This window comes from Canis aureus, chromosome 10 (genome assembly GCF_053574225.1).
Source record: "Canis aureus isolate CA01 chromosome 10, VMU_Caureus_v.1.0, whole genome shotgun sequence".
In the NCBI taxonomy this organism is placed as follows: Eukaryota; Metazoa; Chordata; class Mammalia; order Carnivora; family Canidae; genus Canis; species Canis aureus.
Genome location: NC_135620.1, coordinates 74,506,157 through 74,793,410, shown reverse-complemented (window position 1 = coordinate 74,793,410; position 287,254 = coordinate 74,506,157). Strand labels below are relative to the sequence as shown.

General features: G+C 49.2%; 1 protein-coding gene and 3 long non-coding RNA genes across 5 annotated transcripts; 2 read left to right on the top strand and 2 right to left on the bottom strand.

Annotated features, from left to right (window-relative positions):
* Positions 1 to 32,083: 32,083 nt before the first annotated feature.
* On the bottom strand, positions 32,084 to 33,559 carry LOC144321810 (uncharacterized). Its single transcript, XR_013387326.1, has 2 exons — positions 33,088 to 33,559; positions 32,084 to 32,699 (listed from the first exon to the last, which is right to left on the bottom strand). It is a non-coding gene; the product is annotated as an uncharacterized LOC144321810 (long non-coding RNA).
* A 42,830-nt stretch (positions 33,560 to 76,389) lies between these two features.
* LOC144321809 (uncharacterized) lies at positions 76,390 to 88,947 on the top strand. Its single transcript, XR_013387325.1, has 3 exons — positions 76,390 to 76,799; positions 77,517 to 77,592; positions 87,777 to 88,947. It is a non-coding gene; the product is annotated as an uncharacterized LOC144321809 (long non-coding RNA).
* Positions 88,948 to 101,547: 12,600 nt separating this feature from the next.
* Positions 101,548 to 113,642, bottom strand: LOC144322743 (uncharacterized). Its single transcript, XR_013388384.1, has 3 exons — positions 113,199 to 113,642; positions 103,000 to 103,259; positions 101,548 to 102,502 (listed from the first exon to the last, which is right to left on the bottom strand). It is a non-coding gene; the product is annotated as an uncharacterized LOC144322743 (long non-coding RNA).
* BRINP1 (BMP/retinoic acid inducible neural specific 1) lies at positions 112,299 to 279,922 on the top strand. 2 transcript variants are annotated; one of them, XM_077913103.1, is made up of 9 exons: positions 112,299 to 112,621; positions 144,392 to 144,536; positions 160,913 to 161,180; positions 216,348 to 216,538; positions 224,354 to 224,523; positions 227,419 to 227,524; positions 250,591 to 250,827; positions 254,775 to 254,997; positions 278,343 to 279,922. In XM_077913103.1, exons 3-9 carry the CDS (start codon positions 160,963 to 160,965, stop codon positions 279,481 to 279,483), a joined length of 2,286 nt encoding a protein of 761 aa, XP_077769229.1. In that variant the 5' UTR covers positions 112,299 to 112,621; positions 144,392 to 144,536; positions 160,913 to 160,962; the 3' UTR covers positions 279,484 to 279,922. The 2 variants fall into 2 exon arrangements, with proteins under 2 accessions (XP_077769229.1, XP_077769230.1); XM_077913104.1 differs by lacking the exon at positions 144,392 to 144,536.
* Positions 279,923 to 287,254: the final 7,332 nt, after the last annotated feature.

Sequence of the window (287,254 nt, the reverse complement as noted above, 5' to 3'; positions counted from 1 at the left end):
ATGCGCAGCGTGCAAGCAGCAGGGCCCCCCGCCCGGCTGAGGAAGGGCAAGTTATCACTGATATTCCCGAGAGCAGTCTAACGAAAAGCCGGTCAAATTTTAGGTTTGGATCTTATTGTTTTATATTTAGTGTTTATGGACTGTGCCACTGTTTTTAAATCCCCTGCAGACAATGTGTGCTCTCACTGCCTACTCCCGGGCTGGACACTCGCACTAGGCCAGCCTAGGGGCACCCCCGCGGAGAGTCAAGATTCCAGGAATTGCTTTTCCAATGCCCCCCAGCACCCCAAGCCCTCACCTTAGCCAGAGACCTTTGCTTTCGTGTGGTTTATATATTGGGGTTTGGACAAAGCTTTGGCTGGGAACCCGGTTCCACTACCACAGAAGAACTGAAACCTTCCACTGAGATCCTCTTTCTAGAGTTCAGCCCAGGCTCGACATTTTATGATTCTGAGACTGCTCTCCCCCGGGACGAGTGATTCAAAGCACTTATTTACATAAACGTACAAGTTCCCCTGAAGGCATTTTGGGACGAACTGTGGACATTTCACACTTTGTGACAGTTATTCCCCGTGTGGGTCCCCATGATCCTACGTTCCTTTTTTTAAAATGAAGAAAAAGTCATTTTACTGTGTGCTCCCTACACTTGCCCGGCACGGTGTACGGACTGGCATTCCAAGAAGGAAAAAGGGGGAAAAATACGATTCTTTGGTCTCATGGGCTCAGGAATAGGAGGAGAGATGGAGCAATGAATAATCGCAAACAAAAAAATATCTATCTATATATAATTACGAATTGAGGCAAGTGCCAAGAGGAAAAAGCTCCCCATTCAGGGTGCCGAGGGCTGACGGGAGCCCTTGTGCTAGAGCAGGACTCCTTCAGAGACCTGCAGGGAGGCTGGCGGGTGGCAGAGGGCACAGAGGGGCGTTCCGGGGGCGGGGAGAGCGCAGGCCGCAGCAGGGAGGACTGGCCCGAGTGAGGGCCCGGGGAAGAGGTGCCGGCGGTGCAGGAGGCAGGGGTCCAGGGCAGGGCGCCCGGAGGCCCCAGCCAGCCAGAGCCTCTCCAGAGGCCGGGACGAGTATTGTGAAAGTCCCGAAAAGATTTTAAGCAAGAAAATGCCGTGACCCAATTTTTTATTTTAGAAAGACCCCTCCGGCTGTGCCACGAAGAACTGAGTCACTAAAACTTGCTGAATAATCCTAAAATATCTTCATCACAAAAATAGTGGCCTCCCTGAATCTTGGTGAGAAAGTTGTGAATTTGAGCTTCAGGGTGTGTGAGCGAAGGCCAGGCCTCCTGTGCACAGAGGTGGGGGGCGGTCCTGAGCTCTGCAGGTGACAGATGCCCCTCGGGTGAGGTCCCAAGCTGCTGGGCTGTGTCCCCCCCCTCCCCGGAGAATCACAGCTCGGTCCAAGGTGGGTGGATCCTCCTGCCGGCTCGGGGTCCCCCCCCACCCATCAGAGGAGGCAGCCCTGCCAAGTCCCCCTCCAGAGTCAGGGACACCACCTGTCACACTGTGTCCTCCTCCTACTCGGACAGCTGACAGCCTCCAGGACTCGTGAGTGGAGGAGTTGCACATGAGCAAAGCGAAGGGGTGCTTAGAAGCCATGGGGGCGCCCAGCTCACAACCCCGGACCGGAGAGTGCCCCAGAGGCCGGGGAACCCGCAGGGCAGGGTGCCCCAGAGGCCGGGAACCCTGAGGGGAGGGTGCCCCAGAGGCCAGGAACCCTGAAGGGAGGATGCCCTAGAGGCTGGGGAACCTCGGGGGGAGGGTGCCCCAGAGGCCGAGGGGAGGGTGCCCCAGAGGCCGGGTGGGCTGGCAGCACGGGGACCGGGAGCTGCGGGGGCCACAGAGGCACGGCCGGGCTGGCCTGGGCTGGGGCTGCGGCGCAGAGGGGCCCGAGGGGGTCTTCTGGGCATTGGGGACCTGGGCCGGGCCCCTGATTCTGCTCCCAGCTGTGCCCCAGGGGCCCGCGCTGTCCATGCCCGGCCTGGCCGAGCTCACACTTGCCAGAGCGGAGTGCTGGGGCAGGAACCCGGGGGGACAGGGACCTGGGGGGGGGACAGGGACCCGGGGGAGACACAGACCCGGGGGTCCAGGCCCGGACTCTGCGCAGCTGTCCTCCCCGCCCGCCGGGAGAAGCTCCTGGATGGGCCGCGACGGGCCACCTGCACCCACGGTCGGGTCCCCGGGTCCCCCTCACCATCCCAGTGCCCTGCCAATGCCCTGTGCGCACGGCCCCTCCGCCCGGTCACCCCGAGAGCGCAGCCCCACACCCCGAGGATGACGGGAACCTGGGACCGTGGGGCCTGCATCCCCCCCGCGTGTGCACCTGCTGGGGGGGCGGGGGGGACACGGGAGCAGAGGCAGGCCCGGGATGTTGCCAGACCCGCCGCAGAAGCAGTGACGCTGCCAGGCTTCCCGCTCTGCTCCAGGCCGAGGCCGGGGGCGCAGCAGGTGCAAAGGCCCCGTGGGACCCAAGGACCCGTGGGGTGGGGGGACCTGTGGGGTCAGGGACCTGTGGAAGCACCGGGGAACTTGCAGGGTTGGGGACCTACGGGGTCAGGGGACCTAAAGGATCGGGGACCTGCGGGCTCAGGGACCTGTGGGGTCGGGGACCTGTAGGGTCGGGGACCTGTGGGGTCTGGGGATCTGCGGGGTCGCCGGGAGGGAGATTCGTCACCCCTCAATGTCCGCTCCCCTCCCGGGGCCACAGCGGGGAACCAGGTGCCCAGGCGAAATAACAGCTTTTTATGTAACTTGTCTTTTTTTTCAGGGGTCTGTGTAAGAATGAGAAAAGAATCTGGAAGAAGCAAGTGGCGGGCGGAGGCAGGTGCTCTCTGGTTTGGGTCCGTCCATAGGTAACGTATCCCGCTCTACTAATAGGGGCGGTGGTCGGGGTGACACCAAGTAAGACGATTCAGCCAAACGCCAAGTGCAGTGCGTGGCGAGGAAACCATGTCTGCGTGCGTGTGCATGTGGGTGTGCGCGTGTGTTCACACAGCCCTCCACGGCCCCGCGCGCCTGCGACCAGGACAGAAGGGGGACGGCGCTCTCCTTTTCTCTGAGACGAGTGATTTTCAGAAGAAGCACTTCTCACCACTCTTAGGCCCGAGCTGAGATTATAATTAATTGCTCTTCCTCACTCAACCCAGATTTCTTCCTCTCTCGCTCCAAACGCTGGCAGCCTGGCGCTTCATTGGTTCCTTGGCCTGAGGGGCCATTTCCACCGGCTGAGGTGCCAAGTGCCCCTTCGCCTCGGCAGAGCTCATTAGATGCAGGCCCCGTCCTGGGCAGGTGCTTGCGGAGGCCCGAGTGCTGGGCGCTCAGCGCTTCCAGAGTGGCGGGCGGCCAGCGGAGGGCGGGCAGCGGAGCTCTGCCAACCTCGGTCGCACTCATCCACGTAGTGCGCTTACGGCTAAACCTCCAGTGGATCTGGCCGAGACGTGGCGCGTGTTTTCTTAAAGTCGTCCCCAAATCTACTACACGCGCTTGCGTTGATGGTGCAATGAAAAGCATGTGGGTTTCAGGTCCAGAGACCCCCGTGTGGGCTTGGCCCTGACACATGCTGCTGGTGAGACCTTGGGTGAGACCTTGGGTGAGATCTCGGACTGCCGTGATGAGGACCGCTGTTTTGCCTTTGCTCTCCCAGGCGCTAGGGCCTTTCCCACATCATAGAACTTCCTCCACTAACTGGAATTACCCAATGACTCGTCTGGGTCTCCCTGGACTCTGAGCTCTTTGATGGGAAGAGACCACGTCCTGCTCACCCGTGCAATCCTAGTGCTCGGTGAGGTACCTTCGCTGTAGACGCTCCGTGCAATACTTGGTGGATGAGTGAGCAAGCTGATGGATAGATGGATAGATGGTGAATGGATGGACGGGTAGATGGCTTGCTCCTGAAGTCCGTATTCCCTCATCTGTCAAATGGCAGAAATGCCATCTACTTCTTAAAGATTTCACGCAGATTCAATGAAATGGGATTCACTAGGCTCCTGTCACGGTCCCTGGTATCTACGAGACGCCCAGCCAAAACTGGCTCCTTCCTCTATCCGCCCACCCTTGCTCTCCGGGTAACACGTTAACGTGCGCAGCTCTTACCCCATACCACTTACTTATTTGTGAGGTCTCAACGTTCCAGCCACTTACACACGGCCAGGGCAAATTTTTAAATGGGAAACGGCCATCTCACTCTTCCACTAGAACCCAGTCGATGGTGCCCCCAAATCAGTGAGCAAGACAGGATCTCTATCAATCGATTATCAGAATTCTCTGTGTAGCCCGCGGGGTCTTGTCCAAGTTCACCGTTACCCACCTCTGACGCCCTGGATGTTGCTCCTCTGTCCTCCAGCCACACCGGCCTTATTTCACACACTCGGCTTAGGATACATGGATACATGGACTACTTCCTCTGCGGGCACCCCACGTGTCTTGCCTAGCTCGCCTGCGATGATCCCCATCTCACGGATGACATCAGGACCCCTTTTTATAAATGCTCATAATTCCATGAATATTTTTCTTCATTAAATGCAGTTTAAAGTACATAAACATAAAATATATTTGTGTAGGGACGCCTGGGGGGCTCAGTCAGTTAAGCATCTCCCTTCAGCTCAGGTCATGATCCCAGGGTCTGGGGATAGAACCCGTGTTGGGCTCCCTGCTCAGCAGAGTCTGCTTCTCCCTCTCTCTCTCCCTTCTCCTGCTCATGCTCTCTCTCAAATAAATAAATAAAATCTTTATATATATGTATATATATATTTGTGTGTGTGTGTGTGTGTGTGATCACATGATAAATGTCAGCCTCCAGCATAGATTCATCTGCTTCGTCACCTCCCTGCCAACTAGAACATTATCTGATCCATGAAAAGGCATCAATGAATATTTACTAAAGAGTGAAATCCCTAATTTTCCCCCAATGCTGCTCTCATGCTCCCCCTCGGCCATAAGCACTTACCAGCCTAGGTGTGTGCGTCTTCCTTTCCACCCTCCATTTCGGGATTATCTATCGTATCTTTGCCTCCCCGTCGGGCGTGTTTCCTGGCAAGCTGGAACAGGCGCCTGTTCCGATGGAAGCTCAGCATTCATAAGTCTTGGGAAACTTTCGTATTCAGAGCCAGCCTCCTGCCAGCACACCTGCCATTCGCTCCCACCTACCTCCTTGTGCTCATTTTACCTGCTTTCTCCCTTCAGGTCACTGCGATGACATCCCAGGAGTCTTGGGGAATGGAAATAGGCAGCCAAAGTGGGAATTACGGAGACGCTTTATCTTAGATCAAGTCATCCTGGAGAGAGGTCTTGTCCCTACAGGGAACTTCCTGATCATAAGATTTTTTTTTTTTTTCAACTGATAAAGACTGTTTGGGGCCTGGATGCTTGGAAAGAGGGAGTTATTTATGGCCTGTCACTTCAAATCAAAGAATAAAACCTCCCCTGGGTTTGGAGGCAGAGTCCCTGTGTGGTGTAGATGGAAGTGTGTTTACAGACGGGCCGACTGGACCCGCAGTGCATCCACGACCTGGCCGGAGAGCTGGTCTCGTTCTTACCTCCTTCAGCGACTGTGTCTTCGTTGTTGACCGGGAAGAGTCGCGTATATCGTATCAACAGTCTTGATATCAAACGCGGCGACGCATGTAAGATACACAGGGGTGCCCACTCTTTCTCAGGCCAGGACACACCCTTTCTTGTGCACAATTCGGATTGGGTGAACTCCTTGAGAAATGTTGAGGTGATGGGGCCTGACAAATTGGGTGACAACCACGCAAAACGGGTTCCTCACGGGTCGGGTTGGAGCTCCCGCCATTCGCTGAAGCAGAAGCTTGCGCCAGAGAGCCCGTCTTGTAATCCATGCTCCTCGAATTAGACTGGAGGTGAAATCCAATCCCCAAGTGGAATCATATATTATCTTCCCTGAGAAAATTATGCAGGAAGTCATTTAAGGTACACACGCCCATCTAGAGAGATCTTTCTGCAAATTACTCACCCGTGTGTCTCCAATTTGCATCGAGACTTGACATCTAGTCACTTGAATTGTCTCTCTGAGTTGACCTTTTATCCCCCTTCCCGCAGCCATTTCCCCAACCCAGGCTTCAACCAATTATTATATTTGGGCATCTAACCAGATGCTATAGGTCCTCAAACCTCTGGCTGGGCTTCGGCACCAGTCTCCCAGCCAGCTCCCCCGCCGCCCCATGCAGCTCCCCTTTCATGAACTGTAAGAATTAGCTTCTGAAAATCCTCTTCTCCTACTGTCACTGCCCTGCACCCTACTGCCTATCAACACTCCACGTCGGCTCTGACTTCAGTCCAAACCTCACGGATTTGAAGGCCCTCCCTAGCATGACTCTGCCCCTGTGACCCATCCAAACATCTCCTGATGCTTCCTACCCACCAGTCAGGCCCAAATTATCTTTCTCATCCCCAGACAAGTCATGTTGAGGCTTGCTCTGCACCTTGGCTTGCATTCTGACTTTTCCCGAAATATATTCTCTTTTCATTTGCCTGTGGTTGAAATGCATTTACGGATTCACATCTGACCCCCTGCTTTCCTAAATCTTATCACTACCTTATCTAATATCCCCTCCCCATTCTTCAAGACCAATGCGAATCCTGCCTCATCCAGGAGGGCTTTGTTAATCTCTCCAGCTCACACGGACCTCTCGTCTCTGGACTCCAAATGCATTTATCATTAGTCAAAGTTATTTTTCTCAAATGATTCATATACTGCTTTGTTTTGGTTGTTGTTGTTGTTCTGTGCTTCCAAAATGAAAATGACTGCTGAGTTCAGCCCTGGTAGGCCAACTTCCTAGGCAGTTACTGGCTAGATCTCATGAGTTTCGGGAGAAGTTTTAAAACCAACTGGTGAGGAGGGAGCTACCTCCTCTTCCCATGTCTCTGCCCATCTGTTCACTCCTCTCCAAGTCATGCCCAAAACATTAATGGCAGTATTTTTTGCTGGTGGGTTACTAAATAGAAAGTTCTATGCCATGTATGGTACCCTTTCTTGCCTTCCCTTGTGGATGGTCAGTTAGTTGCTCACCATTGCAGGTGGCTGACTCAGGGGTTACTTCCTGAGTAGATCCAGCCATGTCTGTCTTCTTGATCCAACTCCCTCCTGCCCACAACAGGAATTTCTGAGGCACAAGGAGGTAGCTTGAGGCAGCTTTTCAGTGTCTCATTCTAACTGCCCCACTCCTCACCATCTGATAGAGTTACCTCTTCTATAGAGATATCAGAGTAGCACATAGAAGTCATCTTTTCCAACCTTCTCACTGGACACTTGATAACATGATGACTCAGAGGACATAAGGCATTTCTGGAGGTCCCAGAGCCTAGCAGAGATAGGATCTGAATCCAGATCTCTTTTCCTCTTTTTGTCCAGCCTTCTTTCAAGGATGCCACGTTCTAGTGCACAGGACATGGGGGAATCTTTGTTTGATTCCCACACCTGAATGTCACCAGGCAGTCACTCTCTGATGCAAAAGATAACATATTAAATTTATAAATGTCACTTTATTTCCATGTCATTTGTGAAAAGAAAAACATCATGTTTCTGGGAAGGTAACAAACACTTGACGGTATGGCATGTGTACGTTGTGAGCCAACAGAAATCCTCTTCTGTCCCTGGAGCCTGGACATGGATCACAGCTCCTCGAAGTGCCCAAGGGTGGGTTGGCAATGGGATTGTGCACAGCATGAGCTGGAGGGCCACAAAATGTTGCCTTAAAGGAATTAGGGGAGGAATCTGGAGATAACACTTGACATTAGCTTCCCCAACTCCAACAGCACCAGGCGTAAAACTCACTAGGTCCAAAATGAAATGCTGGATTTAAAAAAGAAAAAAATAAAGTGACACAAAATTAAATGGCCAAAAGCCACTTGCTGTTATAACTTGGACTTGGACTCACAAATGATTTAATTCCACCTAAAGCTCAGCTAAAACGTTGCCACATTTACTTTTCTCAACCTTCCTTATCAAGACAAATTGTCACATCGCCCCCCCATGTTGTCATAGAATGTATTAATATTTCACTGTTGGCATGTGTGCCATGTGATTTAGCTATTTATATACTTGTCTGTCTTTCTCAATAGATTGAGAGACTCTTTGGGACAGGGGTTCCTTTAATACATACTTTTAGCTCTTACAGCCAGGATGGCAGGTATGCAGTGCGCTGCCTTCAGCTCACTCCTTGCGATAGGAAGATGCCGATAGTCAATCACAGGTGCTTGGAAAAGGTGTCAGAACTCCTCATAACGAAGCCCTTTAAGATGCTTCTATTGATGAATCAGAGTTTTGAGGCAAAAGAAACTTATCTGTTATATCTATTTATTATAAGTAACATGGTGGCTCTCACAGGGTTGGTATTCGGTTAATATTTATAGAGTGAAAATAGCTCCTGATGGGATGCCTGAGTGACTCAGTGCTTGAGCATCTGCTCAGGCTCAGGGCATGACCCCGGGATCCTGGGATCGAGTCCTCTGCCTATGTCTCTGTGTCTCTCATGAATGAATGAATACATAAATAAGTCTTTGAAATAGCTCCTAACAAGAACATACGAATAAGAGTTTAGGAGATTGGTGGATAGGTCAAGGGTGAAATGAGCCAGAATAGGAAGGGGCCACAATCATTAGGAGCTGGGGTCTGGGTTAAAGGGAGGAAAGTGGTCCAGGACACACTCTCCTGTGGGTATTGCAACCTTGGGATATAGGATCACTGCACTGAGCTGTGCATTGTAGAATTGGGTCCAAGGCAGAGTGACATTCAGGTCATTCAGGGACAGACAATCAGGCTGTTCTGGCAGGACCACAGCTTTGCTCATGGTGGCAAAGACAAGAGACACTCCAGAAGCATTTGTTAAAGGCCTGCAAATGAAATTTGAATGCTCTGCATCTGGCACAGATTAAATGAATGAATAATCCAAAGTGGCTCCAGGGTCCTTCTCTCCAAACCTCATATGGTCTCTTTATCATGTTGCCTTTTTATCTCCAAACCTAATGTTTTGTTCTTTTCTTATTCTGGGTTAACCAATCCCTTCAATTTTCTTCCCCGGTGGTTTACTTAGCTAATTAAGAGTGTTCCCACTAGGCAGAAACTTGAGTTCACAATATATCAAGCATCATTGGCCATTGATGAAGGGGCTGCCTTTGGTCAGCTGCTCACTATACAGGCAGAAATTTGATGTAAAGAACAGTCAATCATCATTTCCTTTGGTGGCTTGGTGTGGGCAGACTAGTGTGATAGAGATGGAGCTGGAGGCACTGGCAGCTCCCCTGCTGGACTTCTTCAGTGTAGGGAAGGCACTACAAGGGAGTCTGAGGGCCACTAGAACAGGGCATAAAGTCAAGAGGTCAGTTCAAGGGACTGAGCAGAGAGTAGCTTAGATCCTGGCGCAAGGGGAAGTTAGGGGCCCAGTCAGTGCTCCTATCTGGCGTCTTCAGATTGGTTATGATTAACATTAACCCTCTTGGGTTTCAAAGATATTCTTGAATCTATAATTTGATCTTCTTTACCAATTTTGGAAAATCTCTGGCCATTATCTCTTCTAATATTTCTTCTTTTCTAATTCTCTGCTCCTGGGACTCCAGATTGCATCATCTGTTATTGTCTTACATGTATCTTTTTTTTTTTCATTGTTTGTCCTCTGTGTGCTTTGGGTTGTATAATTTCTATTGATTTATTTTTGAATTCACTTTTCCTTTATTCAACTGTGTCGGGTCTGCTGGTAGGCCTACCCAATTAATTCTCTTTTAGATATTGTACTCTTCAAGGTTTAGTATTTACCTGGAACTCCTTTAGAGATTCTCTTTCTCCATTAAATTTCTCATTTTTAACCTATCTTTTCATCCTAAATTATATTACTACAAGTTATCATTTTTAAGTCATCACCTATTAATTCCAATATCTGGGTCACCCATGGATCTGCTTTTATTGACTATTTTTTCCTCTTCTTTATGCAGAACAGTATCCTATTCTTTTGCAGACCTTGAAATTTTACTGTATTCCAGATATTATGATTGAAACAACCTTAAAGACTGGAGTAAATATTATTTTATTCCAAAGAGACCACAACCAACTCAAAGAAAGGTACAATAGGGGCGGATGACTTCAGTTAAATTCAATTCTGAGTTGGGATTGGTCACATATAGGTTTAAGCCTTCTTTAGTTTCTGTTCAATTCTGATTTCAAATGTCTAAGATCAAGATGTATCCCGTGTGTGTTACTGGTCGCTCTCTCTAGCAGGACTTTGAGCTCTGAGGACCATTAAGTGAAGAGGGATTATATCATGCCAGCACAGCCCTCCACTTTCTGCAATGCCACCACGCATTCAGTGAAAGTACTAAGAGGAAAAATCAGTAGGAAAAGAGAGTTAATGGTGTGTTTTGGAAGGTGGAGTCCTACAGATTTCAATTCATCATACAGGTCATGGGGCTGTAAAAAGCTTGGTTGGCTTATTATTAGCTCATACAATATCCTCTGCCTGTGGAAGGCATAACTTCTACCTTCCCTGGCCTAAGCATGGCAGATGCTGGCAGAGGGGGAAACAGCCACTCTTTTCTGTTCATTTAGAAAGGAATCAGCTCTCTCTGAAATGTAACTCTTTTAGATTTCTTTGTGTCCATTGTCTTCTAAGAGCTTAAAAGGTATATGATATTTCCTATTAGTTTTGGTTGTGGGAGCAATAGTATATCTTGAACTACCACATCCCAAAGAGAAGCAGATTTCCCTCTGGTTATCTTTATGATCATACTGTGGGATCTCCTTGTGGAAGTGACTGGGTTGCTTATATTTATCCTTCCTTTGTGGGGTTTGGCTACAGTTGATATTTTTGGTAGGATCTGAGATTATCTCAGTATATTAGTTATTGCTTATAACAACTACCAAATTCTTGGTAGTATACAATAAGCATTTGTTTTCTTCTTTATGAACACTTGAATTAGCTGTGGTTCAGCTGGGATCATCTGTGCTTGGTTTTGGGCTAAGGATTGGGTCCAGGTATGATCCAAATGCTCCATTATTCTTTTGGCTACTTGCAGCATGCTTTTCTTATGATGGGTCAAATAAGATCAATAGGACCATGATATATGTAAGCAAATAAAGCCTCCATTCATGCCATTTTGCTTATATTCCATTAGCCAAACCAAGTCACCATACCAAAGTTAACATCAGTGGGACAGGGAAATAGATTCCACAAACAGAGGACTGCATAGATGAAGTACATGGATACAATCCTTTTACAGGGGAATAAATAATTTGAAAACACAATCCAACCTATCCTGAATTGTATCAGCGTAGGAAAATCAAGGCACAGCTGCATTAGCAAGAGCCTGAAGAAAGCTTTAAGCCTCTCATGTCCATAAAAGGAATCCTTGACATTTTTTGCATCAACCTTTTTATATTGAGAACCCATATGACAACTCTCACCCAAGAGAGGAGAAGAATAGATTTGAGGCAGACAAAGCCAAGATGCTGACCTTGCTCCAGCTGGAAACATTTCCTCTCACCTGTTCTTCCTGATTCAGATGCTAATGGACAACTGAGTCTATTAAGGAAAAAGAAAACCAAGTGCCTCATGAAACAAACAGAACCGCAGTTGCCCAAACACTCACAGCAATACTGCCCTTGGTAGCCTGTGTCTCTGTCTACGCTTTAGAATTTGACCTGCAATAGTAGTCCACAAACTTTAGCAAGCAGCATAATTACCTGGAAGGCTCATTAATCAGAGTCCTGGGCCTCAACCCCAGAGTTACTAATTTAGCTGGTCTTGGGTGGGACCCAATGATTTTCTTTTCAAACAAGATTTCAGGTAATGCTGATGCTGCTGGTCTGGGACTACAGTTTGAGGACTTCTCCGGTAGATCATAAATCCCCCAAAGCAGAGACATTTCATACATCCTTCTGAGGATTGTGGGAAGGCTCTCCTTCATCCCTGAGTCACCCTGATGTCCTGCCAGTGCTCCTGAAGGCTGAGGATTTTTCTAAGGCAAAATGTATAAAGCTATAGCCCGTCAAGCTACTTAGCCCTGTGTTAGGATTTTTGGATTCTAATCCATTTGTGCCATTGACCTCTTTTGTAACAAGTCATTTTTATCTCTTTGAGTCTCAGTTTCCTCACGTGCTAAAGAAAATCCAAGTTTTGGAGGGCGCCTGGGTGGTTAAGTCAGTTAAGCATCTGCCTTTGGCTCAGGTCATGATCTCGGGGTCCTGGGATTGAGCCCATGTCCAGTTCCCTGCTCAGTGGGGAATGTTTCTCCCTCTCCCTCTTCCTCCCACTCCCCCTGCTTATGCTCTCTCTCTCTCTCTCTTTGTCAAATAAATAAATAAAATCATAAACAAACAAACAAAAGAAAATCCAAGCTTTGGATGACTCAGTTGACTTAGTTGGCTTTTAAGAAATCCTTTATTTAAAACTTATATAATTTTGGGATCCCTGGGTGGCGCAGCAGTTTGGCGCCTGCCTTTGGCCCAGGGCGCGATCCTGGAGACCCGGGATCGAATCCCACGTGGGGCTCCCGGTGCATGGAGCCTGCTTCTCCCTCTGCCTATGTCTCTGCCTCTCTCTCTCTCTCTCTCTCTGTGACTATCATAAATAAATAAAAATTTAAAAAAACTTATATAATTTTATAGTATTATTATCAGTAGCTCCATGACTTTGGGTGATTCACTTAAACTCTACATGCCTCAGTTTTTCCATCTATAAAACAGATAAAACAATTGTATCTACCCCAGTGGAACATTATATATGAGGATTCAACGAGATAACACACACACGAAACGTGGGACGGTGCCTGCAGTAGTAGATGGTTAATAACATTGTGCCATTGTTTATGATTACTATTACTAGCATATAGAATTTCACACAGTGCTATGGAAATTGAGAAGAGGGAGAGAGACCACATCCCAAAGGAAGATAAGGGGAAATTTCAAGGAGAAAGGGGGCATTTGAGCTGAGTCAGAAATATCAAGTAAGATTGGGGTTTGTGAATATTTTGGCAGGAAAGGAAGAGCAGTTCAGGCAGGGAAGCAACATACATTTGGGCATAAAGTAGGGAAAATACAGGTTGTGACCAACGATCAAGGGGAATCTGGGTGTGATGTTGCTTGTGTGAAGTGATACAGTGAAAACTAATAAGAGCTTAGGACAAAGCAAGATGAGAGAGGCATGGTTTACAAGACAAAAGGCTTCGGACTTGATTCAGGAGACGATGAGGAAAAATAATGTTTAGAGAAGAAAGTGATCATTGGATTTGGTTTTCAACTGAGCGCCACCACTTCAGATATTTTTGCTCTTAGGTGGCCACTTTGATACCTGAGGTTGAATTTCCTGACTGCAAAATGGAGAATATATGTACACACACACATCGGGGCATTGCCGTGACGGTTAAAGAAGAGATACATGAGCTCACCTTTTGTGGTGCTCTGCACATCTACCCTGAGTTAATGCTTTTTTTTTTTTTTTTTAAGTAAAGTTATTTTGAAGGAATTTTTTTTTAAAGATTTTATTTATTTATTCATGATAGTCACAGAGAGTGAGAGAGGCAGAGACACAGGCAGAGGGAGAAGCAGGCTCCATGCACCGGGAGCCCGACGTGGGATTCGATCCCGGGTCTCCAGGATCGCGCCCTGGGCCAAAGGCAGGCGCCAAACCGCTGCGCCACCCAGGGATCCCCCTATTTTGAAGGAATTTAAATTTACAGAAGAGTGGCGAAGTTAGTACATCGAGCCTCCCCATACTTGGCATCCTGCTTCTTTCCCTACTGTTAGCATCTGATATTCCGATGGTAGATTTATCAAAACTGAAAGAAAATTAGCGTGAGTTAGTAAGATGAGTAATATGACTATTAACTAAATCACAGAATGTTTGGATTTCACCAGTTTTTCCATTAATGTCCTTTTTTCTGCTCCAGGGTCTGCTATGGAATATGGTTTTAAGTCAGCACATCACCTTCATGTCCCCAAATCCAATAGTTTCTTGGTCTTTTCTTGCCTTTTATAACCTGGACATATTTGAAGGGTCCTGTTTGGGTATTTTGAGAATGTCTCTGAATTTGAGTCTGTCTGACCTACTTATGATTAGGCTACAGTTAATTATTTGGAGGAAGAATATCAAAGAGGTGATTGTATCATACCAGGATATATGCAGGGTTGGCCACGTAAATTTGTGGGCATGGTATAAAATGAAAAGGTGAAGTCCCTTAAGGAAAAAAAAAAAGGAAAAAAAAAAGGTGAAAGTTACTAACATATAAAGCTTTTCTTTTTCCTCCACAATTTCTCTCCACTTGTTTCACCGGGTGTTGTTGTTGTTTTTTTTTTTTTTTTTTTTTTTTATCTGCTACTTTGTATAATTTTAAATAAAGAAAAGTATTTTAGATTATTGGCATGAATTTTATTATCTTTATATTTGCAGTGGCAGCTCTAAGTATGAATGTAAGAGCATTTAATGTTTATGCCGAATCATCGAAATGACACAGTTTGTGTTTTGAGGCTGGCACATGCTTGTGTTCTGTTCTTACGCCATCCGTGGCCATCTTCTCCGTTCACGCACGTTCTGGCTGGGATACAAAGCATAGCTTCTAGGGGCGACCAGTGCCCCTGCCTCTCAGTGCGAGATGTAATACGCTCGCCTGTACTCGCTTTGAGACCTGCTGGACCTCCGCGCATCGTGGGTCCACCGAGGCTGTGCTGCAGGGCCCCCCAACACCAGATGCAAACAGAGTGACAAGGCTCGGTGGCCGCGCAGGCCGCACGCCTCGCTTCTGCTCACACACCTGCTCCATTTCCCGTAGCATCTAACTTGCAAAACACAAGTTCAGAGATAAAATTATTAAGAATTTCAATATACCAGAAGCAGAGCATCAAATCGATGGTAGGACCCTTCTGAGCATGAGCCCTGCGTCTGCGCGGGCTGCACATCTCCAAGCCAGCCTTGGCTACGTGATTTTAATGTTACTGTAGCTCTTAACCTTAATCGTTCGATTAAGGGGGTGTCTGTTGGGTTGCTCCGCAGCCAAGTTAGCCTTACTCCCTTGCCACACTCTATTTGCTGGAAGCAAATCACTAGGTTCAAGCCATATGCAGGGAGAAGGGAGTGGAACCGTGTTCCCCAGAGAAAGGATTGTCAAAAATTTTGCGGACATGTGTCAACACCAGCACAGTCATTAATAAGCATTTTAGAGTCGTTAATGGTTTCTGAACCTTGTAGCCCAAGGGCCAATTTTGGAATCTCACGACCCACACCTTGCCTCCAGTTCTGCGATGTGATGAGTCTGACAGACACGTTGCAAAAAATCGAGGCAAATGTCCTGGCCTTGCGAATGCTGGCCTCCCACCAGTAAGAGACCCTAGACCTTGGGACTGCCCCCGGTGGTAGGTAAAGTGACCCTCTACCCAGGAGCTGCACTGACCTACTTTCCTTGGAAAATCTCTCCCTTGGGAGGCTGTGGGCAGCATGAGGCGAGGTGGGGTGCTATTCATAGCACGCGCTCTGAGTAGATGACCAGGAGTAAGCAATTATCGGCCCACGGCGCAGGGAGCCCCAAGCCCCCCCAGCACCCTTGGCGTGCACAGCATCTCCGCCTGCCCGCAGCTCCCCACTTTTGGCAGATGCTGTCTGCACAAGACGCTGAGTGCAGGCGAATTATTTCCACTACTTCCTGCTAATTTCAGCACTGCATTCATCCAAGGCTCTCAAAACTCTTAATCAACAGGAATATGCCAACCTGAGATTGGGTCACAGAGGGACAGCCTAGAGATCTGGGGGGATTGGTGACAGCTGCTGCCCTCTCTCTGAAGAGGATTGATGTGGATATCATCATGCTTGTTGACAGGAGGAGGGAGGAGCCGGACTTTTAAGGTCTCTTCCAATCTGGGAAGGCTATGAATACCGCTACCAGCTGAGAGTGATTCTCCATGCTTTATTCATCACGAAAATGACGCAGATCCAGTAAAGCAGCTCTCTCAAAGGTAGGTGGCCACTAAACCAGGCATCCAGACACTTAGCACTCTGAGAACGCTTGTTGAGGAAAGTCCTTGAGCTGTATTTTTTTTTTTTAAGGTCATTTTAGGAATAGATGGGGGAAAACATCGTGCATTTGGTAATACATAGGAATAGACGAAAGGGTTTTAAGTTCGAAAGCAGTGAGCTGTGGTTGTCTGGAAAAGCCACTGAAATTCCAGATTGTATTAACAGAAGTGAAATGTTTTGGATGAGAGAAATAATTTCTCTCCCCTCGGGTTTAATCAGAGCTTACCTGAGCCACACTGTTCCATTCTCGCTATAGCTAGGAGGTGAGGAGAAGCTGATGATTTTCAGAGAAAGGTGCCCCAGCGAGGGAAGAGTCTCAGAAGCATGTGACTGGAAAAGCCACAGAGAGCATGAGGCTCATGAGGCCTGAAAAATTAGGGACTCACAGACTTAATGACTGTTGTCATCACGTAGGATGGAATTAAACGTGAAAGAACTTTCAGGCAGCCAGGGTGGCTCAGCGGTTTAGCGCCGCTTTCAGCCCAAGCCGTGATCCAGGAGACCCAGGATCGAGTCCCACGTCGGGCTCCCTGCATGGAGCCTGCTTCTCCCTCTGCCTGGGTCTCTGCCTCTCTCTCTCTCCTCTCTGTGTATTCTCATGAATAAATAAATCTTTTTTTTTTTTTTTTAAAGAGCTTTCGAGAAGTTAAGAACAAGTTCTAGTGAAGGAGTGACACGGATTTCTATCTTTAGCACATGAGGAAGATCTTTCTGATGACCAGAGCTGACCACTGAGCGAGCTGTGGATCCGGCTACATGCCCATCAGAGGTGGCCTGAGGCGATAGAGTCTATGAACGATGCTGAAAAAGGATGTAAACAGCAGGTGGTCCAGCCCAAACTGGAAAAAGAGAGTGGTTTCGTCCATATTCATCTCTAGATCTAGGACAATTCCAGCCAAGATCTTTACTAAGGTGTTTTCTGTTCAAAGTTTTCAAATATGTAGCAAAGTTGAAATAACTTTATGGTAGACACCTGTATACCCACCATTTTATCATCGACAAATTTCATGATAGCCTTATTGAGACATGATTCACACACCACACAATTCATATACTAAAAGTATATAGTTCAATGCATTTTATTGTGCAACCGGCACCACAAATGATTTTTAAATGGGTTTACCATCCCGTCCCAGAAAACACCATACCCATCACTGTTTTGCTCCCCTTCCCACTCCTATCTCCCATGTCCCCTCCATCATCCCAACCATTCCATGGTTGGAAAATCAACACTCTACTCCCGGTCTCTATAGACTTGCTTATTCTGACATTTCATATAAATGGAATCATACGGTAGGTGACCTTCTGCGATTAACTTCTTTCATCTAGCATAATGTCTTCAACATACACGTACTTTGTTGCTTTGTATTACTCAGAAATATTCCGTTGTATGGATATGCCACTTTTTATTTACCCATTCGTCAGTTGATGGCCATATGGATCGTTGCCTCTTTTTGTCTATGAGGAATAATGCTGCTATGAACATTTGTATACAAGTGTTTGTGTGGACATATGTTTTCATTTCTCTTGGGTATATCTCTAGAAATGGAATTGCTGGGTCATATGGTAACTCTAATGTTTAACCTTTTGAAGAACTGCCAAGCTATTTCAAAGTACCATTAACATTTTACTATACTTGTTTTATTACATATCTCTCCTTCCATTAATCGATTCTTTTTTTTTTTTTTTTTGCATTTCAAAGGAAACTGAAGCATTGGTCATTCTGAAAACTTCAGCATTCATATCTTTAACAGGATTCAATATTTACTGATACTTTTTCCTTCTATTGTAGGATTTATGTACAAGGCAATGCACGAACCTTGAGGTATGTGCTGACACTTGACAAATGCACTTGCCTATAATCCAAACCCCTCTCAAGATAGAGAATATTCCCATTTTCCCCAGAAAGTTTCCTCATACCTATAACCAATCACTACACTCATCATTCCCCCAGACGCAACCACTGCTCTGATACTTTTCCATTTGCCTGTTCTAGAATTTTATATGAAATAACCCATGCAGGGATGCCTGAGTGGCTCAGTGGTTGAGCATCTGCCTTCGGCTCAGGGTGTGATCCCGGGATCCCGGGATTGAGTCCCACATCGGGCTCCCTGCAGGAAGCCTGTTTCTCCCTCTGCCTGTGTCTCTCATGAATAAATAAATAAAATCTTAAAAAAAAAAAACTCATGCAGACTGCACTTTTTAAAGTAAGGCCTTGTTCACTGAGCCTCATGTTTTAAGCTATCAATAATTCATTCCTTTTAATTCCTGCATAATATTCCACCCCGTGGAATTTGTACATTGTTTTGTTTATCCAGTTACCACTTGATGGACGTTTGGTTCAGATACAGTTTGGGCTATTAAGAATAATGCCACTATGAGTGTTCATCTGCGAGTCTTTGTGTGGGCATATACTTTTATTTCTCTTATTATTGCATTTGCTGGATCATAGGGTACATGTGCATTTATCTTTATTAGAATCTGTCAGAACTTTTCCCCACAACAATTGTACCATTTTATACTCCCACCAAGAATAGAGTCTGGTTGCTCCACATAATTGTCGACATCTAATGTTCCCAGTATATATAATTATAGCCATTTTGGTAGCTGTGTAGCTATAGCTCATTGTGGTTTTAGTTTCCATCTCCATGATGTCTAATGATATTGAGCACTTTATCATTTGCTCTCATTGGCCGTTTGTATATTTTTGTAAAGAGTATGCAAATATTTTGATTACTTTCTATTGAGTTGTTTGCCTTTTAATTATTGAATTATAGGGATTACTTGTATACCCCAAATAACAGTCTTTTCTTGAGTATTTATGAATATTTCCTCTTAGTCTATGACTTGTCTATTCATTTTCCTAATGGTGTCTTTTGCAGAGAAGAATCTTTAAATTTTGAGATCTACGTATCACAATTTTCCTCTTATAGTTACACTTCCTATGACCTATTTAAGAAACCTTTGCTTATAAAAATAATCTTTGATCATAAAAATAATCTTTGATCATAAAAATAATCTTTTATCATAAAAATAATCTCCTGTATTTACTTTTTAAAAGCTTTATGGATTTAGCTTTTATATTTTGATCTATGATCCATGTCAGGTAAATTTTGAGTAAGGGTTAAGGTTCAATTGGTATTTTTCATATGAATATCCAATTATTTTAGCACCATTTGTAGAAAAGACTCCTTTTAATGTCGTGTTTGCTCTGGTGCCTTTGTTGAAAAACAGATGACCATGTGAGTGTGGTCTATTTCTGGACTCTGTTGTATTAGTCTGTCAGTTCCAATGCCAGTACCATAGGTTTTGATAATTTAGGACTTTTATGTTTTTTCTCAGCAGTATGCTTTTTTAGTTTTCAGGATAGAGGTCTTGCACATGTATTGGTAATTTATTCCTACATATTTTACATTTTGATGTTATTATAAGAGAATTTGTTTTGAATTTTATTTTCTAATTATGCAGTTGTGTGCATAACAATAGTTTATCTTTTTAAAATAAAACCTTGTATCCTGTAACCTTACTAAATTCACTTAATCCCTTTTATAGTAGCTTTTTAAATTCCTTATTTTTTTTATAGACAAACATGTCATTCCAAATAGACAGTTTTATTTCTTCCTTTCTGATTTTTGTGCTTTTTGCATCTTTTCATATTATTGCAAGTGGTTAGGATTTCCAGCACTAAAAGTAGTGGGAGTGGGAATTCTTACCTCGTTTCTGATCTTAGTGTTCGATATGACACCATTAAGGATGATGTTATCTGTAAGTTTTACAAATTCCCTTTATTAGATGGAAGAGTTCTCCTTGTGTTCTTCATTAGCTGAGAAACTCTATCATAAATTGGTGCTGGATTTTATAAAAATGCTTTTTCTGCATCTATTGAGGTGGCTATAGGACTTTTTCTTATTCTATTAATACAGTTAATTGTATGCATTAATTTTTTTCAGTTGAGGTGAAACTCACATATTATAAAATTAATGATTTTAAAGTGAACTATTCAGTGAATGTAAAACCAGCCTTGCATTCCTGGTATAAGCCCCTCATGCTCATGATAAATTATTCTTTTTAGACATTGCATTTGATTTACTAGTACTTTGTTAAAGATTTTTGTGTCTATGCTCATGAAAGAAACTGGTCTATAATTTTCCTTTCTTAAAATGTGTTTATTAGTTTTGGTATAAGGGATATAGTGGTCTCATACAATGCATCAGGATGTTTCCCTCCTCCTCTGTGATTTGAAAGATTTTGTGTCAAAAAAAAAAAGAAAGAAAGAAAGAAAGACTTTGTGTCATATTGGTATTATTTCCTTCTTAAATATTTGGTAGAATTCACCAAAGAAACACTTTTGAGCCAAGAATTTCTTTGTGATAAGTTCTTATAGAAAGGATTTAATCTTGATAATAGGTGATTCATATTTCTGTTTACAACTTGTATTCTGTTTGCAATTGAGGAAATTGAAGCACAATTGAGTTAAATTATTTTTCATTAAGCTGAGCAGGCCTTCCTAGTGCATCTGTATCTGCCAGGCGGATCATACCTTCAAAAATTGTATAAATAGACTTTGTCTTAATCTTTACAGCAAATATTGGTATATATTCTGTGGTCCTTGTCAATTCCTTGTATGTGGTGGTGGGCAGAAGGGTATCTCATGTCCACTAAGAAGAAACCCAAAAGAGATCATCACTGCTCCCTGACCCAGCACACAAACAACGAGGGTGGTTATATTAATTTTCTATTGCTAGTATAACAAATCACCCCAAATTTAGTAGCTTAAACAACACTAATCTGTCATCTTACAGTTCTATAGGTTAGAAGTCTGATATGGATCCCACTGGGCTAAAATCAAGACATTGGCAGGGCTGTACTTGTTCCTGGAAGCCCTAGGGAAGAGTCCGTGTCCTTGTCTGTTCTTTGTCTCATGGCCCATTGCCCCACCTTCAAAGCCAGCAACATTGAATCCTGCTGGTCATCCTTCTGTGTACTAGCTCTCTCTGATCATACCTGGGAAAGCTTCTCTGCTTTTAAGGATTGATTTTATTAGACTAGGCCCACCTGGATGATGCAAGTTACTCTCCCCATCTCAAGTCCTTAACCATAATCACATATGCAATTTCCCTTTTGTCACAGGGGCTAACACGTTTCCAGATCCTAGGGATTAAGACATGAACATCTTTGGCAGAACCATCATTCTGCCTGCCACAAGGAAGCCTCTTGCTGGCTTTATTGTTTGGATGGTATCATGTGCAAAACTGTGTCTTTGTGCGGGCTTTAGGGCTGACAAGCCTTGCCCCTCCAGTGAGGAGAACACTGCCATCCCTTGCTGCTTTGTTTAGTCATCCTCACGCAATTAAGTTTGTATTCTTGGGGCTCCACATCAGGCTCCTTGCTCAGTGGAGCGTCTGCTTCTCCCTCTCCCTCCACCTCTCCCACTATGCACTCTCTCTCCCTCCCTCCCTCTCTTTCTCAAATAAAAAAAAATCCTTAAAAATATATCTAAGTTTGTATTCTTTAACATTAAAGGAACTCATATCTCTTACTTGTGCCTATTGATATCTAGTCATCATAATAATCCTTGTGACAACCATGCAAGCATTCAACTAGAGAATAATAATAATAATAATAATAAAACACCTTTAAAGTTGATGGTATTCTTTGTTGGTAAAAACTTGGAGAAATCCTACTTCTACATAATGCTGGTGAGTTTATACACTATATGTGGCTTTATTTGGAGGGCTGTATGACTTTATGAAAATTTCAGAAATGTGAATATTCTTCAATTCTGCTATTTCTTAGATGTCTGTCCTACAGAAAACATTCTCACATTGCACAAAGGCAGATTCAAAGATGTTCTCTTCAACATTTGATTTATTAAAGCATATCCAGAAGAATTGCTGTGATCATTAAATTAGCAGGTGTTAAATACATACTGTAGATTAGTGCTCGGGAATAGGACAGATTTTAAAAGGATGAAATAGATTGATATAGAGCAAAATGAAAAGATCAAAATATAGCAAAGTAAAAGAGTAAACTACAATAGGAAAGAATATGATCGTGTGTGTATGTATAGTCATGAAAAGACTTGGAAAGATACAAGCAACATTTCAACAATGATCTGCATTATAAGGAGAATTGAATATGGAATTTGGCATAAGGGTTTGAAGGCAGGATTTCATTTTTACTTATAATTTGTAAGGATTTTAAGTATTATTATAAAATGTATTTTTACCTGATTTTTAAATGACCAAATAAAAGAGAAAAAACAAACCTGTCTTTGTTTCCAAGATTTGATGACTCTGTGGATTCCATATTTTCTCTTTTTCCATCTATTTTTCTTTATTAACTTCAGAGGTAGAATTTAGTGATTCATCAGTTGCATAGAACACCCAGTGCTCATTCTATCAAGTGCCCTCCTTAAAGCCCATTACCTAGTGACCTCATTCCCCCACTCCCACCCCTCCAGCAACCCTCAGTTTGTTTCCTAGAGCTCAGCATATCTTATGGTTTGCCTCCCTCTCAGTTTTCAACTTATTTTATTTTTCCTTCCCTTCTCCTGTGTTCATATGTTTTGTTTCTTAAATTCCACATGTAAGTGAAATCATATGGTATTTGTCTTTCTCTGACTGGCTTATTTCAGTTAGCATAATATCCTCTAGTTCCATCCACGTCATTGCAAATGGCAAATTTCTTTCTTTTTGATGGTTGAATAATACTTTCTCCCTAAATTATAGAATCATTAAAAGAGCTAATCCAGTTGATCTTGCTCCAGGGGTAAACCTTATTACTTCCATTTTCCAAACCAAACATTATGAATTGCCTTTCCCAATAACCCACAGCTACTTGGTAACAGAGTTAGAACTAGAAGAGAGAACTCTTGGCTTAGTCTTCGCCATATCTAATTATGTCGCAGCCTATGAGCAGCAGAAGCAGGTTTCTAGACACTTTTCTGAACCATCATATTTTAAATGTGGCCTTGATTCTTCAATCTGAAACCACTCTCTTCTCTTGTGCTTTTGCAGCAAATTCCACAAAAGGAGAGTGTGCTTCCCTGCCTCTTGAGTTTGGAGTCAGCCATGGGATTTGCATGGGCCAATGAGATGTTGGTAGACATGATGCAATCCAGGGTTGAAATGTGCTTGCTCAGGGCACCTGAGTGGCTCGGGTGGTTAAGTGTTGGACTATTGATATTGGCTCAGGTCATGATCCCAGGGTCATGAAATTGAGCTCCAGTTGGGCCCTGTGCTCAGAATGGAGTCTTCTTGTCCCTCCCCCTTTGCCCCTCCCCCTAAACATTCTCTCTCTCTCTCTCTCAAATAAAGAAAATATTTTTTTAGAAATGTGCTCACTCAACTTGAGCTTCTGCCATCTTGAAGAACAGAGCTTCCCCAAGGTAGGTGCTGTCCCTTCACTCTGAGCTCCAGAACAAATACACGTGGAGCAAATTTGTTCCAGATGACCAAGAGACATGTTATATCCCCGAAGTTATATCCCATAAGAATCCCCACAGTTGTCCTGAAGATCCATAAGTCAAATAAATGCTTACCTCTAAGAATAAACTAGAACTCCATGAGGATGGACTAAAAAGCATGTTAGTTCTCATTGCCTTTGGCCTTAGTGATGTAGGTAGCGCAGAAGCCATAGGCATCCTCTGCCATAGAGCTAAGCATGCACACCTGACTCAAGATTGGTAGGAGCTGAAGGAAGGCCCTGGGGAAGGTAGCACAGTTACAGGCCAGCTGCTGCTTCAAGCCAGTGAGGGAGTTAGCTGATCAGCAATAATGTAAGTGAGCCATAGACCTGCTGCCACTCCCTTCCACCCTCAAGAACCCACCAAGGGTCTCCTTTGTGGAACATTCTAATCAGAAGCATATCAGAAAGGGAATTCTGGGAATTCCCTAGTTTAGCCTAGCGAGGTTGACATGTTATAAAGCCATTATAGCCTCTGATATTTCCATTGAAAAGATAAGGAAAAAGTGACCCTATGGAGTGTGGAGGACATGACTAGGATCTCATTGCTGATAATTGATAGAATTGGAACTTAAATCAAGTTTCTTGATTTCTGGTTCCATGTGATTCCCATCTACATATCATGGGTGAGCCCTTCATGTCACTTTTATCTGTGATGGCTTCTCATGAGGCTGGATAGCATGGTCATGGGAGCAGGAAAGGGTCATTGTGGGGCAAGGGACATTTAGAGGAAGGCCAACCTAGGCAGAACAGGAAAGCATATCTCTAGGTGCAGCTGGAGACCTGTCGGCCCTTGAGGAATGAAAGAGATAAAAGAAGAACACGTACCTTTCATTTTTGTCCCTATGTATCACTATTGCATGTGATTGCTTTGATCTGATAAACCCTGAGAGGCAGGTGGGCATGGGAAGATGAAATGCAGCAGGATGGAACAAGCAGGCAGAGACTGGGACAGGAACTGGAGATCCCCCCAAGAACGTGGAAGTGCAAGGGAAGAAGAGCAAGAAGGGATTATCCAGGGCAGCAGGAGACACGCTGTGCTGTGGTGCCAGCAGTAAGACAGCCACTGTGAGGCGTGTGCAAAGGACCCTACCAAGGGCTTCCAGTGAGCATGGCTAAGAGGAGTCTATGACAATTTCCTGAGAGCCAGAAAAAGGGACAGAGCAGGGTTAGAAAGTGGCAGTGGCCCAGGGGGAAAATTCTCAATGCCAGATTGAGAGGGAAGCAGAAGGAGTTTGCACCGATGCCTCTAAAGGGAGGCGATGGCGTACTGCTGCAGGACAGAGCGCATGCTCTTGGAGACAGGGGGTCTCCGCTGTTTGGCTACCACTCTAACATTAGCACAGTGTGCTCAAAACCCACCTAAGAATGAACGTCTTTGTATAAAACAGCTTCAAATTCAAAATTCCAGCTCCATCACTAATAGGTGATAAAACTCTTGATGTGATACCTGTCTTGGCCTCAGTCGCTTTATGGGGAATATAGGCATAACCATATCACTTAACTCATAGGGAAATGCAGAAACTGTAAATGGCAGAGGACACACACAGCATCTGGCTCATGATGAATAAGGTGCCAGAAGTGTGTTATGTTCCTGCCTTATTGGTTAGAGCCCCAAATTAGAGAGCTCCTGGGTGGCTCAGTCAGTTAAGCGTCTGCCTTAGGCTCAGGTCATGATCCTGGGGTCCTGGGCTGAGCCTGTGTCCTCTCTGCTCAGCGGGGAGCCTGCTTCTCCCTCTGTCTCCGCCCCTACCTCATCTCATGCTCTCTCTCTCAAATAAATAAATAAATAAATAAATAAATAAATAAATAAATAAATATTTAAAAGAAGAACCCCAAGTTAGGGACCTGTATGTAATCAAAGGACAGTTATCAAAGCCGAGCTATTGAGCAAGGGCTTGGGTACACAGAAAAGCACCAAGGCAGAGAGGTGAAGGAAGATCCAAGCTGCTTTTGGGGCTCCTGAGGGTTAATTAAGGACTCGTGTGAAATCCCCATCCCCTCAGCCCCGGGCCAGGCTTGCCCCAGAGACTGGAGCAGCTCTGGAAGCAGGCAGGTCTGTACGGGTTCCCTGCTCCAGAGCCGTCTGCCTCCCCGCGAGCCGGGGCCCGAGGGGAAGCGACCGCAGCCTAAGCGCACGATGACGCAGGGGGCTTGGAGCAGAGAGCAGCTGAGACACTGCTGGGTGATTTACAGCCTTTAAATGGCTCTCCCCTTCTGCAAAACTCTTAATTTACTAGACAAACATCTTGGGATAAGGGCTCGCTAGAGACAGAACTGATGGGATAAATGCTGGAAGATTAAAGACTTGCAGAGGGGTGTACAGAACTCTGTTATGACAATGGGAAAGAACTTTCCAGGAGGTAGCCTCCCTGTCCCTTCCCCCAAACAGCAAACATGAGACAATCCACCAACAAGGGAGGTGGGATATTCGATGTAGAGAAACAGACTTGGGGGCTTCATGCTTGAAAGGGACCTTAGTTACTGCCTCACCCAGCATGTCCTCACCTGGGCGTTCTCAGCCCCAAACAGGTCAGAAGTTCCACCAGGTGAGTTGTTAGAAAGCTAGTACTAAGATTTCAGCATTTAGGCTTCTCTTCTGTCCTTTGCTCCCTAGCAAACGTAAATTCCTCATTCTGTCCTGCACACTCTGGTACTCTTGGGAGCTAGCAGAGGGCCGGATGCACAGTAGGCCCTCCATACGCACTAGAGGAACAAATGGAGTATCAGTGGGGCTTTTGGGAATATCCCCCTGGAAATGGATTGCTTTCCCCTCAACAGGGTGCCCATAGTGAGCGTCTGGGATTTGACTGCTTTGGTCCTCATCTCTTCAGTCTTTGCCTTCCAGTTGGAATACCCCCACTTGCAACCAGCCTATTGCTTGTCTTGGTGAGATCTCTCCCAGTCCTGGTCTCCTTCCTGGAACACACACATCAGGCCTTGACCTGGAAATTGACGGAGGAGAGCCAAAAAAGAGGGGGCATGGCTCAGGTCAGGTGATGAAATGGAAGGTCATAAGTGGATCGCCTAGCTTGACTATGAGAATAATGGGTGTAGAATGGGAGGGTGATCCAAGGCCATGAGCTTGATGCTGTCAACTTAATCTTCCAATCTAAAATTGGTAAGGATACAGACTGCAGATAAAATAATATCAGAATTGGTAGTTATGATAGAACAAACAAGTTTAGGGGAACTGGAGCCATGAAATATATAGAAAACCCAGGCCAGGCTCCCCGGGAGGAGGCTTTAGACCTAGCTCCCACAGGGCTTTCTTTATTGGTCTTCAAGGAACAGTACTTTGGGTCTTCATTTGACAACTTTCTCCTCCTATTTAACCACGGATCAACTATAGCCAGTGTTTCAAAATGTGTAAGAGGGTGGGAAGAAACTCCTTTACTTTTACATATAGACAGCTGTGTACACTAGCAGCAGTGAATTACCAAGGTTCAAAGCCTGTGTCTACTTTCGACTGTGTGCATGACCTAGAACAACTGATGTCATCTCCTTAGGATTCAATTTTGTGTTTTACATAGTGAGGATGACCACAGTATCAGCCTCGGTGGGAGACGTTATTGAGACTTAACATAATGCTTGGCCCACAGTGGGCGTTCCGTGGGGGTTAGCTAATATTATTATGCACATGTTGAGGGGATGCTTTATTGTTGCCTGTTAATCCTCTCATGCTCATCAAAGCATTCTCAGAAGATCATCAGTATGAGCCATCAGCTCAGACCTACTTCTGGGAAAATGCTTTATGCACCTTCTCAGCTGTAGAGTGGTTGGTTTCATTTTGAACAGTGCTGTATTTTCTAGCTTTTGACTTCCATTGAGGATTTAATTTATCTTTACAACTTTGTGCTCCCTCTCATCAAATTCTGTGTGAAGGATCCTCTTTTCTTTTCTTTTTTTTTTGTATTTTCTTTGATTTTTTTTTTTTTCAAAATCAGGTGCGACAGACATATGCCTTGGTTTTGTTTACCCTACAAGTGACAAGTATTACATGCTAGATGTATCCCTTGTGTACTTTATGTGCCTTATCCTTATACCCGATAGTACTTTTTGAAGTGTGTGTGGGGGGAGGTAATAAAAATAACCCAGGTTATAATTATTTCATATATAAACTTCATTCTTAATCTCAATTTGCAATATGTCAACTAACAGCAGGAGTACATGAGAGGTTTATGGATTAAAACTTTCCATGTCATGAAGTTCAGAGGAATAGCCAATAATGTGCTGAATGATAGTCATGATTCAACAACTTTTTGGCAAGTGGAAATATCGGGTCGGCTCTAAAGAGAGAAAATTAAATATAGGCAAAATGAGTCCAAAACCCCAACTCTATAAATACAAGATGAAGAAGACATGGTTTAAAAAAAAAAAAAGATAGGTTAAAAGTGTGAGGTTGTATTTCTATTTAAGCACAGCATGAGTCAACAGTGAACTTTGATTGGAACAAAATATGCTAATGTTATTACAGGCTGAGTTAAGAGTAGTTTCACGCTCAGTGGAAGAAAGTGATAACTCCACCCTACTTAACCTTGATCCAACTACATCTGTGATCCTGAGTTCAACTTCAATTTGGGCTCAGTGATGACAAACCAGAGTGTGGGCAGAAGAAAGAGAGGAAGAAAAATTCAGATACACAGAATAATTAAAGGAACTTCAGATTCTTAGTCTGGAGAAGGGAAATTGTGGGAGAAGTAACTTGGTAGCTATCAACAAACATCTGAGCACTTGCTCAGGAAGATCCTGAACATCAGAATAGTACAATAGATGTAAATTGCAGGAAGACACAGCTTCACTCAACATGCAGAATAACTTCCTAAAAATTAAAGCTTCTGGCTCAAGCAATTAGCTGCCTTACCTGTTCACCAGCCTTGATCAGTCACACACAGGGTAACCATCAAAACCATCTGCTGTTACGAAAGATGGTAGGTGCCACAGAGGATGTTGAAGAGGGTGTTGGGTGTGATAGAAGGTGTTGGAACAGTATTGTATAAAGTCAAAGTCCATATCCAAGACATTTTATATTCATGATAAATATTTGTTGAATGAAGAGTGAACAGCTAGCTAAGTTGTTCTTTGAATAACTTAGATGATTAATTTTTTAAAAAGCAAATTTTCACTAGCATGGAGAAATGGATTTGGAGAAGATTGACTGCAGTTTTAGAATTGGAAGGGAGGTGGGTAAAGGAAGGTGGTTGCTCACCAAAGGTGAGGACATGAGACATACCATGAAGTTGGAAAAGAATAATACCGATGATATCCTCACCTGGAGCATAGAAGAATTTGCAAGGCACTCAGTCCCATGATTTGTGATCTAAACCTCAGCAACAAAAGTGATATGAAAAGATGCTATTACTATTACAGTCCCCACTTAACGGATGCGCTAACTAAAGCTCAGATAGGTCAATGGGTTGTCTGTGGTGTCAAATTAGGTTTTTTGTCATTTTTTTTTTTTTTTTAGATTTTTAAAGACCAGATTTTTTTAGTCCCAATCTTACATGCTTTTAACTGCATCACACTAATATGGGACTAGTAAGCAGAATACACATAAGAAAGTAGAGTGGTTATTACTTTAAAAGTAGTGTAGGCTGAAAATGTAAGTAATTTCAGGACCTGTCTTTAATAAAAAAAATAATAATAATAAAAATGAAGTACCATTGCAAGCAAGAGAAGCTGAGAAACCGTAAGGGGGAAAAAATGAAGGAACTTTGTAAAGAAAGACATTTAGAGGGTAGCCGTGCAGGGTGGGGAGCAGAGCCAGGAGGGGAGCTGATTTCTGGTGTGTTTGTTCCTTCCAGGACTTGATGTGGGTAAGCACACAATGAGATTGGAAGGAAGGGGAGGAGAGAATGATGCTTCCTTTGGGAGCCAGGCATTATTGCTTTGCTGTGGTGAACAGGTAGTTTTGAAAATTACACACTACAGTGGCAGGTAATTTATTTTTTAAAAATTGTGAGTCCTGAGTTGAAATTGAGAGGGGGGGAGAAAACAGTATCTGACATGATTAGGAAGGAGTAAAATGGGCTTGTCTACATGCAGCCGGGGTGATTAGTATCCAGCATTACCTGGAGGGGCCAAGGTACATCCTACTCCAAGGAGCCCAACATGTCCTTGGCCAAGAGCTTACCTCGAGATGGTTTATGCCTGAATCCCCAGATGTGGCCAGTCCCTCACTCTGCTCCCCTAGCGCTTCTAAGCCCATTACTGTAGCACACATCACAATTTATTATAATTACACCTCTCTTTGCTTTCCTGTTCTGCTTCACCGGAAGAACCAGCACTCAGGCTCAGTAGGCTCTGGAGATATAACACTGGCGAAGACCAACACTGTGCAGGATTGTTAGTGCTTGAAAAAATGAATTGTGAAAATGAATCCCTAACATTATAGACACACGGAAACCCAGAGAAGAGAACTAATGGTCTGGGGAAATCAGAGACAACCACCGCACTGTTCCACGATTCAGTAGGGAGCAACATGGACCTCACCCTCTTGGAGCTTACCATCCAGTGGAGAAGATAGACATTCAATCAATCATGCAAATCATCATCCCAAATGTACCAGGTGCTGCCAGGAGAGTTTAGGGTGGTGTGGGAAGGGTTCACATGGGCCTAGAGAGCCAGATAATTCTTTCTGGTGACACACAGTCTGTTAGTGGCAAAGCCAAGTTTGGTTCCCACATCTACTTACCATCATGCAGTCATTTCTTCCTTATACTTTTTCTATTAGTATTTTAAAAATTTTAGTTGCCCTAGACTAGGGGTTCTTTAGAATTCTGTGACCCGTAGATCTCTCTGAAGATATGATGAAAGCTATGAACCACCTTTGAAAATGTTCATAGGGGCTCCTGGCTGGCTCAGTTGGTGGAATGTGCAACTCTTGATCTCAGGGTCGTGAGTTGAAGCCCCATGTTTGTCATGGAGACTTCCTAAAATAAATTTTTAAAAAATAAATGAAAATTAAAAATATACATATACGCCCAAATGGTACAATTTGGAGAATTTGGGAACCATCTCTGAGCCCTTGTGCTCTGAATTCCTATTGTGGGCTCTTTCCTAGGCAACTTTATGTACTTCTCACTATCCTCTCTTTAGGATCATTCCCAGCCTGGATCTTCAGCTTAGCTGTCCTCCTTGCAGTCCAGATGCCCTGCCAGCTATTTGCTGGGCATCTCCCTGATTGTTCCATTAGGTTGTTTTACAATTAGGACGTAGCAAAAGCTGTACTTGATGAATAATTATGTGTGGGGGGATTGGGGTTGACAGTGGCATCAGGGACCTTGGAGAGCAGATTTATGTTGATCAAAATCTCAGTTCATCAGTGGAAATGGCTAATAGGCAGTCATAAAAATGTGCCTGGTGCTCAGAAAAAAAAGGCCAAGAAAGAGATGCCAAGTTAAGAATTATTAGAGGATGAGTGGTGGTTTAAGCTCTGAGTCTGATTGATATTACCCCAGGAGAGTATAGAAGGAGGACAGATGTGGAAGGAAGGAAATATGGACGGAAAGGAAGATAAGAGAAAGGGGGAAAAGGAGAGAAAAGAATCAAGTCAATTGAAGGAAAAGAGAGAGGATCAGAGAGGATCCTGGGGAAACATCAATATGTCACAAAGTCGATAAAGGACTAAGGACCTTTGTGGGAACCTGAGAATCCCTAGGAAGGAATTGTTTCCGGGAGGAAGTCCTCAGTTCCAGATGGCACAGACCTCAAGTAAGACAAGAAGCTCAGGACAACTGGGGGGCTCAGTCGGTTACGTATCTGCCTTCAGCTCAGGTCGTGATCCCAGGTCCTGGGATGGAGCCCCACGTCGGGCTCCCTGCTCAGCGGAGAGCCTGCTTGTCCTTCTCCCTCTGCCTGCTGCTCCCCCTGCTGTGCTCTCATCTCTCTCTCTCTCTCTCTCTCTCTCTCTCTCTGTCAAATAAATAAATAAAATCTCAGAAAAAGAGAGAGAGGCGGGGGGAGAGAGAAGCTCAAAGTATCCACTGGGTTTTGCAATTAGGAGATGGTTGGTACCCTTGGCGGGGAAATACAAGGGGACTGTCGGGACGGGGATCCGATTTTATGGAGTCGCGGAATTAATGCAAGGTAGGAATGGAGCAACCAGTCAAGGGAGAGAAGCTCTCTGCAGCGCTCATCTTTGAAGACCTAAAGAAGGACGAGGTGAAGGAGGGATGGCACAGCATCCAGCCGAGCGGCTGCAGGGGGGCGGCCGCAGTTATTGGAAGGAAGGCGGGGGGCAGGAGGCATAGCTGGACATCCGAGATGGAAAGCACGACTGACGGAATAAAGTCGGCAGGGACGTGCAGACATTCAAGGATGAGGAGCACGAGGGAAAGTGGCAGGGGACACAGGGCCCCGGAGCGGGGGAGGAGGCGGGCAGCAAGCCCAGAGCGGGTGGCCTGCAGGAAGGACAGGGTGCAGGGAGCCGAGAGCCGCGCGTGGCCTTCCCCACTTCCCCACTTTCTCTTTATGGCAGCCAGTTGTCTCTGGGGTCCTCCTCGGCCTTTTGCGGTGGAGGAATTAGAAGTCACGGGGCTAGTTTTTAAATAGCCCTGCAGCCTGTCTGAGACACTGACTCACCGTGAACTCAACCTTTTTAGAATACAACCTTTAAAGAAACTTTAAACGTCGGACATCAAAAACAAGGGGGAAAAGATGTTTTCCCTAATGTTATTTGCAAATGTCAGTGGAGGGCTGAGGAGTCTGGTGGGGAAACTGTGAAGCCTGATTCGCTTGCGGTGGCCCACGCGGAGATGTGAAGAACAGGCAACCTTCTGGAACCTTCGTGCGGCCCTCGAGGGGGCTCGAATGAGCCGAGATTTCTGGCCCTGCATTTGCTGACTCTTCCAGTCTCTCATTTGAGCAGAGTGAGCCTGGGCGTGGCCACCTCCCCAGTCCCTTTCAACCCGAAGAAAGAGTCTCTAAGCCTTGAAATCATAAAATGATCCTCGGAACCCAAAGTTTCCATTCAGTGGCACATTTAGCTGTGAATCATGCTTCACAGGATGAAGAAGGAGGAAAAAAAAGGAAGGGATACAACCCTGGGCAAGAAAAAAAAAAAAGCAGTACATGCAGATGTTCTCTCCTGAGTTCCTCTTTTCCAGGCAAGTGCAGCCCTTCTTCAAAGCCCGGCGCAGAGCTGGCCTGCCACGCGTCCCGGACCACGGGGCAGATCAAAGCTATTCTCACAGCCGTGCCTTCACCTTGACCTGAGAAATAAAGAAAGCGGAAGGCGAAAGGGATAAATGCACAAAGGATCCGGCGGTGGTATTAGAGCAAAATGCAGCTGCGGAGACCCGCAGAGACCCGCACGTAAGGCTTTTTTTCTTTTCACATTTACCATCTATCCGGGGGCGGGGGGGGGCTTGGAAGTGGGGGGCACTTGGTACCTCACTTCTTCTTTATGGAGCTCTTGTCCACGGTGCTTCCTTTCTCTGTAGAGAGATTTGTGACCAGGTTCATGGGGCTCAGAATCCGCTGTCTGAAGGTTTTCTTTGAAAACCGATTTTGCAACCCAACAAACTGGGTGGTCTTAGGCCACACAAACATGAAAGTTTCATCTTGCTTGTTATTCAACTCGGAATAAGACCTACTCACCCCGCAGTCCATAAAATATGAGAAATTTGCTGATATGGGAGCCTCCTGGGCCTGGATCCTGAGTTCCAACACATTTCCCCAAGCCGGTCATCATGATTATTTCATTTCTTCCCTCTCGTCCTCACATCTCCAGTACCTCTCCCCCACTTCGCACTCTCTGCTCAGGCTGTGCTACCTGTTTCACTAGCACAGGTAGTAACCTGGGCTTGCAACTGGTTGTCCTAAATGGGACAGGGTGGCTGGAACCTCTCATTTGTAACCGGTTGGTCGGAAGCACAGGAAACAAGCTGGACTGGTGACTGGTGCCTGGAGTGTAGGGACAGGTGATCTTAGGGGACTGAGCCCTTAACCTGTGGGACGTGATGTTATCTTAGGAGAGAGAGTGTCAGAATTGAGCTGAATTACGGGACATCCTGCTGGTGTCCGGAGAATTGCTTGGTGCTGGAGAAACCCCTGCCTTGCCTCCACCCCCACAAATACTGGAATTGGGTGCAGAACCCTAAAGACTTAGTTTCTATAGAAACTAGAAGGGGAAAGAAAATGGCTTCTTTTCAATAGAATCTCTAGAAAGAAATGCAGCCCTGCCACTCCTTGATTTTAGCACAGGGAGACCCATTTCAAACCTCTGACCTCCAGAAATGTACGATAATAAATTTTTGTTGTTTCAGCCACTTACGTGTGTGCTAATTTGCTAACGCAATGGAAACAAATGCAATTGCTATTTGACCACAAAGTAGAGGGGATGAGAAGACCTGCCTCTAACATTCGTGGGGTTCAAGGCGAGATTAGAGATCTAGGTTCTTGGCACACAGCCCACCTCTCTTCCCTTTTGCCCCCGGCTCTTTTTCTTACATCAAGAGGGTCCCCACGTGCTTGGGTGTGAAAACACCAGACGACAGGTCTACCCCTTCCATGTAAAGGTGTCCTTTCGGCAGTTGTTGGACACAAAAGTAGGACACCAGCCGCGGAGTCCATTCTCAGGAAGACAGATCCATGGACGAGGCCTTGCTGGTAGACTTGGAGCTGTCCACGCAGACCATTCTGGGCTACTGGTTCCTGACACAGTTCTGAAACTTGGGTTCTCAGCTCCAGCTGAGCATACTCCTTGGGCCCCACAGAGCCCTCGCCTCTTTTCCCCAAAGAAGAGCCAGGAGTAGGCCTTCAAATGCCACTCTCAGTACATCTTTCCTCTGACGATACAAGTGTTGTGTATCCTTGACGGGATGAGCACTGGGTGTTATTCTGTATGTTGGCAAATTGAACACCAATAAAAAATAAATTTATTATTTAAAAAAAAAAAACCCAAGTATTATGTATCTGAGTTGGCATAGGTAGCTAGTGAGCCCCTGAAATGTGGCCAGTGTGACTGCAGAACTGAATTTTAAATTTTATTTATTTTTACTTAATCAATTCAAATCTAACTAGCCCCATGTGGCTAGTGGCTCCTATGTTAGACAGCACCGCTCTAAAGAGGAGTCCAGGACAGAGCTTCTAGTGCACCAGGCTCTACCAATGATAAAGGGCATGAGAAGGAAGAAAAAGGGAAAAAGACGTTTTCTTTTTTTAACCTTTAAAGAAGCCATTTATTGTCTAAGGAGAAAATCCAAAAGGGCTTCTTAGAGGAAATGAGCCTTTCATTCAGAATCTGTTACAAATTCTGCCCTCTGTGTCCCTTTAGATCCTTCCGCATGTGCTGTCCTCCTGTCTGGGTTACATCCTCCTGGCCCTGGGGACTCGGCGCCAGCTTGCTATCTCAGTTAGCCTTTGCCGTGTAACAAGTCACCCCAAAATGTTAGTGGCCTAAAATGCTTCCCTTGCTCATTACTCTCTCAGTTGTCAGTTTGGGGTGGGCTTGGCTAGATGGTTCTTGTGATCTTGGCCGGGGTTAATCGTCTGCTCTGTGCTGGGCCAGCTTGAAATGACCTCTGCTGGGATTACTCACCTTTGCCCCAGGTGCTGTGTCATTCTCCAGCAGGCCAGCTCATTCACTTAGTGTTAGTGGTCGGCTTCCAGAACAAATGGAAGCTCCCATGGCCTCTTGACACCTAGGCTCGACTTTCAAGGAACTTAAAAGCCGCATTGTAAAGATGAGATATGGTGGCTTTAAGAATTGTGGGCATTTTTGGTCATCTATCTTATTCACCTTTTATTGAGAGTTTTCTGGTCCTTCCCGCAATCCTAGGCTCAGTCGGATGTCCTGTGCTTTCCCCTGTACCAAACACTTGGACTCGTAATAGCTATCCTCTCATGTAATTTATTTATTTTTATTTATTTTTTTTCTCTCTCATGTAATTTATACCAAACTTGAGGCACTTGGGTGGCTCAGTGGGTTGGGTGTCCAACTCTTGATTTCAGCTCAGGTCATGATCTCAGGGTCATGAGATCAGCCCCTCATTAGGCTCTGTGCTGGGCATGTACCCTCCTTAGGATTCTCTCTCCCTCTCCCTCCGCCCCTCCCCTCCACTCACTTGCTCTCTCTCTAACAAAAACAAAAAAAGGAAGAAAGAAAGAGAGAGAAAAGAAAAAAACAATTAGACCAAACTTCATGAATTAGGTGACTTTATGGTTATTACCCCGATTGAGAGATGTAGAAGGCAAGGACCAGAAGCTTCCTGAGTGCATGCAACTGTACCTGGCAGTGCGGGGAGGCAGGTCTTGCGCCATCTGACTACAAATCAGGGTTTCTCAGTCTTGGTACCACTGACATTTTGGATGAGATGATTCTGTGCCATGAAGAGCTGTCCTGTGCCCTGTGGCCTCTACCCAGTAGACACCGGTAACGTAGCCTCCAGTTGTCGTGACCAAAACTACCTCCAGACATTGCTGAATGTCCCAGGGGGGTGCGAAAACCGCCCCTGGTTGAAAACCACCACTCTAAATCATACCATCTTTCCCCGAGTGGCTCTTATTTAGAGCCAGCCAATCCTCAATCTATGCTTTTAGCCTGGGGCCGAGCTAGGGCAGACGTGGGAGCTCAACCGCGATTCCAGCAGGCTCCAGTCGCAACTCCCTCTTCAGCATTAGTCTCCCCTCTTTCCAGTTGCTTTGAATTTCTCATTATGGAGTCAGCATCCTCTACAGGGTTACAGTGTGTGAGAACCAGCCAGCTCTCCCAGGACATGAAGAGATGGCCCCAGAGCAGGCTGAAGAGAAAGCTCCAAGTTGGAATGGCTTTGCCGTCGGTGGCAGGGAGCTGAATATTTCATCTTCATAAAATAAACATAGATCGTCTCATCATGAAATATACATAAAAATGTTTAAACATGTTAATTATTAAACCAATATTGATTCATATTGGATGAGGCATTAAGGGAAAATTAGCTAATGTATTTAATATCTCCTCCACAGTTGACTAATATCAGGATTCATCATATCTAACCACCAATAATCATAAAAGTGGCAGGCGATATTTATGACCCGGGGTGAGTGAGCGCTGGGCAGGAAGTGACGAGGACGGAGGAAATATGAGGAGCTAGAAGACGGAGCTCTCAGCTGTCACAGCCCACCCTTGGAATTTCAGACATAAATCACTGGGTGAAGTTACATCATCAAAGTTTGATAAACCTTTCACATTGGGACAGTTATTGAATATCATCGGGGCCTGGCTTCCCTCTCGAAACTGAAGCGGGGTGGTAGATACAATGTGGAGGTAGAAAGACAACGGGAACTGGGCTCAAGAAGCCTGGGTGAGAACTGCCTCACTGACTTCTCCACAGCTTTAGGCTCTGTGTACTCATCTGTGAAATGGGGTAATAATATCCACTGGGTGGCATTTTTCTCCTGTTATTTTGGATGCTTTAATCTTATTAACTAGTTTTCAAATTGTTCAAGGGAAGAAAACGTTTCCCCCCATTTTTTGTTTTGGTTTTTGGTTTTTGGTTTTTGGTTTTGGTTTTTGTTTTTGTTTTTGTTTTTGTTTTTTGCCTGTATTCTGAAAGTAGGCTAATGTCGTCACTTAAAAACCCTGCTCTGGCATCAGAAACATCTGGATTTGAATTCCAGATCTTGAGCATGTTACTTTCTCTCTTGATGCCTCAACTTCCCTGTCTGTAACTGTCTCACCTCACGGAGCTGCCACAAATATAAACTGTTATGTATAGAAGGTGATGAAAACATCACACATAGGAACCAGTAGAGGCTTGGTGGTTGCTACTGCCTTATTCTCCTAGAGCAGGAACAAAGAACAAAACAGCCGGCAAATACTCATTGAGATTTCTTTTTTTTTTTTTTAAGATATTTATTTATTCATGAGAGACCCAGAGAGAGAGAGAAAGGCAGAAACACAGGCAGAGGGAGAAGCAGGCTCCCTGCGGTGAGCCCCAGGTGAGATTCCATCTCAGGACCTTGAGATCACGACCTAAGCCAAAAGTAGACGCTCAGCCCCTGAGCCATCCAGGTGCCCCAATCCATTGAGATTTCAATGGATTTTTTTTTTTAATCAGTAATTCATGGACTTTAGATTCAGGTTTCAGCCACTGTAGGTAACTACAGAGTCATGCAAGCTAGCTCCTAGCACAAACTGTGCCACTGATAAGGGACAGATGTTGGGAAGGAGCTCAGGGTGGTTTGACTCTAAGCTTGATACCTTTCCACTTCTTACAGGCTCTAGCGCTGGGAAGGGAGCATTTCTGTCTCATGTGAAGGCACCTTTGCGAAGAGCTGCCGAGAATCCCACTCCTGCCATCAGTGCGCTACACCTCGGAGACTTAGTTTCCTCATCTGTAAAAGAGATAAAAGGATCAAATTCACAGGCTCCTTTTGAGAACAAGAGAAAATGGAAAAATGAATACAACCACATTTTTTGCCAGTTTAGATATATCATATATCATATTTTCTAAGTTTCTAGATAAATTCTTTTTTTCATTTTAAACATATCTGAAATTAGGATGTCTTACAATTGACACATACATTAACGTAGTGATTCTCTCCTTTTCCCAGGGGGCTTGTAATAAATCAGTAGTGTGTCTTATAATTAGAAACGTCATCAAAACGAGTGCCTTCAAAAAGAAGGAAAGCAGTATTAACATCCATCTCGCCATAATTGAAGAGACCCTCCCAAGAAACAGTGCCGCTTCACCCTGGATCAGCTATTCTGGGGTCAGCTAGTTGTTAGTAAATGAAAAAAAAAGTAGAAAACACCTTAATATAGTCTCTCTCTTTTTTTTTTTTTTTTTTTCTGTAGTGAGGTGTATTGCCTTGTGGAATATTCCAGCTCCAAGGCGGGGTAAATGGTAGACGCGTGGCTATTTCCCATACACATTTTCTTTAGGTGGACTTTGTCATCTGGGAAAAGTTGATGAGAAATGGCTTCACGTTATGTATCAGGATTCATCAAATTCTGAGATTGAAAACCTCTCCAGGAACATTTCTTGGCTACCAGATGTTCCACAGCTGCCTTGCAAATTGTCAGCAGAGCTCAAAAGACAAGGAAGGAGAGGATTGTTGAAGCCACAAAGGCATATGACACAGTAAACGGTGCATTTAATTTCAACTTAATGTGAGAGATAGCGTGCATTAGATAAATACCATCTGATCATTAAAAACATATTTATGGAAGTATAGCAACTTTGTCAGGGATGTGTGACTAATAACATAGAGCTGTGAGTCCTCAAAAACATATTTGTCTTAATCGACGGGTGTTTAGTTTGGATTATTGACTGTTAAATCAAAATAGAAGTTTTCACTTGAGATTTTGTATTTCATTTGTGACAGATTTGTCTTCATCAGATACCCGTATCGGATCCTCAGTTGGCCCATAAAAAGCCCACTGTCCCAGAATCGTAGAATTTGGGATGTTGGGAAAGTTCTTTGAAATCCAACCTCCTCTAGCTCTTTTTTGGGGCACATGGTGTCATCTGGTTTGAATTGCAACTATATTCTCTGAATAAATGTGGTACCACACTGGGGAAAATTTGGAAAAGGAAACAGGAAAAAGCATCAGCTACGTTCCCCTCACCTACTGGTCCCCACCCCCCAACCCCCCCTTTTTTTTTCATTTTCTGTGTGTCAGTGTTTGCTTTGTACACAGTGGGAATTGTGGTCTGCACACCAGTTATTTTTAACCCTCTGCATTTTTACTAGAGCTTTCATGACCACTGTGTTTAATAACGTAAGACTTGTTCTGCAGAGTGGCTGCGTTTGCAAGGTGCCGCGCTGTTGCCCACGGTTGAGATATTTAGTGTGTGTGCTTGAATCCCAAGCCATTTTCGTAAAATCTCCTACGGATGAGGACTAGACCCTTTCTGAACATTTCCAAAGTCAAATAATCTATTACCTCCTTAGATAGATTCTTGGACTTAGGGATGGCTTTAATAAATGTTTAATCTGGATGGGCCTTCCAGATGAATTCTTCCAGTGAATTCCATGCAATGATTTGATTCTATCCCTGTCTTATTGCAAATGATTTCAATACATTAAGTCGCAGAGCATGTTTCCTGGGACACTAGGCACCCCATCCATGGCATCCACCTCCAACATGCCTCTGGAAACCATCTACTTGTCTCTGTTTCCACACCACCCTAGAGTAAGCCACCCCCACCTCCTGCCTGCTTACAGCAATAGCCTCTCATTCGGTGCTTGCATGTGCTCCTGATACATGGCCACCAGGCTGGTCTTATACCAAATGCTAAACTGTTTGCAAGATGCATCTGCACAAAGCGCTCCTACAGCATCCCATTTCTCGGACCGAGACTCCTCACGATCTACAGAGCCCCACCTGGATCTCTCCCTGTCTCTCTCTCTCCCCTCATCTCTCCCCTCCCTGTCCCTCGTTCGTCATGATCCAGCCATACTGTTCCTTCTCAAGTATCCCAGGCTCTTCTACGGCTCAGGATCCTTCACGGCTCTGCCCCTGGCTCTTCCCCTTAGCCTGGCCACCCCTCCTACCATCCTCCAGGCCCCCCCACCCCGAAATGTTTCTTCCTTAAGGAGGCCTTCTTTGCAACTTGTATATAAAATCTCTCTCAGAGTACCTTGCAAATTTTCCCTCGAAGTACTAACTACCGCAAATAACTAGTTTGTGATGATGTTTATTTGTGCATTTATTTGAATGATCCCTCACTCCAGCAATGATTTATCAGGTCAAATGCATTTCTGAACTGACCCTACCCTGTTAGTCATACCTGAAAGCAAGTTCAAACAAAGAGCTAATTTACTATCATCTCTTCTATGTTCCTAGAACTGGAGTAAAGTATCTATGGTAATGTTGAGTGTTCATTGAGCACTTTCTCTGTTCTAGGCCCTGTTCTGAGTACTCTACATGCACTTTTATTACCTAAGAGGCAAACACTAATCCTGGCCCATTTTATAACTAGAAGGGACCATGATGTACCCAAGATCACATAGCAGGTAAGAGGCAGAGCCAGGATTTGAACCCAAGAGAGCCCAAGTGACCACGTTCCGACCACCACCGCTACGGAAACAGACCTTTTTGACAACCTTAGCTTTGATTTAGGAAGGAAGAACTCACAAGGCACTCTACACTTTGCACAAAACCACAGGGATAAATCATTACATGACACAATTAGACTAGAATGTCAAAAAAAAATGTTAAGTGAACCTTTTCAAGGTAAGGTATTACATGATTTAAAATGGTATTGCTTTCCCCAAAAAGGAAAGATCAAGAAGATCAACATGTCAGAAAAGGAAGCATGCAAAGCTGAACTGTTTATGAAAGACTTTATGGGAGGATTAGGTGCCATAACTATTTATAGTTGATTATATACAGTGTGTGTGTCTACACATGTGTGTACGTGTATGTGCACACGCACATATATACACACACATATATACATAAAGTGGAAAAGAGGCAAGTATATATATTCAGCACCTTCCCTTTTTTTTTTTAATAGCCCTTGTTTCTAGTTACAAAAATACTACATACTTATTGTCCAAGTGATCAAAATGTTTTCAAATCTGTGACCTTCGTGTCCTGCCAATCTCTAGAGGAGGGAGGACCTATTATTGTTTTTGGACAACAAACCCGGGGCTCAGCTAGTCGGAGGAACTTGTGTGAAGTCCGTGAAATGGGAGAATCGGGACTGTTCTCTGAAGACACCGAGGCCGCGTGAAATGGGGGAAATAGGGCAGGTGTCAGAATCCCAGAGATCTAGGTCTAAATCACAGATGCCAAACTGCAGAGCATCTTTAATCCTCTTGACTCATTTCTTCATCTGTGCAACTGGTTTTTCATGCCTACTTTGTGGGACTCGGGTAAGATTGAATCAGATACCGTCCGTGAGGCCCCCGGTTGGAAATCTAGCAGGCTTTGGTGGCTTGACACATGCAGTTGGTTTTTCTTTTTTTCCTTCCCCACCATCCTGGACCCTTTCTCCTTTTCTTCTGGCTCTTCTTTCCAAAACAGCTCAACCGAGATGATGTAATGCTTCAATTGCCTGACCCAGCTCTGCTGTGGGATCGTGGCCATGGCTTTGCTTGATAAAAGCACTACATAAATACGCCTCCTGGAAATGCTGACATGACCCCAGTTCCCATCAGGTGACTCCCTGGAAGGAAGAAAGATGGATGTCTTGGTCTCAGCTTATAACTCAGGAGAGAATTGGACATAGGCAGAGCTTATTATCCTGGGCATCTCTGAACTCGCTGGTGTTAGTTAAGCCCAAGGCTTGTTGCATCACATCCGCAGATAAAAGCTCTCTGTAGATTGATCTGCCCTAAGTTCACCCACACTTCCTTGCTTCTGACCCCTCTACATTTCCTGGGCATGTTCAGAGAAGTATAGATAGCGCAGGGTTTGGCGGGGAGGCACTCAAGTCCAAGTCCTTACTTTGCAGCTTCCTGGCTCTGTGATCAGAGTCAAACCACCTTCTTTCTCTGGGCCTCGGTTTGCTTGGAGAGGGAAGAATTGACTGCCTGTGTTGTGGGCCTGAGTCAACGTGACTCAAACTTCCTTGGGAAGAAACATTGCTGTGATGTTCTCTTCCTTCTGTGGTTTTCTCAAGAGGGTATCCCAGCTGGGCTGACCCTGTGCATGTCCAGGTCCCTGGGCTTCCCTGAGCCTCCCTGGGCAGGGACTGGGGGCCACTGTACCGCAGACCTCTGACCCTCACAGCATCCTTTGACTCTTCTAATTTTGCATGCTTCCTCCCTGGGTAGACCTGGACATAGGGATGCAGACAAGGCCTCTATAAACTGCACCATGTGCCTGCAGCTTTCTCAGTCCTGCGACAAGAACCGTGCTGCTCCTGCAGACATGCTGGAAGCCTTGACTAAGATCCCTGAGTCTAAGGTAGGCTTAGGGCAGATGTATCCTGTCTTGAGCATGCCACCAGTGATAAGCCAGGAGCCAAGAACCTGCCTCAGCCAATGTCATTCTCTGTGAATGGGGACCTGGCTGGGATGAAGTTGGGGGGCAAGATGGCCCAGCAGCTAAGAGAACTCGCCCTGGGGTCAGCCTGATGGGGTTTGGCCCTCAACTCTCTTGCTCTTTAGCCATGTGACCTTGTGCAAGTTGTTTCATCTCTTTGCTCTTCAATATCCCTCTGTAAAATAGGGCTGGAAATGCACCATCCCTTTTTTTTTTAAGATTTTATTTATTTATTCATGAGAGACACAGAGAGAGAGACAGAGAGAGAGAGAGAAAGAAAGAGAGAGAGAGGCAGAGACATAGGCAGAGGGAGCAGCAGGCTCCGGGCAGGGAGCCTGATGGGGGACTTGATTCCAGGACTCCAGGATCACGCCCTGAGCCAAAGGCAGATGCCCAGCCACTGAGCCACCCAGACGTCCCTGCACCCACTTCTTAGGTTTATTAAGGTCATGTGTTAATACATATCAGTCTTTAGAACAGCATTCACATCTAACAAACTCTCGGGGAGAATCATCTCCTAACCAAGAGCTATCATCAACTGGATGCGGCCTGGGTACCAGTTTTTGGTACCTCTACTCATGTAAGCCCTCTACTCATGTTGTCCCTTCTACCTCTCATCATAGCCCCAAGAAGGTGGTCCATCAGGCCCATTTTACAGAAGAGCAAGTGGAGAAGATGAGAGAGGTTGCATCACATGAGTCACTTAACAACTTGGTCTGAATCCAAAGCCTTGGCTCAGAACCCTTCAGCCATATGGAGTAAGAACTTCCATTTCCAGCTATAAAATGGTAATAATTAACATCTATGGATAGTGTAAATACTTGCAATATATTCATTTACTTACTCTTGGTGGCAACCTTTTGAGGTAGGTGGCATTATCATCCTCATTTTTTATATGAGGTAGCTGAGGTGGTGTGCAGAAAAAGTCATCTTGAAGGGTTCTTTTTTTTAATGTAATTTTTTTTAGAGATTTTATTTATTTATTTGACACACACAGAGAGAGAGAGCACTAGCAGGGGGCGCAGCAGGCAGAGGGAGAGAGAGAAGCTGGCTCTCCACGGAGCAGGGAGCCCGATGTGGGGCTCCATCCCAGAACCCCAGGATCATAACCTGAGCTGAAGGCAGACACGTAACCGGCTGAGCCACCCAGGGGCCCCAAGTGTTCTTTCTGATGTGTAATTTATTTAATTAAGTTCAATGCTTTCTAAGTGTATTTTGTGGAGTACTGATTTTATAGGTTTCTCTGTAAACTAAAGGCTCCTAAGGCCAACCAGGTCTGCAAGTGCTGAACAGAAAAGACCCCTCTGGGGAGTTGTAAAGACATTCACTTACCAAAGGAATGGGGGCGCCCTGGAGGGAGGAAACCTGTTAAACTTTGTTTAGTCCAGTGTTTCCAAATGGATTTGACCAGAGAGACCTGCCAGGCCCTTCCCTCCTGCCTCACACACCTGCACAACATCTGTCAATATTCCACAAAGCCTTTTGGCAAAGTTCATTCTATTTCAACTCAACCTACATTCACTGAAGGTCAGATCTGCGGCCATCCCTATCGTTACTGGGCTTCAAAGGCATGCGGGAGTTCTCCGTCTCTGCGGGTCCATACTCTTGGTAGGAGAGAAATAATGCAAGATAGATATTTAAAGAACAATCCAAATATTAATTTAGATGTCTGACCCGAAGATGGCTCCTCCATTAATTTAGATGTCTGAGCCAAAGATGCCGAAGATGCCAGAGAGACAGGAATGCAGTGGAGGTTGGAGACGCGTGGGTGGGGGAGTGATTTAAGCTGAACCATTCAGAATGAGAACCTCTGCCCAACTACTAAAGCAGGGCAACTGGGTTCTTGAGAACCCTCCCATTACCAAAGAAACACTCATTTACCAGCGGTGGGGAGAGCCGATTCCTAGGACTAGATTGTTTCATGCTTACAATAACAATTATTTTTCTTGCCTGAATTTCAATAGCACGGGTTGCTGGTTGTTATTATTGGGATTACAGTTATTGTTATTAAATCAGATGATTATATGGTTATAAGACCTAAACATCTCTGAGCAAATATAACACTGTATATTAATTATACTTGTATTAAAAGAAAAAAAATCCTGTGTTTGATGTCATTCATCTTTTTCAAACACCACAGGCTCCATGACTCCTGCAGCCTTCTTACCCATTCTCATCACTTTTATCACCCTACTATTTTGAGAAACAAAACAAACGCTCCCACAAAGGGGCTACATGAATCACATAATCACCCGCAACTTACCCTGTTTTCTTCTCAGTGTTCTTATTCCTTATCCTCCTTGCTTCTGCACCGCTTCACCTTAGAACCAATGGCCATTTAATGGAATTCATGTTTCCTAATTAATCCCTAACACATCCAATTTTCTTTTTTTTTTTAGCTTTATTCTTTTTATTTAAATTCAATTTGCCAACATATAGAGTACATCGTTATTTTCCAGCATAGTGTTCAATAATTCGTTGGTTGCGTCTAACACCCAGTGCTCATTTGAAAACTCTTGAGGATCAAAGACTATGTTTGGTTAGGTGCCTGGGAGAAGGAAGAGTGATCCAATAGCAGTAGCAGGGAGGTGGCCAATGGACTTCCACATAAGAGACTTGAGAAAAAAGGCTAGATTGAAGTTTTGGGTGTGTGCTGCCCCAGGCTGGACACCCAGGTCAGCTCTGAGTTGCTGCTGAGTTCAGAGCAACATCTTGATCCCTTCTTCTGTTCTCCTTCGTCAGCTTCCTCTCTGTCAAGTGCTCCCAGTACAACTGCTTTCTCTGGACATGTGCTCATCTTCCTGGCTTTCCTGAGGACACTGGTATCAGAAGGAGGCTCCTGGGAGGAGCTCCTGCCACATCTTGTCTCCGCTTTTCCTTGTAGAGATTACTGATTCAAGTATTCTTTGGAACTTTGGGCAGAATGTCCTAAATTTTGGACCAAGCTATGTGGCCTGGAAGTCGTAAGTCTATTTGTTCAACAGTTTTTGAGTGTCTAAAATACAGCATGTGTTGTAATATATATCAGCTATCGAGTACCAACTCTGCACTCTACTGGACCCTGGAGATCGAAGTGAGGATTTCTGCCTTCAAAAATTAACAATTAAATATGAAGTCTGCCCATGTCTCTGACATGAATTGATACATATTAAAACTGAAATGCATATAATAGGAGATAGGAGGATAGCAAAGAAGGATCCTGTCAGGGTAAATATTGAAATTTATGTCGGTCACATTCGATTGGGTCTCAAAAGGTGAAGAGGAAGAGTGAGTGTCAAGAAAACATACACAGAAAATCCCAAACCCCTCCTTGCATGGGCATGGAGGGGAGAATATGGTAATGAAAGCACAGGCCCTGTAGCTAACTGCCTGGGTTCAAAACCCTCCTCTGCTGTTTAGCAACCACATAATCTATGACTGAGGAGAATCAAACTCACGGTTCTTGGGGGTCTTGGTTGTCTCACCTGTAAAACTGAGATAGCAGTAATGCCAACCTCAGAGCATTCCTGTAGAAGACAAAAATGTCTCAAAAATGAGACAAAAATACACATAGAGCAGTTAGAACAGTGCCTGGTACATACTAAGTTTGAATAAATGTTGGTCGCTATCCTCAAATTTAAGAATTTAATAATAGCTCTGACTATGTTACTGTCACAGTTCCAGGAGTTGGGTATATTTTAATGAATAAGACATGCAAGGTCACTGATCTTTTGGAGTACATATTCTCCTGGGGAATGATAGAAAATAAGATGTTTAAAGGTAAAGTCAGATGATATTGAGTACAATGAGAAGAAACAGGATGAGAGGTGGAGTGATAGCTTAGGTTCCTCAGGGAAGGTCTGTCTGAAGAGATGACCTTGGAGCTAAGACCCCGATATTGAGAAGGACTAGCCATTTCAAGGGATGGGTACAGAGATTTCTAGGAAGAGAGGCAGCAAGGACAAAGGTCTCCAGTGAGAACAATTTTTCCAAGTAGAAGACTGGGGAGAAAGCCAGGGTGTCTGAGGTGGAATGGAGGAAGGTACAGGTTGGAGAAGCCCACAGAAGTCCACGAGGTAGGACCTACGGCATCCAGGAAGGAATTTGACATTGATTCTGCACCACAAAGCCATCCAGTTGCAAAGTTGAATAAGAAATGGGACTAGAATGAAGACCTGGCTGGGTTTTGAGTATTAAAATTCACTAGTCCTGGAGCACCTGGAAGGCTCGGTCAGTTGAGTGCCTGCCTTCGGCTCATGTCATAATCCTGGGGTCCTGGGATCCAGCCCCACATTGGCCTCCAGCGGGGAATCTGTTTCTCCCTCTGCCACTCCCCCTCCCTGTTCATTCTCTCTCTCTCTCTCTCTCTCTCTCTCCCTCCTCCCAAAGAAATAAATAAATAAAATCTTTTTAAAAATTAAAAAATAAAATTCACTAGTCCTAAGGAACAAGGTCTACATTTTCCCCATTTTTTGGGCCATTTTAAACAATAGGGAATTCTCTCTTCTGCCTTCAAAAATGGGCCCCTTCCAAGTGAGAATATTAGTAAGCAGTGCTGTCTGTGTGTTCTTGATTTTCTAATCTAGATAGAGAAGAAAAGAAAGGAAATTATTGTTGACATAGAACCAGGCCTTTCACTATTTTGTACCCATGGTTGCTCTCCCTTTGGGTGTAAGGGAAACTACTGGTGTTGGAAGATACTTCCTTCATCCATCAGCCTGGATCCTGGCACGCTTAAGGGGATGGCTAGAGATGGTCTGATGAAAAAATAACTGACAAAGGTATGGGAAGAGTTAAGAGGATCACCATCCTTGGTGGTAAAACAGAGCAGGAATAACAATTAAGGGAGGTTGTTACTAGGCCTGATGGAACAAGGATAGGGAGTTGTGGGAACCAGGTAAAGTCTCAGCTGTAGGAAAGGGCCACATTCCAGGGCCTTAACAGAGTGATATAGCCTCTATAGAGATGCAGCCCTATAAGGAAAGAACCAGGGGGGTAAATACCCGGTCCTCTCTTCCTTTCCTTTCTGATCTCTGGCTAGTGTCCTCCACTGGTTGAACCCTTAGAAGCTACAAAGCAAGAATGCTGTGGTAGGCAAAATATTCATTCTTCAAAGATGTCTACATCCTAATCCCCCAACCTGGGAGTCTACCAGGCTAGGTGGAAAAACGGATCTAAGGTTGTACATGGAATTAAGGTTACTAATCAGCTGACCTTAACACACAGAGATTATTTCTATTCTATAATCTGGGTGGACCCAATGTAATCAGAAGGGTGTCTACAAATGGAAGAGCTCAAGGGGCGCCCGGGGGGCTCAGTCAGTTAAGCATCTGCCTTCAGCTCAGGTCGTGATCTCAGGGTCTGGGGATCAAGCCCTGCATCGGGCTCCCTGTTCAACAGAGAGTCTGCTTCTCCCTCTGCCTCTGCCCCTTCCCACCATTCATGTGCTCTCTGTCTTTTCTCTCTCCGATACATAAATAAAATCTTTTTAAAGTTTTTTTAATAAAAAAATATGGAAGAAGGAAGCAGGAGAAGAAAACTAGGGGGCCGGTAGCAGGAAAAGAACTCTACCTGACTTTAAGGCTTTGAAGAACGCCAAGAAATGCAGATGCCCTCTAGAAGCTGAAAGAAGCAGGGAAATGGATTGTCCCCCAGAGCCTCCAGGGAGAACAAAGCCCTGCCGACACCTTGATTTTCACCTAGTGAGACCCAACTGGCCTGCAGAACTGTGAGAGAATACGTTTTTGCTGTCTTTGCTACCAAGTTTGTGACAATTTGCTACAACAGCCATAGAAAACTAATACAAAAGCTTAGCTGATGCATTGCATTAAAAAAAAAAAAAAAGTACAGTGGAGGAGGGTAGAAAGAGCATCTGAGAGTACAGTGGAGAATATCCTGTCCACTTGGGTTCAAGCCTTGGCTCTACATTCACTCTGGATAAGCCAGTTCACTTGCCGGGGCCTCAGTTTCTTCACCTGTGAAATGGGAGCCATCCTGGCTACTTCAGTGGGTCGTAAGAATCGAATGGCCTCACTGATGTCACATAGGAGCAAGGCATCTGCAGTGCAAGGACCACGGGATAAATGATTCAGTGCAAAATCTTCACTTTAGACATTTCTGAGGGTAAAACTTTACAACTCTCGCCCACATGGTTTTCCCATCATGACTTCTTTCAATGTGAAAAATTAAGGCACGTCTCCAAAGCATATTTCCCCATGGGGCCTGGAGCCATCCTGCCTCAACTGTAAATTTTTTCTTTCGATGTAAAGATTTATGATTCTTGTTGGGAAAGATAAGTTGCAACACGCATAGGCATAATCGTGCATCCAGACACACACTGCATGTTGGAGTAAACGAGATTGCCCGGAGAGACGTCAATGGGGAGTTCATGGCTTTTTAATCACACTTTCCACAAGCATGTCTAATACCCTCATGCGCATGCAGACACCACACTTATTCCTATTAATTTGCACATTCCCCATGAAGGGCACCCAGAGAAGCAAAACTGCCAGCACCCTCGGAAGCACACGGATGACGAGACCGTAAACGCACATTCGCCCTTCTCTTGCTGCCACTGGACCCACAACGAGTTTTGAGGCCAAATAAATGCTTCGCACCAGCAGAAATGTGTCTCCTATATGACAGTCATGAAGAAAAGTCAAATTGCTTTTCATGACTTTCAAAATGGCTTGAAGAAGACAAGTTGGCTTATGTATTAAATTTATCTGGAATTTACATTTTGATTGGCCAACAGTCTGGGCAAATTCCACAGTAACCTATTGATCTGACGGAGACATTTGACAGCTCTGAACCATTGCTGAAGTGGCTTTTAAAACCCAGCCAGTGAGAGCTGGGGAAATTTTCCCAGTGAGCCATCTTCTTCATCTTCTATCGGCCTCCCCCTCTCCTCCACCAGCCTTGGGGTACTTCTCAATGAAACTGACGGAGGCGTATTTCCAGAGAAGCAAGATGGAAATTCTCCCAGAGTCTTCCCGCCGTTGCTTCCCTTTCCCTTGGTTAACTCCTCTTTCCCTCCACCCCTGAACACACTTGCAGGCTCTTGGCCTCCTTGCAAAATCTACAGATCATTCAGGGTCTGCGTGCCAGAGATTGATGGGGATGATAAGTAAATGTGTCTCTAGGTTACTGGTCTGGCATCTTTCTAAAATGTTTCTCGTCTCTGTGACCTCAGCTCCGGATACTGAGGCAGGAATCGTCCCGATTTCTCTCCTCCTGTCTGAAACATACTCTGTCATTTAAGGTTTTTGTCATCACTCCAGATGAGTGTGACTTCTTATGCCGTGTGTCTGCACCAACCATTTCTCACGTGTCCTATCCGTCTTGGATTGTGCTGGTTTGATTCAAAGAAAACTAAGCAGCTACTATGTGTGGATATTGCTAAGAGGAACCCACAGACAAAGATGAGGTTAAGACAGGCCTTCCAGGAAATTATGCAGTAATTATAATGTGAAAGAGAGGGGGTTCTCATGTGTGGTACTCAAGCCAGGAGCCGGCAGCATCACTTGGGAACTTGTTAGATGTGCAAAATTTCTTTTTTGTTTTAATATTTTATTTATTTATTCATGAGAGACACATAGAGGCAGAGACACAGCAGAAGGAGAAGCAGGCTCCATGCAGGGAGCCCGATTCCGGACTCCATCCTAGGACCCCGGGGTCACGCCCTGAGCAAAAAGAAGATATTCAACCGCTGAGCCATCCAGGCGTCCCAATATGCAAAATTTCAAGCCATAACCCGGGACCCACTGAATCAGAAATTCTGGATGTGTTTTAACAAAACCCCCAGGTGATTCTAAAGCAAGTCGAGGTTTGAAAATCACAGTCATGTCGTATTTGAGACACATACATAAAAGTTGATCTTGATTTTTATAGTAAAGTGACAACAGTGGGCTAACGGGCGTGCAGAAGGAGGCTTGATAAACTCTATGAGGTCAGGTAGGAAGAATGTGGAGGACAGCAGGAGAGCTTCCCAGAGGAGAGACCCCTATCTTGAGCTTTCAAGGGGTAGCCTGGAGGACATTCCAGACCAAGGGCACAAGAGGAGCAAAGGAACAATGTCAGCATGGCCGATGTCATGGTGCCCTCTTCCATTCCCTGTCCATGGTAGATGTTACTAGTAGATCGTGGTACCTTCTCCCGCTGAGCGCTGTCTTGGTTTCAGGATCTTTCTAAACGCTTCTCCAGGTCACCAGCAATGATCAGTTAGTGTTGGCAGAGATCCACCTATTTCCTGTCTCTGGAGCAGAGTCAGCAAACTAAAGGGATGCTCAGGCATTAGACCTTCTACTGGGACAGCTTCAGGAGAATGAGTTTCAATCAATACTAGATTGCATAAGGCCTTGAATGCCAACTAAGGCTATCAGCTTGTTTCTACCTGCAATAGACAAGCCAAGTAAGGAGTTGATCCTGGAAGGTGATGTGATCAGGACTGTTGAATGGTTAGGCACTGGTCTTCCACTCTCTTTAAATGGTAATCTCCAACCTTGAATCACCTAGAGAGCTTCCAGAATTCCTGATGCCCAGCCCACACCCCGGAGCAATTGCATCAGAATCTCTGGGGATGTGATGTGAGCAGCAGGGTTTGTTAAGCTTCCCTGGTGATTGCCATGGCAGCCAAGTGTAAGACCCAGTAGGTTAGATTATAAATTTAAGGAGGTGGATTCCTCGGCATCCTTCCGTTGCCATGTCGTGCATCAATCCAGTTCAATGTCTTATACAGGGAAGAGGCTCAATGCCTGACTGCTAGTGAATTAAGTCAGCCTCTACTTGGCCAGTGAGAAACCCAGTCACCTTCCATGTAGAAGAGCCTTTGGCAAGGGACAAACATTCCAAGATCACCCTATGCTTACTGGTTGGACGTCCTGCTGAGAAAAAAACAAGGGCCCCAGAATTTACAGAGAGGAGTAGGCCGTGCTTCTCTTCCTATTGCTGGTGGAGAGAGAAATACCGCAGAATTAGAGAAAGGCTCACAAGTGGATCGGGTTAAGCAGACGAATGGCTTGGAAGGCTGGGAGAGAACTCGGTGTTATTTTTTCTGAGTTCTGTTTTGCTGTTTCTCCAGGCCCCAAATCCATCTCCCGATCTCACGGCTTACTGTTTAAGTTCTCATTTCTCCTGTAGCATAAAGTGCCAGGGTTTGTTTGTTTATTTTTTTTTTATGTTTTCCTTCCCCAATCAGAGGATAATTTCCATCTTTGCCTCTCTCACTCTGCATCTGCATTCCTTCCAGGGGGTTGGCCCTGCCCAGAATGCCCTGCCCAGCTCTTCCCCTACAGTCGGCCTCTGTAAGCTCCGGCTGAAATGTTCCTTCCTTGACTCCTTTAGACAGACTTGGTGCTCTCAAAGCAATGACCTTTATCAAAGCACTTATTTCATTAGAGGGAGATGATTTTTTTTTCCTGTTTTTCTCTCTGTTTCCTGCTCCTGATTATGAAAGCAATATATGTTCTTTTATGGAAATACTTAAAAAATGTAGAAAAGGAGTTTCAGAATTTTGAAAATCCTTCGTAATTCTGTCTCCCGGATGAAATCACTGACAATGGTTCAGCATTCAAAGTGTTTTTGGTGTGTGTTAACTGAGTTGGGATCATGACTTATATGAAGGGGGTATTTTCCTTTCGAAAATATGGTCTTGCTGAAGACAATTTTAAGTTAAAAAGCCTCTCAAGACTCCTAACTCTGGGAAATGAACTAGGGGTGGTAGAAAGGGAGGTGGGCGGGGGGTGGGGGTGACGGGCACTGAGGGGGGCACTTGATGGGATGAGCACTGGGTGTTATTCTATATGTTGGCAAATTGAACACCAATAAAAAATAAATTTATAAAAAAAAAAGCCCTCTCAAGCCACATTTACAGTGACACCAATTTCCATTCTATGGATGTACCACAATATTAGTATTTTTTTTCTTTCTGAGTATATTGTTGCTTCTAATTATACTGTTATTAAAACGTGCACACACAAATTTCTGCAATGTATATCTTTGTGGATTTTTTGTCTGCATTGCAAATTAGTTTCTTTGGACTTTATAAATGGGAATACAGATTTTTAAAAATTTGAATATATCTGGCTCTAGATACAATAGTTAAATTGCTTTCTCAAAAGATATACAAATTTATATTCCCAGCGGCAGAGAAGAGTGCTTATCTCAAAGGTCCCTGTTTGGAGGAGAATTTTGTTTCCCAGTTTTACTAATTTGAGAGGTAAGGATAAGAGCTCATTGTTTTAATTTGCATTTATTTAATTGCTAGTGAGGCCGCCTTCATGAAACATAGGTTTATTTATCATATTCATCCTCTCTTATATGAATTGCCTCTTCATGACATTTTATGGCCAGTTATCAGGTGGAATTTGTATGTTCTGAATCAATTTCTTCCGTGTCTTAAAGATGATACTTATTCTGTTACATTTTTTTAAATTTCTTTTTTTCAGTTTCCCCCCTACTATTTCAATTTTCTCCTTTATGTTTAAGCACAGAGGATTTTATATTTTTATATAGAAACATCTAATTTTTCTTTTTCTAGGTAATTTTTCTTCTTTTTTAAATTAAAATACCTTCTTTTCCCTGTTCCTCAATCTCATCATTTACCAATATTACTTACATTTTGCTTTTAAAAATGTAAAATCATTTAATTTAATTATTTTGTAAATCTGTGATTCATTGAATTTGACAGTATGGGTAAAGGCTTCCCTGGACTCCAAGACTTTTAACCCCTTATAGAAGGATATCATGACAATGTGTTAAAAATCTTTTCCCCACAAATTTCTGACACCATTTTAATGATCTATTAAATTTCTATGTGTGGTGTGTATAAATTCAGGCTCATTTCCAATACCTATTTCGTCCATCAACATGCCTATGATGATACCAGAAACAATGTTTTTATGGGTTTGCTAGATAATATTTCCAATAAGTCTTATTTTTCAAAAAAATGACTTAGCTGCTTTTGTGTATTATGATTGTGGATAAAATTTTCGAATGATCTTGTTAAGCTTCAAGAAATGCTGTCAAGCTTTTGACTGGAAAATACGATAAACCTATACAAGTTAACTTGGGAAAAAAATGGATCTGTTTACATTACCGATCCCTCTGCCCTAGAACACTATCTTCCTGTTCAGTCAAGTATGTTTTACATCTCATTTTTAAGTTTTGTGGTTATCTTCATACACACCTTACATATTTCTTGTTAAAACTATTCATAGGCATTTTATATTTCCTGTGATCACTGTGAATATGACATTTTAAAATCATACTGCCCAGCTAGTCATTGCCAGGAAAGAAGAACGCTACTATTTTAGTGTATTTACCCTGTAACCAGTCTCTTTGCTGAGATTTCTCATTAATTTTAATAGTTTTTCCAGTCGATTCTCTGGAGTGTTCTAGGTATCAAAACACATCTTTTGCAAATAATGGTAATTTTGTCTCTTCATTTTAAGCCATTATTATTCTAGCAAAACTATCTTTATTGCAGAGAATAGAAACCTATGTGATGTAGCACAGAGGGAAGCGAATGTGTCTGGTGGGAGTGGTGAAGGAGCTGATATGGAAAGGACATAACCAGACACCATGGAAACTGGAGACTGATACAGCCTGGCCTCACAGGAACTGGAGCAAGAAAGCTTACCAGCAACCAAAACCTCTCTTTCTGTCCCTGAGAAGCTATAGGATATTTTGTTCCTTCTTCACTTCTTGGGTCTCTAATCTCTCCTGGTGTCCATCTTCTCTTGGGAAATGGTCTCTGCTGGCACATGCTGCTAAATGTACACTTGTTCTCCTAGTGCTGACATCTGACATGACCCCACTCTCTTCCCTCTGACTCTCTGACCAGCAACTCAAAAAAGAGACTGGGGTTGTTGGCCAGTCAATAGGTCAGCCATCGTTGGTTGAGAGGTCCACACCTGGTTCATGCAGCACTGCCGAGGACGGGCTTGGGTCATCCAATAGAAACACGACTCCCAAGTCTGCCTCTCCTTAGGTCTGTGAATCTTGGTTTTTGGCAAGTTTTGCTGGCTTCAGACCATAAATGAAATAGCTGTTCGACTTCTTCTCTGCTCTTGGAGCAGTTTATAAAGTATGAGAATTATCTGTTTCTTGAAAGTTTGATAGAAATTACCTGGGGGTTAAAAAAAAAAAAAAAAGCTACAACACAGACACACATAAAAACAAACTGTGAGATCAGCAGCTTTCAGGGAAGTAATTCTTTGATAACTCTTTCAATTTCTCCCATAGCTATTGCTCCAGTGAGGTCATGAGTATTTCTCTGTTTGTTTCTTCACTAGACCATGACCTCCTGGACAGCCAGAGCCATGTTTCATTTATCTGTTTGAGCCCAGTTCCAGCCCAGGGCCTGGCCCTGAGCAGACCCTGGATTTGTATTAGCTTGGGGTGAATTCGAATCAAAAGTAACATAGATAATGAAAAGAGGGCTAGATATGGGGTCAGAGGACTAGAGTTGAGGTATTAAGTCTGTTTTTCTCTAATTGGGAAGATTCGGGTCAGTTGCTTTACTCTGAGTCTCACTTCTCAAATGTGCACCATAGTGAAGTTTGGGATGAGGGTGTGTGTGGTCAGGGTGCCCCCCAAATCTCCAACATGCTTTAGCATTCTCACTTAAGCTTAGATGTAAAAAACAAATTTCTACCAGTGAAATTTAAAATATATACTGTTTAGAGTCCTGTGTTAATCGTGGTGGAATCAGAAGGGCATTAATAAACAAGTAAACAAAGTAAATACGTGAACTAAGTTTTATTTGCCTTCTTACCTTGAAAGGTAATCATTTGTTAGTTCAAGCCTGAGGCATTGCCGTCTGGGCAGCTCATGAGGTATGTGTGTGAAATCCAAACATTTTTGTGAAACGGCCCAACATGGCATCATTGTATGTGCCTGGTATTTTAATAGGACTAAAAGCTTTTTCCTAATAACTTACTGTATTTGAAAATATCAATGGGACCCCTAATTCATGCATTTTCTGAAGATGCTGCCTTGGTGTTGACATTTCTTAGTGCTCTTGTTCACATCAGTAAGAGTGTGTATGTGTGTGTGCATGTGTACGCACATTCATAATCTCTTCTAATTCCGAACAGTTAGTGATAAGAAAGCCTTGTACAGTTAGAGATCTTTCACGTGCCATTTGTCTCCCAATTGCATAGGGTATTTTGACTGATTGTTTGTTGTCAGACTAAGGGAAGGAAGAAGAAGGAAAATAACCTTCACATGCTTGGGTGATTGGGTGTCTTTCTTGCCCACTGGTAATGATCAAGGGCAGTTTCCATCAAGAACACCTAAATTCACACAAGTCAGCAATCTGCTGAAAGGAATCTCTAGATTGGGTCACACCAAACTCCATTTTCTAGTGTGCATTTCAAATATGAAACACAAGCACTGATTGCAAATCTGAAGACATTTTCATTTTGCCCCAGGCCAGGATTTTTAATTTAAAAAAAAATAAACCTGTCAAGGTCTGCAAGAAAGGCTCTTAGATATTCTGGCCAATGGTTTATTTAAAAATCCAATACTGCAATTTCCTCAGCAGTAGGAAGTAAGAGACCTCCTTTAGTTTGAACACCCCATCAATGGAGGGTAGCCAGATTCCCAGCCCTTGAAACAAAAGGGACTTTACAAAAAGGATTCTACTCTGTGGGCCCAGGAGAGGGTATCCTGAATGCCATCTCTGTGCAAAATAGCTATGTGTATTGGAAGCAAGAAGACCTGAATTTCAGTCTCATTATCTAGGTGAAACCATTATTCACATAGAAAATTTAAACACAAATTTTAACTTTTAAACACGAAATTTAAAATTTGTAATAAATCTGCCAATCATCTCAACCCCCACCATTTACAGCCCAAAAGCAGAGAAAAACTCTCCCTACACACTGTATATCCCCAACCCATAACTAATTGGCCAGGAGAAGCACCCCTGACCCTCTGAGACAATCAGACTTCCCTCTGGAATTTGAAATCACTAACTGAAAAGGGCACTCAGTTAACTGTGGGCACTGGAGCTGTAAGTGCCAATTATCTTCAAGGCCTACCACTTTGGAGTAGCAATGATGGACTACAGCTAACCTGAAGAAATAGATCCTTAGACAGGAGACTAGAAGAGTACATTGGTGGACAGAAGACCAGACAGCCCCTAAGAGAGAGAGAGAGAGAGAGAGACAAAGCAAACACCTGATTATGTTCTGGTTCCTATGAGGTTCAGAAGTTGAGTTCAATGAAAGTTTCTCGACCCCCCCCCCTTTTTTTAGTTTCTTTGAATGAATTTTTACTGCTGGAAAACAACTGTAAGATAATTCTGTAACTTTGTATCTGAGCAGACTTTAGGTACCTCTCCTCCTATTGATTACCCCAAATAATAAATATTTGTTGAACATGTTTTATGATCCAGGATCTATAATGGGAGCTGGAAAAAACCTGTCGCAAAATAGGCACATCTTATGACCTCACAGAACTTGAATTTTCATGGGAGAAAAAGAATGAAAGCAAGATAGGAAAACAAAACTCATGCATAAACATATAGATACAGCACACTGACAAACGTACTAAATGACATAGGGCAATGAGATGAGTTTTTTAAAAGAAGAGTGGTCAGAGAAACTCAGAAGTGATGCAGAAGCTAAAACTCAAAGATGAGAAGGTACTGACTCTGCAAAGAATTAGGAAAACTGAGTTTCAGATAGGGTCCATGTTGGTGCAATTAGAGTAAATGAACTTGAGCATAAGGACTCCCAATTTCATGCTCTGTGTGAGGCAGAAACAGCACTAACTCTGAGTCATACAGAACTGATATAATTACTGGCTCTGCTATGTAGTCTTGGGCAACTCAATTTGCTCCTCTGAACCCAGTTTCCTTACTTGTAAAGTGGCAATAAAGATGCCTGACTTGCAGATTTGCAAGTGAAGTCTAGCAATAGCGTATGCAAATGTCTAACCCAGTAGATTCCCAATAAATAGGGGCAATTGCTACTAGACTATTTTTATCTCTGAGCCTCCACTCCACCAAACTGAGATAAGAAATAACTTTAAGCTTGAGACACTGAAAAAAGACGAGAAAACTAAACCCCATGTGAGCACAAGGAAGCAAATAATAAATATTAGACAGAGGAGGAAATAACATAAAATAGAGCAAATAGTGGGTGGGGGGGCAGCCTGGGTGGCTCAGCGGTTTAGCGTCGCCTTCAGCCCAGGGAGTGATCCTGGAGACCCAGGATCGCGTCCCACATCAGGGTCCCTGCATGGAGCCTGCTTTTCCTTCTGCCTGTGTCTCTGCCTCTCTCTGGCTCTCTCTCTCTCTGTCTCTCATGAATAAATTTTTAAAAATGTTTTTTTAAAAATAGAGCAAACAAAAAACCTAAAATTTTGTTCTTTGAAAAGATCAACAAAATTGGCAAATCTTTGGTTACATAGGCTAAGAAAAAAGAGAGAAGATTCAAATTATGAAAATGAGAAATGAAAGAAGAGACATTACTACTGGCCTTACAGGAATAAAACAGATTATAAAGGAATGCTATGAATAGCTGTAGCCACAAATTAAATAATCCAGAATAAATGAACAAATGTTTAGAAAGACAAGCTACCAAAACTGACTCAAGAAGAAATGGAAAGTCTGAATAACAACTAAAGAGTCCAATTAATAATAGTAATTTTTAAATCCCACAAAGAAAAGCCTAAGACCTGATTCACTATAGAATTTTATCAAAATTTTAAAGAATCGACATCATCCTCTACAAAATCTTCCCAAAAAATATAAGGAAAGGAAATAATTCCCGAGATAGTCTATAAGACTAATATTACTCTGCCACCAAAATCAGACAGACACATCATAGGGAATAAAACTAAATAATAATGAATATAGATTAAAAAATCCTTTAAAAATCACTAGCAAACTGAGTCCAACAAAATATAAAAATAATTTTGTGCCTTGACCACGTGGGATTTGTCCCAGGAATGCAGGATTGATTCAGCACATGAAAATCAACCAATGTAGAATATTAATAGAATAAAGGACAGAATAAATATTAGGGAATCTTAATAGAATAGAATAAATCATATTAATAGAATAAAGGACAGAAACCACATGATGATTTCAATAGACACAGAAAAAGCATTTGACAAAAATCCAATTCTTTTATGATAAAAGCACTCAACAAACTAGAAATTATTCCTCACTCTGATAAAAGACACCTACAAAAAACAGCACACTTAATGTTGAAAGACTGAAAGCTTTCTCTCTAAAATTAGGAGCAAGATAAAAATGTCTGTTCTCAGCATTTCTTTTCAGTGTTGTATTGGAAGTTCTATCTGGGGCATTTAGGCAAGGAAACAATATAAAAGCCATTCTTATTGGAGAAAAAGAAGGAAATCATCTCTGTTTGTAGATGATATGATTTCATATGTAGAAAATCCTAAGAAATGCACAAAAACTATGGGAGCTAATAATGGATTTGACCAACTTTTCGGGACATGGGATCAAGAGGCAAAAATTAGTTACATTTCTATACACTGGCAATGAACAATATGAAAATGAAATTAAGAAAACAATGCCATTTATGAGAGCACTGAAAATAAAACATGAATCAATTTAACAAAATTTAAATAAAATACAGAGATGAGAAGACATATCATGTTCATGGATCAGGAAGCTTAATATATTGTTAAGACTCATTTATGCATTTAAGGCAATCCTTATAAAAATCCTTTTGGCTTTTTTTTTCTTTGCAAAATTGAGAAACAGATCCTAAAATTCATATGAAAATGCAAGGACTTAGCATAGCTAGAACAATTTTTAGAGAGGGAATAGGGTTCAAGAGAATTCACAATTCCTGGCTTCAAAACTTAAAATATAATAAAAGAGTAATCAGGGTAGTGTGGCACTGGTGAAGGATAAAAACAAAGATAAATAGGATAGAATTGAAAGTCCAGAACTGGGACACCTGGGTAGTGTAGTGGTTAAGCGTCTGACTCTTGGTTTCAGTTTGGGTCATCATGACTTCAAGGTTGTGATATTGAGCCCTTCATCAAGCTCCGCATCGGGCACCATGCTCAGGGCAGAGTCTCCTTAAGAGACTCTCTCTCCCTTTGCCCCTCCTCACATCTCTAAAATAAATAAATAAATCTGTTTTAAAAACCCAGAACCCTCATATTGATGGTCAACATATTTTCGACAAAGATACCAAAAACAGTTCATTCACCTGGGCGGGGAAGATAATTTTTTTCAACAAATTGTGCTGGGACAACTGAATATTTATATTGGAAGGAATGGAGTTGGGTCTTTCCTTGCACCACACATAAAACTCATCCAAAGTGTACCATGGACCTAAACGTGTAAGCTAAAACTATAGAAATTTTAGTAGAAAACATAGGAGCAAATCTTTGTGATCTTGGGTTAGGCAATGGTTGCTTAGATGTGACATCAAAAGTTCAAGCGGTTAAAGAGCAAAGAAATACAGTGAACTTCATCAAAATTGAAAAACAAAGAAACCCTTTTATGCTCCAAAGGATACCAAGGAGAATGTGAAAAGAAACCCATAGAATGGGGAAAATATTTGCTAATAATATATTAGCTAAAAGATTTGTATCCACAACATACAAAGAACTCTTAGAACTCAATACTAAAAAAGATAACCCAATTAAAAATGGGTAAAAAATCTGCATAGACATTTCTCCAAAGAAGACATAGGAATGGGCAATAAGCATAAGAAAAGATCATCATTAGCCCTTAAATAAATGCAAATCAAAACCACACTGAGACACCTCTTCACACACCCTAGGATAACTATAAAAAAGGACAGATAATTACAAATGTTGACAAGAATGTGGATTTTTAGAATCCTCACACACTACTGTGGGTGCAACCACATTGGAAAACAGTCTGGCAGTTCCTCAAAATGTTGAGGGCAAGGGTGAATGGTGAGTGACTACTAATGAATATGGGGTTTCTTTTGGGGGAGGGGTAAAGATAATGTTCTAAAACTGATTGTGGTGATGAATATCCTAAAAAAAAAAAAAAATTGGATTTTATACTTAAATTAGGTGAATTGGGTAGTATGTGAATAATATTTCAATAAAGTTGTTAAAACATAGGGGCAACAATAAAAATAAGAGAAAGCATAAGGCAAGGATATTTCCCCTGTAGTCCCATTAGTAAAAATGTGTAACCAGCTATTTAAATTTTCACTATTGTTATAAATCACCCTAAATAGTTCTTAATCAACTTTGGGTTCAAAGTGCCATAACTAACTATTTATAATTGGGAAGGAGAATATTCTCTAAGTGAAATGGGACATCCCTCCATATGAAATCCAAAATGAAGGAGCATTCCTAGGTATCAATATCAGGAACTTCCAAATACAAAGTGGATTTCTTTTTGTCTGTCTCTTTTTCTTTTCCTTTTTATTTTTTACCTTGACATAAATATTTTTCAAAGTCAGATAAAGCATTAACGATGATGGCGATGATGAGATCTAGGCAAGACACTGCGCAGACTTTGGTCTCTTTAAATCCTGATTAACAACTCTCTATGATCTGTTTCATTTCCCCCATTAATTGCAGCTCAGACAGGTTAAACAACTTGCCCAAAGTCACACAGTTTGTAGGGACAGATCTGAAATTTGAAAGCCAGGAATGTTTGATTCTGAAATCCACACTGTGAACTAATTATGCTGCTTCTCAACCAGCATATTTGCATTTTTGGTTTGTTTTACTGTTTTTCACACTTAAAAGTAAATAATAAATGTATGCTCATTGTAGAAAACCTGTAAAACAAAAGTGTGTTATAGGTACTATTTGGGGATAGCTGGGGGTTTAAATTAACAAAATTACTAATAAAATTATGATAGGGATTTATCTTTATTGCTATTAATGGATACTTATGACATAGTAACTGAACTAGGTCATAAATCAATTGAGTTCTATTATCAAATTACGTATATTATATAATTCACACATATGACAAAATACACTTACATCTACATGTAAATTACATATTAAAAATATCCGTGAAGGGAAAGTTCTAGAAGTATTTATATCAAGATGCTGACTATCTCTGAGTGGATTTAAGGAATCCGTTTTCTCTTTGCTTTCCTGTATACTCCCATTGTGTTAATATGATCATCCTTGACTTTTGAACTAATCAACTCTCTGGATTAACCAATGCTTTGCACCTTCCTCAGAGACATGAGTTAATGCCCACAGCCGGTGAGACCCTCCCAGCTGGCGAGAAGGCTCTTCCACACTCCAGTACACTTCGGCTTTCACTGGCTTTCCATTAACCTACAATTACAGATCCTGATCTCAACAGATAAGAGGGACTTTCTGTAATGGGAGCCGAGGAGCACCCAATGTCAGACAATTAGTAAATGGACTCTAGTCACACAGCTGAGCACTTCTGCAGAGAGACAGAGCTTCACACCTAAACTTCATGACCATTCTACACGTTTCCAGGAAGTCACTGCGTTTTTATTTTATTATTTATTTCTTTTGCATTGGGTCAGTCTTTGAGATTTTTCTTTTCTTGCCGTTTCCCTCATAGTTTTAACCGTCACTCTGTAGGGGAAGGATGGCAACAGCAACCAACAAATTGACCTTAGGCCAGTCAAATCAGTTCCATTAAAGAATGTGTGTGTGTGTGGGGGGGGGTAGCTAGTTGTAGCACAAACCCTACTATGTGTTTACCTTAACTGGAAATACATTGGCAATATTCAAATATTTTCTTTTTCTAAATTTTTTTTTTAATTTTTATTTATTTATGATAGTCACAGAGAGAGAGAGAGAGGCGCAGAGACACAGGCAGAAGGAGAAGCAGGCTCCATGCACCGGGAGCCCGACGTGGGATTCGATCCTGGGTCTCCAGGATCGCGCCCTGGGCCAAAGGCAGGCGCCAAACCGCTGCGCCACCCAGAGATCCCTATTTTCTTTTTAAGATTTATTTATTTTGCAAAAAGAGAAGGGAGAGTGAATGTGTGTAGGGGGAGGGGCAGAGGGAGAGAATCTTCAAGGAGATTCCTCACGGAGTGTGGAGCCCCATGTGGGACTCCATCCCACGACCCATTTTATGAGACTGTGACCTGAGCTGAAACTAAGAGATGAACCCTCAACTGATGGAGCCACCCAGGACCCCCAATATTCAAATATTGTCATCTCATTTTAATTATTCGGAATAACTTGGGAATGCAAGAAAAGCTAAAAAAACTGATGGCAGATTCATCAGATTTTTTTTTTTTTTAGATTTTTATTTATTCATGAGAGACAGGGAGAGGCAGAGACACAAGCAGAGAGAGCAGCAGGCTCTACGCAGGGAGCCCAATGTGGGACTCGATCCCAGGACTCCAGGATCACGCCCTGGGCCGAAGGCAGGCGCTAAATTGCTGAGCCACCCAGGTGTCCCAGATTCATCAGTTTTTATTAATGATCATAAATTACATTTCTCAGAAAAATGTGGAGCTTCCAACAGCGTGCACAAATATCCCTCCCCAGGGAGCTTAGGAAAAGACACTGGTTTTCCAAAGAAGGTCATTAGAGTGAGTTTTTCTGCTTATGATGATAGGTCTCTGAATGCTGGCGCAGGTTAGCTATGGAGCCCAAAATGTTTATTTTACGGATCAGAAAGATCCTGAGCCTGAGACAGGAGCAACTGTTGACCAAAAGTGACAGAGCACGTCAAAATGCAGACCCAGGAGCAGAACGGAGAGCCCTGACTTTGGCCCAGTACTCTTTCCGCACAGGGTCAAGTAATGTAAATGGGTATAATTCACTAGGGCAGTAGGATAGGGAAGGGCCTCGACGAAGCTAAACTAGAAAGAAAATGACCTGGAAAACACACCCACAGTGACAGAATGGACTTGGCTCCCGTGTTTAGTATGCATACCCCCCACCTCGACTACCCTATTTAGAAATTCCAAGGCCTATGTAAATGGCTTACGTTATTGATACTGAGCAGATGACTTCATAGTTTTCATAGGAGGGCTCCGAGGATCATTTAACCCAGTCTTCAGTGAACAGGTCTTTTGCAGCCCATCAGTCTCACAGCCTTTCAGTGATGGGGGACTTGCTGCCATACAATTCAGCACGCTTGATTGGCAGACAGCCCCAGCCATTATAATTCTCCTTATCAGAACAAAACCAACTTCTCTGCGACTTCCCTTTACTGGCCAAACTTTACCTTTGAAGTCAAACAAGAATAAGTCTTATCCGTTTTAAAAATGACAGCTTTTGAAATACATGAAGATGGTTTGCATGCCCTTCCAGATTTTTCTCATCTCCCTTAACCATTCTTCATGTGATATATGATATTCAGCTGGGTGGTGTGTTCAAAAAGATGAGGGAAAGTCCCTCCAAACCAAAATAGCTCTTCAGATAGTCCATCATCATGCCTAAAATTAATCCAAGGTACTAAAGTATTCAAAGATATGTCAAAAGAAGTAGAGGAAAGGTTCAGAAAGGAAACACGGGGAGGGTATTTGAAGTTAATATTAATTATAATGACACCTAACATTTATCAAAACCTTACAATATGCTAAGAATTCTGCTGAAATTCTTAGAAATGTTATCATGTTCAACTCTCACTGTGACCCCAATGGACAGGAATTTTGCCCCCATTCTACAGATGAAGAAACTGAGTGTCAGGGAGGTGAATTGACCTGCTCCAGGTGACTGAGCCCCAAAGTGTCAGATCCAGGATTGAAACCACGTTTATCTAGTTCCCACATCTGTACCCTTACCCACCATCCTGGCATGAGGTCTTAGAAAACATACCAGAATTTGAGTCAAAACACTTGGATATGAGATGAACCATTGATCGCTGACCTGAGCAATTCCCTTCCTCTCTTTGCGTCCCTGACTTTCTGTTCTTTCACTTCTGAACCTTCTTTTCTATTGATAATTAATCCATTTTCCAGGTGAGAACTGAATCCTCTCTTGTTAAGAATATTCTGTGGTCCCCAGTGGCTAAGGGATGGAAAGAGAAAATGTGTGAATTTCTTTGTGTGGAATGAAGACCTCTCTTTCCTAAGTCCCAACTCTCCTTTCCATACTTTTTTGTTAACCCTTCATTCAAGCGCCTGATATCCTAGGCCACACTAGACTGCTTGCGTCGACCAAACTTGCTGTGCCCCCTCGTACCTCTGTATTTTCCTCTCTGCCTCGAATGGTTGCTTTTTTTCCCCCAAAGAAACTAATTTTCAAATTGGAGCTCAAATTACGCCCATCCCTTTCACCCCCTGACTTCACCAGAATTAATTCATCCTTCCTCCGGCTTCTTAACCACTTGTTCATATCTTTATCGTTATAATCCCCTGTGCTACGGTCTGAATAGGTGTGTCCCCCACCCCCAAATTTACCTGCTGGAATCCTAACTCACACACTGTGCTTGCGTGAGGAGGTGAGACATTTGGGATGTGATTAGGTCGTGGGGGTGGAGGCTTCATGAATGGGATTAGTCCTCTTATAAAAGAGATCTCTTATAAAATAGATCCTAAAATGGATTCATGATGGTACAAGAGGGCTCCTTCGCCCCTTCCTCTATGTGAAAATACAAAGGAAGCCTGTGACCTGGAAGGGGCCCTCACTCGGCCTTATTGGTTTCCTGATCTCAGAATTCCTGCCTCCAGAACTGTGAGAAATAAATACTTTTCTGCTGATGACACCCAGTCTCTAGTATTTCGCTATAGCAGCCCAAACGGATGAAGACACTCTGTTTACATGCTATTTTACAATGTGAATTCCTTGAAAGCAAGAGGCATATAAATTTATTCGTTAGGTTTTTATTCCCAACATATAACACCTTGCCTTGCACATTAAAAAAAAAAAAAATGAAGTTAGCTCCTACTATGTGGACGATGCAAGGCATGCTACAGCATTGTAGCACTTGATTATTTATTTAATGAAGAAACAAATGCAGAAAACCAGAAAGACTAGGCTTCCTTCCTCCCCATCAATTAACACTTTATTAAATGTGATGAATTCCATTTGCTGCAAAACAACGGCTCTTAAATGACTTTCATTTGGAGACAGAGGTGTACTTTCACATCCAGAGAGCAGAAGATAAAACCAGGTGCCCTGTCATTATTACTACCACTGTCATTACGGTTATGATGATGAATTGGAGATTATTATTATTTTTATTATCTTAAGCAAATGAGTTTTCTTTCTCCCCCACCCACCCCCGCCCGAGCTTCCAGGAATGTCTCTCGTGTGTTTCCAGCTGCCCCGTCTTGTTTTGACATTTCTGCCAGGAGCTGTGCGGAGAGGGGAGAGAAGAAAGGATCCAGAGGCTGACCTTGGACTTGGGCTGGCCTGCTGGCTGCAGACTGCCCCTGGGCCGCCGCCGCCACCGCCACCACTTTGTCTCTCCCTCTGCTGCACTCAAGGCCACCATTGATCAGCACGCTGAGCGCTTTACAGCTGCAGCCTTGGACGGGCCTTCGGCGAAATTGATTGCAGTCAATTCCCAGCAGATTGAGCCACATCGACTTGTGTTCTGGTCCCACTGATGAGGCCCTTGACTCCCCTGTTTTAATTACTCCAGTAGGCCTTCTGGGTATTGGCCAGGTTGGTGAGAGAGAGAGACAGAGAGAGACAGAGAAAGGGGGGCTGAAATAAAACTGCTTCCCCCAGAGCAGGATACTTTCTCGTGCCAGGAAACTGGGTCTCACGTGTTCATTGTGAAGCTAGTATATGGATTATTAGAGAATTTGATTTAGAGGATCAAGAATCAAGTTGAGTTCAAGACCCAACTCGGCCAACTAATTTGGTAAACTTGGCAAGTTATTTCACGTAGCTGGGGCTCAATTTCACATCTATAAATGAGAAAATTAGCAAGACAACTTTAATAACTTTAAAGATACATAAATATAAATAAAACCATTGCCACTACCACAAAGATGGTGATGGATGCTATGTCTATTGAGCATTTGGAAGTGCTAAATACCATAATCAATGCTTTATATGGCTAATTTTTTTTCTTAATAATTTTTTTAAATCACCCTATCGTACAGGAAAAATACTCTCCTCTGTTTCATATAAGTGGACATGGAGGCTAAAAAGTTTAGGCTGTTGTCCAAATATACAACATTAGGGATCAAACCCAAGTTTCTGCAGACCCAGAGTCCTTGTTCTATGGTGACTACATAAAATATCAGGAAGCTTACAAATCATGTTCACATCTTAATGTTCAGCCTTGCGGTCCTATACATGCATGGTAGGAGGTACATCTGATATGAGCACTTTGGCTTGGAAATCATGTAATTAAAAAGTCACAAATTCGATTTCTTTCTCAGAACAAAGGAAGCTCTGTGCCCTGGTATTTATACATCGGCATCTTAGCATCCAAGACAAAGAAGTAGAGTAGAACGACGGTTGTTTCCACCTTGTAGATCACTCTCATCAGGGCTTCAAACTCATTTAGCGATTGTTTCTCACGGCGTGAGCAGCAGACTACCTGCATCCAAATCCCCTGGGGCACTTGTTCAAAAACATATTTCTGTCTCCTTCTGGCACTATCTCATCAGAATTCCTAAGGCAGAGACCCAGGACACTGCATTTTAACAAGGGCCCCTGGTGATTCCTGGAAGCACTTAATGTTTGAGGACCACCATGACTGAAAATCATGGTTTAGCCAGAGCTTAAATTCAAGACAATACATCAGTCTCATGCTACCCCAGCAGGCCTTGCATGCCCTCATCTTCACATAGGGTTTTAGTACCTTTATCACAGTCTTTGTGATCCAAACTCTTGCTTATCTACCCATCAGCCAGCCCCACAACTTCCTCTCTTCCTAGCACTTGCTTCCTTGCACATAATACTCAGCTTATTGAGGGGAATATACCCAGTCCTTGAGGATGAATCCTAATTTATTTATCTAAGCCACTGAGCCATCTCCATTCTTCTTTGCTGGGGGTTCATTATGGATGAGAGTGTGATCTCATTCTGGCTAATTCAAGGCAAAGTCTTTGTGGGGCACTCCTGGGAAGCACCTGTATTTCTCATAAAAGAAAACCACATAAGGAGAAGGTTCTTTTCTCAATCTCCTCCCTTCCAACTTTGGACACAGACCTTTGAGGATGTGATATTTGAAGGGACTACATCTATCTTGCAGCTGTTAAGACAACCTTGGTGAGGTGGGAGGGTAGAAAGATGCAAAGGGTCCGTATCTTTGAAGATAAGCTTAGAGCTACTTGGTCGATCCTGAGATGAACTGACTCTGGCCTAACCGTATGAATAATATATAACCTTTGGGTTAAGCTCTGTTAGTGAATGGCTAAGTCATTGTTAGATCCTGTATTGCAACCTTAAACACCTTAACTTTCTCCTTACACAGTCTTGACCTTCTGCATTTCTCCCCTTCAAAATCTTTGTAGAAAAATTATTTTAAGTCTTTATCTACTCAGATGCTACTTATTCCAAGAGAGAAATAGACGAAGAGAAATTAGCATGGCCATCGGGCTCTGCTGTCAAGGATCTGTTGTCAAAATTAATCTTTGGCAGATTCTAGATTGCAGTAAATTAATGGTAGGATCTTCTAACCAGAATTGGTCCTGTAGATCAGAGGTCAGCAAACTAAGCTCCACAGATCAAACCAGGCCCGTTGCTTGTTTTTGTAAATTAAGTATTATTGAAATACAGTCACACTCATCTGTGAATATATTGTATATGGTTGCTTTTGTGCTACAAGGGCAGAGATGAGTAGTTGCTAAATAACAATGACCCAAAAGCCTAGAATATTCACTATCTGGTCCTTTATATAAAATATTTGCCGATTCCTCATACAGATAATTCAGCCGGTGATCAAAGAGGAAAGCTTGTGTTTCAGATACCAAGTGGAAAGGGTCATCTCACTGAGAAACTTTAAGCATCAGACTTCTGTTCTCGAAACAGAAGGGCAGCCCACTTCACCACAGGCATAGACAGGCAAGGTATCTGTAAGCAAAACTAATATTTCTTCACATAAAAGAACCCCAAATCATCCCCAGCCTTTCGACAGGCAGAAGAGTAGAGAATAGCAAGACTCAAGCCTGGATGCATACCTGAGAGGTGACAAAGCCCGTAGGAGACGTGAACACAACTCTGGCTGAGGCTGAATCAATTACTGAGATTCAAAACTAGAAACCAGAAGTAATAGGTTTGGGGAATCAGGACTAGAGGGTCAGGCAGTCCAGCCTAACTCAATGGACTTCAATTTGTAGGTTTGAGTTGCCCTTTAACTTGCTATGAAAGGGATTTCTGGGGCCATTCTGGCAACAAATAGCTGTTGTGAGTTCATTGAGGAGCTGATGGAGGACCTATCTTACTGTAGCATAAGAGAGACTACTTGGGCCCCATATATTTTTTCCTTTAAGGCATAAATCACCATATAATCTCCTTATCTACAGAAGGATTCTGTAAGCTCCCAAATAAATATCTTGTTTTAAGAAAAAAAAAAAAAAGAAAAGCCAGGATGTCTTTAAAGAACATTTAAAGTCAACAGAGCCACATGTGAGGCCTGGTTGAGCTGTGTAACCTGGGTAACAGCTCTACCTCCGAGCCTGCTCCTTGTCTATAAAATGCAGCAGAGGGGGTATTGATAAAAATATACATGAGTGTGCACATGACATTCGGAAACGCATGTAACAAGTAATTCCTAAATAATATAACGCTGTGCAAATGTGAGGTGTCACCATTATTATTGAATACGGCAGCATCCTGATAGGCCTGCTGAGTGAGTTGACCGTGAAAGGTCCCCCAAAATAGCTGTCTAAATTAACCTGTTGGACGAGGAGAATTCCTGACTCTCTTTAAGATGTGAGAGAATGTCTGCCACAATGGGCTCTTTCTGCTTAGCGTAATTGACACTGAGGAGAGCCTTGTGACAGTAACTAGCCACCAAATTCAACCTCTTCCAAAGACTACAGCTCCTTGTCAGAGATAATAAAGCAGTAATATCTGCAAGAATGTGCACACCTACATTTCTGCTTGTTAGAAAGAAAATGCACATGCAGCTTGGTCACTCAAGAGCTCCAACACACGAGTCGAGTTTACTACAGGGGTAGAGAACCACGGAAGTGCAGAAATGCGTACATGGGTACCAGGGTGTTCATGGCAGCGCCGTCCAGAAAACTGAAAATTACACCAATAGCCCCCAAACAGTTGAAGGAATAAATAAGTTGTAAGATTGCCGAGCAGGATGCACCTGGAAGTCTCCAAGTGTAGGTGGGCCACAGCGTCATGTCTGGGGACTTCAACTAGGATGGAGGAAAACAGGCATCTCCAGAGCGAGGAGGTCAGAGAGTCAGTGAGACAAGACGAATGGACAGGGTTGAGGATTTTTGACTCTTGGACAGAAACAGCTCTCTGTATTTTCTACTCGTGGCTTATGCCTGTCTAGAGAAATTCTCTGAAATATTTCCAAATTCTTAATTACGAGCATAAGCTTGTGTGCTCCTAATGAGAGAGTCTCTAAAATAATACATGATCAGACATTGAACTTGAAGGCTATCGGCTTATCCTGCACCCTTTCCCCTTTTTAACGCATCTAGAGCCTGCCTACGTCCATGGTACCCATCCCATCTCTCCCAGCACTGAAGTGCTGCCATGCATCTTCAGATCCATGGACTTGCTTCTGTTGAAGCTTTCCACGTGGCCAGGCCCATCCAACATGAACTTGCAGATAACCCTATCGGAAATGCTTACAGCCACCCAAATGGATGATCTACAACTGTAGGCAAGTGTGGATGAATCATGCATGTATCTTGAGCTAAAGAATATAGGCACAAATGATTCCATTTTTATGAAGCCCCAAAATAGCCAAATAACCCCTCTCACTGAACACATGACTCATATGTCATTGAATGCACTGAATCACAACAGTGGTTACCCTCAGGGAAGAGGTGATTGGAAGAGAACATCAGAGGGGCTTTGGGGGTGCTGTTCATGTTCCTATTCTTGGGTTTACTCCATGGATGTAATTCAGTTTATAAAAAAACTTATCAAGCCATGCATTTATAATATGTCTACTTTTCTCCGCATGTTATCCTTGCACACAAATATCTTTTTTAAATCAATAAGGAGCCGAGGATGTAAGACAACAAAGCTCAGGAGTGACACTCAGCCCGGAACAGGCATTAGCGCTTTGGGCAAGTCATTTTACCTCAGATGCCTCATTTCTAAAAAGGGATTAATGATTCCGGCCACACAAGGTCACTGTGAATATTAAATTGAAAGGGGAGACCACATGTAAAGTACCAAGCACAGTACCCGGTGCATGGCTGGCATATGATGTCGGTTGCTGTCGTGGTTCATGTGGTCCTCACGTGGTCCAGGCTGATGCATTTCAGTCTCGTGTTAATCATTGTTCCTCCGAGAAGCATAGACTCACTGGGTGCTCAGGGGGCGAAAACCCATTGAGGTTGAGATCACGGTGGTTAAAGAAGTCCAGAGGCTGGGTGGAAGTTCCTGAAGATGCCATGTCAACCAAAAAGTCACATGGAGCTGTGACTCAGTCACATGGAGCTTTAGACTCAGTCTAAAGACTCAGACTTTAATCTTCTGGAAAATTAAAAAGGATGAAAACAGAGAGGGCCTGTAGACAAAACTTACGTCATCGAAAGTGTATTATTAGGTCCCAGGAGTCAGAATATGATGATGTTATTCTTTTTTTTTTAATTTTTATTTATTTATGATAGTCACAGAGAGAGAGAGAGAGAGAGGCAGAGACACAGGCAGAGGGAGAAGCAGGCTCCATGCACCGGGAGCCCGACGTGGGATTCGATCCCGGGTCTCCAGGATCGCGCCCTGGGCCAAAGACAGGCGCCAAACCGCTGCGCCACCCAGGGATCCCAGATGATGTTATTCTTGATGTTAGTATTATTTTTTTTAAGATTTTATTTATTTGAGAGAGAGAGAGAGAGAACATGAATGGGGAGAGGGGCAGAGGGAGAGGAGAAGCAGACTCCCCACTGAGCAGGGAGCCTGACATGGGGCTCGATCCCAGGACCCTGAGGTCAGGACCTGAGCCGAAGGCAGATGCTTAACTGATGGAGCCACCCAGGTGCCCCTCCTGATGTTAGTGTTATTAATACTATAAGCAATAACAACAATTGTGATCCCTATTGTTTTAGTGTGCACCTGCTAGGTGCCAGATATTTGCAAAGCATTATCTCATTTAATCTCAACTCAGAACACGAGGAGAATTGTTGTCATTTATCAGGTTCTTACTAAGTGCTAGGCACTACTCCAAGCCTTTTATACATATTAATGCATTTAATTCCCATAAGTGCCCTGGGAGATAGGTGCTATTGTTGTTTCCAGTTTATAAATGGAGAAACTGCAGCAAAGAGCGAGAATCGGGACCGTGTTGAAGGCTACACCGCCATTAGCGGCAGAGCGGGGACTCTTACCTTGCAGCCTGACTGTAGTGCCCGTTCTGATATCCATTATATTATATCACCATCCTGGGTATTATTATGCCCAATTTCACACAAGCTAACTGAGACAGCAGTCAGATCACTTGCTCAAAGTCACCGAGAAATAGCGGGAGAGCCCCTGGTTTGCACAATGATAAGGCCGGTACACTCCATCACGAGACACTCCGCTAAGGGCAATAGTTTCCAATCATGGCTGAGAACAAATGAAACATTAGTCGGGTGTTTTAAGGAAAGGAAGCACAGCAATGACAAGAGCAGACATTTACTGAGCATTTCTGTGCCAGGACACCTGTGGATGCGTCACATGTGCTCATTAACGCTTGCAGAAACCCTACTTGTCCCTGTTTTACAAACGAGGAAACTGAGTCTCAGAGAAGCCACAGAGCAGTAAGTAAGAAATCAGAAATTAGGTGTTAGGCAGTCTGACCCCAAAGCCCCGTCTCATTGCTCCCCTCACCTCTCAGCTGTAAGGAAGCCGATTCCAGGAGCTGGAGCCACCTTTCTCCACCCCCATCCCCAGCTAATTCTGCACTCAGTGTGGTGTCCCGGGGCAGTTTTAGAAGCATTCCAAGTCCTAACCACTGCAAAGAATTCTCAGCTAACCTTCCAGAGTGCAACGCAGCAGCAAATTCCTTCTCAGGTTCGTAGAAAAGCCTCGGGCCTCAGAAGAGCAGGTGCCTGCCTAACCCGAGTGTCACCTGCATCTGATATATCTGCTTAGCCTCAGGGAGACACACAGTCTGGTCTGCTCCTTCTCCCAGATGCAGCCTGGTGCAGCAGCAAGAGCCAAAGGCCTGCTTCTGAAGGAGCCAGAATCAGATCTTCTTGCAGGAGCTCAAGAAAGGCATGCCCCCCCCCCCCCCGCCCACACACGCTCATGAATGCAAGGGGCTCTACTGTGATCTGGGGAGGTCGTCGGCTGGGCAACGTGCTCAAGGCCACAGCCCTCAGCGTCCATGGTCAGTGAGAAGAGTTCAGAAGCTCCTTTCCACAAAGGCCTCCACTGCCCATCTTGTCTTGGGGTCTGAAATGCTCCCCCATAGAATCAAGTCTTGGGGTAAAGCTCTTTGCATGAAGCAGGTTCAAAGAAGTGAAAGCAAAAGCATAGGAGAGCCAATGGGACACACACACACACACACACACACACGTGCGCGCGAGCGTGTGTCTGTCTGCAGAACAGGCCAGAAAGGCCCAGAACATTGTAGGGCAGGAGCTACAATCCATTGGTGGGATTTTTTCTTCCTCAGGAAAACCTCAGTCTTGCCCTTACAGCTTTTTGACTGATTGAATGAGGCACATCCAGATTACGGAAGATGATCTCCCTCGATGCGAACTGATTATAAAAGTATTATCCACCTTCCTAGAAGCATCTACACTAGCGTTGGACTGCATAACCGAGGACTAGCTTAGCACATGTTAGGGGCTTGCCTTAGGTCAAGTTGGCGCATGAAGCCAACCTCACGATGCGATGGGAACATTATCAGGAGGCGGCTACAGCTCGAACTTTCTATTATCTTGGGCAGGTCCTTCCTTCTCTCTGCAACTCAGTGTGAACTTCTGCAGAAGAGTTGAAGCCGAGAAAGTGAGAATTGAGGAAGGCACGAGAGGACGCGACTCTCGCCGTGTGGAGGTGGGTGTGAGCCACGGAAGGAAAACCCAGGTTCGTGCTGTGGTATTCCAGGGGCAGGGCCAGGCCGTCTCATGGAAGGAGAAGTTCAAGTTCAAACATGGTGGAGGAGTTGCCTTCACCATGAGAGGTTGCCTGATGAGACCACGACCCTCCGCTCCACGAGGAGTTCAAATGACAACTGGAGGAGCATCTGTTTTGGGGAGAACAACATAGAAGGCACTAAATTTGAGCTGGATATACTCAAAAACGACTTCCACCGGGCACTCGTGTGATTATTCCTCGCTGCGGTGAGGCTTGCCTTCTGTCCTCTTCTCCCCTGGACCCTCCCCAGCTCCCTGTTCGTCAACTGACCATGCTAAGTGGCAGAAAATATACGCGGCTCCTGGAGGTGTCCTCGTGAGACGAGCTGCCCATCGCAAGGGCAATCGCTTAAACCAGTTCGGATCCTCTCACCCAGCCAGGCACTGGGAGACGGGCACAGCAACGCTTTTGGATTCGGTGGGTGGCCCTGGGTCTGTAAGGCCTACACTGATGACGGCTGCACCAGCAAGACACTACTCAGTGTTGAGATCCGACGTGAGCCGGGGGTGACCCCGGCCTCAGGCAGCCCAGCTTCAGAGCAGCTCCCAACAGATGGAGCGTGACAACCGTGACGCGGGGACAAATCATTTATGATGAAGGAGAGGGACCTTTTTGTGGTTGGGGAATCTTAGCTGAGGCTGAAGATGGAAAAGACGTGGTTGGACACGTAGGTGTTCCAGAAAAAGCGCTATGGGTGGAGGGTGCCAGTTGGCAGAGTGAGGGTCAGAACACGCCCAGCGGGATCTGGAGACGGGGAGACAAAGACAGATGCCACAAGGCCCACGGGAATCACAACGTTCTTGGTAGATTGGGGGAGGGGAGGGGGTCTAAACAAAGGGGGAGGTTGAGAGAGAAAAAATGTGACAGCTTCCACGCTGAAGAAATCAACGGAAGCTTCTCACGTGAAGGTATCACCGGGAGGCGCTGTGTGGCCTGAAGGCCCCGTCCTGGTGCAGAGTGTGGGAGCTCACCCTGGGGTCTTCGATAGCTCCCCGCGCCTTGGCTTCCCCACCTGCAAGATGCCCAGACCTTCCCTGCTCTGCGGACCCGCGTGGACGTTGCTCTGTAAGCTGTAAACCTCCGCTGCACAAACCCTCACGTGCTCGGGGGCAGGGCCTGTTGGTCCTGGGGGAAGGTGGAGCAGCTGGAGATTGAGTCCCAAATCAGCTAAATTTTGCCATCAGAATGGTGGTGGTGGAGCGGATACGGAACGGGTGACAGACGTCCACCTTGTGGCCGTCCAAGCCCTGTGCCGGGTGTCTGTGGAGCATGTCAGCTGCTCGGATTGTTCGGTGTGAAATTTAATTTGGGCTCCTGGGTGAGCAGGGAGGAGGGCGTGAAAGATATGACACTGGTTAATTTCATGTTTTACAGGCCCGACAACCCCAAAAGTACATTTCTCGGCGAAAACTGAGAACCTGCAGGCCACTGCATGCAACGGATACGCAGTCCAGGGGGAACGTGGAGATAGTGAGAGAAAAAAAAACAACCTAAAGAATATATCATTTCCTGAAATCAAATAAACTTACAGCCTTCCATCTCAATGGGTTAGATTGACAGGCAGAGACAGGAAGGCAAAAGAGGGTTTCTTTTAACTCTCGCCAATATAGCTCCACATCCCGACAAACACTCCTTAGCTTGGCGTTCGAAGCCCCCAGCCTCCACCCTAATCTATCTTTCCACGGGCAGATCTGGGCTGATTTCACTCTTGCTCAGAAGCTTTTTTGCCTCTGCGGCCCCTGGGTGGCTCAGTCGGGTGAGGCTGGACTCTTGATTTGGGCTCAGGTTGTGGTCTCAGGGTCCTCAGATCAAGCTCTGTGTCAGGCTCTGGGGTCTGCGGGGAGCCTGCTTGAGATTTTCTCTCTCTCTCTCTCTGCCCCCCCTCCTCCCCCTGTCTCCAAAATAAATAAATAAGTCGTTTTTTTTTTTTTTGGATCTGTCTCCCTCCTTAAAGACTCCAGCAGAAAATCAGCTTCTAATTGGAGCACAGAAGGCCCTGAGGGCCGTGCCTCCTGCCTCAGCTCCTTCCCTGCTCACCCGAAGCCCACCGGGCCAGCTGCACTGATTGATGGGTCCCCAGTCTGCTGCTTCCCTGCCTCTGTACATGCAGGTCCCTTCTCCCTGGAACTCCCTCCGCTTTGGACCTTTCCTACGTTTCAGGGATATTCAAGCTGCACAGGGAGCAGCTGAGAGCCAAGATGGGACATGGGCCACTTGATAAACTGAGCCCTGGCCTCCACCACGGGCTACCTGCATGACCTTGACAGGCTGCTCACCTTCGCCACCAGTTTCCAGTTACCTGCCCGGGCTGAAAGAGAAATGCTCCCCGTAGTGTTGGGATTCAGCTGCTTAGCGTGTGTCACATACGGAGCACAATGCCTGGCACATGGAAAATACCCCATAAATGGCTTATTTTCCTTGCTAATGTAGCTCAGATACTACTTCCTTTATGAAACCTTCTTTGAGTCTCACATGCAGATTTAGGTGCTGTTTCCATCGCTCCATGAATGATTCAATTGCATCTTCCATATGCATCAATTACTGAAATCACTGTGTTGAATATTGTACTTAATAGTCACTGGGTGCCCCCCGCCCCCTCTGCCCATTACACCCCGTGTGTGGGTGTATAGACAGATCACCTGCATAGATCGGGTGTAGCCTTCTCCATATGCCCAGTGCTTGGCCAAGTGTCCAACACAACGTAGACACCTAAACATGTTGGCCAAAGTAATGGATGACAGGATGAATGATCACATGCGTGGGTCACCCAAGGCCTGGATCCAGCCCCAGGTCTCCTGTGACATCTTCTCTGACCCTGCCAGGACAATGAAGGTTCCTGTCTGTGACATATCTTTTTGCCAAAACCCTCAAATGCCACAATCATGTTGTGAGCACTACACAGGGGGGTCCACGCCTTATTCATCCCCACGAAGCCATTGGCACAGGACCTGGGACATGTTAGGAACTCAGGATATGTTCTTCTTTCTCTCCATCATCACCATATTCCTCTGTTTTCACTTTAACTCTTCCCAGGGCAGCTGATATTTGGGATTTCATCAGGGTCAGGATGGGTCAGAAGGGCCAGCCATGGGGCTGGGTTTCCTGTCCAAAACACACACATGAATGGAGACCGTGGCAGGAGCCTCTGGCAAACTGTCCATGCAGACACAGAAAATCCATATGCAGGAGAAGCTGTGAAAAAAAAAATTTTTTTTTTTAAAAAAGGTCCTTTTACCTGGATGGATACTTACAAGCAAGAGAGTCTGTGGCAGCTTGCGAGAACTACACGGTAGGCCATTCTGGTTCTGTTGAGGAAACTATCAACTGATTGAGATTTTTCTGAGCCAAGGAAAGTTTTGAAACTATTTCAGATAAGGAGAGCAGGAGGTAAAAATAGTTATTGGATTACTGCGCTTGTATTTGGAACTATTCATTGAGTATGTTTGTAGGTGAGGGGGGAAATCATATCACTTAGTGCATATTACTTGTCAGGTGCTCTTGTGAACTCTTCACACATATTAGCTCATTTAAAAGACACAACAACCAGGGCGCCTGGTTGGCTCAGTAGGTTAAGTGCCTCTTATTTCAGCTCAGGTCATGCTCTCAAGGTGGGGGGACTGAGCCCGGTGTGAGGTGCCATCCTGGGTGTGGAGCCTACTTAAGATTCTCTCTCTCTCTCTCCCTCTGTCACTGCCCCCCTGGGCCACGCTCTCTCTCTCTCTCTCTCTGTCTATCTCTCTCTGTCTCTTAAAACAACAGCAGCTATATAAGGCAGGTGTTATTATTCCCATTTATAAAGGAGACTTAGGTACAGTGAGTTATTTGCTCAAGGTCAGACAGCCAGTAGGTGGTGAGCCTGGATTCGGTCCTCACCCCAGAGCTGAGGTTCTCAGCGTCTACAGAAAGCATCTGTGCATATTAGGGATAAATAAGAAGCATATGCACATGGTGTCATTTTTTAAAAACACATTCAACAGATGTTTATTGAACATTTACTCTTTGTCAGGCCTGGTGCCAGGCTAACAGAGTGATGCCGGATGAAGAGGATGACACAGGCCTGCTTTCAAGGAACTTACGAGCTGGTGAGTGGCCCGGCGGAGCTAGACAGATGGTGAGGGGCTCAGTCCAGTTTAATAAACTCCTTTTCCCACTGGTTCTGGGTGAGATGTTATGCCCGGTCCTGGGAGATCACTTGTGGGACACCATCCAGGCTTTCAAGATGCTCAGAGAGCATCAGATCCTGCATGTTTCACAATAAACATCCCAAAAGTCCTCACATCCTCATTCAACTCTGCCTTCTTCAAAAGATAAACCCAAAGCCCACATTACTGAGCCCATTGTATGCTACCCTGGCCTCTGGCAACTTTGTTTTATTCTTTAAAGGGACTGTCCTTCCTCATGGAGGTCTGCATCTGTGAATCTAGATCTTTGTAGAAGTGCTAGGAAACTCAAGGAGGCTGAGAGTGAAGACACCAGATTTAATGGCACAAGATGCGCCGTGGTCCTGAGTCACTCCCATGTTTGCTAATAAGAACGTGTTGCAATGTGTAAAATGCTACAAACATATAGAAGTTAATAATTTAAAAAAAAAGAAATAAAAAAAGAGAAATGTCCTTCCAAATATGAGTTTGGTCTTCAGGGAGGGTCTTTCCTACCCCAGTGGTTCGGACTACCACCAGAACCTGCCTTCTCCTGGTGTGGTTAACCGGGGTTCTGGGGGATATGCTGGTTGTGCTGACAGCTCTTCCCCAACTCCCCTTCTAGACAAGACTGCGCCACTTACAGCACCCTGCTGTTTTCGGGCGCGTACCTCCTGGACCAGGTGTAGTCACCTCCAGAGGAGTCCCTTTGTTGGCTGGTAGTGGAGCATGAAATAACTTGTCCTGGGAGGGTGAGCTCAGTTCATCAGATTTCTTCCCTGACAATTCACACGGGAAAGACAGAAATAATTTGTTAGTTGGAAGCAGACGGAGAGACAGACGTAATTAGGTTGGTGGTGGAGCATGTGAGTAAGAATTGGGAAGATTGAGTTGGCTGCACTACTGCATTTCCTGCCATTTTGAAGCTGGGTAGCCAGCAGTCCCTGGACTTCCAACTGTGGGTCCCTGAAGAAAGGCCTCAGATTTCAATTTGCTCAGCTGGTTCACTCTCCCTGAAAACCAGAACTGGTGGACCGGATCTAGTGGATGGGGCCAAATCTAAGGAGGCAAATGCTAATGGGCCCGTCTCTGGGAAGTCTCTGTGGACCACTTAATGAACACCTTCCCCTACACACACACACACACACACACACACACACACACCTTATTCCTCTATCCTCTGCCCCGACCCTATTATTTATTGGTTAATTCCAAGTAGGTGAAGGTGTGTGAGTGCATGCATGCTCGCATACGTACGTTCTGTGTGTGTGTACATGGAACAGGTCTTGTGTCCTTTTTGTGTGTGATCCTGAGAAATAGCTGAGACCCTCAGTGTAGCTCAAAGGTAGATGGAAACACTACTGAAGAGCTAGATTCTCAGTCCCCATAAAGCTGAAACCACCTGCTCTCATGAGAACATCTCCTAGACAAGCGTGGCTGGCTCGCTCCATGCTGTTCTTGTCATTAAGCAGAAGCCTCAGTGTGAACAGGGTACACAGGCCTGTATCCACACTTGCATCCCTCTAGTCACAAGATTCTTCCAGAAACACAGAACTTCTCCGAACGGCAATGACTTCTGGGCGCCACGGTTTGATGGCCATGACTTCTGATCCACTTTGTGTTGCATATTCTGGGCACAAGGGGCTTGGGTCCCATCCCAAGAGCTGGCCTCATGTCTCAGACCTCCCTGTTCCACTCACTCTATGTCCACAGGGCTCTCTCCTGAGTTTTTTGTTTGGTTTTGTTTTGAAGGACATACTCCCTCCTTCTTCTGTCAGGACCTTTCTCCACTTACTGTCCCCTCTCTGGAACATTTGTTCACATCACCTGGCACAGTCATACCTGTCTTTCCTGCCCTACTTATCCACCCTACCCTCCCAGAGGCCTTTTCTAAAGCTTCACCTTGACAGTTGTAAGATCTCACAGCTCCCTGCCCTTCTCTCTCACAATGTGTAGTTGCTTACATAATCAATTCTCTATCTTTTTTGTTTTTTGTTTGTTTAATATCTATCTTTCCCCGTAGACCAACATATGATGATTTTGCTCCCCAGGGACATTTGGCAACATCTGGAGACATCATGGGTTGTCACAACTAGTAGGTGCTATCCCTAGGTAGACACCAGGAGTACTGCTACATGTTCCATAATGTACAGGACAGCCGCCCTCCCAAAAAAGGATTATCTGCCCCAAAATGTCAAAAGTGTTATGATTGAGAAATTCCATCATAGACTATGGGCTTGATATGGGTAGAGACCTTGGCTGTCATATTCATAGCTTAATATCCTGCATTGGGCCACCAGCACATTGAATGATTTATAGTTGACCTTCAAAAATATCTGTGGACTGATACACACGCACACACACACGCCCACGTACACCCTTGGACCAATCTTATGGACAAACCCATGCTTATATCTGCCTCCTTCCCAATGGCCAATCCTATTCTTCATTCTTCCATATATCGTGTTCCACACCCTTGCACTGTGATTTAAACATAAAGATATGCTGCATTTGTACACACCTCCCTCCACCCAATATCTTATTCAGCTCTTCTTTATCAAGTGCGTCCTCTTAGCGGCTTCCACCCGTCTGCACTTCTACTGATCCACCACCCACACCCACACCCACACCCACATGTGTGTGCCTGTAGATACGCACCTACATAGAGCCCTGGCATGTTCTCCCTCACCTGCACCTTTTCTCATGAGACACGTCAACTCTGCAGCAGAGGCTTTCTCTTTTAAATCATGTAAAATAGGCTTAAACCAATGGACCTGCACAGACACACACATGAATACACTCAGTGGCACAAAAGACCACAAGACAGGCCTGGAAAGTGGAGGAGTGAGGGAGGCCCAGTGCACTTAACAAAACCTCCCTGTGGCCCTATCCAAGCCGTGGGACTGTGAAATGTGTGCCATTAAAACTAGATCTGAAAGTAGACCTCAAGCAGCGGTATCAAATCCAACTGCCATTAAAACCTCTCTTTATCTCTCTGTCTCTCTGTCTCTCTGTCTGTCTGTCTCTCTCTCTCATACACACACACACACACACACACACACACACACACACAGACCCTCTCTACAAATTTCCTTTAAAAAAAAAAAGGAATCAAACTGCAGAAAATAATTTTAATCAACGTCATGCCCGTGTGGGCTGAGGTGAAATAGGACATTAATGCTTTTATCTCTGCTGGGGACATGGCTGACTTCACCATTGATTCCAGTGGAAGCCGCACCCCAGGTGTGTTCCCATAGCATTTCTGCATTAAGCAGTTGCAAGACCAAGTCTAACATCTTTTATTATCTCGGCAAAGCTGCACACAGTGAGTACTGAGGCCATAATAAAAAGATCCAATACCCCATTAGCACAGCTAAATATTTGACTTCTAAACTCAAGTGGAAAATGAAACCCAGTGCCTGGAGAGGAGCAGGTAAGGGGTTGCAATGTTGGAGAACCAAACCGCAATGCCTTCTAGTTCCAAGCCCTGTACAGTTGATGAAGCCTTACAAACGCATCTTTTCACTGAATTTTCACACCGGATGCAGGCATTATCATCCCTACTTCCTAGTGAGAGAACTAAGGCTTAGTGAGGTCATGTGGCTTGTCCAGACCCTACATAGCCTGACTGCAGGTGCCTGTGGTCTGTAGCGCCATGGTGGTCTGGAATCCACATCTGTTCTCTTTTCTGCCCCAGACTCTCAGTGTTATATTGAGAATTGTCTTTATTTAAGAAAATATTTTATCTATTTATTTGACAGAGAGGAGGGGGGCACAGGCAGGGGGAGCAGCAGGCAGAGGGAGAGGGGGAAGCAGGCTCCCCGCTGAGTTGGGAGGGGAAACTGATGATAAGTTAGCTAACAAATGCTAGGTTGGAGCAATGGCCAGGTCCCCAGAGGTTGAGGGACGGTTGATACGGGTGGGAATGGGTGGTGCAAGTGGGGAGGGGAGGACTTTCTCAAGCCTTAATGTGCAAATGAATCAACTGAGGAATGCAGATTCTGATGTGGTAGTTCTGGAATGGAGTCTCATCCGCTGCCTTTCAAACGTGCTCTCACATAATGTGCGCGATACTGGTCTGAAGACCACACTTGAGTAAGAAAGAAGGCCTAGACCTGTGTCCTCTCCTTTGGTAGCCCCCAGCCATGTGTGACCACAACTGTAGAAGTGTCTTCTCCGTAAATTTTTATTGTTCATATGTTGAAATGATAATATTTTTGATATGTCGGGTTAAATAAACGATGACATTAGGATCAAGCTCATTCAAATTTTGCTTTCCAAATGTGCCTACAAAAAAATTTTAAGTTAAATATATTGATTACAGGCTTGCTTATTTTGGATATATTGGTTTAAATAAAATGATCATTAAAATTACTTCTATCTGGGATCCCTGGGTGGCTCAGCGGTTTAGCGCCTGCCTTTGGCCCAGGGCGCGATCCTGGAGCCCGGGATCGAGTCCCACGTCGGGCTCCCGGCATGGAGCCTGCTTCTCCCTCTGCCTGTGTCTCTGCCTCTTTCTCTCTCTCTCTATGTCTGTCATAAATAAATAAATCTTAAAAAAAAAAAAATTACTCCTATCTGGTTTTTCTTTCTTTCTTTTTTTTTTTTTTTTTTTTTTTTTTTACTTTTTTGAATGTGGGTGCTAAGAAATTTTAATGACATTTGCGGTTTACATCCTTTTTCTATTGGACCGCACGGCCTGGACTGTCCCTCCACCATAGTTAATTTGCTCATTGTTCCTTTAATATGTGGGACACCCTCCTACTGAGAGAAATACATCAGCAGTTCTCCCTTCTTAGAAGGACCTCCTGGCTTTTAATATTAGCTTTCTGGTTTGTCAGAAAGTGTTGCTTCACCTCTAGAAATTCCTAATATTGAAATCACCAGAGGAACTGATGACCTAACCTTAATTGGTTCTGATTTAAATACTTCATTTGAGCTGATTCTAATGTGTATTCAAGGTTGAATACCCTGAGAATATTAAGACTAAAAGGGAAGTTAGACTCAATCCAATGCTTATTTTGCAAACAACAAAACCAAGGCTCAAGGATAGATATTTAGTTAAGGTCACCCAGCGACCCAAGGTTCTCGAGCCTCATCACTGGTCCGCCTCTCCTTTGTAGTCTAGTGAGACTGTCATTCCTATTGGCGCATCATTGTGTCCCTCCCTCAGTGGTATTTACACTTGAATTTCTTTATGGGGCCTGGAAGGAAATTGCATGGCATGGGAGGCCAGAAGAAATGGAAAAAAACATCCTTCTGGGACCACTACCTCTGAGAACTAGTGAGGGGTTGAGCTATGTACCAAGTGAATCAATGTCCAATGTTAAAACAAAATGGTGGCCTATCTCAGTACGTGCAAACACTGGCAATGGCAAAGCTTTACAGACAGACACACACACATACACACACAGAGATGACTTCATGCATAACTTCATGTGTTGATTATGCCAAAACCCCGAGGCCCTTCAGGAGCAGGAGGCTGCTGGTTAAATGGCCCATCCAGCCCCAGGGAGAGACCCTGCCCAAGACATCACACACCACACCTCGCAGGCTGCCACCTGGTTTGCCAAAATCCAGTTTGGTTATAGTGCACACTCACAGCTGGTGTCTTGTGAACTGAGCCAGAATTCCCCTCTGCTTCCTCCTGTGGTCCCTGAGGGATTATCCTAATCATAATCTTCTAAGGAATTTCAGCAGATGTCTAGGCAGCTTTGGTGGCAGCTTGGCAACTCAAGCCTTCACTTGAAGGACCTACCCTTCCCCCTTCTCTGTGGGTTCATATTTTAAAGTTTGACACACTATATTTAGAAGATTCTTCGTTAATTCTAATTTTCCCTAAATACCCTTCTGGGCAGGAGAACAGGTTTGTAGAAATGTTGCCTAATAACTCCTAATAAATCAGAGGGCGGTTACGGCTGACATTTCGTGGGACAGTTTGCGCCTGGCCTTCGTCATGCTAGTTTCATAGAAGTTCAAACCTGGGAAGGGCTTTAGAAGTCACTGTGTTTAATCCCCTCATTGTACATGCGAGGAGGACATTGGCCCAGAGGTAGGCAGACTTAGTCAAGACTACAACAGGAATTGCTGGTGTGGCAGGAAAGGGAACAGCGTATGTAGATGCCCAGTTGTCTTCATGACCCCCAGATGCAATGGTGTTGATACATGGTCCAACCAAAGACAAGCTCAGTGCTTCTCCCCTGAACAGGAAAACCGAAGTGAGCAAAGCACGACTCTTGCCTTCAACAGGCTTAAATTAAGTGTGAATGTATAAGTACAATCAGGGCTGCGATTTAGTACTTTTGTTTTTCTCAAGCGGTCACAAGGGCTTTCATCACTGAAGGACTTTTCCCCTTTTTGTTCATTGCCACATCTCTGCAGCACCTCTGTCCAGATAGAAAGATAATGTGAACCATAAAGGCTAGCTGCATTTGTAGTGGAACATTTTTCTAGTAGCCACATTCAAAAAATAGAAACAATCCCATCCCTAAAAAACAGGTGAATATTATTTTAATAATACATTTAATTTGAACAACGATGTCCATATGTTATCCTCTCAAAATGCAATCAATAGGACGCAGTATTAAGGGCATTTTTTATATTACTTTTTTCATACTAAGTTTTTTTTTTAAAGATTTTATTTATTTATTCATGAGAGATACAGAGCAAGACAGAGGCAGAGACCCAGGCAGAGGGAGAAGCAGGCTCCACTCAGGGAGCCCGACGTGGGACTAGATCGGGGGACCCCGGGGTCACACCCTGGGCTGAAGGCGGCGCTAAGCCACCGAGCCCCCCGGGCTGTCCCTACTGTTTTGGAAATCCAGCGTGGGTTTTATATTTAGAGCACAGTTCAGCTCAGAACAATTTCAGGGCACGGAAGCCACCCGAAGCCAGCAGCTACCGTATGGGACAGTTCAGCTCTGGGGATTTGTAAAGTGCCCGGAACATGGTAGGAACCCAGCAGTGTGCTCAAGGACAGTGAACGGGCTGGACGGGCCGCTCGTATGGAAGAGGGGAACCGGGCCGAGCATGGCAGTGACCGACTCTGTAGGACCTTGCCCACCGCCCTCCCCCAGGACTGGAAGGTGAGCCCAGCACCCAGCCAGGGGGCGGCCCAGCCTGCCCTCGACAGCAGCTGCCCCAGGGCTCAGCACGACCCCTGACGCGTGTCTAGTAAATGTGTGTTGAGGGAAAGGTCACCTTGCTAATTGGTGAGAGCTCGGAGTTGAGAACCTGAGGCTCCTGAGGCTCCGGCCTCCTGCCCAGGGCTCTTTTCTCTCCACCCTGCTGTCATGCAAATTGATTTATGTTCAGGGCCTGGAAGAGTGCGCAGCATTCGTGTCAAGGACAGGCCGGTGGGGTGTGGATGCTGAAGCTCTGATCACTGTTTAAATTTCTTTGTGAGGAGGTGTCCGGTGAGCACAGTGGGAACTCACCATGTGGGGATCGGCACTGGCCTGCAGTAGGGATGCTGGGTGCCTTTTACATAGCAGAAGGCAGAGCGCCTGCTACCCTGGCTCCTTTTAAACAAACATGTGGTTTGGGATGTGCCTGGGGCTCCTGGGACTCCAAACATTCTCTGCCTCTCTCTCTTTTTAAAAGATTTTATTTATTTATGGGAGAGAGAGAGAGAGAGCACACAAGCAGGGGGAGGGGCGGAGGGAGAGGGAGAAGCAGACTCCCCACTGAGCAGGGAGCCCAACCAGGCCTGACCCCAGGGCCTTTGTCCTTTTATATCTCCATTCCCCTCCTCCTTCAGGCAGGGCCAACCCTAGCTAAGCACCCCTTCCCAGACCCGCCCCGTGCAGCCAGGGGTACCCCCTTCCTCCTCCACTGAGGCAGGACCGAGCTCCCCCCTCCCCACAGCCCATTTCCGCGAGTCTCACGGTGGCGGGTCCTCGTTCCAGGGCCGAAGCTGTGTCTCGGAGTCAGATAACCCATCCCTCTACAAGCTCTGACTTCCAAGGGACCTTGCAACGTCTTCCAAAGCAGTTTCCCAAACTTTGGGTGTTTGCATAGCACCTCGGGATCTCTGTTGTGGCTCTCGTCTGCACTCAGTGATTCATTTTCTTCGAATCTCTTTACTTTTTAAAGCTACATAAATTTATCTTGGAAGGAAAACAGTATCTTTGAAAACCCGAGCGCGATATGGATATTAGATTCCGCATACCCAAGTATACAGCTATTTTACTATAATCAAAAGATATTTAACATTTATAAGCAGGTGTAGAGTGTCTATGCCTCTCCTGGAACCAACCGTCCGTCTACCAGTGACAAAACGCTTTTTTTCTAGGCCTTCACCTTCATTACAGACACAGAGAAGACCGAGTCTCGGGGAGACGCGGGCTCTGCCCCTGGAAGGTCTTAAAGAAATTTGGTGGCCAAGCTGCCTTGGCATTCGGACTTGGTGCTTTGAACACCACGGCTCCATTGGCACATCTTGCAGCTGGAGCGGCCTGCCTGGACTTTGCCTCAGTCTGAGGTTCTAAGAAAACCAGGGCTTTCAAGTCATAGGTTCAAATCCCAGCTGCACATTTGTGGCTGAGTTTATGCCAAGTGCTTAATCTTCCCCCAGCCTGCTGCCGTTCAAGGGATCGGGATGATGTACATCTTGGGGCTGTGGGAACCTTTGCACCTGGAGCCCGCTCACCGGAGATCCTGCCTCACGCACCAGGGTGGTACTCACCGAAATAACCCCAAGCCACAGCAGTCCCTTTAGGTTTTATAGCTGCCACACTCAGGAGTAAAAAGAAACAAGTGGGATGTATTTTATTCGGCTCATTACATCCAAAAGATTCTCATTTCAGCAGGTAATCAATATACAATTATTAATGGGATCGTTTACTTTTGTCATATTAAATTTTCAAAGTTCAGTATGTATTTTATCCTGAAAGTATATCTCAACACAAACTCTAAATTTGCGTCAGAAAAACTTGACCTGAATTATGATTTCAGAAAATGGACGCAGTTGAAAAAGTAGATTCACATACTTGAGCTTTTTTTTTTTTTAGATTTTTTTTTTAATTTATTTATTCATGAGAGACACAGAGAGAGAAGCAGAGGAAGGCACAGGCTCCCTGCGGGGAGCCCAGTGTGGGATTAGATCCCAGGACCCCAGGATCACTCCCTGAGCCCAAGGCAGAAGTCCAACCGCTGAGCCCCCCAGGTGCCCCTATTCACGTACTATTTAAAAAACCCATCAGGTTTAAAGACCAGGCTACCATGGTCATTCCTTTGAAGTGCGTGTTTTACCACATGGTTGGGCTCCGCGTTAATGGTCTGAGCCCACCCATTTTTTTTAACCTAAAGGGAAGGTTGAGAAGTTATCACCAAAATGCTGAAAACTAATTAGTTCCACTGTAGGTTTACTTAGAAGGCTCATCCTCAGCAGGTGCATTATTTAAACATCAGATCGCTGATTTGTTAATAAGTCTTTTTCTCTTCCTCTAGTGAGTATAATTTTCTTCTTCGAGGTTCAAAAAGGTAGAACTTTCCGCACACAGAGGCCTGATTGTAGTGTTCAGTCTTTGATAAGGTGAATTCTTATACCGGGTTTTCTGGTTTTCTTTCTCTTTTCTTTCTTCCCCAGGTTGGAGGGTGTGTGGGAGTGTTAATCTATAGAGGATCTTTTTTTTTTTTCTCTCCTCTGTTTGTCTTCCTTTGACTATTTTCTCTTGTGAAGGCAAATACAATAATAACATCTTACTTTCTAAAGCTCTTTTCATCCTGATCGAGTTCTGAGCGCCACGGAACACATTGCATTTCAAAACTTATGGAAATGCAGTCTTACAGGTTACAAATTTAGACAACATGAAAAGTCAGACACGCGGGGTCCTTGAAGCACATTAATTCACTCACAACATGCCCCGTCCGCCGAGCAACGACAATTAATCGTCTCTGCGCTAAGCCAAGCCTTCTGCTAAAGGTAGCACAGGCCTTGTTAAGAGAAAGGGAATGATGTTTATTTATGTGTCTACATTTCCATGCGATTATGGAGAGCCCACGCAGATCCGCGGGGTTCAAACCGGCGACGGTGGAAGGGGAGCTTGTACTTTTTGCTGCAATTTTGCAGACAAACCGAGTGTTTGCATTTTTTAAAGCTCTCTTCTCCTGTTCCTTCTCTCCAGGACTGAGGAGTCCGTGTTCCGTTTACAAACCGTGCAAAGGCTGCCTTTGACAACTTAGAAGAACACAACCCCCACGCCTACCATCGCGTGTGAAGCCCTACTTCAAGAATAGCCCGCTTTATCCCAGACGATGGATCTTTCTCACTCACACGGTTCAACCTGGCGCTCACGCTGCGTGTGCTCTACCCTCAGTCACGTGGAAAGCTTAGTCTGCACCAAGCTCCTTCCTGTGTCCTTGTGAGGCCTCTTTCCCTTGTACTGGGCACCTGTCCGCGCTTCTGCTGGTCCCCTACGGGTTTCTCAGGTCCCGGCCCAAGTAGCATCTTTTCAAGAGGACCTGCTCTGTCCAGTTGCCAATTTTTATCATGTTCTCTTGTAGTATTCTTTCTCTTACCACCCTTCTCTGTATGCCTTTTGATTATTGTTTGTTTGTTTAGTGTTTGGCCCTCCCCATGCAATTTTAGCCATAAAATTGAATGTGTAGTGGAAGCCCCCCAAGGCTGTCCTCTTCGGATGCACCACCCCCGCGAAAGAGAGAGCTTGGGCTTACTCACAGTGGTCTTTACTTACTGCAAATGTTAGGGTTCCAAAGTAATTTTTAAACCTATCATCCATGCTGGAAAGTACTTTAAAGAGCAGCAACTGGATGCATGTCCCCTCCAGTTCATGGCTGGAGAAAATCATTGCTCAGCCGGTCAGATTGCTACAGGACTACGGCAGAAGGATTCCAAATCATCCGTTTCTACCTCCAAATACACAGCATTTTCTTTTTTTTTTTCTCTACTGGTATTGTCCCTGGGAACTTCTTACTCAGCTCCCATTTTTATAATTAATTTCTTTTCACTGTATATAATGGAAAGAGAATGCTAAAATAAGAATGAAGCAACATAAATCCCCTTCACCGTACCTTATTCCTAAATCAAGACGCAGGCAGATTTCAGCAGAGGAAATGAGCTTGTACCACACCATAGCCACACAGACTTTGGGGAAAAAGAGAAGGAGATGGGAGTCAATAAATAGAGAAAATTTACCATTGTTGTGGCAGAGCTTCCAAAAGTCTTTCCACATAGATGATCTCACCTACTTTTTCTAATCAATAGGCTAGAGAAAGATGAAAACTGTGGGACACAGGCAGGAACATAAAGACTTATTTGCGAAGCCTGATACCAGCACTACACCTACCAAAAAATATGTGCCAGGTGGCGGGGGCACCTGGGTGGCTCAGTCGGTTAAGTGTCTGACTCTTGATCTCAGCTCAGGTTTTGATCTCTGGGTCATGGGTTCAAGGCCCACATTGGGCTACAATATGTGGAGCTTACTTAAAAAAAAAAAAAAGGTACATCTGTGTATGTGTGTGTGTATGTATCTATCTCATAAAAGTTTCAACTGAAGTGTTTACTCTGATCTACTGGTAGTAACTGTGGAGAAAACGGTGGGGGAGAAGTCTCAGGCTGCATCAGAACTTAGCCAGAAAGCATGGTGATTGATTAACAAAGTCTGTCACGGAGATGGTAGTTGCAGTGGTTAAAAAAAAAAAAAAAAATAGAACACATGCTGTATAATTGAAAACTTTTGTAAATTCCAAGTTCCAAAGTAGTAGCCATCTGTGAAATCTGGATTGTGAGTCATCAAGACACCTGGATTCTATTTCTGATGGCTTCTATAATGAGCAGTGTGGTCTTCAAGAGGTCATTTCCTTCTCAAAGGTCATTGTGAGTCTGTAGAATCCGAATATTCTAGTAGATGACTGATAAGATTTCATCCAGCTGACATGGTCTGTGATTTTACAGGAAGTTTATAATGACTGCATTAGTGGAGCATGCGCATTCTTATATAATAATGACGCAGTCCATCCTAATATACCAGTACATTTCCCCCCTCTTTTTAATCAGTATAGATTACCTAAATAGGGCATCTACTTATATAAATAATGTAGCTATTTAAAATGCTGATATTGACTCATTTCGTGTAAAATTTGAAGCGTGTCACATGTTTCCTCTAACACATATTGGGAAGCAGTTAGATTCTCTTTTCTCCTTATTTTTCATGGTGACAGCAGTCGACATACACCATACATTCCGTACACTGAACATATGCTGATGATCATGATAGTCGCAAAGTAGAAAACCAGAGAAGCAAACTTACAGGAAAAGAGGATTGAAAGACAACATAATTCTTGAAGTCATGAGGAATTTTTCTCCTTGCTATGACAAAAATGAAACATGTTCATCATAGAAAGATTAGGGAATGCAGAGAAGAGACAGGTGGCTTGTGTGTGCAGTCCCTGATCACAGAAACCATGTCTATCTTGCCAACCATTGTATCTCCAATGATTTGTAGAATGTTTGGGACTAATTAATAAGTAGATTCTGAATATATGAATAAGTCAATGAATGCTGGCAAGAAGAAAAAAAAAAAAAAAAAGAAGAAGCACACCTAATCCTGAACCACAGAGATAACCGCTGTTAACACTAAGTGTACCGCCACCCAGGCTCTTCACAAACGAAACCTATACATATTCATCTTTAGAAATCAGCTCTATTAGGTATAATTTACATACAACAATAGTCATCAATTTTAAGTATGCTGTCAACAAGTTTTGACAAATGTATACAGTCATGCAATCAAGATCAAGTACCACAATCAAGATTAGAATGTTTTCTTCACCCCATAAATCCAGGGCCCCTTGTAGCCACTGGTCTGATTTCAAGCGGCTTGGGAATCCTGTGGAGTCTTGCTGTCTGGCTTCCTCCACAGATGGCATAAAGCTTCTGAGATTCACCCACGTTGTTGTGTATCGTTAGTGTTTCTTTCCCGATTCTTTTTTTGTGGCTCTACGGCAATTTGTTTATCCATTCGCCAGTTGATGGATATTCAGCTTCCCAGTTTTGACGATTGGTAAGGAAGCTCCTAACATTCCTGTATAACTAGTCTTTGTGTAGACATATGTTTTCCTCTCAGTTGGGCAAATATCTAAGAATGGAAATGCAGAGTTAAGTTTTAACTTTATAAGAAATTGCTGACTGTTTTTCCAAAGTGATTGTTTCGTTTTGCATTCCCAGCAGCAATGTGTGAGAGCAAAGCTTGCTGTTGTCATTCTTAATTTTAGTCATTCCAAATGGGTATGGAGAACTATCTCATTGTGGTTTTAATTTGTGTTTACCTAATGACTGATGATGTTGAGGACTTTTTCCTGTGCTTATTTTGCCATCTGTATATTATTTTTGGTGAAGTGTCTGTTCAGATTCTTTTTAGAAATCTAGTTGTTTATCTTTTTGTTATGAAGTTGAATGGGTTATTTATATATGCTGATTACAAGCCCTTTATCAGATATATACTTATCACATATTTTCTCCTAGTGTGTAATTTGCCTTTTCATTTTCACTACAGTGTCTTTTGAGGAGAAAATAATTTTTAATTTTGATGAAGCCCTATATGAAAATTCTTTATGGTTTCTCCTTTAGATTCTGTGTGGATGAAATCTTTCCTTAACCGAAGGTCACAAGGATTTCCTCCTATATTATCTTTCAGAATTATTTTTTAGCCCTTACATTTAATTTTATAATCCATTTTGAGTTAATTTTTGTGACTGGTATGAGGTAAGGGTTGAGGTTCAGTTTTTAAATATGTGCATATCCAATTGTGCCAGCACCATTTGTTCAAAAGGAGAGTATTTTTCCCCATTGAATTATCTTGGCTTCTTGGTCAAAAATCAATTAACCATTTACGTTTGAATCCATTTCTGATATTCTGTTCTGTTCCATTGATCTATGTTATCCTTATGCCAAAACAATCCGTCTTGATTCTAAAGCTTTATTATGTCTTCCAATTAGGTAGTTCAAATCTTCCAACTTTGTTCTTTTTCAAAATTGTTTTGGTTATTTTAGGTTGTTTGCATTTTTATATACATTTTAGAATCAAATTATTGATTTTTACAAAAAGTGTTTATTGGTATATTGATTGAGATTTATAATGGGAAGAATTGACAACTTAAAAATATTGTCTTCTGATTCATGAACATGATACATATATCCATTTATTCATACCTTTTTTAAAAATTTCTTTTGGCAATATTTTCTAATATTCAATGTATAGATATCACTGTGTTTTGTTAATTTATCTCCAATGCTCATACTTTTTGATGGCATTACAAATAATGTATTTTTAAAATTTCACTTTCTAGTTGTTCATTGATGATAAACAGAAAACAATTTTTTTCTTGTTCATTTGTTAATATCATGCAATAATAAGTAAGTAAGAACTCACTTATTATAGCTCTGGTATCTTTGCAATAGATTTTTGGGGAGAATTTGTACATACGTCATCATGTCATCTGCAAACAAATAAAACTTTACTTACTATAATCTGCAAATCTTTACTTTTTTTTGTCTTGTCTTATTGCACATTCTAAGACCTCTAGTACAATAATGATTAGAAGTAATATTGAATAAATCATTCAATAATGATTAGAAGTAATATGAATAAACAAAATAAACATTCATGAATAAACATTCAATGCTTGGCCTTTTGGCAAATATATTCAGTCTTTTACCATTAAATAAGCTAATAGTCATAGGATTTTTATATATGTTCTTTATCAGATTGATAAATTTTTTTTTCTTAGTTTGCTGCAAGTTTTTGAATCACTAATAGATATTTGTTTTTTTTTTTAAATGCCTATTTATGGGCTTTCTTATTAGTCTATTAATATGGTAGATAATAACACTGACAGATTTTTGAATGTCATTATGTAATAAGTTATTGGATCTTTGTCCCTGGCTCCTGAGATGGAGCTTCTAAACTTTTATAATTCCCCAGTTCATAAGAGCATCTTGTTATTCATGATGGGTCCTTTGGGAACATGCCTGAGTTTTTGCTAATGAATTGATTCACAATGAGTTTTTGAATAGTTTAAGATGGAGATTAGCCTTGCAGGAATGACCAACCATGTAATTAGAGGCTTGGGGTTTTGAACCCGATAATACCAGTCTGACTTTGGGGGAGGGGACGGGGTTGGAAATTTAATTCAATAACATTCCTGATGATTCAATCAATCAGGCCTACATAATGAAACTCCAATAAAAATTCTGGACACTAATGTACAGTTGAGCTTCCTGGCTAATTAACACATTGATGCGCCAGGAGGGTGACGTGCACTGATTCAGAAGAGACAAGACAGGGGATCTCCATGTTCAGCACCCTTCCAGACCTCATTCTATGGGTTTCTTCTTTTGGTTGGTCCTGATTTATATATTTCATAATAAAAGTGTAATTATAAGGGTAACACTTTCCTGAGTCCTGTGAGTCATGCTAGAAAAATCATTGAACCCAACAGGATAGTGAAAACCCCCGAATTTGCAGCCAATTGGTCAGATATACTGGAGACCTGGAAACCCTCCAATTTGTGACAAGTGTATAAAATCCCGGCAATCTTGTTGGGGACTGTGCTCTTAACTCGTGAATTCTGTGCTAACTCAGGATAATTAGTGTCAAAATTGCACTGCAATATTGCAAATGTTAAATAAACTTTGTATCCCTGAAAAAAAAAAATCCACCTACTCATAAAATTTATCCTTTGAAAATATCACTGATTTCATTTTTAAATATTTTATTAAGCATTTTTCATCTACATTTGTAAGAGATATTGTTCTATATTATTCTTTTCCTTTAATATCTTTTAATGGTTCTGATGTCAAGGTAATGCTCTATTTATTAAGCAAATTGGTAAGTGTTATCTCTTTTTATATTTATCTGAAGTGTTTGTAGAATTGGTATTATTTCTTCCTTAAATATTTGGTTGAAGTCACCGAGGCCTAAAATTTTCTTTGTGGGAAAGTTTCTAAGTATGAATTTAATAACTTTAATAGATACAGTGTTCCAGTTATCTCTTTCTTTTCCAAGAAAGTCTTGACAGTGCCTTTCAAGGACTTAATATATTTCATCTTAGTTGTTAAAATTTTTGTCACAAAGTTGTTTCTTATGGAATATTCTCCTGTTATTCATTTTAATAATGAATAATGTCTAAAGGGTCTACAAAGAAGTCCCCCTGTGTATTCTTGATATTGGTCATTTGTGTCTTCTATCTCTATTAAATCTGGCTAGAACTATGGCACATTATGATCTTTTACAAAAATCAGATTTTTGTTTATTGATTTTCTGAATTATTTATTTGCTTTCTATTTCTTTGCTCTCTCTTCTTACTATGAGTGTTTCCTTTTTTTTTTTCTACTTTCATTAGATTTCATTTGTTCTTCTTTTTCTTGTTTTTATGTAGGAGTTGGAGTGTGGACTTGAGAACTTTATCCTTTTCTTTTCTAAGTTAATATGTAATGCTATGAATTTCTATCTAAGCACCAGTTTGTCTGCATCCCACAATGTTTTTCTTGCTGTGTTTTTCATCTTCACCCAGTTCAGAATGGTTTCTAAACTCATTTTTAATTTCTTCTTGGACTCATGGATTATCCAGACGTGTGTTGTTTAATTTCAAATATTTGAGAAAAATTTTCCCCCAAAACATTTCTGGTTTCTCATGTCTAATTTAATTTCATTTTGGTCAGAGAATTTACTCTGTAAATATTTTATCATTTTTAGTTTATTTAGATGTTGAGGGTGCCTGGAGGATGTAGGACTCCATTTGTAATGTAGTCCTTATGTAGGACTACATTTTTGCTTGAGAGACTATGAATTCTACTGTTGTCTTGTGCCAACATATCTTTTCTTAAATCAATTTTATTTGGTTATTAATATGTATACCCCAGTGGCACCTGAGTGGCTCAGTGGTTGAGCATCTGCCTTCAGCTCATGTCATGACCCCGGGGTCCTGGGATCGAGTCCCACATCGGGCTCCCTGCCTGGAGCCTTCTTCTCCCTCTGCCTGTGTCTTTGCCTCTCTCTGTGTCTCTCATGAATAAATAAATAAAAAAAATATATAGATACCCCAGATTTCTTTTGTTCAGTGTTAGTGTGGTATACTTCTTTTCCATTCTTTTACTTCATCTTTAAGTAGTTGCAGGCATCATACAGTTAAATCTTGCTATTTTTTATACAGTCTGACCATTATGCCTTTGCTTTGGAGTTTGATTCTTTTATATTTAATTATTGATGTAGACGGATTATAGCTACTGTTATGCTATTTGCTTTCTATTTATACCATCTGTTCTTTGTTCACTTTTTTGGTTTACTTTCTTTTTTTTTCATTAATTGAGCATTTTCTATGATTCTGTTCTAGGGCTTATGGTATACGTCTTCAACCTATTACATTCTGTCTTCAAGTGATATTACATCAAATCACAGACTACAAAAACCGTGCAAAAGCATACTTCCATTTCTATTATCCTGGCTTTCATGCTGTTGCCTTCACAAATTTTTTCTTCTATATATGTTCTAAACTCCACAGAATACTTCTAACTCGTCTTATTTTAACCAGACAATTTTCCTTTAAAAATCTTTAAAATTACAAGGAAAAGCGGGAGATACACAAAAACTATGATTTATTAATTTTAAAATTTATCTTCTAGGGCATGACCTTGCATTCTACTTAATATAGCTCAGTTACCTTCACCATCTTCGTCTTCAACTTCCATGACTTGGAAAAATTTTGAAGGCCCCTTTTTATTTTTTATTTACTTATTTTATTTTATTTATTTTAGAGAGGGGGGAGGGGCAAAGACCGAGGTGGAGGGAGAGAAATGTCAAGTGGACTCCTCGCTAAGCATGGAGACCCATGCGCCCAAACCCAGGACCCGGAGATCATGACCTGAGCCAGAATCAAGAGTCAGACACTTTGCCGACCCAGCGACCCAGGGACCCCAATGAAGGTCCCTTTTAAAATAGTGGTCTTGATAGTACTTTTGATTGTGCATCCCTAACAGTTAAGATGTCATAAACATAAACTCCTATATATGTATTTATTCACATTGCTACATGTATACAGTATATTCGTCATCACCTACATGCATAAAAAAATAAACTCAGAAAGACGAGAAAGATAGAAATATAATTCCAGTGTTTTCTAAAAACTGCAAATGAATTATCTTTGCATCTGTAAGGTGTATATTTACCCACCATAGAGATCACTTCTCTCACATATAAACTACTATAAAATGCAGCATGGGCAGGCCAGGTAACCTTACTGTGTTGGCATGTGACAACTCAAAAGGTCACAAAGTTATTATTCACATTTTGTACATGAAGAAACTGAGGTTTAGAGAGGTGGGATCAAGGATAAGGTGCACAGAAGAGTCCAGTATAAATGCAAGGTTACTCATTCTGAATGTGAGTAACTTCCCTTTGTACTACTGTGTTCCATCCTTTGGAAATGATACTTCCTGCCAGATATATATGGGTGGCTTTATCAAGTAGCCTAATAACTACCATTAACTCAAAAATCCTTCATAATATGATGAAAGCCTTAGTTACCAAAATAAATCACATAAAATATTTCGTTACATTAATACTACTTAATGATGATAATCATAACCATGTTAGGATATACAGAGATGACACTTACTCCTGTGTTCCTATACCATTTGCTCTGAAGTCTCTCTTTCATTTCAGGTCTGAGAAAAAGTGAAGTCAGAGGGAATTAACTTTGCATTCCCAATTAATAAGGAGAGGTGTAGGGTGGGAAAGTGGGCCTAAGAAAAATGGCAGAGGGAAATGGGCTAGGAGGAGGGAGGGGGAACATTTGGAGAATAGAAGAATCTTTGGGGGAAGTCCCAAATCCCAGCTTCTATCCACCTAGTAATCATATAGAGCAGACAGTGAAAGACTGGACCAGATTCAGTCACTGACCTGGAGATGAAATTCTCCATTTTCCATTATCAACTCAGCCAGAAATCCACTCCCCCTGGAGCCATACTTAGCCAACTTGCTATCTCCCTGTACCCTGCCTGGTTCATAAACACAGATACAGGCATGGAGGTGCACAGACCCAGCACTCTCTTCCCAAAGGGCGAACTATTTTTGTACAGCATCAAGCAGAGTGCAGGGGCCAGAAACGGTTGTAGTAAATAAAATAACAATATTAAATCCTGTTCGCAGTCCTGTGAGTGATGGGTAGAAGGAGATAAGAAGAGAAGACGAAGAATCAGGGCTGAAAATCTTCTGCCTGCTAGCTAGAGTAAAGTAAATATGTTTTGGGAAGTCGCAGTGCGAGGTGGGAGAAGGGGCCTGGGTTTCCACGGTGGGAAGACTTGAGGTGATGCTCCTGGTCGTACCATTTCCTGTGGCTGGATTTTTTGCATTATCACCTCAGCTTTACCGGCCTCAGTTCCTGGACCTTCCAAATGGGAATTCACCCAGTGGTGCTGCCGTAGACTTGTTCTGGATATAATGTGAGAATAAATATGAGCGTGTTTGGTTTTAGCATTTATTATTTACTCTCTGCTCATTCTCCAGGGTCGTGGCCAAGTCGCTTTTTCTGATCACTGTGTTACCTTCATCTAAAGCGGCCACCTCCTCTTCCAAAATCCTTTAGGACAGTTAGTAGTCACATTACAAAGAGTAAAATGAAATGAAATGAAGGAAATTAATCATAATAACATTTTATTAAACTCTATAGGTTAAAAATACATCCTTGTAGGGGCACCTGGGGGCTCAGTGGTTGAGCATCTCCCTTCAGCTCAGGGTGTGGTCTTGAGGTTCCAGAATTGAGCCTCGATCAGGCTCCCTGCATGGAGCCTGCTTCTCCCTCTGCCTGTGTCCCTGCCTCTCTCTCTGTGTGTCTCATGAATAAATAAATAAAATCTTTAAAAAAGTACATCATTGTCAACATGGAGCTAATATAAATATTATTATGGACATATTTGGTTTCTTTTCCATATTCTCTTCAATATATGGTGTGTCTCTTACGCTGACCGCGCATACCAATTCACACTAGCCAGATTTCTAGATCTCCATTTCTCAACAGCCGCATGTGGCTGGCTACTGCTATTTCCAAGAACTAGTCCAAGAGAAGACAACTTGCCTCCCTTCTGTGGCCTGGACGCTTTCCTAACAGTACTCGTGAGTGGCAACAGCCATTCAGCAGCCTGGAAAATACTCTGCAATACCTGCTCGGTGTTGGAGTTTTAATCATTTTAACTATGTTTCCTGATAGCTGGGGTTTAAACATCGGTTTGAAAATGGGAGGGAGTGCAGTGCAGGAACTTGACCTTTAAAGGTTATTTTAGCCCTGATCCCATGCCCCATGGATACTTTTAGAGGCATCCTCAGGTCCCTCCGGTAAATAAAGCCGGGAAGACAGTGAGCCAGACCAGCGTGGAACCCCATTGCCCTTGTTTTACGATGCAAAGACGTTCAAGGGCTGGAATGCTGCTGGATTCCAAGGGATTCTGTTTGTGCAGCATGAATGCAGATGTGCCCAAGTGTGTAAGACCCTCGCTCAGTCTACCGTGTCCTGAATCTGGCAGGCTCGCTAAGGCATGGAGGATTATGCAGTTTAAATTGAATGAGAGGGTGACGGTTGTTAAAGAAATATCATTGACAACAACAAAAATCAAAAACAAAAATAAAACAGGGACTCCCTGATTCACCAATGAAATAACATGTTATCTCGGGTCTCCAGACTAGACCAAAGATCTAGAACCAGACGGACTCTGCTGAATCTGTTCGTCCTGACGTTTCTTAGCTACTAATGTGTGGAAAAAGGTGCCTGCGGATTTGGAGCAGCAGAGACACTCTGGGAGGGGCCTGGATTCCCCTCTGTTTCTGCAGAGGCCTGTGGGTGGGGTCCAGGCCGATGGTAATTCAGTAGGCAGCAGAGGCCCCCTGATCGTATCTTCGGTTGATGGCAATTTCCCAGGAGACAGTTGTTTGCACAATGAATCCTGGGCACAGTCAAATAGGATCGCAACTATAGGGGTGTTTGTTTACAGAGGAGGAATGCAGCTCGAATTCCAGTAGACGCTGGGAGAGCAGAGGAATATCAACACAGCTCTCCAGGAGCACATGCAACCCGGCTTGAGCTTGTGAAGAACAGGCATAACTATTCCAACCTGAAAATAATGCATGCTGCAAGCCCTAAAAATGGGTTGGGAAGACACTTCCCTGTCTCTTCCAAGCTTCCAAGCTCCATTTGTGAAAACAGCAAGAGGAACAAGGAACTGAGTCTGGTTCTGGCTCGTTGATCAAGGGACCTCGCAGTCAGTCTTGTCTGTAAAATGTCAAAGGGAGATGAAGGGTCCCTTGCTCAGGGAACCCACTGGCTGCCTTCAAAGAAGATCTGCAAAGCAGGCAGGACATAGCTTGGCTCACCCTGGGAGGCCGGTCAGGGCTTTGGGGAACAGCCATTGCTGGAGCACTTATTGGGTGTTTTTCCAGCATCTAGGTTCATTTCAGTTTACAGATTTTTTTTTTTTAACAGAATGAACCGTAAAATGCATAAACAAAACTTTCTCCTCTTACTTATTTGCTTTGCCTTCTCTACTGTATTTGGGGAAAAATGGTAACACTGTAGCTACCGGGGGGAGTATTTTCCATTATTCAGCTAGTTCATAACCCACACACATGCACCAAGCAGAGAACATGTTCTGGTTGCTCATTTTGTGTTAGATTTCCTAATTTTTGTATCCTGAGGGGAAAAAAAAAAGGAGGAAAATGAAGATGGGATTAGGTGTTGATGAACCTACATGTTTTTTTTTTTTTTTCATTCAGTTACTCAATAGACACTTATTAAATGCATGCTTTGTGCCAGATGATACCCTAGGTTCTGGGTTTTAATCCTCAGCCCACTATTTCAAAACTGTGAGGCCCAGGTCACTTGCTGAACTTTAATTCCCGTGACAATGAGATAGACACAATCTGATTTCATCCTACACTGGATTGAGAATTAAGGGTGTCAGGCATGATGCCAAGAGGAAATGTTTTCCATCTTCACTCAGTTCCCTGAACTAGATATTATTGGGCCAGTTATACGTATGAGGAAAGCAAGACTCAGGGAGGCAAAGCCATTTGGCCCAGTTGAGCTAACGGCAGAGGTGGGATTTGAACCCAAGTTTGTTTGGCTCCAAAGATTATATTCTCTATCGTGATGTGAAATTCTTTGTAACCACCCAGAACTATTCTCCTGTAATGTTTTATGATACATCTGATTTCATACACAAACCCTAAATATCTCTCTGGGATCTTAGAAGCTTTATGACGTCTTTTACCAAAACCAGCTTTTAGAAGGTTGAAGATGATCTGTAGGCTACAGATTGGATCATTATCATCCTCCAGCCCATGGAGCTGAGACCTAGGCATCAGAGGATATGCTCCACCCGGCTCTGGGTCTGTAGTTCCTGGATGTGACGCAGCAGGCTGCCACATGCCCGGGAGAGGTCCAAAGGCATACTGGAGCTTGTAGAGTCATTGTCCAGTAGCTGCGAAAGGTACTTTGAGATGTTTTTGTTCAATCTTCTCAAAACTGAGGCCCACAGAGGTTAAATAATTTCCTTAGGGTCCCATATGAGTGTAGATCTCCAGAGTAACAGAATCTATTGTACCTATGAATTGGCTCATGAGATTATGGAGGCTGACCAGTCCCAAGATTCTGCAGAATTGGCATGCAGAGACCCAGGAGATCAGATAACGAACGCTGAAGCCCAAGTCTGAAAGCTGAGAACCAGGGGAGCTGATGCTTCACTTGGAGTCTGAAGATAGGAAAAAGCTGTGTCCCCATTGGAAGGCGGTTAGGCAATAAGGCCATGTCTTATTGAGGGGGTTAACTTACCTTTTTGTCCTATTCAGTTCTTCAACTGATTGGATAAGGCTGACCCACATAAATAGGGCAATCTACTTTACCCAGTCCACTAATTTAAATGTTAATTTCACCCAAAAACATCCTCACAGAAATACCCAGAATCATGTTTGACCAAATATCTGGGCTCCATGTGGCCCGGTCAAGATGATACATAAAATTAACCATCATCAGGTCAGATCATTGGATGAAAAGCCACAAGGAGAACTTAGGCCTCTAGATTACATTCTTGGGTTCTTTCCATTTACACGCTGATTTTGTAGATCTTTCAACATATTGATGAGACATGGTCATCCATGGACTTCAAAGATACCAATATATCAAAGAAACTGACCAAAGCATGGGAAAATGACATGTGGGTTATTATTAACTGTTTTTTAAAATATTTTTAATACATAGATACTCAAATTATGCTCTGTAGTCTACTGAAGACAGGGAAGAAGAGACCAAAAATAATCTAGCTTCTATTTCCTAACAACACGCACTCTCTCCTATTCTGTGTGATGCTTGTGAGTTTGGGCATGTAAAGCTAAAATGAAATAAAATCAATTTTTACTATATTTGGTGATGTTTAATAACATCATTAAAATATTTCAAAATTAACTGTGATCACTGAGTTGTAAAATGTGTACGGTTCAGCAGTATTAGCCAACTCTCTCTGATAAGGTATTTTGGGATTCTCAAACAACCCTGAGGAAAATGTAAGGAAAATATTATCTGCATGTGGAAGGTGAAAATGAAGGTTCTAAGAAGTTTCTGGAACACCAATGTTGAAGGTGAACATACTGAGCATGCCCAGTGTTTTCCATGTGAAAGTTTTAAAAATTACCTAAAATTTAAAATTACGTGTGTGTGTGTGTGTGTGTGTGTGTGTGTGTTTTCCTAAGAAAAGCTAATGCCCAGATATGACTAAGGTTGATTGGGTTGGCTATCTGAATGTTTATTGTCTTCTCTGTATTTCCAATAACAGCACCCCAGTTTTCTTTGAAAGAACCACTTTTTAAAAATATTTTATTTATTTATTCACGAGAAACACAGAGAGAGGCAGAGATACAGGCAGAGGGAAGAGCAGGCTCCCTGCGGGGAGCCCGATGCAGGACTTGATCCCAGGACCCCGGGGATCATGCACTGAGCCAAAGGAAGATGCTCAACCACTGAGCCCCCTGGGAGCCCTGAAAGAGCCACCTTTTCTCCCTTAATCCATGTGGTTGAGATGATACAGAGTCACGTCCTGGATTTGGAGCATCAGGGGACCGTGATGGAGATTCCACAGTGGGAACACAGCCCTTTCCCAGCCAGGGGGACACGATCTCAGAACTTGGCTGGGACTTTGGGGAGCCGTTGGCTTTCTTCTTCCAGCTCTGTGTAGGCCAAGTCTGCCCCAGCGTTTAGCCAACCCAAAGGGAGAAAGAACTGAGAGGAGCAGGATGAGTCCTGAGGACATGGAGACCAACTCAAAGTCAGTTCTACATCTGCTTTATTTTCGGTTTCATGAACCAACAAATTTCTTTCTTTGCTTCAGCCAGTTTCATATGAGTTTCTTGTCATTTATAAGCAAGGGAGTGCTAATTGATACAGCGAGTTTGATTAACTACTCCCATTCAAAGCCCATCTGAATCTGTTGGAACCCCCTGGAGTGTGTAGCGATCCTGCAAGATGATTAGCATGGAAAAGTATATAGCTTGGTTATATCATGGTCTGATTATTTAACAGTGTTATTATCAGCGAGATCTAACACAGGCAAATGTCCTAGCAGAGGAAAACAATGACTAAATTCATTAACCATGGCTTTGTTTACCTTCTCATTGTTTAATCAAACAGGCATTAATTTGTTTCTTGGGATACCCGTCCCTGGTAAAGCCAGTGGTGCCCACATAGCAAGGAAAGAGGGTTTGATATCTGTGAATTTCTGGATTCCATAAATATTGTATTTTTCGGAAGCAGCAGCAGGGACCCAGGCTGCGTAAACAATTTTCTGTGCTGACATCTGTAATAAAACACCAAGAATGATAAAAGTTGAGCAGTGCTTGACCTTCAGGGGGGAAAGGTAAAGGTATTCTTGATTCACAATTTAGGTAATTCTTTCTATTTGATCTTGCCATCAGACAGGCATGCTTTTATCTCTAACATCTATAGAGGGCCTTCACCTGTCTCGGGAAGAGAGCAACACAGAGCTGACACGTAGGTTTCATCTCTCATGACAAATCTAACTGATTGGTAGTTGTTGCCTAGAGGGCTGTGCTAAAAAGTGTTTTGGGGCATTGTGGGAGAAGGTTTCATGATCAATTAGCAATGGCTGCCCCAGGCAAGAAATGAACAAGAGGTAACAAGGAGGAGACACCAAGAGATATTGACAGTCTAAGAATATCTGGTGGTTTGAAACAAAATACAGATTAATCAGCTAACCTCAAGCTAATTGCAATAGAAAGCAATTATGAACGGTAACAAAAAGATGCATTTATGTTATAAAATAACCAACTATACCTTCTCAAAGACAGAGCCCCTGACCCTGGGGGGAAAATGCATTGATTTGCCACTTTGATATCTCTTTGGACTCAAGTAGAGGAGGATCCAGTCTCTGTGTTGCAGTTTTGCAAAAGTGTAACCCAGCATGACTGAGCACAGAAGAGCACAGCAATTAAGAACACAGATTTACAGGCCTGGGTTCCAAGCCAAACTTCAGTTCTCACTACGGTGTATTTGTAAGCAAACCGTTCCACCTCTCAGATCCTCCGTTTCTTCATCTACAAAAGATCAGAGCAATGTATCAGCCAGGATTCTGTTGCCATAGATAACCTACAAGATAACTCTGAGTCACAGCTCTTTGTGAAGTTTATTTTAATTTACTTAATTTATTTTTAAAGATTTTTATTTATTTATTTGAGAGAGAGAGAGAATGCGCACAAGCAGGGGGAAGGACAGAAGAGAGGGGGAAGTAGACTCTCTGCTGAGCAAGGAGCCTGATGTGGGACTCGAACCCAGGACTCTGGGATCATGACCCGAGCTGGAGGCAGACGCTTAACTGACTGAGCCACTCAGGTGCCCCAGTTTACATAATTTATTAAATTTTGCAATATTTGTGAAGTACTTAGCAAACTTTCTTGTGCTGTATAAGTATAAAACTAGTGGCAGGTAAAAACAACAAAGAGAAATAGCATTACAACGGGTATCCTTTCTGTTTAACCCAATCAGAAATGTAACTTAGTCAGAATATGTCATGTATGGGGTACTCATGGTGTGGAGGACACACATGGATTGGGGTCTGGGGAAGGTTTCACTGTTTAAAAGGACAAATATAAAAAAAAATGCCTTGTGTTATCCCTTTTCCTTGAAAGACCTCTACTTAGAGGTGGTAGGAAATCATGGTTAAGTACCTTGAATTATGAGCTCAACTATATGAATTCAAATATTAGTTTGGTGCTTACTAGCTCTTTTCTCATTGAAGACGATAATCATAACATCTACCTATTGGGATTTCTGTGAAGATTATATGGGTTACTACCTGGAAAGTCATTACAGAAATCCATGCCTGAAGTAAGCACTCAATAAATGCTGTTATTAATAATTATGTAATTCCTGTTTGGAGGTATAACACTTCTAAGCATGGCACTCATCGATTGAGGCTTACTGGGTGTCAATCTTCATGATAAATGCTTATCTCATTTAATCATTACAACAACCTTATTGGGATAAATGTTACTTCCTAATGAGACTCTCTTCCCGAGGGGAATGGTCTATTCACTGCTATAGACCAGATGTCTGGTTCAGAGAAGGTGCTCAATAAAAAAAAAAAAAAAAAAAAAAAAAAAAAAAAAAAAAAAAAAGTCTGGATAAGTTATTCGATTTTCATTTGCCAAATGAGGACATTGAGACTTGCAGGGGTTAATTTTATATGCGTGTACGTTTCTTGGTAAGGCTAACTGTGTGTCTTGCCCAGATATGCTGATGCCGGGTCCAGGCTCAAAGTCTGTTTGGCTTTGAAGTCTGTTTCTCATAACCACTATGCTCACCAACATGAAAAAGATTAGTGTCTATTCACACCTCAGAAAAGCATTATGTCGCCAGATCAGAAGACCATCTTACTGAGAGCAAGCTGTGGGGCCGATGCAAACTCATTTTCACATCTCCCAACCCCAATAATCATAGTTATCCAGATGGAATTAACTTTGAAATTATATATCAACAGAGCAAGGCTTTATATAGAAGTCACTCAATGGATTAGCTTTGCAAGCTGAGGGGGAGAGATTTCTCATTCTCTAGGCTGGGAGGTATTTATGAATGGACATGAGGTAGGCTCTCAGGGCTGGAGATGCAGGATAGCAATCCCCAGGGGCTTAGCACCACCTGATCAAGCAACACCAGAGCTGAAAGGGAGGACTATGGATTTGATCTAAGTGCCTAATGTACAGACTATGTTATTGTTCTATTGCTGGGCAACAAATTTCCATGAATCTAGTGGCTTAAAAAACACGTATTTATTGTTTCACTGTTTCTGTAGGTCAGAATTCCAGGCGTGGAGTGACGGGATTCTTCACTCAGGGTCCGGTGAGATTGCAGTCAAGGGGTCAGTGATTGTTACCTAGAGCTTGACGTCCTCTTCTAAGTGCACAGGTTGTAGGCAGAGTCCATTTCCCCATAGTCGCAGGACCAACCCACATCCCTGTTTTCTCGCTAGCTTTCAGGTGGGGACTATTTACAGTTCCTAGAGACCATCCGCTGTTCTCTGCCACATAGTATTACGTAATCACCAAAGCAATGACTCATCATATTCACAGGTTCTCCCCACACTGAAAAGAGGGGATTATACAAACACAAGGGTCACGGAGGGTCAGCCTAGAATTCTGCTTACCACGTGCATTGAGAACGCATGACTCTGAAGGACAAATAGACTTACACTGTCTGGGATACAGGGCTTATTAGAGACAGAACTGGATTAATGGCTACTCATCTGGCTCCAAGTTCATCTCTCTACTTTGGTCCCTGTAAATCAAATATTTCAAAGTTCTGCATTTGAAACTCAATCATGTTGATTTATGATGCTACATTAGTCAGGATACACTTGGTAGCAAGTGACAAAAACTCTAATCAAACTGGCTTAAATCGCACGGAATGTTATTGGTTCACAGGGTCGACCATCTGTCCGTGACTTCGGGCATCTCTGGATCTATTTTGTAGGTAGGTGTTCCTTCTTGTTGTCCTCTTCTCAGTTGGTTCTCCTCATTGTGATGGCAAAGGTAATTTTTTTTTTTTTCTTTGATGGCAAAGGTAATTGCCAGAACTCCAGGCTTGAATTCCTCCGGATAGGTATGCACGTTATTATTATTTTGCTCTTAGGAGTCCTTTTTCATCTTGGTTCTAGTAAATGTTCTGGAGCTGATTCATTGTACCACTCTGAGTCAACACCCATCAGCTTTGATCATGTGCCCTAGAGCTAGGGGGTAAAATCAGCACCTTTCAAATCAAATGAACTGAGAAACGCAGAAGGCTGGTTTCCCAAAGAAAAATAAAGGGGCTGTTATCAGAAGAGGAACATGGATGTGAGGCTGGCAAAAGCTACCAATAGCCTATGCAGGGCTCCCCCTAGTGGAATGTGGCAGAGAGTGAGAGCGGGGGTAGGGCAAGCCTACCAGGAAGAGGGACGTTCGTGCCAAGAGAGAATAGAGTGGAATAGATTTGTCATGAAACCACCAGAATCATGTTCAACAGAGAAACAGAGAACCGGTAACCAACCTCCATCATTTTGAATACCTGGGCTAAAGTCATGGGTCTGTCACTGCAAGGTGTTACCCACCTGCAAGTCATACTCAGTCGACCCTATTGTCTTCCTCTAGGAAGTGGGGCTACCTGCCATGCCTACTGCATCATTCAGTCATTGCAAAAATATAAGGCTCCGAATATCAAAGTAAAACAAGGGAGAAACCATATGAGATTTCAAAAGGGCTTACATATGCTGAATTATTAATTTAAGTAGAATATTGAAATTTGCAATAGGGATATTCCTTGAGCCTGAGCCAATAGGATAGTATTTTTCTGGACACCTTTTGTAAAGTCCTTTTTAGAAATCGTATGCCACCAGGGAAATAGTCTAGGCGAGCTGAGGCCTAAGGAAGCCAGAACTTTGGAAACATGAGAGGGAGGGAAGAGACAGAGAGAGAGAAAGAGAGGTGTGCCTAGCAAAAACAGTTTGTATGTGCTCATACCTGGTTTCTAATGGTTGGGGGATCCTATTGGATGACCAGGAGACCAAGAGTGTCAAGGTATTAGTAGGTAATGCAAGGCTCCAGAATATCAGTGTGTTTACCAAAAGAACATAGTCAATAGACGGGGACACTAAGATCAAGGTTCACATGTGCAAATAAGCATCAAAGGCAGAGAGTAAAGAGTATTGATATAGTTAAAGATTGAAGGGCTTATGAAGAACTCCTGGACTCCTATTTACTCAATAAACGTGTAGGATGGTCTCCTCCCACGTAAAGGACTAGGTGTCACAGTGACTATGGGCTTGGAGTCTGTAGCAGTGTGGCTTGAGTTTGAATGCTGGCTCCGGTATGTGATGTTGGGCAATTTGTTGAACCGTCTCAGTTGTCCTCACCTGAAAATGGGAATAATAATCATAACAATAGTACTGATATCAAGATTGTTTGAAGGATTAAAATAAATAACGTCTGTGAAGCACACAGAGCGGTCCCTGGGACAGAGCGAATGACTAACACATGTTCACCAAATTGTTATATACCAAGATCTCATCCTGAAGATATCTTTTGTGCCTATAATTTTTCATCCTAGCTCAGGAAAACATATATTAAACAAATACCACCAATAACTTCAATCACAATGATTATACATGTTATGAAGGACACATTAAGATCTGTGAGAGAGCTGGTAGCAGGGGACCTGCCTTGGTCTAAGGTCAGGGAAGTGACATTTACCCTGATACAGAGCAAGCAGAGCCTGGCCAGTGATGGGAAGTGGCTTCTGGTAGAGGCAACAGCTAGCACGAAGTCCTAGGGGCATTAAAGAAACACTGTCAACTCTAGTAATTGGAAGGGAGTCAGTGTGGTCGGAGTGAAGGGGGAGACACTATATTAGGGAGAAAGATCACGCACAGCCCTGTACAGTTCGTGATAAAATTTGTTTTACCCTAATTGAATTGGTAGAGGATACGACATGTAAACTAAATGTTTAAGAATGGGCCAGATTCAGTCATACAGAAGTGAAGGGTTGCTGGAGAGAGAAAGAGAGAGAGAGAGAGAGAGAGAGAGAGAGAGAACACTAAATGACATATGGCATTTTTATTCAATTAGGAGATGCTCATAAAAACCTAGATGAGAGACGTGGAAGGCCTAAATGTTGCTCATACATAGTAATCACTCAATAAATATTAGTTCCTATTAATGCAACTGCTTTTAAAACAAAGTAAAAATAGCTCTTGATAGGTGCAAAATATTATACCTCATACAGAGGCAAATTTTCTCTCCTCTTAGCTCTTGTGGCATTTCCCGTAGACTCTGCATGTGCCAGCTACAGTCTCTGGAGCATTGCGAATATTTAGGGATAAGTACGGGTTGGCAATGGTCGTCAGACTCCTAGAAAACGGAGGCCAGAAAATATATTCCTTTCTGAATCTTGTACACAACCTCACCTTCAGTCGGCACTTAGCAAACGTGGGCTCTTTCTGCAGTTGTTCAGTCGGTTCTAACCCAAAGTACCCCAGATTAAGGGATTTTAACTCCTTTGAGGTTTGACAGAAGTAGTAAACTTAAGCTTTTGAGGCAGCGGCAGGTGGCTCAGAGTCCTGCACAAATAGGTTTAAATCTTATCTTTATTTAAGGAGGGGGAAGTGAAACCCCCATTTCATCACTGAACATTTATCTATATTTCTTGTCTATTTCTAGAAAAAGGCTGTTTGCCTACTTTTTGGTTTCCCTGTTGGTTTCCCCATTCCAACTTCTCAAGCTCAAACCCAAGTGGAGCAACCTATAAAATCTAAGGTCAGGCCGGAGACCAGAGAAGTTACCTACCCTAGAGGCTCTAAAGTTGGGGTCCATGTACAGACATTTATGAAACAGACAGGCAAGAAGGAGTTCTATGAAATTCAATGCAAAATTTTGTGGGTGTTTTTCTAAGTATACGTTCCATAAGAGAGAGGGTCTGCAGTAATTGTGAGGTTCTAACAACTCTAAAAGCATGATCCAAAGCTTGTCAAATCATCATGTCGGGAAGACTCAAAAGGAACCATCGCACTGTCACAGTACACGTCCTTAAGAAAAGGTTCCATTCTAGTATCACCCAAGATCTACAGTCGGGAAGTTCTTCCTTAAGTCTACCCTCATCCTTTGGCATCTCTTCCCCCATGCAAGCCCTTGGTAAATTTAGTGGAAATAGCAAACAGCTGCTCACCAACACCCACCCCAAAGAAAGAACAAGACATTTCTCACATATCTCAAGCTGCCTTAAATGTTCTTTCTTTGGCAAAGAAGAAAAAAAAAAAGAAATATATTTTTGGCCTCTAAACCTTTTCCCACCCGTGTGTATTTCTGTAGAAATGTTATCCATATGGTTCCGATTGCTTTCTCCATAAGTCATTAGGAATGCTTTGCACTGAGAACTTTTCTGATGACCAGGAAGTCTTTGGAGACTTTTAAAAATGGCTCTCTTAGCCTTTCTTCATAGAAACAGGGAAGCTAAACATAGCCAAATGCAAATGAACTAAGACCTGGAAAGGTTGGAGTTTTATTCAAAACCCAGAAATCATAAGGCTCGGGTGAGTTTTAAATCTGCCCATGCAAGGCATTTCCCTCCTTCTCCAGGGACAAGAGTTGATAAATACTCCATTGGTAGAGAGGATGCAATGGTCTCAGCCACTTAAGTTGATATTTAGGCATAAAATGTGGTGACCCCATTAAATTCTAAGCTCTTCCAGTCACCCCGAGGCTTCTCCCATTACTTCCGGTGGACAAAGTAAAGACCTAAATTTGGGTGTGGAATCCCTGACTCCATCACCTACTAGCTAGCAATACCTTGACATGCTGCTTAGAGTTTTCAAGCTCCAATTTCCTATGATGTAAAAATGGGGTCATGTTACCTAGCTCATACCTCACAGCATTTTGAGAATTATAAGAGATAATTTAGGGAAGATCCAAATGAAATGTCTAGTGCATGGGGAAAGTCAAAAATTCTTTTTCTTTCTGTCTAATAGGGGTTGGAACTGGGGTGGGGGTGGGAGGTTCTATGCTTCCTGAAGGAAATATTGACTATGTGGAGCAAAGGAGAGGAAGATAGGAAAATGTTCCAGAGTGTTACGTCCCCTCTTTCTAAGGCATCAGGACCGCAACCCATTTCGGGAAATTGATTAAGAGAGAAGAGCTATGAGGAATCGGTCTGTACTTTGGTCGTCCTCGGAAGCTGCCTAACGAGGTTGTTTCAGACTGATTTCAGAACTGCATTCCCAGCAGGGCTGCTGTTGCCTCGTCTCACTCAAGGAGGCATATCTGAGCTGGAGAATGATGGAGGAACAGAGGGAAAGGGAGGAAAGAATAAAAGAAGGGCTGGGGTAGAGAGAGAAGAAGAGGAGAGAATGAGATGAGAGCAGGGAGGAAGGGACAGGGCACAGCAACCTGAAGCTTCGTGCTGAAATGGATGGGAAGTGCGGTGTGTGTTGTGAGGGTTTTCCTTTGTGCTTTGAATCAAAGACAGAACTGTCTCGGGGACCAGTGTCCAGGATCTGAACCAAGGCCAGAAGCCTAAGGGGGGGAAAAATTGTCCAAGCAGAAAGGGAGAAGTTTCCACCAGGAGGAAAGCGCTCCCTTGGTCCCAGTCCCAGGGGCTGGGGCGCTGTCCGTGGTGCTGACCGCACGTCCTTCGGACCAAAGTGCAGGAGGAGCCAACGCAGATTTGCACACCCTACTGCTCCCCTTTTCTCTGCCCCCCACCCCAAGTTCTCAGTCCTGCACTGCCGAGACTCATTCTGATTAGCACAATCTCCTCCTCTCTTTTTTTTCCTTCCCTCCTTGTCAATTAATCCCCCCCCCCAAGTTCTCCATCCCTCACTCAAGAATTTCTTTTCCATTTTGTTTCAAGACTTTTCTAATCAATTCGGGAGCGCCTAGACTCTTCTAGCCCCCCTCCCCCAAGTTATCAGGTCTCTTTACTATGACCCCCTGAATAATCATAACGTGAATAACAAGAACAATGAGAATACAGTTAACATGGGCCTTCCCTAGGTGTCAGGGAGTATTCCCAGCGCTTTTATATAAATTAACTCATTTAAATCTTACGCCAACCGTGCTAGCTAGCTAGCTAGGGGGGTTATATCATTCTATTACACAGATGGGAAATTGAGGTTTAAGAGGTCAGTAATCTGGCCAAGATCACGGATGGGATTGTGACCCCTCTAGAGCTGACCCTTTTACGGAACCTGGGTTCCTTTACATTGTTTTTTTCATCACCTTTCCCTTAGTCCTCCATCTGGCAGCTTCACTGATGTTACCTACCCTGGCCTAAGCTTCCAGGGACTAGCAGTCTTCATTGCTGATTTTTTTTTTTTTTTTATTAGAAGCAGCAGCAGCAGCAGCAAAGTAAGCGAACACACAGAATGTGTCCTGCGTGAGAATTCAGATCGTGCGCTGGCCTTCTTTGCAGGGAGAGGCCCCCAGGTCAGCACCCAGAGCCTGCGCCTCAGGCCTAATTCGGAGTCTTGGATTCTGTGCATTAATGCCCTAGCCCCCCACCCACCCCCAGGCCCCTGCCGGTACCCTCACCCCTTCTCTGCCTCTGGTGCTATAGAGGGAACTTTGCGTCCCATCAGCTTCTCTCCTGCATCCTGCCCACGCAGAGAGGCACTTGCTTAATTCCGGGAGGTTACGTGGGCTCATGCCTCCACGTACAGGGAAACAAACAGTCTTAAAGACTCAGAGAGGCCCCCGGATACACACGGACCCACACAGGCACCTCCCCAGACAACACCACACTCGCAGAGGTGCACAGACGCCCTGGCACCCGCGTACCCAGGAAGGCTCCGGCTCCGGCGCCCGCGCCCTGGGGGGCAGCTCGCTGCGGGGTTTGTGCACACGTCCCCGGGGCAGCGCCACCCTGTCTGCAGGCCCAGAGGCTCCCCAGGGGCTCGGCCTGGCCCCCCCCAGCCGCCCCTCCCTCCCTCGGAGAGGGCCTGCCCCTGTCTCCTCCCCGTCCCCCTCTGCCCCTCTCTCCCCCCTCTCTCCATCCCCTCTTCCCCTCTGCCCCTCTCCCCCCTCTGTTCCTGTCTCCCCCTGTCCCCCTCTTCCTCCCTCTCCCCCCTCCCTCCCTCCACCTCCTGTCTCCCTCTGCCCCTCTGCCCCCTGCCCCTCTCCCTCTCTGCCCCTCTCCCCGTCTCCTCCCCCTCTGCCCCTCTCCATCCCCTCTCTCCCCCTCTGCCTCTCCCCCCTCTGCCTCTCTCCATCCCCTCTCTCTCTCTCTGCCTCTCCCCCTTCTGCCCCTCTCCATCCCCTCTCCCCCCCTCCATCCCCTCTCCCCCCCCCGCCCCTCTCCATCCCCTCTCCTTTCCTCCTCCTCCTCCTCCTCCTCCTCCTCCTCCTCCTCGTCCTCCTCCGCCTGAAGCTGTACAAAACCCTCCTCCGCGGGGCCGGGCCGCGCGCTCCGCCCCCCGCCCCCGCCCCGCCCCCGCCCGGCGCCGCTCCCCCAGTCCCCGCCGCCCGCCCGGCCAGGCCCCGCCCCCCGCGCAGCCCGGCCCCCGGCTCCCCGCCCCGACACCGCGGCGCTCGCGGACTCCCCGGTACAGTCGCCGCCGCCTGGCTCCGGGTCCCCACGGCTGCGAGCCCATCGCGCGCGGGGGGCAGGCGGGCGAGCGCCGGGGAGCCGGGGAGCCGGGAGGCCGGGGGAGGAGCGACCGCCCCCGGGGCCGGGATCCCTGCCTCCGCGCTCGGGGCCGCCGAAGGGGACTTGACGGCTGAGCATGAGCCAGGCTGCCGGGAGCCAGGTCCCCGCGCGCCCGCAGTCCCCGCGCCGCTCCCGGAATGCGCGCTGGCCGCCGCGCTCTCCCAAGTTCCCCGCGAGCCGAATGACGGGCGTCCTCCCGCAGCTCAACGCCGGGGCCGGGCGCTGAGTCCAGGTAAGGCGGCGCCGCGCAGCCCCTGCCCGGGGCCCCTGCCCGAGCCCCGCGGCCCCGCCGCCCTTGGGGCGCCCCCGCCGCGCCCCCCGCGCCCCCCGCGCCCCCCGCGCCCCCGGGGTCAGACGCGGGCCCCAGCTGCGGCGTGTGCGCCCCCCGCGCGCTCCCGACGTGTGCGCCGCGCTGGGAACTTGATGTGCCGCCGTGTGCGTGTGTGAGTGTGTGTGAGTGTGTGAGCCTGCGTGTGCAGCGGCGTGTGCGCGCGCCTGTGTGTGTCGGGGGGGCACCCGGAGGTCCTCTAACCTACTTAGGGCGCGATGTGCGTGTGCATGCTCGTACGTGTGTGTTTGGATGTGCGCGCTCGTGTGTCTTCTCGGTGAGGTCCCTCCAGCTTCCATGGAACGGGGTCCTCGCCACAGGATCACGTACCACCGGGAAACCCGCCGCCGTGCGCCGGGTCTCGGGGCTGGGGTCTGGGCAGCCCTGGGGGGATGAGGAGGGCATCCCATTTCCCCCCAGTATTGGCACCCTTGAGGGAAGATGCCTCCAAACGCTGGAGACCCGCTGCGCTTGGACTCACCGGTTAATATGAAAAGAGAAATGGCCAGACCCCGAGGCAATGACACGCTGTCACTTTAAATTCCACACTGGGCAGGCTCCAGGATTCTGATGGGAATTTGGAGTCACTGGGCAGTGGGTGACAGAGGAAGGAAGTGAGCGGTGGGCTCCTTCTGTGGGGCTTGGCAAGTCTGGGATAGAGCCTGCCCTACCTCTCCGCTTGTGAGCCGGAGAGCAAAACAGCACACCTCCTGCTCCTGGTGCTTTACGGGGAGGATCTGGGCAAGTTTGCATGGACCCCCCCTCCCCAAAGGGAAAGGCCGGAAGAGTCCTCAGGGACCTGCTCATCCATCGTAGTTACACAAGATCACAGAAAAAAATCTCATGGTGGGGGGGGGGGGGCAGCTCTCGGTAATATGGGAGGAGATGGATGGGGCACTTCCCTAAGACATCCCTCCTTCCCGACCCTATTTCGGAGAGGCTTGGGGAGCCCCAAGACAAGCTCTCCCTAAACTGTGCCTCCCCATGGCTCCACTGGAGTTGGAGGAAATGGGAGAGCAGAGAGCATGTGCGTGCATGTGTGTGTGTGCATGTGCGTGTGCATGCGTGTGTTTCGGTGCTGAGAGACCTCTACGATCTGTGAAGGGTTGTGGGTGGGGAACTCAGGGCAGAATGTGGCGGTAATTGACTTAAACTGCTGTCGATTTGCACCTCACATCTCTTGCTTGGCTCCAAAATCCTGCCAAGGGCATGGGGGCCGTGCGGGGAATGCCAGTAAGGAAGCCGGTTTGGGTCCAGTCCCTCTTCCTCCCTCCCCACCTCCGCGGGGCTCCCCGGGTAAGTCCCTTGGCCGCCCCGGCTGGGTCCTGCTGGGCTTGGACTCTGGGGCCAGCCATTGATTTGATTCCCGGCTGCCTCTTACAGGCTCGCCCTACTCAGCAAAAAATGCTGAGTTTTACTGCTGTTAGCATGGCTTCCCGACTCGGCAGCTGGTACTTTCCCAAGGTAAGAAGAGGCAGCCGAGCTGCCGTCAGCCATGGAGGCTGGCGTGGGCAAGGGCTGATGGCCGGGACGGCCTCCTGTCTCCCCTGGCTGGCAGACAGCCACTGGGAAGACCTTTGGAGGAAAAGAAAAGTAGAAATAGAATTGTGTTTTTAAAATGATATATGTGTGTGTGCACGTGTGTGCATGTGCGTGTGCGTGTGCGTGTGTGTGTGTGTCTTCTGGGAGAGATAAAAGCAAACATGTGTTTGCAAGAACCTGCCCTGGCGGGTGGGTGACGGTGCTACCTGCAGGCACTTGCAGACACACAAGTCTCTGGCCAGAGGCTGACACCGCAGGCTGCAGCCTTCACGGGGCCACAAGGAATCTGCTTCCAGAAACTCAGGCCAGGGCAGGGCCCCCTCGTTCATTTTGGGTGCGGGGTGTGACATCAAAGGAGGAGACCCGATGTTCGGAACTGCTCTCGCTGTATCTCTTTTCCAATTCATAGACAGTTGAAGCCGGAGGAATACTGAAGAGCAGACAGGCAGGACTGCGGCCCGAGAGGGGCTGAGAATTCCCTAACAGTCTCCAGCAAGTTGGTGGTGTGCTCGGGCTAGGGCCTGCGGTGCCCGCCGCCCAGGTCAGCGTCCTTTCCACTCCCCGCCCCTCCCAGGGACTGCGCGTCGGCCCCATTCCCACCTGACCGCTATGCTCCCACCCGAAACAATCGCTGTCTTCCCTCACCAGACTTCTCATTTCAGAGCTGCTCTGTCTGGAAACCTGACCTCGGAGGGAGAGGGTCCAGGGCCTTGATCACTGCCCCGCTAGACAGACAGACACGCAGACAGATACGCACACACGGGCACACACACCGAATCCCACGTAGGCATGGACTCGGTGCTGACTGTGGCTGGTAGATGGAGTCCAGCGGAGCCTCCGGACGGTACCTGAGTTCTATATTAGGGAACACGTCGCCTTCCAGAGAGCCAAGTGTACACCCTTCTACCGACGTGAATACTACAGGCAAATTAATTCCTTTATATTCAGGAGACTCTTGCCCCGTGCGAGTATTCGGACTGCCGTGGCAGGATCATGCCCAAGCACGCGTGTACACATGCACTCACACACACACATGTGCACACAGATTTAGAAACCTTTCCTACTTGCCATATTCCCCAAAAGGGAATTTCAACCTCCGCACCAAATTGTGTTCCCCTATATAAAGGCATCACCCACACGGAGACTGGGACTCATCACCCCAGGGAAGGGAGCATATACATCCCCGGGAGGGACAGGCTCCGACCACGTCCACACAGAAGTGCTCCCCGACTCCTCCATGCTCGTTTTGGGGTGCCGGCGAGCACTGGGAAAAAACATGGGGGTTTCAGGCCCATCTGCAGTAGAGCCTTTTTCCACGCAGGCTTTTTCCGAGGCTGGATGGCACTTGAGCTCCCAGAAGGGGGAGCTGTGACTCCATTTCAACCAAGGAGAATCAGCTCCGAGATTCCAAATCCGCTGTTGGGCCCCCGTTGAGTTTCCATGGCCCAGCTCAGGCTGCAGTGAACGCATTTGATGTGGTACAGGTGGGGACTTTCGAAACCCTCTCCCCTGGCCGGTCCAAATAAGATGCCGTCGTGCTTGCAAGAGTTTAGGCTATTGACCACAAAGTCTTCCATTTCTCAGGAGGGTCTTTGCCCAAAGGGGCCTTGGGTGGTGTGAGGAGACATTTTTTGATTCACATCCTCTAGCCTGTTCCCTCCCAGTTCCTTAGATGAAGTCACCAGTACGCATCCCCTGAACAGGCCACTAGGGTTAGACATAACCTGCCCTTCTCTCCCTGCGTTCCCCTGGCTAAAATTCAAAGATTAATGAATTGGCCACGGAACCTCTGGTAATCACATTAAAGACAAAATGGGGGTCATGTGAAGAGGACCAATTTTCTCATGTCATTCTCCAGATAATCCCCGTCAGTCGTTTTTCCACTCTAACCATTTCTGCAAGGAATACCTTTATCTTTCCTCTATCTCTCAGCTTCAGCATCTACTTTAAAAAAAAAAAAAAACCTACCGGTATTTTAACGTCCAGCTCAATTGACCCTTCCAAGATGTCTTCCCCAAATCTTATTTTGGAATAAATCACTCTCTCTCCCCTGTCCTCTCATATGATTTTGTCTGAGATTCTATTTCAGCTGGGTCTGTGTTTGCCCTATTTTGTAGCTCCATGGGTATATGCCTCGCTCGCCCTCCTCAATATGGTCTTGGTAAGAGCATTTTTTTTTAAATCCCCGGGGACTGACACATAGTAGTTGCTCTGTGTATGTTTGCTGTTGCGTTTGAGTCTGGTCTCAATCATAGCTGTCGTCTCTCTCCCTCTCTGTCTCACTCTCCCTCCTTTGATAATTGTTTCGTGTTCATGCAAAGCAATACGATCATGGCTTCAAAATCGTGCTGCCCAATACCGTCAATATAGGCATATCGGTGATGAAACAGGCAGGTGAAATTATATCCTCCTTGGAAGTGAACGTTGCCCTACTGCGTTCCAGGGTCTTTAGTTTTCTTCTCATTTAATCTTCCCTCCCGCCCAGTGAGACAGATACAGCCCTTTCAATAGAAGAAGGAGGTGAACCTCATGCTGGCTAGGTCCCTTGCCCAAGGTCACGTGGGCAGCACAGCTACACTTGGAACCTAACTGCCCCTTGTTTCAGCATCTCTGCTTTTTCCGGTAGACAGACCACTGAGTTAATGGTAACCATCGTGGATGACCAACAGGATTGGGTTGTTCAGGGGATTTTAGTATAGATCGGGGGATAGTATTAACTCTTTGAAATTGATGTTATGAAGGGGTCATGGGGCCATTTGATCAAGAATCTCGGCGTTTTAAGGTTTCTCAATAACTAGACCTTTCTCCTTATTTGAGAATCAAGTATCCTTTTTTTTTTTTTTTTTAATACCTGTAACACATATCCACTCCATCTCATTTTTAGTACTTTTGGCAATGGTGAAGTCATTATCGCACAAATCAGCCTAGGTTGTATAGGGAGAGCTTTGCTGGGATGTTTTCTCACTGTGTCCCTAAATCTGCCTTTTTGTCCTTAAGTCTCTGAAATCATACAACACAAATATAATTCTCTTCTAATGATCAGTTCTTCCTCTATTGTGGAAGCATAATCATATCATCATAAGTATTCTCCTCCGGGAGGGCCTCTTGCCACAACCCTGTCTCCTGTAACGTTCGTTTGGGCCCCTGGCCAAACTGAATGTCGTTCTCTGGGCATCCTCTAGTTGATCACGTTTGTAGGGTTTAGAAACCACAAAAGGGGAAGGGCGACCTACAGTTGAGTAAGGATTAAAAGGGACATTGATTCATCCATTTATTCAACAAATATTTATTAGGTGATGACTATTTTTCAAGCGTTGCTCCAGACCCATGCTATCAAGTAGACCTTGCTGTGATAATGGATATGTTCTCTGTGCTGGGCAATAAGTATGGTAGCCACTAAGCCCGTGTGACTCTAAGCACTTGAAATGTGGGTGGTGTTACTGATGAACTGAATTTTTTTTTTAATTATTTGTTTCTTGGAGAGGGAGCCTGAACAGGGGGAAGTACAGAGGGAGAGGGAGAGGGAGAAGCAGACTCCCTGCTGAGCAAGGGGCCCGACTTGACTCAGGACTCTCTCCCAGGACCCTGGGACACTTAACCAACTGAGCTGCCCAGGTGCCCCCATGAACCGAGTATTTAATGGAATCCAATTTTAATTTTAATTTCTTTTTTTTAATTGATAGCTTTATTTATTTATTTATTTTTAAGATTTACTTATTTATTCATGAGAGACACGCAGACAGAGAGAGAGAGAGAGAGAGAGAGGCAGAGACACAAGCAGAGGGAGAAGCAGGCTCAAGGCAGGGACTCGATCCTGGATCTCCAGGGTCAGGCCCTGGGCTGAAGGTGGAGCTAAACCACTGGGCCACCGGGGCTGCCCTTAATTTTAATTTCAAAGCTCTCTGTGATGAGTGGCTACTCCACTGAACATCCAATCTGGACGTCAGAGATGTCATGTGACCATGGTCCTCTTTTCATGGAGCTCATAGTCTTGCGGGGAGAGATGGGTACAAATGGGTAAGCAAATAGATGAGCAAAACAATTTCATGTGATAGTAAATGTGTTTGCCCTGCAAACAATTAGGAATGTGGATGATGTAACTGTAGATAGGGTAGCCGAGAGGGAGAGACCTCTCCAAGGGCGTGGCTTTGGAGCTGCTTCAGGGAGGAGAAGCCAGCGTGTGGCAGAGATGACCAAGAAGAAGTCACTAAACCTGTGCAAACTGAGGAGGTCTGAGCAGTCCTGTGGCTGGAGCTCTCTAATGAGGAGAGTGTCATGAGACAGAAATAAGAAAGTCAGGTGGGGCCAGATCAAAAGGCCTTGTAAAAGATGCAGGAATAAAAAGCCTAGAATTACACCAGCACCCCTGCCGTTCCTCCCCACCACCCTTAAAATGTCTCTGCTTGGGGAGTGGGCAGCCCGAGGACTGAGCTGAGAAGAGTGTGGAGATTGACAGAAGCTCAGCATCAGGTGCCCTGGCCACATGTCTGTCTTGTACATTTTTTTAAAAAGATGTATTTATTTATTTGAGAGAGAGCTGGAGAGAGCACCAATACATGGGCACGTGAGGGAGGGTTGGGCGCAAGGGGCAGAGGGAGAGAGAAAACCTCAAGCAGACTCCTCGCTGAGCACAGAGCCTGAACCCGGGCTCCATCCCATGACCCGGGGATCTTGACCTGAGCCAAAACCAAGAGTCAGATGCCTACCTACTGAGCCACCCAGGCGCCCCTCATCTTGTCCACTTTTAATCCATCCTTTCAGTGTGTTTTTCCATCTTAACCTCTAGTCCTGCTCTGGGTGCTGCACACTCTGGGCACATGCAGCTCTAAAGGGAGGGGAAGACCTGGACGGGGGGAAATGGCTAGGAGGAAGGAGAAAGAGAATGACTACATGGAGCAGACACTTGAAGTCTAGTAAAATAAAACGAAGGCTGGAATCATTTTGGATCAGCAAACATTTACTGGGTATCATGTCCGGGAAAGGCCTTGAACAAAAGGGCTTGGTGGAGACGGCGAGGAACCCTGCCAGGTGCTGGCCATCCAACAGGAGGCCTGCGAATCCATAATGATCGTTCATGGTGGACGGACAACTGTCATTTCAGAAGTCTGAGAGTGTGGGGTAGGTAAAGATTAGAGGGCGGTGCAGGTGGCAGTGGTGGGGAGGAGGAAGACGGCAGTGACTGTAGGGTCTGGAGATCAGAGAACATTATCTTTTCGTTTTCCTTCTCCATTCTTTCTCCATTACTTACAGTGAGAGCGTAGGGGCCTGGCACCCGATTCTCGTCCCGGCTCCTCTCGCTCTATATCTGGACCATCTTAAGGACACATCTGCCCCTCTCTGGGCTTGCCTCCTGCTAGCTGAGGAGGACCAGACCACCAAGGGGATTTGCCCCAGCTCAGCGAAATCCTGCACCACCGAGTTCTTGCAAGAGGGCGGACAGAGAGCACACGACGGCCATGCTTCCTCATAATATTTAGATACCTTCTCAAAAACGAGCAAATCAGAGAGAGGTCACACCTCAGGGCACAGTCCCTGACTCAAGATGTGGTGCCTGCATGTGAGAGATGTGCCACTCTTGTACCTCTTTTTTTTTTTTTTAAGATTTTATTTATTTATTCATGAGAGAGGGGGGCAGAGGGAGAAGCAGGCTCCATGCAGGGAGCCCGATATGGGACTCGATCCCAGGACCCTGGGGTCATGCCCTGGGCTGAAGGCAGGTGCTAAACCGCTGAGCCACCCAGGGATCCCACACTATTGTACCTCTTAATATCAGAGCGATTAAGTGGCAGCGTGAAGCCCACTGTCCTCCTGGAACGCAGTAGCCTAAAAAGGCTGCCTAGAAATCCGTAGACAGTCCTTGCTACTGAGGGGGCCAAGAAGACAATTAAGAAGATAATGAGGCTGAGGAAAAGTGAAATTAATTTCTTTTTTTCACATGAGGGCGAGGGGGATCTCGTGTCTCAAAGGAACCGTGTTTGGGAGATTGCAGGTAGCCTTCAGGAGCATGGATTGCACGAGGCCGGTGTGAGCAGGTTAAGAGGGGTGAGCGGCCTGTCCCTGCCCGGTGGAGGACGCGCATGGGCGTAGAAACCTGGTGCAGGCCCCGCCGCTGGCCCCAGATAGATCATTCTGAACGAGCCTTGTTCCCAGTGCGGGGAGCTTTTCTCCCAGGGTGCAGAGCCGCCTGCCACGATGTTGGGCCCCTCTGGGGCAGCTAAGAGACCGTAGCCCCCACCGCACCCCGGTGAGGAGGTGGATTCGGAAGGCAATCCACAAATGCACAAATGCACAATGCAGTGGTTTTTGTGCAAACTGCAAAGGTTGGAGCGGCAGGCGTCCAAGTAATGGCCCATCGCAACAGCTAGAGCCCCGTGTAAGGGCTAACCCGACCCTGGCCCGCAGGGGTTGCCCAGCTAGAATCCCCCCAGCCCTTCAGAGGTCCTGCAAATGGGCCAGGAGAATGGGTGGATCCTGGGGGCAATGTGCAGCAGCTGAGTTAGAGGTACAGCTGGGTCCCCAGACGAAGGGTGGCCGCCGAGGGCCGCTTCCGAGCATGGGTTCCCGCGTCTCCCGCCTGAGAAGGAGCATCACGTCACGGAGGGAGTGAGATTCTGGGGGGCCGTGGAAGCCCCGGGATTAACCTGGAAGAGCCTCCCGAGAACCGTGCCAGGGGCATCTGCCTTCGGCGAGTACGGTTCAGCTTGCTTGCAGGGGGTGGAGAAGCCACATTTCTCGTGGATTTTGATGGGCTCTGAGTTCACGGGCACATGGGGGGGGAGGGCCCCGGAGCATCTTGGCTGGCGCGCTAAAAAACATCTGCACAAAGCAGAAGGGCCATTAAAAAAAGAAAATCAGCGCTTTGGTGTGTTTAGGAATGTAGGGGAAAGCTCAAAAAATAGATTACCTGGCAGGGGGTGGTAATAGGGTTTTTCCACTGAGACGAATGATGGAGGCGAGACTCTTTGAGATGAAGTCGTCCTCACCAGATGCCATCGCCAGAGAGGGCCGAGGCAGAGGAGGGCTGAGAGGGGTCACAGAGAATTTGATTCTAGATGCTTATGAACAGGCCAGCATCGTTCGGAGTCCAGTGAAGCCTTACAAACGATTCCTGAAACTATTACCTGCTCTCTCCTCTCCTTCCTGATGGTGGGAATTGGGCATTTAGGCAGAACATGGTGTGGTGTTTGAGGGGATTCTGGAAAGTTCTTCACCCACAATAGTCAGAGATGGCTCAACTGCCACGATGACAAAGCCCTTCTGGGGTGGGAAGGTGGAGCTGCCCAGCACGTCCTCTATGCTCTGTGCTATGCCGGGTCCTTGGTGTAGGTCCTTGTTATAGGTCCTTGTTATAGGTCCCTGTTATAGGTCCTTGTTATAGGTCCCTGTTATAGGTCCCTGTTGTAGGTCCTTCTTATAGGTCCTTCTTATAGGTCCTTGCTGTAGGTAGCCTGTTGACTATTCTGAGCAAGCTCACGCATGAGTGGCATGACCTTGTTCTAGAGTTGAGGAAACCGGGGCACAGCACAGTGATGTCACCTGTCCGAGGCCACACACTGAGTCCATGATGCGTGGGGGACTTGGGCTATTTCTGGCCGACGTGAAAGTGTAGGGCTTGAAAGCGTTAGTGCTGGAGCGTGAATGCCGGCTCCGCCACTCTCTACTCCGTGACCTTGGCCAGATTACCTCACGTTCCTGGGCCGGTTTTCCAATCTGCAAAATGGAGGGCCCTCCCGACTCCTGGTGGAGGTGCTGGGGGTTTAATGGGCTGATATCAGTGCTTCCGACAACGGCTGGCAGACCGTGCATGTTGCATGAACGTTCACTGGGGCCGCTTGTTATTATTACTACGCCCCGTTGCATTAGATTAAATGTTGCCCGGGCCCGCAGGAGGAGAGGAGAGGTTATCCCCAGCGTCAAGGCTCTCAGCACCTTGCACAGGAGCCTGCTTTTCACCAATCCCCCTCCCCCAAGGCGGCAGCGTGGTGCCAGCACTTAGGGGAGAGATTGAGAGCATAGGAACAGGTGTGGGGGGATGGATATAAAATCCAAAAGACCGAGGCAGATTGTTTAATTGTCTCTATTACTACGGGTCAGAAGCCAGTTCCAGCTACAGGACCGTCAGCCATCGGAGCTGAAAATCCACTTCCGTAGAGTCCAGATCAATCTTCTCTCTTTTTCACATATCCATTTTCCCCGTTTGACATCAAACTGTATCGGGGTTGCTTCCAGTACCCAGCCCCCCGACGGCCCATGTCCCTGCACCTCTGGGTCTGGTTTTCTCAGCTGTGCGGCCGGCTGCTCAGCAGGTGCATGCGGGAGAGCATGATTGACAGCGTGCTTCATGCTCCTGTGCGAACCATGCTAATCATCCCCCTCCCGCTGGCTCCCCAATCCCTCACTTGTATCATTTCTTTTACCAAGGGCTGGCGTTTCATAACGTGTTTTAGCTCAGGCTCCGCGGTCTCACTCTCAACAGCATAATCATTCTCCCCATTTTCCAGATGAGGACCTTGCGGCTTCGAGGTGGAAGGATTCGCCCCAAGACACATGAGTGATAGCGTGGGGTGGGTGTCCAACGGGTGTCCGTCCACACTGAGCATTGACATCCCTCCGCCTGCCCGCCTAAGGCGGTGTCGGGCCCTCGGCGGCTTGCAGGCCTCCCCAAATCAAGGTTGATTATTGCTGCTTTGCCTCCACCGTCTTGGGCCGGGTGCATCGCTGCAAATCTCGCACCGTTCTGTGGGCCCGGCCCTCAATCCCCGTCTTCTAAGGCTCCTCAGCACGCGAGGCATCTATCTTGCATGTTCCAGGAGATGTTATAAACGGTGCCACTGGAGGGAGGCTTCTTAAATCTCCTTAATAACCTGCATTTTGCTTTCTCTCCTTCTTTATCTGTCAGCATCGTGAATATCTTCCACTCTTCCAGGGCTTTCTGGCTGCCAACTTCATAGCCTCTTAAAATAGTAATTTAACTTCACAATGCCTCAGCAGGAAACCTTAGCTTCGTGTGTTTATTTGTACCGTTAAGTTGTGGAAGTTCAAATGCTGCTCAGACCTGGACCCGTAGTCGTAGGAAAGCTGCTTTCTGGCCCTGGGCCAGAGCCAAGAACCAAGATGTGACTCTTCTTGGGAATAGATGCACCAAAGCCACTTCTGGAACCAGGAGCACTTTTAAAAAGCATCTCAGGCAATGGCAAGATGGAGGTGGCATGAATTGTTGACAGCCAGATGCCGCAAGAGAGATGACGTGTGTATCGGATCTCTCTCTTTCCACGCGCACGCACGCGCACAGACACGGTATAAAGAAAGGGATATTGGTATTAACAGGAAAACTACACACACAGGGAAATGTCTGAGGCAGAGTTTTCCTTCCCTGTTAATGGAACATAAGCTCAGATACGGTCATAAGATCATCTACCATCAGAATGTGATCTGGGGGTGGACCTTCTGGCTGAAAACAGAATGGGAAACACACATGGCCAACAAACCTATTAGAAAAAGCTAGAATATTCAGGTTCCCTAGCCATCAGAGATGAACACAGCAATGCGATACGTACGGCATCATCAGAATGGCTTTTTTTTTTTTCTTTTTTGATGGCAGCATCCAGTGTTGAAAGAAGGCAGGGAATAAGACACTGTCCTGTGGCCTTGGTGGAATTCCATAGGCACATGTCTTTACAAAATGTGGCTTTCGTTCTTTCATTTCAACAAACAAATAAACGTCATTCCCTGAGTGCTTATGCCAAACGCTGTTGTGGGAGCTAGTCCCTCGGCAGTGGGCTCCGCTGACTTGCCCCTGCCTTCTTGGGGCGGATCCTCTCTTGGGGGTCAAGTCTATGAACAGGCAAACAAGTGAACGTACATGCCTCAGGTGCAGAGGGGTGGCTTGGCTGGGGAGGCCGTGCTGTTTCGCCTCGTGAGCAAGGGCAGCATCAGAGCGGAGATCTGCAGGGAGGGTGGGGGACAGCCAGGCTCTTCTGGGCAGAGAACATTCTAGCAAGAATAGAGCAGAAAAATACAGTCGCTGAGGTGGGACTGGGCCTGGTGAGCTGCATGAACAGTAAGACGACCATCTGCGCGGAGGTGACCGAGGGGCAGGGAGGGGGAGGAGGTGCCCCTGAGAGGGAGCAGGGCCTAGATCACGATTTCTATCCCTATTGCAACCATAGTCTCTGCCTCTGATCCTATTTTTCAAAACAAAGGTACAAATCCTTCCATTTTCTATTTATTTATTTATTTATTTATTTATTTATTTATTTATTTATTTATTTATTTATGATAGTCACAGAGAGAGAGAGTGAGAGAGGCAGAGACACAGGCAGAGGGAGAAGCAGGCTCCATGCACCGGGAGCCCGACGTGGGATTCGATCCCGGGTCTCCAGGATTGCGCCCTGGGCCAAAGGCGGGCGCCAAACCGCTGCGCCACCCAGGGATCCCAATGTATTTTTTTTTTTTAAGATTTTATTTATTTGAGAGACAGCATGAAAGAGAGAGAGCTCAAGCAGGGGTTGGGGGAAGGGGGAGGGGGAGGGCTGGAGGGAGAAGCAGGCTCCCCGGCGGAGCAGAGAGCACAATATGGGACTGAGGTCTCCGGCGGGACCCTGAGATCATGACCTGAGCTGGAGGCAGACGCCTAATCCACTGAGCCACCCGGGGGCCCCTAGATCCTTCCATTTTAAGAAATACCCTGTTCTGAGAAGTAAATTAGTTATATGTGTGCAGGTTTGTGAAGAAGGAGCTTCAGAGAGTGTTTGGGATAAAAGAAATAAAGAAACCACAGAACAAAGTGTCACGGGATAGCTACGGTCGCGAGGATGTGGAGGAGGAGCACATTTTTCAGTTAGAAAGTGGGGCGAAGGCCGGGGACGTGATCTGTGAACTGGGGCTCACAGCAATACCTCCCTGCTGGCTTCGCTCTGAGAAGGGAACTCCCCGTGCTGAAAGGACTCAGCGACGTGCCCCAGGTGCTCAGTAGGCGGCCCTGGCGATGGTGTTTATCGACACGGGCGTGTTTTTTGGGGGAACTAGTAAGTTAAAAAAATAGACAAGGTAGGATATATATCGGGTGAGGCGTGCCACTTTTATCAGATGCACCCGGATAGTTGAGTGGTCATCTTTGGGTGATAGATTATGAGTGAATTTCGGTTTTTTATATGTAACGTGCATCGCCTAATATTTTTTTGATGAATGGGCGTTCTGTGGGTAATGAACACTTTAAGTAGCAGGAGCGGGGGCTCAGTGAGCGGTTCTTGGTAGGAAAAGGAGCAGGGGCACATGCTTTCATGCAGAGTTTGCTAAATTTCTAAGTCACTTGTCCTAAATCACATTTAAAAGGATTTCATTTTTTCTTTTTTTTCTTTTCTTTCTTTCTTTTTTTTTTTTTTTGTCTGGCCTTGGCCTGAGCAGTGCTACTCATAAAAACCAACGATTAGGTCAATGATTTATACTTTCTAATACATGTTAAAGTGGCTCTTGCACCCTGACAAGAAAAGCAGGATCTGGGGGATACCTCTGTATCCCCCAGAATCACTTCACATGTCTGTACTTTGCGTACCATGACTTGGAAAGCATCCTTCTTCCCAAACACTCTCTGAAGCTCCTTCTTCATAAACCTGAACACATTTTGTGTAGCGTGATCCAAGGCTACCACCTTGGAATCAGAAGACTTTCATTCTGACCCCATCTTCGTCTTTAATTTTGGGTAAGGAGGTCCACCGCGGGCATAGGAGGCGCTGAGCAGGTGACACTGGCCACCATGCCGTCTGCGCCAGAGCAGCCGCTTTGTCTGCTTTGCTTTATTACTTTTTTGTGTAGGAGTTGAATAAGGAGTTCCAAGGCTCTAAAAAAATGACTTGACATTACTGGCTGAAACGTTAAATGGACTCTAAAGTGGACTTACAAATGACAGATTCTGTCCTAGATTAAGTCATTGTACTGAGCTCTTCGGGAGACCGTCTCGGACTGTGACATATCCCCCAGGGCTCCGAAGGAACAGAAGGCATATGTGAGGCTGCGCCTTCGCCACCTTTGTAATCACAACGTATGACCTATAGAATCGCCATCAACAGATTAAATGAATTAAGGAGAGTATGAGTTATATTCAAGGCAGCCTCTTGTAGAAATGGAATGTTTCCCTAGGAAACCTTGGGAGTGAAAGGTTGCTACTGCACGTTGCCCAGGAAGGGCTCAGGAGGGGCGGTGTCATTGGAGAGAGGGGCCTGTACTTGTGGACGTGGAACGGGGACCTTCCAGGGAGAGCAGATGGTAGACACAAAGACATGACACCACACCTGTGTCCCCTCTTCATCACATGACCGTTAGAATGGAGCCAGAAGACACCTTACAATCCATTATGTCCAACATACCTCTTTCTTCAGATAAGGAAACGAAGACTCCACTGGGGGGAGTGTCACGGCATGTGACAAAGGCCACAGTCTTTATTAGTAGGGATGCTAACCCAGGACCCTGATCCCTGACTCCCAGACAGCCGTCCTTCCATCGGCAGAGCATTTTCATATCCTATCCCATGGTGCACTAGTTCTTCAAAAACTCCAAGGAGTTTTTTTTTCCCCCAAGGAGTTTTTGTGTAGCGTGATCCAATAACTGGGAGACGCTTCATGATCTACCCTCTTCTTGGAAATCAGGTTACATATAAGCAAATTCAAGTTTCCAGCCAAGTTCTTTGATAGGGGGAGATCTTCAAGCTGATTCAAGCTTTCTCAAAGTTCTTTGACCACAACATTTCAATTTTCTATGTTTTTCACTTAATTCTTACTAATAATTCTATACAGCTTAGTTTAGGAGACTGTACACATGACAACTATGCCTCCCATTGAAAAATCAGAATATTATGCATAAGGAAAAATGTTTTATAAGCAATTCTGATGGCCTCTATTATTTCAAGCATGATGGTCATATGAAGAAAATTATTATAAAGAAGGATAGGAAGGGTAGTTTCCCAGATTTAATGTTTTACCTTCCTTACTTCCTCCCTCCCTCCTTCCTCCATCCCTCTCTCTCCTTCTTTCCTCCCTTCCTTCTACCTTTATTGTCTTAACTTCTTGCCTTATTTTTCTCTCCCTCCTTATTCTCCTCTATCTCTCTTTTAGTTTATTCCTGCTTTCTTCTCATTCTTTTTCCCCCCCAAAAAAAACATATTTCTTTTTGAGGAGTTACTATATTCCAGATTCTGGACCATCTGTGATGAATAGGACATTTTCCTGATCTAAAGCTCTGCCAGTTTGATGAGGAAACAGATGTGCAAACTGAGATAATAGAGAGTAGCTGCTGCTGAAATTAGAACATAGACAGCCTGTCCGGAGATGGAGGGGAGGTCTGTCTGCATGAGCCGTCGAGGTCGGATAGCCAGTTGGGTAGATGGAAAAAGGACATTCCAAGGGGACAGTGGGAGAGGACGGAGTTCAGTGTGACTGGAGAACATGCTCAGGGTGATGCTGGTGAAATAACCTGGGGATGGAACGTAGAAAGCCTTGGAACTCATATTAAGTAATATGTGTTTAGAAAATTGTCAATGACTCTTAAGAGAAGGATTGACATGACCAGATCTGGGATTAAGACAAGAAGGGTGAGAGGAGGGGAGACGGGGTCGGTGGCCCTTTGGCAGGTTGTGGTTCGGATGACACGTGCGTGACCTTCTGGGGCAGGACAGTGGCAAGGAATTGGACAGATTGGCGAGGTGACCGTGGCGGGTGGCGAAGGGGAGGGAGGGATTAAGGATGGCTTCCTCCAAGGTTGTGCCAGTTCTAGTCCTGCTCTCTAAATAGTGCTTCCAGAAACAGCGGGATCTCAATTATCTCACCGTGGGCTGTGAAATTCTAAAAAAAAAAAAAATAATAATAAAGTCTCAAAACAAAATTAAGTTTAATTTGCTTTAATTGAAAAATAAACACATGCCATGTACAGCACTCTCAAGAGGAGGGGAAAAAAAAGGCTCAAGAATGAAATGAACAGTTGGGTGTGGTAGGTCCTCGATTATTGGAAATTCCGAGATAAGAATTGGTGTGGATTTGAGAAAATGAATTCAGAGTTAAAGTCAGGAACGGGAAGTGGAGGCTGTTTGTCTGGGTAGCGGTTTTCTGGTTATTTTTAAATTATCGCTAAGAACGTTCATTTAGAAGGCAGCATGGAATAAAGGAAGAGGACTGAGCTCAGAGCAGACAATTTGGGTTTGATCCCTTCTCTTTCACTTTAGTTGTGTGGCCTTTGGAAAGTCGTTCTGGGCCTTAGGCTTGTCGTCAGTAGAAGGGGGATAATAACCCACCCACCACTGGATTCCTGTGAGGATTGTGTGATTCACGGGCATGGAAGTTCCAACACCCTGGTAAGAGGTGATGGAGAAAGACAAGCAGGAGGAAGAGGAGGAAAAGGAGGTGAATCCAAGAGCGTGTGATATTTATTGAGGTGAATCCAGTAGTGCGTGTTTATTGAGAACCTCTGTGTTCGGGCCTTGTGCTAGAGGCTGGGGGATAAAATGGCAAGAAACAGCTGAGCCTTGCCTCTGCATCGCCTGTGTTCCAGCAGCAAATATTCTCATCTCTGGGTAGGCCGTAGGATGGGGTGTGGAAGGGACACTGAGCCAAGGGAGGTGTTTGGAGAGCCGTGAGATGTGTCTTAGGAGCTCTGGTCTTAGGTGAGCATTTTTCTCTCTGTGCACAACCACCCCACCTTCCACATCCGAGTACAGCTGCCTTGACTCTGGCTTAGGTTCCGTCTGTCTCATGGGGAAGAGTCTGATAATCACATTTGTACGTAATGGTGGCTTGGAGTTGTAAGCTCAAATGTCAGAATCTTATAATATTGGCATCTCAGAGTCATAGCTGTAGAATTTTAGGATCTATCAAGCCTTAGAATCAGAGAATCTTAGAATAATAAAAACTAGTGTCAAAAATCTCATAGACTCATAGAATGTAATATTCATGGGATATAAAAATCAACTCTTGGTACCACCACATCTTAAAAATCATAGAATCATGAAATTAGAGTCTTTTAGAAGAGAATGGCGTTTTATGGTTATCGGGTCCACCCTGCTTCCCAATTCACGGAAAATACTAACATAGCATTAAAAACACAACATTTTTAAGAAACTTTGTGCAGGGGAAAGGTGGCCATAAAGGAGCTCTAAAGCTTAATGACACTAATGGTGAATATCTAGTCCAATCAGTGCCAACATATAGACCGTCGGTGACCGCTGCTGGTGGAGACAAGTGGGGTTTCTGAACATTGTGCAGGTTTTTGGTGGGGTGACCGTTGGCTTTATTGACACCTAAACTGAACACTTAATGGAAAGCTCAAAGCGAAAGAGGAATTCACGCGTTCGTTCATGCTGACTGACCATCCCCTGCTGTAATGCTTCATGTGGGCCAAACGTAGCCATGGTGGCATTTTAGAAAATAGCCCCCTAAATGCTGGCCTTCTTGTTGGGGACTGTAAACTTCAGGAGGGTAGGGGCGATGGGGGTTCCCATATGATGTCTATGAGCTTTCTAGAAAAGTCTTTTGGATGCTAGGCCTCTCCTCTCAGGTGTCCAGTCTTACCGTCTTTCCTCTCAGGCCCTCCTCTTGTAAACACATGTAAACCATTGTTCATCTGTGCCCTTGCTCGTATTGTGTCTGAAGTCTTGGCTTATATCGCCAAGTCTTTTGTTTTGTCTTGTTTGTTTGTTTAAGACCTGGCATCCGTTTCGTGTGTAGGGACTGTGCCCTCCAGATCGTCCCACAGGACCTCAGATCCCGCCGTGTGTTTCGACAGGTGCAGGGAGAACCTGGATGAGAGGGGGGTAGGGTGTGCAGCGCTTCTGGCTCTATGGCACGGGAGCTGTGTGTGTGCACACGTGTCCATGAGCATGCGCGTGTGCATACTCACACATGCAGGTACACGTGTGTGTGCTGCTCTCTTGAATCCTGAGTCTGGATCGTTTTCACACGAGCCTATGACTGTATTTGGATGTACTCATGGGTTCCTTCCTCGCTGCCTTCAGATGGGATGACCTTGTGTGGAGATGAATGTTTTTCGAACAGGTAAGATAGACAAACGATTCTGCGGCTCTTGACATACATTTATTGAGCACCTACAGTGTTTCTGACAATGGAATAAGGGCTTCCATGGATGGTAATATATTTGATTTTACAACTCTCAAGTAGTTATTGTAGATATTACAGTTTCAATTTTGAAGATGTGTCAACTAAGGGTCTTAGAATTGAAGTGATCAGGACTGGTATTTGAAATGGAGTTTTTTTATATTAAAGACTTTGTTTACATCTCTTTGGCCTGAGTGTACTGGCGCGTGAGTATAGCAGCGTGTGTGTGTGTGTGTGTGCGCGTGTGTGCGCGTGCACACACCCACGGGCTCATGGACCTGTGGGGATGCGTGCGTTCTTCTTCCTCACATGCATTTCTTAAAATGCATGGATTGGATGTGTAGATATATGCATGTGTTTGTAGCACATATGTCTGTACCAGCTAGAGCCATAATCATCCAGCAAAGTACGTCTGTGTAGCCGGTATTGGGGGCGAGGAGCGTGTGGATTGTGTGAGCTGTAGGGGGAGAGGATCCCAGAGGCAGAGGGTGGAGGTGCTGACATGGCTACGTGCTTTGCACGGATCCTTTTCCGTAAGTTATTAACCCCAAGAGCATTTTTTTTCAAAATCTTTTGAAAAGCGTCCAGATGTGCCCATGTCAGGTGTCCTGAGACCAGAGTTGGTGAAGTGCTCATCTAGATATTAAAGCAGGCCCGAGTGAAGAAGAGGCGAATGCCAGAGGTGTCTGTGATACAGAAACTTGGGGTAACTTAGGGTAACCTTTGTGGTGGCTGTGGCGGGTGCAGGGTGAGTAAAAACCTGCAGAGGATGACTTCTCCCGTGTTCCGCCCCCATTATTTCACCCGGAGCCTGCAGGGAGTCCCCGAGGCAGGCCCTGCCTTCCTGTTTTGCAGATGGCATGACTGACACTCAGGGTTTCGTGATCCGCTTGCAGTCACCAGGGACAGAGCTGGGATTTGAACCCGGGTTTTCCTGCGCGTGTGATTTCCATCCCCCGCGCCTGTCCTCCCGGTTTCCCACTCTGCGGGGTTTGCTCAGGCTCTGACCTGGACCCGTAAATCTCAAGCCATCCGACACCCCGACACGCAGCCCAGCCACATAAACATTCCGGATTCACTGCCTCGACGCTCCGAGGGGCTGAAATAGAACTTTGAAATCCTCCCTCACTTTTAATTAAAAAAAAGATTTAGGCTAACCCTGGGTTTCCACTTCTGTTTAACTGCGACTGCTTTTAACCGTTGCTGTATTTTTATTGTTGCCAATGTGACGCACCGATCCATCTTCCTTGTAACGCTTCTCGGTTTCTGCTCCATCTGTTGAAGAGAAAACATTTGCAGAAACCTCTCGGCTTCTCTCCAAGGGCTGAAACTTCGGCTGTAGCGAGGAATGCAGTGCAGGAAATGGGGTTGGCCGTCGGCGAAATCAGGGAAATTGGCAAAACCTGTTTCCAGTATCTTCCCGGTGGTCATTTCCCTAAAGGCCCGGTTCTCCCAAGTGCCCGCCGGCCCGCGGTGCTCCCCGGCCCGCAGCGAGGAGGGTGCCGACCCTCCTCGTAAAGGACCATCCATTCCGGTCTTTGGGACTGTGCCCTCTTCTAAGCTAGATCCTCCATTGGGGTTTTTCGGACAAACTCTCATTAGTTCTTTTTTTAAATTGTTAGTTCTTAATAATGACAGCGTTTGGTGTGGAAAGGGGACTGGACTTGGCGTTGGGAGACTTGAATTCACGTCCTTACCTTGTCACGTTTTAACCTGGCAAGTCACTCAGACGCTCCGAGCCTAGATTTGCTGGGAAAGCCCCAGGATCAAATGGTTCGGTTAAAGCCCACGTGCTCTAGAATTGTGAGGTGCTTCCCTCATGCTAAGCATGTTCACTCATGCTTTCCATGTGTTATTTCGTTTTGGTTGTTCATCCTTTTGTTTATTTATTTATGGGACGTTTGGTGGATGAAGGCTATGCACCAGGTCCTGCTTTGGGGTGGGTGATCCTAACAGGAATAAGGCCAGGTCCACACGTACCCTTCAAAAGCCCACACGTGGGGTAGCGTAATAAATGTTGCCGTAAAATCACAAACAGGCTGTGGTTTCCACTTCCTGAGGGGACCAGGGGATTCTTCAAGGAGGGGATGATCTTGAACTGAATGTTAAGGAGTAGGGGTTTATTAGGTTAGGAGTGGGACTAGGGTAGAGAAAGCATTCTTGGCAGAGGGATTGGCTTGGGAAAAAAGTAACACGGGGTCAAACACATTGGGGCAGGCTAGAAGCGTGTGCAGGTGATCTAGAAAGCGAAGGCTGGGATGCTGGCAAGAGGCGTGGAGAGTGAGACATGGTGAACAGTGGGATACAGTGGCAATAGCCAGGAGTGGACATGTGGAGGTAGGAGGGAGCCGTTGATAGATGCAATCAAGGAAGTGGTCAGTCCAATGTAATGTCGTAACGAATGATAAGAAATTTATTTTTGGCCGTCATCCTTGGAATTTCCTAAGTGAAAAGAAGCAATGAAAGCGTCTTTCATTATGTCAGTGAGGTGGCTTTTGGATGTCACCTAAGGATAGGAACTGGTTGCCAAGGAGACCCAACCATGTGATTGGAGGCTGGAACCTTCAGCCCAACTCCTCAACCTCGAGGGAAGGGAGAGGGCCTGGAACTTGAATCCCTCACCTTGGCTGATAGAATCAGTCGTGCCTGTGTGATGAAGTAAAAACCCAGAGGGAGAGAGTCAGGAGAGCTTCTGGGTTGGTGACTATGTGGAGGTGCTGGGAGAGTGGTGCACCTGGGGTGTGTGTGTGTGGGGGGGGGTTGGAGGCTCCCTGCCCTTCCTGCACGCCCGCCCTATGCCTCTCTTCCATCCAGCTGATTCTAAGTTGCAGAATCAGCAACTTTATACCCATGGACTTTATAATACACCCATGGACTAATGAGTAAGTGAGGTTCCTGAGTTCTGGAAGCCATTCTAGCAAATTCAGTTGAATCCAAGAAGGGGCCAGTGGGGATGTCCGAACTACCGCTAGTTGGTCAGATGTACAGGTAGCAACCTGGGTTTGGGATTGGGGTCCTGAACTGGAGCAAGTTGTTGGAACATCCAGCCTGTAGCTGGTCAGTTAGAAGCACAGGTAACAACCTGGACTTGGGACCAGCCTCTGAAATGAAATGGAGGAGGAGCAGCCTTACAGGACTCAACCGTAAGCCTGTTGGGGGTAGCGTCAGACTTGAGTTGAATTGGGGCACCTGGGTGGCTCTGGAGGCTGAGCTCTGCACTCTGATTTCAGCTCAGGTCATGATCTCAGGATTATGAGATCGAGCCCCTTGTCAGGCTCCATGATGGGTGTGGAGCCTGCTTAGGATTCTCTCTTTCCCTCTGTCTCTGCCCCAACTCCCATCTCAAAAATAAATAAATAAATAAATAAATAAATAAATAAATAAATAAATAAATTAATTAAAAAGAATTGAGTTGGATTATAGGACACCCAGCTAGTATCTGGAGAATTGTGTGCTGTTGCTGTGGGAACTCCAACCCCCACCTGCCCTTCACATTGACATTCGTCCCAGAAAACCCACAGACCCAATAACAAGGCTGGCTAGAGTGTGAGCCCCACAGCGGGAGCCAGAGCCTGGTCAGTGTGCCCGAGTCTGCGCTTAATCTCCTCACTATCTAGAATGGCATTTTAGGAATATCTGGTTAGTTCTGGGAAAGACAGAGAGGCTGAGCAAGGAAGAAATTGTGGTTACTCCTGAGGGCAAGAATATTCCTTAGAACTCTAGAAAAGAGGTCATCGGTGATAGAATGCTAAGCATATTTTTCAGCCTTTTCGGGGACACATCTTGGGTAAGGAAGAGAGTCTACGTGGGCAACTTCCTGGTGCCCCGAGGGGAGAAGATGGGAATTTGGGAGGAAATTGGGCCCCTCTGGCCTCCGTTAATGTCCTTCACGTGGACTCTAGTGGGTTCTTAGGAGATACCTAAGGTAACATCGTGGAGGCTGCCTTCCGTGGCGACCCACCAGAGATAGAACCCCAAAGTGAAACAACACATAAACTTTATTTTCTGTAATTTCATGTTTTATAGCATTAAAAAAAAAAAAGTCCTTGAAGGAAGAGCCATTGAAGCAAGAACTCCATGGTCTGAAATGTCTCTGAGATGTTTAGCCTCTTTCTCCGTTTGTGAAGGCCGATGCCCGCACACGTCCATTCCACCTCCTTCTGTTGCGGTAGCCTCTGCACGTCGAGCTTTCCTTTCATGGCTGTGCCTTTCGATGCCATTCTCCTTTGTCCAAGTCTTGTAAATTGATGGCTCTCAAATGCTGGTCTAAAATTTGATGTCTAGATGTGAAGGGCAATCTTTTATTTTAAGATTATGTCCTCTCTGTTTTATGTTTCCGGTTAAAAAGTACTTTCCCTTACAAAATGCTGGTCATGGTAATTCCAATTTCTGTATCGCTCAATGCCCTTTCCAAGAACAAGAACACTTCATGTGGGTCAAAAAAATTGGTTTTAAAAAATTGATGTGGCCATGTAGTCTGAAGGGCCGATGTTGACGCTATTCCCCACACAGAACAGTCTCTTTCTCAGTCCACGTTTGACCTCACAACTCAGCGATCCTATCTTTGTGCATGTCGTCATCTTCTGTAACATCTTGCTCGGGTCCGGCCCGTAGTAGGTCATCACTAAATGGGTAATAAGTTCAGTGAACCTCTAGGTAATTAAAAATGAATCGAGGGCATTTTCTGTGTGCAGGGCTGCGGGATGTAGTGAAGGAGCACAAGAGTTTAAATGAATTTCAGTCGAGAACACAGCCTACAGCCCCGGCTTCCGTGCTGAGGAAGCTCAGCACTTAGGGGCTAAAGGGCCTGCCTGGGCGGCTGTGAGCCCGGCTCCTCCACAGCAGGCAGCTTACTTAGGTGTTTTCCCATCTCCCCATCTGTGAAGTGGGTGTAAGATTAGCTCCTAGAGTCCCCTGGATCACGGGAGTTTATCAAGGTAGACTTTTCACCCAGGAAGGGGCCCATGGATGTTAACTGTCATCATTAAGGCTCACGGAGCAGAAATGAGGGAGTAGGGAGCCCAGGTGGACTTGGGTCAGGAGACCAAGGTGCAGGTTCCTGCTGCGCCACTTGCTGGTGAACTTTAAGGAGTCCCTTAACGTCCTTGTATAAAACCAGATTCAGAACTGAGCAGCCGTCCCCGAGACTTTAGCAAAAGCTGCTGTTCCTAAGATGTAGAAGTTGAAAAAGCCTCCCCGAGGCTGCGTAGGGCGTCGCTGTGAAGCAGGCAGGGAGGTGGATGGCTGGAAAGGTGAAGTATCGCCGACGGAAAGGATTTGGTTTCCTCTTTCTGGAAAGTCCTTTGGATCATTAGTAAGACGGTTCTTTTCCTTTAGGGCGGGAGGCATTGGAACTATTGCAACTGGTGGGACGTTGGCGTTGCTTTTCCTAGAGATGCCCAGAAAGCGAATTCTCTCCCCCGAGAGTCACCCCCGTGATGAAGGCCTCCTTGTCATAAGGGAGTTGATGGAAAGACAGAGCTGACGTCCAAGATGGAATTCACGGGACTCAAGTTGGGACGGTGTGGTTCAGGGTCTGGAACTGTTCTTAGGTACAGTAACGTGGCTCCATTGGACAGGGCGTCCGCGCGAACCAGCTGAGTCAGGTGCGTGTGTGCGTGTGTGCGTGTGTGCGTGTGTGCGTGTGCACACGCGGTGTGGATGCTCCGTGACACAGGTGGTGGGTTCCTCAGCCCGGCTGGGTTTCGCTCGCTGCGGGAGATCAGGTTGGCTTCTAGAAATACCTGCATCCGGCACATTGCATGGATTCTTGCTGATTTTCAGAAGTTTGTCAACAAGGCCCTTTGTTTATTTTCGTGCAGAGAAGAAATAAATGCTGGAATGTTAAGGTGATGGGAGGAGGCCGGTCGGGTGGGGTGGAGAGGAGGACCTGAGGCCCCGTGTCTGTGTCTGGGGGGCTCAGTAAGCCACAGCAGAGGTGAGGTTAAACCAGGGGTGAGCAGAGGAGGCTGAAGGGAGAAGCTGACCCAGTGCCCCTCTTAGCAAAACAGAGGCCTTTGCACAACGGGACCTTGGGTGGCTCCGGCTTTTGAGGTTGGAGGTTGAATGCCGGAAACCAGGAGGGGGAGGTGGGTTCAGAAACTCAGCACTGGGCATCAGGTTAGCCTTTTTTTTTTCTTTTTTTTTAATAATAAATTTATTTTTTATTGGAGTTCAATTTACCAACATACAGAATAACCCCCAGTGCTCATCCCGTCAAGTGCCCCCCTCAGTGCCCGCCACCCAGTCACCTCCATCCCCCGCCCACCTCCCTTTCTACCACCCCTAGTTCGTTTCCCAGAGTTAGGAGTCTTCATGTTCTGTCTCCCTTTCTGATATTTCCCACCCATTTCTTCTCCCTTCCCCTCTATTCCCTTTTACTATTATTTATATTCCCCACATGAATGGTAAGCCTTTTAACCAAAGCATTTGGAAGGAAAAGCAGCCGACTGATGCGCTGCTCTGTTCACTGGACGGGCAGGCCTGGGAAGGCGCTTCTTTGTGTTTAGAGGCCCTGGTTAAAATGAAAAAATGGGTATATTCGTGCTCTGGAGGAGTGTAGTCAGGGGGTAAGCGTGTTAAGCACCTACTGTGTGCTAAGTTCTGATGATTTAAAAGTGAACAGACCATACGGCCTTTACGTTTCATTCAGGATAAAGATTAATAACATTAAGCAAGTAGAGTATGGAGAGTGCTAGGAGATATATATATATATATATATTCCAAATAATAGTTTTTAAAAAATATTTTATTTATTTATTCATAGACACAGAGAGAGGCAGAGACAGAGGCAGAGAGAGAAGCAGGCTCCATGCAGGGAGCCCATGTGGGGCTCGATCCCGGGTCTCCAGGATCACACCCCAGGCTGCAGGCGGCGCCAACCCGCTGCGCCACGGGGGCTGCCCCAAATAATAGTTTATATTTGTTGAGCTCCCACTCTGTGCAAGGCATAGTGAAATTTGTAGGCAGTGTCTCAAAAACTTCTCCCTGCCCCCCTCTGAGTTAGGGAAGATGCTTATCATCCACATTTTAGCTATGGGAGAGCGGACGCAGGGATGCTGCCTAAGCTGTGCGAGGAGAGAAGCGAACAGCAGGCGGCTCCTGGGGAACCGCACCCCCCACCCCCGTGTTGACTTGTCCGCCTGACCTGTCCCCACGTGCCCCGGCCCTGCCGCTCGGCAGGGAAGACCCACTGCTGCTGCTGCTGGGGGCAGGTGCGCTGCGCCGGAGGCAGGGCAGCCCCAGGTGGGCGCCGCGGGCCTGGGAAGGGTCCAGGAAGGGTCCGGCAGGGGCGCACGTCCAGGAAGAGCATTTCTAGCGGTGGGGACGGCGAGGCAACCTCGTGGGGGTCTGAACCTCGCGGACTGCCTCCGGCGGAAGGCCCGGGGCGGCGGGGAGCGCGGGCGCCGGGGATGGACACATGGCCAGGCCGCAGCCTCTCAGGTCTCAGTGCCTGCTGGATCCCTGGCTTCTCGGGACCCAGGGAGGAGCGAGGACCGCGGACCCGGTCGGGAAGCCCCTGCAGAGATGGAGATGAGGAACAACCAGGAGCGTGTGTTAGATGGAGAAGGATGGGCTTTGTAGGCCTCCGGCCCGGGGCGTGACCCCGGGGTCCCGGGATCGAGTTCCGCGTCGGGATCCCCGCATGGAGCCTGCTTCTCCCTCTGCCTGGGTCTCTGCCTCTCTCTCTGGGTCTCTCATGGATAAATAAGTAAAATTGAAAAAAAAAAAAAAGAAAGAAAGATGGGCTTGCAGGTTTTAAGGGGCAGGGCTGGCTTTCAACCCGGGAGCCGTGCAGGAGGAGGAAAGGCCTGGGAAGAGCCACAGCCGCGCAGGTCCACGTAAATGCAGCCGGTGTGGGAAACGCTCGCAGGCGGGCAGGCTGCGCGGTCCCGGCAGGGAGCGCAGCAGTTGTTAAGTTCAGGGCTGTTGTCGTGAAGAACGCGACCGTGTAGCCAGCTTTGTCCTACTGATGTGTTTTTAATCGGATGTTCTTCTAGAATTCACCCTTGGCTGACTCTATATCTCGTTCCCCGGGGGCGGCGCGGCCATCTCTGTGCACCTGCGCTCTGGACGGCTGCGGGGCCCTCTCCCGTCGCACCTGGTGCCTCTCGACCGGGTCACAGCGCCACAGCCCACACGTAGGTCGTGCCGGTGGCCTGGGGACGCTCGGCGGGAGCCCGCGCCCTACGGCTCCTGGGGAGCATTCAGTGCGCACGGCCTTGCTCCCAGCGCCCTGCCCGCTGCTGCGGGGCCCTGATTGGTCTGATCCAGGCAACAGCCTCGGGTGTTCTGCTAATTTTTCCTGTACAGATAGGTAAACTGAGGCAAGGAGAAATCAAGCGGCTGGCCAAGGTCACGGAGTTAGTGGAGCACCCAGGATTTGAGCGGAAGAAGCTCCTTCCCGAACCTTGGGCGGAGGCTGCTTGCCCATCTCTGGGTGCAGATTTTCCAGCCGGGCCGAGGGCGGTGCGGGCGGTGCCCTCGGAGGAGCCGCGGCCTGGGAATCGGGACGGAGGCCATCTCGGGCCCGGCAGGCGCACTGGGGTTAAATTTGTTCACAGACCACGGGGGTCGTGTGTCACAGAGGGGAGCCTGTGGGTCTCCCGCGTGGACGTGTCTCGGGGGCTGAGGATGGGAACTCTGGGTCCAGCTGCAGGCCGCGTGCAGACGCCGCAGAGCCCCCGTGTGTGGACACGCAGGTGGACGCGTAGGCAAGGGAGACGGTGTCGCCCGGGTCAGTGGGGGAGCTGCAGCTGGGGTGCAGAGTGAGACCCATCTGGCCGGGACCCCGCTTCTTACAGGAGACCTGGTGCAGGCCCTTGGCCTTGGCGTTGTCTGTGTTGCTCTGTCCCTGAAACAAAGGCATCGGCTTAGATCAATAGTCCTGAAATGCGGCCTTTCAGGTAACCCGCTTGCCTCACAAGTTCTCTTCTTCCATCTAGGCCACTTCCTGGCTTTCTTAAATTACTGGGCTTCCTACAGAAATGTGTACGGTTATATAGGGACTCTCAGAGCACAGCCAGAAAATCCTTCTCAGAAAGCCTTATTTGCACTAAATAATGCAATGAAAGCGAAAACAGTGCAGGGCACCTGCGTGGCTCAGTTGGTAGAGGGTCTACCTTCAGCTTGGGTCCTGACCTCCTGGTCCTGGGATCGAGTCCTGCCTCGGGCTCCCTGCTCAGGGCGAGGCTGCTTCTCTGTCCCCCTCTCTCCCTCCCTCTGCCCCTCTTCCGCGGCTCAGTCTCTCTCTCTCTCTCTCTCTCAAATAAATCCAAAACACCCCCCCGCCCCCGGGTGCGAGGACCTCCTAGTTTCCGTCTGGCCTATACATTCTCACTGGATTCTTTCCTGCCGGCGTCTCTAATCTTTGGGGCTGCCCACTTTGTGTCAGAAGGCATATTGTGGGATGCTACAGAGACGCTAATACAAAGGAGCAGTAAAATGAGGCTTTCACCCCTTAACTTAATCAAGATCGGGAGACAGTTGAAAGGGGAGCTTCTCCCCCCTCCCATTATATGAATTAAAGTGACTTTATGGAAATCCGGGTACCCGCTTACAGCCGTGTCCCTCCCGGCCCGGCCCATTGACAGCCCTGGCTTCCTGAAATGCTTACCTGGAGGGTCTGTAGCATCTTCCCAGCCCTTGCATCTAATCCTAAGAATCTTGCAGGGGACCCTCCCAATACTTGGGAGCAGCAGACCCAACGGGATGACGGACGGAGGGCGGGAACCCCGGCTGAGGTACCCAAGAAGGAGGCAGAAAGGGACTGTGTGTGGTCCCTGCCTTGAAACATCTAGAAGGGAGGCGGCGCTGGCGCCTGTTGAGCACCCCATGCGCGTCCTCCCATGCGGACCTTTTAAGGACCTTTGAACTCGTGTCCTTAGGCCTTGATGCGTTGGCTTCCTCCGCTCCGGGCCCTCCCCCCGGGTTCTCACCTGCCTGTCTGTCTCGTCTCTGAGGACAGAAGGGAAAGGGCCGGGCTGGCCTTTAGCCCCCGTGGGCGCTGGGGATTCCCGGCCCCAGGCTCGCTTCCGCTGCACCTGCCCTTCGGGGAGGTCAGCAAGGGCTGGGGTTTCCTTGGCGCGATGGCAAGTGCCACGCAGCCGGTGTCGGTGGGTCTCGGAGCCTGTCCCTCTGGGCGAGCGGCCGCCCCCGACCTGGGTGTCCTTTCTGGGCCTGGCCTGGGGGCGGGGGCCTAGGGGACGGGGACGGGGGCTCCTGGCCCTACACCCCGGCCAGGGTGCGGGTCCCACCTCTCCGCCAGCCTCTCTTTGTTCCCTGGTAGATGGTTGATGCTAATGAGACCCTACTCGGGGATTTGAGCCCCTTGGGGGCCAATTAACTTCACTTTACTTCAGCTGCCAGGCACCTCAGAACTAAATCCAGATCAATTAGCTCTTCCCAGGTGCCGGTAGCCTCTCTCCTTCGCTCAGTTTTAACCATCCTTTGTTCCATTTTTATTTTTAATTGTCCTGATTTATATCTTATTTAACTTTGTAATATCACTTTAGCTGTGTCTGGGGGCAGGTGGGGCACGGATTCTAAATAAATAAACAAAACCCCCTTAGGGCCGCATCCGGAGCGGGAGGCCGGCTCCCGGGGCGTCTTCTGGGAGGAAACCCTGAAGGTGCTCCTGGGGGGGCCCCAAGCCGGGGAGCAGGGGGGCGCGGGGACGTCCGAGGGGGGCCAGGCCCGCCCCGCACCTACTTTGCCACTAAAGTTGTCTTGCCCCACAGCCGTGCCCATTCCTTACCGTCTGGTTGCTTCCCCTGCGGCGGCAGCACTGGGGGCTCGGAACGTGGTCAGTAAGGCCCGTAAAACCGAAAATATGTACTCCCCGGACTTTTTTTTTTTTTTTTTTTTTTACTCCCCGGACTTTTAAAGAAAAGTTTTCTGTTCCTGGTCTGGAGGAAAACAAGATGAGTGGGACCCACTGTCCCCCTGGGAAGAGAAGCTTGTTTTCTTTATGCCCCACCCCCTTCTTCCTTCCTCCCTAATTTCTTCTTCCTTCCCTCCTCCCTTCCTTTTCCTTTCCCACTCCCCTCGTCTGTCCTTCCTCTTTCCTCTCTCCTTCCCTCCTTCCCTCCTTTCCCCTCTTCCTTCTCCCTCCCTCCCTCCTCTCTTCCTTCCTCTTTTCCTTCCTTCCTTCCTTCCTTCCTTCCTTCCTTCCTTCCTTCCTCCCTTCCTCCCTTCCTTCTTTTCCTTCCTTCCTTCTTTCCTTCCTTCCTTCCTTCCTTCCTTCCTTCCTCCCTCCCTCCCTCCCTCCCTCCTCCCTTCCTTCCTTCCTTCCTTCCTTCCTTCCTTCCTTCCTTCCTTCCTTCCTTCCTTCCTTCCTTCCTTCCTTCCTTCCTTCCTTCCTCCCTCCCTCCCTTCCTCCCTCCCTCCCTCCCTCCCTTCCTCCCTTCCTTCTCTTCCTTCCTTCCTTCCTTCCTTCCTTCCTTAGTTCCTTCCTTCCTTCCTTCCTTCCTTCCTTCCTTCCTTCCTTCCTCCCTCCCTCCCTCCCTTCCTCCCTCCCTCCCTCCCTTCCTTCCTTCCTCCCTCCCTCCCTCCCTTCCTTCCTTCCTTCCTCTTTTCCTTCCTTCCTTCCTTCCTTCCTCCCTCCCTCCCTCCCTCCCTCCCTTCCTCCCTCCCTCCCTCCCTCCCTCCCTCCCTCCCTCCCTTCCTCCCTTCCTTCCTTCCTTCCTCTTTTCCTTCCTTCCTTCCTTCCTTCCTTCCTTCCTTCCTTCCTTCCTCCCTCCCTTCCTTCCTTCCTTCCTTCCTTCCTTCCTTCCTTCCTTCCTCCCTTCCTCCCTCCCTTCCTTCCTCTTTTCCTTCCTTCCTTCCTTCCTTCCTTCCTTCCTTCCTTCCTTCCTTCCTCTTTTCCTTCCTTCCTTCCTTCCTTCCTTCCTTCCTTCCTTCCTTCCTCCCTCCCTCCCTTCCTCCCTTCCTCCCTCCCTCCCTCCCTTCCTTCCTTCCTTCCTTCCTTCCTTCCTTCCTTCCTCCCTTCCTCCCTTCCTTCTTTTCCTTCCTTCCTTCTTTCCTTCCTTCCTTCCTTCCTTCCTTCCTTCCTTCCTTCCTCCCTTCCTCCCTTCCTCCCTTCCTTCCTCTTTTCCTTCCTCCTCCCTCCCTCCCTCCCTCCCTTCCTCCCTTCCTCCCTCCCTCCCTCCCTTCCTCCCTTCCTTCTTTTCCTTCCTTCCTTCCTTCCTTCCTTCCTTAGTTCCTTCCTTCCTCCCTTCCTCCCTCCCTCCCTCCCTTCCTCCCTTCCTTCTTTTCCTTCCTTCCTTCCTTCCATCCTTAGTTCCTTCCTTCCTTCCTCCCTTCCTTCCTTCCTCCCTCCCTTCCTCTTTTCCTTCCTTCCTTCCTTCCTTCCTTCCTTCCTTCCTTCCTTCCTCCCTCCCTCCCTCCCTCCCTCCCTCCCTTCCTTCCTTCCTTCCTTCCTTCCTTCCTTCCTTCCCTCCTTCCTCCTATTCTGAGCTGGAAGCATCCTTCTAGTCCACTCTTTCCCATTTCTGAAGTGGCCACTGAACTCCAGAAACTGGAAGCGACGGCAAAACCAAAGGGCCATGGCCAGGGAGCGGCCACGAGGGGACAGTGGCCCTGGTGGGTGTTGTTTTCCCGGATGGGGCTAGGAGCTCAGGGAGACGAGGCCTGCAAGTACAGGGAAGGCATTTAGCCAGTCCCTGGCCCATCGTAAATGACCGAAGCTTAGCTGAGGTCCAGGACAAGCAGGTTCCACTGCAGAGGCGAGACCAGACCAGAACCTGAACACCAGCAACGAATCAGAGCCTCATGGTTGGCGTGATCGCCCCGGAGAGCTGCACCTGCGCCCCGACACTCTTCCCTTAGCAAGGCCACATGTCCTTGTCTCAAAAGTGGTAGAAATTGAGTCTCAGAAAGAGGAGTCACCTTGCCAAGGGCACATAGTAAGGGGCGGGGGGGATAGTCAGGATTGGAACCCAGGCCTCCTGGGTTCAAACACTTCCCACTGCGGGGTGCTATTAAGGAGCTGTGGGACAGCGGCATGTGTTCTAAAGGACAAAGAACAGTGACATCCCGTCCAAGCTACAGGATTTGAGAACAGGGTGATGCAGTCGGAAAGGCTCCTGGAGGAGACAAGGCTGAGGTGGGGGAAAAACAGAGAAAATGGGGACCCCTGGGTGGCTCAGGGTTGGAGCATCTGCCCTCAGCTCAGGGCGTGATCCCGGGGTCCTGGGATCGAGCCCCTCATCGAGCTCCCTGCTCCGCGGGGAGCCTGCTTCTCCCTCTCCCTCTGCGTGGGTGCTCTCAAATAAATAAATAAAATCTTAAAAAAAAAAAAAAAGAGAAAGAACACAAAGACAAGGTTAGGGAACCTCCTAGTTAAGGGAGAGGCTTAGGAGTTTAATTAAGATATTCGGACTTGATCCTTAAGTCCAAGGTCACAAACCCAGGGATGCTGGCCCCGGGATGTGGGATGTGTTGCCTTTGACCTTCACAGGTCAGGGGTGGGGGAGAGACCGACCGTTTGCTGATGCTGGGAAATGAGGGGATGCCGTAGAAGGATCTGGCCTGAGAAGTCAGGTCACTGGGGCTGACTGGGGACCCCACTCCCGCGGGGAAGCCGTCTGCGTCGTCATAATCCCTTCTTAAACTCGCTCCCAGGCCTGGACTCTCGAGTTCCCATCCCCCGAAGCAGTGGTGATTCACACAAGTCCCTCAGGACTAATGTGATGAAATCAATAGGCGAGGCTGAGTATTTGCTCATCAGACATTTATTGAGCATCTATTTCCCTGCAAGGCTTTGGCAGGGGTGGGATGAGGGTGCTGGTCCGGGAGCAGGAACGTTTGCTTCAACACAGAGCCCTGGGGGTGGGGAGGTTGCACGCTCCTCCGTCCTCCCCCACGGTCCTGCGTCCTAGAGAAGCAGCTGCCCCCCCCCCCCCCCCCCCCCCCCCCCCGCCAGACTCTTCCCCTGGTTCACTTTGTTATATTCATCCGAGAAGGGGAAGGGGGATCCATCCTCTGCTATTCTCATATTCTCCCTCCCTTTCTCTCTTCTCTCTCATCCTGTCAGGTGAACACATCCCATCTGGTCCCGAGTCTCTGCGAGGCACCCCCTGCATACAGAGTAGATGGTTCTGAGCCTCTGAGGGTGGCCGACAGGAGAGAGGAGAGAGGAGAGCCGCCCAGGAAGAGCCAGGCTGGCAGTGGCGACCTCAGTGAGCTGCCTTTTCAAATCAATACCACTGCTTTGTTTCCAGCCCTGCATTGACTGCAGCGCTCCCGCTCCCTGTGCTCCCCGCCCGCCCGCCCGCGCAGCCCCTGCACCGGCTCCCACCCTCCATCCCCTCCATGGTGCTCCCGGAGGCCTCCGGGTCCCCCTCGGTACCAGTGCTCCCTCCCGATAATGAGGAGCTCCATGTGGAAACTTGGCTTCCCTGGAAATGGTCCTGATGCCAACACAAAACCAAACCAAACCTTATGCCCCTTGCACCCCCCCACCCCCACCCCGGAAAAAAAATCAATGCTCCGAGGAACAGGAGAGGATGCTCGGAGTTGTAAAAATAGTCTGCGGGAGGAGGCCTCAAGACCTGGTCTTTGCTCTTGGCTTCTGCCATTAACTAGCTGTGGGACCCTGGGCGAGCCTCGGTTGCCTTTTCACGAAGCGAAGCCCTGGATTTGGTCTCTTTAAGGCTTATTGGACCCAACGCGGGTCTGAGTATCAGCAGGACATTTCTGATGGGTTTTCTTTTCAACTGACTCAAGATTCCTGAGGCCAGTAAGACACGTTGATGTGTAACTCAGTAGACTTCTACCCACGTGTTTCCCCTTAATGAGAGCTTACCCCCCCTTCCCCCCCACCCAGGGCTGCTAGGCTCAGGTGAGACCTGCACAACTTCCTGACCTCATGGAACCGTGTGGGGCCGAAGGGAGCCTTCCTTGTAGTCATCATTTACAAGGTGCACCCCAAACCCTGCAGTGTCAGGATCCTGAACTTCTTGGAGATAGAGGACCAGAGCAGAGGGCGCCGTTGGGTCACTCCCCACCTTGGGCGAGTGTTGCTCACCTCACACACAGCCAGCCGCAGGTGTGTGGATGTCGTGACCTCCTGCCCCATCGTCCCGGGTGTCCCATAAGCACCTGTCCAACGGGTGAAGGTCACCGACGTTCGGTCACAGTATATCACCGAATGGCTGAGTCAGAAGGGCCCTGGAGACCATTTGAAAGTCGCAACTGCGTCCTCCATGGACAGACTGAGGCCCGGGGGTAGGATGAGCCTTGACCCGGCTCACACGGTGGACCAGCCCCCGAGCGGGGCCTGCAGCCCGGGCCCCCTGACGCCCAAACCAGGGCCTTGTGCACTTGACCGACTCCCCTTGCGTTCAACGTTGTGTGACTTGGCTCGACCCATCTGGGGGTAACCATTTCCCGAGGCCCTTCTGGGTTTTGTGTAAATTATCTGAGCCTTTTAAGGGAGGCCCAGCTGGGGCCTTCTCTTTGCCTCTTGGGCTGGCTCTTTCTGTTGGTCTCCGTCGGGAGAACATTATAATTTTCTCCCGTCTCTCCGGCGGAGCGCGGCCACCCCATCACTCACTCTAACAGACCCTGCTGAGCACCCACAGTATATCTGGAAGCCATTTTCTGTTTGGAAGTCGGTGGCGGTCAGCCAACATCTCGGTAATATTTGCTTTCCTAAGGCTTAGACAAATCAAATCCATTCACTTTCTTAGACTCGGTCCCTCTTGCCTGGCATAATTTCCCCTCATCTAAGGCAAGCCCAAATTGAGCTGGGTCTATTTTCTCTCTTTCTGTCTCCCTCCCTCCCTCCCTCCCTCCCTCCCTCCCTCCCTCTCCTTTTCCCTCCCTCCTTCACCCTTAGTCTTCTGACCCCATTGCTTCTCCTCCTCCTTCTTCTCCTCCTCCTCCTCCCCCCTCCTTCCATCCTCCCTCTCTCTCTCTCTCTCTCTCTCTCTCTCTGTTTCTTCTTTATTCAACCACTATAGAGCCCTAGCTCAACACAATACTAAATCTGAAAGAAATCCAGGAAAACATACGCCAAACTTCCTGATTCCACAGATACAGAGACCGAGCTCCAGAGACGGTGTCTTGCCTCTGCTGTGGTGGCAGGAAAGGGGCTAGAACGGAGGCCTCCTGACTCCGCTGGTCCGGTGTCGGGGAAACCTCGTGGCACCTTCGAATTTACCCTCCATATGATGCGGGAGGTTGTTGGGGTCTGGAACCAATGGCCAAGAAAGAATTCTGGAGACGTCTTTGGTGCAAAAAGATGGTTTTATTAAAGCTGGGGACAGGCCCCAAGGGCAGGAAGAGCTGCAGGGGGCCGTGAGGAGGGGCCCAGTATATACCTGCAGGTTGGGAGGGGGTCACAGTGTGAGGCTCCGAGGAGTTTTGGAAGCAAGGTTTCCAGGGCCTCGACGGGCCTCGCTGTCGTTGGGAAAGGTCACTTATTACCATGTAATAAAACCTGAGTCGTGAGCCCCTTCCGGTGCTCACCGGCGGCCGCGCGCTGGGGGATGATCGCTGACCTAGAGCTTGGGGAGGGAGGTAGAGACGAAGGATGTCTCCAAAGGGATTTTTTACGCGTTAAATAGACTCACAGGGTCCTGGGGGTCGGGGTCGGGTGCTGTTAAGCTAAGGTTGCCTTTTGCCCTGAGCAGAGTATGAGCCTCCAGGTGGCGGAGGAAGGTCACTCTGCCTGTTTCGGGGCCTCCCAATGGGCTGTGAGCTGCAAGGATCCCCAAGTTTGCTCTTTGCCTCTGTCTCCCACCGCGTAAATGAGGCTGCTTCAGGCTTTCTCTCCTCTGATTGCCCTGGGGCTGGGCCAGATCTAGGAGACAGCCTGGACCGAGACCCCACTGGGATCATCTTGGCCTCCCCACCGCCCCGCGGGGAGTCCGTTTCCTGGCCTAGGAAGCGAGGACTCCAGGACTCAGTCTCCTCATCCTGCAGACCACACAGGCTGTTGTGGGGATGGGATGTCCTGGTGTGGCCCCAGGTTCTGGAGCCCCGTAGAGATGCTGCCTTGGCCTCCTCCCTCCTGCAAGAACTCTCAGTATTTCAAAGTCCTGTTGATCCTATAGTGAATATTGGGGCATCCCGGCAAAGGAAGCAGGTCTGGTATTTTGGGGCCAGAGATGTCCTTTAGGAATTCGGTCATTCATCCTCCCGCCTCCCTCACGCAGCCCCGGTCCCTGCGGGGAAGCGGCCACCTTCTCCAAGCGCATTTAAAGCCTCCCCGTCCCCGGAGCGCAGCAGCTAGAAATAGACCAGACCCTGCCTTTAGATTCCCACAAAAATGGATCCTTTGGGTCAAAGGCTCCTTAATCTGCAAAACACAAGCTGTTTGCCTGACTTGAGGCCTCAGCAGACTTCCTAGGTTTGAAGGAGCTTTGGTATGGAAAACCGGTTTGTGTTTTGAAGATTAAGGGTCCTTTCATCCAAAAGATGCAGGTTTTCTTTTTTTTCTTTTTTTTTTTTCTTTCCTCAAGCTCCCAATGAAACACCTTGTTCCTTTCTGGCTTAAAACCTGGGAGCCTCCTTTCTTATGCAGAGATGGATTAGGTTACTCTGCACTTGCCCGGCCTATGAGGAGGAGAGAACCCTTGTGAGGACTTGGCGCCCCATCTTTCAGGACCAGCCCTCCTGCCCTGCTCCCCACCTGGGCTGATCACCCATATAACGCGGTGACGTCCTCTAGGACTGCTTTAAGCCCACAGATCATGGGATTTCACTCGCAGAATTTCTGATGAAGTCTGGAGGGGAAGGTGCATTTTAGGAGCAGAGACTGCTCAGGTCTCAGAAGTCCCCCCACTAGCTTGCAGGCAGCTGGCGTTTCCGGGGCGGTAACGGGGGCTGCGGCGGCAGGGGGGTGGGGCACGTCCCCAGCCCAGTGGCTGACCGGGCAGTGTGCTGGTGAGGAGCCTGGACGTGCCGGGATCAAGTACCAGGTGTCACTCTTACTATCCTTAATGTGACTTTCAACAAATGAAAGGTCACAAATGAAAGGTCAGCCTCCCTGACCCTCAGGATCCTTTTTTTTTTTTTTTAAGATTTTATATATTTATTTCAGAGACAGAGAGAGAGAGAGAGAGAAAGGAGCATGGGAGGGAAAGAAAAGAGAATCTCGAGCGGACTTCACACGGAGCAGGAGCCCGGGGCGGGGCTCGATCCCAGGACCCTGAGATCATGAGCCGAGCAGGAGCCGGACGCATACCCGACAGAGCCGCCCCGGCGCGCCGAGCCCCAGTGTCCTTCTGCAGGACATGGAAAGGTGGCGTCCCCGGCGTGTCGGCGGCCTGGGCGCCCGCACGCATCACAGCACATTCCTGTGCGCGCTCCCGCCGTGGGCTGGGCTCTGCAGGCCGCACCGTCTCTCCTCCAGCAGTTTCCCTGAAACACAGTCACGTCCTTCGGGTGGGGACAGCAGAGGCACAGGCGGTGAAGCCGAGGTGCTCAGGGTCGTGCAGACAGAGGCTCGGGGCTGGTGCGCCACCCACTCTGGCTCGTGCTGGTGGCCGGAGGGGATTCCGAGGACGAGTCTAGGAACGGGGACAGACCCCACGTCCTCAGGAGAAAGCGCCCGGTTCTGGGGAGGGGAGGGGAAGGGGGCCCCGTCACCACACCCTCCCATCAGTGGGGTGCAGGTCAACTGCAGTAATGCTCGCTCGGAGAGTTCTTTTTTTTTAAAGATGTTATTTATTTATTCATGAGAGACCCAGAGAGAGGCAGAGACCCAGGCAGAGGGAGAAGCAGGGTCCCTGCGGGGAGCCCGATGCAGGACTCGACCCCAGGATCCCGGGGTCACGCCCTGGGCCGAAGGCAGTCGCTGGGCCCCTGAGCCCCCGGGCGCCCCAGTGTTTGTAAAGCTCTGGACACGGCTCCCCCCACCCACGAAGTGTCCATAAATTGTGTTCACGACAGTCGTAACGAGGCCAGGACTCCGAGCTGGTGGCTGGGGATGGAACCCAGCGCGCCCAAGCCCAGCAGCGCCCAGGGGAGGCCATGCCCGAGGCCTGGCGACGCCCTCTGGGACCAGCCAGCCGGGCTGCGGGGGCCCTTCAGGGCGAGGTGCGGTGCCTGGAGGCCTGCAGGGCGGCGGCCCTCGGACGGTGGGGAGCTCCCGGTGCAGGAGGCGACCGACACCCCGCAGGCCCCGCATCGCCATCCCGCCAGGGCGTGGGCCCCACGCAGAGTACTGACCTGGACCAGGTCAAGGTGCACGTGCGTGTTGCACGATCACTGTCCCCGGATGGGGCCCCGCGAACGGCCAGGGTTGGAAACCACACTCCCCCCGATGAAGGTCAGGAACGAAACGAGGCGAAAGCCCCCTGGCTGCGAGGCCGTGGCCAAGCCCTGCGCTGCTGAGCCCTCCTGGCCTGTTTCTCCCCGTGAGGTGGGCGGAGTAATCGCCCCGTCCTCAGACGCCCGTTGTGAGCACGAAGTGAACCGTGTGTCTTGCTCGCCTAACCCGGCCTAACCCGCTGACTCGGATCCGTGCCACCGAGAGGTTGGGGGCCACCCCGGGCGGCAGGCAGGGCCCAAGGGAGGCCAGTGAGACGCGACGCCCACGGGCTCCAAGGCCACCGCGTGTTTAAAATCCGTGGTGGCCCAGCCCTACTTTGGCCATCGGCCGCGTGTCCCCGGACTTCCCCCTTGGGGTCCGTGACAGTCACGGGCCAGCGGGGCCTGGTCATACCCAAAATGGTCCCCAGGCTCCTCATTTACAAGGCGCCCCGGGGAGGCGTGAAGCCGACGCGGGAACTGGTGGAGCCGCACGAGCCTCTGTCCCCTTGGATCCACCAGGCACCTTCCAGCTCGGTGTTAGTGACCTGATGGCGACATCAAAGGTCAGAGCTTTTGAGGAGTAAATGTTGGAGTTTAGGTTCAGATGGAAACTTCAGTGTTTTATTTATTTGCTCGACTGAATATTAAGAATAGATGAGCCACAGGGAGGGAGTCAGAGCCATTAACTCAGCAGAGCACTGTTTATTTATTGAACAATTATATTTTGAGCATCCGCCTAACGCCAGTTCCCATCCTTGGCTTTCCTTTCTAACCCTGGAATCTTCCGTAGGCCGCTGTAGGGCCAACAACCTTTTCTTACTTGAATGTCTCTGCCTCCCCGAGGGCACCCAGTTTAGTGATTTGCACAAGTAGGTGGGTTTGCATGACTGCACGCCCTCTGCCCCCACTGGTCCTATTATCCGAAAAGACTTGTCCTCCACCCTTCGGCTGGACCGCCGCCGCCGGACCCTCAGAGCTCCCATAAGGTCTCAGCACCCATGAAGCCTTCTGTTTGAATCATTTTTCATTCATCAGAGGCCTGATTGAACTCCATCCATCGTTTTGCAATTTGAGGGATCGCAGATTAGTCTCTCCCACCGGCTCGATGGCTCCCTAACGCCGTGGACATTTCCTTATTCTCCTTTGATCCCCCCGTGGCTGGTACAGAGTCTGGCATCCTATCGGAGAGCCAGAACCCCATGCTGTTCTTTCAATCAGTACTAATTTCTTTTCTCTCTCTTATTTTTCTTTTTTTCTTTCCCTTTAATTCTATATCTGTCCCCTGAGTTTATAAATATCCTCATCCTATGAAGGAAAAACAAAGTCCTCCATTGACTGTTCACTTCCCTCTGTGGTGGAGAGAGAAGGAGCCTTGGCTAATGATTTTTTGATCTTTCTTTCTTTGCCAAGTACTCTATGCTCTGTGCCTCTGAATTCATGTCCCATTCATGTCCCACCTTAATCTCTTTCAATGAACACTCAGTTCCCATCGAAGCACCGGAAGCTGTCACCACCTCTATATTCTTAATCCCAGTGGGCCTTTTGAGTCCTTATCGCATTGGACCGCTCACTCTGTAGCTTTTTGAAATTGGAGACCCTTTTCTTTCTTTTTTTTTTTTTTTTTAGGATTTTTTATTTATTTATTCATGAGACACACAGAGAGAGAGGCAGAGACACAGGCAGAGGGAGGAGCAGGCTCCCTACAGGGAGCCCGATGTGAGACTCGATCCCAAGGAGACCCTTTTCTTACACATGTCCGCTCGTTTAGCTTTGTTGACAATGTTCTCCCATGATTGTCGTTCTCCTCCTCTTACAAAACCCTCTCATTCTACTTCATGGGGTTCTTTCTTCATTCTGCCTAAATATGATCATTGCACTGCGTTTCCCACCACTCTCACAGGCGTTCCTAGGACTTCTCACCCGCTTCCGGAGCTCTAAGCACTCCTAGTTCGTACTGATCTACGATATTCTACTCCTAGCCCGGCCCCTCTGTTGATTTGGACTCGAGGACTCTAGAGCCCACTGAAAATTTTGACTCAAGTGTTCGACGGACACCTCAAACTCAACAGGTTCAAGGGGGAACTTGTCCCATTAATGGACGTTCGATTCTCATGGTCGTTTGTTATCACACGTGACATTGCCATCAGTCTCATCATCAGAGAAAAGTTAGGAGTCACCACAAACATCTTTCTTCCTCACTCCCCGCACCCCCAACCCAGCCAGACAGTCACCAACTCTTGCTAATTTTGCCCCTCCATTGTTTTTAGGCTTTCTGTCAGTCAAATATGAAATAGCTTTTTCAGACCACATCTAGCCTGGGCTACTCTGATGGCCTCCGTAATTTTACCCGTGTCCCTTCTGAAATGCACTTACTGCCCCTACATTTGGGGTAATCCATCTAAAATGAAACTCTAACATAGAACCCCTCCGTTCAAAAGCCTTCAGTGGTTCCCCGTGGTCCCATAGGTCTAATCCCACATCTTGATTTGTTGGGTTCATTCATTGAATGAATGCTGGTTTAGTGCCTACCCTACGATTGGATCCAGATCCCGGGTATACACTGTGGAAAGGGGGAGGAATCTATGTCTTTAAGAAACGACCAGTCATGAGTAAAGCTGTGGTTATAAAGCGCGTGACCCCATTTAGCTCCTTTGCTTCTTTTGATGCCACTCCCTCCTTCCAAATTCCCACTGCAGTAGCTTTGAAATGTTTTAGATCTTACATTCACACCACATGCCTTCATTCCTTTCACGTGTTTCTCTCCTGGCCTGAAATATCGAGTCCACATTTGTCACCTCACAAGTGCTTCTTCGTCTCCTGCGGCCTCACCTGGATGTCATCTCCAGGGAGCATTCCTTGGACACCCTCCCTGGGGGTCCATGCTCCACAGAACGCTGGGTAGGCCCCGTCTTTGCCCTGTTGCATTATATTCAATACCTGTTTCTTTGTCCATCTCCTACTTCGGACTAGGAGAGCTAATTAAAATAGTAGGGACACTCAACAAATATTTATTGAATTTTACCAAACTGGCCCAGAAAAGACATTCTAAAAATGTTCATTTCGCTTTCCCTTTTGAAAGATCTCCTGTGGAGACTGCTGATAATTTTGAGAGAATGCTTAAAAGGCAGTTTCCCTGCATTTAGATCTTCGGATTCCTAAATGTGGCTCCAAATGAGATATTTATGAAGGAAGGGTACTATACATACTTATATTGTTAATTACAAACAAAAAATAGTCTTTCGGATCCTTTCGAAAGTCTCACAAATAATTAGTCCACATATTTCAGCTTTCTTTCAGATTGCCATGGCCTTCCCTAGATTTACCATTTCTAGAAGTTTCACACGTCAATTTAACTTATCAGCCATTATCTTCATTAACATCTTCACAGTTAATTTGTGGTTGTTCATGATTGTCAAAACAAGGAAACTACAACTCGAGGATGGTGTAGTTTCTTACTTTGGTGTGTTCAAGCACTGAGTCATAGACCTTAGTTTAATTTGGCTTGGGTTGAAGTTTAATTCTGTCATTTTAAAAAAATGTGACATTGGAAAAATAACCAGTTCTTTTTTTTTTTAAGATTTTATTTATTTATTCATGAAAGACACAGAGAGAGGCAGAGACAGGCAGAGGGAGAAGTAGGCTCCCTGGGGGGGAGCCCAATGTGGGACTTGATCCCAAGACCCCAGGGTCACGCCCTGAGCTGAAGGCAGACGCTCAATCCATGAGCCCCCCCAGGTGCTCTAACCAGTTCTTTTCAAAGAGTCTCAGTTTTATCATCTACAAAGGAAAACTAATGCTGTCTATTTTGTAGGATTGTTAAATGAGTGGAATGTGATGGGGTACAAGAAAGAGTCTGGCATTGTATCGAGCATAGAGTAGGGGCACGGTGGTCTTTAACCCACCTTACGGATTCACTTAAAATGCACCGTGAAGCATGAATAGCCTATTGCAAAATTCTTGCTGGGCATCGCAAGAAGAGGGAATAGCGTGAGAAGTGGTAGTGAGGAATGAAAGTTTGTAGTGTGTTGGGTCATTGCAGTTGGGGAGAGAATCTAGAGTACTGGATAGATTGAGGGTGGGATGTGAAAAAGGAGAAGCAGGAAACGGTGAGTGTATAAAAGATACAGCTCATAAGCATTGGTAAATGCAAGACTGAGGTAAGGCGATCAATAGGGAACTATTGAGCTGCTTAATGAGGGGAATGTCATGGTCCTATCTGCATTTGGAAACATCCTTCTGGCACCCACAGCAGTGCTTAGGTTGGAGGTGGCAGAGATACATGAAGCAGGAAGACCAGCCGGAAGATGATTGCTATAGTCCAAGAGACAGAGGGCCATGTTTTGAATGACAGATATCAAGAGGAAATGGGCGTCACAAAGACATGTTCCTAAGGTCAGGTGTTCAAGGGAGAAAGAGAAGATGACGATGTGCAGGGTCACCCCGAAGCTCACAGAGAAGACAGGAGAAGGACAGAGTTGTCCACAAAATGGATGAATATGAAAACAAATAAGCAGGCTGTGGAGATGGTGGTGCTGGCGGTGGGTGTGGTTGAAGTGGATGGGGGTGGAGTTTTGGAGAAGTCTCGGCCTCTCACAGGAGCGATTTGGGAGATTGTGTGGTTCAGGTGAATTAGGATTAAGATGAGAAAGGAAGTTTGAGAGAGTGATGATGGCTGTAGTCTGGGGTACTCCGAGTTCAAGACACCTACAGAATTTCCTAGAGAAGTTGATGACGCGGTTGAAAATAATAATATAAAATATGCAAGTTATAATGAACACTTGTTCCAGTGGTTTCTAGATTCTTTTATAAGTGTACACATACCAGGTACGATTGTTGACTAACTCCTTCCCGATGAATGTACGTATGTAAATTACTTCTCTTCGTTAGTTAAATCGCGATTCTCCACGGCCTGATGTCTGCTTAAGACAGGGCTCAATATTAATAATAGTAAATATAAATGCATAGTTTGACTGGTCCTCTTGATCATCTTGAGTTATTTTGGCCAATTCCAGACAAATCTGATTAGATCCTCGTTGTTTTGGTTTGGCGGTGTAATATGGCTGGTCTTCCACCATTTTCTTGTTCACATTGGCTTGAATTATTGTTACGGTAAATCCATAATTTCTTTTTAAGCCACTTGACCGTTTTTGTGAGAGCTGGTCGAGTTAAATCTAATAATGTAATTTTATTTTACTTTATTTTATTTTGAAGATTTTGTTGATGAGAGAGAGAGAGAGAGAGAGAGAGAGCACATGAACAGGGTAAGGGGCAAGAGAAGCAGACTCCTCGCTGAGCAGGGAGCCTCCTGTGGGGCTCGATCCTGACACTCTGGGATCATCACCTGAGCCAAAGGTAGACGCCCGACAGACTGACCCCCACGCCCGCCCTGGAGCCCCAAATCTGATAATGTAATCTTATACTCCACATCACTAGACACAGATAAATGCCAAGGCATCACAATGCGCTGCAAGTGGCAGAAAGATGAAGCCCAGCCTCTCGGGGCTCTCAGGCTCCTGCCCTTCACTGCAGTACCATCGATGACTTGTGACTGTCTCATATTTGAGCTGAATATTGAAAAAAGGTAATAAACACGCACCCCCGAAGTTCTAGTACTCTTTCTAGCTTGGCACGCCTTTGATTAGTAAATTCTAATTGGACTTCCATTGGACTTTCGCATGGAGCTGGGCACTGAGTGAAGTGTTTTAATGCATGAAATCTTTCCTTTGATCAAACAGGGTTCATAGAGTAAAACTGGAAAAACAAACAGACAAACAAAACTTGATTCTTTTCTTCCACTGTTTAAACTTACCCTTGGATCAGGTCTTCCCTGATATTTGGGTGAAAGTCAAGGCAAGTTATGTTCACCTCTTCTTTTCTTTTCTTTTTTTCTTTTCTTTTCTTTTCTTTTTTTTCTTTTCTTTTCTTTTCTTTTCTTTTTTTCTTTTCTTTTCTTCTTTTCTTTTCTTTTCTTTTCTTTTCTTTTCTTTTCTTTTCTTTCTTTTTTTCTTAGGATTTTATTTATTCATTCATGAGACACAGAGAGGCAGAGACATAAGCAGAGGGAGAAGCAGGCTCCCTGTAGGGAGCCCGATGTGGGACTTGATCCCGGGACCCCAGGGTCACACCCTGAGCCAAAGGCAGACTCTCAACCTCTGAGCCACCCAGGTGCCCCACCTCTTTCCATCATATACAGTTTCGGTCCAGTATTTAACATGTCTAGGTCAGTATATCACAACAAATAAATTAAATTTTACTTAAGGTGGAGACATCACTCCTCCCCCAGACTCTCCTGTCTTTCCATGGCTCATGGTTTTGCTGTGGCTCCTCCATCTTGCTAAACTTGCTCAAGTCTTCTTCGGATGCAGGGTTTGGTCAAGAATGGACAGATATGGAGAGGGCAAGTCTTCCTCGCCTAGTACTTTTTTTGAAGACTTAGCATCAGTGCTCCGAGGGCTTGGCAGATTTAATGCTAATGTTTTTAACATATAACATTTTGGGGAATATCTGGAGCTTCCTTTCTCCTCTGGGATCCCTTACTTGTGACTCCTTTGATGAAGGAAAATGCATCTCTTTGCAGCTGCTCACTGACCAGCAGGAGACCCTTGGTAAGTGGCAGTGCCGTTCTAGTTTCCTTTTGCTGGGATCCCCTCTCTCTCCAGATGGGATCTGGGGCAACCTCTCCTGGCTTTCTTTTGCATGTGGCTCACCTCTGATCCCTGGGGAACACATTCCTTTTTTGAGTGAGCTAAGCTGTCACTTCTCAAATTGCAGCCCCTACTGTGCCACCAGGTTTCAGCCCATCCCTCTTTAGGTTTCCCTCTTTAGAATTCTTTTTTAAGATTTCTCTGGTGTGACTCAGACACCGGTGAGCCAGATCCCCTCCAAGCTCCTGGGAGCCTTGACCGTGTTCTCTGAGTGATCTTGCTGAGGCCTGAGGTGCGGGGCTCCCACCTGACTGTCCCCCTGTTTGGGGTGGGCAGGTGCATTCTCAGCATGCAGCCGCTTCTCACTTAGGCTCTGCTCCTGATGCCAGCATCTGACTCTTGTTGCTGTCATGTGGGCTAAGCCCTGTAGAGTGGGGCATATACCTCCCTGTAGAACACAGCATCTTTCATTTGGGCTTTGGCGAAACTGAGATCAAAATAGTGGCATTTAACATCCCATTTAGGGGCACCTGGGTGACTCAACAGTTGAGCGTCTGCCTTCGGCTCGGGGCGTGACCCTGGGGTCCTGGGATCGAGTCCCACATCAGGCTCCCTGCAGGCAGCCTGCTTCTCCTCTGCCTGTGTCTCTGCCTCTCTCTGTGTCTCTCATGAATAAATAAATAAAATCTTTAAGAAAAATAAAATAAAATCCCATTTAGGGCTTCAGGGTGGCTCAGTCGGTTAAGCGTCTGTCTTCAGTCATGGTCCTGGGATCGAGCCCCACGCGGGGCCCCCTGTTCAGCAGGGAGTCTGCTTCTCCCTCTCCCTCTGCCTCTCCCCTCACTTGTGCTTTCTCTCTTGCTCACTCTTTCTCAAATGAATAAATAAAATCTTAAAAAAATAAAAACAAAAACATAAAATCTCCTTTAGCCCTTACCTGATCCCTAAGAGAGATACTGATCCTCCTTGATATTGCCTACATTTTACAGACGGGGACACTGAGGCATGGTGGTGGGGGGGATTATTCCATGTTCATGGTCACCCAGCTTTGTAGATGGTTCTCTGCTGAGAAGTCTATCACGGAGATCCAGGTGTAGAAGTTGAGGCTTGGATGAGGTTCCCAGCTTGCCCCAGGCTTAGGAGGCAGGCGCCCCAAGGAGGGGGCTGGTGGGGTGCTCCTGTGCACCCTCTGGCCCAGCAACCCAAGCAGAGGGCTCCAGACCCTGGTGACCCTGCTGCTAGAAGACCCTCTGTCTCTGTCCTGCATATGCTCCTCAGATGTAAATAATTTACAACGGCAACGGTTAGAGAGTGTGCTCGTGTGGGATGAACCCGATTCCCTTAATAACACTGCAGGCTTATATATAGCACGGTTCAGCAAGGGCCCACGTGCTCTCCAGGCCACAGCCCCCCGTCAGCAGCTCCACGGCCACCAGGGCACCGCAGCCGCGGGCCTGTGACTCACGCAAGGTCACCGGAGGTCAAGGGCAGCGCTTGGAATAGAAGCAGCTTCTCTTTCACAGGCTCTAAATGCCGGTGGCAGGAAGTTCCCTTTATGAATGCTGGGGAACAGCGGTCCCCAGATGCGTGGCGGTAGGTGTGCAGGGTTTCTCTAGCATAGAGGACGGGGGTGTGGCCTTGAGCTTGGCAGTTTTCATTTATAATGCATTCATCGTCTCTTTGTTTATTGCTTTTGGCAGAGGAGGCAAGTGCACGGTGGCTCAACCCAACGGTTGTAGGACAGAGTGAATTGGATTCTCTGAATGTTGATAAAAATGTGGGGGTTGACGAGTGACCTTCCCCGGGCAGTGTCACGGAGCAGAAAAGGCTCCTCATTCTAGCTCCGCGCTGCCCAGTGAAAGTACGACACCACCCGTGTGTCTAATTTTATTTATTTTTTTAAAAAAAGACTTTATTTATTTGAGAGAGAGAGAGAGAGAGCATGAGCGGCGGGGCGGAGCAGGGGGAGAGGGAGAAGCAGGCGGCCTGCTGAGCAGGGAGCCCGACAGGGGGCTCGACCCAGGACCCCGACAGCACGAGCTGAGCCGAAGGCAGACGCTCAACCGACTGGGCCACCCGGGGACCCCCACGTGTGTAATTTTAAAGTTTGAGCAGCTACGTTCAAACGATTTGGAAGAAACAGGTGAAATTTTATGCCATGTCTTATTTAGCCCAGTACAGCCCAAACAGTAATATTTCAACATGTCACCGATACAAACATTAGTGAGATATTTTGCAGCTTTTAGCCCTACTGAGTCTCGACGCCCAGCGGGCACGTGCTGTATCTACACTCCGGCCGTCTCAGTGCGCACTCGCCTGTGCATTTGCAGGGCTCCACGGAGAGCCGCTCGGGCCAGCGGTTCCCCACGGGACAGCGTGGCCTTGGGCCCTTTACTTACCTTTTCTAAAGCTCAGGGTCCGACCCGCCCCCGTGTGCAGGGCGGGACCGGGCCCCATCGCCACGTAGCCGCGAGGTCGTGCGTGTAGAGCGGCCTGCAGTTGGCGGCACTCAGTCCGTGCGCTCCTGACCCGGTTTCCCTCCTGTACCTGCCTCACCTGAACCGCCCACCTGCACGGGTGGCCCTCGGCCCTCGGCCCCTCCTTCCACGACGTTTCCTACCCCCGAGGCACCTGCGCGCTCGCTCCTTCCCCCGCTTCTCCGAAACCACGCGGGGGCAGGACACCTTCCTGGTCCCTTCCTGGCCCCTTCCGGCCCCGAGCGCGTTAAGGCAGCAGCCACCCCCCACCGCATGTCCCTGCCGTGACTGCCCCCGAGTGCTCCTCACCGTCACACCCGGAGCTGCCGCCCGGCCCAGTGCAAAGTGGCTCCGGGGCCCGCTGCTCGGGAAGGGCCTGCAGGTGGCCCCTCTCCTACAGGATCTGTCCGGGCCTCGGTGGTGAAGACGACCTCCGGCCTCCCCGGCTCCGCGGGACGTGTGTCCTTTGCTGTTGCAGCTCTGGTGACGCGCGGTCCATATTAGAACCCTCTTGCACGGGTGCGACCCCCCCAGGCATTGACTCTGGAGGGCAGGACCCCATTTCCCCGGCTCAGGGCGAGGTTGCGGGGTGGGCTGAGACTGTGAAAGGATAGAGGAGGGTTAGAGGGGTGAGCTGGGGGTCACTCTGGGTCTCGGGGCCCCCGGCGCCCCCCGGGAAGTGGGGAGCTGTCTGCACCTCGTGGGAAACTTGATCAGCATCTCGCGTGTACCGGGTGCCTGGCCACTGCCAAAGGATGTTTTCAACCCAAACGCGCAGTAGATGCCCCGGGGATGCCAGCCACGAGCCCCTCCTGTCCCCGGGGCCCTGGGGCGGCCGGGGTCTTCCTGGTCCCAGTGTCTGCCCGTAGACACTGAGGGAGCACCCAGAGCGGCCCTTGGTCTTGCTCAGCCAAGTGTCCGTGTCAGTGGGAGGCGCCTCTAGTTCTGTGGGTGACGGCGGGCTCCTAGGTCCACAGGGAGGTCAGGCTTCCTCCACGGAGCGCTCACCTCACCTGCTGGAGTGTAGACTGTGTCGCGGCCCCGGGGACGGAGGAGGCTCACGGGTGGCCACGTGCCCGCTGCCCAGCCGTGCGCTGGACAAGGCGCCTGGGTCAGCCAAGGTTCCCTTCTGCACGGGTGACCTTGGGCCCGGCGTCCCGTGTCTCAGGGCTGTCCTGGGCGTCGCACGGTGGTTTAGGCCGCCTCCCCGGGCCACGCACCACAAGCCAGCGGCGTCCTCCGCACGGTGACGCTGGAGATGTCCCCGGGGGAGCCACGTGCTGCCACGCGGAGGCGCTGGCTTAGATGGTTCGGGGGCGGACTCCTCGTGGGGCCAGGGGCTGAGGACTCACCCCTTGCACACGCGCACGCGGATACGCACCTTCCGCTTCTGGAAGCTGCCGGCTTGCAACTGACCTCTGGGCCGCGCCCCTCGCGACGCGGGTGTCGCTGTGCTGTGGCTCACCTGGGACCTCGGGGTCGCCTCCTGCATGGCCCCCATCCCTCAGCCTTCCCTCTCCCCTCCCTGCCAAGCACCTGTGACCTGAGGCTTGGATGCTCCACGGCGAGTCCTCTGGTCACAGGTGCTCCCCTCCCCACAGCCCTGCCTGGCCGCTCCGGGACCCGGTTCTGCCCTCGCTCATCTCGCTCGCCTTGCGCCCCTCCGATGTGACAGGTGCTAGGGCAGAGGCATCGAGGCCCGTCCTCTGTTCCGCCTGCTTCCGAGGCTAGGCGTCTGGCTTGCGCACGCGACACGTGAACAGCACAGTCTCCCCACGTGCCATGCTCTGTCTCTCCCTCCCCCCCGCCCCACAGAGAGACGCCGAGACCCAGGCAGAGGGAGAAGCAGGCTCCCTGCGGGGACCCTGATGCGGGACTCGATCCCGGGACCCCGGGGTCACGGCCTGGGCCTAAGGCAGACCCTCAACCCCTGCACCCCCGGGGGCCTCAGAGGTGCCAAGCTCTGAGTTAGAAATGACCCGGGTTCCTGTAAAGCCTAATGCACGTGACTGATGAGACATAGGAAGACATGTTAATGGCATTTTTTTCTTTCTCTTCTTTTTATTTTGTTTCTTTTTTTCTCCCTCTCTTTCTTTCCTATCTCCCCCCTTTATTTCATCCTTCCTTCCCCCCTCTCTCTCTCTCTCTCTCTCTCTCCTTCTTTCTCCTCAGGACTCCACAGAATGGAGCAAGAATGAGAGGAAAAAGGCAGGCAGAAAAGCATGAACTGGAGGTTTGTTGAGCTCCTCTACTTCCTGTTCGTATGGGGCCGTATCTCCGTGCAGCCCTCCCTCCAGGAACCAGCTGGGACGGACCAACATGTCTCCAAGGAGTTTGATTGGCTTATTTCAGACAGGGGGCCTTTCCACCACTCCAGGAGCTACCTGTCCTTTGTGGAAAGACACCGTCAAGGATTTACAACCAGATATAAGATATACAGGTAAGATCAGGGTTCAGCTTACGTCCGCGTTGTTCTTTCAGGGAGCGCTCCTGGGGTCGGGGGTGATAGGTGTGGGCCTCGCCGTGTGGACGCACACGTGGGCCGGGGGATCGCCCCCTCGCCATTGCACCTGGTGTGTGCACCTTGCGCAAGACATTGGCGAGGACGAGGGCAAGAGGGTATTGCTCACGTGTCCCAAATGGCGACTCGGTGCCAGGCCCGGACGGTGCCTACCGCGCTGGGTGCGCTGTCTCACTTAAGCCTTTGTCATAACCGCCGGGCGTAATTCTGTTTGTTTTCTCCATTTTACGCACGACGTAACCGATCCTCAGCTGGGGGGAGTCATCTGCCTAGAGTCACAGTCTGGACATGATAGGGCCGAGGTTCAAACTGGGTTTTGTCTGCATCCACAGTCATAGGGTTTTGCATCAGCCGCATCGGATAGAGGTAGTGTTGTTGGCAGGTGCTGTCAAGGTTCCAGTGTCCTACCCAAACGTCCTCTCACATCTGGAGCAAGGAGAGACACTCGATTTGCAACCTTTGCTCCAGCAGGTCTGAGCATCCCTCTTGGGGTGCCACTCGCCCAAAAAGGACTTACGCAGCTCTCTGCACTCCTATCTCTTTAGTTTTAAACCCTCTGCACTCAGAGTGCATTTTTGTGTTTCTTTCTCACTTAACTAGACACCTGTTGAGGGCATGACGTACAGAAATTCATTTCTGGATCCCTTGAGTGATTTTTGTTCTGCTGTGTGTTGGGAGCACACATTAAATGTTGTGGACTGAAAGGAGCTGGAGAATGCAAGAAGCCCTCGAGGGGTGCAGTCTTTGTCTTAGGGTCAAGGAAGAAGGGCACATTCTAACCCTCCTGGGCCAGTGAGAATGGGAGAGCTGGGAAGCATGGTGGGGCAGAGGACGCTGACCTGCTTCTGGGACGGCATGCGAGTAGGTCGCACGTCTTCTGTGTGTTTGTTATGAAAGTGGGCATGTCCCCCTTGCGCGTGTTGTGGCTTCATAGATCGGGGATGTGATTTTTACGCTGAATAGTGGCTGAGGTGGTGAAAGAGTTCCCAGACGAGCCTTCACGGGTGCTCAGTGTTCAGAGCGTTACTGGGGAAGGTGCCCTGGGGCCCGACGGAAAGCAGGAGCGCAAGGGATCATGGATATGGGGTGTGCAAGAAAGGGGAGAAGGAGCACAAGGATGAAAAATAAAGAGTGTTTCTTTCAAAAGAGAAGAATATCAGGATTTTAAAATATAGTTATTGATTCAAAAGACAGTCCACGGGAGAACTATTCTCAAGGACGACAGTTCTCTATTAAATTTCAAAGTTAGATCCTCAGCATAATTTCTTGGTGGAACCACAGCCACTGCTCCTCGTGGACACGCGTGAACCAAACGTGGGGTCCCACTGATTACTTGACAGAATGCATTGGTATCTGAAATCCCTGGCCCCGGGAAGGACACGGGCTGGGACAGAGGATTTAGGGGAATAGAACAAGTGGTGGAGAGCCAGGTGGGTTATCCGGTTGGTGTTTTGTCAGACAACAGAAGTGTCTCGGGTAGACATGTTGGCTTTCGGTTCCATGTGAGCCTCCTGAGGACGCCTTGAAGGTGGATGACTGGGGTTCACATTCCCATTTCAAAGACCAGAAGATGACCGACGTGAACAAAGTCATGGAGCCAAAACATGATGGATCCTGGACTGGAAACAAAGTCTAAATCCATAACCAACACCCGTGAATATGATAGAACTAAAAGCATCCATTCATTATTCATACATGTTTCTTTGCAGCCGCCGGATGCCTGCCCCTATGCTAGACCCCGGGGGTGGGTTGGCTTGATGATGAGGAGTAGTGATCTAACGCGACGGCTGTGCTTGGGTTTTCGAAGGGAGCCGTCGTGCATGGTAGATGATCAACATATGCTTGTGATAGCTGTTGAAATGACCAGGGCTCACATGGACACTCGGAGTAGACCGCAGACACGGACTGCTCAATAGTGGCAAGCTTTAATGGAGCACTTAGGATGTGCCATGAAAGGATGTCATTCACTCGGTCACAACAAGCTCTGTGAGCTGAGCACACCTCACTTTACAGATCAGAAAACCAGGACCTGGGGAGGCTGAGTGCATGGCCCCAGCTCGTCCACGTGGTAAGGAATGGAGCTGGGGTCCAAACGCCAACCTGCCTGACCCCAAAGCCCTCCTGCCAGCCATGGCTCCCCTGGCATGATGTCCAAACGTAGAGTGTCTCTGAGCTCTAGAAGGGCTCTTGCAAACATTTTTCCTGACGGCCACTTTATAAACATCTGGGGTTGGTTTTAGAGAGAGCTAAGAAGGGAAAGGTCGTTAATGAGGTGGAGGGTCAGGACATCTGGATACTAACTCCCGCATTCTGGGCACCGATCTTGTGACATTAGGATCCCACCTTCCTCATCCATCAAATGGTAACCTTGACGTCAGTGGTTTTCAACCTATGCTCTTTGAATTCTTGAGGACCAATTAAAGAAATCATAAAAGCCACTGTGGTGTGGGAAGGCAAGTAAAGCGGGTTTGGGGGGTGGTAACCAGGCTGCATCCCCGTGGGCTTCACACGGCACTTACACAAGAGAAGGTTTCACTCGTCTGCTCTCACGTTCCGATGTTCTCATGTTCCATATGCTTGCCTTTGGACCCCGCTGCTAAAGTAAACTGTGTCATCATCCAACAGGCTGATTTCTAGGACGCTTTCTAGTTCTAAAATTAAGTATGAGATTTAACCAAGGTCACGTGGTTAATTAAATGATGGAGTTCAACCCAGAAGTCAGGCCCCTGGTCATCTAGTTATTCCTTCCTTCCTTTATTTAATCCTCAAATAATTATTAAGCACCAGCTAGAGACCCAGCACTGTGTTTGGGGCAGCTGATACAATGATGAGTAAAACAAACATGGTCCCTGCTCTCCTAGGAGAGACTGACATTAATTACACACACACACACACACACACACACACACACAAAGTGCTACAAAGAAAAATGCAGGGTAGGAATGACTGGGACATCATTAATCCCATAAACGTTGATTTGGAACCCACCATGTGCAAAGATTAGGTGGGGTTCTAATCCTAACTGGCACATGGGCCAGTTAGTACGTGTCTACGTACTTATTTGCACGTGTGCCCACCCAGGCCAGGTTCAGACCAAGTAGGACGTGCTCATCAGGGCGGTTGTCCATGGTCACTCCGTCCTCATTGCATGCTACTATATTGAAACATGGAAGCATGTCTTCCGGTGATTTCCGGCGTGCCTTCCTGTGTGCTAATGCAGACGTAGCACGTTAAACACTTGACATTTGCTCCTGACAGCAAGGCTTTTCTCCAGGAACGTGCCACACTGTCTTGTGCTGGACAGCCAGCTTTAGCGAAGGGCCCTGGCCCTCAGGGTCTGGCCAAGTTCCCCGCTCTGTGAACCCAGGCTGGGCCCCAGGGTGATCTGGAAGCTTCAGAAAGATCCCGAGGGGAGTCTCCTCTCCTCACTTAAGTGGGTTAAGGGCCTTTCTTTCCTCATGCATATGCACACGGAGGCTGGTTTCAGCTCATAGACTGACGGTGGGGAGTGGGAGCCACTAGCAAGGAGGGGAAGCTTTTCCGTCAAATCCCAGCAGAAGCCTTCTCTCCTGTTGCCTCACAGGCCAAGCACTAAGGTGGGTGCAAGCCGTGGTTTAGGTGCACGAGGCACACACTGCGTCGTGCGCGTGTCTGGGCTGACACATGGAGGCGGTGCGATTTTCTGTGTGCACCTGCCCACATCATTGATCTTGCAGTCAGGGAACCTGGGCGCGGGGCCGCCCCTTCGGCCTCCTTCATGCGGGCTTTTGGCCCACATAGTGGAGCTTTCGGAGCTTCTATTTCCTCATCTGTGAAATGAGAGTGTTAGCTAGGGCGGTCTTCAAGGTCCTGGCCTTTTCTGAAATTCTGTGATGCCGTGAAATATTGTCCCCTGGAGGTCTAGCCTGGGGTGGCGGAGAGGACCCGACTTGGAATCGGGACACTCACTCGGGCTTTGTTTATTTTGGAGCGACTTTCTAGCTTTCTCAGCCTGGGCCATGGCATCCGGACATCCTTCACTCGTAGGACTGACACCACTCCTATGCCGTGAGCTGTGCCAGGATTCGGTCACACAGGTGGGGCCGAAAGGAGACAATGGAGTGAGCGTGCACACAAACCCAAACACACGCGCAGCAGTATCCACCAAACTCAGGGTGGAGGGTGGAGGGTCGAAGCAAAACAAGAATCCATAAGCAAATGGTTATCATCCCATGGATAGGGATGGACAGGGGAGTGCTCCGGCGCCCACTTTACTCCTCGGCAGGAAGGGGCAGTGGCGGCTCTCCTACCTACCAGGTCCGATGAGGTACAGGTCACCTGAGAATGCTTTGCACCGTTTAAATGTTCTTCTGTTTGCAATTTTTTTTTTTTCCCATTAAGGTTCTAAATCATCATTCGAATAAAATCATTGATTTTCACTTTCTGCTAAGCCCGTACATAGGTTAGTCATTAAATACTCCCCTCCATTCTGGGAGGGGAGATGCTCTGATTGTCCGTATCATTATGAATTTAAAAAGTTAAGGCGCCAAGAGGTGAGGCAAATTGTCCACGTCACACATCTGAGAAGTGGCAGGGCTGGGACTCAGAAGGGGGCCTCTGAGAACCAAATGCTGAGAAACTCCCTTTGCCCCTGGGCAAGTTATGACCTCCCGGAGGCTCAGGCTTCTCGTTTGCAAAATTAAGGGCCTATGAAATGCCTCCTGTGCTTGAGGTGAGAAATACCTCTGCTCTCAAACACCTAGAGCTGGGAATTTTGCAGGACCTGTGTAAATTCCAGTTTACCCCTTTACCTCAGACAGCTGATGGCATTACTAGAAATTACTTCATTTGTTCTCGAGATAATTTAGAAATTATTTTGGTCTCTTAATAGTTGCTACTAAAAAAAAAAGGAAAGAAAGAAAGAAAAAAAGTCAGTTTTGTCCAAAATTGTTTCCTGCCTTTTTTGTGTTTTATTTTGTGTTTATTTTCTCCTGACTTTGAACTCATCAGTAATTGCAAAATGCAGCAGTTACATGAGAGGTGGTTTCATATTGAGTGGTTTTCCCTGCAGGTTGCTGAGCAAGTGGTTTGCGGCTCATGGTGTGCCTTCCTCTGAGCCCTGAATGAGTACCTGAAAGTTGAGTGTAAATCAAATCTTGGGAAACCGAGTCTGATTGCCTAACCGTCTTGCACTTTTATTTCAGACTTGCATGAATCTCAGTTCTAATCTGATATCTTAATGGTTCCCTGATGTATTTCACAAAAATATCCACAGTAGGTTTTGTGGTAAAGCTCGTAGCTTTGTGGCTGAATGAATGGGGCCGGGGCTGGAGGGTCGGTCTCCCGGAGCTGAATGAGATGTGGTCATTATCCAGAAGTCATTGGAGAGTGTCTGTTGGGGATGCAGGTACGCAGACGCCGGGCACCGGGGGGCCTATACGTGCGAGGGAGCCGGGGCTGACTTCAAGGAGCTTACAGACACGCGGCCGCAAGGGACAAGTCCACTGCGAGCTCTCCCCGGATGCTTCGGGCTGGACCTGAAAGGACACCCCAGCCCCCTGGATTCCAGATGGACTCTGAGCATCTCACGGCACAAGGGTTGCGTGTCTACCAGGGCAGGGAAACTCAGTCCAGATGGGCACCTCTTGACGAAGGCTACACAGATCTCTAGTTCAACGCGGTGTCCAAAGCTGTGTTCTGGAATCACAACCAAAAGAGATCCCAGAGTCCAATAAACAGCGACGACGACGGTAAGTGAGTCGCGAGCATCGGACGCTTACCAAGTGCCCAGCGTGCGCGCAGTGTGCATACACGTTATTCCAACCGACTGATCCTCCCAGCCATGCCGTGCGCTAGGATTTATTATTTTCTCCGCTTATAAAACTTGTCCCAGGAGGGAGAGCTTGTTTCTGGGAGGATGGGATGTGGTGTAGGCAAGTGGATTGCAGAGACTGTGTTTAGCTGTTGCTTCCTAAACGTTATGTGAATGTGCGTGCGTGTGCGTGTGCGTATTAGTAAGACGTGACCCAACCTCTCTGACCACACAGCCTCTTGTTCTCATGGGTTTGGGAATTCTGGAGAGCACTTGTAAGGAGTTGCTGGCTCTACCTGGCTTTGAGTGCTCCCCCTTGGGACACCAGGCTGTGTCAAAGGACTCTCAAAGGGACACCTCTTTCCTTAAAAAGCTGGCATTTGGGGGAGGAAGCCACCCTACTGGCCGAGCTTTCGCTTTGAACACTTTGGTCTACGTCTCCCAGACCCTGGGAAGGAATCCACAGCCTCACGTTCCCTGCCTTCTCTCTCTGTTTCCCTTTGCATTTCCTGAATTTCTGTGCTCCTATTTCGTACTCCTGAATCTGGCATTCCAGCCTGTTGTGTAGGGATAGGGACTCAACACCCAGAGGGACGGTAGAGGAGGGAGGTGAGACCTTGATTCATTATTGCAAAGAAGCAGCTGCCCAGTCGAATCACCTGCAGGGCTTTCTAAACAATACCAATGCCTGGGTCCTTCCTCTGAGATTTTGATTTAATTGGTGTAGGATGGACAGGATGACCACTGACCTAGGACGATGATTGCCAATCAGGGGTGATTTTGCTTGCCCAAGGGACCTTCGGAAATGTCCAGGGGGCATCTGGGTTGTCACAGTTGGTTGTGGAGGGGGTTGCTACTGGCATCTAATGGAGCGAGGCCAAGGACCACCCTGCGATGTACAGACAGCCCTCGGCACCAAAGCATCACCTGACACGCAATGTCAGGAGTGGGGAGGTCGGGAAATCTGCTCTAGAGCAAGTTGTTTTGGAAAAAAAAAGGAAACAGGGTGGTGAGAAGGAAATTAGAATAAATGGTCTTAGATTTTGGCCTCCCTGAGTTTGAATTGGAGTGGTCGCGGAATAGGCATCCGTGGAATGGCCGGGCTCCCAAACAGCCTGGCTGCGGGACCGAAGGGCAGGGGATTTTGCTGTTTCAGGACATGGCCTCGGAGCAGAGGGGAAGTCAATGCCCTCAGGAAGGTGAGCCAGGTTGTCCCCCCTGCTGCACAGAGGCAGTATTTAAGGGAAACGGGTTCCCCTCACCAGGGGAAAAAAAAAAAAATCTCCATTCCTTCAGGAGATGTGGGAAATCTGGTGGGTTTCTCTTCTTCTGACTATAGAATTCCTTAGGAAGCAAGATGTTTATGCTCCATTTCTAGGTTCCATGCACATGGCCTGAATCCCTAACAACCAATTTAGACCCGAGTGGTTAACAGATAACTTTCCATCCCTTTAGAGCCCAGTAGGCATGAAAGAAGAGGAGAATGGGACAATGTCTCAGGTCTGTAGTTGTCATTTTCAGCCACTTAGAGGCTGGCGTCACTGGTGAGAACCACGACCCTCCCCCTAGATTATCCCTCATTTAATCCCAATTTCTGATCAGGTTCTCCCTGAAGAGAGAGGGATGGGGAAGGATAGACAGCAAACGTCTTTCGGGCCACTTGGCATCAATGCAAAGATAACGTGTTGTGTTGATTATTTAAAATGGATCTCCCGCTCGCAGGAGCAGTAGCCTCACTGCTCCCAGATGGGTGTCTCCGCTGTGCTCTGCCGCTCGCTCCCATGACTTCGTGAGCCGCACGCCTGAGTTCGCTTCAGTCGTGGCCGAGCAATCGCCCAGCTTGGGCCGGGGGCGAGCTCTGACAGTGGACAGGCTTGCATGGCCTCCCCCGTGGAGGGACAGGCACGGAGCTTGGCCTCCGTTAGGAGAATGTGGAGGAGCAGAGCGGCCGCCCTTGCGGTGTCAGACCCCAAGCAGGCACGGAGGGCCCGGATCGGCGACCTGGAGCGCCAGCACTTACTCGCTCCTCCGAACTCTTCCCCACCAAGCTCTGCGTCGGAAGAGGAGGCCTTGGAGGAGTCTGAGGTGTCCCGGGGGAAGCTGACCAGAAGACAGATAAGCCCAGGGCCTGCCCGGAGTTTCCCGGCTGGACCCCGTCCTTGGGGCCCTGTGTGTGGACGGGGAGGGGGACGTCCTCTAGCTTCGGGGCCGTGCCGGGGGAAGGATGGGGAGGAAAAGACAAGTCTAAGAAGCCATCCTAGAGGAACAGGTATTGGACTTAGTCTTCAGGGAGGATTAGGAATTCATGAGACGACGGTGGGAGAAAAACAGGCCAGGCCGACAGAGTAGTGCCTGCATCAGCAAGAGGCGGGGAAAAGCCTGGGTGTGTGCGTGTGTGTGCACGCGTGTATTTTGACTAGAGGTGATGCAGGACGGAGGGAAGCCGGACGGATCACAGCTTGGAGGCAACAGTGAAAGAAATTCCAACTGGCAAATTGATGTCAACCAAACTCAAACTCCTAGCTAATTGTGAGACTATTCCTACCAAATACTCTAAATAATATTCCCCGATACCTATTTGGAGCAACGTTTTCTCTTTCTTTCATTTCCGTGTTTCGTTTCTCCACCCTAACTCATGCTTCGGAATTTTTTTTTTACGTTGACGCTTAATAATAAACTTATGCAGATGTATGATCAAGATGAAAATTCATGAAAAAATACTTAACCCTATACATGTGATATCTTTTGATATTTTGTAGTCTATTCCACTCTTCTCCTTTTCTAAGATTTTATTTATTTGAGAGAGAGAGAGAGGAAAAAACCCCATGAGCAAGGGAGGGGCAGAGGGAGAAGCAGACTCCCCGCTGAGACGCGGGGCTCCATCCCGGGACCCCAAGATCATGACCTGAGCCAAAGGCAGACACTTAACCAACTGAGCCACCCCGGCACCCCTGTTGTATTCCATTCTACTACCGCTATTCTTTTCCAACTTATTATTTTTATTTTTAAAAAATATTTTATTTATTTACTCATGAGAGACACAGAGAAAGGCAGAGACCCAGGCAGAGGGAGAAGCAGGCTCCCTGCGAGGAGCCCAATGCGGGACTGGATCCCGGGACCCGGGGTCACGGCCTGGGCCAAAGGGAGATGCTCAACCACTGAGCCCCCCAAGTGCCCCCAATTTGCTTATTTTTTAAGATGCGGCTCCCCACCAACTGAAGCGGTTGCAGCCTGCACCAGTGGAGCGGGTTGTGCGGCGGCCTCGAGCGCGCAGTGATTGGGGCTCGGGTCTGGGGTGTGGAACCCGTGTCTCTCCGGATCCAGGCCAGGGGGAAGCACCGATGGGCTTGCGACAGGAGACTGCCGTGGTCTAATGATGCGTCAGAAGTCTCGCCAGGACAGAATGCGGGAGGGAAGTCAGGAGCAGGGGTCCCGGCGCCGGGCGGGGGCGGGAGTCCCGGGGGCAGAGGGGAGCGCGGAGCCCAGACGGAGGCCGGGAAGGTGGGCATCGGCACCTCCGAGCCCCGCTGGGCGCCACCCAGGGCCAGCTCCTGCAGCTCCCTTCTGGGCTGCACCCAGGCCTACCTGCCCCGTCCATCCTTGGCACCCTGTGGCCGCATGCTTCTTCTTTTTCTTTTTCTTTTTCTTTTTTTTTTTTAATGTACAATTCAACGGCCGCTGGATACCTTTGTACCCCTTATGAAAGGAACCCGAATCCCCAGGCTTCTGCCTCCCGGCGATTTCTTTATGTCTCAAGGCCTTCCTTCTGGGCATGAGAATTACTGAGGCTCATTAGCGCTGGGCTCCCGGACTGGCTTGGAGGGAAGCCTTGCATCCCACCCCCTATCTCCGACCTGGCTTGTTCTGCAAACCTCTGCACCCCTCGATGGAAACCTCCAGCCCCGTGTCAGTGTCGAAGCTTATGTGAACCTAAACCCGCCGCCATCCCCGAGCCATGCACGGCCAAGTCTTGAGACCCGGGCGGACCTTGGTTCGAAGCCTGGTTGTGCCATTTCCCACCTGTGAGGTCCTGCGTATGTTCTTTGATCCTCTTGACCGCAGCTTCTCCACCCGTAAAACGGGGATACATCCTGTAACTGTTGTAAAGATTCAAGAGGAGAACATATGATCATATTTAGCACAGAGCAAGTGCTTGGGGACTGGTCGTTTAGTAAATCTCGGAGGCACCGTTCGCTGGAAATTCAGCAACGGGGACTCCCGGGCGGTTTGCAGGAGGCCTTCAGCCGCAAGAGAGGAGCTCGGTCCGGGCGCCCTAGATGAGGTGCCTTCGGACGGCAGCGTTGGCCTCATCCTTAGACCAAGAGGACGTTTGCTTGAGGAAGAGAAAAAGGAAGAGCAAGATTTCTGATGCCCTGAGGCGCGTATGGCAGGAATCCAGAGGCCTGCCTGCCGACAGGTGTCCTTACTACCAGCGCGCACCGACTCCTATAAACAGTACGCGCCCCCTGATTTGCAAGCGTCTAATTTATTAATCAGCCCAGGTGATGGGAGCCTCCTGTGACATCCCAGCTCCCAGTTCCCGCTGCACGGTGCCCGCCAGGTTGTCTTTGATGTGCGATGCTCCGGAGACGTCCTTCCCCCCACGCGCGGCTCTCCACGAGCACCTTCCGGCCACCAGCTGCATTTCAGAACGGGGTTTATCAGTGGGGTGCAGGGGGACAGCCTCCATTCCGAGCGCTGGGGACATGCTCTGGGACTCTAGCATGACATCCAGTTTTAGATCCTACGTAATAGGGGCTGTGGTTTGTGTGAGGAAGAAGGGACTGAGTGCAGAGGATACGGCGTCTCTGGCACTGCTGAATGGCTTGGGCTGGTCTGATTTGGGAAGGAATCGCCCCCCACCCCCGTGCATCAAGGCGACACATCTTGGTGGAGCCTCTACCTTGTGCAGGAACTGAACGAGCCTCTGACGCCAACGAGGCAACACTCCTCTGCGCCTGTAAGAGCACCCTAGGGTGGCTGGCGAGAGACGGGCACGAAGGCGTCAAATCGCCCCTCCCACGAGGAGTGCTGGGGAGACGGAGACACAAAGAAGGGGCATCGGACGTGGGCCTGCAGCGTGAAGCAAGGATTTCAAGAAGAGGATATTTTTTGAGTCGGGGGTTAGGTCATGGGGCTCGGTGTACATTATATAAAAGGCCTTGCACTTTCTTGATCCTAAAGTGGTGCCTTCCACACTTCCTCACTTCAGGATGCTCCCAGTGATCTTGTCATGGTTCCCCATAGGCCGGGGAAATACAAATTCTCTTTATGGAGTAGTTGGGTCTGAACAACTTAATGCAATATGTGCGTCCCCGGAAGTTTAGAGGCCATTTGAAAAGTGATGCATGCAAACCTGAAGAAAAGGCCGTATTTTAATTTCATTCCTAAATAACCACTGTTTCTACTTCTTAATCTTTGCCGTTGGATCCTGCCGCCCCCATTTCCTGTTCCTCATTCGTTTGTCTGCAGTGCTCTGTAGTCCTGCCAAAAGCCCACCTTAGCGAGGACGTGCCATATGAACGGAGTCGATGTGTTTTAATGCTGAAACTGTAAACTACTTCAGGTTGGTGGTTTTGTGATGCCCAATACATGTCAGGTATCCTTCATTCCTCCTGAACATTTGCAATATGCCCTGTGCCCCTGTGAGGTTGCTTTGGTGCCCTGTAGCCCCTCACACACAAGTGGGGAACCACAGGTCCCAAGGACAACGGGGAGGATTTTGGAGAAAATCCTCTGATCCTTTTTCAGAGGATTTTGCCCGGATGCAGAACATGTCACATTGTCATCGTAGAAAGGTGACTCCTGCTAAAAAGGAGAGAATGGAGGGGCACTTGGGGGGCTCAGTCAGTGAAGCATCTGCCTTTGGCTCATGATCCCTAACATCAGGCTCCCTGCTCAGCGGGGAGTCTGCTTCTCCCTCCCTCCCTCCCCCTGCTGATTCTCTCTCTCTCTCTCTCTCTCAAATAAATAAAGTCTTTAAAAAATATAAGTAAAATGGAGAGAATGGATTGAAGGAGAGAAGCTGAGAGAGGGTACAAAATGTATGGCAGTGAACCAAGTAAGAGAGGAGCGTGTCTTGGGCTAAAGTAGCATCAGTGGGGACTTGAGAGCCATGTATTTTTAATTTTTAATTTGAAATAGGCACGAAGTTGCAAAGACAGTCTAGAGAGGTCTCGGGTAGCTTTCTCCAGTTTCCCTCCATGCTTGCCTCTCCATAACCTCAAAAGCTGGAGACTGATACAGGAACAGGGTATGTGTATCCTTCTGTGTCATTTTACCGCACGTGTGGATCCACGTAACCACCACCACCACCACCACCGAGACCAGAGGAGTTCCATCACCGCAAAGATCCACCATCACACCTTCCCCTCCTCCCCTACCATCCCTAGCCCCTGACAGCCACTGCTCTGTTTCCCGGCTCTATGATGTCATCATTTCAAGAATGTCATATAAATGAAATTAGGACTTGAGATACTTTAAGGAGTTGGAAGACTCACTATTGGAATCTGAAGGATGACAAGCAGGGAAGACTCAAGAATCAAGGGTCATGGCAAGATCATACCTTCCGTGTTGAATCACTGGATCTAGGTTAAATAGGTAAAAAGAGGAAGGGGGACAGTTTTTTTTTTTTTTCACTTGGTCAGTTGTGTGGGTGTTGGTGCTTTTCATCAAGACAGGCAGCCCTGTAAGGCAAGGACACTTTGGGGCTGTGTATGACTGAAGGTGATGAGTCAGCTCTGCAAATGTTAAATTTAAACTAGCTGTACCATCCAAATAGAGACTTGGTAAGCAGTTGTAGAAATGGTTCTGACCCTTGGGCAAAAAATTACGGTATTTGGGGCCATCAGGTTACGAGTCGTTGCAGATGTCTCTGAGGATGTGTTCACTCCGGAGAGCTTGAGTTGTGAAGCAGAGGACTGGCCAGTGGGGTGGGTACGGGGCAAGCTGGGGACGTCTGCTACCACGGAGGCCAAAACAAATGAATGCTTTAAGAAGGAAGGTGCGGGGTCTCAGGGGCCATGGTTTCTGATGGAGAACAGAAAGTAGAACCTGAAAATAGCTTTTTGTGTTTAAAATCTTGACCTCGGGGAGAGATGTTTAAATAGGATGTTGAGGACCGGAGCCAGATTGCAGTGAGTTGAGAAGAAAGTGAGAAGCAAGGGAGTACACTTTTTTCTTTTCTTTTTTTTTTTCCAAGAAGCATAACAAGAAAGGGAGCAGAGATGTGAAATAAAGAGAAGAGCTTTTGCTGTTGTTCTTTGGCTTCTAAAGGAGGAGACCATTAAGGGAGAGGCTGATGCTGAGGGTCTGAGTGGGGTTATCGGGGCTGGAGAATTCCTGAAGAGGCAGGGAGGGAGGCAGTCAGAGAGGGAGGGAAGGGGGGGCAGCTTTCAGCTGGAACAGGAAGAAAGGAAAGAGAGGGTGTGGGTGCAAATAGATTGATTTCACTCAGATCTGAAAGGGACTTGCGATGGCCTCTGTTCTTTTTGTGAACCACGATGTGAAACCAATCTCTGAGCAAGGGGGCTTTGGGGAGTGCCAAAAGGGTTTGTAGTGTTTTGACATCCTTAGTCTGCTGAATGGTAGAAGGATCTGATTAAGGGAATACAATAGCATCACCAGGAAGCCCTGAGGGCTCTGATGACGCGGGTAACCATCCATCGATAATGGCTGTAGCCTGTTCTCCAAAAGAACTGAAGGTTCAAGGGAAGAGTGAAGATGGTGTTTGTAGGTTCAAACGGGATGGGGGTTTGCCAAGGGGATAAGATGGAAGAACAGTTGGGTAAAGGCATTAAGAGTATTGGACGGAAGCGATGCAGGGGTGGAGCGTTGGCCCCAAGTCCATCCAGAAGGACGAGAAGACAGTAGATCACAGAGAAAGGGCAAGGAGATCCTCGCGGGTCTGGAGGTCTCGAAGAGGTAGGGAGCTGATGTCGTGACGGACGGGTCCAAGGCTGGAACGTTTCCATACGACATGTCAGAGTTAGAGGGGCTTTGGGAAATGACACGTCCTAGGAGTGACCGTGGGAGGATGGAGGGGCTGGAGGAGGTGGGGGATGGAGGTCACTGGGCTGGAGCAGATCCGGGGATGGGGGTATCGGCTGGTAGGCAGCCGGAGCGAGGGGGGCACTTGGGCTGAAGACACGATGTGACATCAGATGCTGCAGCGTTCACGTGCCGGGAGACAACACCTTGAGGTTCGTTACTGGCCACAACGAGGAAGAAACAGAGGCAGAGGTGGCGTAGATAATTCAATCTGCAACCGAAGATTTGCGTTCGAGGCTTTTTTCTGTCTCCATTAGATCTTTGAATAATGATCTGTCCTCTCCGGGCCTCAGTGTTCTTCTCCTTAAAGGGGAACTTGGAATCTCTCCGTCCCCCACGTGCAGTGTGGTGCTCACCAGAGAACGGGGAAGTGAACGTGCTCGGTAAACCCGGCACCGTCGTGTAGACACCCGCGGGCCTGGCACCCGGGGGACTGGCTCTGGACCCTTTCCACTGCTCTGATGGAAGCTAGTGCGTTGGTACCTAATAACTGCGTCTGAATGGCCTGGTTTCAGCATATCGCTTTAGGAGAACGAAATGAACGGCAGCTGTGATACTGGAGACGGGCCGTGGGGTGTCCTGCCTCTTAGATGTCCAGAATACATGTGCGAGAACAGTTGACCCGGACAAATTGACCGCTGAAGGGTAACCTGTGCTTGAACATAATGAGTTCAATATTCTTTTGATTTACGAAAAGGCACCGGGGCACCCAGGCCTGGGATGCTCGACAGCAAAAGGGAAACGTGGATCGTAGGGAGCTTCCCGGAGACCGCGCGCAGTCCTCACCCGGTGACAGCTACGGCTCAGCCTGCGTTTTCATCGTCATCATCGCTATTATTAAGAAGGGAGAACGTTCTGGAAGCAGAACCTCCCTGTCCATGATGCGGCCAGTTGAGCTGAAATGAATGGGACGATGGGGGCGTTCCCTAACGGAGACCAGTTGGAATTCATTCCCGAGCCAAGAACGACACGGAAAACTCCAAGCACGCACGGAATAGAGATGACAAGCCAGCTTGATGTGACAGTGAGCGTATTGGTGACTACGGAAGCTGCCAGCCCCGCGCAGCCACGGTCCCCGGGGCAATCCGAGGTCTCGGCCCCGACCTTTAGCCCCGTTTTACGATGAGGACCTGGAGGCCCGTGGAAGTGTGTGGCCCGAGGTTACACGGCAGGGAGGTCACGTACCTGTGGCTCCTGCCCAGGCAGGTGGTTCTAGCATCGCGCGGACGGCAGGTGTGCAGAGTGCTGCGGAGCCGGAGGGCACGGCCCTGGCCCGGGAGCTTGTCCCCGCGCCCCGTCCGCGCTGCATCCTTCCCGACCAGCCATCCGCAGTCCCCGCTTCTCCCCACCCCATCCTTTCCTCTTTCCACCCCGCTGCGTGCGCTGCTTCCTGCTCCCAGAGCTGCTTTCCCGCTGGCGGCTACCTGCCCACACACCTGTGGAATGCGGAGGCCGCAGGTGCTTCCCCGCCCGGGACCCCAGCCGCAGCTTTGGGCCGCTCGGACGCGGGGGAGTGCAGACTTGTGGTCAAGCCTCTGACTCCGCTCTCGGTGCTCATTGTCACCGGCTCACCACGACCTTTTTCATCAGGTGAGCCCCTCATAGGTGCAGCCTTCATGCCCATGGCCATACTTTTTAAGGGAGAATAGAAGAGTTTTGCAAATAGGCGGGACTTCCCCTGGGGCCTGCATTAGGGATCCCAAAGGTGGTATTTGAAAGAAGGAGCGAGGAGCCATGTGCAGCTCTTACGTGGTGTGGTTCCACGGGTCCCTTGGCCTTTCAAAGATCTGAGAAAATTCACTCTTATCAACTGTTCATCCCCAGACTCTGGGGACAGAGTGTGTCTCGTAAGATGGTTTTCTTCAAATTAGCGGATCGGCGTGGTATCCTTAAAAACAACCAGCTCACGGCACGGAGGGGCAGAGATGCTTTTGTGCCCTGTGGATGGAGGATGGTAGAGGGAAGATGCGTAGCTCTATGTATTCTGCCGTTCTATTTCGGTCTCCTGTATAATTCTCTTCCTTTTTTCGGATCTTATTCTGTCGCTGAGTTCCACCCACCTACTTCTGGGAGACAAGGCCAGGTGAAAGACATCTTCAGATTTCTCAACATCCTCATGCGCTTGTCAGTGGGGGCTGGATTTTCAGGAGTAACTTGCACATTTGTCCGTCCAGGAGAAGCAGAGAAGGTGGCCCCTGGCCCTGGACCAATAATAGCTCTTATATGCAGGACGCTTGTGAACTTACGTACAAGCCGGCCCTGGGGATCAGAGAGTTCCTTGTGGGCTCGGTCCGGAGAAAGAACGGGTGGTGTCTGGCTGGGAAACAGTCGTCTAGGTGAGCAACTGTTAATGGTCAGTTGCTAGAAGGTGGAGGGACACACAGTCTCCGCTCACCAAAGCGCTTCTAATTAGCATAGTCTGACCAAAAGAGATGGGAAATCGGCTTACGTGACCTTGGATGATGCCCTTGACAACCCAAGGTGGCATAATCATGCCTACCAGGGATACTTTCCTGTCGTTTCTCTCACTGAAGACAGCAGCATCCTTTTCTGATTTTTCCAAGGAGTCTGTTCTGTGAGTGGAGGCTCTGAGTGTCTGATGACCAGTTTGGGGGACAGTCTTTCTGCGTTTCTGATCTCTTATCTCAGCCTTCTCCATGGGCCCCTCCTCTGCCAGGTTATCAGTCGAATGGTGCTCTTCCTTCTGGATAACCATGCTCACTCCTGTGTCTTCCCTCATCACCTACGTTCCCGCACCTCCCAAACTCTGTCTCTGGTCCAAACTCCAAAATCCTTTCTGCCAACCACCAACTTAGGTAGGTGCACCGGCCTTGGTCATGACATCTCAGAATCCTCATAGTCTCCCTTCTCTACCAATCTGCTTCTCTTCCTGTGTCCTCTGCCTCAAATAATGGCGCGGTCATCCGTCAAAGGTCCAAGCCAGCAGGTTGGACGGTATGCTCGAGGAATTCCTCTTCCTTACCCGATAAAAGGTAGTAATAATAACAAAAATAATTTCACAGCAACTGCTAATATTTGAACGTCTACCGTGTTTCAGACTCTATGGTAACCACGTTACATGGGTTATATTGTTGTGTCTTTCCACCAGCCTATGGCTGTTGCACCATATTGTAAATGAAGAAAATGAGTAGCTTGCCCCAGGTTTCACAGCTAATAGGTGAAGGGGCTAGGATTCTCGACTACAGAATTTGTGTCCTTACCCTCCTTGATATGCTGCTCACATCTCCAAATCATCATCATTCTCTCTCTTAACTTATACGTGCCTTCCAGTTCATATACTGTTCTGAGTTCCATCTTCCTCTTTCCTTTCTTATTTCCCCATCACCTATTTCCTAAGTCAGTCACCACTAATGATTATGTACTCTTATCATTAAAAAAAAATCATACCACCATGCTCATTGACATAAATATAGACTAACATTTGATGTTTATTATTATACAAGCATAGACATAGACATTTTATGAAGACGTAGATAAGAACAGTTAGCATTTTTTAAAACATCATTTTAGTTCGTAAACTAATACATTACCCTGTATTTGTTAGCTGTTGTGGATATAAACTGTTATGTCAAAAGTCTTTTAGGTTATTTTAAATCAGTTGACAGCTATGATTGTCTTGTCGTGACTTTTTGCTTCGTACTATGACTGCTAAGGTGCTTAACCCAGGGAAAGGAGAAGAAATACTAACTCTGCATTTATTTTTTGCTTGTATTATTGGTCTTAGCTTCAATTGGTAGTTTCTTTGCAAGAAACTCTCAAAGCTGTTTGTCCGTTTTAGGAGAGCTGGCTTAGTTAAAACTACATAGAGAATCCACAAATCCCACTTGATCATGCACGTGTAAGTAAATTGCAGTAGGTTGCAATGAGCCGAAAACAGAAGGATGAGCCAGGGCAGTGGTGCCCACCTCTTGGTCGTATATCCAAGAACTGCTTCTAGCACAGACACATGCGGACCTGTGGTGCCTGGGGTGATTCGTTTCAAGTTAAATTTTGTGTATGGTGTCAAGGGAAGAGCCGGTGTTTGTTTTGTTTTCTAAATGTGGATATCCGTTTTTTCCAATTCTATTTGTTGAAAAGACATTCCTTTTCCCATTAAATTACATTGAAATTTTTCTTGAACATCAATCGACTACTTGTGCGTGAAACTGTGTTGTATCCCTTACACCAGTACTACACTCTCCTGATACTGGTTAGAAATCTGATTGGGATTCTGTATGTAAATTCGGAGAGAACTGGCATCTTACCAACATCAAGTCTTCTGATCCACGGACATGGCTTATTGCTTTTATTTATTCAGATATTTGATTGTATTCAGTAATATTTTGCAGTTGTCACTGCCAAGTGTTGTGACATCCTTCATAAGTCATGTAATTTTTGGAATGTGTCGTTGGGGTCTGGAGCCGATGGCCAAGAAAGAATCCTTGAGATGTCTTTGGTGTAAAAAAGGTGACTTTATTATAGAGCACAGGGAGGGTCAGGACCCGTGGGCAGAAAAAATACTGCTGCAACCGGGCTTGTGAGGAATGGCTGATTATATACTTGGGAGTTGGGGGAAAGTAAGGAAAAAGGGAGGTTTCTAAAAGGACTTTCAAGTGTTAAAGAAGATCCTCAGGATACCGGAGGCCCTGCAATTGTCAAGCTAAGGTTGTTTTTCCCTCTAGCAAAGCATTAACTTTAAGTCAGTTGGGAGTTTCTTGGAGGAAAGTTACACGTTGCCTATCTCAAGTATTCGTCGAAGGGTCGCAGGTTGTAAGGACGCGTAATTATATCTACATTTCCTTTTGCCTTTGTTTCCCACATCATAAATATTCATAATTTTGAATGGTAATTAAAATTCTAATTTTTATTTTCTTTTTTAAATATTTTTATTGCTACTGTATGGAAATATAATCGAATTTTATATATCGTATCCTCCAACCTTGCTTTCTTCACCAGTGACTTTTGATAGGTTTTTATAGACTCCTTAGGATTTTCTACATACAGGATCGCACTATCTGTGACGAGTTTCACATCTTCCTTTCCAGCCTGTATGCCTTTTCTTTCTTTCTCTTGCCTCATTTCACTGGCAGGAACCTCTGGTAAAATGTTGAATAGAAGTGTTGCAAGTGTAAATCCTTGCCTTGTTACCGATTTAGAAAAGAAAGCATTCATTCTTTCACTAAATGTGATGTTAGCTGTAGGGTTTTTTGTTGTTGTTGATGCCTTTGTTTTGATTCCTTTTGAGCTTTATCTCCCTTGTGTAAGTTAATGCTGTGAACTAAATTTGGGGAATTTTAAGCTATTATTTTATTAGAGACTGTTCTTCCCTAGTCCCTCTCTTCTTTCCTTTTGGGATTGATTACCATGTCTTTGACTACTTGTTGTCTCTGAGGTACAGTTCATTCTCTTCAATCTTCTTTCTCTCTGTTCATTTGGTTGTATAATTTCTTATGATCTATCTTCAAATTTACTGTTATCTTATTTTTTCCTGTCATCTCAATTATGCTGTTGAGCCTATGTTAGGAACTTTTAAATGTCAATTGTTATGCTTTTCATCTTTAGAATTTCCCATTTTTTATGTATCGTTTCCGCTCATCTGTTGTGTTTCCCTGTTTATTTATTTTTTCCTTATATCTTTTAGTCTTTTAAATGTATTTTTTAAATATTTTGAACATATTTATCACTTGCTGCTTTGAAGTCTTTGGTTAATCCAACATCAGGGTTTATTTGGAGTTAGTTTCTATTGTCTGCCATCCTCCCACCCCCACCTTTTTATGGACTATATTTTCTCTTTTCTTTGCAAATATAGTTACTTTTGGTCCAAAACTGAACATCATCAGTACTATGACTCAGTATCTTAGGATTATATTCTATTTTGTTGTTGTTGTTATTCTAGCATGCAGTTAACTTGCTTGGACTTCTTGCCACAAATTTCGTGTCAGCGATAGTACACAGGCCCTGATACTCCTGCCTCGTTTTCATGACTTCCAGCTGCTGCTTTTTCAACTGGGTCTTGTGCAGGTCTTCTCTGTGCCTCTGCAATTTTGAGGTCAGCCAAACATTTGGGGAGAGATTATACTCCAATTTAAGAATTTTTTTTTAAATTTTTATTTATTTATGATAGTCACACACACACACACACACACACACACAGAGAGAGGCAGAGACATAGGCAGAGGGAGAAGCAGGCTCCATGCACCGGGAGCCCGACGTGGGATTCGATCCCGGGTCTCCAGGATCACGCCCTGGGCCAAAGGCAGGCGCTAAACTGCTGCGCCACCCAGGGATCCCTATACTCCAATTTAGAGAATCTCTCTCCTCTCTCTCTCTCACTCTCGCTCTCTCTCTTTGGTTTTCTCGTTTCTAAGGATTCCCACTACTACTTTGATTTTCAGCTCTTCTACCAACCTTTGGTTTTGTCTCCTGAAACTTCAAGCCCATAAGGACTCACCTTTCACCACCCAAAGTACGCATCTAGGATACACACTCACTTTTTAAAAAGCCGCTAACAGAGATCTTTCTCTGTGCCATTCTATAACTAATGGGTAGATTCCTTTCTGTTCTCGGCCACCTCTTTTGCCAGATCCCCTGGGGTCTCTCCTACACTTGTGTAGCTTAGCCATCAGCATCCAGTTGGAGCAGTTTGTAACTCAGATTTTGGTTCTCACTCCTTTTGCAGTTCTTTTGCTGCAAAACTCTTCTCCTGTAATTTTCTTCTGCTCTTCTGCCCCTGACCTCTGCTGTCCACGGTTCTGGGCCTGTGAGGTTGCAGATTTCCACCACTGTTTATTGCCTTAGGGCTGGGAGCACCTCAGGCCAGGAAGCCAGAGACTTGGAATTCTTGGCCTTTTCCAGTTGCAGTTTTTCAAGAATAAATTCTCCTATGGCTTCTGTCTGCTTTTGGGTGTTTTCCATTATCTTTAAGTAGCTGGGTTTTTTTAGATTTATCTGGTTATAATTGTTATCTGTAGGAGGTTTTACTTGACAATTTCCCTCTGATGCCTTAGAGTGGCTGATTTACTTGTAGGAGGATTACTGTGGGTGAATCAACCAGTAGGGGAAACTAGAGTGTGAAGCTCAGACCAATAAAGGGGCTATCAGAATGCCCCGGGCAAGAGCTAGTAAGGACTTGTACTAGGTGATTGTAATGGAGTTTGTGAGAAATTATCAAATTTCAGGGGGTTTAAGATGAAAGGATTGGAATAAGCCTTGGGGTTAGTCAAGGATAGAAAACACCAGTCTTCTGATTTATGTCAACGGGTTTTTGGCCAATGCATGGGTTCTTCTAGGTTTCTGAGCTAATGAGAACTTAAAATGAGGAGCACTTAGGACACATGGTGCTCTTTAGACATTATCTGTGGTGGTCAGGGCTCTGTAGGAGGCTAGGTCCTTAAGGAGGATGCTCAGCCAGATTAATAGAGGCACTATTCTCTTCTTACTTTCCAGATTATCACATGGGTCATCAAACAGTAGTTTCTGATTTCTCCTTTCTACCCTCTTATTTCCATTCCCTAGCCCTAATACACAACGTCAGCTTCTCTCAGTCCGTAATTGCAATAGTCAACTAATTAGATGTCCCCCTCGCACAGAACAGCCAGACTTCACTGACTTCCAAAAATAAAGATAGGATCATACTTTCCCTCTTCTCTGTCATCTTCAAAGGCTTCCAGTACTTACGGATATAAATAGTCTCATCTTCCCAATTATTTCCTTACTATTCTATTTCTTTACAAAGGCAAGGATACACCCAGTTGCTTACCATTCCCTGAACTTCACTCACACTGCCTGCATTTGTGCCTTTCCTCATCCTGCTTTTTTGCTCTTTCTCCTCCCTTTCCATTTTCAGATTTCAAAAAATGGCTTCAGTGATATCTCCTTCTTGGTGCATTCACCTCTTTTCATTTGACTGAAGTATCTTTATTGAGCACCTACTATGTGCCAGGCATGGTGCCGTAGTCTGAGGCTGTGCAGTTGAATTAGAAACCTTTTGCCATCCATTACTGAAGATCTTACCAACAAATGGTGGGATCCTGGTTAAGATTTACCACCATTCTCCCCCAAAGCCTACTATTCCCAGCCTTTGTTTTACCTCTGTTACAGAACACATAGTAGGCACTCATTGGTTGTTTCTTAATTAAATGAATACTGAAAGACATGTTGCTCTCTGTATTGGGTTTTTGAGCCTACTGGTTGATGCGGTCAGGGCTCACATACTAGTCATTCATTCTTTCTCCAAAGCATTTCCTTTTTTTTTTTTTCCCCAAAGCATTTCCTATTATATCTTGCATGCACTGGGGCACTGATTTATGTCTGAGGTATGGAAAAGTTATCTATGACAACAACAAAAAGGGAAAAAAAAAAACAAAACTACTGAGTGGTAACCGTTGCCACCTATATTTGGCCTTTAAGAGTCATGCACGAATGACATCATTCACAGTGAATTATTTACAGAAAACTACCAGGAGGTTGAAGTTATTTGTCCTCCTTAAATGAATCTCTTCAGGTGAGGTGAGAAGAAAGAAGGATGATGGGAAGAAGTCCTTGCATGCAAATAGACCAGACATTTAACAACTACCCACCCATCTGTTCTGGTTCTGCAATGCAATATATAAACCTTGGCCCAAAGACAAGACATGTTTTTGCTTGGCCCATAGTGAGTTTTTAAAATGAATAATGGGTCTGTGATTTTTTTTTTTTTAAATGAAGATTTCAGAGAAAAATTTCGATATGTGTTTGTTCTTGAAAAATTGATAAGTCTGGTCAAACCTGGCCATCATTTGTACAGATCAGCCACTGGCTGGCCCTGTGTCGGGGCTGCTCCCCAGACCTGGATGGTGCTCAGACTCTGAGACGGCAAAGAAGATGCGTCCATACTTGAACATTACTTCCATGGCCCTGGAAGTTCTTGCATTTTGGATTCTGTAGGCCATTCATGTTGCCTTATTTTATGTCCAGTTCTTTGATCTGATATATGTCACCAGTCGAGTTATCATAACTTTCCACAGAGATGTGACTGTACCATTTCGACTGATGAGGTGCTTGCAGTTCAGAGAAGTTAATGAGCTTGTCCCAGGTAGCACAATGATGAGAAGAGCTGGGATTCAGACCTAGAGCTGTCTCCTCCCTGAAGAGTTTGTGGAATAAAAGTAAAAAATGTGAACCAGCACTGAGCAGGGGTAATTAGGAAATTTCATCCTGCAATGATGTATTAAGGATGTTATTCAAGAACTGTTCCTTGCAACCAAGTCTCTCATGATGGAACACTCTCAAAAGGGAGAACTTAAAGCGCCACGTGAATTATTTAAAACTAAAGTGCTCCATACCCTGTAAACCGAGCATTTGGAGTAATCCAAGAGTGGATCCCTAGAGAGGAGAGAGAAATCAATTGAAATCTGCAAGGTGGGTTTTTTTTTTCCCTCCTAGCTCAAATTTCTCTTTACCTTTGATTTCCTCAAGGTGAAATCAACTGGACTATATGGCTATTTGGGGGGGAAAAATGCAGTCAACCACATGTTAGTGCAATTCAAGTGTTCAGAGAATTTTAAGGCCAGTTAAAGTTTAAAGTCTATCTAGCACTTCCTTCTCTTGAGTAAACTGGGTTGGAAATGGTTAGATGATATCACAATTATGCACGCACTAATGAAAGACACTAGGCTAGAGCTCCCGTGAATTCCCCTGTCCTTTTATGCGTGGCCTCTTACAGGTCTGTCTCTGATCTTTCGATATATCAAACAGCACTCATTTGGCATTTAAAATCAGAATCTTGGATTGTCAATTATCTTGCCTACCCAGCTGTGTCAAAATGTCATATATACAAAGGCTGTCCCCTTCATTCTTCATATTTCCAGTACATAGTAGGCTGCATTAAATCTGTTTCTCTTTGCTAAAAATGACGATGGTAATGACATTCTTGATGCTCTCAGCTATACAGAGGATATATGATTTATGGTGGGAAAAGTTGCTGGTGGTTGTGATGTTGGCAATCCCCAAGATCAGTGATGGTAATTTTTCTGGTGCTAATAATACTAGTGTCTCCACCTGGGTGCCATGCTGATGAAGATGAAGATGATGGCAGCTATGATTTTTAAAAATTTATCGTAATTCCAGTATAATTAACCTACAGTATGGTATTACTTTCAGATGTACACGATAGCGGTTCAGCAGTTCCATTCTCCACTCAATGCTTATCGTGATGAGTGTCCTCTTCATCCCCTTCACCTATGTCACCCATCCCTCCACTTACCTCCCCCCTGGTCTGACTGTCTGTTCTTTATTATTAAGAGTGGGTTTTGTCTCTTTTCTTTGTTCATTTGTTTTGTTTCTTAAATTTTACATATGAGTGAAATCCTTTGGTATTTGTCTTTCTCTGGCTGACTTATCTCTCTTAGCATTATACCCTCTGGACCCATCCATGTTGTTGCAAATAGCAAGACTTCATTCCTTTTTATGGCTGTATATATATAAATATATATTTGTATGTAATTATATTTATATTTATATATATCCCCCACATCTTCTTTACTCATTCATATTCATATATGGATGGACACTTGGACTGTTTCCATATTTTGACGATTGTAAATAATGCTGTAATAAACATAGGGGTGCATATATCTTTTCCCATTAGTGTTTTCATGTTCTTTGGGTAAATAACTGGTACTGGAATTACTGGATCATATGGTAGCTCTATCTTTTGTATTTTGAGGACCCTCCATACTATTTTCCACAATGGCTGGACCAGTTTGCATTCCCACCAACAGTGCACCGAGGTTCCTTTATCTCTATATCCCTGCCAACATGTGTTGTTCCTTGTTTTTGTTTTTTTTTTGTTTTTGTTTTTTTTTTTGTTTTTGTTTTTTTGATGCTAGCCATTCTGACAGGTGTGAAGTGGTACCTCACTGTAGTTTTGATTTTGCATTTCCCTGATGACGAGCGATGTTGAGCATCTTTTCATGTGTCTGTTGGCCCTGGATGTCCTCTTTGGAGCAATGTCTGCTCATGTCTTCTGAATGGCAGCTATGATGTTTGAAAGTGCGACTACTTGAAGGATAATAGTTATTACTCCGTCTCCAAGTTGTTCAGCTTTTTTGGTTTATGGTTCTGCTTGAACCCATTTGGTTCTTCTTCTTAGTAAAAGCCAGATCCCAGTTCTTCTAAAAAAAAAAAAAAAAAAAAAAAAAAAAGAAGGAGTTCGCTGTGCACCACAACTGACAATCAGAAGAGGTTCCTTCCTGCTGGGGCCTCTGGTGAAGGGTGTTTCTTCCTGAATGATACCAAATCTCACTACTGAGGAACCAGAAACCCACTGGGGACACAAGAAACCTTGACGGATGGCCAGGGGATGAGAAAGAGAGAAAGAAAGAGAGAGAGAGATAGAATAGATAAATAGGATAAAAAAGAAGAAAGAATGGGAGGCGTAAAGAGTCTTGGAGCCAAGAGTCCTGAACTTGAAGTTCCCTCAGTGGTATTAATCCCAAAGTGCAAAACTTTGGCAATCAAATGATTCATTAGATTAAGCTTTAGGAGGATGCCTCTGGAGTCAGGAAGAGCTAAATTTAAATGGTGCCGCTAACACTTACTAGCTGTGAGGACCTTGGGTAAATCCGTTAACTGGTCCCAGACCCAGCGCTCCCCCGCCAACCCCGCTCCATCCGATGGGCCATCCTTATTTATTTTTCCACTGGTGAAGGTGGCTGGAGATGATGCTTAGATTCCGACTCCTCAGTGCCTGAAACATGTTCTTCCCTCGTTGCCTTGATTCCCACTGTCATCCCGGCTCTATTTTGAATGTGCAGATACATTCTGCTCCAGCCCCGAGAGATCCAAGGCGGTCTTTCCCACCGGTTTGTTCCATGTCCTGATTTCAGCGATTCTCTCGAACTTTTTTGTTTTGTGTGTTTTCCCCGTGCCTGCAAGAACTTGATTAGTATGCGCAGGAGTGGCCGGCGGCTGCACACTGCAGCGGGAGCCGGCGCCGCCAGAAAGCCTGGGAGCCGCGTGACGCATCCCTCAATGGCAGGCCCAAGGAACCCGGGACGGGCGGGGCTTTGCTTTTTCAAAAACTCTGTCATAAATTAACGTAAAGATGCTCTTTTTCCTCACCGGCCAGAGGACGGGCGCGTTTCAGTAGGCAATTAATCTTGGCTGATCTATATTAAATATTTATCTGCTGAAATGAGCCCCGTATTGTGCTGGTGTTTTTCATTATAGGACTTTATCATTTCCAAAGAGATTTCCACGCGCGGGGCTCCCTTGTACATATTAGACCCAAATTTCCAGTGGAACGACACATCTTTTTCGGCGGCGACCTTTTGTCTCCGTCACAAGGGGCTGATGTGCTGGGATTCACAGGGCGACAAACGCCTTCATCGGGGGCGGGGGTGGGGGAGCCGTGATCCTGTGTTTGCTTTCCTGCTAAAACCCCGGGGACAGGCTGGCAGGTGGACGTCGGTGCCCGTTTCAGCAGCAGGTGGTGAGGGGGAAGAGGTGGAGCTCTGCTCCTGGAGGAACCGCGGGGAGGGCTCTGGTGACAGTCCCTGTAGCTCCTGGCCCTTGAATCAGGCCTGTGACATCCATTTCCGCGATCCCACTGGATCCTCACCACCAACCCAAGAAAACCGTCCGACTGTCTCCATTTCAGCCCCAAGGCCTGGGAGGGGGAGGTGAAGGGGGCCTGGTGGGCAGAGCAGGGTCAGCAGGGTCCGCCCTGGGCTGGGGAGGCCCGAGGTCAGGACTCTGGCCTGGCCCACGCTGCCTCCCACGGGGCCAAGCGGGAAGTGCAGCGCCCGGGCTGCGGCTCGAACCCGGGCATTTGTATTCAGGTCACTGGGTAGCCTGAGTTTGTTCAACCCGAGGGTCAGCCTCGGTCGGGGCCGGGCCTCCAGGAAGAAAAAGAAGGGAGGTGCAGAACGCAGGAGAGGGGAGGGAGGGACAGGAGAGAAGGGATTTGGCCCCCGGGTTTCCCCCTCCTACGGTGCGGTCACCTCCCCTCCAGGTCTGGTTAAAAATGCAGACTGGGATTCGGTGGGGCCCGAGTGGGAGCTGGGACTCGGGATCCCTACCTGCTCCCGGGTGACGCTGCCGCCGCTCGTCCGAGGCCTACAATCTAAGCAGCAGAGAAAGGTTAAGAAGAGGCCCCAGGACGAAGCAGGAGGTGCGGTGGCGCCAGGGGGTCGCAGCCCCCGCCTGCAGACCTGAGCCCCGGAGAGGGCTGTTCACTTCCGCCTCCACCCACCCAGCCCCACACTCTTTTTTTTTTTTTTTTAAAGATCTTATTTATTTATTCATGAGACCCACAGAGAGAGGCAGAGACACTGGCAGGGGGAGAAGCAGGCTCCCTGCAGGGAGCGCGATGCGGGACTGGATCCTGGGACCCCGGGGTCACGCCCTGCGCTCAAGGCAGATGCTCAAGCGCTGAGCCACCCAGGTGCTCCTCTTTTTTTTTTTTTTTTTTTTAATTTTTTGAGCTCAGTGTGTCCCATGAAAGTACAGGTCCCTTTGCGGCCTGTGGTTCAGTGAGTCGGAGCCTCGGCGGGTTTTGCGACCACCCGGAGGCGTGGGGAGCAGGCCCGCGGGGGGCTGGCGTCACCACCCGGCCCGGGCCAGACCTTGCGCCTTTGTGCCCGGCTCCGGGTGGTACAGGCGGGCTGATGCCGCAGGTCCATCCGGGCGCTTCAACGACCCGGTGTTGTTTCCAGCTCATTCACTGTAGACATCGGAGGGGAGCCAGGGGGGCCGTGGCCGGGCGGTGGGGGGAGGCAGGGAGGCTCAGCCTCGACCGCTAGTGCAGGCCCCTGTCCGGAGACGGCTTGGCAGCCCTGTGTCCGGGGCAGGAGGGGGCCGGGGAATCTGGGGCGCGGGCGGTGAGGACGGGGCGCTCCGTGGGGCTGCGTGCACACCGACACGTGACGTCTGGGGACAGAGAGCGGCCATGCCTGGGGCCCCCGGGACACGCGCCTGTGACCGGCCGCCCGCCGCCGCCCTCCCCTCCGCAAGCCGCTGGCCGCTCCCCGGCCTTCACTCACCATGGAAAACGCTGTTTCTGTTTCAAATTGAACCTGGGGTCTCGGAAAACGAAAGGGGAACATTTGTGTCTCCTGCTCCCCTTCAGGACCCCCCTGCTGGTCCTGCGAAGGCGCGGGAAGCGAGTGGGGAACCGTAGGGCCTCCTGGCCCTGGGTGTGGGCGGCTTCCCCCCACCACTGCCTTCTCCCCTTTCTGTTCCTCTGTCTCCCAGTTTTCTGTTTCCTCCCCCCTCCTCCTTCCTGCTCCCCCTTCCTCCTTCCTGCTCCCTTCCTCCTTCCTGCCCCCTTCCTCCTTCCTGCCCCCTTCCTCCTTCCTTCCCTCCTTCCTCCTTCCTTCCCTCCTTCCTCCTTCCTGCCCCCCTCTCCTCCTTCCTGCTCCCCCTTCCTCCCAGCTGCCCCCTCCTGGAATCTCAGCTGCCTGCTGGACCACAAGGCGTCCGGGGCCAAGTCCAAGCGTCGACCCCCAGCTGAGTGGGCTCCAGAAGGCCCCTCGCCCGACCTGCGGGACTTTGTGGTAGACACTTGGCCTTGGCCGGGATCCAGCGTCAGGGGCCGGCGCCTTCACAGGGTGCTCCCCACTCCTCAGCGCCATTCCCAAGGTCAGCACCCCTCTCAGCAGTGAGGGTCTTTGCTCAGAGTGATCCTCAGGTCGGGTGGGGCCGCAGGGCCGCAGACTCCTTGTCAAGACTTCCAGCCCTTACACGACGTGCGTAAGGCGACACTTTCAGATCATACCTGACACGAGCATAAATCTGTAGCTTTGAAAATTCAGGGTGTCCCTACCCGAGGGCTCCGTAACCCCGCCGCAGGAAGCAGTCACAATGTGTAGGGACGTGCACGCGCCCTGACGTGTACCGCAGGCTTATTCAGCCCGGCCAAAAAAGAATTAAAAATGTAGGCATTCTGAACGTCTAGCAATAGGGCTTGTTCTAATAAATTACCATACATCCTTTATTTTAGTTTTAAAGATTTTATTTATTGATCCATGAGAGACAGAGAGAGAGAGAGAGAGAGAGAGAGAGGCAGAGGGAGAAGCAGGCTCTGTGCAGGGAGCCCGACGCAGGACTCGATCCCAGGACCCCGGGTCACAGCCTGAGCCGAGGGCAGACGCTCAACCGCTGAGCCCCCGGGCGTCCCTGGTACCTCCTTATAAGACTGCAAAACCACTGAAAAGGAGGAGACAATCCATGTGTACCAATCTCAGAAAAAAAAAAACAAAAAACATAATATATAGTCAAGTGAAAAAAAAAGTTGCTGATATATCCATGACCTGGTTTTGCTAAAAAAAAAAAAAAGTTTATGTCTCTAGATAGATCTAGATCCGAGATTTACATAAACATCAGTAAAGGAAATAAAAGTAGGGAGATATATAACAAGCTAGTAGGTTTCCAGTCTTAGCAGCAGGGCTCCTCTCTTCGGGGTGTCATAGCCCCTGCTAAAGGCTGATTTGTCCCCCTCTTGCCCATGGGGACCTCTGTCCTGCCGTCGTGTCCCTGTCCCGCTTCCCTGCCTGCTCCCCTCCCGCGCTGGGTGAGGGGCTCTTGAAGGCCCATCGACGCCCAAAGACCCCCAGACGCCGCGCGCGGTTCCGGTAGGTCCTCCGCGGACGCAGCCTGATTGACTGCCGAGGGCCACCGGCTCCAACTTTCTGTCCCAAATGACAAACGAGAAGCTCTTAAAACCAGAATAAAACACCCCATGTGAGGCCAAGTATCTGTGCCAGGCCAGGCATGGAAGGCGGTGAGCGATGAGAACCTGTGGGACTCCTGCGACCCTGAGCCCCTCAGCCCGCAGCCGGGCCCTGCACCATCCATCCTGGACTCCTGCCCACCCAGGGACCTGGTCTGTCCCTGCGCCCCTGGGCCCCTCAGCCCGCAGCTGGGCCCTGCACCGTCCATCCCCAGACCTCACTTGGTCCCTCACCTTCCTTCCCGCCGCTTCGTGCTGGTGGCCCTGGGTCCGTCCCCACTGGCCGGACAGGCTGGTCCGCTCTCCTCGCCTGTGTCCTCCGTTTGCTGAGGCGCCAGGTGGCCTTGGAGGCCGGCCTGCTTGCCTCCCCTTCTGGAAGCCTCTGCTCCGGCCGATCCAGCCAGCCTGCCCCGCTCTGCTGTTGGAACAGTTGTTGGGTGTTGGGAGCCGCTACCCTCAGGCAGGGCGGGTTCTCCGCACCCATCGCGCTTGGGGACAGGATCCTGCTGTTTTCTGTTGTGTGTCGAGGGCCTCGTGCGTAGTAGATGCTCCCAGAGTGTAATAAAGGAGGAGCGAAGGGGGGATGATTAGACGGTGCGGGGGTGGGGGGAGTGAGGTCCCTGGCTCGGCGCGGCCCACACAGGAAGGACCGTGAAATCCCCGTCGGGCTTAAGTCAACAGCATTAAAAATATCAGGCCTCGTACTCATGCTTTCTCCGCCTAAAGCTACGACATCCCCTCTTCCCCTCCGTATGTCACCGTACATCTGTAGCTCTCACGTTAATTTTCCAAACACTTGCCCCGGTTCCCCCCGCAAAAAAAAAAAAAAAACCTCTCCTGAGATCATCTACCATTTTCCTTACGTTGGACATTTTCTTTTATTGCCATCTTTTCAAAATTATAACCAGGGCGGTTATGATCCCCTTTGTGGACATAGCATTTTTCTTCTTCTGAATTATTTCCTTAGGATGGATTCCCAGGAGGAGGATGATCAGGGCAAAGCACATGAACAGTCTTACAAGCCTCATTAATTTTGACCCCGCTAATTCAGAATTTGTGCTGATTTGGGCAGGTAGTGCGCTCTCTTTTTACTCTCCCCTCAAAAGGAAGAGGGCTAAAATGATAGATTGGTGTAAACACGATTTCCAAGGTGCCATTGGCCACATTTCACGTGAACTCCTTAGGCATTTTTGCACGCATCCTTTTTTTTTTTTTTTTTTTGCATCTGGAATGGATAGCTGCATTTTCATTTATTTTCGCTCTTTCGTTAGCGCAGGCTTTCAATGATCAGCACCTGTGGAACCCATTTCTCCACCTTCCTCTTACACACTTGATGCGAATGAGACCTCCGCTACCTGTGAAGAGTGTCCCGCTGCTTCCATTTGCTACGTGTGTATGAAGCCCGTGCTGCTTGCCGGCCACTGTGTTAAATGTTGACGGTGGATGAGATGTGGTCCCTTCTCTCTAGGAGCTTAAGTCTGGGGAGGGCCCCTGGTGGTACATGGACAGGGCGCCCTGGCAGCGTCTCCAAGGGGCACCCCCCACAGCCAAGGGCCAGGGCGCGGTCCCTTGGGAGTCCTGTAGCTGAGCTGGTTACAGAGCAACGGGAATTTGCCAACCAAAGGTTTTAGTTGGAGACACGTTTCCGTTACTGTAATGCCTCTTTGCTTTCGAATAGTAAATGAGTCGGGCTTTTCACGAGTTCGGGGTGAATTTCCCCCAATAACCTGCGTTTGCATCGCTTTCTTTCTCCCCTGGGCAGGGAGCTCAGGGGAGCTGGGAGGAGGATCCGAGTTCCAGGCTCGGCCCTGTTGTCGATCTGCCCTGAGCCCTCGCAAGTCAGTGTCTCGCCCTGAGCCTCCGTTTTGTCATCAGTAAAATGGGCCTCGGGGGTTCTGTGGGCTTCGTCATTTGGGTTATTGTGAGAGGAAAGGCGTCAGTTGGCAGAGAAGTACTTTAAACGAAAACCAAACGCAAGATGCGAGGTCAATGAATTTGTCTTGCTTTAGCTCGGTTCCTACAAGGTCTCCCCTAGCTCTTCAAGGGCTTCATCCGTCTCTTCCTTTGAAGCTCCCCATTGGAGCAGAGTCGCAAATATAATCTATGGAATGTGAAAATGGTTTTCTAATAAGCTCTCCATGAGGCCACGAGAAAAAAAATGCCAAACAAAATCAGCAAACGATCACTCAGGGAGGCAGCGCGGCCTCTAACTGCGTGGGGAGCGGTTCACTGCTCGGGAAGATTAGGCCCGAAATACAGACAGTTGCCCTCGGTGCCGTGGGGCGGTGGCAGGGACACGGGGTGCGGGGGGGGCCGCCGTGGAGACCGGAGTGCAGACTCGGGGGCCTCGGGCGTCCAGCACCCGCCCGAACTGTGGTCCAGAAGAAGTCCCTAGACCAGGACAGGAGCACAAACCAAGATGCGCCCACCCGACCCAAGCCCGGGGTGAGGAATGGTGGGCAGAGGGCCCAGCGGCGCGGCCTCGCTCATTACAGCCGAGCACCAGTCCCGAGGTTGGCAACCAGTGAGTTGCCAGCTGCTGGAAAGTTCTTTTCCCTCACCTTTACTGAGATAAAATAGACGACTAAAAATTGTATATATGTGAGGCGTGCACCACGATGTTTTGATACAGGTATACATTAGGAAATGATTGCGCACGAGCAAGCTAATTAACATCCCTATCGACTCGTATAATCACCATTTTTTGGGGGGTGGGAGCGGAGAGAACAATTTATATTTACTCTTTTTTTTTTTAATTATTTATTTATTTATTTATTTATTTATTTATTTATTTATTTATTTATGATAGTCACAGAGAGAGAGAGAGAGAGAGAAAGAGAGAGAGGCAGAGACATAGGCAGAGGGAGAAGCAGGATCCATGCAGGGAGCCCGACGTGGGATTCGATCCCGGGTCTCCAGGATTGCGCCCTGGGCCAAAGGCAGGTGCTAACCGCTGCGCCACACAGGGATCCCTTTATATTTACTCTTTTTGGCAAATTTCAAGTATACGACACGTCCTAACTAGAGCCACAGGGCTGTGCATCACATCTACGGAATTTACTCGTCCTGAGTAAGTGAAACTTATGCCCTTTGGCCAACATCCTCCCATTTCCCCCACAGCTGGGCCCCGACAGCCAGCACTCTGCCCTCTGCTTCTGTGGAAGTTCTTTAAGCAAGGGTTGGCGACCTCCTTTCCGAATATGTCAAACAAGAGAATTAGGGGTTAAGTGAGGAGAAGGTGGAGTGGGCTGTCCTCACAATGATCTCCAAGACCTTTGCCGTAGATGCCATCCTTACTGCCTCGAGAGATTCCTGGTATGCTGAAATTTCTGGAACCTTCCTCTATCTCTGAAAAGTGATGCTCTTCTTTTTTTGTCCTTGCTCAAGATGCAATCTTAAGGATGAGATCCTCATCGTTGACCTGCATTAATCTGTACCATTCAATTGGGGCCTTTGAAATGGCTTTGGGCTCTCTAGTTCCATCAGGGTAGACCCAGACCTTGGAATCCGCACATGCTGGTGTGTGCTTGACCACCCTTCCCCGTGCTCAGCAGCTCTTACCCATGCATACCCGTCTCCCCCCACAGTGCTCTCTGATTGTTCATGTTCGCCCATTTCCGTGGTGGAAATATTCCCGCCCTCAGGCTACCGACTTGATGTCACTGGACGCCGAGCTAGGAAGGCCGCCATGGACTCAGCTCTCTCGGGCACCAGGAGGACCTGAGTCCTGCCCACCCGTGCCCGGAGCTGCATTCTCTGCTTCCTCAGTGGAGATGCCGTTGAACCGAGTACTTTGCGGAAGTCAGCGTACTGGGAGAAGGAGCAAAGGAGGAGAGGGTATGAAAAGTAAAAAGAAAACTAAAGGCAGAAATCAATTCCGATGTCCCACAGCAGGTGAATGCATAAACTGGCCGTGGCGCATCCGGGTAATTGTAAAGGAAACTAAGAAGGGGAAAATGTATGTTGGGAGGGCAGTTGCGCACGTCCATACCGTTACCAATGGGCCTCTGATTGGGCAATGCTCGCCCTTAGTATCTTCCTTTTTTCTTTTTTAAATTTTATTTATGTATTCAGAGAGAGAGAGAGGCAGAGACACAGGCAGAGGGAGAAGCAGGCATCATACAGAGAGCCTGACGTGGGACTCGATCTAGGGTCTCCAGGATCACGCCCTGGGCTGCAGACGGCGCTAAACTGCTGTGCCACCGGGGCTGCCCCCCTTAGTATCTTCCATAGAGAAGACGGGCCCCTGTGTACTGGGAGGTTTGGCCCAGGGTGTTCATTACCTGTAAAATAAAAGTGAAAATAGGAGAAGTGGCCTGGATAGCCACTTGTAGGTTCACGCGTAAATGCACTGTGGTTTATTGATGACGCGGTCCACTCTGGAGTAATTAAAGAGAGAGAAAAGCACGATGATTTTGTGTACGTAAACAATTCTGTAGGGGGTTTTGCTGGGACGCGAGGCAAGTCACAGAACATTCCCTATAGCAGCGTTCCCCATATGTATTAAACACACACGCATGCGGCCACACAAAGCGATGTATTTTTTTTAAAGAGTATATTTATACACACGTAAATGTAAAAAAGAAAAATCGGGAAGCTTTTAGCATGATAACGGCGATTATCTATAATTAAAACCTTTTTTTTAAAACAAAGAAACTGCATTCACGTATCGCTTGGCTAATTAAACATAAATGAACTGTCATTAGGAAATATTATGATGGAAACTTAGGGACCTTGTTTGGGGTGTGTTCAGGAAAGTACCCAATTAAGATCACTGTTCTAGATATTTCAGGAAAATGAGTCCTCCGGTGAGGCTGTCTTGTCCGGCGGCCAAGAGGGGAAGGCGTGAGAGAGGAGGAGAGAAGGAGTCGGTAGGGAAGGCGAGGTGGGCAAGAAGGAAGGAAGGAGACAAAGAAACAGTGAAGGGAAACGGTGGGTGCAGGAGGCGGCGGGGAAGTCCCTGATCCCATCTCCCCTGCTGGCATCGAGCGGCCCATCAACGGCAGGTGCCCCGAGACTCTTGGGGCAGGAGCAACGTCTCCAGCCAACGCTAGGGCACTAACTCAGCAGGTGTCACGGGTGACGGGGTCCCCGTGAGGATGTGGAAGGGCTCCGGGTGGGGTGGCCTGGGCGCCAGCACCCAGTGTGCTGCACTGGGATCGCCCCCCTACAGCGAGTCCATCTCAGGACGAGTCTGGGAGGGTCCGTCTCGGTAAGACCGTGCACAAGAAACTCGCCCACCTCACTTCCTAGCACCTCGGCATCTCCTGAATTGGTCAGAGTGGGCTGCCTGCACGGCGCTGTGGGCTCGCACGTGCTTCATGAGCAGCGACTGTGTTTGGGATCCTGGGATGACCGGGGACAGACAGACATGGACGGAATGAGGTCTGAACCCTAAATGCGCAGGCTCACGGTCGGTGGGGACGACGTTCACACCCCAACGAGGGACTCAGTAGGTGACTCGGCGCAGACGAACCGCAGAACTTCCTCGCCGGTTGGAAGGGGTCCTGGTCATGTGCAGCTGGACTTTCATGAGCCTGAAACGCCGATTAAAAGAGGAGAAGAATTGTCTTTTCTGATGTGCAGTATGACCTCCAACCGTCTGTGATCAGAGATAGAGTTCTGAGATAGTCCAAGGTGTGGTGCAGTCAGACAGACCTGAGTTCAAATCCCAGCTCTGGTTTGGGCAAGTCACTTGCCTGTCTAACCCTCGTAGATATAAATGGAGATAGGATTTAACCCACGGGGTCATCGTTAATAGTAAATAGCATAATTACGTAACGTAGAACAGCGTATGTGTGTGTCTGTGCTACGTAAGCGTGTTTGTACGTACGTAAGCTGCGGGTAGATTTCATATTCACGTGTACTGGACGTGTACGTGCATATATCGGCTTATGTATCACCGTACACAGTATATATACACACACGTGTGTGTTGTGCGTGTGCACGTGTGCACGCGTATGCAATTTAGAAGATGGTCCATATTAATTGCCAAATTTACTCTCTGTGACTTCGAGCCACCTCCTGATGCTTAATGATTCCAACAGAGTCACAGTCCTCTCTGAGCCCCAGGTTCCTGGCTTGGAGAAGGGGACGCACTAGGTCCTGTGCCCGTTTTCTCATTTGAGCCACGGGGCTGCCCTGGGAGGTGGGCGGGGCTGGGACTCCCCGTCCCAGTCTACACCCGGAGGGACCTCACCAGGGTTGCCCGGGAAAGGAATGCGAGTTCCTCCAACTCTGCACGTGGTGTCTCCCGGAGCAGGGCCGGGGGCCCCAGTGCAGGGACGTGAATCCAGACCCACCCAGCTCCGTCCATTGGCAGAAGCACGAGGGCTCCCCAGGTTCTCTGCGGTCTCTGTCACATCTCTCTTAGTCACCGGGGTGGAGCCGCTTCACTCTGGCCTTCGTTTGGTTTTTCCTCCTACAGTTGGCCTCCCCCTCCTGTGCCCTCACATCCCAGCGCCCTGCTTTCCCTGGCTGGGTCACTCAAGGTCAGAGGGGGAGGGCTGGCTTCTCCCTCCGCCCTCCTTCCCTGTAACGTGCTCTCTATTTCCCTGGGCTGGGAAACCCCTGCCATTGAGAGAACAGGCCCGGCGGGTGGGGTGCAATGGGGGTGCGGGGAGGTTCCCTTGGCTGGGCAGTCTGGGAAATGACTCAGGATGCACAGAACGTGATTGACCCAGTAGGGTGAGACTGCCAGGCGGATTCACTGCCCCCTTGGGCCCCTGCTGCAGCCTGTGTGCGGGCGTCCAACACCAGCCCGTTCGAGTCTGCATTTCGATAGTCGGTTTCGACTCTGTCGGGCCCTGAGAGGACGCAGGTGGAGGGGACTGTCCTTCGGGAGCTCTTCTTCCAGGAGGAGCGTAAGGCACGGCTGAGGAGGATGGAAAAGTTGCCAAGAGATTCGGCCCGGCTGGGCTGGGTGACCTTGGGCAAGTAACATAACCTCTCGGAGGCTGGTATGTTTGCATCTTCATCTTGGCCTTTTGGCTGGAACAGTTGAATGAGATGATATTTAAAGCACAGGGTTCCCAGGAGGTGGCCGACAATTGGCATGTAGGAGCGAGAACTAAGGAGATCGTCATCAAAACAGGTTCAGCTGGAGACGCAGCCCGGCTGTCGCAGATCTGGGGGCGTTCCTGCAGGAAGCCGGGCCCCGAGGGCCGCGGGGATGCAGTGGACCATTGTGTGGGGCCTGCAAGCCTGTTGACCCCTCCCATCCCTCCCCCTGTGGTTTTCAATCCAGCCTCCACCCCTTGCTCACAAGGTCCCCCTCTCCCAGAATTCCTCAATCCCCCTTCTTTGCTCACTCAGATCCTCAACACCCCAAAACCCAGCCCAACCCTGCCCTTCCATCTGCCCTCTGAACTTTGGTGGCCTCGTTTTGCATTCAGATTAAGAATCACCCAGGCTTGGGCCCCTGGGGGGGGCACAGTCAGTGAAGCATCTGCCTGTGCCTCAGGGTCCTGGGACCAAGCCCCGTGCCGGGCTCCCCGCTTTAGAGCAGAGTCTGCTTCTCCCCCTCCCTCTGCCCCACCCTCCTTTCATGCTCACTCTCTCCTCTCAAATAAATAAATAAAATCTTAAAAAAAAAAAAATCACCCAGGGTTCACACTTACTTGCTCCCTACTTGGCTCGCAGAATCCTAGTACGTGTTGACCAAGATCGCTGTCATGGAGCGACGGGGAAGTATTTTTCAAACCTTTGATTTTGTAGATGGGGAAACTGAGTCCCGGAGAGGAGAAACAGCATGCCCAGGTTGATAGAACTCTTGGATGATAGAGCCAGACATGGGATCCCGGATTGGTTCTGTTTTCTAAGTTTTTTGTTTTTTTTTTTTAATCTCCTTAGGTAGATTATAAATTTCTGGAGTTTGTACCCAGCAGGCAGGGGGTGCTGACAGCTGCTAGGACCCTGCTCGGGCCCCGAAGCCCCTGCTGCTGGTGTGATTTCAGCTCCCGCCTTTGGAGGGGCCCAGGAAATGGTGCACACTTTTCCCCCCGGCCTGCGTTCTCTGACCTAAGAGCCAGCTCCGAGCACAGAGGACCTACACAGCTCGGGTTAGCTCAGGGCACTTGCATTCTTACTAAAAACATAATATAACGTCAATACGGACTGCCCTGGGTTATCGAATGGAGAGAGGGGCAGGAGCACTTTGATGGAGAAGCGCTGCTCCTGCAGTGTGGCCTGTGCGGCCAGATTGGCCGCGGGGGAAGCTGGTCCTTCACGTTTGTTGCGAGAGCAGGAAACGTGGGGAGGAAATGCCTGCAAGTAGCCAGTTCCACACACACCGAGCCCGTGTCCCCTGAGGGCTGCCCCACGACCACATTGTGCCTCGGCAGCTGGCTTTCCTTCCCCTTGGGGCTGGCCTGTCGGGACTTGCAGGTGGTGTCCGGAGCCACCCCCGCCACCCTCCGCTCTCATGAACTCGGCATTGGCCATTCACACGCTCTATTCAGTGTGAGTGTCCCAGACCGGCCGCCCCAGCAAGATGTCACCTGGAAGTGCAGTATATAGACTTATCTTTAAAAAAAGTCCCCCCCGACTTTTTATTTGGGGAAAAAAAATACTTTCGAAACAGTTTTTTTTTTTTTAATTCAAAATATTTTTAAAAAGGAAAGAAGAAGAACATCAAGAACCCTGGATTCTTTACCTAGATTTGAAAAGCATTAATGTTTAGCTACCCCTGCTTCCTTCCTGTCTCTCTCCCGGTAAATGGGGTCTTCGTAGCTTTAGGAGACTCTGTTCCACCAACTGGGACAAACAGGAGCCTTTTGCCAGCATCTCTTTGCAGGGAAATCTGCAGCCGGAGGGAACTTTCTCTAAATGGGTGGTCTCCTTACGTGATTCCCCTGTTTGTGACTTCCTTGGCTCCGTCGTTATCCCCAGGGTGAAACCTGAGCGTAAATGTTTTCAGTGTCCCTTGTGATGGGCCCAGTGTCCATGGCTCTAGCACCATCTTGTGCCATGTCCACCCAGCCCTCCACCCTACATCCCCCTGCTTGCCTCTAAACTTTTCTTATTCCCTCAGATACATCACGATCTCTCTCACCTCTGGGCTCTTCCCTCTTCCTAAAATACCCCTCTCCCTCCTCTGCCTGTGGCTAAACATCTCTTCAGCTAAGAGTTTACATCTCCCCTCCTCCAGGAAGCCTTCAGGAGATCCTCTAGATTAGGTCAGGAGCCACAGCTACGTAAATCCCATTACCCCGCTGTGCGTCCCCCAGCAAAGACCCCGCCGTACTGTAATGTAGTTTATTATAATTATTTGTTTCTTGTGCTTACTCTGTCTTCCTGATAGACTGTACACGCCACAGGCCGCAGGCTGGGTCCATTTCTCCCAGCTGTATCAGCAGCACCAGTTTCTGGCTCAGTTTTTTTTCTTTTTTTTTTTAAAGATTTTACTTATTTATTCATGAGAGACACAGAGAGAGAGGCAGAGACACAGGCAGAGGGAGAAGCAGGCTCCATGCAGGGAGCCCGATGTGGGACTCGATCCCGGGTCTCCAGGATCATGCCCTGGGCTGAAGGCAGGTGCTAACCCGCTGAGCCACCCGGGCTGCCCTCTGGCTCAGTTTTTAGTGAGTGGTAGACAAATATTGGTTGGTTGAACAGATCTTCACTCAGATCACTTTTGAAAATGAGTATAGATGGGAGCCTGGATGGCTCAGCACGCCGAGCATGAGACGCTTGATTTTGGCTCAAGTCATGATCTCAGGGTGGTGAGGTCAAGCCCCACATTGGGCTCTACGCTGGGCATGGACATGCTTGGGATCCTCTCTCTCCCTCTCCCTCAGTGCTCTCTCTCTCTCTCTCTCTCTCTCAAATAATCTTAAAAAAAAAAAAGTGAATAGAAGGACTTCAAATATATTTCCCACCCAAATCTCTTTCCACAAATCCAGATTTATACATCCAGCTGCACAATGGCCATCTCCCTCGGCTGCCCGGTGGACGTGTCCGCATGTCATGTCCAAAGCTCTACTCCTGACCGCCCCTCCCAGTCGCCAGCCACATCCCTCCTGCCCGTCGCTTCCCCGTCTCAGTTGAGGGAAGATCGACATTTCCAGTTGCTTAAGCCAAACCCTTTGTCTTCCTTGATCCCCCTGGTTCTCTCTGCCCCCCTCCTCTAATCCACTAGGAAAGCCTACTTGTGCTACTTTGAAAATACAAATCCGGAGTCGGACCCCGTCTCAGGTGCTCTCCTGTCGCTCCCTCCTCTCTCCTGGGTGATGCAGGAGCTTCCTGCGGAGTCCCACTGCTTCTGCTGTCCCACCTCCGTTTTCAATGCACAGTGAGCTTTGCAAAAGCTACGAGAGCTGAGAGCTCGTGTCACCCACTGAGCCCAGTGCCCGGCGATGGCTCCCATTCATTTCATGGTGAAAACCGGCGTCATCCCAGGGGTCAGGAAGGTCTCAGGGGGCCAGAACCCTGTTTTCTCTCTGACGTTACCTCCTCCCACTCCCTGCCCCTCCCTCGCCAGCTCTTCCACTGTAGCCTCTGCTTGGAAAGCTCCTCTGCCAGGCGTCGACACACAAGAGCCTGCGCTCCCTCTGCTTCTGGTCTTTTCTCAGGGACACCTATCTTGATCGTCCTCTTGGGGATTGCACCCCCTTCTGCCATCACTCCGGTCACCCTTGCCCTGCTCTCCCATTCCTTGTTTCCATGGTATGGATCCCTTCTTATTTTCCTCCCTTAAAACAATTTTTTTTAAGGCCTCCTGCTAGAAAAGAAGCTTTGTAAGGGAAGGATCTGTGGATGATTCGTGCTCAGACATATCTCGAGCTTAGACGAGCGTCTGGTTCTTACTAAATACTTGCTGGGCGTATGCATGAACGAATCAACGACGCATGCAATGACTGCATGCGTGAGTGAGTGGTGTGACAAAGTAGAGAGAGCAGAGTTCAAGGTCACGTGTACCTGGAGTCCCCTGGCCCTCCTGGCCCGGCTCTTGTTGGCTCTGTGGCCTCGGACAAGTCCGATCGCCCTTGGAGCTTTATTTCTATACTTAAAAAATGGAGTAAATAAAACTCTCTACACGTAGGGCAGCTTTGAGGATTAAACTCAGGTATTTGAAATGTGCTTTGCAAACTGGAAGGCACTGTATAAATGTTAGCTTAAAAGGAGGAGGGAGGAAAAAGGGAAGGAAAAAAAAAAAAGAATAGAAATCACGAAGTAAGAGTGACCAGCAGGGAATGGCGTGAGCAAACTCCCACGATCCCAATGCAAGCACTGGAGGGGATAAGACACCAGTAAAAATGAAGTGGAAGACACTCGGGCTACAAGTGCTTCATGCCCCGGAGGAAGGGGAGGGTGAATCATCTCACGAGCATTTACAAGGAATCTAGAAATTGCAAGTCACTGCATCCGGAGCTGAACCGGCGTTGATGATTGCGCAGTGTTTGATGAGGACAAAGCCCACCTGTAAAAAAAAAAAAAAAATCTAATTCAGGGTCACGAGAGGTCCGGGTGCCTGCTTTGGGAATGCAGAGGAGGGAAGGATAATGATTATAGGATAAGACCCTTTATGGGCACGTCTACGGTCTACGTGGCCAGCCCTTTACATACGTCTTCTCCAAAAGGAAACTCATGGGGGGGGAGGGGAGACCTTTACTATGTAGGAAACAAGCCCCGAGACTCTGCGTGACTGGTGCAAAGCCATGGGGCTGATCGGAGGCAGAGTCAGCACCTGAACCCCATTCAGACCTTATTTCCAGGCCTGTCCTCTCTCTCCTAAATTTCAGTAACTCTCACATTTTGCTTTAAGGGAAGAGTTAGGGAAAGCTCCATAAATAGGATTTTATTTCGGCCTTGATGGATGGGATTTGGACAGGTGAATCCTCTCATGCCTTCGACACACAGTTACGGAGCGCCTACTAAGTGCTGGGCGCAGGGCATGGGCTCTTGCAGTGAGCTGTCCAATGACTGCAGTGGTGCCCGTGTTCTGGGGTTGGTGCTGTGCTGGGGAAGTGCGCGGGGGCCGGAAAGATAATAAGGTGTAAGCAAATGGATGGGGGACCTGCAGACAGTGACTGGATTGCCATACGTAAATGAAAATTGGGTGATGGGTTGGGGGCTAGGGAAGTGTGGCGGCCAGAGATTGGTGCCCGAGCTTCGGACCCTAAGGGGGCAGCACAGCAGAGATGCGGGGATGCGGGTCCCCTGCAGGCCACGAAGGCATGGAAGGCCAAGGCCCGGGAGGAGGACGGTAGACAGGTAAGCAGTCCGTTCATAGAAACTGCGGTGGGGAGGTCTTCATTTTGGGTTAATTAAGACGCTTTCTTTGTTCACGTGGCTCACCTTCTCAGTGCCTTGGCTGGACCCTTGTCTTTTCCGGGCTCTCAGTCCTCGCAGCTCTTCTGTATCGATGCCCACATTTCGATGACTTCTGTCCTTTATTTTCTCTAGTGGCTTTACAGGATCTATCCTGATGATTCGCTTTTATAGCCCCAGCCCGGACCCCTCCCCCGGGCCCCCGACGCCTCCACCCAGCTATTTAATAGCCTTCTTTAATGTGTCATATCAAAGTCTGAATTCTTGGGTTCTCCTTTCAAATGTGTTCCTCCACCAGCAGTCCCATTTTCATCTGACCCACTTATCTGTACCCCATGCCAGAAGCGTCTGGGATTCTCACCTCCCTTTTGCACCCTCCACCCACAGACTCCATAGATTTCACTTACAAAATGCATCTCCGCTATTCTCGCCAACCCGACCGGTTGCAGCCTCCTCCAGGCCACCGTCAGCATCATCCGGACCGCTGCAGTGGCCACCTAGTGACATCCCTGCTTCCAGCTGTGTCACCCCCCACCTCCGGCTCTTCCTCACAAAGCAGCCGGGCCGATCCTCCGGAAGCCCGACTCCTATTCCATCATGCTCCTCAGATCCCTCCGGTGGCTTTCATGTCACTTATACAGGATCCAGAGTCCCGCGGTGGTCCCCTCGGGCTGCTTCATGTGGCCCCTGCTCCCCCTCCCTGGGGTCCCTCTCCCAATGGTCTCTCTGTCGTTTCTCAACTACTCTCAGCTCTCCCGTCCACCCTCCTCGTGCAGAACACATCGTGTAACAGAGACAGAAAGACGTAAACAGGCAATTTTGGTACAAGGTGATACGCGTTGATTGGAGAAGGACAAAGTGCTATTGATGAGTAAGGATGCCTGGAGGCCAGAGCGGGCTTGTATATTTGATGGAACTTATTATCATTTTTTTTGATGGAACTTAATAAAGGATAAGCCTGTCCACTTGGCCGGGCCGGGAGCAGATTGGGAGTCCAGGGGAGGCTGGCAAAGTAAGTAGGCAGGACCGGCCGTGCAAGGCGATGCCCTCAGGATTCAGAGGTCGGGCTGCATCTTAGGCAGTGCTTGGCCTCTGAGTGTTCGCAGGACCGTAGGGGGAGGTGAGGGTGGGCGGTGCTCGGCATGAACGGGCCCCGGCGCAGGTACATCTGCAGTTGAGTAACGGGGAGGAGGGGGAGGGGGGCTCCTCCGGGGGCTCCTCCGGGGCCAGGAGTCTAACTCTGGTCATGAGGCGTCTTGAATGGGAATCCAGAGACTTTCCTGTGTATTCTGTAGACGGCGGGGACTCATTGACAGCTTCCCAACAGAGTGGAGGCGGTGGCACGAGCCAACCCGCAGTTCGAGAAGATAGTTCTGGCTGTAATACGTGGAAGAATTGTAGGGCTGTCAAGCAGAAGCAGGGGAACCAGGTGGGTGGCATTGGCGCCCTCGTGGGTCTTGGCTGAGAATCTTGTTTTTTTTTTTAACCTCAAGAGTCCTTTCTCTGGACTTATTAATCGTGCTACCGATTGGGCAATGGGAACATGAGGGCACGGAGGTGTCAAGGACTAATTCCAAAATCCCCCACTTCTGAGGCTTACATCGCCGCCTCTGCCTCCGCGTGGGACAGGCTGCGGTCATAAATAGAAACAGGAAGTCACCGCGACTTGGACAATTTGGAAAAGGGTCCTCAGGTACCTTGCCAGACTCCAGGGGTGAAGTGTTGGCAGTGAACCGGTCTGATCACGGGGGGTGCCTAAGAACAGGAGCTTCTCGGTGCTGGAAGGAAGAGATCCATTCATAAACTCATTCATACCGCCTTGACTTATTTAAGAATTATTTATTGGGTACTTTGTAAGTTCCAGGAATATGCTAGAGCTGAACAAAATAGATACGCTTTCTGCCCCATGGAAGTTACCGTCTAGTGGAGGGGATGACGGTAAAGTGATCCTACGAGTACATCACTGCCAGCCGGGTTCACTGGCCTAGGGGACTTCTTGTAGAAGTCACTTTCTGGCCGAGGCCCCAGTACATCGGAGAGCAGATTACCAGAAGGGAATGGAACAGGAGGTAGTCCAAGGTGGGGGAGGCCTCAGAGGGCCCTCAGTCCTGGGGTTCCCTGTTTTACTCTAGAAGGGTCACCCAGGAGTTTGTTAAAAAGGCAAAGGCGGGGAGGCCCCTGGAGTGGGGGGCTCCATGGTTGAGCATCCACCCTTCGCTCAGGCCGTGACCCCGGGGTCCTGGGATCGAGTCCCATGTTGGGCTCCCTGCATGGAGCCTGCTTCTCACTCTGCCTCTGTGTCTCGTGAATAAATTAATAAAATCTTTTTTTTTAAAAAAAAAGGGCCAAGGCAGAGACTCTGACTTGCTGGGTTTAAGTGAGCTCTTGTTTCTGTATTTTTTATTTTTTTATTTTTATTTATTTATTTATTTATTTATTTATTTATTTATTTATTTGTTTGTTTCTGTATTTTTTTAAATTTTTTTTTGATTTTTATTTATTTATGATAGAGAGAGAGAGAGAGAGAGAGAGGCAGAGACACAGGCAGAGGGAGAAGCAGGCTCCATGCACCGGGAGCCCGACGTGGGATTCGATCCCGGGTCTCCAGGATGGTGCCCTGGGCCAAAGGCAGGCGCCAAACTGCTGCGCCACCCAGGGATCCCCTGTTTCTGTATTTTTTAAAGAAGATCTTATTTATTGGAGAGCGAGAGAGCGTGCATGAGTGGGAGGGGCAGAGGGGGAGAGAGGGGGAGCGGGAAAGATCTCCAGACACTCCCCACCGTGGGGCTTGAACACGTGACCCTGAGATCCTGACCTTGAGCCGACATCAGGAGTTAGACACTTAACCGACTGAGCCACCCAGGTGCCCCTTGTTTTTGGATCTTAACGTGGATTCCCACCCAATTCTGATGTAGGTGGCCTACGGGCCTCACTTCACAAAGCACCAATAAAATCGGAGTCTGAGAGTCTTCAAATTGGGCGTAGGCCGAAGGGCAGGGCGGAGAGGAGAGACTCGGGGTTCTGCAACCATCCCGTCCCCAGAGTTCTCATATAACCTATTTGGCGACAGATTTATTGGAATATTGTCCTCTGTGTTTTCTCCAGAAAAATGCAAGTTCTTGGTCCCTGTCGTTTGTTCACTTCTGCAGTAGCCGCAGCACCTAAAATAGGAATCCTGGCCGATGTTCCCAAACAAAGCAACAGAAACTTATTGGAAACAATGAATTAATGAAGCAAACATTTCATGCCCAAACGAAAATTGGGAGGCCGCAAATCCAGCCCAGCTGTCCTTTTGACACATGAGGAAAGTGAAATCCGAAAAGAAGTCATCATTATCTATGCTGGCCCGGCTTGCTGTGGTACAGAGTCGATTTATGGGGCCTTGGCTCGAAACCCAGCGCCTGTTCCTCTGGACCCAGTGCCGGCCTGTAAGGGGGCCCAACGATCGCAGCCCCGTGCTGAAAAGGCAAGGGGGGCCCAGAAAGGCAGGGTGGTTTAGGAACAGCGTCTATCCATTCACAGGCCCCAGTGCCACAGTAGGGTGGTCAGCTTGTGCGACAGAGTCGGGGTGGAAAGCGTGAGTCCCATCTGGCGTGCACGTAACATTGAGCCCTGATGGAGGTTTTTGCATTTTCTGTTCTGTAGAACGGGGATGGTCGTAACCGCATCCCAGCTGGTGTGTAAGTGTTCCCGCGAGCTCCTGGTCCGCGTTAGGTGGTCCACGTTCCTTAGGCTCAGGCACAGGGAGCTGGAGAGCCGCGCGTGTCCCGTGCCGGAAAACAGCCGTCACCCACGGCTGAGTGTGGGTGCGGGTGGTAGGCGTCCGCCTGGGGACCGGGGCCGGGGCGGCGGGGGGCGGGGGGCTCTCCTAGAAAATGCGGGTCAGCTTGCGCAGGGGTGGGCGAGGACTGCATCGGAGCCGCCGTTGGAAATAACCTTTGGGAGTTGCTTGTGTGGGGACATCAAGAAAGAGCTGGAGCGTCATGTGATGTGCTTTAGAAGAAAAGAGCACAATTGAAATTTAGAGTCTATGTAGGGTTAACTGTGCGAGAGACCAGGGGTTTGGCCTCCCTCAGTATGTGTGTGTGCGGGTTTTATTTTTTTATTTTTTTAAGATTTTCTTTATTTATCCATGAGAGATAAAGAGAGGCAGGGACACAGGCAGAGGGAGAGGCAGGCTCCCTACAGGGAGCCCGATGTGGGACTCGATCCCGGGACCCCGGGGTCACGGCCTGAGTCCCCCAAGGCCCCCCCATTGTGTTTCGACGTGTCATCCAACTACCTCGAAGCTGAAACAAAACCCAAAACCACCGAGTCTGTAATGTCTTTGCATCCAGCAACTGTCATCTGGGGGCTTGTGTGAGAGCATCAGGAGTCTCAGGGCCTTTCCTAACCTCCCAAACACACCGCCCTCCCGCCCTGAGCCCCCTCCGTAGGTAGAGCACTCCCCAGGTGCCCGGGCCTTCTGAGTCCCTCCTCTCAGCCTCTCTGTCAACCAGGTCTCCGCGGGGCCTCCCTGATTCTGCACCACACGGGGCTTTATCCTGCTGTCAGCCCTGCATCTGCAAGTTAGAGCCCTCGGAGCCATGGCTCTTTTTTTTTTCTTTTTTTTTTTTTTATAAATTTATTTTTTATTGGTGTTCAATTTGCCAACATACAGAATAACACCCAGTGGTCATCCCATCGAGTGCCCCCCTCAGTGCTCATCACCCAGTCACCCCCACCCCCCGCCCTCCTCCCCTTCCTCCACCCCTAGTTTGTTTCCCAGAGTTAGGAGTCTCTCATGTTCTGTCTCCCTTTCTGATATTTCCCACTCATTTTTTTAAAGATTTTATTTATTTGAGAGAGCATGAACAAGAGACAGAGAGAGAGGGAGAGAAGCGAGGCACAGACGAGTAAGTGGGAGAGCAGGACCCAGGAAGCCGAGCGGGGCCCGCCGGGGGCCGTGTCTGCACAGGCTTGCACGTGCTTGGCTTCCAACCCTGGAGCCGCCCGCGGTGGGCCTGCCTCCCCGGCCGGTCCTGTGGGCCTGTCTGCGACCCTCCCGGAGGGCCTGTTTATCGTTCTCATCATTGCATATCGCAAGTCAGTTACCTTGTTCACGCGTCAAATCGTAAATTCCACTTTAAACGTTTATTTTCATAACTCAGGTGTAATCTGGGCATTAAAAAGAAAAAATCAGTTCCCTCTAATTTGTATTTAAATAATGACTTCGTTGTTTAGGTCTAGTGGCGCTCCAAGCAGGGTGTGTGAGAAAACATCCTTGTTTTCTAATTTGCTTTGGCCCCGGGAGTCTAAAAGTATTTTTAGGGTAAGGGAATCTTGTCAAACACACACATAGATGCATGCACCACACACACACACACACACACACACACAGAGAATTTACTGATCTGTTTGGAGCAGCTCAATCTATAAATCTTTGATCCGGCCTCCTTGATTATTTCCTTAAAAAATGTGCTACTCGACGGCCAAATGGATGGGTTAAATCCGGGTCAGCCAACTTCTCCTGCAAAGGCCCGCAGTAAATACCTTCGCGGCCCCGGGGTCTCTGTTGCGACGACTCACTTCCGTCCCCGTTGTCTGAAAGCAGCCACAGACGTTTCACAAACGAGTGGCCGTCGCCGTGTTCCGATAAAATTTTAGTCACAAAACAGGCAGTGCGACAGCTTCGGTCTGTGGGTCACAGTTTGCTGGCCCGTGAGCGAAACCCTTTTTTGAGGACTCGGTTCATCCCCAGTGCTTGACGTGGAGCCAGAACCTCGGTGAACGTGTGCTGAATGAGGAGGAGCGAAGGGTATTTCTCAACCAGGTTAAAATAAGGACGGAAAAGGGAAGCTTCCTCTATAGGGAAACAAAAGAAGGACCTCGCTGGGCATGTGGGTCTGGGCAAGGCTCTGGGATGGCGTCGGGCTTGCTGACACCAAAATATCTGAACTGGCAATTGGCAATTAAATGCAGCATTACTTGCCGGGGAGGTTGGTCGTTGTTTTTTGTTTCTTTCTTTTTCTTTCTTTTTTTTTTTTTTTTCTGTAAAAATCTGCACCGTGACCGGGAGGAAGTGAGCAGAGGTCTGGCTGTGCAAGACCTGGATTTGAAGGTCTCCGCTATTCCCAGCTGTGTGTCCCTGGGAAAATGATCTCCCCTCTCAGGCTCTCCACGTTTCCATCCACGGATTGAAGGCCGTACACGAAGACATCCTCCGTGGGCCCTTGGAGCTCTCAGATTTTGTGGACTGAAAGAGAAAATTCGTATAATTGCAATGTTTAATGGGATTTATGATAATTGGAGAATAATTGCTGCTCCCAACTTTTATTAATCTATATTTAGTTATGAGTCATGCTTTCACAATAGATGCTTTGGAAATAAGCAGAGAGACAAATTGAGTAAACAGAATTTTAAATATTTTATTTATATGCGGTTTGTATAATCCCTGGAGCCCGTGAGCATATTAAGATCATTTAAAATATCCATTAAAAGTTATGTGTTATGCGACAAACTCCCCTTTTTGAATGCCTCGCCAAAGGATGAATAGCTAACATTTATTGAGTAGCTACTACCGCCAGATTAATTGCGTTCATTATGCCGAATCTCCCCAGCAGCCCTGCGAGGTAAGTCCTCGGATTCCTGTGGCCCCGGCCGAGAGGTGGGAGGGCTTGCAGAGGACCCCCCGGCTGGCGGATGGCCGCGTGCTCACCCCGAGCCAGGGCTTGGCGCCCGGGCCTGTGCTCCTTACCGGAGGGGCCCGCTGCGTGGCCCCGTGCTGGTGCCCAGTGGAATGAGTGGCTCGCTCCTGCCTGAGCTCCCGTGTCGCGTCCCGCTGTGCCACAGCTTCCCCCTGGCCTGGTGACCCCACATTGGGCGGGGGAGGGAGGACCCAGGCAGAGAATCGTGCCTCCGGCCTTTCTGTCCCAGCACGGGTGTGCGGCGTGGCCCCGGGTCCCCGGCCTGGGCCTCGACCTCCCCGACTCACCGGGGTGCAAGCAGTACTGTCCCTCCTCCGGGTCGTTGGAAGGATGAGGTGTAGGGTGACAGCTTTGTAAGGGACCGAGAGCCCTCGAGACCCCACACAGTGGAGGCGATGGGTCCGGGCCGTGGGTCAGGATAGAAGACCCCGAGTCTGAGATCGCAGACCCCAGATTTGCATCTCTCCCGCCACCAGTGGTGTGTGGCTTTGGGCACATCCTTTCCCTCTTGTCCTTTATTTGCCACATTTGGGAAATGACAGGAATATCCGTGGTCGGTGGCTCCCAAAGCCGTTCCGTTGTGAGGTTTGGGGATGTTTCGGCGGCGAGATGGCTCCGGCGGTCGAGGGCAGCTCAGGAAATAGGCGACGCGCCTGGAGAGCATAAAGCCGGTGAATCCCCATCCCCCCACCACGCCCCGGCCCTCGGTAACGGGGTTCCACGAAGTACCCCACTTGCTTTTCAGGAAGTGGTCCATTTACTTTTATTTTTTTTTAATTTTTTTTTTTTTTTTTTTTTATGATAGTCACAGAGAGAGAGAGAGAGGCAGAGACATAGGCAGAGGGAGAAGCAGGCTCCATGCAGGGAGCCCGATGTGGGACTCGATCCCGGGTCTCCAGGATCGCGCCCCGGGCCAAAGGCAGGTGCCAAACCACTGCGCCACCCAGGGATCCCGGTCCATTTATTTTTTAAAAAACAATTTGCACCATTCCTGGGGTGCTTGTTATGTTTCTTTTTTTTTAATATTTTTTTTTATTGGAGTTCAATTTGCCAACATATAGTAACTCCCAGTGCTCATCCGCCAAGTGCCCCCCTCCGTGCCCGTCACCCGGTCACCCCCCCCCACCCCTTGTTTGTTCCCCAGAGTTAGGGGTCTATTCTTCGCTCTCGAGTTTCTGCTCGGTGAGAGGCCTGTAGCCCCATCCCAAGGACACGCTTCTCCTGGTTTCTCGGAACCTTATCCCAGAAGAGCCCTCGGAGCGGCTCCTGGGCTGCTGGGGCAGCAAGAGTGGCACCCCTCCCCCTCCAGCCATCGCGCCCCGGGAGCAGGAAGGGAGCCGGGCACGGGCAAGAAGGATTCTTCTATCTGCACAGCTGAGTCGGTGTCTGGTCATTAGAGTGAAGCTCTTCCCAGTGATGTTTTCAGACTTTTTTCTGCTCCTCCCCCCTCCTCCCCCGTCCTCCGCCTGGCCCCAAGTTGCCCCGGGAGAGGCACCCAAGCTCCCCAGTTCCCCCACTGCCCCCTGCTTCCGTTCGGGGCATGGAGGCCACTGGGGACTGTCTCGGACACCCTTGCCCGTGAGCTGCATCATTTCCATTTCGCATTAGCCCCCGGGTTCCCCTTCCCTGAGCCGCTGGGGAGCAGCAGGATGCAAAGGCCGCAAAGGCCACGAAGGCCGCTCGCCCTCCCCACCCTGTCCCGGGTCAGTGCCTCTCCTCCTCCTCCTCCTCCTCCTCCTCCTCGCCCTCCGTGGTCTGCTCTGCTCGCTCTCCCTGGGGACAACCTGCTGCTAACAGCCGCCCCGTCCCTCCAGCCCCACCACCCAGACACCCCACCCGGGGGCTTGTTTGCAATCCACTTCCCAACCGTTAATTAATACAACCAATGGGATCAGTCCCCCAGGAGTGAACAGCGTAACCAGTCATCCCACCCACAAATGTTTATCGGGGGCACGGTGTCTAGACACTGACCCGGACCCCAGGACGGAGCCAGAACCCCAGACAGCCCCGCGTGTAGACTGTAGCGGGCTTGGGCCTCGCGGACTTGCTCCCCGGGCCACTTCCCCGGGGCACGCGCTCCGCGGCCCGCATGGACTGCACCCCATCTCCTTAGCAGCCACCGTGGGAGGTGCTTGGGTCTCCCGTAGCCTCTGGAGATCGTGTTTCTTCCACAGCTTTGGACAGCTGCCCTATTATCTTGTCGGCACGATGGCTCTTGGCTGAGGTTCCTTCCTTCCTTCGGCTGCAGGGAAGCTCGGAGACCTGTGCAGCCCGGCTCCACCGGGTCATGAGGCCATTACGGAGTTAAGCTCCCGAGCGAATTCAAGCCGGACTTCAAAATAACATATTTTTCCCCTTAGTTTTCCCTTTTTTCTGTATTTCTAAGTCTATACGGTATGTGTGTTTGAAAACCACCTCCAAGTCTTTCTGCTACGACATCAGATTCGGGTAAACAAGCAAGCAACAAAGGGCGCCTGGGTGCCTCCTCAGTCAGGCACCCACACTTCTGGTCTCGGCTCAGATCTCGATCTCGGGTTCCGGAGTCCCAGCTGGTCAGGGAACCGACTTCAAAAGCAAACCACAAGCTGCAAGACACACCTTCTAAAGAGTAAAGCGACCCTCGGCTTCTGCAGAGGGCAGGGAGGCCCCCATCACCTCGAAGACGCTGGAGGAGACGCCTACGCGGCCAGCACCTCCCTGGGCCCGGCACCTCCACGGTGCCCCCTCGCAACCCGGGGACCGGAAACTGAGCTTCCATCTCATAGGGGAGGAAACAAAAGGAAGCACTTTATGCAGTTGGAACCTCACTGGGAGTGGCGCCCGCAAGTAATAACGAGAGGAGAACGCCAAGGGCAGCCTGCAGCTGCCACAGCCACCCCGTTGCGGTTGACAAAGAGCTTCCTGGGCACCTTCGGTTGCCCTCTGCGCCCGGTGCGGGGCATGGCCCGGTCCCTCTCCTCGGGGACGTCAGGAGGGTCCGGGCTGCCCATCGCCGGGTCCTCCCTGTGACCCCAGAGCCAGAGCGCTTCCTAGGGCTCGAGCAGGGGGATGATGGCAGGGCCCCGAACGCCACCCCCCACTTCCCCGGGCGCCCTGGGAGCAAACGCCTTCCCGAAGGTACAGCTCAGCCGGGGCAAGGTGGGGGCTGATTCAGGGTTTCTTGGGCCCCGGCGAGCCGGGCTGGGGAGCACCAGATGCCATCAGCTTCCTTCCCGGGGCCCAGCACCTGCCACAGGCCCTTGTCTTCCATGTGTGCATGTGCACGTGTGCGTGAGTGTGTGCATGGGTGTGCGCGAGTGCAGGGGAGCAGAGGGCTGCTGAGGAGGACAGCACTGGGAGGAGTCCTGCAGCCTTGGCCTGAGGATTTTCTCACCAGCCTCATCCTCAGTGTGCGCCCCTGGCCCTTACCCCCGACGGGCCCCCACCCCCTGCTCTCCTGCACCCCCCACTCCTCACCTCCCCCTGCCCTCCTGCACCCCCCGCCCCCACCCCCCTGCCCTCCTGCACCCCCCAGCCCCTCACCTCCCCCCGCCCCACCCCCTGCCCTCCTGCACCCCCCAGCCCCCAGCATTGCTGCTCACTAAGCTGTGTGACCTCCGACATGTTACCTAACGTCCGTGTGTGTAACCGCGGCTTAGTGTGAGGCACGTAGTCACAGGCACACGAACAAACGATGTCACCCAAGGTCCTAAGTCCTAGATCCGAGTGGTCACACATCTGTCTGTTATCCTGACGTCTGCGTGTTTTCCGCGCACACATGTAATCCCGTGATGTGTATGTGGTCCTGTAAGCGGCGGCGGGGGTGAGCTCCGAGGCGTCTGGCGCCCCCCTGGCCTCCTGCGGGTCATCTCGGGCCCAGGAGCGCGTTGCCCCATCGCGCGGCTCCGAGCAGCATGACTAACTGAGGCGGTTCCTGCGGACGGGGCGCCTCGGGCCGGCGGTGCCCTCCCCTCGCAGGCGGTGGCTCGCGGGCCCCAGGCCCCCCGGGTGGGCCGCCCTCCCCCTCCCCCTGCGTGGCTGGGGCTCGGGTCCTCTGAGGTCCCTCCTCCTCCGAGGCTGCCGGCCGAGGCCTCCCCGGGCTCCTGGCTACATGGTCCCTCCGCAGGGCATCTCCCATCCCGGCAGAGAGACACAGAGACACAGAGACAGAAAGCCCAAGTCACAGTGCGCCGCGACCCACCCCGGAGGGAGCACTATCCCTCCGTGTCCCACCCGCTGGGCGCAAGCCGCTGGGTCCCGGGCTGCCCACGCTCAAGCAGCGGCCTTGGTGGCCCAGGGCGGGGCAGGCCAGGGTGTGGGTTCTGAGGGCACCGCTCATGTGTCCTCCACTGGCTAGCGCGTCCCTCCCTGCCCCTCTGGCTCCGTCTGGTCGGCCCAGGAGACCTTCCTCAAGCTCCCCTCCTGCTCGGCACCTCCCAGACCTCACCCCCGCCCTGTTTCTGCCTGTGGCCTGCAGACGCACGACACGCAGGGCCCGGCTTGTCATGCCCGCCACCCTGAGTCCCTGGCAGCATCCCCAGCAGCGTCCCCCGCCACCCGTGGCCTGGTGAGTGCAGCGCTGACCCGAGTGCAGCTCTGACGGCCTGGCCTCGCCGGCGGCAGGACTGACGGGCACAGGCTCCCCACGGGGCCACGGACCCCGACCCTATTCCAGCTCCGAGGCATTTTCTCCAGAAGCCCTGTCCCGGGCGTCGGGGTCAGACTCCCCAGCGGGACCTTGGGGCCCATCCGGGGCCACCTGCCGTCGTGCCCCTGCCTCCCGCGGCCCATCCACCGAGCTCCCCCGCTGCCAGTCCGGGGCCTTGGCACCCAGGCCGGCGGGGGGCTGGTTGCTCCAGGAGGAGCTTCATCCCTGGGGGGACAGATGGCAGCCAAGCGACAGCGGCCTGTCGGGGCCCACGGGGTTCTCTTCGCGTTTGGGGCACGCTCCTGCTGCGCGGCCCACGAGCCTGTAAGGGTCTCCACGTCTGGGGATTCGTGAGGCCCGGAGCCCACTGCTTGGTCACGGCCATGGGGACCTGGCAGCTTGCAAGGTGTCACCATTCTGTGACCTGCGCACTGAGGAAGAGGAGGAGGAGGAGGAGGAGGAGGAGGAGGGACTGACAGGATTTCCTCGATCAGGAGATGCCAGGCCTGCCCAGGACAGCCCCACATGGCCTGCAGGATGCACGGAGGCCGAGCTGGGCTCCCAGCCCACGGTCTTCACCCCGAGTGGACGGGGAAGGGAAATTCTCCCACAGGGTCTTCGCCTCGTAGCTTGATTTCTTCCGACGGTAAATGCTCACCGGGTGCCTCTTAGAGTCTGCGCAGCACTCAGCTCTGGGCTAATTAGCTGGTTTCCGGATTGTCTGAGGGCTGTGGGCCCGGGACTCCCGGTGAACAGCCTTCCTCTGCTCCTTCTCCCTCCATCCTTCCTCCCTTCCATCCTCCTTCTTTTTCTCCCTCCCTTCCTCCCTCCCTCCCTCCCTCCCTTCCTTCCTTCCTTCCTTCTTTCCTTCCTTCCTTCCTTTCTTCTCTTCCTTCCATATTTCCATCCTCCATTCCATCCTTCTATCCTCCCTTCCATCCTCTCTTCCTCCTTTCCTTCCTCCTTTCCATCCTCCCATCCATCCTTCCATACATCTTTCCTTCCATCTTTCCTCCTTTCTTTCCTTCCATCTTTCCTTCTTCCCTTCCATTCTCCCATCCATCCTTCCATTCATCCTTCCTTCCATCCTTCCTTCCTCCCTCCCTCCTTGCTTCTTCCCTTCCTCCCTTCCATCCTCCAAACCTTCCTTCCTTCCTTCCTTCCTTCCTTCCTTCCTTCCTTCCTTCCATCTTCCCTTCCTCCCTTCCATCCTCCCATCTGTCCTTCCATCCATCCATCCTTCCTTCCATCCTTCCTCCCTCCCTTTCTTCCTCCCTTCCATCCTCCCATCCATTTTCCCATCTGTCCTTCCATCCATCCTTCTTCCATCCTTCCTTCCTCCCTTTCTTCCATCTTCCCTTCCTCCCTTCCATCCTCCAATCTGTCCTTCCTCCCTCCCTTCCTTCCATCTTCCCTTCCTCCCTTCCATCCTCCAATCCTTCCTTCCTTCCTTCCTTCCTTCCTTCCTTCCTTCCTTCCTTCCTTCCATTTTAGCTTCCTTCCTTCCTTCCATTTTCCATCCTCCCACCCTTCCATACTTCCATGTACTCATGTGCTTATTCATCCAGCTGGCATCTGTAAGCTTCCTACCAGGGTAACAGGCACCGCGTGCCTGGGAAGATTCCATCTCTGGTATCATTCCCCGTCTAGTGAGAGAGGTGCATAAGCAGCTGGGCAACAATGACTTTTAAGCTCTGTGAGCAACATGAGAGTGTGAGTGTGTCTGCCTGGCTCACTACCATGTCCCAGTAGTGAGAACAGTGCTCGGTATATATTTGTTGGCTGAAGAGAATAGAGGGCTCCTGATCTAAGTATCACTTGACACATATTAAAAACAATTGTTGTCACCCTCTTACCTTGTGGAAAGATGCCCAGGTGGGATGGTTGGCTGAACTTTGCCTTGGGCTTAGAAGTGGTAAGTTAAGGCATTTTTCTCATCTTTCTTACCCAGGGAGTTTGCCCGTTGGAAGGTGAGGAACACAGCCATCGAGAGGAGAGACCTGGTCCGTCACCCAGTGCCCCTCATGCCAGAGTTTCAAAGGAGCATCCGCCTGCTTGGCAGGAGACCCACCACTCAGCAGTTCATTGATACCATCATCAAAAAGTACGGCACCCACCTCCTCATCTCTGCCACCTTGGGAGGTAGGTTGGCAGCCACTGGGGCCAGAGCCTTATCATGCCTTTGGGCCTGGGTTGGAGGGGAGGGCGGGGTGGCCGAGGATCAAAGCCACACCAGCATCTCCTCCTTTGAATGTCACTCCAAAGCACATATTGCCAGGTAAGCCAAGTTGTCTTGGTTGTTGTGGTCTCGTCCGAGCACTTGATTCCAGTCTCTGGGACTCAGTCTAACCTGAGTTTACTAACTTTTGTGGAAGTACTAACTTTTGTGGCTTCACCTTGGAATTAGCTCAATTCGTCAGGGATGCTTAATCTGATTATTGTATTAGTTCCCTTGGAACGTGGTCTAATCTGGGGAAATAATTAAGCTTCAGATGCTGTTTAGAGGATTGCCTTTGTTTACTTAAGTCTGCTTGAGGGACTGATAACTTGAGGTCATCATTTTACAAGTAAGGGTATTGTTTGTATCTTATGTGGGTTCGGAGTAGGTTAATAGGAAAGCTGACTAATTGCTCCATCCTGCTTGGCCTTACGCATTCTTGCCCAGCAAGTCCATCCAATCTTTAGGGGAGTAAGGAGAGACTGAGAGAAGAAAACAAGGAAATACGTTTTTGTAAGGGGGGATTTGGTAGAAACGAGTGTATTTTGACACTTATGGTGCTTGCCTCTGTGCTTCACTTTACATTGTGAGCTTCAACACTTTGGACATTGGTTTGCTGCCCCAGTGACCAGGTCCACTAAATGTGGAGACAGGCTCTTCGGTGGTGGGGCACCGCGCCTCCTCCCACTCACAGCTGCTAGGTTGGGATTGAGATTGGGCCCTAGCCCGCTAAACCAGGCTGGAGTATGGACGGAGGCAGGGGGGTGGACTGAGGTTGGATCATAACATCCCATCTCGTCCTTCAGAGGAGGGGTGAGCCCCACGAGCCTAGACGCCAGAGGACACAGCCCTCCTGAGCTGGGCAGGAGGCCCCAGGAAGGTGGCAGTGCTTTCCAGGCTGAGCACGCAGTGTACATTTGAGGAAGCCCAGGTTTAGGAATCTGACAATGTGGGCAATGTTGGAGGAGAAATCGGTCGGGCACACTCATGTGTCCTCACAATAAGAAATGCCGGCATTTATTGTTTGCCCGTAGTCCTTAAAATCTGCAAGTGGAGTCAAATGATCTCCCTTGTCCAGCAGAGGAAAAGCCAGAAGTCAGAAGACGTGTGATTAGCAAGGCACAGAGCCAAGGTTTCTTTTGGTTTGGGCTTTGTTCTGTTTATTTAAATTAAAAACACAACACAACACAACACAGTTTACTCCAAGTCTTTAACTTCGTTTTTTTTCTTTTCCTTTTTTTTTTTTTGTCCACAAAGCCTGCATTTTGTTTTGTTTTGTTTTGTTTTAACTCAACATCAGTGTCCCTTTAACCAACTCATTCACTGCCCCGCCCCCCGACCCACCCACTCCCAAATCAACCAACCAGTGTGTATTTGTCTCCTGTTGCTAATCAAACATAAAGTTAAGCAGGACTTTGAATGTTAAATCATGTAGTATAAATTATATTCTATTGTAAAGTGAAAACTAAATCACTTCTGGACTGAGCATTTCATTAACCTGTACCCCTTCTCTTTGGACTTCTCCACCTTCCATTTCATTTCAATAAATAAATAAATACATAAATAAATAAATAAATAATATATATATATATATATATATATATATATATATATTCCATTCTTCAATTAGAAGCTGCATTCTGTCCGAGTCCCTGGAAATACCAAATAGCAAAGACCTTTCTTTGGCTGTGAAATATATTTTTAATTTCTCCAAGGCAGAGTGGTGAATTATTCACAGAGCCTTGTTCCTCTTCTGTTTTTACAGCACAACATTTTAAAATATGCAAAGCCTTGGATTGAGTTCCAGTGTTGGACAGCAAGCCCTTAATGTTCCCCCAATCCTCAACGTTGGGGAGTGGGGAGCAGGAAGGGGAAAAGATTTACTGTCGTCTGAGCACAGGGTGCCAGACACTGCATGAGGTCCTTCCTACGTCATGTTTTTACTTGCTCAATCATGGAAAAATGTTCCTTAGGAGCCTCCTCATGCAAAGGGAGGGCAGGGAAGGGGTAAATTATAGTGAACGGAAGGGTGGGCTCTGGAGTTGGTTCTAGTCCTGTCTCCAGTGTTGTGTCACCTACTCCAGGTCTTGGTTTCCTCTTTTATAAATAGACATGCACGTCATGACAATTAAATAAAATGAGGCATTAAAGGTGCTGAGCCCAGTGTTTGGCACCAAACAGATTGTTGTTACCATTGGAGGTGTTTTATTATTCGTACGATAATTATTATAATTTCATGGGGCTAAGGAGCTTGGGGGTTTGGGATTCCGGCCAGTTGCTACCACTCACTAGGTGAATAGGAGACATTGAGCAATTCACTTTCCTGTCTGGGTGTCCATGGTCCTGCCTAAATGCAAGAAGGTGCAGAAAATGCTATTCAATGTAATTTTTCCTAAGAACAGCATGTTCATTTAGAAGAAATGCTCTGATGAGCTGTTCGAGGTGTCAGGTGCGTTCCTGAGGGCGTGCTCCAACAACAGAAGATGATCCTAAACTGTCACATGGAGAACAAGTAAATGCATTTATTTGGCTCCTGAGGGAGAGGGAAGAGGAAGGAAGGGCAGCGAGAAAGAGGAAATGCAGCTGGCGGGAGGGCCGACACCTGCCATTTCCGGGGGCTCCTCGAGTGTTTTTGTGAAATTGCTTAGACCCCATATGTACTGGATGCAAATGATTCTTATCACAGGAGGCGGTAAGGGGAGAAATTATGGGTTTGGAATGACACGCAGGGATAGAGGGACGGCCATTTCCCCTGTCCCTCTGAGGGAAAGAGCTCGGAACCCGGCCATTCTGTGTGATGCGTATGATGAGGTCGGCCTGCCTGGGAGTACATGCCTCCCTGCACAGACAGATGTGCGACGCCTGCCTAGACCGGACGTCAGTTCATCCGTTCTCAGAGTGTGTACATGCGTATGCAGTGCACACGTGCACACCCACTGGACTCATGCATATAGATGTGATGTACGATTGTGTGTGTGTGTGTGTGTGTGTGTGTGTGTCAGGCTGCACATGTTGTGAATATGTGGAAATTACATGAATGTCTTTTTATGCACGAGGGCTGGTGTGTTTGTACTTGTGTACGTTTGTGTGTAAATTCATTATTCCCCCACCCTGTGTTTTGAGAAAGCTGCCCCGGGCTGAGAGAAAGGTTGAGAATAAAGTCAAACACCGAAGGAAGGGATGGGGGATGCCTCAGAGGCCCCAAATCCGGCACCCCTCCCCCTATCCTGGAGCAGTATCCCTTCTACACTCACCAGGTAAAAGGATCGGCTCCCACCTCATCCCCATCCCCTGCGTGTCTGAGTCCCACTCTGTTCGCCTCTGAAAGAAGTGGTGCAGACAGTGAGGCGAATACCCTGGAGGACAGAGATGGAGGAAAGGCCTATGTGGGGTGAAGAGGCAATTTGCAGGAATGCCCAAATGGGAAAGCAACTCTAAACAGAACATTCTCTTAATAAACAAGAAATTAAGTCTTAATAATGCAGCAAGAAGCCCATTAACCCCTCTTGATCTAAGGCTTGCTTCTGCCAGTTTTCAGTCCGAAGGGACTTGTGCTTGTTCCACCTTCTCTTTTCGTGAGCCCCATGGAGAGCCTGCGCTGACACTTGGAATATTTATTTCCTCTGCTTTGTAGCTCTAACATCTAGTAGATTCACATATTGAATAATTTACCACTTGGTCCATCTATCTATTCATCTATCCATCCAATCATCTATCCATCTAGCCATCCATTCATCCATCGGTTCACCCATCGGTTCGCCCATCTGTTCACCCCTCTGTTCACCCATCCCTTTGCCCATCCCTTTGCCCATCCGTTCACCCATCCGTTCACCCATACATCCACCCATCCCTTCACCCCTCCATTAATTCATCTGTTCACCCATCTGTTCACCCCTCCATTCACCCATCCGTTTGCCCATCCATTCACCCATCCATTCATCCATCCATTCATCCATCTGTTCATCCATCCGTTCTTCCATCCATTCAGCCATCCCTTTGCCCATCCATTCACCTATCCATTCACCCATCCCTTCATCCCTCCATTCATCCATCTATTCACTCATCCATTTGCCCATCCATTCATTCATCCATTTACTCATCCATTTGCTCATCTGATCACCCATCCGTTCATCCATCCATTCGCCCATCCATTCACCCATCCGTTCATCCATCTGTTCACCCATCCTTTCACTCATCTGTTCACCTATCTGTTTGCCCATCCGTTCACCAATCTGTTCATCCATCCATTTGCTCATCCGTTCGCCCATCCATTCAACCATCCCTTTGCCCATCCATTCACCTATCCGTTCACCCATCCCTTTGCCCCTCCATTCATCCATCTATTCACTCATCCATTTGCCCATCCATTTGCTCATCCATTTGCTCATCTGATCACCCATCCATTCGTCCATCCATTTATCCATCTGTTCACCCATCCATTCACCCATCTGTTCATCCATCCATTTGCTCATCCGTTCGCCCATCCGTTCACCCATCTGTTTGTCCATCCATTCACCCATCCCTTTGCCCCTCCATTCATCCATCTATTCACTCATCCATTTGCCCATCCATTCATTCATCCATTTGCTCATCCGTTTGCTCATCTGATCACCCATCCATTCATCCATCCATTCGCCCATCTGTTCACCTGTCTGTTTGCCCATACGTTCACCTCTCCATTCACCCATCCCTTCGCCCAACCATTCATCCATTCCATGATAACTGAACATCTCTCCTTCTGACCTTGGTGAAGCATTGGGAACATTAAAAATGAATCCGTAGAGTCCTTGCTCCACTAGGCCATCACGCACCCTCCTGGAATTCATTGTCTTAATTGTATCTAAAGTCATTTTTAAGCCAACTCTATTTAGGTCATTGTGGATCCTGAAGGATGGAAGATCATGTCCTCCTGCATTACCAGTGAGACTTCATGGGAAAGTGCAAACATGAGTGTCTTCCTCTCGACTCACGTCTAGGTGTGTGGGACCCAAAGGTTAATTTTGATGAAGATAAATCTTCTCATCAGGAGATTTTAGTCTAGTACTTGAAGCAGGTGTGTCACTCAATGAACACAGTCGAGTTGGATCACTTCCTATACTATGTATCCATTCATCCACAAATATTCCGATCATCTGCTAGGCACGTGATACTAGTCCCTGTCTTGCGAGGCAATGACTATGAAATGAGGAAAGCCTTTTACACCCTCCCTGACCTCATAGCGATTCTCCTCTAGAGGGAGACGGGCTATTAAGCAAGCAAGTGCCAGGAAATGTGGGACATGATCCTTTGGAGAAATAAAGGAGACAGGGAACACCTGGTTAGATAGAGTTTTTAATCTAGTTTAAGTAAAGAGTGGGGGGATTCCAGGAAGGCTTCCTAGAGGGGGTGTTGTCTTAGGTGATGTCTGAGGGAAGAGTAGACATTAGCCAGGAGGAAAAAAGAAAGAAAGAAGAGTCGCCACCATGAGAAAACAGGGTGCATTTATGCAGGATCGAGCATACCTAGAGAGAGAGTGGCAGGGATGCAGCTGAGAGACCAGAGCATCAGTGACTTGTATTCCCGACAGGGATGCAGGCCCCCTTTCCTCTGGGCGACATCCTCTCTCTGTGTCCTTCTACCTTTGCTATCCATCCTCTCTCATCTCTGTGTCCCTGCACCAGCATTGCCCGATAGAAATAGGATTGTGCGCCACATACGCCATCTTAGACGTTCTCACAACCACATCTCTGAAAGTAAAAAGAAAAAAAAGGAGAATCAGTGTTAACAATGTATTATATTTAACCCAATGTATCCAAAATACTATCATGTCCGTGTGTAATCAATAGGACAAGCTACCAATGAAGTATTTTATATCATGTTTTACATTTTCGGATTTTGGCAATCTACCGTGCGGTTCACACCTGCAGCGCGTCTCAGTTTGGACTCCACTCATTTCAAGCGCCCGATAGACACACTTGGCCGGTAGCCCTCCCACAGGGTAGCATACTTGTCGTCACTCAGTGACTCTGAAACAGGGACAATATGTTGTCATTCATTTGTCACTGCAGTGCCTGCCAGGCTCCTCAATGCAGGTGTGCTGAGCTCAGTTGAGTGGACGAGGTAGAGACTCACAGAGGAAAGGCGATTCCTTGGGGTGAGGGCATGGCAGGAGAAGCTCTCCAGATAGATGATGGGGACTGGGCTGTGAGGAGTGTATAGGACTACGGCAGGTCCAGGACCAAGGAGGAAGGGCCAGAGAAAGTGACAAACGCCGGATAGGATTTCAGTGGTCAGATGGGAGAGGGACACAATTGCAGTCTCAGTGGAGAGAAACGTTTGAGGAGATCCCGGGGGAGGAAAATCAGCAAGAATCCATCCCGGAGACACCAGAGATGGCTTGGCTGGAGCTCATGGAGGGAGATGGCAGTGAACAGGTGGACGGGAGGCCGCACGTGCGAAACTGAACGGCAGTGGAGCTGTGCTCTAGAAGCAGCCATGGACGCGCCCGAGGCACAGGGATGAGCCTGTGGTCGGGGCTGTGCACTCTGCCTAGGGTAATCACTTTCCTCCCAGAAGCAAAAAAATAGATGTATTTTTCTCTCCAACTCCAAACATAATCAGCTTTCGGAAGAAATCTCGGTGATCTTAGGTATCAGGCTCTTGCCCTCAGACAGTATTGACAGTGCTGTTCTCTGACTCTCCTATTTTCTTGGCTTGAGTGGACAGAAGGATGCATCTCGAACATTTGGTATTTACAGTTATCAAGTGGTGGGCAGTGAACTGCCCTGTGTGTGCCAGGCAGGCTTCAGGTTCTTCAGGTCCAGGCGAATTTAACCCCGGGACAACCTTGGCCTCAGCTTTGCACATGGAGAAACTGAAGCATGGGGAGGGTGAGTGAGGGTAAGTGTTCACACAGCTAGTGTAGACGGGGCACGCTTGCTCCAGATGTGGCTTTTTGCCACGACTCGAACGCCTTTGACTGTGGCAACAAACCAGACCCTGCTATAAGGACTGGACAAGTACTAATGAATTGAATCCCTCAGAATCGCTCCATGGAGTAGGTGTCATCCCACCCACCCCCTATTTTGTTAGTGAATAAACTGAGGAACACAGAGGTCAAGAAACATCCCCAAGGTCACAGTTGCGAGGAGGGAACCCAGATGTACGCAGGTCATAACTGTTTAGCAGGCCTTTCTGGACCCTCCTTTCCTTCCAGAATGATGCCACACCTGGTTACCCGAGTGAAAGGGCCAGAGGTTAGCGCTGTTAGTAACCTATGCACGTGTCACGAAGGAAAACTTAATGGAATGAAATACGTGGGTCTGTACATTCATTGCTTGCTCCATTTCCCCACCCCACACTCTCCTTCTTCCTCTCCGACCTCCTCCCTACACCTGACTTTCCCGCCACCCTCCCTCCCTCCCCAGCAGACGCTGCTTCCTGTCTGAGCCTCGTACTCACAGACCCACAGTGCTTGGATCCTGTAGGTAATGAGCATATTGACTGAGGGAACTGGAAAACACAATGGATTAACTATTTACTATCTGCGGTGTGCCAGGCACTGGGCTTTGTACAGGGGAGGGCACTGGCTGACGTCGGTGGTGTCTGGCTTCACTGATCGGACAGTTGAGTTTTTTCCCTCTTTTAGGCATGTGGTTTTTGCTCTCTATCCGGGTTATTGTCGGCATCCAGGCCCTGGAGCCTTTCCTCCCACCCCAAAGCTCGACAGGCTCCCTGAACTTCTTTCCTTTTCCATGCAGGGGAGGAGGCCTTGACCATGTACATGGACAAAAGTCGCCTCGACAGGAAGTCAGGGAATGCCACCCAAAGTGTTGAAGCTCTGCACCAGCTTGCATCATCCTACTTTGTCGACCGTGATGGCACCATGAGGAGGCTCCATGAGATCCAGATATCAACTGGAGCAATCAAGGTAGGCTTGCGGGTGGATGGGGTGGACAGTTCTTCAGACAACACTGCAGGGGCCCGGTATTCTGAGAGCCGACAGGCAGATACAGTCCCTGGCTTCATACCCACGGAGCTAACGCAACAGTGTCCCCTGCCAACCGCGCTGACTTGTGCCGTCAAAGGCCCTGTAAGATCCTGAGCCCCGTTGTAGGGTGACCACATGTACCGATTTGCTGGGGCAGCCCTGGCTGTGGTCGTGGCATAATTATCAACAATCCTCTCATTTCACGCTTAAGGTTCTCCTGTGTGCATGATATTTTAGGCTCCCTTTCCAGGTAAAACAAAGACAAAACTGAGGTGACAGTGGGTAAGTGATTTTTGCAAGGACATAGAGCTAGCAAGAGGCGGATTACTGAAGCCTAGATGAGCAATTTTTAAACTCTTGTGTTCTCAAAAAAATAAATAAATAAATAAATAAATAAACTCTTGTGTTCTGCATCGCATTACTCACTGCCTCCCATTTTACAGATAGGGAAACTGAGGTCCAAGAGCTAACGACTTTTTTGTTCAGAGTTCTACAGCCAGCATGCCGTAGCAGAGACTAGAATTCTACTTGCTGAACCAGGGGTCCGCTATTTCTGTAAAGGCCAGATGATAAGAATTTTAGGCTTTGTAGGTCGTGCGGTCAAGGTCGCCCCAACTCAACTCTGCAGCCGTAACACAGAAATCAGCCGCGGACGGTGCGCAGATAAGTGCGCTCGGCTGCGCGCCAATTGAAGTCTTCTGTACAAAAAAGGGGCCGCCTGCCATGTGCGGGCCCATGCTCCCTGCAACGACCTCATCCAGTAGAGGCCTCAAGATGGTGGCCGCGCCCTACATCCGTGGCGAGACAGCTGACCTTGGTCACATGGGGTCATGGAGCCCCAGAAATGTGGCTACCGAGGAGCGAAGTAGGCAAGCTTCTTTCATCTTAATTAATTTTCACTTAAATAGCCACACTGAGGAGAGCAGCTCTAGACTTTCAATTCAGTGCCTTGGAGCACAGACACTTAAAAAAAAAAAAAAAAAGGTTCTATTTTAAATGCAATAAATTCAGGGATTACCTCTCTAAAGAGGACGAGGGAGGAATTTTTGATACAAAGGATTAGTTTTTCTCACGGTCTCAGTGCGGAGTTTTTGCATCTCACATTTTCTGAAACCCGATTATACCTGCCTGCTACTCCTCAATCTTCGATCTAATTTCTTCTGAATTAAGTACAGACCTACCCTTCTGTTAAGACTTGCAAAAAATATCTCTAGGGGAGAAGTCTGTGTGTGGCTGGGACCGGGGGTGGAGGGTGAGGCCGACTCCAGCAGGTGAGCTAGAGATTGACCAAGGGAGGAGGACAGATGTGGGAGGGAGTTACCTAGGAGGAGGGAGGAAGGAGAGCAATAAATCAGATGGACAAACAAAGAGCCAGCTTATCCAAGAAGAATCGCCTCTATTGGGGGGATTATGTTGTTAGGGAACTCTGCGCAGGGAGACAGATCTTTATGAAGCCATCAGAGTCCGAGTGAAGCGAAGGCCTGGTTTTCATTATCACCAAATGGTTCTCTCCCCCTCGGATGGGATGGGGAATTGAGATATCGAAGCTCTGTCAGAAGATAATCTTCTTTTGTGCCTCCTGGAAGTGCAGCCTGCCTCCTTGCAAGGAATGGCCCAGAGAAATTGCACAGAGGCCACTCGAGGAGCCACTCTTCCCCTACCAGTGTCTTCCGCACTCGGTGTGGGACGTGGATTTTTCTTGCCAGTTCTTGCCACCACCCCCAGACCCCGCTGGCTAGAACTGTCTCGCTGCCAGCTTTGTTTAAGACTAGCCGCTGGCCCCGGTGAGGATCGTCTGCCCGTCCATAGCTTCCTTTCCCAGGATATCCTTAGCAAAACGAAAGGGTAGTTTTGAGCCTCGTTCAGTAACAATTATGGCATTACTTTGTTCAAAAAAAGAAAAAAAAAAGAATAAATTGTTCAAAAAAACAAAACCTCCGAATCCTCCATCTATATACTGTTTCCGACGTGCTAACCGCTCCAGAACTGTGATCTCTTTACCTGTTGAGGTGGGTAGGAGTGCTCTGTAGATGGGATTTTGAGGCCGAGAAAGGAAAAGTTACGGATGCAAAAGGGTTCACAGTGGGAGGAAGGCTCAGCTGGCATGGAGAGTCTCCATGGCCATCGTGCGGGTCATGCAACAACTGGTGCTGTATCGTTATAGTTGGATGCAAACCTCAAAACTGCGCAATATTTGATTGTATAAAGTGGTGGGAAGTAAAGGTGAGAGGGATGAGAGACCTCTTTTCACCCTAAACCAAGCTTACTTTATGGTTATAAAATGGCTTTCAGAAAATGGGCCTAATTTTACTGTTCTTGCCAAATAATGCATATGTACTAGTGACAGATTATATAGAGATTCGGGGAACACGACGCCCGTGTTGGAACATATGTCAGGCACCTCCACCCATCATGTCTCACTGCTCAGCTTTCCTGGGCAGGATTTATGAAGCTTCAGGTCACACAGAAGCTCAGAGAAGTTGGGGACTTCCTTAGGTCACACAGCAAACTCATGGCTCCGTTAGGCTTGAACGCGGATCCTCCTCCGCTTCAGCTCATTAATTCATACGCTACATAGAGTGACCTTACGGGGTGAGAGCCAGGGAGCGGCTCCAGTCTGTGGACTTGACTGCCCTGCCCTCCCGGCGTCTGTTTGGTGGTGGCTCACGTGTGGCCTTGGCACAGGCCAGGTGCCCGGGAAGAGGCCATGGGCTCGGGCCAGGAGACCTTCTCTGCTGGCTCTGCTCTGCTGAGGGCTGACTCCGCGGGGCCCCGTCTCACAAGTGTCTGACCAGGGCTTCTGTCTCACACCTGTCCCCCCTGGTGTCCACTCAGGTCACAGAGACGCGCACCGGGCCTCTGGGCTGTAACAGCTACGACAATCTGGACTCTGTGAGTTCCGTCCTTCTGCAAAGCACGGAGAGCAAACTGCACCTTCAAGGTAGGATGCCCGCGGAAATGTGGGCCCGGAGGGTGGGTGCGGGGAGAGACTCGGGATATTGAGGAGGCATCATGTGGCGAGAGAACGAAGAAGAAGAAAGACAGAAAACCTGATAGAAACCAGGAATGGGGAAATTAAGACAGGGTATGATGCCTTTTCAAAATTTTAACATATACAGGACACTAAACTCATGGTTATTAATTAGTTTTCAGATATAAAGTATGAGAATGTGAGCTTTATCCGATTATTTTGATGAAAACGTCTAAACAGTGTTATTTATAGATGCTCCAGACCTAATATATATTAAAGTTTCATATCTTACCGTCCGAATTTCCTATATTATTGTGTTTGATTTTCAATGTATTTTGGCAGGTGTTATTTGAATTCTAAGAACTAGAGAGCATTTTACAGCATCGTTGGGTTCTGGGTAACCTCCTTTCTCCTTATTCGTTAATCATCTGTGGTCTTTAATATATTTATACCCACACATACGTGTTTGTGTCTGTGTGTGTGCTTTCAGCAGAGCGCACGAATGAGAACGCTCCGTGCTGGCTGAGACAGGTAGCCAGACGCTGCGAGCAGGGATGCAACAATTATGGGATGACTTTGTTGGTAGATATATTAACAGGTGTATTGGCCTAATGTCTTTTTTATGTCAGGTCCATGTTAGGTGCTTCCTATATACGTATGACCTTAAGGAAAATAGACTCTTCCAAATAGTAATTTTACCCTTATTAATTCATCATAAAGAAGTGAGGAGTTAAAAAAAAAAAAAAGAAGTGAGGATTTTATAGGAGAAAACATACAAGGCTTTGAGTACAGATAGTGCTGTTTTAAAAAGAATGATTTGTAATAGCCAAAAAATAAGAGTAAGGATCTTATTTTTCCACCTGAGGAGACTGTGCAAATTATGTCACATGCCTACAATGTCATATGAGGCAGGTACGAAAGGTTATATATAAGAATTTTCAAGAATATATGAAAACAACCTGATCTAGTGTTCATTTAAAAATGGATAGTTTCTTTATTATTATTATTTATTATAGTTATTATACTTATATATTATTATACTTATTTTATTTATTTATTCATGAGAGATACACAGAGAGAGGCAGAGACACAGGCAGAGGGAGAAGCAGGCTCCCTGCGGGGAGCCCGATGTGGGACTCGATTCCAGGACCCCAGGGTCACACCCTAAGTCAATGGCAGACGCTCAACCCCTGAGCCACCCAGGTGCCCCCAAGATGGATAGTTTCTGACCAAATGTGTGGCATGATCTTAACAACATGAAAGGATAAGGGAAAATAATATTGCAAGGAAAGATGCCGAGATGTTAAAAGAGGTTACCTCTGGCTGGTGAGGTTGCAGATGATTTATTTTAGGCTCCCAGTTCTTTTTCTAACTTTTCTACAACGATCGTGTATTAACTTTATAGTCAGAAAAAAAAAATGGCATGCTTTAACTTTGAGCAGACTGAAAATGTGACCTTCTAGAAAGGTATCTGAGAAAGGTGATTCTGAATGTCAGTGGGAGGAAAGTGGAGTTGAGATTGGCAGGTGGAGCTAAGCAGAGCCTAATATGACTTTTATATCCCAGTTCCTTGGCAACCCTTTGATTCACGCTCCTGTTATAGAAGATGGTTGGAAGATGGTGCAGGGAGGGCTAGGGGATGTCACTCGGGAGCACTGAACGAAAAGCCCTCTAGGAAATTCAGACCAGGAAAGTGGTTTAGCGTTAAAAGAAAACACAACAAAACAAAACCTCAAACACAGGAAGAATAACCCTGCCCCCTTTAGTGGAGAAGAGGGTGGACAGTGGGTTTGGTAATCACCTGATAAGAAAGTAGATAAGAGAGACAGATCTGCCTTGGGCGTGCCAAGATTTTCAACTTATCAGTTCCTGGGATACCTGTGGTGACCTTGTGAAGCGAGAGCGATGTTTGAGTCCGGGAAGCTTGGCTCCAGCCTACACTTGCTAACCCTGCTGTGAATGTTGGCAGAGGAGAGACCTGTGAGTTATAATTGGAGTAAATTTAGAAGGGATTAACAAGATGTTTCCAGGAAGTTATTAAGATCTTAGGGACATTTAGAGGCTGATTTACCATGAAGCTAATGAAGCTTGAGGTCCACGGCTCCCCCACCTCCTATGTCCCCAACTTTTTTCATTCTAAGTATTCACTTTCACATCTTATTTTGAAATCTTTTTCTCAATAAGCAATTTTGGTATAAGTCTCAGTCTCCCAAAAGCCAGGTCCACCATTGGTTACGTTACTAGAAGTATGTTTTCCACCAAAAAGGAGGTGGCTCACTTGTCCCAGTCTAGATTGGTCAGAGCACACCTGGAAACTCGGGTCCAAGTCTGGGCATCCCACTTCAAGAGGGGTGCTAAGAAATTACAGTGCATCCAAAGAAGGGTGTCTTATGATGGATAGCTTAAGAGAGTTGACTTGGTACAATAGGATTTGGCTGCAGATACCCCAGAGGCTGTCTTGCAGAAAAGTTAGTCAAATTCATTAATGTGGATAAAATGAGCCAAAGCTGATCTGCTTGCAGGAAATGACAAGGATCCCAGCTCTTAGCTGAGATGAAATAGACCCCTCAGTTCAAACTCAGTATAAACTTCCAGGGCACGTTCATGCCCAAACCTGCAGTGGCCTGCTGAGGTATGTAGTGACTCTCCGTTAGCAGAGTTAGAAGTAAATGACATCTGGTGGAAATGTTAGAGAGATTATTTAATCATCGTTCCGCTGGGTTGGGTAATTGAAGTAGGTGGTCTTTCAGTCCTTTTCATTATAAAGACAGGGAACCACCAACCACCACCCTTAATTGAGCATGACTGTGTGCCAGATCCAGTGCGAACGCCTGAGCCTACGGGCACCAATCAGTTCAACTCATTACAGCAAGTACATGTGTACATGTAGACATCTACGGAGATACCGACATATCTGTATAGATAGACATATTTTGTAGGAACCCACGTTGGCATCCAACCAAGCATAAGGGTATAGTGGTGCTCTAGACAGACACAGTTTTTGTCCCTAGAAAATACACACTGTATCAGAGAAGGTGGGCTTAAACAAACAATAATAGGCATAAAGAATTGTAGTGTAGAAAAATTCTGAGGGCTTCTTGGTACCAGACGGTGTTGAGACTTAACCTACTAAGGAATCAGAGAAGATGTAGAGGATGAGACCTGGAAGATGAAGAGGAGGCAGGAGCATGGATACGGAGGCAGAGAGAGTCTTTATAAAGGAGCACTTAAAAAGAAAAAAAAAAAAAAGACGTTTAACATTTTTTTTTAAGAATTAAAAATTAAAAAAATAAAAGCACTCAAGGAAATGAAAATGTGTTAAGAGATTCAAGCAGAGACACCAACGGTGGAAAAGACGAAATGATCCTCCAGATCCTGGAAGGCCTCTGCATCACGTTAATGACTTGAACATGAATTTGAGGGTAATGGGCACCGTGGAAGCGTTTTTGAAAAGGAGGTAGCATGAAGAGATTGGTATTTTGGAAGATCTCTGGCTGTCTGGTGGTCAATTAATTAGACAAGGGTAGATTGGTGGTGGGTGACCAGTGAGGGGCAATTGCAGCACCCAGAGGCAGCACTCACAGATTCAGGCCATAAAGGTATCAGTTGGGGTTGAGAGACAGACCAATTTTAGAGTCACGTAGCAGGCCTCATGACCAGAGCTGAGTGAGAAGACCATGAGGAATTTAGATAATCTGTTGAATGGAGTGTAGGGGCGAGATAGAGACGAAGGGCAGAGAAATACACAAGAGTCAGGGTAATATGTAATATAATAGAGATAATGAAAATAAGGCACACCATTATGGAGATTCGGGAAGGAAATAAGTCACTCAGGCGGGTGAGGTAGAGGAGTCATAGAAAAAAAAATATCTGAGGAAGAATAATATTCTCTTGGTGGAAGGTAACACAAAACAAAACTTCTTAAAAATAAGACAGCAGCAGACCATCTCATGACTTTTGGGTAGGTTGGTATTTATTCAGTAGGATACAAAAAGCACGAAATGTAAGGAAAAGGATCGCTGCATGGAACACATTAAAATTAAGAATTTCTGTTCATCAGACACTGCTATTCACAGAATGAAAATGCAAGCTGCAGAGTAGAAATAAATAAATAAATAATAAATATATAAATAAATAAATAATAAATTTCTTCTTCAGATACATGTACCTGACCTTGTGCAAAATACGTAACTCCTACAACCAACAAGAAAAAGGCGGACAAGACCAGAAAATGGGTAAAAGACATGAACAGGCACTTCACAAATAAGAATATCAAAATGGCAGATAAACATTTGAAAGGCCGATTAGCTTTTCTGGCCCTCAGAAAATGTAAATTAAAGTCCCACTTCAGGGCAGCCTGGGTGACTCAGTGGTTTAGCGCTGCCTTCAGCCCCCGGCGTGATCCTGGAGACCTGGGATCGAGTCCCACGTCGGGCTCCCTGCAGGGAGCCTGCTTCTCCCTCCGCCTGTGTCTCTGCCTCTCTCTCTCTGTCTCTATGAATAAATAAATAAAATCTTAAAAAAAATAAAAAATAAAGTCCCACTTCAGTATTCCAGAACAGCCGTCGGTCTGGTTCAAATGAGGAACCCTGACCGTATCAAGCAGTGATGGTGTGGAACCCTGGAAACTCGCATGCTTTGCTTGTGGGAGAGCAAATTAGCACGGCCACTTTGGGAAACTCTCTTGTTGGCAGTATCTACTAAAAACTCAATCCGTCCTTGTCCTGTGACCCAGAAATTACAATTCTTGGGAACGTGCCCCACAGAAACGTAACCCATGTTCCCCCAAAGACGCGAATGCTTATCTTAGAGCAGCTTTATTCAAAACGGCCTCTACATGGAGGTAGCCCTAGTTGCCCATGAACGAGTAAACGGATGAATAAATTATCATGCATCCGTATGACAGGCTGCAGCTCAGGAATGGGAGAAAGTCAACTACCCTCCTGTCCACCACACGGAAGCATCTTATGAACGTAGCATTGGGTCAAAGAAGCCGGACACAAAAGGGGATGCACGCCGTGTGATGCCGGTTCGATACAGGCCAAAACCGTAAAGACAGATGCGTTGTTCTAGAAGCTCGGAGGGCATTAACCTTTGGGGGGGAAGAGTAAGGGACTGACAGGAGACGGGAGAGATTTCTGGAGGTGTTTATAATACTCTGTTTCTTGATCCGGATGGCAGCACACGGGTGTGTTTGCTTTGTGAGAATTCATAGCGCTGTACACACATGATTTATGTGTATACATTCCCGTGTATATAATATGCATCTATTAAAAATTTATTTAATAATGTGCTCCCTCCTGACATCCTCTGCAAAGAGAAGACGTGAATAAAGCAGAGACGTATAAAAGAGCAGGAGGAAAAAAAAAAAAAAAGAGCAGGAGGTGGTCTGGCCCAGCTAGAAGGCGGCTGCGCGGACGCGGGCGGAGGAGTCAGGAGGTAACAGTGGATGAGATTTATAGGGCGCTTCCCTAGGTGCCAGGGGCCGTGCGCCCTTAGTGTGGTCGTGTTCGTATTTATTTGTTTTTATTTATCTTAACGTACATTTAATTGTACCGTGTACTTATATTTGTTGCATTTTTTTTTTTAATTTGTGGCATTTTTAAGCCTCACACCATTCCTAGGAGGAAGGCGTAGGTAACATCCCACCTTCGTCGGTGGGAAGACAGGTGAGGGAGGTCACTCTGTAAGTGAGCGAGCTCGGCGTGTAACCCTGATGGCCTGACCGCCGAGCTTCTCCTTCCCCCAGGGCTGGTGCTCTGGCTCCCTCTTCCTCTCTCAACTCAGCTGAAGGAGGCTGGGAGGGGGATGCTGCAGAGCTTTATTGTGGTGGATTGAGGATGACGTGAATGGCCCTCTCATGCCGTCCACCTTGCGGCGTTCCCCAGGCCGTGCGCAAAGCAGGGTGGAGGTGGGAGGAAATAGGGAAAAGAAAGACGAGGATCGGGGGACCCCGGGAATGAGAACAACAGGATCCCAGGCTATTAGTAGTCAAAACAGCCACAGCCAAACTGGTAGTGATAACACTAATGGTGTAATGACAACTTCTTATTTTTATCCCTCTCCCTCCAAGAAGCCCGTGGAGTGTTTCGGGGACACTGTCACGCAGTTTAATCCAGTATCCATCTGCGGAGGTGTGCAGAGAGCAGGGCGCCGCCTTAGTGGCTCACTGATGTGGAAAGGGCTGCACGGGGAATATTTTGCTGAGATCTGGGATGATCCGCAAATGTATTCCTTCGTACGTTCATTCATTTGCCGATATTCATTGAGTACCGGCCACGCGGCAGACGTTCTAAGCGCCGGCTCCACGGCCTCTCGTGCCTAAGCCCGTCTCTGTCCTTTTGGAGTTCACAGCGCGTGGCTGCCGGGAGCAGACGATACACGAGTAGACAGAGACAAGTATTTTCTTTACCACCAGAGAGATGGGGAGGGAACGGGTCGTGTAGAAATCTGTAGACCACGGAGAAGACTTGAGACTTTACTCTGGATGCAGGGAGGAGCCATCGCGAATTCAGGCGGCGGAGCAACCCGACCTGACTCACCCGTGGGGCGAATCCCTGTGGCTGCCGGGTGGCAAGACCCGAGGGCGAGGGCACGGGAAGGGCCGGCTCGGGCCGTCGCCTTTACCGGGGGGAGACAAATGGTGGCGGGGACCACGACAGCGGGGATGCAGGTTTTGAGAAGCGACTGCCAAGGGATGGGGGGCAGTGAGGCCGACGGAGGAACGAGTGCCGTGGCCGGGCATCCAGCTGCGGCCTCCCCGCCCCACGCGGGCCGCCCGAGGCTCTGTGCTCGGAGCGTCTCCTCCCCGCATCCTAGTAATCACATGGTGCGTTTCACTGGTTGGTCTCCGGTCGTTCCCCTCCCCTCCTCCCCTCCCCCACCCCTTCCTCCTCCCCCTCGTCCCCCTTGTCTTCCCCCTCCTCCCCTTCGTCCTCCCCCTTCTCTCCATCCTCCTCCCCCCTCCTCTCCATCCTCCCCCTCCTTCTCCTCCTCGTTCTCCCCCTCCTCCTCGTCCTCCCCCTCCTCTTCCCCCTCTCCCTTCTCTCCATCCTCCTCCTCCCCCTCCTCCTCCCCCTCCTGCTTCTCCCCCTCCTCCTCCTTCCCTTCCCCTCCTCCTCCTCCCCCTCGTCCTCCTCGTCTTCCCCCTCCTCCCCCCTTCTCCTCCCCCATCCCCCTCCTCCTCCACCTCCTCCACCTCCTCCCCCTCTTCCCCCCTCCCCCTCCCCCTCCTCCCCTTCTTCTCTCTTCCTGTGCATCTGCCTCCAGAAATTTCAGCTCCCTCCAGACTCGCTCCATCGCTTATCACTCATGCACTCGGGCAACGTCTTCAAACTCTCGCCTGTCTTCTTGTCCAACACACAACAGTGTCTTGACTCCAGGCCTAAGGAATCTCTGGCGTTTCATGATAGGCATCTTTTTATTTTTCATTACTTTTGCTCTTCGGCATTATCTCTCCAGTCTCCAGGCTTCCACACCTCCCGGGGAGCTGCTCTGGCACCTGCTCTGTCCAGGTTGTCGGGCACCGCACCCACCTTCTTCCCTAGGACCCTATGATCTGACTCCCGAGGGTGAGAACCAGCCCTGAGCCGTAGGGACCCCTTCTGTCTCCAGAGGCCCCGGCACACAAGCAGGGCTCTGAGGATATTGGTTAAGTGGCTTTGTGAGTGAAGGAACGAGCAGTGAGCGAATCACCGAGCGTACAAGGAGCGCCCGTCGGCCCCTCGCACCCGTCGTCGCAGTCACGGGGGACCCCGTTCCAGGGGGCCGCCGCCCCTGAGCTCGCGTGCGTGGACGGCACAGGCCGGAGCACATGCGCCTTCCCTGCCGCGCCGGGGGTTACAGCTGTAAGGCAGGGGTGATGTCCCCAATCTTCCCAATGCCACCTCCTCCCAAGGGCCTCTTCTAGGACCTCTTCTGTGCCGTGATTCATTTGTTTCTATTCACCTTGCACCTGTTCGTCTGGGTTTGGGTTTTCTGCCGCCGTGAGGTCAGACGATGGGCCGCCTCGGTCAAGGGCTTTCGGCCTCCCAGCTTTGCTTCTCATCCCGTCCACCGGTGCCATGGCCGTAGGGGCCCAGGGCTATTTGCTGAATTCGGGGTTTTCCCATGGTTGGTGCTTAGGCCGCAGGAGGAGGAGGGGAGGAGCCTGGGGGGAGAAGAGCACAAGGGGTAAAGGAGGGGGGACGACGGGCAGGAGGCGGCACAGTGGGCCGCGTCAGCAGTGGAGGCACAGGGTGGCCTTCATAGTCCCCTGGGCGCAGGGAGTAGCAGCGGGGACAGACCCGCACCTGCTGGGAGGAATATGTGTTAGGGCTGCTGCTCCCTCCTGGACACCGTGCCTATGTCCGATGGCCAGGCCAGCCGTCCCGCCCATAGGCGGTAGGGACCCCGCTCCCCAGGATACAGAAGGACAGATGGACACTTTCCCGAGGTTCCCCTGGCCTCTGGGTGGTCGTCGCCCAGGCTCCGAGGCTTCCCGGCTTGTCCAGTGAGCTCCGGGTCCGCAGGACACATTCCCAGATGTGGGTACAGTGGGCATGAGGCCGCGCCAGCTGCAGCAGGACAGCAGGAGGGCAGGACGTGAGTAGGTGTGGCCCTGGGGCCCGGGTGGACGGCGGAGCACCTGCGTGGCCGGCACGTGGGAGAGCGCGGCCGGCGGGAGCAGCGGGTGCAGGCGGCGGGAGCCGGGCCCTCGGGCGTCGTGGGTCTGCAAAGCCCACTGGGCAGGTGCAGCCCCCCCCACCCCCCCCACTCCGCCGCACCCGGTGTCAGTTTTCCTTCCCGCGCCCAGGAGGATGTGGCTCGGCCCGTGGCAACGACCAGGGCTCCTCTTAAGAAGCAGACTGAGGCGTCAGTGGGAGGCTCGGTCAGGACACAGGCGGGACGGGGAGGACCCACGGCCGACCCCGTAGGATTGGGACCCGGGGCTGGCTGGTTCCCGGGGCTTCTCCGGGTCTGCTGACCTGCAGCACGGGGGAGCGTGGCCGCAGAGCCCTTGTGCTCCTTTCAGTGGGAAGCTCGTGGACGTTCTACTAAGCACCGGCCTAAAAGCCAGTAGGTCCGACGTGAAATGATCATCACACTTCGGGTGTACCGCATTCTGCTCACGTGCCAGGTGAGGAGCGCGAGCCTCGGTATCAGTCTCTCGGACAGGCCTCCCCAGAGAGCCCGCTCCGGGTTGGAAGGCTGAGGCTCACAGGACTGAAGCAACCGGCTTGTAGGTGGCACGGCAGGGATTTGAACCCGATGCGCGCAACGTCCGTGCTCTTAAACCACATTGTTTCCCAACCTGGAACGTATAAACCAGAATCAGGATTTTTTTTCAAAGATTTTATTTATTGAGGCAGCCCGGGTGGCCCAGTGGTTTAGTGCCGCCTTCGGCCCAGGGCGTGATCCTAGAGACCCAGGATGGAGTCCCAGGTCAGGCTCCCTGCTCGGAGCCTGCCTGCTTCTCCCTCCTTCTGCCTGCGTCTCTGCCTCTCTCTGTGGGTCTCTCATGAACGGATAAATAAAATCTTTAAAAATATAGATTTTATTTATTTATTCATGAGAGACCCAGAGAGAGAGGCAGAGACGCAGGCAGAGGGAGAAGCAGGTTCCGTGCAGGGAGCCCGATGCGGGACTCGATCCCGGGACCCCGGGGTCATGCCCTGGGCCGAAGGCAGGTGCTCAACCGCTGAGCCCCCCAGGGGCCCCATCGTAACCATTTTCAAATGCACAGTTCACCGAGTGGCATGAGGTACAGTCACCACATTGTGCCGTGGTCACCACCATCTAGTTCCAGAACCTTCCCATCATCTCTGTACCCATTAGGCAATCATTCTTCGCCCCACCCCTTCCCTCCAGCCCCAGGCAACTAGTCTGCTTCCTGTCTCTATGGATTTGCCTTTTCTGGATATTTCATATAAATAGAGTAACACAACATGTTTTTTTGTTTTTGTTTTTTTTGGTGTCTGGCTTCCTCTTATTTAGCAAAGCGCTTTCAAGGTTCGTCCATGTCGTAGTGTGTATCAGCACTTTGTTCTGTTACGGCCGAGTTAATATTTGAATGCGTAGGTTCACCACGTCCAGTTTGTCCGTTCACGGCTTGAGGGGCACGTAGACCGTCTCCACGTCCTGACTCCCGTGCAGGGCGCTGCTACGAACATTTGTGTACACGTTTTCGTTTGAATACCTGCCTGCGATGCTTTGGGCTATACAGGCCTTAAGAACCGACTTGCTGGGTCATTTGGTGATTGAATTTTTTCAAAAAGGGTTTGGTGCAAAAATAAGTTTGTTTCGTGGTCGATGGCGTGATTCCATTGTTGCCTCCCCGAAGAGGGTTACGTAAACCAGTGAACGGCCGTGCGACTGGCAGGGCTGCCCCGTGGGAGTGCACACCTCCCAGCTAGCTGGCACTGGGCTCGGCCACGTGGTTTGGTGTTGCCAGCAGGATGTAGGGGATCATACCCCGTGCTCCATCGCTGCAGACAGGTTAGGAGACACGGCCTGGTGCGGCTTCTGCTCTTTTCCTTCCGTCACGATGGTGGCATACGCCCGAGCCACGCTGCTCCTTCAAGTCTAGGGGAAACACCAGTCCGACCACGATGAGCTATCACCTCACACGGGTCAGAATGGCGAAAATGAGCAACACGAGCAACAGCAGGTGTGGGCGAGGATGCAGAGGAAGGGGAACCCTCGTGCCCTGTGGGCGGGAAGGCAAGCTGGTGCAGCCACCCTGGAAAACAGTGTGGAGGCTCCTCAACAGGTTAAAAACAGAGCTGCCCTACCCCCTGGCAATCACACCACACCGCTGGGTATTTATTTACCCCAAAGGATACGGAAATACTGATTGGAAGGGGCACCTGCACCCCAGTGTTACTATTATTAGCAACAGCCAGACTGTGCGTGTCCGTCCACTGCTGGATGGATGAAGGAGACGAGGTCTGTCATACAGTGGAGTATTGCAGAGTCATCAAAAAGAAGGAATTCCTGTCATTTGCCGTGATGTGGGGTGAGTTGGAGAAAGGAGAGCGCCGAGTCGGAGAAAGACACATCACATGACTTCACTCATATGTGGAATTTAGGAAACAAAACAGATGAACGTGTGGGACGGGGGGAGAAAAGTAGGAGAGGGAAGGAAGTAAGCTAAGAAATTGAAGAAACTGGGTTGTTGGAAGGAGGTGGGTGGGCGAGGGGGTCGGCCGCATGGGTGAGGGGCATGGAGAAGGCCCCTTGTTGTGACGAGCACTGGGTGCTGTAGGTACGTGATGAGTCACTAAACTCTACTCCTGAAACCAATACTGCGCTAGCGGTTCACTAACTAGGATTCAAATACAAATCTGGAAGAAGAAAAAAAAAATAAAAAAGATGAAGACACCTGGAATACAGCCAAAGCTCAGCCAACATGAACATGAGCAAGAAATAAACCCTTGTGGTTATAAGCCACTGTGATTTTGAGGTTATTTGTTACCACGCGGTAACTTAACGAAAGCTCAATAATACGGAAACACATCGGATCCAACGGCATAAACCACGCTTATTTACTGCAGGACTTGTCAGTGCCTTCACTGTGCTAATGTGTGTTATGAGTCTCAAGAGGTAGATTAAATATGGGGTTTCCTGAATGTATTTGATCCTGGTTACATTTGCAGACCTACGACGGCAGCACACAGCTTGGCAAATGCCGGGCTATTCAGACCATTTGGATGCACCCCTGTCCGAGGTGACTTTTCCGGACTCCTTTACCCTCATAAAACTAGAGGATTCTTTTTTTTTTCCCCGCTTCTACTGAAACGTGTGTATATTTATGTGCATATTGTATAGTGTCCTTTTCTATTTATGAATCGTGTTCTCTCCCCCCCACCCCCCGCCCCAGCCGGAGCTGCTTGAGATCAGAAAGCCGCGTCTTACTCGGTTTCCCTGTCTCCGGCGTGTAGCTCAGCACCGGTTCCAATGAAGCAGGCCTGCCTACCAGTTGCCGGATTGAGCGGCTCTATTCTTGCACACCTACTACGATCTAGCTCTGTGCTCGGAATCTTGGAAAGAGTGCAAAGAGCTGAAAGACACAGTTATAGTTCTTCATTCCTCAGGCTCATAATTCGTAGCTGTGCATCTAAGGCAAAACATGTGCTCGGATCAGTAGCCAAGACCTTCAGCATCGTCCTTCTCTTAGGATGTTTCTTGGCCTTTCTCTCTCTCTCTCTCTCTCTCTCTCTCTCTCTCTCAGATGTTCCTTTCATTACTGGGTGGAGGTTGAGGTGGCTTTAGGCTTCGAGCTGTCCAGGTCCTCCCTCCCCGGGAAGGACGGCCTCAGAGAGGTAGAGCGCGAGGGCCGTGGCGCAGGGATGCGCAGTCCTCTCTGGAACGTGTTCTGTCTACATTCAGCCTCCATCCAAACACGTTTACTGGGACCCGGTGATGTGTTAGGTGACGGGGAGCGAGGCACCGCCTCCGGCATCCCAGGGCATCGCAGGCCGGGGGGACGCGGTGCAACGCGTGTCCTAGCACAGCCAGAGCCGCGTGCAGGGTGCCCGTGGTTGCCGGCAGGGGGCTGCCCGCGATGGCCCCCAGCCCCCGGGGCGAGGCCAGGAAATGACATCCGTGGAACAGCCATCCTCTGGGAGGGGATCCACCCGTGTGGTCCAGCCTATCTTGTTCTCCGTGGAGGCACCACTTACGTACAGAAGCGTCCACCCTTCTGGGGCGGTCGGTCGTGCAGTCACGATGCCGCCACGGTCAAGAGGCACAGCGGTTTATCTGATTTTTACCTGGACCCTACCGCGGAAGCGCCAACGGGGCGACAACCAGAGACGTTAGCCCCCTGAGGCTGGCTTCCCAGCGTCCTGCATGTCCCAGCGCCCGGAGCAAGTCCGGGCAGGAGACAGCTGCCCCGTTGGCGGGGGTGGCGGGGCAGGGCAGGATGCAGCGGGGAAGGGGGCCTGGACAAGAACGTGGACGCGTCCGCTCGTGTAGGAGTCGGGAGCACGGGGTCGTTGGCGTCACGGTTGGTTTCATCAGGACGTCTGTGGGGAGGCCCGTAGTTAAGCTGAATCAGCGTCGTCGCGGTCCCTCACTGAGGGCGCCTTCGTGTTGCAATTTTATGAAGTCGGATTCTAGAAGTCTGCGGGCCTGTGCGACCCTGGCCATTCCACGGCCCAGACCGGGCCCTCTTCTCCGGAGTCGCCGTGGTCCCGGAGGAGCCTGCGCCCCGGTCCTCCCGGCGGCCCAAGTGCTCCGTTTACAAGGCGCCCTCTCCTGACCCGCCTCCTGCGCCAGGGGCCAAGGGGGTGCTTCTAGGTCCTCGCGCTTCCTCCAGAGTCTCGAAGGTCACCTGGCCCATCACAGGTGACGCCGAGTCTGTCTTCGCTTAAGCAGTGACCACACAACTGCGTGGAGCGGACGCATAGAAACCCGAGGCTGAACGATCTCGGTGGCCACCCAGGCCAGGGGCTGGCGGAGTGTCGCCGTCGGGAGCCAGATGGTAAATGTCTTCGGCTTTGTGGGCCTCACACAGCCCCTGCCGTAGCCGCTCCAGACAGCCCTGCATCGGGCCTGCGTGGCTGTGGTCCAATAAAATCCGTTATAAAACCAAGCCACGGTGGGCAAGTTCGGCCCACGGGCCGTGGGTGGCCCCCTCCGTACAGGCCGGGCTACGTGGCCAGTGGCCCCCGAGCTCAGGGCGAATGGAGACCCTTGTTTCCTCCCGAGGCTGCATCCTGGATGCAAAAGCGTCGTGGTTCTGCTGCTCCCGCGGCCTCCCTGCAGATGCTGCCGTCCGTGCGGCCGCGGGACGGACACACGGCTGCACCTGTGCGCCGGCGCTTCTAGGTCTGTTTTGGAAATCGTCGGCAGGCCCCGTGCTCACACCCCGTTGGCCAAGACGTGTCCTGTGAACCCATCCAAGAGAAGAGGCTGGCGGTGATTGGGGGGCGGAGGGGGTGTGTGTAATGTTTTTCAAAGGGAGAACGCCGCCGGGTCGACGCACCGGATTCCAGTTCATGGTAATCACGTTGCATTCGGGCCTCGGAGTCTTTAAATTCTGGTGCGCGGCCAGCGACGGGGACTCTTCTACCTACGAAGGCACCTTGTTCCGTCGCTCGAGATTGCTGGCGTGGAGGAGGGTCTCCTCCCGTCGGGCTGAATTTCATTTACTTGAATCGCGCATCTGAGGCCTCCGAGTGGATTCCTCAGGATCCCAGAACAGAGGCTGGTCCTTGGGGACACACGAGGACACGCCGTCCAGAGGGGGTGCCACAGCCCACCCACCTCCCCGCCCAGGTAGTTGCCTCTCTTCATCCCCACCTCCACCCCCCGCCCCCACCCGGGTGCCAATGACCCATCACGGAGGCAAGGGCTGAACTTCTGAATGAGATCATAGCCTTTTCGCCCTTTCTGCACGGTTTCACCCGGTGAATTATCGTCTTATTTTCATTCCACTCCAACGAGCTGTCAGCGACGGATACTGTAATTCACGGCAGCAGAAACACAAACAGATGGGTAATTGACCCGCGTGCCTCCGTCGCGCTGGAGGCCGGCGTGGCGGTCGGAGCCCAGAGCCCTGTGTGTGCCAGTCGGGGATCGCTGGCCTCCCTCAGGGAGGGCGATCGGGCCGGCTCTCGGCAAAAGGGGCCCCCCTCGCTGTGTTCCCCACCTCGCGCTTCTCAGAAAGGGACAGGATGCGACAAGCAGGCCTTCGCAGGTAGGAGGCAACAGCTGGGACTCGCTGGGGCTCAGAGGCATCCGCGGGGGGTCACGTGGTGATGCGACAACAGCATGAACCACCGCTTCCGCTCAACCAAAGCAGGGTCTGCGTCTCCCCCGTTCTCTTAGGCCTGACGGAAATCGCACACTTAATCTGCAGCGAAGTCGATCAGAAGCACGTACATCCGTCGAAACTACTATTGTAGGTAATTATGACATAAAGTAAGATGAGGCCACGTTCATCCAAAATGCAAACAAGACAAAGGAAAAGATAGAGGGTCCCGGCCTTGACCGAGACGTGATTGCTCCAGGGTGGTCGCACGCCGCCCCATGTCTGCTCGACGCATGCCCTCTGCGGGGAGCCGGGGGCCCGTCTTCTGGATCTCCTCACACATACTCCTGTTTCAGGATCTGCCCGCATCCCACAGGCATGGTGGATTGTCTTCGGGTTTATTTTCTTTCATCTTCATAATATGTCACTGGCTTATTCCATATTTATTTATTTTTTATGATTTTATTTATTCATGAGAGAGAGAGAGACGGCGTGCATGGATGGGAGGGAGGGACCAGACACGGGGCCTCGTTCCCAGGACCCTGAGATCATGACCTGAGCCAAAGGCAGGTGCCTGACTGAGCCCCCTAGGGGAACCTCAATATTTATTTATTTATTTTTAAAGATTTTATTTATTCATGAGAGACACAGAGAGAGAGAGGCAGAGACACAGGCAGAGGGAGAAGCAGGCTCCATGCAGGGAGCCCCATGCGGGATTTGATCCTGGGTCTCCAGGGTCACGCCCTGGGCTGAAGGCAGGAGCTAAACTGCTGAGCCACCCAGGGATCCCCAATATTTTTTTTTAAAGATTTTGAAAATGTATATAGGGAGAGGAGGGCAAGTGGGGTGGATGGGGAGAGGGGGAGAGAGGGAGAGAGAGAGAGAAGCCGACTCCTCATCGAGTGTAGAGCCGGGCCCTGGACTTGGCCTCACAACCCTGAGACCCTGAGCTGAGCTGAAACTGAGAGTCCGACGCTTCACCCCTTCACCCACTGTGCCGCCCAGGCGCCCCCATTCGATGTTTAAAATATATTTATTAAGCACCTACTATGTTCCAGACGTAATGCTGCTTTTTATGTTTTGCTCATCAGTTCAGGGCCTCTGTCTCTTGAACTTGGATTTTATGCATCAGTTTTGCGTCTCCAAGCAGCCCGTCCGTGTCCTCACCGGGTGGAGGCATCTCCTCCAGCAAACCACCCCCCAACCCCCCCGGGTACTGCTTGTTGGAGGAAGAGAAGGCGGCCAGGAGCTCCTAACTGGGGAAGAGCAGGAGCCGGGTCAGCGGTGAAGGTTGGGGCGGCATCCCCCAATCTCCGAGGCACCTTCAGCTTGGAGGATGGGGGCCCCGTCTCCCGAACCCCCGAGCACTGGCCCCGGGACCAGGCCCCTGCTTCAGGCAGCGGTTCGGTGTCACTGAAGGTGTCAAGGAGTTGGACGTCGGGGCCCCTGGGAGCCCTGTTGCCCTCGTGCTGCCCGGTGGTTGAAACCCAACAATGCCGGGGTGGGGGGGGGGGGCTCACGTCTCCTGACTCCCAGCCGCCTCCTCGTCCGTCTCGGCGAGGGTCTTTATTTTTTAAAAATTTTTTTAAAGATTTTATTTACTTATTCATGATAGATATATATATAGAGAGAGGCAGAGACACAGGCAGAGGGAGAAGCAGGCTCCACGGAGGGAGCCGGACGGGGGATTCGATCCCGGGTCTCTAGGATGGCGTTCTGGGCCGAAGGCAGGCTGGCGAGGGTCTTTAACCCGTGTCGCTGGGAGCAGTGCCGCTCCTCTCACCAGCTGGCGGGTCTCTGCCCGTTGTCATCCTTCCCTCCCGGGTCTTGATCTTCTCTGAGGCACCAGAGCGCCTGCATCTCTTCCCCGGGGTCCTGGAGGTGGACGCACACACAGAAAAAGGCGACCCTTAACCGGAAAAGAGGGCGCTGCTCAGGTCGGTCCTTAGCCGGAAGTTCTGTGGCCTGAGTCCTTGGCACAGGTGGCTCCCGCCCTCTAAGCGGCTCTCCCTGCGGCCCCTGGTGCCCTAAGTCGTGCGGATCTGTGAAGCCTCAGCCCTACACCATGTCCCCTGCAGCCCCTGGTGCCCTAAGTCATGGGAATCCTCAAGGCCTCAGCCCTGCGCTGCGGTCCCTGCGGCCCCTGGTGCCCTAAGCTGTGCGACTCTGCGAGGCCTCAGGCCTACTGCAGCCCCTGCGGCCGCCCACCTCCTGCTGCATCCCCAAGCCAGCTCCTCTGGTGGAGCGCTGGTTCCACCTTGTCCCCAAGCCAGGGGTCAGCGAGGGCACGGAGCACCTGCCGTATGTCCCCCCCGCACCCTAGGCACAGGGCCTGGCACTCGGGACAACCAGGAAGGGGACAGAGGGAGGTAGAGGACAGGGAGGAGTCACATGGGCAAGACAAGTCCTAGCGACCCGTGGGGATCCCCGCAGGGTTCTCGAGAGGCGGGACGCTCTGGCCGTGTTTCCGATGGGCCCAAAGGGGGCTCCTTGGGAGCCTGTGTCCCAGTTCAGGTAAGGGCTGCGTCCTGTGGGGGCCTACGGGGCCCGGCACTTACTGAAGGCCCACTCATGCCCCGTCTTGGTCTGCTCGGGCTGCTGGAGCCCAGCTGTGTAGACGGCATGGTTCCCACGGGACAGCTGCGTCTCTACGGCTTTGGAGGCTACAACTCCAGGGTCACGGGGTCCGGGAGAGGCTCGGCCTGGCGTGTGGACGGCTGTGCCCTGGTGGGAGGACCGTGTGTGCTCAGGGCGGGAGGCGGACGGGGAGCTTTCCCGTGTCTTTCTCTTCCCCGGAGTCCATTAACCCTACCCCTGCGTGTGCTCGCTCTGTCTCTTTGAAACACATTTTAAAAAAAAATCTTAAAAAGAAAAAAATGAGGCACCTGAGTGGCCCAGTCAGTTAGCTGTCCGCCTTGGGCTCAGGTTGGGATGCCCGGGGCCTGGGATCAAGTCTGGCGTCAGGCTCCCTGCTCGGCGGAGGGTCTGCTTCTCGTCCCCCTTGGCCTGCCGCCTCCTGCATGTGCGCCCTCTCTCACTCTGTCTCTTTCTCCGTCTCTATCTCTCTCTCTGTCAAATGAATTTAAAAAAAAAAAAATCTTAAAACAAAATAATAAGCCCATTAGTCCGCTCATGGAGGCCCCCCTTTGTGACCTGACATAAACCTAATCAGCTGCCAGGGCCTCGCCTCCTAATCACAGCGTGGCTCTGGGGGTTTAGGGCCTCGACTTATGACCTTGGGGGATGGGGACGCAGGCATCAGCCCACAGCAGCCAGGTGCTCGCCGGCAGCCGCGTAGGCGTCTCCCGCTCCCCTCCCCACAGCAGTCCCTGTGCAGAACCTCACAGGCGAGTGACCTGAATTTCTGAGAGGCTAAGGCGTCGGCAGGGGCCGCCTGGGCCAGAGCCCCCGGGGGAGCACTGAGGCAGGAGTCCCTCTCAGGCCCACTCGCCCCTGCCCCAGAGCTGGACACGCTCGTCTGGATTCCTGGATTTGAGGCCTGAGTCTGTTACTCTGGTTGTGGGGCTTCAGGCCAGCTTTGGGCCAATTCCAACATCCTCCAAGTGTTTAGAAGCCACTTTCTTTTTCTTTTCTTTTCTTCTTTTTCTTTTTTTCTTTTTTTCCAGTTGGGGTGAAAAAGAGAATTAGCCATTGAATGAAAATCCAACAAATGAGTGTCTGGAGCCTCTACGGGGGCTTGCCCTTAATTTATATTCTAGAGGTCAGGGCATCTGTCCCCCTGAAGCCCACTCTCCAATGGGGGAGATGAGAAAAAATATGAAAACAAACGAATAAGCTCAGTTCCATCAGTAATTAGTCCTCTGATGAAAATAGAAGAAGAATTCTTTTAAAAAAGATTGTATTTATTTATTCATGAGACCCAGAGAGAGAGGCAGAGACCCAGGCCGAGGGAGAAGCAGGCTCCCTGCGGGGAGCTCGACGTGGGACTCAATCCCGGGACCCCGGGGCCACAGCCTGAGCCGGAGGCAGGTGCTCAACCGCTGAGCCCCCTGGGCGCCCCTAGAAGAAGCCTTGTAAATTGGGTGACCTGGGAAGGGCTGCGGTTGCAGGACAAGGGAGCCACGCAGAGATCTGGGGAAAGAATATTCTTGGCACAGGGGAGGACCCGTGCGAAGACCGTGGGGAGAACAAGACCCGCACAAGGGAGGGACCAGAGAAGGGCAGGACGCCTGGTGTGTTTGAAAAAATAGTAGTAATATTAGGAAGAAGGAGTGAGGAAGCAAAGGGATAGAGAGGACAGAGCTATCCCCCCTCCCCCCCGTGTGATGGACAGAAGGAGAAATCTTTCCTCCACACACAAGGACTGCATGTAAAATACAAAAAAGAAAAAAAACAAGAATCGTGAGATGTCTGTGTTGCGGCTAAGGTGGGAGGAAGACGAAGGGAGATGGGGCAAAAATCAGAAGAGAAAGAGGATGACGTGGATGTTGTTCCCACATCTCTCCATTGCCCACTCGCTTCGTAGAACAGTGAAACATTCCAATTTAAAGTATAACAAGATTTTAAAGAAAAGTATAATGAGGTTGGGGGGGAGATGTCCCATATGTTCAGCACGAGTGACTTGGTGTTCAAGGGAAACGCTCAGCTATTGCCTTCCTGGGTCTTTTGAGGCAAAATTTATATGCTCCGCAATGATGGTGGCCTTTCTCTCCCCTCCTCTCCCCTCCCCTCCCCTCCCCTCCCCTCCTCTCCTCTCCCGTCCCCTCCCCTCCCCTCCTCTCCCCTCCTTTCCTCTCCCCTCCTGTCCTCTCCCCTCCTGTCCTCTCCCCTCCCCTCCTCTCCCTTCCCTTCCCCTCCCCTCCCCTCCTCTCCTCTCCTCTCCTCTCCTCTCCTCTCCTCTCCTCTCCTCTCCTCTCCTCTCTCCTTTCTCTCTCTTTTGTCTTCTCTCCCTCCCCCTCCCTCCCCTCCCCCTCTGTGTCTTTGGGAACCGGGCCCAGGATACGCCCCCCCGCAGCGGGCAGCAGCCGTGTGTCCTGCAGACAGTGGCCCCACAGCCCGCCCCCCCCCCCCGGGTGATTTGCGCCCCGTGGAGGCCCGGCCGGGCGCCAGCCTGGGGTCAGCAGCGGCCCCCCCGTGGGACCCGGGTCGTCAGGAGCCGGCCGGGCCGCTGACTGCTCCGTGAACCTCCACCGCCGTAGAAACGGTTATGTAACTTTAAACAGTAATGACATTTTGCAGAAAAGTGCTTTTTAATTGCTACGTCTTCATTATTCTCTTTCAAAATCGCCCAGGAGGTTCTGCCTCCGAGACAGCTCGGCGTGATCGGAGTTTCCATTTTTAAAGAGCAATCAGTTTTGTGTTTCAGCCGCTCCCGGAACCCCCCAGCCCCAAACTTCATCTGCGTTCAGTTGCATTAAACGTGGTAGGTAATACCGCCTTTTGTATCCTTGCCAAACGGAGAGATGATTTGACGCAATTTTCTAAAAATGCTCTCCCCAAATTCCTTTTGGGCCGGGACCAAGAATAGAATATTTTATCCCCTACAAAAGGGAGAAAGAAAATGATGAGCAAGCTAGAAAAATAGGACTGAGAGTATAGTCTATAGAGTTCCAACAGGAACTTAACCCCAATCCATAGACTCAGATGCCTATAGGGGATTGGGATCAGCTAAAAATAAATTCTGCTTCGGAAGCGGAAAAACCGTGATACAGATAAAATGACTCAATAGTGCACAGTCTGAAAGAACGGTCGACGTCGCCGAGGAGGGACCGCACGGCCTGTTGGCTTGGGCCCGTCTTTGGGGCGTCTGTGTCGCGCTCCCGGGGGGCGAGCCCTCGCCAGCACCACGCAGCCCCACGCGGGGCCCTGGCCCTTGGGGTGGAGCCACCAGGCCCCGCAGCCCGCGGTGCCCAAGCCACGGGCTCCCTCGACCCTGAGAACCTTCTGTACAGACTGAGGGAGACTCGCCTTCCTGAATAGCTGCCCCCCCGTCCCCCCCTCCGTGCAGCCTCAACAGGCACAGAATCCTAAAGCCCTCTCCTGCCTGGTGAGTCCCTGCAAACAGCTCAAGGCAGCCTGCGGGGCCTTCTCCTCCGTGGTTAGATGCCCACGGCTCCTGCTCGTGGCTCCTGAAGGTTCTGTTGACGCTGTGAACAACGTCAGTCCCAGCGGCGACTCCGTCATCACTATCACCATCAAATGTAGGGCGCCGGGGGGGCTCGGGCCATTAGGCGCCCGTCCGACTCTTGATTTCTGCTCAGGCGTGACCTCAGGGTCGTGGGACCGAGCGCCTATCGGGCTCCAGGCTGGGCAGAGAGTCCCTCGAGGAGTCCCTCTCACCCCCTCCCCCTGCTCGCTCTCTCTCTCTCTCTCTCTCTCAAATAAAGTAAATATTTTTAAAAACGATAATAAAAGGAGGAAAGAAAAAAAAAAGGTAACAGGTGACATTTGCTCTCGGCTTGCCGTGTGCCAGCAACTGTTGCGGACAGTTCGCAGGGGTTCCCTCCCTTGGTCCCCTCCACGGCTCTGCGCTGTGGGCACGTCGAGCGTCTCCATTCTACGGAGGACGAAGGAGAGTGTGAGACGGTTGGAGTGGCCGCCCGAGGTGTGAGAGGTGTGAGGAGGTGTGAGGAGGTGTGAGGAGGTGTGAGCTGTGAGCTGTGCAGGCCGTCGGCAGAGGGGCCTGACCTCCTCCGGGCCCGGCCGCGCCGCTGTCTCCCCAGCGCCCTCCTGAACAGTCATTTCTCAGCTGCCGCCGAAGACGGGTTGACGCGTTGGCGCCTCATTTCTTTTTTAAATGCTTTGAAGGTGGGAGGGGGACGTAGAGGCACAACTGTGAAGCAGAAGGAGAAATGCCGAGCTTCTGCGGCAAACCCTCCGCGAGTGGGATGAGGGGGTGTCCCCGAAGCATGAATGAGAAAAAAGTGTAATCCGGGGAACCCCGCCGCCTTCCACGGGGCGGAAACCACTGACCCGTTAGCCCCGCACACGCCGGTGGCTCGGGGTGAGGTAGAGAGACGGCTCTTGGGTGGAAGCGCTGCTGTCGGGGGCTGGCGGAGCCCAGGGCTGCCCTTCTGTGCGGACGCCCCGGGCCGGGGGTGGGGGGCTGCGCCGCTGCCGACTCCGGGGCAGGCGAGTGGTGCGCGCCCGGAGAGCCCCGTCTGTGTCCTGGGCCTGCGGGACTCGGGCCTCGACCAGTCACGTGCGGAGAAGAGGTTATGAGACGGGTCCGGAGTGTGCATCCTGCGGCCTTGGGCTGGTCGTGTCCCCTCCATGGGCCTTGGCCTCCTCGTTTGTTTGTTTGTTTTTGTTTTTGTGTTTTTTGTTTTGTTTTGTTTTCTGTTTTTTTGTTTTTTGGCCTCGTCGTCTTTAGAGCAAAGGAGAAAAACATAATCCTCCCTGGGGTCGTCCTGCACCGATATTATTATTTTTAAGATGCCCTGGTTTTATTCAATCACACCCCGGCCTCGTATTACGCTTCTCCTTGAAATTTACCAAAGCGGCCTCATTACGCGCAGGATGACGTCCCAGTCCCCCAGCAGCCGGGAAAGCCCTGCGCCCTCTGGCATCTGCTCCCCTCTGACACCTGTTCCCCCACTGCCCGCCCCCCCACCCCGTCCCATCCCTCAGTCACCGGCAGCTCCTGACATCTTCATCCTTGCTACTAGGGTGTGTCTCCTGTTCTTTTCCTGCGATGTCCCCTTATCCACCTTCCAGCCGCCCCGCAGCGGCCTCCCCGCCACCCGAGCAGGGTTGCAGCCTTCTGCTCTCCCCCCGCCTCACGCGGCCACCGTGCTCAGGTCTAGGAAGCTGCGTTACCACGACGTGGGTCCGTGTCCGTCCCTGCTGATCCTACTGTTCACCGCCAAGGGCAAGGATCCTGTCTTTTTTTTTTTTTTTTTTTTGGATCTCTATAGACCTAGCGCCTAGCTCAGGACTCGTGCTTCGTAAATAGAGTTCATAAACACGCGAAGGAAGGGAAACGAAAGACATGAAGGACGGAAGACAAAACAAACCATGGTCTTGTGCTTTCCATAAGGGTTTTCTCCCCAGACGGGAAAGGCCGACACCAGATCTGGCTCCGGCTCAGTCCTGGTGAAACGGAAGGAAGGAGGCCTCTGAGAGGTGGCCAAGGTCGGGGCTTGAGGGGGCCAAGGACCAGCAGTTGCCGGAGGCCTCGCAGGCCCAGAAATATTTTGGTGATGGTTCACGGGCTTCAAAAAAAAAAAAAAAAAAAAAAAAGCCGGCAGCTTCAGACTTCTCCGCATCACCTCTCCAAACTGTTAATGAAACACCTCCGTTAACCTTCCTTTCTCCCCTTCTTGTTCTTCTCCAACAGGTCTTCAGATCATCTTCCCTCAGTATCTGCAAGAGAAGTTCGTCCAGTCGGCCTTGAGCTACATCATGTGCAACGGGGAGGGAGAGTACGTGTGCCAGAACAGCCAGTGTAGGTGCCAGTGTGCGGAGGAATTCCCCCAGTGCAACTGCCCCATCACCGACATCCAGATCATGGAGTACACGCTGGCCAACATGGCCAAGTCTTGGGCCGAAGCCTACAAGGACCTGGAGAATTCAGGTAGAGAACCTGGGCTCGCAGTTCTGCAGCCGTGACCCTGAGCCACGTCTAGGGGGGACAACTGTCTAACTGGAGTTGGGGCCACCGTGAGGGGGTGTCCAGTGTCCCCAGCTCTTTCACTTTGGGGGGACCAGGGCCAGGCCTAGCCGCTGTCGTGGGGTCGGTACCCAGTCAGTCTCCACTGAGTGGAATAATGAACCCCATGATCGAGTTTGTGGTCCTAAGATGGATTGTCTCTGTTGAACCCAGAAGACAGAGGAACGCCACGTAGGCCCTGGAGGGTGGAGAGGCAGGAAGAAGTATTTGCATTGATTCCTGAGTGTGTGTGTGTGTGCGTGAGCGTGAGCGTGAGCGCCTGTCTCTGAATCAGCAACACGCGTGCACGTGCACGTATGCACAGGTGCATCTATCTCCATCCGTGGAACACATGCGGGTAGATGTCCATACGGGTCAGAGAGCTCAAGGATTCGCAGTCACTTTGCAGGTACTTAGCCTATTTCCTGCTTTTCATGGTTCAGAAAGTGCGTGGTCATGAATTCCAGGGGAGGAAAGTCGTTCTCCCGGGGCCGGGTAGTGAGTGAGGGCCAAAGCTGGGTCTCTGCCTCCCTGGAGCTTCCAGTTAATGTGGAAGCCGCACGCGAGTGGGGCGACCCGTACAGATAATTACGCATGGTAATTCGGTGCGTGGGGAGCGGGGTTTAACGTGGTCAGGCGGGTCCGGAGAGGCAAGCTGGGGAAGAGCAGCTGAGAGGCGAAGCACCTGTGACACAGAAGTCAGCAGGTGTGCACACGACAGCTGGGGGGGGCGGGGGGCCCCCCCGGGGGCCCAGGGGGGTCAGGACAGCGGCGAGGTCAGCTCGATGGTGCGTTGGGCAAACGGGGAACGTGCGGAGCTGCCGCGTAGCCAGGGCTCCGTGTCACATTGAAGAGATGGGTGTTGAGACCCGGGAGCCTTGGTTAGGTACGTGGGTTAGACCGGACGCTGGTACCGTTCACTGAGCTAGAGCCCCTCGAGAGGTCGGACACGAGAAGCTTGGAAGCCTTGAGACTCCCAGGGAGAGGGGCCGAGCAGCCGCACGCCTCTGATACGTGCTCGGGTACTGGTCAGAGGCGGCCAGAGGCAGAGAGCGACGCCGTTTCTTTTAAAATTAATATTCCTTAAATTTATCACAAGCACCGCACCACGGAGGAGGGAGGGGGCCGAGGCCCGGCGTCTCCCCCAGGGTCACGTAGTTAGTAAACCAGGGCCGGTAACGGATCCCCGGATTCCAAATCCAGAGCTCGTCGCGGCGCTCGCGACACTGTCAAGTCTTCTTTACCCCCTAGGCCTCTGCTCCCTCATCTGATAAATGAGACGACGTGTTCGTGGTTTTCATATTTGAATGTGTTTAAATTTTTAGCGGAGAAACCCTTTGATCGAGCAAAATCGCACCTCGGGGCCGCTGTGCCCTGCAGGTAAAAGCTGAGCCGCACCAGGGGCCCCGAAAGCCACTGGTTTCCGTGAACGGGGAGCCCCCGCCAGCCTGGGGAGCGCACGATGCCCGAGCCGTCCTGCCCTCGGGGGCTCCGAGTGGAGCCCTGGCTGCCCGTGAAGCCGCACCCATCGGTCCACCTAGAACCCCAGGGACTCACGGAAGAGACGGTCCCTGTTCCGACCATTACGTGGCCTCGAATGAAAGAAGCACTTGGTGAAATGCTTTGCGGCGAGGTTCCCGGATTGCTAGGAGGCAGAGGGGAACCCACGCTGTGTGGGGGGCTCGTTAGCGCATCAGCCTTTTCCCAAGGAAGGGAAACCACTGTCTGCGGGTAGACGGGGTGCAGGGGGCAGACACAGACCTGACGGGGTGCAGCGTAGCCGAAGGGGCCACAGGAGCGGCTTCCGCGGTGGGCCGTCTCCCCGCGAGAGCTCACGGTGGCTCCAGGTCCCCCGCACTGGGCCCCTGGGGATGCTTTTACCCACCGACGAGACCGCCCGTCTCTGGCTGGTGCACGTGTGGCTGGTGCACGTGTGGCTGGTGCACGGGGAGTTTCCCGCCCTTCGCTCAGCCCCCGGCCTCGGGAGGGAGCAGTGAGCAGCCCAAAGGGAAGAACCAACGGCTCCTTCGTGGTCGGGGGCCGCGGTCAAACAGAGCCAGTCCAGGTTTCAGCCTAGACAGGCGTCCACGTCTCCCTGGTGGGGAGGGGCCCTTATCCTTTTAGTCAAGAAAATCAAGTTAGTTTGTCTTTTAAATTATAAAGCCCCGTCTGAGCGAGATCCAGGTTCATCGGAATGACTGTCCCATCCTTTGAGGTCAGGAGAGCCTTCCCAGGAGAGGCCGCGTCCTCCGTGGGGTGGGCGCGGGCACCCAGGAGCAGTCATTAGGGCCGGCCCCCTGCCTCCGGCCGGCTCCCCCATAAACCAGCCATCCTTTGGGTCCGACGCGGCCACCCATCCCCTGGGCGTGTCCCGAATGTAGGTCCCCGGGATTGGCGTGAAGTGCGGGAGTGCCTGTTGGGCAGATGGGGAAACTGAGGCATTGCACGGCTGCTCGGGGGCTGAGGTTGCCGGTCGGTGTCCTGCGCATCGGACTGTGGGTAACGAGGCGCCGGCAGCGTCTTGGGAGTCGGAGATCCCTGCGTTCCGCACCCCGTACTTATTTTCCTCCCACTGCCCTCATCCGCTTCACGGGTTGAGAGTAAGTGTGTGAAGCCAGGAGGAGCGTGAGACTCGCGGCCTGGCCCGAGGCCCCGCCGTATGCGGGCCGTGGGGCCTTGGCGAGGTGACTGACCTCGCCGTGTCCTGGTTTCCCTGAAAGGAGGCGCTGAAAGCACCCACCTCCTCGTCTGCCGTGAGCTCGCTTACGCGGGTTGGGGTTTGACACGGAGCGCCGTGCCCCGAGAGCTACGGAGGCATTTTTAAAGCTGAAGTGAATGCCTAACGGACTCGGAATTTCCTTGTGGGCTTCGTGACCCCAAGTGGAAGGGGTACTAGGCTGCAGATACACACACATCCCCCAAGCGTTTATTTGGCTTTCTTTTCCTCCGATAGGATCAACTTCCCAATTCTTTTCCCAATAGTGGGGGAGGGGGGTGGCCGGGGTCAGTATTACATTAAAGAAGCAACAGCTCGGGTTTCAGTCCTGCCTCTTGTCCCTCGAAGGCCTTTCCACCTTTAGTAAATCACGTCCCCACTCTGCGCCTCAGTTTCCCTCTATGCACAACAGAAGAGCTGCCCTTATGTCGAGTTGCAGCCAATCCCGAAACTCTGAAATACAGAATCACAGGCCGAGGCAGGTCACGTCAGGGTCACCCCAGGGAACCCAGACTTGTCCCCATCTCTGGAGCTGATCCCTGAAATGGGACGTGACGTGAAAGGGCACCCGGACACCTTCCAGCAGGACCGGATTGCACAGGGGGGGCTCGACCCGCCTCAGCTCTCTGGCACCCCTACAGGTGACGCCCAGGGGACGGTCGGGTTGGCGCCCGCTCTGTGGCCCTCCCTGCCCTCCTGGGGTCCTCAGTGGGCGCCTGCGGGGGGCTCTGGTCCTTCGGGCGGCAACCGTGTCGTCCAGGATCGGCTAATACAGTTCCCATCACTCCTGCATTTACGGCTCCCCTTCTCCTGAAGGCACGTGCTGGGGGGTCTTGAATGCTGAGCTGGATAAAAAATGTGGGTTAATTGATGCGGAGACCATATCAAGTCCGGATGATAGTGCGCATCGTTATGCCGCCGGCCTTGGGATGCCGGAGTCCGGGAAGGCAGGGTGGGGCCTGGGCGAGCGGAGTGAAGTGGGGGGTGAGGGTGGGGGGGCTCCCTGCAGGGCGGCGGCCCCTGGGCGCCTGGTCGGGGCCCACAGGGGACGTTTCCTTGGCAAGCCCGCGTTGCCGGGTGGTGGGTCGGCCGGGACGTGGCTCGGAGGGGGCCGCCCGGCTCAGCCCTTCTCCTCGGCCTTTGTCTCTCTTGCCAGATGAGTTTAAGTCCTTTATGAAGCGTCTGCCCAGCAACCACTTCCTGACCATCGGCAGCATCCATCAGCACTGGGGCAACGACTGGGACCTGCAGAACCGCTACAAGCTCCTGCAGAGCGCCACCGAGGCCCAGAGGCAAAAGATCCAGCGCACGGCCCGCAAGCTGTTCGGCCTCAGCATCCGCTGCCGCCACAACCCCAACCACCAGCTGCCTAGGGAGAGGTAGGTGCCCCCCCGCCCGGCGCCCCGCCAGCTCCCACCCACCGCCAGCTTACTCTCCCCCGTGCAGAGGGTGCACCTGCGGGCGGCAGGCCGGGCCTTGGGGGGTCCAGACCACCCGTTCCCTGCGTCCTCCCTGGCTTCTCTGCTGCTGGTTCGGGCCCCCCCACGCGCCCCGGGTGTCTCCCCGTTGCCTGAATACGCCCTGAACTTTCGGCCTCTGCCCCCGGCCCGAGCCCTCGGCCTGTGGGAGGGAAGCCGACGGTAGCCCTGACTGCTGGGTGACACGATGCTGGGTGCTTCGGATGTATTATCTATTTCATTTAAAAATCACTCAACCAAGCGGATTTTTAGCAGCCCCGTCTTAGTGGTGATGAAACCGGGTTAAGCAGTCAGTCCACTCCCTATCAAGGGCCTCTGGCCAGAGCCTGGGGTCAGGGAAGCAAACAGGGGACAGGCCATGAAAACTTGAAGGAGGCACTCCGTGGCTGGTGGTGAGGGTGCAGGGCTCTCCCCGGAGGCCGGGAGCCTCCTTCATGGCCCAGAGGCCTCGCTGGCCCTGCTCTGGGCTCGCAGGACAGAAGCACCTGCTCTACACAGAACTTAGGGTTGATTTGCTCCCTCTGGAACCATCAGGAAGGAGCCAGGATTCAAATCCAGGCTGTTCAGACCCGGTTCCCCTGGCGTGTCTGTAGGGGTGCGTCTGCCCACCCCCTCGAGGCGGCTCGAGCCAGCAGGAGGCAGACTTGGGGGCCGTGCACCTGCTCCAGCCAGCACAGCTGCGCCTCCGTGCGTTCCACATGCAGGGGGTCGTGTTCCACTTCACCGGGAGAGAAGAGTCCGGCTAAGGGGCACCCGGCGGCTCAGTGGGTTGAGCGTCCGACTCTCGGTCTCGGCCCCGGGCCTGACCTGGTGGCTCTTGAGACCCAGCCCCACGTCCTCGTCCTGGAGCCCTGCACCCCGCGGGAGCCTGCTCGGACCTTCGCTCCCTCCGCCCCTTCCCATGCTCGCTCCCTTTCTCTCTCTCCCAAATATAAATAGATGCGTCTTTCAAAAAAATAAGGAAAAGAGTGAGGCTAAGTCCCGTCGACTTAACAGATCCGCCGTGGGCCACGCGTGTACACGCACGGTTGTGGGCCCTGTTGTGCGGATCAAAGAACAAGCTCCGAGGGGTCAGGCCATGGTCCAGAGCTGTGGGGCACATCCGCAGTCCCCACCTGGACGTGACGGAGCCCCCAGGGAACATCTACAACTGTCCGAGGACATTGTGAGCCTCGGGGTGGGCGTGGGCGTCCTTTTGCACAGGGCCGTCCCCACCAGAGTTACCCTTCTCCAAGTCGGTGGTGCTGAGGCTGGAAGCCCCGACGTGCGAGGTCCCCGGCTCCACGAGTCTATATACGGGTTCTCCATCACCCCTCGGGCCGTGCTGCTCTCCAAGCACACCCCTCACCCCTGCCACCTCCACGCACCCACCTGTTTTCCTCCTATTTTTCCAGACTCAGATCAAATGCCACCTCCTCCGTGAAGCCTTTCCTGATGGCCCCGGCCAGCACAGGCGCCCCCTTCTCTAAGTCCCCGTCCACTGCCCGTCTTCCCTATTGCTCCTCCTTGTGCATTCTGGGCTGCGCTCGTCTCCGCCTCTCCCACTCCTGCCAACTCTCGGCCCGTTGCTCTGCGCCCGGTCCGTGATCATCACTCTGTGAGCCGAACAGGATTTGCTCTGCCGCTTGCTCCCTCGTTTCAGTGCCGTAGGAGCAGGACCTAGGAAGGTGGTGCGGTCATAGGACGGCTTCCGTGCCACCTGCAGCAGGTGCCAAACCGCCCCCGTGAGGGCCCCCCTGGACCCCACCTGGGCCTCCGTCGCGTGCCCTGTGCCGGGCACAGTGGGGGACTCGGAAATGAACACAGTGAAGGGTCGCCCCACCCCCGGTTCCGCGGGGCCGTCTCCCCTGTGTCCTCACGGGGCATCCCCTCTGTGCATCTGCTTGGGGCTCACCTCAGTGACCTCAGTGACCTCGTTTCGACTTAATCTCCTCTTCAAAGTCCCTCTCTCTGGATAGAGCCGCATTCTGAGGCCCCGAGCATGAGGGCTCGAACATGGGAACTGGGGGGTGGGTATAACAGCCCAGAACTGCAGAGACGTGGTCCTTCGGTGAAGAGACCGTGCGCCCCAGGATTCGCCACACGGGATGCAAACCGGGCGGGGAAGGGTAGTGATAGGCCAGGACCAGACTTTAAAATGGGTCCATCTGTCGATTTTGCCGGTCGTCAACCTCAGAGGGTGGAGCCGAAGGTCCAAGGCCCCGTGAACGGTGTGGACGGACGCATTTATGAAAGGGGACAAGAGCGTCCAGGTGCAGATCTCAGGGCGCCATCAGTCAGGCCTGGAGGGTTCCAGAAGGAGGGCGGCCCCACAGGCGTTGCCGGGAAGGAAGGGGGAACAGAAACAGTGATGGGGGAGCCCCAGCCCCAGTCAGGGCACTGCATTGAGACCGTGCCTTGCACTGGCCAGCCGGGGTCCTTCGGCGCGTCCCCTCCCTACCCTGGGTGCAGGTGTCCACAGGGTTCCCCATCCGTGCGGGCCGTCAGGCTGCAAAGGTCCCGCCGCCACCGGACCTGCAGATGTGGCAATAACACTTGCCTTCATGTGAAGTGTGAGGACTAAGATCTTAAATTTTTAAAAAATATTTTATTTATTTATTCATGAGAGAGGCAGAGACACAGGCAGAGGGACAAGCAGGCTCCCTGCAGGGAGCCCGATGCGGGACTCGATCCCAGGACCCCGGGGTCACGCCCTGAGCCCAAGGCGGACGCTCAATCCCTGAGCCCCCCAGGTGCCCCCAAGACTAAGTTTTTAAAATTTGAAAAAAAAAAAAAAAAGCAATGCCTGACTCAGTTAACAGAGGGCTGGGGGTGGCGGGGAGAAGGAGGCGCTGCCGCTGTATCTGCAATCCCCAGGCCAGGCGAGGTAGCTCACTTGCTCCTCGCCGGAACGGCATGAACTAGGTTCCTGTGCCGTCTTACGATTCCTATTTTACAGGTAAAGGAACTGAGGTGCAGGGAGTCTAATCACATGCCCAAGGTCAATAAATGTTAATTATTTTATTGTTACTTCAGAGAAGTGCTTGCCTATAAAATTAAGTGGTAATTCAAATCTAGATAATTGGAGCTCAGGTTATTTTTAAAGGATTATTTATTTATTAGAGAGAGAGAGAGAGAGAGCATGCACGTGCATAGGGAGAGGGAGAAGCAGACCCCCCCCCCCAGCAGGGAGCCTGATGCAGGGCTCGACCCCAGGACTCTGGGGTCACACCCTGAGCCAAAGGCAGGGGCTCAACCGCTGAGCCTCCCGGACGCCCATCCGTGGCTCAGTTTGAGGCATCCCGAAACCCTAACAGTGGGCTGGGAAGCAAAGGGGCCTTCTGGCCATCGACTGCTGCCAACAAACTCAGCCCAAGACTTCGTGGCTCAGAGCCGCACTTTCTGACAACCTCTCCTGAATCTGTGGGTCGTTACGGGGCACGGCCGGGGTCAGTCAGGCTGGCCGGGGCTGGGCTCAGCTGTCCCTCCCACGGCTGGCCAACCGCCGGCTCTGGGCTGGGAGCTCGGCTGGCGCTGCCCGGCAGCCCGCCCACGCGCCCCATCCACGGGGCCTGGGCTTCCCCAGCGTGACAGCCGGGGACTTCGTAGATCTTGGCCCTGGAGGTCAGACAGTGTCACTTCCACCGTGTTTTGGTGGCCAAAGTGCAGCGCGGACTCAGGGGCGTGAGTACTGGGAGGCGTGGGTCTCCGGGGGAGAGCGGCACCTGCCAGGACTGGAATCATTCCTGGGGGTTAGGTGCCACGGGATAGGGTGGGTGCACATGGAGCTAGACGTGACCGTCTGACGTGCAGGGCCAGAAGGCCCGTACAAGCCCTAACAGCCTCCCACTGAGCCGCCGTTGTAGCCAGCAGGAGGGCTGGCCAAGGGGAAGGTTCTGGAGCCCAGCTACCTGGCTGCAAGTCCCAGCTGTGTCCGCGGCTTATCCTGTAACCCTGGGGAAGTCCACACCGGCTCTGAGACTCCATTTTTCTCCTGGGTAACACGGGGCTTATGATAGTGTTTCGAGGATTAAAGGCCTTAATGCACATAAAATGCTTAGGACAGTGTCCGGCACACGGAAAACACGCCGCGCACGTCAGCTATTTTCCTTAAAGATTTTTAGTTTTTTATTTATTCATTCATGAGACCGAGAGAGAGAGAGAGGCAGAGACCCAGGCAGAGGGAGAAGCAGGCTCCATGCAGGGAGCCCGACGTGGGACTCGATCCCGGGATCCCGAGGTCACGCCTGGGCCGAAGGTGGCACTAAACTGCGGAGCCACCCGGGCTGCCCGGCTATTTGCCTTATTGTCATTTTACGAGGTGCTGACATTTGGCCTGTAAGGTCTTGGCCTGCGGCAACTCAGCGAGTTCAAGTGTTGGTAACGACGATATGCGTACACGGTACACGAGTGTGCATGGCCCCCGTGTACGTGTGTCTGTGCACCTCTATCCACATGTGTGTGTTCCCTCAGGGATCCACGCGGAGCCGGGTTTCTGTCTGCCCCCCCCCCCCCAGTACCCGGCATTCAGTACTTGCTAAATGAGCACGGCGGACCGACCTGCCGAGCTGGGATGCCCACGTATCCGCGCCCGCTAGTCCTCGTCAGTCCTCTGTGTGCATATACGTCACCCAGCCCTCGTCCTCTCTGCACAAACTTGCTGGATCGGACTCCCAGACATCAGCGGGAACTGAGGGGGCACACGTGTGATTAGCTTGCCCAAGGTCACAGGACAGGTGAGTGGCAGGACTGCAGTTGTCTCACTGGGCGGGTGCGGGCCCCGAGCGCCGTGCGGCAGCAGAGACCCGTAGCTGTGCTTGCTTGGGGCACCCCGTGTGTGGATGGCGACGGCAGAGCAGGGTTGCTCGTTCAGGTCGTGGGGGTGGCGATGGAGCCGGATGAGAATTTCATAGGCTGGGATGTAGGAAGGGGCTTATGCTGCGGTGCTGCGGGACCCCGAGTCCTCGGCTCCGGAGCCGGGGCAGGCTCACCAGAGGGGCTTGGGCTCCGGGCAGGGCTGCACCAGGCACACCGTCACCCACTGTAGCACCACGACCGCCTGCTCTGGCAGCACTGAGTCCTCCATTTTACGAGCAGGGAAGTTAAGGCACAGAGATGTGGACTGACCTGCTGAAAATCACGCTGCGGGGAAGAGGCAGGATTCCCGCCCCGCGGTCCTCTCCTGTGGCCTCGAGGCTCGTGTCCCTGCTCCCGAGGCGATGGCCCAGGGGGTTCACACCGCCTGCCTAGCTACTCACTGCGCAGTGATGGAAATCACCCCACGTTCCTTGCAGAGAAGGGGAAGAGGACACAGGAATGGGGAGAGGAAGGAAGAAACAGGAAAAAGGGGCACGGGAGGTAGGAAGGGAAGGAGGGAAGGAGGGAAGGAGGGGAGAGGGAGTCGACGGAGCCCCAGCAGGTCAGCCTGGCCAGTGCTGAGTTCGGCAGGCTTCTGTGCAGGCCCACAAACGCCGACTGACTGACCCGGCCTCCCAGCCCAACGCCAGGCTCTGGGAGGCACCCAAAGAAATAAGCAACAGGGCCTTTGTCCTCAAAACATCATTATTTAGGGTCAGGGTGTGCTTCTGAGAAGGACAAACTTTCCAGGACAGACTGGCTTTGAACCAGAGGACCTGAGTTCGAGTCGTGGCCAGAACTGGTCTGTAGCAGGTGCTCCAGAGAACACGGGCTGCAAGACCTGGGCCTTGCGGGGGCCGACGCAGCCCCGGTGCCGAGCGGCTCCGTCCCCTTTTTGTTTATAGGAATTCTGACTCCGTGCTCACTTGGGAAAATAGGGGGATCTTTTTTTCCTTTAAAACAACCGGACTCAGTGCCCGCGAGGTCTTGCCGGGCTGTAGGAGACGTATCCCTGGGAGAGACTGAGACAATGACAGTTCAGCTCCCAAAGGGTGTCGGGCCGGCAGTTAAACCTTAGTCAATCTGAATGAGTAGCCGGTAGTTCAAACCACGATCTCTCGCCCTAGACGACAGTGGCCTTGTAACCGTGTCTCCCAGAATCTGCTGCGCCCACTTTGCCATCTGTGCACCTCGAGGAGGTCAGAACCCCACCTGAGGTGGAGGCCACCACCCCCCGGCCTGTGGCTTCCCTGCTCAGCCTTCGGGGACTGACCCCGGCCTCAGGAGCAAGCGCAGCATCTCCAAGGAGCCTGCGGGGCTGCCCACCTCTTCCCTGCCCGTCTCTTCTCGGCCCTCACAGCCCAACCCGCCCCCCCATCCTCCCCTAAGTACCAAGAGTCGTCCCGCTCCACGGCGCTCCGCACGGGCCGTGCCCTCTGCCTGGAACAGACGGGCTTCCTTTTCCTTGGCCACACTGCGCCCTTCAGATCTCCGCCCCAAGGGCTGTGTTCCTTGCGCTGAAAGCTGCTGGGACCTGTTTGATAGGCTCACCTGACCCCCGACTTCCCACGTGAAGCCCCACACCTCAGGTTGCACTAGCACCTTTGCTTACAGGTTTGTGCATGCCTCGCGTCTCCTGAGCGACCGTCAGCCCTGGGCATGTGTCTGTGCCCATGTCCTGGACCCCGTCGTTTTATTTTTTTTATTATTTATTTATTTATTTATTTTTTTAAAGATTGTATTTATTCATTCATGAGAGACACACAGAGAGAGGCAGAGACGCAGGCAGAGGGAGAAGCAGGCTCCCTGTGGGGAACCCGACGTGGGGCCCGATCCCAGGACCCCGGGGTCACGCCCTGAGCTGAAGGCAGACGCTCAACGCTGAGCCCCCCAGGCGCCCCTGGACCACTCTACCGTCCTAACCTCCCAGCGTGCTAATCGGCACACAGTGGCTGTTCAGAACACATTGTTCACTGAATGGACAGGTGAATTATTTTCTACTTGGCAGGGGTTCCCAGAGGCACGGCGACGTGATATCGTACAATCGCGTCCCGTCGCCACATAAACGATTCAAGGATTTTTCCACGCATACCGCTCATGGTTAGAATGTCCCCCGCCCCCGTTCGTAAGCGAAGAAACGGAAGCCACAGGGCGTTAAGTGACTTGTGCAAGGTCTCTCGGGGGCTTGGTAACTACGCCAGGATTAAACCTGAGGCCCTCGGACTGTGGCTGCGCCAGCAGCGTGGTCAGATGGAAACTGCCGAGGGAGCGTGTCTCGGGCTGCCCTGGATGCAAATCCTCCAAGCGTCTCTTGCTACATATGCGACTTTGTGAAACGTACCGTATTGAAGACAAAAAAGAAACAAAGGAGGACAAACATAGGCATTTGCCAGGATCTATGAAACGGAATGAGGTGGAGAAAAGCCCGCAGCACTGGGTAGGTCCTTAACGTCAGTGGGGTTGGCTGGCTCTTTCCTGCATGCTGTCTCCTGGCTTTCAGAGAGGTCATCGAATATACCGCAAGGCAAAGCGGATCCGCGGCACTTTCACTTGAGGGCGGGCGGCATAATCATCGGCATTTTCCGATGACTCTGGGTCTTTGGTTTATTTTTACGCCTCATCCATCGTCGCGTGGCCTTGACCCGGCAGCCCGGGCCTTCACCACGCACACTGTAATTATGCAATGTTGAGATGAAAATCTCTTGGGGGCGTCCACCTCAGGCTCGAACCCCAGGGCCGTAGCTTCTGAACCCATGTCAGCTTTTCACATATTTCCTGCTCCACACGGTGTTTAATTGGTATCTATGGAAAGATCCTGGCGCCCAAGATGATCGTTAGCTTTAGGACGATGACCCTCGGTATCCACAGTGGTTTTGATTCTTCTCTCTGAGCCCTGTGCTTACTCGCCTCTGGATTTCATCTCCATAGGCTCCCGCCGTGGGGCGGAAGGACAGGACTTCTTATATTGTATTGAACAGGAGTCAGGTTCAGTTTATTAGGCTGACAGTCTCTGCTCCGCCACTTATTAGATGTGTGACCTCCACAAATCTCTAAACTTGCCCCAACACTCCGTTTCCTCATCTGTATGACCAGGATGATGAGACTAGCTACCCTGTAGAGTCGACGTCCCAGTCAATTTATAGGATACGTGTGGAAGCCCCTCGTGACTTATAACGAAATATGCAGATGTGACACTGACATAATCATCACGCTGGTGGTAAACCCTCGGTGTTTGATGAGGACGCTGTCTCTGCCTCCAAGAAACGCGTATTTCCACCCAAGAAGACCAAGCGTGAGCCTGACCACATGTGGCAACATACTAGAGAGGCAGTGGGATTCACGATACCGAAGACTTCACACTCCGGAGTCCCATAGGCCAAGAAGAAGGTACAGTAGCTAACAATGCAAATTTGGTACAGTATCAAGGTATCCGAGCTTCATTTTTCTCATCGGAACGCTAGAGATAAAACTAATACCTAATACCTAATCAATAAACCATTGACGTTGGAAAATCAATAGAAGAACGTCTATGCCACATTGGGCTTAGGGTAAAATGCCAAGGCCCCCAGTTCCTTCCTTACCAGACAAAATTAGAAACCGATAATTTGTCAGTTAATTGAGAAAGTTAAAAATAGGGAATCCTAAAATGTACATACATGCCGCACATATATAAACACATTTTATTTTAACTTAAAATATATACATGCATATTCCAGCCAGCCTTTTGAAGTAGGGCCAGAATCTTTTCTGAGGATGCTGGTATATTCTATTTGACATTTTACTGGCTTTCTTGCCTAAACCACACCCATAATTGTATAACATTTCCAACCTCAGTTTATTCAAAGTGGAGCAACAGCTTAAAGACTCTTAAGAAACAATCTAAATGTTTATAGATTTCCATGCCCCGGTCCTAATCATTTTCAGGTACTTCCCCTTTATTTAAATCAATGACATTTTTTTTTTTTCCTCCAGCAAATGTCTTTCTAGAATCTGTTCATGGAATTCAAATTAGTTTCCACAGAAAAAGACAGCTCGTGTTTAATTGATTTATTTGACTTTTACTTCCGTGATATAATAATGGCAAATGCAACTGGCACAAGCAGATGTGGGAACAAGTGTGCTCTTTACTTGGAGGGAGGAGACGCGTGTGGGCTTCGTGGGAGCATAACCAACCCGTCGTGAGCATCTGATGATGATCCCACTATCCCGTCTATCTGACGGGAGGGACGTGTCCGCTGTGTGGCGAGTCGCTCGCTCGGAGGTCAGTCCCGGGAGCTGGTCCCGAGAGAGAAGCTCTTGGTCCTCCTAACTTGCCACTCTCGGTGGAGCAGCGCGCACAGGGTCCTACAGTAAGAAAAAATAAATAACGATAATAGCAGTTAACCCACGTGCCGGGCACAGGTGTGGGTGCCTTTCGGATATTGGCTCATTGAATCCTTACGACAAGCCTGCAGAGTAGATTCTACTGTGGCTCCCGTCGTAGAAACAGAGTCCGAGTAGCAGTAGAGGTGAGAAGGGAGAGAAATAGGTTCCTCCTGGGGAGGACTGGAGAATCCCCTTGCCTCTTTGCCCGGATTAATCTGTTCCGCCCTTTAACTTTCAGACGACTCCCCCGTTTCTTAGGGACACTTGCCCTGACACGCTGGACCACTTTGCAGTGCCCTGCAGGGTGTCTCCACTACATCCAGCTTTTTTTCGAGCAATTGGCACGTCCGCAATTGCGTGTCTCATCCCAGACTTCCCCGTCTTGACCACAGATTCCACGAGGGCAGTGACCGGTGCCTCCCCCCCACCTCCCAGGGACAGATAGAGCTGCCCGGCCCGCAGCGATACAGTGCTTGATGAGGGAGCCCTACGGTGCAAGCTGCAGGATGACGATGCTTTGCGCTTGGCGGAAGGGGGCAGGGGGAGAATGGCTTTCTATTCCAGAAAATGACATATAAAGCATTGACTGGAAGATTAATTTCATCCGGAATGGGAAATCAGAAAACAGAGAGTGTAAGGGGAAAAAAAAATACAAAACAAAACAAAACCAAAACCACGAGTGCTTGGGCTTTGGAACCAGACAGTCTGGCGTTAAAGCCTGGTGAGCTGTGTGCTAAGTGTCTTCCGGGCCTCTAAGTGCCATCATCTGTGAAATGAGGATAAATAACAGGACTTTCCTCACCAAGGTATTGTAGAGATGACCCCAGATGTACCTGCCGTGGTCTTAGCATATAGTAGGTGGTCAACTAACGTGAACTCTCAGCGGGTTCGTCTTGTTAGTGAATAAGGTTAGACCCATACGTTGATGTGAAACGGTGGGGGAATTGAACACCTAACTGTGGAACTTGTGTGTCACCGCTTCGCTGATGAATAGCTATTGGGAGGGGAAAAAATCAGAATGCCGTGGTTTAGTAAGTGTTCTCGGCTAGCCGTTTGAGGTTGGAGCTGGAGAATCCACGGGGCTCCTCCCCCACGTGTAAAAGGGGTCAGTATTTCTTCGTGGGTTGACATGACTTTCCCACTGCTCTGTGGATCCACCATGCGGTGGCTCTCAAGCCGGAACGGGCATCGTGATCACCCGGGGGCTTTCTGCACCTAGACGACCGGGCCCCACCCGCCGGGTTTCTGATCCAGTCGACCTGGGATGGTCCCTGCGTCCCACGTGACACTGATGTCCTCATCTGAGGACGGCGCTAACCTCCGATTAGAATAGTCCCCTTCGCCGCCGCGAATACAGGGTCCCCTCGCTCGGTAGAAACTGAGCAGAAATGAATTCCTCTAAGTGAATCGTATAGGATGCTGTGATGGGCGGCGGGAGAGGAAGTGATGTCTTTGGTTGAAAAAGTTTAGAAAATGTTGAATTAAAAAAAAAAAAAAAAAACTGGGATCCCTGGGTGGCGCAGCGGTTTGGCGCCTGCCTTTGGCCCAGGGTGCGATCCTGGAGACCTGGGATCGAATCCCACGTCGGGCTCCCGGTGCATGGAGCCTGCTTCTCCCTCTGCCTGGGTCTCTGCCTCTCTCTCTCTCTCTCTGTGACTATCATAAATAAATAAAAATTAAAAAAAAATAAATAAATAACGAGAGATGGGGTCACTTACATCTATTTTTTTTCAAGCTTACTTGGCCACAGGACCCCTTCTGCTTAGAGTCTTTCAAGAGATTGGGTTCCTCGGTACAGGGCCGTGGAAGAGAGTGCTTTACACCAGGTGAAGAGGCAGCGACCCAGAGTGCGTGCTGTGGTGCCTCAGGTGTTCCTCCCGTCAGCAGGTCCTCATCCTTCAGCGTGTCTGCTTTGACTTGAGTTTCTAACACCTTCTGCTGAAGCAGGTGCTAATGGCTTTGTATCCCAGCAGGGACCAGTCCCGCTGAGAGGTGGCACGACTGCTAGCCAGCAGCCGCCAAAGTAACAGCAGGAAGGTACTCGGTTTCTGGTATAATTAGAGAATAAATTTACCCCATTAGGCTCGGGGACATTCCTAACCTTTCAAAGTAAACCGAGACAAATGCCTTATGTACAGGCTACTTTACTTTGCAGAGGGCTTTCCATCGACGATTTCCTCTGATCCTTACATGTGATAACCTGCCTGGGAGCTGCAGCCAGGACTGGTCTCCCCATTTACAGGTAAGAACACTAAGGCTCAGAGAAAGTAACGATGAGCCCAACGGTCTGAAATGATGCTCCTCGTGTCGCCCTCCAACCTGGCCGTAGCCTTTTGTTCTTGTCCAAGCATTTGCACTAATATTCGTCCCAGATCTCCATTTACGCGTCCATCCATTCCTTCATTCCTCAGATATTTAGTGAGCGCCGACTCGGCGCTGGGCACTATGCAAAGGGTAGTGGTGGAGCCCTAGAGGAGACGGGGCGTAGGGCACGGAAGCCTTGAAACCCGGCACGTCAACTAGAGCTGCCACGGGACCAGTCTCAGGCCCGTGCTTTACCTTGGGAATCTGAGGCTCAGGCAGGTGAACGACCTAGAACCATGAAATCATGAACCGTCAGAGCCATCAGGGAATCGAAAAGAATCAGGTTATCAAAGAGTAAGATGAAAGCGAGTGGAGAAGTGCGTTGGCCAGAGACGCCGTGTCAGTTCGGTCGTGCCGTGTAACAAAGTACCACAACTTGGAGGCGTAAAGCCACGGGCATTTACTGCACCTCAGTTTCCTCGGGTCGGGAGTCCGGGCATGGGATACCTAGATCTCTTGCCTTGTATGTCACAGGCAGAAGTAAAGAGGTGGGGGTTCTGGGGCAGAGCCCATTTCCACGCTCATGCGGGTTGTGGGCAGGATTGAAGTCATTGTGGTTGGAGGACTGACGTCACCGTCTCCTTGCTGGTTGTTGGCCGGGGTTTGCTCTTGTTCCCCCGAGTCTGCTCCCCAGGCCCCGCAGGAGGACTGCCCCCAGCTCCGAAGGAATGAAGGTGCCGCGGGTCCCTCTCGTGCATCCGCTCTCAGAGCCCTCTCCCTGCTAACAGCCGGAGAAAGCTCCGTGCTAGTGTCTGATTGGAGTAGATGCACCTGGATGGTCTACGTGTTTTGGGGTCGACTGTGCCAAATCGCAGACGCACTCGTGGGAGAGATGGCGTGTTATTTTCACAGGTCCCGAGGACTAGTGCCTGGGATCTTGGGGAGCGAGGGGCCTAGTTAGACTCCTGCCTCGTATTGTAACACAGGCTGGTAGTGAGGGAAAGGGCAGGAGATGGCCAGAGTCCTCTAGGGGCCATGGGATGTACCAGTTTGAATATCTGATGCTGTGTAATAAGTTGACCCAGCACCAGCCGTCATATCCTGCCCACGATCTACGGGTCAGGAACTTGTGCCACGACGGCCGACCCATTCTTCTGTTCCACGTGGAGTTGGGCTGAAGTCACCCGGCCGCTGGGTTGGGCTGGAGGTTCCAAGAAACCTTCTCTCACGTGCCTGGAGCCCTGGAAGGGATGGGCAGAGGTGGGCTCAGCGGGGCCCCTGTCCCTCCCCAGGCCTCCCCGGTGTGACCGCTCCACCGGGGGACCAGGGGTCAGACTGCTGGTCAGTGGGCTCAGCTCCTAGAGGAGCTCTCCAGGAACAGGCGGCAGAGGCTGCAGGTCTCTGAGACCGGAGTCCGCACGCCAGGTGGATGGCTGCTGCGCCTCCCAGGATTGTTCGGGAAAGTGGTAGGACCAGACTCGCTTGCAGGGGACGGGGATATGGATCCGCTTCTGAGAGGATCTGGGGGCCACCGGTCACACGCAGTGGGCCTTGCTCATTTTTTTTCAGTGCAATACGTTTGAGTAGAAAGGAGGCTGTGCTCTTCGGAGACCTTGCGAAGGAACGCTTTGTAAGACAGGGTCGCCCTCTGGAACCCTTCGGCGTGTTCGGTTCAGGGTTCCTGCCCCGTGATGAGTGTCTCAGCCAAGGCAGGGCCTACGCCGTGCGCATCGTTGTTTTGTGTTGTTTTCTTGGAAGCCGGTTAAAGGGAGAGAATGTTCCATAATATGATTTCATTATTTGCGGGGGCAAACGTGTAGCGTAGGTCTTGGGAGCTGAAGGAAGAGGGTTCCTGCAGTCACCGAGCATTTCAGTTGCGGGATAAATCCCAGTGTGAGTGTTCTAGAATCAGGGAAACACTACTGGACCCCCGGTGAGACAGACCCAGCTGGGAACTGCCTTGATGAGGCGACCTCCATAAACTCTTCTGACTAGTGGGCCCCGCTGACGGTTTTCGTCTCTGGGAATTCGTGTCGGTTCAGATCCGGGGGCGAGTAATCCCTGAGAAGTAAGAATGTTTCCCGGGTAGCAGGGTACTTGTAGGGGAGGCTGGGGGCGGGGGGTGAGCGGGATTCCTGTGAGGTTCCTCCTCCCGGGGATGATTCTGGCCCTGGGCTCCCAGGCGCTGCGTGCGAGCCGTCAGGCAAGGCCCGTGACCCGCGTGCGCTCTGTTTCCCGTGGACCGGGCCTCGTCTGAGCATCCTTCAGCCCCGGGATCCTGAAAATCTGTCACTCTAAACCCGCAGACAGCCCTCCCCGGAGTCAATTGCTACTTTGATCGTCCCTGACCTGTTCAATGTGTGCGTACGTGTATGTGTCTGGGGAGAGGGTAGCAATTTGGCGACAAAGACTTATTCTGAGTGCGCACTAAACTGTCCTATTAAGGAAGCGGTACGAGCCCGCGGAGAACCCCCCTGCCGGCTCGGGGCGCGGCCTGCCAATCACGAGGCCTACGCGCGCCCTCCCGACCAGGGGCACCGAAGCTTTTAACCAAGGACGTCTTCGGCATTTCTTTTCTGTCTATGGGGGAGACAGGAAGGCAGCGTGAGGCGGGGCCCGCGGCACCCCAAGAGGTGGAGCGCCCGCCGGCTTTGGGTGTGAGCGATGCGCAGGGCTCGCTCTAACGGACCCCACTACACGTCCCTGCTTGTCATTCCGCGCTCCTGGCGAGTAGGGCCGGTGACTCACTCGGCTGACATAAGGCAAGAAAATAAGCATCTTCAGATCCTTTCTGTTGTTTTTAGTTTAGTTGTTTTTTTTCTTCCTTCCTTCCTTCTCTCCCTCCCTCCTTCCTTCCCTCCCTCCCTCCCTCCCTCCGTCCCTCCCTCCTTCCTTCCCTCCTTCCTTCCCTCCTTCCCTCCCTCCGTCCTTCCCTCCTTCCTTCCCTCCTTCCCTCCCTCCGTCCTTCCCTCCTTCCTTCCCTCCTTCCTCCCTCCCTTCCTCCCTCCCTCCTTCCCTCCCTCCCTCCTTCCCTCCCTCCTTCCTTCCTTCCCTCCTTCCTTCCCTCCTTCCCTCCCTCCTTCCTCCCTCCCTTCCTTCCTTTCCTTCCCTCCTTCCTTCCCTACCTCCCTTCCTCCTTCCTTCCCTCCCTCCTTCCTTCCTTCCTTCCCTCCTCCCCTCCTTCCTCCTTCCTTCCTTCCTTCCTTCCTTCCTTCCTTCCTTCCTTCCCTCCCTCCTTCCTCCCTCCCTTCCTTCCTTTCCTTCCCTCCTTTCCTTCCTTCCTTCCTTCCCTCCTTCCCTCCTCCCTTCCCTCCTTCCTTCTTCCTTCCTTCCTTCCTTCCTTCCTTCCTTCCTTCCTTCCTTCCATCCTTCCTTCCTTCCTTCCCTCCTTCCCTCCCTTCCTCCTTCCCTCCTTTCTTCCCTCCTTCCTCCCTCCCTTCTTCCTTCCTTCCCTCCTTTCCTTCCTTCCCTCCTTCCTTCCTTCCTTCCCTCCTTCCCTCCTTCCTTCCTTCCTTCCTTCCCTCCTTCCTTCCCTACTTTCCTTCCCTACTTTCCTTCCTTCCTTCCTTCCCTCCTTCCCTCCCTCCTTCCCTCCTTCCTTCCCTACTTTCCTTCCCTACTTTCCTTCCTTCCTTCCTTCCTTCCTTCCTTCCTTCCTTCCTTCCTTCCCTACTTTCCTTCCCTCCTTCCTTCCCTACTTTCCTTCCTTCCTTCCTTCCTTCCTTCCTTCCTTCCTTCCTTCCTTCCTTCCTTCCTTCCCTCCTTCCTTCCCTACTTTCCTTCCTTCCTTCCTTCCCTCCTTCCCTCCCTCCTTCCCTCCTTCCTTCCCTACTTTCCTTCCCTACTTTCCTTCCTTCCTTCCTTCCTTCCTTCCTTCCTTCCTTCCTTCCTTCCTTCCTTCCTTCCCTACTTTCCTTCCCTCCTTCCTTCCCTACTTTCCTTCCTTCCTTCCTTCCTTCCTTCCTTCCTTCCCTCCTTTCCTTCCCTCCTTCCTTCCCTCCCTGGAGCTCAGAAGCACCTTTCCGTTCAGAGTAGAATCTAGAGGCTCAGAGGACAGAGTCAGAATAGAAGGAAGCGCTGGCGCTGCGGGCGGAGGCCCCTGCTGATCCCCGAGAGCCGAGAGCCGGTGCGGCTCACCCTCCAGCCTCCGGCGGGCTCACAGCGGGAGGCTTAGATTCCGGGACCCTCAGGAAGTCACGTCTCCTCCCTGAGCCGCGAGGTTTTCCGCGGCACCTAAAGTGAGGTCCTGGACTCCCTGTCAAGCCAGCCGGGGGCGCGGGAGAGTCGTGCTGACCAGGTCGGAGAAGCAGACGGAAAGTTCCAGAAAGGCTGAAAAGCGATGAGAAAATCAAAGTAGCTCGGCCCTCGCCGTGTCCTTGGGGTTGCTGGAAAGGACGGTGTTGGAGATCAGTGCCTTCTGGAAGCCTCCCAGACACCGAGAAAGTTGAGCATGACGTTCACGGACAGCAAGAGTTCGCGGTGTCGCCAGCGCACCCAGGGAAAGGGGGCGTCGTCGCCTGGGCGCCTGCAGCCCACTCCCCGGAGCCTGCACCCCGCGCTCCCTTCCGCCGCCTTTTACACCCCACAGCTACCCCAGGAGATACTTCTCAATTTTCCGAATTCGCCAAAGCAAATCTCTGTCCTGCCAGCAGCACAGGAGCGTTTCCCTGGCTTCACATCCTTCCGCCCATACTTGGCGGTTCCCATCTTCTCCGTCTGTATTTTTTATTATTTTAGCCGTCCTGCTGCAGGGTGTATCTCGCCGGAGCTTTAATGTCACGGTCCCGATGACTGATGGCGTGTCACGGACTCAGTGGCCTCTCGAATATCTCCTTTTATGAGGCGCCTCTTGCTATCATTTGCCTATTTTCTCTTCATTATCGGGTTTCTTCTTACTGCTTTGTAGTTCTTTTTTTTGTTTTGTTTTTGTTTTTGTTTTTCTTTTCTCTCTTTCTGGGACCCATCACATTTATTAAGCAGCTTAGTGAGCACATTATCAAGACAAGTAAAAATTGTGATAACTGCATCTACTCTGATTTAAGGAGCCGCGTACAATACTCCAGAGCCCAGCATCCAGCCCGTACAGGAGCCGTTGCTTATGTGTTGTGAAGACAGCCCTTGATCGGCCGGAGCTACTGCAGACACACCCTCTAACGGAGGTGGCCTTTTTGTCCTTTGAATGCTATCTTTTGATGGATATTTTTTATCCTAATATATCCCTATGAACCATCTCTTTCCCTCTTCGGATGAGCGCTCTCAAGACATCTCTGTCTCCTCCAAAACCATAATAAGGTTCCCCTATGTTTTCTTCCAAAGTGGCTGTTCGGTTGATGTCGGGAGAGTTGTTATTCTTGTTTTTACTTTTCCCACTTAGATCCGTAATTCCTCTTTGTGGAGAAAAGACTAAGATCCTTAGTCTTAAGGATCAGTAAAAGGCTGAGTGTCAAAAGGGGTTGCCTTTTGCTCCTGTTGCTATTTTTTCTATGAGCACTCGACTGACCCACTGACGTTTATTGAATCCCGTTCCGTGGATTTATAATCCATAATTGCCAACTTCAAAGGGGCCGTTTCCCGTGTGAGCCGGAGAAGCGCCGTAGTTTGTTTTCAGGCGAGACAGCGCGCACCTACTGTGTGTAGGAGGCTCTACACAGTGCCCTGCCTGGTTCTCCAAAGGACTCTGCTGTTACTCCACATCCCGTAGTTGAGAAAACAGAAACTCTGGAAGGACAAGCAATGCTGGAGGTTAAGCAACGAGTGGCGGAACAGTGACTCAACACCCGGTCTTGCCTGACCCCACAGCCCATGTCTCCCCTTGTCCGTCCTCAAGCATCGGGCCGACAGCATTCATCAGGACCGTGGAGGGTGAGGAGCTCGGGCCACGCGGCTCTTCAGGGACGGTAGCTGAGCCCCTCTAGTGACTGAGGGGATAGCTTCCCCTGGGGCCCTTGTGCACAGCTGGTTGTTGTTCGCCCTCTGTAACGGTGACGGTTAGTGGTCAGTACCCAGGGCCCTTCACTGCAGACCGCCCGGGAGCTCTGCGTAGCTGATTCTAGTTCTGGAGACCAAGTACCTGGCAGGGAGTACCTTCCCCATTGGACAGATATGGAAACTGAGGCTCAGAGGGGTCACATGACTTACCAAGGTCACACTGCAAGGTCAAATGTCCAGGGGCAGACAGTGGTCGTGCAAATGGGGTCCAGGATCTGTTTCATCTGTGATGGCTCCATGGCCCTGCGCCCTCCTGCCGCACGGTTGTCCCTAAGCCCATGAGACCCCATCAGCCCCCTTTCAATCTCTAACCTTGGGGTCTTCGCCTCTCGCTCCTCTTGGAGCAGCCAACCACTCTTGCAGCGCCCACCTGGGAGCCGCCTGTGCTCGCAGCCTGTCGGCCCGGGGGGCTCCCAGGCCCTTCCTCCTCTTGCCTCCAAGCACATCCACGCCCCAAAGCAAAATGCCGGACGTGAGTGTGCAGCGGATGTTACCTGTCACCCCCTTCCAGACACAGGACTGTGTCACGGCCAAAACCGTCTCCTGATCCTTCCCGACTATGCTGATTTTAAAGACCCCGTTGGGTTCTCATGCCCCTTGTACCCCCCACCTCCGTCCTCTCCAATCAGACCTGTTTCTTCCTCCGCGATTCCGGACTAGAAGCATCGTGCTCGCGGCCAGGGGCCTCCCCCACTCTTCCTCCCATTTTTCCCTCCTCGTGGCCGGGAGCTGTTCATTCCGTGAGGCCCCGACACCGCGTGAAGGACCCAGGCAGGCGGGGCAGGCAGGCGTTAGGGCGCTGACGGAAACTCCAGAGGGGAACGCTTGAGAGCTCAGGATTATCTGGGGAAAACGAGGACCACAGCGTGGGTGTGACGGTCGCTGTCATTCCCACCGGCGCCTCGGTGGACCAGCTGAGCACTGAGCATTCCCACACCACTGACACGGTCGTTTCCTTGCACGCACGCACACGCGCGCAGCATGAAGTGCACACACACGCAGTCGTGCACAGCGCAGCCGAAACAGCCCCATCGGGAGCCTGGAAGCAGCCGTTGGCCTCCCCCGTCCGGTGTACGGTCGGGTCTACAGCGTGCACGTTTTGCGGGGTGCCCCGGAATCACTCGCCCGTTCCAGGGTCAAAGCAACGCCAAGGAAGAAGCACGGGGCACACATAAAAGAAAAATCCCAAGCTCCTATTTCTTTTTTTTTTTTTTTTTTTTTCATTTTCTCTCCACTGTTAAATAAACACTCCTGGTAGGCAAATGGGAGCCACGGATGACAGTTTTCTATTTTAGCCTCGATCGGTTTCTTCCCCCTCTCTCCTTGGCGCTCGATTTGTGTGATCTTCCCTAAAATGCCACTGGCCCGGCACCGCATTCCTGTCTTAGGCAAAACCTCCAATTAAAATCAGCGGGGAGTTTGCTTGAATTAGGAATCCCAGCCTGGGCTCCCCACCCGGGTGGCTCTGAAAGGGAGGCGCGAGTCTTTGAAGGCACTGATGGGGAGCCCTGGGTGGCATAGCCTCTGTCCTCCACATGACGAGCTGCTCCAGCTGTGTCCCCGGGACCCTGTCAGGTCGCCAGGAGATCCTGGCCGAGGCAAGGACGGAGGCCTGCAGGGGAGCCGGGCCCGGAGCCTGGACGGTGCTCCGGGGACTGGAGGGGGCGCTGGCTTGGGATCCAGAAAGCCCGAGCTCCCGTCTGTCCCCGTGCACGCGGTGTGGCCTTGGGAAGTCACAGACCCTCTCCGGCCATCAGCGTCCTCCCAGTGGAATGGAGATCACAGGCGTCTTCCCTCGGAGGGCCGGCCGGGGAGCCCGACACTTCCCGTCTTCTGCTTGGAGGTCCGCTGCTCCTGCTCCTGCGCTCCCGCTGCTGCCCGCGGCCTCGAGGGGACCCAGCAGCCGGCCTCCCGGGTTGTCCGGCCCTCTGCCCTCGGCCCCTTCCTCCTCCCGTCCTCCCTCCTCCCAGCATCCCCCACCCTGCGACCCGCCAGGAAGGACTGACATCACATCCAACAGAAAGGTGCCGGTTTGGATCGTGGACTCCACCTCCGGCTGCAAACGGGAGCTGCTCTGGATCCCCAGGGACGCAGGGAAACATTCTGAAACCTGGCATCACTGCGTCGCGCCGCCTCCCTGGTCTCCGCGAGAGCCTCCCCGCCCGAGCCCGCCTGTGAAGCCGCGGCTGCTCGGTTGCCAGGGTTGAGGCGGGCTGTCACCAGCCAGCCTGGGGACTGGTATCTATAGGTCCCGGCCCCCAGCCTGTCCCCGGGCACCTGTCGGGGAGCTCCAATTATCAGCGAGCGGGGGGCAGGGACCCCGGCAGGTCCGGAGGAAGCAGGGCACGCGATAATAGGCCTCGCACGTGCAGGCCCGGGGTCCTCGCCCGCGACCTCGCTTCTCCTCCCTGCCGCCCGGGCCTTAAGTTCCACGTGTGGCCCCGCGTGGGGTCAGACTCCACGGATCCCCGACCGGCCGGCCGCTCCCCCAGGGGCTCAGGATCCCGCCTGAGACGTGGACGGTGCTGGGGTGCCCCTCGGGGCGAGCGTCCCGCACGGAGCATGCCTCGGGGGGGCGAGGTGCCCCGGAGCACTGCCTGCGTCCGAGCCCCCGGGGCCGCTGCCTGGAGCACCTGCTGCGGGAGGAGCCTGGGCGTCGGGTCTGCCGGGCCGACTGCTCCCGCCGGGGTCGCGTGTGTCGGCCACGCACACGCCGAACCTGCGATGAGCTGCTGTTTCTGGTTGTGCTCGTCTCCACCGAGGGACGTACTGAAAAGCAGGAGGCAGCTGGCTGGGCGCGGGGACCCCACGGCACTGCCCATGCCCGACGCCCAGTCCCCGCTGCCTGGTCTCGGCTGGCGGCCCTCGGCGGCCCATCCTGCTCCCCGAGCCCGGCCCGGAGGCAGGACAGAGGCAGGCCGCCCCCTCGGACCCGGCCCTCCAGGTCAGGCTCCGCGGTGGCCCCGACACCAGGGCCGCTCCCCCGGCCACCCTTCCCCGCGGCCCCGCGCTCCCACCCCTGCACGCGGCCTCCTTCTGAGCCCTCTGGCTGCATCATTAATGCCTCCTTTGATGCGGCCCACAACCTCGTGATTATTCTGAGGTCAGGAGATGCAGGTGCCACGCAGCTCGCCGATGCGCCTCAGAGGGCCTCTGTCCCCGGTCCCTCCTGCTCGACAGGGCCGGAATCCTAATTCGCCCGTAGCCCCTTCGCTTGTGGCAGCATCACCGGGGACTTTCATGTTCCTACGCGCCCCCCCCAGGATTCCGAGGGCTCGGCCACAATGAGGCATTGATTCAAGGAGTGGGGGCGGCAAGTGCTGACAAAGGGTCCCAATGATGAGACACGAGAAAGGGGGCGCTCGACGGGGTTATAGAATGCCTCGCAGATGGGAACAGAGGAGCTCTAAATGGGGCACTGTCCTGTCGCTTGGAGAGGGAGTGACAGGGGCAAGTGTGGGCCATTTGAAAGAGGCATTTTGGAATGACGCTCTCGTCAGATGGAACCGTGCAATCGGAGACGTGTGGCGGGCCCCTGCGGCTCACAGAGACACCAGATGACTCAGAGCCAGTCCTCGGCCAGTGCTCTGGTCCGGGGGGCGGCAGCCGCAGGGCTCGTTGTTATTCCGGCTCCGTCTCCCGAAGGCCGGGCCCGCTGCTGTTCTCCAGGCTGTGAGAGGATTGGTCTCGGGAAGCCGGGGCTGGGGACGCCTGGAGCCGTGCGGGTGGACGGCGTCGGGAACGAGTACTGCAGCCGGGGGCGGAGACGTTGGGTGGGTCTTTTTAAATTATTATTATTATTATTTTTAAATGAAAAATGCAAGAAATTCATTTTTGCGGTTCTTTCATTCCGCCAACATTTGTTCACCCCGTGAACGGTGCGAGGGGTGGGGGTGAGGACGGATGCCCCGTCCGAGGCCTTGCAGCCCCGAGGGCACACTCCAGGGGAGGCAGGTGCCCCGGCCGTGCGGGGCGGTTTCACTGCCCAGCAGGGGGGACGTTAAAGGCAGCACAGCTTCGAGGGGCGCACTCTTCCCCCGGTTTTGTCTCCGCTGGGAAAGGCCCTGAGGGGCCGCAGGGTGTCGGGGAGGCCGTGCCCGCGCTGCCCACGTTCGGGTGCCCCCAGAGCAGCCCGGCCCCCCCAGGCTCCAGGAGGGAGCGTATCCTCTGGGACAAGGGTGCTCATTATTACTATTATTACCTGTTCAGGGATTCAGCGATGCCGCGCTCTGTGCTAAACGCCTTAAGGATGTCACCTCCCGCCGTCCCCTCTTCCGCTGCCGAACACAGGCCCGGGCCCTCCCCGGACACGTGGGTGCCGAGGCTCGGAGGCCGCAGTCCCGTGTCCCCGGTTGCCCGGCTGAGCCTTGAACGCAGTTCCGTGGGCCCGAGCACCTGCTCTCCTGCCCCGGGGAGGCGGTGGGCGGACGCACGGGACCCCTCCTGCCACGGGCACTGCGAGGGTGCGGGGGCTCCTCGTCCCAGGTCCCCATCACGGCCGTCGCCAGCATCAGCGCCGCACCTTGCGGCCCGCTCGGTGTCAGTTTTCCGTGACCGGCCGCCAGGAGCCAGGAGGACCCTGCCCGCACCCACGCTCGGCCTCGGCTCCGCTGCCGCGCCCCTGAGCCTGTCTTGCCGCGTCTGTAAAGGGAGCGGAGGGTCCCTGCGTGGGAACAGCAAGAACTGACTGTTGCGGAGACCCTCAGACCTGGCAGCTTGGGGCCTGAGCGGCCACAGAAGCTCGCGGCCCTGACCACGGGGCGGGGGGTGCCCGGCCTGGCCCGGGCTGGCTTGCAGGGCGGTGCTCCAGCGGGGCGGACACGTGTCAGGGATTGCGCGTGGCATGGAAGACAGCCAAGAGGTGACCCGCACAGAAGTGACGGACGGCGAGAGGCCACTCAGCTGACCGCCTTCCATACTCTTACCTGTTCTGCTGCTTCTCACCCGAGGTCGTATCTGTCTTCATCGCGACGTTTCGGTGGCTGGAACCCGGGGGCAGGCTGGGGCAGCGCTGATCAAAGTGTGGGTTGGGGGGGACGCTTGGGTGGCTCTGAGGTCGAGCGTCTGCCTTCCGCCCAGGCCGGGATCGTGGGGTCCTGGGATCGAGTCCGGGGACTTAGAGAGACACGTGGTCATGCAAGTTCCCCAGGACGGTGAGTTTGGAGCTGGGGAGAAGACGCGGGAGCGCGCATGTCTCCTAGGTGTGAGGGCCAGTCGCGCAGGACCCTCGGCAGGGAAGCACGGTGATCTCTGGGGCTGCAGTAAATAGAATCTCATTGTCTGAAGCCGTTGGACGTGTGTAGCCTCATGGGAGGAATCTGGGGGGGGGGGTTGGAACATGTGCTGCAGGTGATACGTGACCCCCCCCCCTCAAGTTGTTCTCTGTTGCTGATTTCCAGGCTCTGCCGTGACCTGGCAGGGGCATTTGAGTTTAGACACTTTAATCTCCCGGGCCCCGCTTCCCTGGGGCTGCTGTGCCGTGGACCCTGGAGCTGAAGGGCCCCAGAGAGCAGTCACTCCGAGCCGTTCACTTCACAGACGCGGCCTCGGAACGTGAGAAACGTCCACATACGGTGTCGCATAGCCGGTCGGCGGCATCGCGAGGAACGACACCCCGGTTCCTATTTGCAGCCGGTGCCGGCGCTACCCAGGCCTTGCATCCCCGGGGCAGCTGCGCTTTGCGTTCTCGGTTGGGTCAGGCCGAGCAGCCCACCCCTGGTGGCTAACGGTGTCCGTTTTCCTTCCACCCCCAGGACGATTCAGCAGTGGCTTGCGAGGGTGCAGTCGCTCCTCTACTGCAACGAGAACGGGTTCTGGGGCACCTTCCTGGAGAGCCAGAGGAGCTGCGTGTGCCACGGCAGCACCACGCTGTGCCAGCGCCCCATCCCCTGCATCATAGGAGGGAACAACAGCTGTGCCATGTGCAGCCTGGCCAACATCTCGCTCTGCGGCTCCTGCAACAAGGGCTACAAGCTGTACCGAGGCCGCTGCGAACCACAGAACGTGGACTCGGAGCGGAGCGAGCAGTTCATCAGCTTCGAGACCGACCTGGACTTCCAGGACCTGGAGCTGAAGTACCTGCTGCAGAAGATGGACTCGCGCCTCTACGTCCACACCACCTTCATCAGCAACGAGATCCGCCTCGACACCTTCTTCGATCCCCGGTGGCGCAAGCGCATGTCCCTGACACTCAAGAGCAACAAGAACCGCATGGACTTCATCCACATGGTGATTGGCATGTCCATGCGCATCTGCCAGATGCGCAACAGCAGCCTGGACCCCATGTTCTTCGTCTACGTCAACCCCTTCAGCGGGAGCCACTCGGAGGGCTGGAACATGCCCTTCGGGGAATTTGGCTACCCGCGTTGGGAGAAGATCCGTCTCCAAAACAGCCAGTGCTACAACTGGACTCTCTTGCTGGGCAATCGGTGGAAAACGTTTTTCGAGACGGTCCACATCTACCTACGTAGTCGGACTCGGCTACCCACCCTCCTGCGGAACGAGACCGGCCAGGGCCCCGTGGACCTGTCCGACCCCTCCAAGAGGCAGTTCTACATCAAGATCTCGGATGTGCAGGTGTTCGGGTACAGCCTGCGGTTCAACGCTGACCTCCTTCGCAGCGCCGTGCAGCAGGTCAACCAGTCCTACACCCAAGGTGGCCAGTTCTATTCCTCTTCCTCCGTGATGCTCCTCTTATTGGACATTCGGGACCGAATTAACCGCCTGGCCCCTCCGGTGGCCCCGGGGAAACCCCAGCTGGACCTGTTCTCCTGTATGCTCAAGCACCGCCTGAAACTCACCAACAGCGAGATCATCAGGGTGAACCACGCCTTGGACCTCTACAACACCGAGATCCTCAAACAGTCGGACCAGATGACGGCCAAACTCTGTTAGCCTGGGACTCCCCGCCACGGGCTTTCCCTTTTGTTGTACAAAACCTAACAGAACAAAGCAAAGCAAAACAAAACAGACAGAAATTTGTAAAATGTAATTACTGTTCAAAGAAAAGGAGGAAGAGTCTTCATCCGTTGGAAACGACAACGTTCTAGCAACTGTATAAAACCGTTGGGCATGTTTGTGATTTCTATACTCTGTCATGAAGAAGGGTCTCAGCCCTTGGAGGAGCTTGGAGGGGTTGCTTCTTAGGCCTCAGGTGCTGTATTGTGGGGGGAGAAGGGGAGAGCATATGCAACGAATTGCAAAGATCTCTGCTGTGCAGGTGCTAAGATTAAACACTGAAAAGAAAGAGAGATATATGTAATGTACAAGCGACACTGCCATTTTTCCTTGTGGGAGGAAATGGACATAGATAAAGATATTTCTTGGGTTATGATTTCTTCCCTCTTTATGCCTAATTCCTTGTGGTTCTTTTGACTCAGTCTCGCACCGGGGCGGGGATGAGACGACCGTGCCATCTCACGCATTCTGAACAAACGGAAGTTAGTTGAAGCTGGACGGTTGGGGGACTTGCAGAGGGCGCTGGGTGGGGGAGAAACATGAGCGTCCTCACAGGGCGGGACGCCAATAAGGACCCTCAGATACCAGCTGTCACACTCCTTGATTTAGTCCGTGAAACAGGCACGGAGAGATAATGGCATGCCCGTGGCCACACGTAGTTGCCGCCTGGGTAAGGATTTGAACTCTGCCTTCCGAACCCCTTGGCAGCGCTCCTCCTCCTTCTGAGTCGTGCTGGCCACTCTTGTGCTTTCTCCTCCAGCCACGCTGCCCAGGGATGAGATCTTTTTCAGTCTCAGGTTGTTTTGATAGCCTTTTTTTTTTTCTTTTAACTGAAAAAACCCCATTTCCCCGGCCTGCCCCCCCCAAAAAAAGAAAATGGTGTCAGATTTCCTAGGAATGCTTTGCATTTTAAAATTCTCTTTAAACAAAAATCAGTAACCACAGTAAACTGGGGTGAGTTCTAACAGTGCAGTGCTCTGCAGGCAGACTTCCCCAAGTAAGGATGGAAAAAAAAAAAAAAAAAGATCCTTTGATTAACTCAGAACCCACGCGCGCGTGCACACGCACACATGCACCCATCATGACGCGGCCGATTCTTTGGCATCTAGGAAGGCAAGAGGCCTTGTTTTGGGACTTGGTAGTTAAAACGAAAGGAGAAACTCAAAGAAAGAAAACTCATTTCAGAGCACTCCTGTCGAGGATCTGGGCAGATAACACTTCCGAGTCTTCAGGATCTCTGTTGATCTTTTTGGTGAGGTGGTACTCCCTAGAGGCGCTTCTGAGCACCCAAATCTTCATTTCTGTATTGTCAGGGAAACAGAATCACAAATTTCAGGGTCAAAAGAGAAAATGGAATTCCTCTGGTCTAAACGTCTGCCCAGTGCAAACCTCGTCTTCACCACCTTAGGGACAGCGCGGCTGTTTACTGGCTGGACCATTCCAGGGACAGGAAGCTAATTAGCTCCACCTTCCACATTCCTTGAATTCCTCTTTTCCTGAAAGGGAGCAATAGTGTCCATTCCGTTTTGTGTTATAAAGCAGATCTAATTGTTAGATAGGTCTTCTATTCCTCGGTCAGCTTTTGCGTACCTTCCGCTCGCTGGTTCTAGTTCGGGAACGCACCTTTCTTTCTCAAGTTAATGTTATCTATCGTAGCTAAAATACAAAGACCTATCTCAGGCGTCACCAGAGTCTGTGATAATATGAGTAAAGGAGAACACCACCCCTAACATAGTCTAAGAGGAAAGGAGGAGAGGGCCTCAGGACATAAGAAGAATTACCTAGTGTGTGGTTATGTGTGTAGGGGTTGGGGTAGCGGCGGGGCGGGCAATTTTTTTTTTTTTTTGAGAGGCAAATTCCAACTTTAATGTTCCATTTTTTAGTATGAATTAGCATATTTTCTGATACCAACTTTAACACTAACTTGCATTTCACATGAACATAGTTTTCTGGACCTCAGCGTTTGAGCATTCAGTGTTCATTTAGATTGGAAGTCCTTTCATGCCAGAGATCACATAGCAGCTATTCATCAAGCACAAGATTTTGCAGAAGGTCAGCAAATCATCAAACATCTCTTCAATGCCTGTTAGATGAATGGGGCATGTCAGAGAAACAAAAATTTGTAAGGACGTGGTCTATATTTTTGTGCCACTTGCAAATTAATGAAAAATACAGACATATGAACCCATTGAAAAAATAAACAATAATTATAGTACACCATGATGAGTGCTATGGCGGGGTCAGGCACACAGAGAGGAGCCCTGAAGAAGTTATTTTCTCTGTTAATGGGGTTGGCCACAGCTTTATATGGGCACGTTTATGCTGAGTGTCGGAGGGAATCGGACTTGGGCAAATAGCAGGGAGCAGAAGGGCCAGAGGAACAGAGAATGCAAAACCACAAAGGTATAAATATGCGTGGTATATCTGAGGGTCAGTTAACAGCTTCAAAACCGTGACTTTCAATGGGCAGCCTAACAAGGGCAGTGAGGATTTCAACTCTGTATGAGAAGTTGAAATAATCATCCATGTTCTTCATGACCTGCAAAATGAATTTAAGACTGACCACCTCTCAGTGGCCTCCCCTCCTTTTTCCTTTCATCTCTACTTTCCAAGCACTTCAAAGACTCATGCTATCCTCACCCCTGTCCTTGCACTTTACGGATTGCTAGGCAATCTTCGTAGGCATTGTGCTACCTAATCCTCATCGCAATTAAGTTAGGGCCTTCCACCTGAGTTCCTTCCCAGACTTCACCAGATGTACGTGCAGGAAAACCCTCTTCCCTTCACCTTGAAAGTACTAACTGCATCGCTTCATATTACAAAGAGAACACAGCAATGTCCAATGATCGGAAAGGTCAGGGAAATAGAGAAATTTTCAAGGAGAGAGAAAGATTCAGACATCAAAATATTTATTCAAAGGCAAAAGAAAAACACTTTGCTATATAAGAGGACACCAAGTTCTGTGGATTTCCCAATGTCTCCTGCTTGGGTCTGGCCCTTTGAGCTAACAAGGTTCCTCTCCAGCTGGGAGGAAGAGAAGCCTGAAGCCTTCAAGTGAGATTTTAATTCAATTAGTGTCTTACCAATTTGATGCAGCAACCAAGGACCCATGGTGTCTGATTAATATGCTGATGCTAAGGCAAAAGAGTGAACAGAATGCCCATTTGGATAAGGCCTGGCAGCAAAGCGTGGCATTGCCATGGAAACTGCAGAAAGCCATTAATTAGCTATCAAATAAAATCATTGGAAAATTCTGGACCCTGGCATATCTGCCCCCTTCAAAGAGGAGGGCAAGAAGAGGTCATACTAACAGCAAGTCTCCCTTCAATGATTAAAATCATAGTTGCACAGAGACTGCTTGTCACCAAGTGGAAGAAAGATTGGGAAGTAAAACAAATGGACACAATGAAAGAAAAAAAGGCTTTGGGATTATTCAAATCCAAGAATATAATTCTAAATGTAAAGTATCTTGTTGGGTTTCCTATGCTGATAAAGTTATCTCAATGACAAACATTTTCTCCTAGTTTCTGTTCTGTGGAAAGAAAGTGAGAATAACATGGTGATAAGTGATCAGGGGATGAGATCAAAGAGTCAGAGGGTATGGAGTGATTAACCCATAAAAGAATAGATATAGACTGTTTAATGTTCAAGTTTTTTAAAAAAAGACTGAATTTTAAAATTAAATTAAAAAATTAAAAAGAAGGCAGAAAAGGAGAAAAAGGAATCATTGAAACAGCTGGACACATTAGACATAATAACAAAATTTACTATACAGATAATCACAATAAATATGATTGGGCAAACCTGGTGAGTAAAAAGACAGAGGTGGTCAGACTACACGTTATATGTTAAAAAAAATAAAGGGAAAAAGACAGAGGTGGTCAGACTACACACTATATGTTAAAAAAATAAAGGGAAAGAAAGTTTGAAAAAATATGGATAAAAATATGCTAGACCAATAGTAACTACCACGAAGCCTGTTAATAACGGTCAAAAGAGACTTTAAGGCAAAATACATCAATAGTGTTAAGAAAAGGTCAATTTAGCAAAGAAAGGGAGACAAGAGTGGACACATAGAACCATAGACTCTGTATGCTAACAGGGTCATTAAAGAAATGTAAAATTTCAACCTTTAGAGATGAGGAATTATATCCAGTTATTCTACAAGTTTTCATCTCTGACCATGATTACAGGTTCCTCTCTAGTAAGTGTACGGTTGTCCAGCACAATCTCCTATCCAAGACAAGAATCAAGAGTTAGCCCCATGACATTTAAACAATTTAAACAAATTAAATTTAAACAATTTAAACAATTTAAACTCCCACACATATGTTCTTTCCTGATAGATATACACATAAATGTAATATATGCTACATATTATATTTATTATATTATATATTCCATTATAGTATTTTTTCTTAAGTCACTACCATCTTATATATAGGCCTTTTTCCAGTTGAGGATCAACTCAAATCCTTGGATGGTTATAGGGAACTCAGGTTGAGTGAAGATCACCCTCTTGCTGGAATCTGAGTATTAGTGGTTCCAGTCCTGTCAACCTTAAGAACCTAGAAGGAACTATCCTTTCTCAATATCCCTTCTTTCTCCAAATCCCTATCAGAGCCTGCAGTTACAAATAGGTTCATCCCTTACTTTTCAACATCAGGTCTAATTGTAAGCATTCTGAGTCCAGGCATAAAATACACCTGCTGTCTGCTTCAGTTCAGAATCCTCCTTCCTTCTCAATAGATTCACAAATCAAGGTGAATGGAGGGAACAGGATGGCATAGATTTGAATTAATGGGCAGGAAATCACCTTAAGAGTCACACAGTTAATTTGGGAGGTGGGAGATTACAGATCTCTGGGAAAAGTGAAAGCTCTGGGTTCTTTCCCAATAAAAATGTACCATTCAATACACTTTTGACTAATGTTTCATAGATCCCTTGATGACCTTTCTTGTACATTCAGGAGGATGCACTGCAAACCTTCAGTAAACACCTCACATCCAGACTAAACTTTCTATTTTACAAAATTTAAACTTCAGCTTTCAGAGACGAGGAGTCATACCCAAAGTTATTCTACAAGTTTGGAACAATTAGCATGAGTTTAGTTCCCCTTTTACTATTTCAAGAGTATGTTGGCCAAAGATCACATATCAAGCTAGCTTGTACGGCAGAATCCTGCCCTCAACGAAGACAGTGTTTAACATAAACAATCAAAAGAGACTTTAAGGCAAAATACATCATTAGTGTTAAAGGAGGTAAACGCCTTGTAGAAAATGGCAATTGTGGCCACTTTAATAAAACCCAACGTATACTCAATCCTAAATGCATTAAATAGATATATTCCTATAAGCACTAGCTAAAAGAAGGAAACCTCTAAGCTGGAAAGTGGCTAAAGGACATGCAGGGATGCTATGACGAGGATTACATCATCAGAGGATAGAGAGCCTGGTCCCCTGAAGCTGGTACAATGGCGCATGAAGTTTGAAGGAGAGAATGTTTATCTTAGTCCTGTCTACTGTAATAAAAATACCATAGGCTGGGCGGTTTAGACCACAAACACGTATTTCCCACAGGTCTGGAAGTCTAAGACCAAGGCACTGGCAGATTTGGTGTCTGGTGAGAATCTGCTTCCTGGTTCAGAGAGGGCTGTCACCCACTGTGCTTTCACATGGCAGGAGAGCCAAGAGTGCTCTCCGGGTTCTCTTCTATAGGGGCGCTAATCTTATTTATGAGAGCTTCACTTCATGCCTGAATCACCTCCCCACCTCCTAGTATCACCACCTTGGAAATTAGAATTTCACACAGGAATTTTTGGAAGGGGGGGGGATGGAATGGAGGACAAAATTTTAGTGCATTAACAGCGTTAAATCAGGAAAAGGGAAAAAAAAATCACCTCCATTAAATAGCTTGGAATAAACAAATGAGCTTCACAAATCACACAAGTTGAGTTGTTCTCTAAGTATCTAACCTCCGTTCTTGAACTTCCTTGGTTGGAAGGTGTCATCAAAGCTGTATCGGCTCCACCAATTTTTCCAATATTTCCCTAAGAAGGAACAAGGAGCCTCTCCACAGTCAAGGTCTCACAATTTTGATAAGATTTCTCTCTCTCTCTCTTTTTTTTTTTTACTTTATTTATTTGACAAAGACAACACAAGCAGGGGTAACAGGGAGAAGCAGACTCCCAGAGCAAGGGAGCCCAATGCGGGGCTTGATTGCAGGACTCTGGGATCATGACCTGAGTCAAGGCAGATGCTCAACCAACTGAGCCACCCAAGCGCCCCTCGATTAAACTTCTAAATGGAGCCCTTTAGTCCATAAAGAAAATAGCTTTGATACAAAATTTAAACAAAAGCTTCAGAGCTGATGATAGGAGAAAGAACAGATACCCAAGCTGCAGGTCTAAGTTTCAGTATTGATGTCACCTGGGACGGCTATACCCTCTCTGTCAAGTGACCCCTGCAAGCCTTAACCAGGGTCCAGCAATTGTTTTGACTTTGCCCCAGGCCTGTGCAAGTGAGGAAATTGTAATGTTCTTATAAATTAGAGGATGATTATAAACACTGTCAAGGGATTGCTAATTATATGGTGTTAATTGTATAACACTTAATTATAGATTAATAATAATGTCACCTAATCCTTGTTGGTGTACAACAGGATACTGAGCCTAAACCCTGGAAGCTGGGTTTTCCTGAATTATTAGGTACCTACAGAACCAGGATTAGAACTCAAATTTCCCAGCTTCCAGATTACTGATGAACCATTACGCTCAATGCTATTGCTGACGTGAGAACATAGCCGGCCGTGAGTGCTGTGGCTGAGAACACAGACCAGAAGACAGGGAGCAGGAGGCAGTGATTAGAGGTGAGCCACTTACTACCTGTGTGACTTGCCTGAGATATTTAACCTCTCTGTGCTCCAATTTCTTCTGTAAAAATGAGGTTCTTAATAGGTCCTTTCTAATAAGGTCGTTATGAGAATCAAGTACATTTAAAGAGCCTTGAAGAATGATTGACATAGAGGACGCCTACCTATCCGTTACACAGGTGACATAAATAAAAATATAATTTAGATATGTATGCAAATTAATAATCTTCATGATGGCTAAAACCAATTGACCTCATTTTACCAGCCAAGCACTAGGGTAAGAATTTGATGCAAGTTATCTCATTTAGCTTCACGGCAAATCAATGAGGTGGATTTAATTTTCACTTCCGTTTACACATGAAGAAATGGAGTCTCCAGAAGGTGAGATAAGTTGTCTGTAGTCACAGAGCTAGTGATGGAATTATGGTTTGTCAGTGTACACAAATGGACCTCCTAATTATGCCACCCAGTGTGTCCCATAAGTGCAAATAAATGGTCTAAGTTATCTGTAAGAATAGCCCAGACCTTAAAACCCAGACTCTTGCCACTCCTTTAATACAAAACCATTCAGTGTCCCTGTGAGTCAGAGTCAAGGGTATCCAGATCCTGTTAAATGTGCCAACTCCGGAAATCACAGAACTTCAGTAGGCACCTGGGAGGAACGGGCTGTCTAGGACACATCTTCTATCTGGAAGGGCAAGATCTGGCTCCGAGCCTAGATGCATGTCTTACTCCTTCTCAAGCACTTCAGAGACGCCTACTGGCTTCAGGTCTAGCCCCCACCTCTTTGAGCAAAGCCCTTCTGGCTCATGCCTTACTCTTCTCTGGGGAAGCACGG

Coding starts and splice junctions, on each gene's coding strand:
- BRINP1 (XM_077913104.1), top strand. CDS start 160,963: ATGAACTGGAGGTTTGTTGAGCTCCTCTACTTCCTGTTCGTATGGGGC. Junction 224,524..227,418: donor TATCAACTGGAGCAATCAAG/GTAGGCTTGCGG, acceptor GTGTCCACTCAG/GTCACAGAGACGCGCACCGG. Junction 254,998..278,342: donor CACCAGCTGCCTAGGGAGAG/GTAGGTGCCCCC, acceptor TTCCACCCCCAG/GACGATTCAGCAGTGGCTTG.